Source organism: Haliotis cracherodii, unplaced genomic scaffold (genome assembly GCF_022045235.1).
Source record: "Haliotis cracherodii isolate W230 unplaced genomic scaffold, xgHalCrac1.p SCAF_8, whole genome shotgun sequence".
NCBI lineage: Eukaryota > Metazoa > Mollusca > Gastropoda > Lepetellida > Haliotidae > Haliotis > Haliotis cracherodii.
The window spans coordinates 19,564,165-19,821,717 of NW_027266341.1; the positions used below are offsets into that span (position 1 = coordinate 19,564,165).

At 40.1% G+C, this 257,553-nt stretch overlaps 5 protein-coding genes across 12 annotated transcripts in view; 4 read left to right on the forward strand and 1 right to left on the reverse strand.

The window, feature by feature from the left end:
* LOC139449542 (uncharacterized) overlaps positions 1 to 4,010 on the forward strand; it is a 15,879-nt gene extending 11,869 nt beyond the window's left edge. For 2 of the 3 annotated variants that reach the window (XM_071230980.1, XM_071230979.1), the window contains exon 8: positions 1,614 to 2,867. In XM_071230980.1, coding sequence (XP_071087081.1) covers positions 1,614 to 1,810 — 197 coding nt within the window. In that variant the 3' untranslated portion in view covers positions 1,811 to 2,867. Of the gene's footprint in view, positions 1 to 1,613 lie in introns of all 3 variants that reach the window. The other variant, XM_071230981.1, reaches the window with a different exon arrangement.
* Positions 4,011 to 9,007: 4,997 nt separating this feature from the next.
* Positions 9,008 to 129,180, forward strand: LOC139449490 (rho GTPase-activating protein 6-like). 3 transcript variants are annotated; one of them, XM_071230911.1, is made up of 12 exons: positions 9,008 to 9,498; positions 65,511 to 65,635; positions 102,488 to 102,641; positions 112,064 to 112,192; positions 120,947 to 121,088; positions 121,358 to 121,439; positions 122,625 to 122,829; positions 123,689 to 123,895; positions 124,159 to 124,310; positions 124,724 to 124,906; positions 125,188 to 125,285; positions 125,652 to 129,180. In XM_071230911.1, the coding sequence occupies exons 1-12, from the start codon at positions 9,465 to 9,467 to the stop codon at positions 126,370 to 126,372; spliced, it is 2,232 nt and encodes a 743-aa protein (XP_071087012.1). In that variant the 5' UTR covers positions 9,008 to 9,464; the 3' UTR covers positions 126,373 to 129,180. The 3 variants fall into 3 exon arrangements, with proteins under 3 accessions (XP_071087012.1, XP_071087013.1, XP_071087011.1); XM_071230912.1 differs by lacking the exon at positions 9,008 to 9,498 and adding an exon at positions 46,746 to 46,949; XM_071230910.1 differs by lacking the exon at positions 9,008 to 9,498 and having other exon boundaries at positions 64,426 to 65,635.
* Positions 129,181 to 132,865: 3,685 nt separating this feature from the next.
* On the reverse strand, positions 132,866 to 143,774 carry LOC139449608 (dolichyl-phosphate beta-glucosyltransferase-like). Its single transcript, XM_071231078.1, has 10 exons — positions 143,687 to 143,774; positions 143,045 to 143,219; positions 141,853 to 141,899; positions 141,414 to 141,482; positions 140,891 to 140,983; positions 140,525 to 140,635; positions 139,552 to 139,611; positions 138,554 to 138,705; positions 136,033 to 136,118; positions 132,866 to 134,758 (listed from the first exon to the last, which is right to left on the reverse strand). Exons 1-10 carry the CDS (start codon positions 143,744 to 143,746, stop codon positions 134,643 to 134,645), a joined length of 969 nt encoding a protein of 322 aa, XP_071087179.1. The 5' UTR covers positions 143,747 to 143,774; the 3' UTR covers positions 132,866 to 134,642.
* A 6,615-nt stretch (positions 143,775 to 150,389) lies between these two features.
* On the forward strand, positions 150,390 to 236,305 carry LOC139450742 (H(+)/Cl(-) exchange transporter 4-like). Of its 4 annotated transcripts, XM_071232562.1 has the most exons (23): positions 150,390 to 150,536; positions 162,346 to 162,534; positions 166,237 to 166,269; positions 193,717 to 193,935; positions 205,923 to 206,071; positions 210,840 to 211,001; positions 211,920 to 212,126; positions 212,706 to 212,786; positions 214,452 to 214,634; positions 215,000 to 215,089; positions 215,721 to 215,776; positions 216,646 to 216,714; positions 217,825 to 217,966; positions 219,560 to 219,645; positions 221,211 to 221,335; positions 222,452 to 222,566; positions 223,092 to 223,187; positions 223,875 to 223,898; positions 229,646 to 229,704; positions 230,036 to 230,143; positions 230,718 to 230,836; positions 232,083 to 232,177; positions 232,701 to 236,305. In XM_071232562.1, exons 2-23 carry the CDS (start codon positions 162,351 to 162,353, stop codon positions 232,789 to 232,791), a joined length of 2,493 nt encoding a protein of 830 aa, XP_071088663.1. In that variant the 5' UTR covers positions 150,390 to 150,536; positions 162,346 to 162,350; the 3' UTR covers positions 232,792 to 236,305. The 4 variants fall into 4 exon arrangements, with proteins under 4 accessions (XP_071088663.1, XP_071088661.1, XP_071088662.1 ...); XM_071232560.1 differs by lacking the exon at positions 150,390 to 150,536 and having other exon boundaries at positions 162,278 to 162,534; XM_071232561.1 differs by lacking the exons at positions 150,390 to 150,536; positions 223,875 to 223,898 and having other exon boundaries at positions 162,278 to 162,534.
* On the forward strand, positions 175,870 to 177,045 carry LOC139450187 (FMRFamide-related neuropeptides-like). The gene is made up of 2 exons (XM_071231861.1): positions 175,870 to 176,435; positions 176,851 to 177,045. The coding sequence occupies exons 1-2, from the start codon at positions 176,299 to 176,301 to the stop codon at positions 176,978 to 176,980; spliced, it is 267 nt and encodes an 88-aa protein (XP_071087962.1). The 5' UTR covers positions 175,870 to 176,298; the 3' UTR covers positions 176,981 to 177,045.
* Positions 236,306 to 257,553: the final 21,248 nt, after the last annotated feature.

Sequence of the window (257,553 nt, forward strand, 5' to 3'; positions counted from 1 at the left end):
TAGTTTTAATGAAATAGAAATTCAAATTGACAAAGAAGGTAATTTAGCAGCGGTAAGTGTATTCGGCGTCACAACAGTCGTCACTTATTTGTAAACATAACGGTCATTCGGTTGCTATTTCAACTCCAAGCATGGTTGGGGCCACCTATCACAGTGGGGAGTTTTGACTGGTGGCAGCGATAGTATAGAGAGCTCCGCGAACGGACTATCGCTGTGAGGAGCTTGTGTTTTGTGTCACTAAGGGAGGTTACTCTCGTAACTGCAGTGTTTTCTTTCTTTGTATGCAGTTGAAATTTGACATGAGCACATCACGTCTATGGCACTTTGCGGTGTTGTAAGCTTTTAGTAACTAGCTCTGGTTTGATAGTTGCTGGATCATATATGAATATATATTTCATACGAGTGGGTGAGTGAGTAAGGTTTTTACTCCGCTTTTAGCACTATACAAGCAATATCACGGGTGGGGACACAAGAAATGGAGTTCACACATTGTACCTATGTGGGGAATCGAACCCGGGTCTTCTGCGCGACGAGCGAACGTTTAACCACAAGGCTACCCAACCGCCCATATTACATACGAACAGTATTGGAATAATAATGACATTGAAACAGAATGTGAGAATTTGTGTTCAGAGAACAATAAAGGTGTACATGACAAAATGACGGAATTGCAAATGGACGCTCTTAATGTAGTGTACTTGTATGTTACAAAATTGTTTGCCTCAGTATCACAAGACGTTTCATAATCTTTGGTATTTGGATATATGATTATTGTACAATTGTGATGTTTGTGTAGATACTTAAAAAGGTGTAATCACAATATGCACGTTGGAAAATGTCCGAGTCAACCGTAGTCTAAGCAAACTTATTGAATTAATTAAAACCCCTCTTTGCTTGCCAGTAGTCAAATTGTAATGCGTGTGTCTACTGAACAAAAGAAGTCAGTGAGTATGAATGTGTTTTCAGATAATTTTTGTAGTGAATACTGCACACAATTTCATAAAGAAATGTGCCCAAAATTATTCATGATCGCTATCTTTTTTTTTGTTCAGTATATTACACACAGGTAAAAGACCCATGAAGATCCGGGGTAGAATAGGTCTTCAGCAACCCATGTTTGCCGTAAAAGGCGACTATGCTTGTCGGAAGAGGCGACTAACGGGATCCGGTGGTCAGAGTTGCTGACTTGGTTGATGCATGTCATCGTACCCCAATTGCGTGGATCGATGCTCATGCTGGATTGTGTGGTCTAGACTCGATTATTTTACAGACTGCCGTCATATAGCTGGAATATTGCTGAGTGCGGCGTTAAACAACAAACAAACAAAACCAAAACCTTCTAGCGGCTTACAGTGCAGCTTAGGTTGTATACTCCACAGGGAACTGATAATGAAAATCGAGTGCACACTGATCCATTGACCAGAGTGAAAATGTTAGCACTTTGAGCACGTACAGGTTGTATAGAGGCTAGCGCAATATAACTACACACATTATTATTATAATTTATTATTATTTGTGTCTCATCAGAAACAATTTTACAGCCGATTTCCCGAATTTAAAGACGTAGGTCAAAGTAGAACTGACACGGATGTTCCAACTTCGTTGTATTTCAGAGCGGGAACTGTTTGGCAGGTTGATAGATGCCTACCAGGACCCTAACAGCCAATGGCCGCCTAAACCATCAGCACGCGCATGTTCACGGCCGATGGTTCCGGCCAGCACTTCCGTCACAAATTTCTGCACAGCACCAATGCCTACACCACCCCCGAGCGCCCCCGGGCCTCAGACTCCGCACGTGCTGTCATCGTAACCATTTCGCCGTGTTACACGTGGTCTGATTGTTGTATCTGCATGCTTTTGTTGTGTTTAAAGACTGCGCACATAATCAGCTTATATCACGAACGTGTCATTGCTTGTTTAGATCTGTTTTGATTTGTTGCGTCCGGTGCTGATGTACCTTACAGGGTTTCGTCTGTGTGATCATGGAATCTATTGGGACATTTCAAGTTTACTAAAAATTATGTGTAGACGGTGTGTGAAATAATTTTTCAACAGTACAAGCCAGCCTGGCTCGCTTGGTATTTGTAACGAGCCAAGTTTAGATATGAGTAGCCATTGTGTGTTTTTAGACTACCAAACAAAAGAAGACATTTGGTAAGAGAGAAAGAAAATTTAGTTTCCTCAAGGTCAGAGTCAATGTCAAACAGGTTTGTATCAGAACTAGAAACAAGGGAACATATTAGGCACGGCAAATATTTCAGTTTACCAGGAAATTCCCTCTTCGAACTTTCATGTCTGACAACTAAATAACAAAATATTATACTGGATGGAAAATTAAGTTAACGAGTCTGGATGTCTTGATTTCATTTTCACCAGCCAGAGACAAAATAATGTAGTCACGGGCTACCGGGCAGGCTTTTATTTCACACACTGTGTTTAGATCATGTTTCATCTTATAGATATAATTGTTGTATGCGAATTATGAATGTGATATTTTAACCGCACACAGATTTGTTCACCAATTAAGTTGTATATTGGATATTTAGTGAAGTTGGATGCTTACGTAATTAAAATTGTTTTTAAAAAAACCAAATGCTTACATAACCATGACATTAAAATATCATATGTCTTTACTGTGAGGCATTGGTCGTTGATTATTAAAATCTTAACGTATTTGATAAACTATTAATTGTCATGTATATCTTTCATGGATTGGCATTCATTAAGCCTACACAAGCAATACAAAATCTATTGCAAATTATTTTCATACACTTTATTCAGAGATGCAGCAAACCGGAAGAGCAAATTCCGCCATGCCTCTGCCGTCAGGAAGGCTAACCCCGCTTGAAACTACCCCGAAGCCGGATCTGACCAGAGTATCAGACTGGCCCGGACCCCTGTCTCCATGGTGACATTAGCGCATGCGTACTTCTTAGGCATGCGTATATCTGTAATACGGATAACCGCAAAAATGTTTTTAGTTTTCAAATTCAGACATGTTGTGGCCATTTGTAACTTTCGGGAGACCATTGTGAGCAGGAATTACATTAGACTTTTAGCATTAACCAACTGTTTAGTTGATCAACAAGTGCATTTTTCGGCTTATTACAGATGTTGTAAGTTTCTTGGTTCTTTCGTCTTTCGGAGTCAACAGTCCTTACATCGGATGTACAATTATTTACTTTTATGGTGTTTTCGGGACACCTATGGTTTCGTGTCCCCGACAATGACGCTTTCTAGTCATTGTCATAATGAAAATGAAATTCCTTATGTTTAGCTACAGTACTTGTGAAAATTGTGTACATCAAATCAACTCTTTCGGTCCTCATCAACGAGATACAAGGAATGACCACCACTTTGGATCCGCCATGTTGGAAGAGGCGGGTACATGCTCATGGTGGTCGGAATCCTACAAAGGACTCTTAAGGAGTTTCTTATGACTATGGAAATGTTTGTTTTTTGTCGCTTTTATTCGCGTATTCTCTTTCTAGTTTCGCAGTTTTTACATTAATCCCTCACTGCAAGTTGTGTCTGACATGGTTCATGGGCGGATACAGCTTTTTTTTAAAATGGGGGTTGCACAATTGAGTTCTAATTATTGTCTTTGATCGCAATTTATACAGAAGTAAAGATTTTTTTCAAAATAAAAAAAAAAAGGGGGGGGGGGGGGGATGCGCAACCCCCACCCCCTCTGTATCCACCCATGTGGTTATTCTCATATTGATGACGTACAGTTCATGCATTGGTATCATGGCCCTGCAACATGTGCACGTGCAGCCTGTGGGACGATTTTCGATATTTGCAAAGAGAAGCCTTATTCATGTTGTATAATTGTATGTTCTTGTACATATGTGTATATGGTTGTATTTAATGACATATTGTTAACCCCTCTACTGCTGAGACAGATTGTATATTTTGCTATCAGTTCCTCTGTTAGTTCAGCCTGGCTGATAGGGGTGAGATCCAGGCGGTCAATGTTGATGCCTTAATAAACCAGTATTAGAAGCATTGTCATTTGTTTTGTTTCATCGACAAATCGGTTGTAACCAATATAGTAAAGGAGTAAACTATAGTCATATGAAAATATGAGTACTATGTATTCCAGTCTTGGCTTGGTACGACACACAACTCAGCCAGGTCACACACTGTTTGTTTGGCGTTTGATGCCGCACTCGGCAATATTTTAACTATATGACGGCAGTCTGTAAATAATCGAGTCAGGACCAGACAATCCAGTGATTGTCATCATGACATCAATCCACGCAATTGGGATGCATCTACAAAGTCAGCGAGCCCGACTACCTGATCCCCTTAATCGCCTTTTTACGACAAGCATCGTTGACTTTTACGACAAGCATTGGTTGATGAAGACCTATTCTAACCCGGATCTTCACGGGTCTCATCACTTGCAAAATGTTTGCGAGACAGATCTTTCTCCGTGTTTGGAAAGAGTTGGAAATCTGAAGGTGTCAAATATGGTGAATAAAGCCACAGTTATGCACATCTTCCCGAGGCAAGGGAGTTAACTGGCTATAAAAGTCCAATTTCCATCCTTGCCGAACAAGGCGGGAATTTCTAGGCTCGTTCGTAGCGCCACCAGTGACTTTTACGAGTTATGTCCCTTCGATGTCCCTCCTATTGACTAATCAGATTCTACCTCTCATATCACTTCCATTTGCATCAAATAAAATGGCGACGTCCAGGGAAGACGATCTGATCGATAATCAAGATCTATTGTGGAATAATACGGGTCTTATTTCGCGAAGTGCATCAAATCACGCGAGCACCTTGATTAAAACATGAAAAGATTTTGAAAATATCAATTGATGCCAAGATCACGGTATACATGCTGCACGGCAGTTTACAAACCGCCATTTTGATTGTACAATGCCTAGACTCATTAGACCAGCCAAACTAAAACTCCACAATTCCAGCCTGGTTCGGCAAGGGTGGAAACTGGACTTTCATAGTCAGTTAACTCCCTTGCTTCTGGAAGATGAGTCCTGCGTTGCAGCCAAGGGGACAACAGACTTGTGCACTGTGGCTGATAGTGGTTAACTCAAGACTATCCCATGGTTACAAATCGCTTGTCAAAATAAGCTGGGTCTGATGGATCTATCCGTTTCAGATAGATACTTGATGACAGCGGTAGCCCCTTTTGTCCATTTTCAACAACAGAGCAGATCCGGGGTAGAATAGCTCTTCAGCAACCCGTGCTTGCCGTAAGAGGCGACTAACGGGATCGGGTGGTCAGGCTGGCTGACTTGGTTGATGCATGTCATCGTATCTCAATTGCGTGGATCGATGCTCATGATGTCAATGGATTGTCCAGACTCGATTATTTACAGACCACCGTAATATAGCTGGAATATTTCTGAGTGCGCCGTTAAACAACAAACAAACAAACAAATAGACAATACCTAGTCACGCTGATGCCTGCGCCGATATGTTGCCTCTGCTTGTGTATTTGCTTCAAATGCATGACAAGGATGACAAGGATGACAAGGATGCCACTCGTGACAATATCTCCTTTTCCCAATATGTTGATGAGAGAAACATGAGATTTCACTCGACACATGGATTATCCTTTATGTATCACTAAAATCGAATTAAACTACCTCACAAGAAACAGCAGCAGTCGAACTTCTCTGGTTGAGATCCAGGTCACATAATGCAGTATTGAAGCGTGATTGGCCAAGTACACATAACAGAATCGAAGTGAACAATATCTTGTGCTTTGGAAACACTATTTTTAGCTAAACTCGCCTGTACGCATCCCAAATAAGTCTACAAAACTCTGGCAAGTCTGGATTCTTTAAGTTTCCGAGTATCTTTTTATATACATTAAAAGACAATATAATCCAAACAAAGAGACAAATTTTACGAAAACAAATCCTAAAATGTTTTCATTTCCGAGACTTAATGTTAGTCAAGCCGTGAAATGGATTCAAATAGTGCGCATGCGCCAATAGACTTAGAAGCATATTTGTTTCAATCTAAAAAATAGCTCTTTCAGCCAGGTTTTTGAGATAGAGAATCTTAATGATTTTCAGCATGTGTTACGGCACATATATCTATTTTCACATCCTCGACAAGTTTTATCACATAACGAAAATAAACATAACATTTATGCATAAAACGAACAGTCAGGAATCCAGGAACGCATGGGATAGAGAAAGGTCGGGACACACACAAGTCAAAACCTGGTTCTATGAACAAACAGAATTACATAGTGCGTCTCACCCTGCTGGATCATTTCATCTAAAACATGTGACCCGTGAAGATTCCGGGGTAGAATAGATCTTCAGCAACCCAACTTCAGCAATATCACAGCAGGAAACACCAGAAATGGGCTTCACATACTGTATCCATGTGGGGAATCGAACCCTTGTCTTTGGCATGAAGAACAAACGCTTTAATCACTACTAGTGTCCTCTAGCCTAACCCCACCGCCCTCGCCATGCTTGCCGTAAAAGGCGACTTTGCATGTAAAACAGGATCGGGTGGTCAGGCTCGCTGACTTGGTCGATACATGTCATCAATCCCAATTGATGCACATGGTGTCAATGGATTGTCCAGACTCGATTATTTACAGACCGCCGTCATATAGCTGGAATATTGCTGAGTGCGGCGTTAAACAACAAACCGTTCGATCCCCAGCCGCGTTATACCAAAAGACGTTAAAAGATGGTACTTGTTGTTACCCTGTCTGGCGCTCGGCCTTAAGGGGCTAAAACAAGGACTCGTCGGCTCGGAGTCAGTATATTGTGTCTGAGTGGGGTATTCATGTTAAACTGCGGCATGGTATCTCAGTGTGCTAGCAATATAAATCGGCATCAGTCCGGACTAGTACAAGCAGCCCCACGCACACACACACACACAATCTAAAACATGTACATCTAAAATTAAAATATAAAGGGGACCCAATCGGCATGTGAAGATCAAATAAACGGTTCTACTCTTGTTCCCGCTATTTGAAGAACTCACGTGGCCTATACAACCAGCGAGGCTGGTTTCTAAGAGTTGAAAGGTCACCATGATAGCGTAATGCTGGGTAAATGTATAAACACTGATGTTATGGTTGTTGCTAATGTCATTGTCTGTGTCTACATGTGTGTGTGATTCGCTCCGATATAACGCAGCTTGTGGGAGGGGAAATGTCAGAAGCGATTGATACCTCTTATACTGAGACAGCATTTAAGATTACCCAGGTCTTCATTCATACAATATGGGCGAGGAATTGCTGCTGGAATATCTTCAGCGATAATTTATGTGACATTACATGAAAACCTATTTACCCAGAGGGGGGGGGGGGTGGGGGGGGGGGGGGGGGTGGGGGGGGGGGGGGGGGGGGGGGGGGGGGTGTTACTCCCGACCTCGGGGGTGTACCATAAATTATGAATCTCTGTGTAGTATATTTACAATTTCTTCAGTGATACTAAAGAATATACTTGTTTATACATAAAAAAAATCTTGTGGGTTTAGAAAATAGTAATTTTGAAATGATAAAAGTTTGTAATGTTACCCACGTACACACATGAACCAATTTATTAATAATGAAAAAATGCTAACTGTCAGTTCAAGTACATGAGATCCGTTTATTTCAAAATAGTATTAGTAAGCTTCTTATATATAAGGGGGCACGGGTGGCCCAGTCTTCGAAGGCGCCGCTATTCGCTGTGCAGAGTTGCGTCCCTTGGGCACACCAGAAACGTATTGTTGGGGGTTCGAATTCCGGTTCGCCCCGATAATGTTTCTAGGTTTTGTCAGCATCATACCCATGCTCGTGGGTTTCACCCAAGTTGTAAACGTCTGAGACCTGCATCACTTTGGGCTTTCCTCCGAACATTAAGCTGACACGATATAACTTTAAAACTGTTAAAAGCGGCGTTAAACCAAACTCACCTAACCCACCAGAAACACATTCATGGGAAGTTGTAATAGTTTAATTATACTCCAGTAAGAGGTCTTGCTTTGAGTCTTGCTATGCACAGAAACATTTTATCGTTGGTTCGAATCCGAGATTAAGATTTATGGTTTCCCAGCCCCGGACAGGTGATAGTGGGTTTACGTGGCTTTGAACAGTACTTCATGTACAGCTTGGTCCCCTGGGTCTGCTGCGTTGTAGCGCCAGCGCAGCAGACCCAGGGAACCAGGCTTCAGGTATAACAGAGCGTGTCAATTTAATGTTTGAGAAGAGCCTGAAGTGATGTGACGCTCAGACGTTCACAACGAGCAAAGATATGTTGAAGACAAACAAAGGTCCATGACCAGGTATAATCCACGATCATAGGATCCCTGCATGCCTAAGGGACGCAACTATGCGCATCGACCTGCGACCACCAGTGCCACCTTGGTAAGATTGTTTGGATATTCGTTTGGTTTATACTCAACGTCGATTTCAATGATTTAGTCTACACTCTCTCAAATTAACTGGTTAAAACAACACGTCATCCACAGTTCTTTTTATGTAATTGCATTGTTTGATGACGTCACTGTTTGTGAGTGACGATATGATAATTATTCCCACTCGACAGAGACAGCAACAGATTATCTGTAAAACATGAATTTGGAAATTACTCGATTTTGATTGGTCCATCAGAAGTTGTGTTTATCTCATAACTGAAAGGTTTAACCACCTCAATGCCTTGTATACCCCTAACACAAATAAACATAAATCTATTCTATTGTTACTGACTCAGTTGTTCGTTTAAGCCCTCCCGTAGATACACAATGATCTCATCAGTGGTCAGTTGTAATGAACTCCAGACCTGAGATCGACTAGGTGGTCTGATGGGGATGTTGGCCATACCTCCGTTATCTGAAGCTTGACACGAACACCTGAAAGTAACAGAACTGGTGGCAGCGATAGGAGATTAGAGTTACCTCCCTTGTTAGAGACGTCAGCTTGCGATGAAATCTAATCCTACAGTGCGATGCTTGGCTCTCGTTTCTTCCAGCACTTTGCCTACCGCTCTGTGCGGCGAGTGGCAGACCGCTGTCTAGCGTACCAATTCCTTATATGTCCGTCCCGTTGTGACGTCGGCGCGAGTTGTTCCGCTAAAGTATGGCGCTGTACGCTATCTTCAGTATCACTACGCCATTATACAAAAACTTTCGTCAAGTTCCATAACTAGCCCCGCCAGAACAATAACAAGTGTCGGATAGTTTAATTTTAACATTTTTTGACAACGGTTCTTTCGGAAAGTGTCAAGCAGACGATAGTGGAAGTAAAAGGCGGGAAGATGCAGCCCAGGGACGTGGATTAGTTAGGGAAGTAGAGAAAGCGAGAATGCGCTAGGAATCCTGCTATACACAGTGCACGGCGTTTGGTTTACATTTGTACACAGGGAGGAATTCCTACTGCGGAATCCAAAGATCCAGTCGTCTAAGAATGGTGCAGCTAGATCGCCTGTGTTCATATCAAGTGTCATGTGGATTTGTGGCCCCAAGTTCCTGTTTTAATGGGAGTTGTGAGAACACTGGCCACTGAAGAAAGTAAGTAAGATTGTTTTTATTTTGCAGTTAAGTTAGTCTGCTGTGTAATTTGATACTTCCAATAACCACCTGAAGTGGGTGGAGCGTCCATACCTTGTGGACAGCAGACGACATTTGAAACGTGCATGACAGCAGACGACATTTGAAACCTGCATGACATCAGACGTGATGCAACCTGCACGTGAGCGTCACCTTCCACGTGTCCGCTGTTTGCATGCTTGTTGACATCGTTGGCTAGCCCTACTTTTATCAGGACGTGTGTTTATTTTGAAAGTAGACCCACCAATGTTTTGCTACCTTGTAGCATAGTGACCTTTTCTCGTGTAAGAGGCACACTGTATTTATCTTGGACGTGGACGGTGAATTTGCCGCAACGCGGCACAGGAGTGGCCAAATTACCAAAATAATCAGATATATCATGGATTGGTGTCATGTTTAGCCGCAAGAATGTTGCTTGATACAGCTTATGTATCCCCCACTGTTACAGTTAGCTTGGAACCATCTTAGCCGGAAAGACTTCGACGTTTACAAACACACCGTGCATGCAGTGGTATCTGTTAGGGCGGAGTCGTTCTGTAAATAGTAACATAGACCAATTACCGCATTCTTTTGCTGTGTCTAATTGGCTTGACACACAAATATGCAACAAATATTTATTTGAAAATGTTCGAAGAGGATATTTTAACTTTATGTTTTAATCCATTTTCCACGTGTTCCACGGAACATGTGCAATGTTGACTTGAGGTTAGTAGGCCAAACTTACCGAAGTAATACATTCAGCATTCTTCGCATTCTTCCGCCTCCTTTGAGGCTACGCTCGGAACAGCTGCAGTGTAACTCCGATGTCTCGTTCGTCCAGACCGCCCCCCTTCCCTTTTCATTTTTTTATAACATTATAATAAATCTATCGTTTGTTAAATGTCTATAAAATTTAGGAAGATGCAGCGATGATGATAATTATCCTTGTTCCGCCCTTTCCTCGTCGCGGCCTTTGTTTTGATGTAAGTTGATCAAAGAGTTGAAAGCCCTCCCATGGCAACTGTTATTGCTGTCAATCAAAGTACAAAGGGAATGAGGATAGTTAAGCTCTGCCTCCTGCACAGACCTGCGGGGAGTTGTGATGTTTCAACTTAATTTATAAATTGGTATATTTTTGTTCGTATCTATAGATTTGATGTAACGTGCAGAATAATAATTGTTGCATGGTAGTTTCAAGAGAAAACTATTGCTTTTCAATTACAGAAAAGAAAACAATGTTGCGGAAATAATGAACACGAAACCAAACGCTACTGCAATCGTCCACAATAAGTTTACCACATTTAAAACACATACCATCACCCTCATTATGTCAGGTTTATATATCTAATATTTCAGAAATAAATCTTTAGTTTATGATATATTTATGTATGATCACAGGGAGCTTAAAGTGCAGTTTTGAATACATATGCGTTGCTAATGCTATTGTTATCGTTAATAACAATAATAATAAGCTTTTGCGGTACATATAAATAATACAACAATAATTATAAACATGATAAAACGTGAACCGTTTATATTTTTACGATCTACCTACTGCGGGGTTATCGCATTCCTGCGTCCAGGTCCTCTGTTTGGTGGTGATCGGGTGTAATTGTATGAATTACACTGGAAATAGCTATGACGTCATACAACGCGATAACGGGATAAGAACAAGCTAAACTTAGAATGCACATAGCAGTGTCCTATTCAGTTAAAACTAAGTTTTAGAATGAGAGACTGCCGTGACTCATGCTGGCGTAGGGCGAAGGGGTAGTCTAGTGGTTAAAACGTTCACTCGTCACTCTTTAGACCAGGGTTCGATTCCCATATGTTCGATGAATGAAGCCCATCCCTAGTATCCTTGGTTAAAATATTGCAGGAATTAAAGGATACTTACCCACACACGTCAGAATAGAGAGAAATGAGTGGGTGAGGGAGTTTTGTTGCTTCTGTGGAGCACAATTTATTGAAGGACCTCATGAGCTAAGTGTGACACGTGCTTTACGTTGTGTCCTTACATATCACACGTGCATTACGTTGTATGTTCTTACATATGACACGTGCTTTATACTGTTCTTGCACATGACACGTGCTTTGCGCTGTTCTTGCATATGACACGTGCTTTACATTGTGTTCATACATATGACACGTTCTTTACGTTATGTGCTTACATATGACACGTGCATTATGTTGTGTGTCCTTTCATATGACACGTGCATTATGTTGTGTGTCCTTTTGTATGACATGTACTTTACGGTGTGTGCTTACATATGACACGTACTTTAATGTGTGTGCTTACATATGACACGTATTTTATGATGTGTGCTTACATATGACACGTCCTTTTTGGTGTGTGACACGTGTACTACGGTGTGTTCTTATATTTGACACGTGCTCTATGTTGTGTGTCCTTTCATATGACACGTGCTTTACGTAGTGTGTCCTTTCATAGGACACGTACATTACTATGTGTGCTTACATATGACACGTGTACTACAGTGTGTTCTTATATTTGACACGTGCTCTATGTTGTGTGTCCTTTCATATGACACGTGCTTTACGTTGTGTGTCCTTTCATATGACACGTGCTTTACGTTGTGTATCCTTTCATATGACACGTACATTACGGTGTGTGCTTACATATGACTCGTGCTTTACGTTGTGTCCTTTCATATGACACGTACATTACAGTGTGTGCTTACATATGACACATGCTTAACGTTGTCCTTTCATATGACACGTGATTTACGTTATGTGTCCTTTCATATGACATATGCTTACATATGACACGTGCTTTACCTTGCGTGTCTGTTTGTTTTCATTCGTAATTTGATGATGATGGCTTGCTACCGGCCATGATGTCCACATGTGGGTTATGAGGAAACGACGAGGCTGATGTTGTCATTGACAAATACCATTATGTGCCCGTAGGCGAATTGTTATGATTATGAATTATTATGTCAATTAAAAAGGTATGGGATTAATGACGTCGTTGACAAATATATGTTGCTACCGTCATCTTCCCTCAAGGAAATGTTTATGATGATGTTGATTATAGAGATCTGAGATTGATGACGGCTTGAGTTGAGAAATACCTGTTGGTACCAACATCTTCTCTCGGGGGAATTGTTATGGTGGTGTTGATTAATAGATCTGAGATTGAAGAAGTCATGAGTCGATAATGTTGGTAACATCTGTCCTCAAGGAAGTTATTATGATGTCGGTGGTGATGATACGATGAGAATAATGACGTTACTTGGTAGCGTCTTCCTCTTTGCTATTTCTAAGACAATACCCAAAGCATGACCACAACCGTCGCTACCGCGATGGGAGAACCGGTTAATCAAACGTACGCATTTCACGCCGGTCCAGAATAGAACTGAATCACTACATGCACAATGCCAATGGATACCCGGTTTAGTACAGGTCCCCTACACCCCATACTTGTCCGAACGGGCGACTTACATGGACACCGGGTGGTCGGATCTGGGACATGGATGATTAGGTGCCGATCTTACCCTGACATTGCTCATATCATCACTCATTGGTTTGTCTGGCCCAAAATACATTGTTAACAGGCTGCGCCGATCTTGCGGGAAATCCCTGACAGCGGCGTTAAACAACATTCATTCACATTATGTATGCCAGCCCCCACACATAGTCCTACGTCCCCTGTGTCCGGAGGCAGATAACAGCCCGGCCCTTTGGGACAGGTGCGAGTACTGAAGCGTGTATCTGAGTGTATCACCCTGGCACGAGTCACTCGCAACAAGTAAGATGAGAATTAAGTGAGTCAGACCACATGCATTCACTAACTACATACAGTAAATAGTGACAGGAACGGACCGCCTCTAATGGTAGAGCGTCCAACCGGAGAGCTGAAGGTCCGGGGTTTGATCCCCAGCCGCGTCATACCAAAAGACGTTAAAAGATGGTACTTGTTGTTACCCTGTCTGGCGCTCGGCATTAAGGGGCTAAAACTAGGACTCGTCGGCTCGGAGTCAGTATATTGTGTCTGAGTGGGGTGTTCATGTTAAACTGCGGCATGGTATATTATTGTGCTAGCAATATAAATCGGCATCAGTCCGGACTAGTACAAGCAGCCACACACACACACACACACACACACACACACGTGCATGCACGTCGCTATATAAGTGCAGTAATCTTGGACGCGACGTTAAACCCCATTTCACCTCACCTCACCTCACCTCACCTAGTAACAGAAACACCAATTGCAATTAATGGTCAATAGTGACAGTTTATTTAGACCATGATCATAATGTAAGAAACAACCTACCAACAAAAGTACTCAATAAACTAAACCTGTCCGGGTAGAGAATAGGTCTTCAGCAAACCATGTTTGTTAGAGGCGACTATGCATGTCGTGAGAGGCGACTAAATGGATCAGGTGGAAAGGCTCGCTGACTTGCTTGATACATGTTACCGTATCCCAATTGGGTAGATGGATGCTCATGGTGTCAATCACCGTATTGTCTGGTCCAGACTCGATTATTTATAGACCAACACACGAACAAACAAACCCAATGGTGTCAGTATAAAATAGTCACACTCTGTAGTGTGTCAAATAAGCGATACCTATGAAAGGTTATAATGTTAACGACAGATCAAAGTAAGAAGAACCAAGGAACTGACCAAGTTTCCCCCATGTCCCCCAGTGAGAGGTCAGGATCAATTATCGAATCGATTATCAAAAATCGATTATTTTATTGTTTCTAGTAAGATTTCCCATTGTATTGCAGACCTTTCGGTCGATACTATTACATGTTCTGATCATCTGCCAGTACTATGTTCCTTCGAAAATTTATTTTGTGACACCACTACATTCATAACTGAAGAAAAAAGATTTCAAACTGTCCCTAGAATCAGACAATTACATGAGAACAAGGAACGGCTTGAACAACTGATGGCTCAAGATAGCTTCAACAAAATTGTGGATGACTTTACAACTGCTTTGGAAACCGATATTTATCTAGCTGTTACCAAATTAAAGGACATGGTCCTGTTTTGTGCATCAAATATGGGAAAGATATCAACAGGTAAATCTAGACCTCGAGAGCAACCTCCATGGTTCGACACACAGAGTGAAGATCTTAAGGTACAGAAAAGCCGGAAATTAACAAAGTTTAGAAAGTTCTCCTGCAGTGAAAATAGACTGGAATATATTGAGGCAAAGGACAAGTTCAAGAAATGTTGTAAAGAGAAGAAAATCGCTCATGAGAAGAAAATAGCTACTGATATTTCTGAGGCCGCTGTAGGTAAAGACTGTAAAACATTTTGGACAGCATTGAAACATGCTCTCGGCAAACATTCTTCGAACTCAAACATTTCTCCAGACAAATGGTTGTCTTATTTCAAAAACTTATTAAATCAGGAATTAAGTGTAACATGTGAATTTGGGACTATAGTTACAGACTTCATTGAAAATCACACTTGTGAAAACTGCGAACACTTCCTATTTACTGACCAGTTATTATCAAGTGTTATCACAGATACAGAGATTACTGATGCTATCACAGGCTTAAAACAAGGCAAAAGTCCAGGCGAAGATGGTATTCCTTATTCAATAAGATATTTGATACAGGAATAGTTCCTGATAATTGGAGTATAGGCATGATTATCCCATTATATAAATCTGGAAATACGAAGGACACATCAAATTATAGAGGAATATCCCTTTTGAATACAACTGGCAAACTATTTACTACAATACTAGAAAATAGGCTAAGATTATGGATGGAAATAAACAACTTGATATCTGAGGCGCAAGCCGGGTTCAGACAAAAATATTCAACTACGGACAACATTTTTACTTTGTAATCTCTTGTTACTAAATATCTCTCTAAACCAAAAGGAAGATTTTATACTGCCTTCATGGACTTAAAAAAGGCCTTTGACTATGTCGACAGAAAAAACCTACTATATGCCCTACTCCAGAAAGGCTGTCATGGTAAAATGTATGTTATTCTTAAAAGTATGTTTAGCTCTGTGAAAGCATGTGTTAAAGTAGATTCTGGTAAAACAGATTTGTTCGAAGCAACGGTGGGTGTTAGACAGGGCTGTATGTTGAGTCCGATATTATTCATTTTCTTTATAGATGATCTTGTCACTGAAATGTACAAAAATTGTCAAAATGGTATATTTATTTCTCAAGATATTGAGGTTTTGATGCTGTTGCTTTTTGCGGATGATGTTGTACTCTTTGCTTATAATGTTGTAAGTCTTCAGAGGCAATTAGATATTTTAGAAAGTTTTTGTTTAAAGTGGGGTTTCCAGATAAACTTTAAAAAATCAGAAATTGTAGTTTTTAGAAATGGGGGTATTTTATATCGCTTTGAAAAATGGTACTATAACGGCCGTTTATTAAAAACAGTTTCATATTATAAATATCTGGGGGTAATATTTTCTTCTAGACTGATTTGGACGAAATCATGTGAGAACCTGGCAGCTCAGGCTTTTAAGGCATGCATCCCTGTTTACAAATTATTCCCCAAAAAATCATTTTTATTCTCCACAGCTTGTAAAATATTTGATTGTAAAATAAGTCCTATACTTTTATATGGTGCAGAAATTTGGGGGCTAAGGTATTTTGCATGTATAGAGAAAGTTCAAACTTCATATTTTAAATATTTTCTTGGTGTAGGTAAATATGCCTCAACATAGCTATCTGAGGGGAAACTGGCCGCCACTATATGTTTGTCCAGAGTCAGATCAGAGCTATAAAATATTGGCTAAAATTATTGCACATGGGATCAAATAGATATCCTGTACAATGTTAGGATATCCTGTACTTCCTTAAAAAGCTAGATGAGAAAGGTAAGCACAGTTGGGTGACAGATCTTACAAACTGTTTATATGTTAATGGTTTTTCATATGTCTGGGACTACCAAAATGTTGGTGATGTAAATATTTTTTTTGTAGCAATTTCAGGAAAGACTAAAAGATGTTGCATTTCAAAATTGGTTTGCAAAATTGTCTGCTTCCAAATATTTACCTCATTATTCAAATGTTAAATCTTTGCTGAATGTAGAAAAATATATTGATTCTTTGCATGATTAATCTCTCAGAAGAACCTTCTGTAAATTTAGGATTAGCTTACATAATTTCTATGTTCAGTTTCTACGTAAAAAAACTCAGATAATGAAAATAGTGTATGTGGATATTGTAACAAGGGTTGTATTGAAAATGAAGACCATGTCTTTTTCACTTGTGATTATTACCAGACTTTACGGAATCATTATATTACCCAACTACAGGATATGTATGACGGTTACCTGTCACTTCCAAATATTCTTAACTGCAATAATGTCAATGTATTAAAACTGACTTCTGTATACCTGTATAAGATATAGAGAATCTCACCCGAGTGTCTTTTGATATCAAATATATCAACACGAGTTGATAAAAGTGGAAAAATCCGAGGCTTGCCGAGGATTTTTGCCACTTTTATCAACGAGTGTTGATATATTTGATATCAAAAGACACGAGGGTGAGATTTTATTTATCATCCAACATCATTCTTTCAACTTTTTCAATTTGTAGACAGTAATTAGCAGTGTCTTCAGTGTAAAAAGTACTGCAAACAGCTTCAGTAGCAGAGCCATTAGTGATGTCATTTGATTGTGACGTCATGGTAACCAGTGATGTCACAATGGTCTGCAAAGCATTGTGATGTAATTTCATTGCAGCGATATCTACAGTGTAGAGCCAGTTTTGGATGATAAATTTAAATCTAGAAAAACATGACTAAATTGATGTTGTACTGACATTGTAATATAGGCCATATGACCCACATTACTGAATAAATCTCTGTCAGGTCAGGATCAGCAGTGGTAGGTAAATTGATTTATCAAATGTAAACAAATACCAATTAACTGTATTAGTTTTGACACTATTTTGAAGTGCAGAATGTGACAGATAAATTCATAGTATGACTACTGAAGAAATGATGAACACATTCTTCAGTAGGAATGATCATTTCAAATAGTAAATGTAGACTGTTTCAAAAACTCTTGAAATTAATATACCATCCACTTCACATGTGGTTAACATACTAGTCAAGGCACGTGTAAGATTTGAAAGTTTACAGCCATAGTCAATCTTAAAATATCTAGTCGCACCCTGTCTGGCACTACAATCGGAACACACCACATGCATACATCTGGGTCTCAGCACGCACTGCAGTCAGACATGGTAAAAACCTTTGTACTGTATGTTTACGTCTGAGCGCGCACCTGTTCGGGAGACGTCGACACGGAGACTTTATTTGTATCTCTTGTCCCAAATCTGTATACCCTCTCTTCGTAGAAAACGAGTTTTAAGTTAACAAAATGGTTCCTTACGTCAATAACGGAGGTTAAAGGGTACAGAAGTCAACTGGTCTGGGTCAAACCTGCGGATGATGGTATTGTGCAGCATCTCTACCGTTAGAGACTTAGAGATTTTGTGTTGTATGCTCGCGGATGCCGCTTCTAAGAACGTTCCAGTAATATCACAGCAGGAAACACCAGAAATGGGCTTCACATACTGTATCCATGTGGGGAATCGAACCCTTGTCTTTGGCGTGAAGAACAAACGCTTTAACCACTACTAGTGTCCTCTAGCCTTCCCCACCGTCCTCGCCATGCTTGCCGTAAAAGGCGACTATGCTTGTCGTATGCGACTAATTGGATCGGGTGGTCAGGCTTGCTGACTTGGTTGATGCAGTTCATCGATCCCAATTGCTTGGATCGATGCTCATGATATCAATCACTGGATTATCTGGTCTATACTCGAATATTTTACAGACCGCCGTCATATAGCTGGAATATTGCTTAGTGCGGCGTTAAACAACAAACCAACCAACCAACCACCGCCCTCGCCGATGCAGATGATGATTGCAAGGATAGCATTGCTCGATCTACTGTTAGAACGAATAAAAGAGTATGGTTTTATGACAATTTTAGCAATATACCAGCAATACGCCAGAAAAATGGGCTTCGCACAATTTACCCATGTAAGAAACGAAATCTGGCCTTCGGCGTAGCGAGCAAACGCTTTAACCACGTGGCTATCTCACCGCCCGCCCCTCTACTGTACGTACTGGCTCAGTGTAGTACACACGTGGAAGCAGAGAGATGTGACAGCAGAGTGGTGGGGTCAGCCTTGTGGTTCAAGAGTTGTTTCGGGTTCGTTTCCGCACATAGGTACACTGTTTAAAGTCAATTCTTGGTGTCCACCGCCATGACATTACTGGATTAGCGGCGTACAAGCACCCTCACATATTCTACTTTACAGGATTCCAAGGGTCAGTCACGACAGCAATATTTCAGAGTATGCATCCTTTGGTACACATCGTTTGCCATTATAAAACATAATTATGAGAAGGTTGACTTTTTGGTAATGGTATATACTGACGTTTTATAGTTGATGGAGCAAAGAGCTTGTGGTGGGGTTTAAAGACAATACCAATAGCATAACCACAACCGACCCCCACCGCAATGTCCATCAAACATAGGCATTGCACGCTTGTCCAGAATAGAACTGTATCATCACATGGACAATGCCAATGAATATGCAGGTTAGAACAGGTCATGAAATAGCATATACTTACGTTTTACAGTTGCTGGAGGAAAGAGTTCATCTGAAACGGTCTTCTAGGGGGCAATACGTAATAAAACGTCAACAAAACAATTGCTTGTGACGGGGTTTAAAGACACGGATACAAGTGTATATGATTGCCTATTATCCTGTAAGTTTTAATCACTTGAACTATCACATACGTCTCATTGGGCATTGGTCAGACAGTTCGGAGCATGCTGTCACTACACCATGTTGTGCAGGGGATGGTATATAACATTCGGTGTTAGTCGTCGGGGTTACAGTGACACTGTGTGTGTTTATAGATGAACTACAGTTTGTGTTCCTTGGTTCTACGTGTTTGAGCAAACACGTGCTCGTGGGTTTCACCAACATGAACTAACACGCTGCGTCTCCCGCCTCCCACAGAAACCAGACGTGCCCTGTTCTCACTGAAATGTTTTGAAGTGGCTTTAAATCATTTTCTCTTTTACTGTTTTCGTTCTTATCGGAGAAAAGTATCAAATCGGAGTGAAAGATTTTATTTTAGTGAGTTTGACGAAACGTTGCCTGTTAGCTGACATGATCCATCCTCTAACTGGACTTTAATAATGAGTTAACGCCCTTGCCTCGGGAAGATGAAATGATCTGACTCATGGCAATTCTTAAAGCGTCGAGATCTTCACTGGAACTGGGCATCAGGTTATAGAGGCTTGTCCCACCTTAGCAAGGGCAATAGCTGGAGACAATTAGTAGTCAATACACTATTTAGTTTAAGTTTAGTTTGTTCATCGGTAAGAGCAAAGAGAAGGGGGAAAAGAAAGTATACACCCATGTTTGATGGTGGCTTAAGATGAAACAAGAAATGGTTATCTGATGGTGTTGTATTTGTTTCGGGTATCATAGTTGTGTTTTGAAACATAGGTTGCAGTGTTTTAGCGACTGTTTTCAGCCGAGTAACGTTTGTTTACGTTTGTAATTGTATGGACAAACCCAATTTTTTAATCTATGCTTTCTTATGCCCGGCAGTTTTTATTCTTTGTACATTATTTCTCTTGTGTCAAATACATACCTAAATGCAGAAAACTAAGTGTACTGGCGGTCAGGAAATATGACGCTGGTGCAAATCTTAGGGAGTGAGTGGGTAAGTGAGTTCGGTTTAAGGCCGCTTTGAACAGTATTCCAGTTACTCTAGCCTATCGGGTTATGGCTAGATCATCTTGTGCGTGAGTTGGGTTTAACGCCGCTTTGAACAGTATTCCAGTTACTCTAGCCTATCGGGTCATGGCTAGATCGTGTTGTGCGTGAGTTGGGAATAACGCCGCTTTGAACAGTATTCCAGTTACTCTACCCTGTCGGTTCATGGCTAGATCTTGTTGTGCGTGAGTTGGGTTTAACGCCGCTTTGAACAGTATTCCAGGTATATCACGGCGTGTTAGCTTAATGTGGAGAAAAAAGCCCGAAGTGATGCAGGTCTCAGAAGATTGCCACTCTGGAAAAACCCACGAGCACGGGGGTGGTGCTGACAAACCAAGAAACGTAATACATAATTAATTACACACATGATTACTTTACTGGAGAACATGCAAAACGCGTGCAAACAATTATTCATATTTGATTGAAGATTTCTTCACGAACTATTTAAATCTAACTACGATAACGTTGATAATTAACTCAGGCATGTGCGTCACTAAGGGAATAGCTTTCAGGTGTTGCCAACCGTTTGGGCTCACAAGACGAATTGCAATTGTAAGAGTCCATTAATAACACTTGAACCACATAATGAACTCGACATTTCACATTTGTTTGGACCGTGCATGTTAACCATTTAGAGTCCCCCCAGTCTCTCCCTCCGTTACTTAAGCGTCGATGACGTCACGTCTTGGGAGAAACTATTATCAGAACAACTTACTTTATACCATGTGAGCCGCGACGAGACGGAAGAACATGGTGTAAAGCAGAGTGTTGTTATAAAGAAGTCGCGTCTGAAAAATCTAAATTCGAGTACACAAACTGAGAGTGACTTATTTCTGAAATCAAATGTTCCTCAGGCCAAATGACTATTTTGGAAGGGTTAAATTCGTGATTATTCGTGTTATTTCGGGAAAAGCTAAACGAGAGATGCGGGTGGTGACGAATGACTCGGATCTGGGAGATTCGTTCTCACTCTGCTTCTTTCACAGAGATCACATCATGGAATAGAGAGTGAGTGAGTATGGTTTTACGTCGCTTTTAGCAATATTCCAGCAATATCACGGCGGGGGACACCAGAAATGGGCTTCACCCGTTTTACCCATGTCGGGAATCGAACCCCGGTCTTTGGCGTGACGAGCGAACGCTTTAACCACTAGGCTAACCGACCGCCCCTCACCATGGAATGAGACTCCAGTAGAAACAAAGCTGGAAAAACAGAGTCCTATAGCAAATTGGAATCACGTCATTTAAAAATAATAAGCAATGTTTATTGAGCGTTTTTCCACACCACTCAGGGGCATGTTCAAAGCGCTATTATTACCCGGTGACTGGACCAGTGTGCACTCAAGAATCATTCTCAGCTCCCTGGAGAGTATACAACCCAAGCTGCTTTTTAGGCGCTATGTTGACAACCACATTGCCATCTGATCCTACTTGGTACCCATTCACTGCTGGGTGAAAGGCACATTTCGAACTATGTCACTCGCCCAAGGAGACGCCACATATGTTACAAGTACTTATTATTCTGCTAACTACATTTATTTTTATTTATTAATATTCTGCTATCTTGAGTTTAGCATGTTCGGGTCACCAAATGGCAACGCCCCGACCGACTCGGGCCACTCGTGCCCAGACTGACACATGCACAAGACTTCAGGGGTTCAGACCGATTCATTATCTAGGAATTTTGGATGATTTCTATTGAAAAATATCTGCAATAGTATATTTTTAAACTTCTTTAAGTGACATTTGAAGTTTGTATGATAAATAAGGGAGCTTGTTATCAAGCAAGTGATGCTCGATAACGATGTAAGTATCTACACCGAAACATGGCAGTCATTGTAATAAAGAAGTTGTATATCCATATAACTATCTCCCTTGGTCATATTTTTAATTACATTTTTTAGTTTTTTTTAGTTTAGTTTAGTTTTTTTAGTTTTGCAGTTAGAGGTAGTTTTTTTCATATAAAAAAATGAAAAAAATGATGATGCCATCTCTGGTAAAATCCCATGATTTGTTACTATGTTGAACGTGCGGTATTGATAAGGCTGCCCAGTGCTAGATTGGCCTTGCCGGAAACACGAGGGCAGATAGTAAGACAAGACTGCCTCACCTGAAGACAGCGGGACGGTATCTGCTGGATAAGGTTGTGTAACGGGATCACTAACCGGTATTCCATGTTACGACAGCATACCGAGTCTGAAGACAGAATTATCTCCCCCCAACCACCAGAGCAATGTCTGTACTCACTCAACACAGTTCACGATTACGGTAACGTGCACGGGAAAGTTTTAGATAATGCTCCCTGATACAAAATTGTTATTTAGAATTCAAATTTTATACTTTCAGAAAAGTATGTGAAAGGAAGCCAATATTTCCGCCCTATGAGAACCTTTGACTGCGACATGTCTTCATCTAATTGAATAGGGGGCACGGGTGGCCCCGTCGTCTAAGGCGCCGCGCTAGCGTTGCGTCCCTTTGGCACGCCAGAAACCTATGATTGGGGGTTCGAATCCCGGTTCGCCCCGATTATGTTTCTAGGTTTGTCACCATCATACCCGTGCTCGTGGGTTTCACCAAAGTGGTAAACGTCTGAGACCTGCATCAATTCGGGCTTTCCTCCCACATTAAACTGACACGCCATGATATAACTGGAATACTGTTAAAAGCGGCGTTGAACCCAACTCATTCACTTACTCTAATTGAATATGAAAACAACGTTGAGTTAGCTGTATTCTGTTAGATATATTTTAGAAGAGAGAAATGTATTGTGTAGAGAACTGTAGGCTGTATGTTAGTTTCGGTACGAAAATGGCCCCCATAGTGTATCAGAGAACTCCGCGAACGGTCTATCGGTGTGAGGAGCTTGTGTCAGATTGTACCGAAGGACCGCACTCTCACCTCCGAGTCAGAGCCGCCGTTACACTAGATTTAATAATACCAGTGAGTGAGGTTTTACGCCGCTTTAAGCAATATTCCAGCAATATCACGGCAGGGTACACCACGAATGGGCTTCACACATTGTACCCATGTCGGGAATCGAACCCGGGTCTTCGGCGTAACGAGCGAACGCTTTAACCACTTGGCTACCCGACCGCCCCCTTTAATGAAACCAAGAAACTAGAGTACATTCTTTTATTTTGAAGATTATAAATGACAAGAAGCAGTTGCACACTCTCCTGGACTGAGATTGATTGGTTTTGGAGATGTGTGCGTGCGTGTGTTATTTTAAGTTTTAGTTGGAAACTGTAAAATTTTCAAAGTTTTATTGGGAAACCTGAAGAACGACAAATCTTATGGATTTGAAAAAAAATGAGGGAAAGATAATCTTTGATTAATGTGTGTATGTTAGGATTCGTGACATTTCAGCTTGTTTTACAGAATATTCGGCAAATAAAGAAAGATCGTGAATATCCTGGTTAGAACTCGCTTGTAAGAGGCTCGATGACTTGGTAGATGCATCCCAGTTGCTTAGATGGATGTTCATTATGTCAATCACTGGATTGTCTGGTTCATACTCGATTATTTACAGACCGCCGTCATATAGCTAGAATATTGCTTAGTGAGTGAGTATGGTTTTACGCCGCTTTTAACAATATTCCAGCAATATCACGGCGGGGGACACCAGAAATGGGCTTCACACATTGTACCCATGTCGGGATTCGAACCCGGCTCTTCGGCGTGACGAGCGGACGCTTTAACCACCAGGCTACCCGACCGCCCTAGAATATTGCTGAGTGCGGCGTTAACCAACAAACACCATCTTAACCACCTTATTAGCACTAGTCGACTCTTAGCCCTCGACGAGCGTCGGGCACATGATCCTGGATCAGAAACGGGTGTATATGAAAAAAATATACCAAGATACAATTTTTTTTCATTTTGATAAAGCAACTAGTTCTGTCATTCAAATCTGCAAACCAAGAATACCTCGTCCAAAGACACCATTTTCTAAGCACGCACTCGAAAAAAAGAACGTGGTGTCAGCAGAAGGGACACGTATATGAGCTGCGAAAACGCTGATGTTTCATTTTGTACTTGACCGTTGTACGCACTACACTTTCAATCCATTACCATTGCCAAGTGTGGAAATGTCGTTTAACACAAGTGTTCCATATTAAAACATAAACACTTTAGTCACTTGTGTCATAACGAGTTCAAGATGGCCGACAATTAGGAAATGCTTCCCGAATGTAAACAAGACGTAAATTCTCGCGGCAAACTGCGCAGTATACCGTCTGTGAACCATCGTCAATAAGGTCTTCAACAGCCATTTGATACTAGACTGTATCCCAGTCAGTGTCGTACGGAGCTGGTATCGATGTGCCTGTATTGTTTGAAACGTATTCGTCAGGTTCGTGTTTTCAATATACCGTATTACTTCTAATAGACTATCCTGGTGTAAATTTTTAAGGAGATGAAGGCGTGTCTTCCTTTCTACAACGTTATGTGAGCGTTACGACTGTCGGAAGTCCACGTTAATATATGGGAGTTATGACCGTCTCAGTGCTAACATCGCTTTGTAGAACCGGTCCCGGGGCCACGTTTCATGAAGCAATCATAGCGCTACGACTGTCTCAAGTCTTTGTTAAACTATACGACAATGGTAACACTGCGATCGCTTTGTGAAACGGGACCCTGGCGTTAGTTAGTATGGTTTTACGCCGCTTTTAGCAATATTCTAGCAATATCACGGCGGGTGACACCAGAAATGGGCTTCACACATTGTACCCATGTGGGGAATCGAACCCGGGTCTTCGACGATCGAATGCACGACGATCGAACGCTTTAACCACTAGGCTACTCCATCGCCCCTGACGTGTTGAAGAACCAGGCTGATTGAAGAACCGGCATCTAATTTCGTCATGGCTCCATAAGCAGATAGTCCACAACCATGGTAGTAGCTTTTAGCATTATTAGAGAATCGAGGCCCTGTTTCGTTGCGCTGTGACTGACGTTTTATTTTATTTTAGTTTAGTTTAACATAGATATACGAATGGCGTAACATTAGAAACGCTTTATGGATCGAGCACCGGCCTGTAATCGTTGGTTTTGATGCGGCGTGTATTAGAGGAAATATGGCACTCAAGATTTAGTGTTGATGTGTTGACGTTACCTAGAGATTACATACATGTGTATGTGGTTTCCGGATTCTTGGTGAAAGGTGCTTGCGTCACTTGCACATGCATTGAGCTCTGTTAGACATAACCGCGTTGTACAGACCATGTACAGGTCCGTTTGCGTAGCATTGGAATCTTAATTCGTAACGGTTTGTATTTGGAGAGTGAGTTTGGTTTAAACTGATTTTTGTTACATCGTATCGTCTATATGTGGGAAGAAAGCTCATCATTTAGGGTAGGACAGCAATAAAATACACAATATGTCAAGGGAACTGCATGTGGACAGCGGAAATGGAACATTGGGCGAGTGAGTTTGATATGACGCCGCTTTGAACAGTATTTCAGTTACCTTACATCAATCGTGTCGGCTTTGTATGGGAGGAAAGCCCGAAGTGATGCAGCTCTTTGTCGTTTTAGTCCAGTCAATATAGTTTTGGTTGGTTTGTTTGTTTTTTGTTTAACGCCGCACTCAGCAATATTCCAGCTATATGACGGCGGTCTCTAAATAATCGAGTCTGGACCAGACAATCCAGTGATTAATATCATAAGCATCGATCCACGCAGTTGAGATCGATGACATGCATCAATTTACCAAGTCAGCGAGCCTGACCACCCGATCCTGTTAGTCGCCTCTGGACCAGACAATCCAGTGATTAATATCATAAGCATCGATCCACGCAGTTCGGATCGATGACATGCATCAATTTACCAAGTCAGCGAGCCTGACCACCCGATCCCGTTAGTCGCCTCTGACGACAAGCATAGTCGCCTTTTACGGCAAGCATGGATTGCTGAAGACTTTTTCTACCCCGGATCTTCACGATTATCATATAATGGGTAGGTTTCTCGGCAGGATAAAGCCAACGGATAAAAACGATATCCGTTGGGGTCATATGCGGATAGAGATGCAAATATCAAAGGTCAAGTAGGACTACTTTCGCTGTTTATAAACAAACATGGTGTCGCCCTCGTCATTCGGCGATCGAGTCAGAATTAACCATCGGGAATCTGGATAAACTACAGGGATAATTGCTATCATTATGAAAAGAACAGTCAAATATACTGAAAATCAGTGTCTAACTGTGACGTAGCTAAGGCATTTTATAAGTTTGGGCAACTTTGGAGATATAAATTTCGAAACAATTTTGCAAGGGCACGAGGCCTAGCCAAGCGGGATGAGTAGCCATATCTGTGCTTGTAGACCTCTGCGGCTTAAAACCTTCTCCACAAATTAAAGTAGTTGGATATTGCCGAAATATGTTTGAATTATTACCTTGTTTCGTTTAGTCGCTGTGTGTACATCTGACTACACTTCTTAAGGTTATAACAGGACAGACCGACTGTCAACAACGTCTGACCGTGGCCGTGACGTCTCATAGACTAGGGTTAGAGTAGCTTCCCTTTGACAAAGGGCAGTTACTCTACCGGACAGACCGATGAATTGCCGCTAAAGGCAATTAAAAACAACTGTTGTTTTACGTATATGTTGCTTCGCCACTGTATAAGAAACAGATTTCAGTTGGAACTATATTGGCTACTGTCACTGTCCGACTGACACATCACTTACCCTGTGACGTAATAAATATTAATGCGCCCATTCCAGGAAAACTCGCAATATTTCGGTAACGTTTGTGAGAGAGGGAAAGCGATTTTAAAGCACAGAATTAAAGAATGACATGATAAAGAGGTTATCACGCTTGTGTGTTTGGGGATGGTAAATATCCTGTATTAGGAATAAACACTATGTATTTTGCTCGCCAAGGCTCGCTAAATACAATGTTTATTCCTAATGCAGGATATTTAGCATCCCCAAACACACTCGCGTGATAACCTCTATGTCCCAGTCAATATAACATTTGACCTAGAACAAATTGTAAAAGAATTTATTTAAGCTGTATTGTAACGTGAAATGATTGTATATGAACATATCAGAGGTATAGAATAATCTAATGTGGGGAAATATCCTAATTATTACATGAAACAGGGCAGCAAGAACCTTGAAATACTGTGTCCAGGTCGGCGACCGTAGGTGAAAAGGGGGATAACTCTCGGCATATTTTGACGCGATCGTTTCCTGTTGATGTCGATTTGCAGTCTGCAATTGGCAAATAATCAGTCATATACCGGTTTTCTTTGTAAGTAAAACATTGTATAGATACATTTTAAGTTCAGTAAACAATATCATATGAATTATCAAATCGATAGTTACCACTTTGGTGTAACCGACTAGCCGGGTATGAACCTAACAAACCAAGAATCAAGTCAGGCAAATCTGGGATTCGGACTTAAGTACAGGATCCTGGTACGTCTAAGGGACGCCACTCTGCACAGCGAATTTTGGTGCCTTAAGCGCTCGGGCCTCCTACTGGGTAACAGGAAGGTTTTTCATTTTAAATCTGCTTTCCTTAAAAAAGCTTATTACTTATCTCATTCGTGATTTATAGCTGACGAATACACCTTCTTCCGGAATGAAAGGTGCCTGATATGCAGGTTTTCCCCCTCTGCAGGGGGTGCGTATCAACAGGCCATAAACCCTTCACCAGCCGTGATCCGGTTCCAGCATGTTGATAAGCAGCGCGCTATGCAGGCCTTGTACTCTTGGATCTATCGCTCGTATAGCAGACGCCAATCACACATGGACGACAAAGCACGAACTATGACGTCATTTCTCAATGTTTACGTCACGCACGCGCGCACTGAGCATGCGCTGACACTTCCAGATGGTGGCATTTGCTTACTTGCCCTACTGACGAGTATATGATGAGGTTAAATATTATCACCCAGGGGGAGAAAATGGTGCGTGTTTTGGAAATCGTGTTCTGTTTAAAAATAGCATGGTCCACAAAGCGTTCCAATTATTCCACCGCAGGAGACGCCATTGGAACGCTTTGTGTAAAATAGTTTGACGTCAGTGTTTGTAGACGTTCTCATCAGCTGTTCATTGAACCCGTCTGAAAAAAATGGTGTTCTGGCGTAACACATTTATAAACTGAAGTGTAAATCTTAACGATGTGGGTAGGGGGTTGTGCACTATTAGTTATGAATGCAAATGATCCATTCGCGGGAAACTTTGCGTTCGTAATTTGGTTGGTTTGTTGTTTTACGCCGCACTCAGCAATATTCCAGCTAAATGACGGCGGTCTGTAAATAATCGAGTCTGGACCAGACAATACAGTGATTGATATCATGAGAATCGATCCACGCAATTGGGATCGATGACCTGCATCAACCAAGTCAGCGAGCCTGACCATCCGATCCCCTTATTCGCCTCTTACGACAAGTATAGTCGCCTTTTACGGCAAGCATAGGTTGCTGAAGACCTATTCTACCCCGGATCTTCACGGGTCTTGCGTTCGCAAGCCAGAAAGGGCGGTCGGGTATCCTCACTCACTCACTCACTCACTCGTAAGCCAAACGTTGTCAATTAACATGTCACTAAAGTATTCACATACGTGTTTTGATTAATACGTTAACATTATAACTGTACTTCAAAAAGAATCCAGTGCATTTTCTATTGAGAATATTTCTCTATGAGAATAAATTGCTTTTGAATGGGATAACCCGGTCACCCTCAGAGACAGCCTGGCAGGGCGCGCGTCTATTTTAGTATGGTTGTTTTTGATGTTGAAAGAAAAATGTTGATTATTGTGAAGTTATGCATTCGCCAGAATATCAAGAGTCGTCAGAAGATACCAAATCCCCCCGGCCCCCACAAATTCGAAAGAACAAATCTTCTCACTGTTGCTTTGAGTCCAACTTGATCAGAGAATTTCTATCTAATCTCTTTGTCCGTAATCAAGAGTAGTTAATGAGTTATTAAAAACAATACCATGGAATAGGGATTCGTAACTTTGTATTTCTATGTACGTACACATCAATATGAACAGTGTCAAAGTCAAACTTACTGCAATGGAAATTGAAACAAATGAATTGTAAAACTCCCTAAATAGCAGTAGGCACCAGTGGACAACCTGCATGGTCTGTGTGTGAGCACAGCTTCATGAAAGAATAGCTTTTAGTTCTAGAGATGTGGTCCGGACAAACACACCACTATGAAAAGAGTCAAAGACAAACATGTTGCCATGGAAATTGAAACATGATTTCTAAAACTCACGAAAAAGCAAATTGCACCAGTTGTCAACCTGGTATTTGTGTTAGCGCAGTTCCATGAAAGAATACCGATAAGTTTTAGAGATATGGTTCGGAAAAGCACACCACTATGAACAGAGTCAAAGTCAAACTTGTTGCCATGGAAGCGGGGAAAAAATTCTAATCACCCCTTAGTAGCAAAAGGCACCAGTTGACAACCTGGTCTTTGTGTGTGCAAAGTGTCCAGAAAGAATACCGATTAGTTTTAGAGATATGGTCCGGACAAACACACCACTATGAACAGAGCCAAAGTTAAACAGTACAGGAGAAAAATAATTTGTTTTAAATTCCTAAATAGCTAATCGCACCACTTTAGCCCTTGATTAATACATGTACCAAGTGTGGATGAAAAATGTTGAATATTTTTTTAGTTCTGCTCAGGAAACAACACATACCTCCGTTTCAGCTAAGTCTAACTTGTTTCCATGGAAACCGGCAAAACTCAAAGTTTGGAAAATCCCAAACTATAGCAAACGGCACCAGTTGACAACCTGGTGTTCGTATCTGCAAATTTTCAAGAAAGAGTACCTGTTTATTTCAGAGATCAGGGCCCCGTTCCACAAAGTGATCTTAGCGCTAAGGTGATCGTAACTCCCATACTTTACATAGACTTACGACAATCGAAGCGCTAAGATTGCTCTGTGGAACGGGGTCCATGGTCCGGACAAACACACCACTATGAGCAGTAGTGAAGACATATTTAACAGTCCTCAGAGCCTGAAGCTAGTCCTGCTTGAACAAGACAAAAATATTTACTATGTTTACATTTTCTATTAGTTTTACGTATTCAGTTCCAATTTGTAGCAAAATTGAAGCATTGAGATCTGGTTCAGAATTAAAGCTCTCAAATACTAGTCTATAAGGCCTACTAACTTCACTGGAGTTTTGCTTGCCCTAGCGTTGATTGGTTGGTTGGTTTGTTGTTTTGTGCCGCACTCAGCAATATTCCAGCTATTGACGGCGGTCTGTAAATAATCGAGTCTGTACCAGACAATCCAGTGAATGATATCATGAGCATCGATCCACGCAATTGGGATCGATGACATGCTTCAACCAAGTCAGCGAGCCTTACCACCCAATCCCGTTATTCGCCTCAGAGACCATATTATATGGTCTCTGGTCGCCATTTATAGTCGCCTTTTACGGCAAGCATGCGTTGCTGATGACCTATTCTACCCCGGATCATCATGGGTAGCTTGCCCTAGCGGACTAGAGTAGAATCTAAGGCTGTGGTAGTAATATTGCTGACTGTCCCCATCAACCAATAACCTAATATAGTTTATCCATTCTATTTGGTCGAATTTGCACATGATACATGCCAAATCTTGAGCAACATAGATAAAACCTTGCTCGATGAGTCGTGGAGCGAATACAACACATTACATGGAATATATCTGAGGAATTTCCTTCCAATAACAAGTGTAACAACTTTCAAAAGCATTCTTCACCGACGGAACACTATGACCTGACACTCGTTCCATCTTATGGCGACCTGAGCGTTGTTACAGCTGCGGCGCATGCCCGGGACTAGCACCCCGAACCACACCACTGATACCGTAGGGATACATCGAGAGTATAATCTGAGCTCATTCCCGCCGTTATCTTGTTACGATGTACCGAGGTTAACTTGGAGATAGGACACTTGTCCTAAGGGATCCTGGAACATGGGTGTTTTGTAAGAAAACAAACAAAGATATATGTGGCTCACAGGCAGCGTACACCATAGCTTGTCGTGCATCTGGAGGCAGTGTGGTCGAAGGCCAGCAGATGCTAATGGCCGCCATTTTGTTTTTTCTTCTCCTCTTCCCGGTTCATTGAGTGCGACCGCCTATCGGTTCATGGCTAGATCGTGTTGTGCGTGAGTTGGGTTTTACGCCGCTTTGAACAGTATTCCAGTTATATCACGGCGTATCAGCTTGATGTGGGAGGAAATCCTGAAGTGATTCAGGTCTCAGACGCGAAACCGACGAGTACTGATTGTGATGTGGTTGTCAGTGTGACCGTCCATATATGTTCCAGACTATAGATTGTGTGGTTGTCCGAATGACTGTCTATCTGTTCATGTCATTTACATTTCACATACACGTTTTACTACAAGAATCAAATAGTGCACACCTCATTCCTTTTGAAATAACTGTTCCATAGCATGAAGTCTTTGATAGGCATAGGAAGTTGGGAGAACATGAATATATGACCCTTTTTTAAATAGAATAAAATTGAGTGAGTGAGTGAGTTTGGTTTTACGCTGCTTTAAGCAATATGCCAGCAATATCACGGCGGGTGACACCAGAAATGGGCTTCACACATTGTACCCAGTCGGGAATCGAACCCGGGTCTTCAGCGTAACGAGCGAACGCTTAAACCACAAGGCTACCCGACCGCCCCTCTGATAATATATAATGGTAATAGAAACAAACAACTACATTTCTATTTGAAATAAACACCAGTGAGATGGGAGTTTCAGTGTAAAATCTAGACTTGCTTCGTTTAGGTCTATATAGGGCCCATTAAGGGGTGGGCGAAGGGGGAATTTAAATGGTTCAGAGACTGTTATACTGTATGTTATATCAAAACCGATTCAACACGTGCAACCATGCCACTTGTTTAGTCCTCTGTGGCAGAAACAGCTTTGTCAATGAACCAAATACAAGAATCGAGAACAAACGGATAAAAAAATATGGTAAATAGCAGTGCTACATAATCAACAAAAAACTTAAAATCATAACTAACAGTGTGTTGTGTGTATCTCGGGAAGTAAATCCTACCAACAAACAAATCCCAATCACTCGCTTGTTTATTAGAAAGGAATGTTTGTGCTGACGAAATAAAAACGTAACTGTTTGAGCAGGTATTCGACCTTGGGCAGCTTGCCTGGTGTAGAGTCTGGAACAACAGTAATTCTGACGGGAATATAAACTGTTCTACGTTGTTACAGGTGACGGTTTCCTCCGATAACCCCGTACCTTGTAAACATTGTCAACAGGATGTGTCTGAGTCAGTGTCAGTAAAATATGTTTGGAGTTAATGGGACTAACAATTACTATGCAGGCGCACCTTGCACACAACGGTGCAGTCGTTGTCGTGGATACACTGGACAGGCAGTCCAAGTTGAGTCACTTGAGGTTGTATTTCTTAAAGTGACTTTTCCACTTCGTAGTGACGTGGTTGGTTGGTTGTTTAACGCCGCACTCCGCAATATTCCAGCTATATGACGGCGGTGTGAAAATAATCGAGTCCGGACCAGACAATCCAGTGATTGATATCATGAGCATCGATCCACTGTACAGTGAGGTGAGGTGAAATGTAGTGAGGTGAGGTGAAATGAGCTCTAACATCGCGTTGAGTGGATCAGTCAGTAAAATTTAAGGTCGCATCGGAACTATTTCACCTATATAACGTCGAGATCAAGTTGATAAATACGCAAGTGCCTCATAAATACAAAGTTATATTTAAAAGCAAATTAGTAGACTAGTTCACTTATGTATACGTGCATGAAAGGGCACGGTTATGGTGTGTTTCAGCGTCCCAAACAAGAAACCATCTTTGTGCTACGACTTTCGTAAGTCCGTGATAAAGTATGGGAGTTTAACGAGGATTTACAGTTCAGAGTGCCGTTGTTCGAAGCGATCTTAGCGCTGAGGTGACCGTAACTCCCATACCTTAACATAGACTTACGACTGTCGTAGTGCTAAGGTTGTTTTTGGTGTGTGTTTTTTGTACAACGGCAATCTGATGTTAATTTGGTTTAACCTTTCAAAGATTTTCTAGTTTTGCCAATTTCAATTCTATGTTTTACAATGCCTAGCAATGTTGGCCTACATTAAACTTATATATAATTGACATTATCAATTTCAGCACGAGGGGCGGCGGGGTAGCACGGGGTTAACGAATTCGCACGTCACGCCGAAAACACGGATTTGATTTCACACAATGTGTGAAGATCATTTCTGGTGTCCCCCCGCCGTGATATTGCTGGAATATTGCTAAACGCGGCGTTAAACGAGACTCACTATTACCACGAGTGTTCCAAGTTTGTTTGTAGGTTGTTGTTGTTGTTTTTGCAAGGCCCGAAACGCGACACATTTGAGTCTTGTTAATTAGGTTTAGATATATAATTTATTAATTGGTTTAGCTGTTAATGACTGCTGCTGTTGATTAAATGGTTGATTTTCTTTTCTAGATGTCAGGAAATAGTATTATTATTTGGTTTTAATAATGCTAGTTCAGACTCCCAAAATGGCAGTTAAGATAAAGGACAGTTCACCTTGAAAGCAAATACGTACAACAATAATCCAAAAACGTTATTCCTTCAATATTCTCTCAAACAATGTGACGGCATGCATCATTCGTGACCAACTCGTGCCCTTCCGGAACAAGCCGAACTAGGTTACGGAAAGTGGCGAATGGCATTTCCGTTTTTGAGTCGAAGATACTAAATACATCTATCTACCACACAACTATTTATGAACGTGCTGAAAGCGTGAACCTCAGTACGAGTTTTTGGGAACACCTAAACACTTGCTCTAAGTGACACTTCGAGAATGACTGGCCACCATATATGGTGTGCGGGCAGTTGCAGGGTGTTGTCGATATGGCAGCACACCCAGGTAAGAAGTATGTAGTCAAGTACAGTGGAACGACACTGAAATGGAATGTTAATTGCAGACATAGTTAATAATGATGATTGAACGATCAAACACCGTCTCAAACAACCTTCTCAACATATTTACAAGCAATCAGTTTTTTTTAGTACCACATTTTAGCATTTTTGCCTTGAAATTCAATCTTCATGGATACTGATTTCGACAACACAATTGACATGGAGATGAGTGCACCATAGGGGTAAACATCGTCTTTTAACATCACAGGTAAGACATATGTGTCATGCCTTTCTCCCCACCCCTTCCCACGGGGGGATAATTACGCCCTCGAGTGCTAATCATCATAACTACATGTGAATGCCAGATGCTACATTCCTTACAACCACTCCTATATGTAATACCTCACCGTGGCCTTGAAATGAAGGGCAGGACTGATCCGGAAACATTTAGATCCCAACGGAAAGTTTTGAAGGAGATAATAGTTATAGTCTCTACGGTGAAACTATTTGTTTCAACTCTGAAATAGGCCTAAAAGCAGTTAACGAAACATACAGCACCTGGACGATATATGCGTTTACACCCTGCTGTTCATTACATGTTGTTCCGATATAATAGGTTTTATTCCCACTTGCCCCATCGTTGATATCCTTTTTAATTCATAACAACATGTTTAATACATTTATATTACTGTTTAATCAGCTTGGAGATGACTGTACCTGGAGTACTGCAGAATATTGAAATATGGTAATATTGAGCCATGGTTTTCATGCACTTTACTAATCAGTGAGCGAGTGCATGAGGTAGTATAAGGAAGGTGACCAGGACAGGTGGTCGCTGAGTTAGCTGTTCATTTAAGCGAGGCTCCCGGGTGCAGAGAGATTCACGGCACCCTATGCTTGAAAGGTGACTACGTGACACCGGTGGTCAGGCTCGATGACTTGGTCGATGGCACGTCACCGTATCCCAACTGCGTTGATCAGTGCTCTTCATGTCAATCCCTGGGGTGTCCAATATTAATAGACAACCATCATATAGTCTGCATTTTGCTGAACGCGTCGTTAAAGAACAAACCGCACGCAGAGAAACACACATTCGGGATAATTAAAGCCAATAAACTCTCTTGCAGGCCCTCCGTGTAATACGTCTCCCAGATTCTTAGAGAATAAATTACAAAATGAATCCAACTCAAGTCGAGAATGATTTAGCAAGTCTAGATAAGAGCCTAACAGATTTGGTTAGTTCCTGAAATTGTCCTAGGCTCCATATGAGTTTAACTTTTTATTTTGCAGATATATATTTTTAAATGAGATAACTTTATTTCTGGGACTAAATGTTAGTCTAGCCTTTCGTGCACCAGCCGGGGGAAGGGTCTAGCCAGGGTCTAGCCATTAATGTTCAGATTCCATGGTAGTATCCAAGGTGAAATGTCCAAATCCTACATATCTGTATCACTGCTAAAATGTATATCCTGCATTGCTATTAACCCAATTTGAAAGAAGGTATATATCATATACACCTCAATAAATGAACTACTCAGATACTGCTTACATTTGGGATGATATAGTCATATCTCAATGAAGGTAAGATATTTCAGTATTCCGTGCATACGTCTACTGCTATGGAAGATAGTGTACTATAGACCTTCGTCGGTGTAAACCCGGAAGGTTAGGGGTCATGTGGTGCAGAGAACGACCGCGCTGTTTGAAACTGAATATGCTGTGAGTGTATCGACACATGGTACCCACGTGTTGTATGTACATAACACTGGCTTGGGAGATTTCATGATTCACCTGGCAGGGGTAAACGTTACCTTTTGTTCTGGCTTTTGTCATATCGCTGTTGGTAATATTACCCCCAAAACCATCACCAGAATTACGTTAACAGGTTTTTATCAACTGTTTTATTTTCTTCTTTACGGCGATGTGCATGTTTTATTAGACACTGCTTTAAAACTGTCATAAAAAAAAACATTAGCCACTCTCGTTAAAGAATCACCATACATAAAAGAAACATTACAAAAAAGGTTTAGTGGGCCAATCCTTCTTATTAGTTCTGCTACGTTCCGACGATAGTCTCAGAGAGAACGTGGCATTGTGATAACGCAACCTTGACCTTGGAACTGTATATAAACATGGCATATTCCCAGACGCATTTACCTGTCAGTGAAACGCGCATAGATCATATTGAGGTGGCAGGGTGCATGCTTTAAAACCATGTCGGACATGTAACATATAATGCACTTGCTTAAACGTAGAAGAAACTTTAGATAGCGAAGGTTCGGAAACCTTTGCAGTTAAACTTCGTGGTAATTTTATGATCTACGTCATTAAACCTGTATACAACACTGTGTAACAAGAAGTATATTTGTTCTTGGTGCACTGTCTATCTGGAGAGCGGAAGACCGGTGGTTCGATCCCCTGCCAGCGTCATACCAAAAGACGTTAAAATATGGTACTTGTTTTTACCCTGCCTTGCGCTCGGCACTAAGGGATAAAACAGGCACTGGTCGGCTCGGAGTCAGTATACCTTATAAGAGTGGGGTATTCATGTTAAACTGCGGCATGGTATCTCAGAGTGCTAGCACTATCAAACCGGCATTAGTCTGGACTAGTACACACAACCATACACACCCGTGCATGCGGGTCGCGGGTCTAGGAAAAAAACAAATAAATCCAACACTGTTTTTGTTTGTTATACAGTGGGGGACACGAGTGGCCCTGTCGTCTAAGGCGCCGCGATTCGCTGTGCAGAGTTGCGTCCCTTGGGCACGCCAGAAACCTATGTTTGTAGGTTCGAATCCCGGTTCGCCCCGATTATGTTTCAAGGTTTGTCAGCACCATGCCCGTGCTCGTGGGTTTCACCGAAGTGGTAAACGTCTGAGACCTGCATCACTTCGGGCTTTCCTCACACAATAAGCTGACGCGCCGTGATATAACTTGAATACTGTTAAAAGCGGCGTTAAACCCAACTCACTGTTATACAGTGAAACCTCGTTAAACTGGATCCCATTAGTCCGGCGAATCCACTTCCTGAAGTTTTCTCAGTGTGTGTTTACATATAATAATATAGTAATCATGATTTGTTGAACCGAAAGTGTGTTAATCATAGTTTACTGTGAACGGCTGTGTCCGGCTAAACGGATACAATTCTCGAGACATAAGTTCTTGCAGATGGCCGTCGATGTAATGTAAGGTTATTATCAATGAGTTATCATGTTGTATTAAGAAACAATACTTTGTTAAACCGGCAATTTGTTAATCAGGACGAGTTTACTGGAAAGGGTACTGTCATGCTTGATTGATATACTGATATAAGTAGACTGCATAATGAGGTAACATTTGTGAACCGTCGATTCACATATTATCAATTTACATATTATCAAATATTGCCTTCAGGAAGTGTGAATAAAACCATATTTTATTGGGTTTTTTCTCAAAGGCGAATGGTTTTTTCTCTCAAAGGCGAATGACATGATGTCATCGCCTCTCTCTCTCTCTCTCTCTCTCTCTCTCTCTCTCTCTCTCTCTCTCTCTCTGGGCGACTCTTCAGTTTGAATATAGTGGTATATTTCTATGAAAATTATATATTTTGAGAGACTAAGCGTTAGTCTACCCACACTCCACCCCTCCCTTATCAAACAAGCTGTGCACCTCTTCTTCACAAAGCTGAATCCACCCCCAGGGTATATGCCTGACGTTTTCCTTCTACGACCCCGTGCTTAGCGTAATCGTGGTCCAGTCTCACCGTGAACAACGGCCTCAAACAGAGCGTGGTGCATTTCTCGGTTTATCCTTTGTTAGGTATACCCAGTGCCCTGTGTTCTATAGTTAGTATATACTGCACTCAGTCACAACACAGCATGAATGTACATCCAATGAATCCACGTCAGGTGATATGTATGTATGTCTACCTCACTGGTACTTTCACTTACACCCGTGTGGGGTCGCTTTCGACCCCGATGCACGTGCATTCATCTGAGCCCCGCACCCACATGGGGCACGCACGCGTAGGGTAGCAATAAAGTGCAAAACAACAAAGTAAAGAAATGATCCGACATTCATAACACAATCTGACATTCATAACACAATCTGACATTCATAACACAATCTGACATTCATAACAAAATCTTCCCTAATCTCAAATTCCAAAGCATCTCTAAAAGTGCACTAGATCTGTAGCAGGTGCACCTTTCCCCATATATAACATGATTAATGGTATTTCGACATCAAGGTACCTCTGCTTGTCTATAAGTAGTGGTTCAGCATAGGCCTATGTTAGCTCACCTGAACAGTGAAGACAGACCTGGACTTCGGATGAATTCGGATCTGACAATATTCCTGACAATTTGATTCAATATCTGTACCCTCACACACCATTCTCGATTATCCAGTGTTTATGTCACCATTCTATTGAAATAAATACCCTCGAACCGAACCATTAATAGGGAAAGGGTCCAGGGCTCCCATCCACTAAGCGTTCGTAGCGTTACGATCATCGTAACTGGAAAGTTTGTCATAGGCTTACTAACGTCGTAGCGCTACGTCTTTGTGGATCGGGACATTTAGAGTAATAACAACCAGCGCGGATCTAAAAAATGAAATAGTAATAATTACTGAATTACTGAACATAGGGCATTGCAAATAAATCGTTTCTACCCGTGTCATAAATACCTTGACCTGTCTCAGCTATACTGCTTTCTTTCAAATCACGTTGATGCAATTTGCCCGTCGAGTTGAATACTTGATTCTAACAGGTGACAGGATCCGCTGGTCGTCTTAAATATCAGGTTCTCCCGATGAGTCCACGCAGAAAAAAATGTTTTTCATCAATTTCAGATTATTAAAATGTCAAGATGACAAGGAGGTTTTTCACTCTTTTTCTCCCCTTTTCTCCACATGTTTGTGTACATGGTCTTGTTTTCAAACAACGATTGAAAGAAAACAATAAGAGATACTAAAATAAGAGTGCGTATTTAATTCCAACATGGTCGGTGACATAGTAAAGGAAAGTTAGAAGATTGAGGACTTAAATCTAAGATGCGAAAAATTATGGCTGAATTCGGAACCTTGAGAAAATTTGACCCGCACGAGGATAAGAAACATTTCCTTTCGTTATCTTTTGGCCTCTTGACAACTTGTCTGTCAGTCTTATGGCATCTTCCCGAGGCAAGAGAGTTAACTGACTTTGGAAGTCCGGACTTTTAAAGTCAGTTAACTCACTTGCCTCGGGAAGATGGTCTTATGGTCGTGGGTTTCACCAAAGTGGTAAACATTATAACATGCGTCACATTGGGCAATATAATTGAACTTTTGTTGAAAGCCACGTTAAATCACAACTCGCTGCCAACACGGGCATGTTACAGGTGGCACAGTAGTCCAAGACGCTGAAATTCGCTCTGCAGAGTTGTGCCCCTTAGTGCGTGCCAGACAACTGTTATCGTGGGTTTTAATCCCATATAATGCCCGTGGGTTTCACCATTTGATAATTGTTTAAGACCTGCACCACTTCTGCGCAAGTTCTGACTTTCCTTCCTTAATTAAACACGCCATACTATAACTGAAATAACGTTCAATGCGGCGGAAAACCAAACTCGCTCACTATACTATGAAAAGAAGGGTGTATTCGGGTGCACCGCTCAATGCCAGGAACAGTTTCCCATCTCTGTTCCTAATAAGGTTCGTCGTACTCGGTGCCGTGTACCGGGAAAAATGCGCCGAGTGTGCTGTATTGTATAATTAGATTCTGTGGCAGTCTTATACAGACAACAATGAGCTTCCCGTGTGATATTCTCCATAATCAGCCAATTGTTAGCATCTTGCAGACATGTGGATAAAAGTTGGTTTTGAAATAGTCTAACTCCTGGCATCAACTTATCCAGTGTTATGACACGACGCTGCTACAGACTCCGATATACACTTTATACACACGCTAGAGCGCTTGAAACAACCGCAGTTTTGTATTCAACTGTACTCCTATTTATACTTTCTGCTTTTAATATTTCGTTTTGTATATATAGTGATAGCATTCATTACCTGGAACATGCACACTTATTGTTATAAGGTTGAAAATGCCTTCCAAAAAGTTCATACATTTATCTGCCAGCTTCGGAAAATTAAGTTCGAATATACAGAGAACCTCCTGAAAATAACCGTGTATTAATGGTTGTTTGTTAATAAAAAGGACAAAACCCTTTCTTTATTCATAAAAAAAATCTCTGCTAAAAGCAGAGTCGATTGTACGATTCCGACTATATCATGAGCATGTGTATCAAATCACTATCAATAATGATGATACCACATACCAGGTGTTCGCGAGAAGGTGAGCGTATCCTGCCCCACCGGTGACGCTCGACACAAACACACGCAAAGGCAAGTCAATAGTTCACAAAACAAAATAGGGAATTGCATCGGACAGCATTTTGTCACTGATGCGTAAAATTTGATATGTCCTCCACATGTCTGCCATAGAACGTTTGAAGCTTCAGGGAGGCCTTGAATGCTGTAACCGGAACAAACAGCTTCTGAGCATGAGTCGTATGACGCTCATTGGGCAGAAATTCCGATTCATTTGCATAAAGAAACATCCGCAAGAAGGGGAGCACAACTGGTGCCCACTGGGATTTCTAAATCGTACCTAAATGTCTTACCCCAAAATTTTACTAAGATGTTATAGATGAGGAATATTGTTTCCTCAGTAAACTTGTCGTGGCCTTGGTAAAATAATAATTATGTAACCAACCGATTAAAAGTGAGCGAGTGAGTATGGTTTTCACCGCTGTTAGCAATATTCCAGCAATATCACGGCCTGGGACACGAGAAATGGGCTTCATACATTGTACCCAAGTGGAGAAATGAACCCGGACCTTCGGCGTGACGAGGGAACGCTTGAACCGCCCAACCTATTAAAAGTTAAAGCGTAAGTAAGACATTACAATTACAAGAACTTGGAAGATTGGAAGAACTGTGTAATACTGTGATACCTTGCGATTACGTTCGGGATTGTACCGTCCAGATTTGGGGATTTTATTACATACGATTTGCCTGTAAACACTTACAGAAAAATAAAAAAACATGTATTTTCATACTAAATAACGCATAAATATGTAATTATATTATAATTAACATTCAAACAAAATATATTTACCCAGACCTAGACGTTGCATCATGTTATCACTATCAAGTAAGATAATAAACACACAGTAGAAGACTTTCATGTCTAATTTATGTGGTCCATGAGTTGTTATGGCAATTACTGCACCAGGAATGTCGGATGCACTTCGCACCCACCAACCCTGTCTGGAGTACCTTTTATACAATAATCACTACACACAACTGTTTGATGTGAACTCCGATGCAGCGCACTGTTTAACCCTCCCAAACTCAACACACCGCACCACCATCAACACTCATTTCTTCTTTATACAAACGCAGTGCATCGGAGTTTGGGGAGTTGAAATGCACTATATTACACCATAGATCAATATTGTCAGGAATATGACAGGAAAGAATGTTAACATTTGTTTGAAGGGGTGCTATACAGCAGATGGTAACTCATAAGGCTTGGCTTCAAGATAGTATCTTCTGTACGACACATCCACATGACGATGCGCTTTACTGGTACCAGACTTTTTATTGGTGACAAGCCCTTGTTAAACATCTTCGCCCTGTCATTGTTCTGAATGATTTTGCACATGATATGTTTGTTTAACATTTGGATGTTATTATCATTCTTAGTGTTACTGCAGTGAAATAAAGAAATAAAACATAGCTGCGACATAAGTGTTTATGATATGATTAGTTGTATGACTGCCAGGTTAAAGTATCTGCTGCTACAGCGCATCCCGAGAATTATTATTATTATGTACAGATTAGAATAAAAAAATGCAGCAAAGAGGGTGTTCCTAGCACCGTCAGGCTGGTTAGGCTCATCATCAGCTCAGGGCCCTTGCCGCCTCTACACGCAGCCCAGACAGCGAATCTGACTTCTCCCAGGAAGCGCTGCCTAGTCAAACCCATCGAGAACTTTTTGGAGAATGTGAAGACTAACCAACGCTGCAGCCTTCTGCATTATCCAGATGGTCAGAAGGGCTGTATTCCTGGTAGCAAATCCGGGTACTCTCCCAATGTCAGTCAACAGATTTGGAGGTGCCAAACCTAAGGCACCGAGAACAATGGGGAGTCGGACAACTTGGTACTTGGGATGCAAGCGTGACATTTCAAAAGCGAGGTCTGCATATTTGCCATGTTTTTCCTGAATCTTGTCAATCACAAAAGGGGACAGAATGACAGAACTGGCCATGTGTTGGACAGTCTCATTAATTTCATTACATAATCTACATTTCATATTTACATTTTGATGCAAAATCACACATTGACGGTTTCGAGTGGGAAGTGACTGGTCCTGAGCAGCAAACAGAAAGCCTTCATTATTTTTATTATTATTATTATTTTTATTATACCGCAGGTATCCAGGTACCAGTATCTGCGCAAATGCGGTTATATTTGTTCCCCGACCAGTGGATCCGTTTGCATTCCAGTTATCATTCTCAACTCCCTGGTGATCATGTTGAAGCACTTGTCGTTGTGTAAGCCAATGTAATGCATCCCAAAATAGCTCTAACCGCATTTACATGATGTCTCCATATGGTTTTCCGGTATAGGAGTGAATTGTGCGTGGAACAACGCAGAGACCATATACCATACATCGGTATATGGTCGCTGAACAATGTTATTGTCAAGATACCCCCGCACAGTTTTACCGAACCTTCAACCATATCAGATTATCTGTATTTTTAAGAAATTTATTCAACAGGACTTTTTAAGTGTTAGTTTGCAACACACACACACACAATTCTTTGCGACGCATGTGGAAACATCGGGACTGTTTCGTGTTTCAAAAGATACATTTTTAGATTATTTACCCTGAAAACCCGAATATTATTGTTGAATCATTATTTATGTCTGAAACTTCATCATCTGTTGTGACAGAAACACTGTTAAATATGGATAGTTTGATATCTGTATCTCATGCAATCTTCGGAATCGTTTCTATTTAAAAAAATCGCCCAAGAATTCTTCTTTTCCTGCAAATGACCAAAGACGTCTACCTCTTTGAATTGACGATGCTTTTTCCTGTTTTAAACAAAATATTTGAGATATTTCATTACGTGCCATGAAAGAATCCTCTTCCTGTTTTGGGGTTAATATTTTGAATATTTCATAACATATTTTGTCGTTTACGCCCATTGATCTCTATGTTGCCTTTTACGCCCAATGGAATATGTTTCGACAGCACTGACGTTTGAATTTACATATTTAAAAACACTTTTGTCACATAAATAGGCCTGATTCACCACTCTACATCCATACCTGCATGTGAAATTCTTCACGGGGCATGGTGATGCTATTTTAGGGGAAATGTAATCATATCCTCAAGATTTCGACGAAATAGCTGAACAAAATCGTGTTAAACTCGTTATTCGTGTATCAGCCGTGCGCATTCGTCGTTCAAACAGCATTTCAGCCTACCTTTCCGGCCATACTAGATTTCACAGAGAGGCAGCGCTTGTTCATTTCACTCCTAGCTTCTGCGGGGTTCATGAAGGAAGCCCAACTTACGCAAATAAACAAAAATATTTCAACGAGTTTGCAATACTTAATTCTGCAATACTGCTTCCGGGAATGCAACTAGCACTTGGAAACGGTTCAACGTCTGTCGTGAAATGCACGTGCAATTTGAGGGCGTGTTTGGTGTTTTTGCTGAATGCCTGGTAAGCAGGAATCGTTACCTAATGATGAAATAAAAAATGCAGGCTATTTATTCATTTCATGCCCCCGTTGCACTCCGATCTTCTCATTGACGAGAATAGACGTGTGCCTTTCTATGTTAACGTCACTTGATTAAAGTATTGGTCATTGGATGGACGATGAAACTTGGGCAGTTTATGGATGGCAATGTGGCAGTGTGTTTTATAATCTTTATGGACCGCCTCCGTGGTCTAGTGGTAGAGCGTCCGCCCGCAGGGTCCGGGGTTCGATCCCCGGCCGCGTTAAAAGATGGTACTTGTTGTTACCCTGTCTGGTGTCTGAGTGGGGTATTCATGTTAAACTGCGGCATGGTATCTCAGTGGGCTAGCAGTATAAATCGGCATCAGTCCGGACTAATACAAGCAGCCACACACACACGTGCATGCTCGTCGCTGTATAAATGCAATAATCTTCGACGCGACGTTGAACCCCATTTCACCTCACCTCACCAATAATCTTTAGGGTGCATGTGCTTGTGTACATTTTAGTTTTGCTTCATTGATACATTTCTGGTGAGTGATGGGCGGTCGGGTAGCCTAGTGGTTAAAGCGTTCACTCGTCACGCCGAAGACCTGGGTTCGATTCCCGATGGGGACAATGTGTGAAGCCTATTTCTGGTGTCCCCCGCCGTGATATTGTTGGAATATTGCTAAAAGCGGCGTAAACTCATACTCACTCACTGTGAGGGGTGAGGACGTTTGGTTTTACGCCGCTTGAAAATTGTATTTCAGTGATATTAAGTGTCAGCTTGAAGTGGGAGGAAGAAGGCCTGTATATGTGTTTGTAGTTTTACGCCGCGCTCATCAATACTCCAGCTAAATGATGACGACTTGTACGTAATTGAGTTTGGACCTCACTAACCAGGGGTTGATACATGAGCAACATCTCACGTCGTCGGGGTCGATGACATGAAAGTAGTCAAGTCAATAACCCAAACCATGCTACTGGGACCAATTCTAACCCCACAGTATGCGTCACACTAAACTAGCGGGCAAAAAAGACCATACACCCATGTTTAATGGTGCCTAAAAATGAACCAAGCAAAAATTTGTTATTTGATTGTGATGTATTTGATACGTGTACCATAGCTATGTTTTGAACCTAAAGTTTGCAGTGTTTCGGCGACTGTTTTCCAGTAACGGTTTGAAAACGTTTGTGATGTTTTGGTCAAGTGAATACATTTATGCTTTCTTTTGCCAGGCTGTTTACATCTCATTCTACCTTGTGAAATGAGTGTGCCAGCAGCAACACATACGTGGTAGATCCTGTTAGTTTCTTTTGGGCACCATGTACGTCATTATAGGACAAGATAAATAAGTTCGTGGTTTTGTTGTATTTTAATTACTGTCATTTATCGTCGCTAAAAATAATGCTTGGAACTTTTTTTAATTACCGTATTCGACATAATAAGCGTCCTGCTCTAATAAGCCCCCACGGCGATATTTGCTAATATATTGGCAAGTAAACAATCCCAATTAGCACCCCTACCGATTGATCAATGTACACAAGACTGTTTTATTTGTGTATAATACGTGTGTTATATGCATCCTTAATTTGTTCGGAAATTAGATTCTGGAAAAATATATCTGTCGTATATATATACATTTCAGGCTGTCAGCATAAACCACGAAATTTACGATCTTTTAACCCTGTTGTTTTTCACCAAAATAATATTCTAATAAGGGCCTCCTATTCCTAATTTTGAGGGCGCTTATTATGTCGAATACGGTAATAATTTATATCGTCCGAAAATCCGATTTGTAATGTTTGTGTAACGCCACTCTCAGCAATATATTCCAGCTATATGACGGCGATCTGTAAATAACCGAGTCTGGACCAGACTATATCCAGTGATTGATATCATGAGCATCGATCCACGCCACTGGGATACAATGACATGCAACAACCAAGTCAGGGAGCCTGACCACCCGATCCCGTTAGTCGCCTCTTACAAGCATGGTCGTATGGTATGGCAAGCATGGGTTGCTGACGACCTATTCTAACCCGGACCTTCATATGCCACACGAGCATGCTTAAAAATTGAAATTAGCTTAGTTTGGGTTGGGGCAGGTTTCTTGCTCAGAGAAATATCAAGATCCTTGTGAAATAAAAAGTCATCGGCGATCAATATCTTCCCAGAGTAATCTCCCTTGTTGTGTTCTTTCGGGTCATAAGTACAGTCGCGTGCACTCAGCGCACTGAGCATGCTATGGGTGACGCGTTTAAAAAAAACATCCCATTAACAACGGAGGATAATTAAGAATTACTTATTTTTTGTGGAATTCCAAGTCTGTGACCTGTCGTCTGAAACGAATTTCACACACTGGTAAACAACGCATGAGGCAATGCACAGTGAGTGTGCACATGCGATGCACTGGTGTTAAATACAAGGCAAGATGTACTCATGACATATTTGTCGTTGGCATCAATAACGTGATGATCTCAAGTAATACATTGAAAGTGAGTCATCGACATGCAAATATACCTTCATGGCTTGTGAGTAGGTTGTCTTTCTGTTATACAGATTACTGTCTTTGACTGGCTTCCTCCTAAGATGCTAAGTAACTGTCTGTATTTCCCATCAAGACGTATACACTGAAAGCGTTGGCAGCAGGCCATAACATCGTCACTATCGCAGATGTTATGAAGTGAGGTCACCAACGAAGCTGTTGCGTTTTGGCGCCTCGCACTGCCTAACCCTGATCCGTGAACACCCATACCTACATTATGTATACCTTGCGTTGGAATTCGGACCGAACTCAGGGCCCCGTGGCCGTCAGAATTAGAATTCCGCAGAATTTTTTACTGCAGTGCTTTCCTCCTCGTTACCTTGAGTAAGATATAATAATGTAAACACGGAATGGATAGGGCAAAGCGAGGCGCTCACTGGAAGGGGAGGTTGTGGCGGGAACGCTCATAAGAAGGTGACGAGGGATTAGAAAACACATGCAGGCCTTTCATGATTCTACAATTAACAGACACCGGTAATTGAAATTTACTCTTTCGTCTACGAAACTGTTTAATATTGTTGTTCATGAAGAGAGATTTGACTTACGCATTTCAACCTTTTCATTCTTTCAATGCGACAGGTGCTTGTGCTTTTTTTTGAGCAAGTCAACCCTTTCTTCATTGATAGTCTTTGAAATGTGACTTAAAGATATTTTTCCACATATTCATTTTACTCTAATTGTAAATGCTGTGTAAGTTATTCATGGATCATTTTCACTTATAAATGCATATGGTCTTACGTTTATCCTATATTGGTATGCCGTTTCATAAGTACAGTAAACTACGGTTATAACGAACACGCTTATAACGAACTGACGGATATGACGAACTAACTTTTGGGTCCCGACTACCTGCTGTAGTCATGCTGTATATGTACTTATAACGAACTACGGTTATAACGAACTAAAATCAGTAGTCCCTTTGAGTTCGTTATAACCGTAGTTTACTGTACTCATAGGTTGTTTTAATGGAACAATGAAATTGTAACAAGGACCTTCTCTAACATTAAGATGATTGCTTTTACAAGAAACATTATTAGTAATTATGTTTAATTTTTAAAATGACTTAAAAGGAATAGTATAGTTAAGTTATTAATAGTGTGTAAACTTGTAATATTGATTGTAGGTGAATACTAGGTTCATATATGCAGGACTGTTGTGGTTGACTTTGGGGCCAAGTGATTAAAACGTTTTGCTTTATGGAGGTGATATTTCGGTATAACAATATTTCAATAATGCGCGTCCCCAGTCTGTCCCTCCCACCACTAAGTGCCGTAGGACGTTTGGATATTAACTTACAAGGGGGGCTGTGCTCCACGGTTCATCACTGGATTGTCTGGTCCAGACTCGATTATTTACAGACCGCCATCATATAGCTGGAATATTGCTGAGTGCGGCGTTAAAAAGCCAACCAACCAACCACGGTTCATCATTCTATGTCTAATGGTTAAATAATGGGTCGTAAGTGATTAGTATTTGTTGTTTAACGCCGCACTCAGCATTACTCGAGCTATACGACGGCGCCTGTAAATAATTGAGACTTGACCAGAGAAACCAGTGGTTGATATTGTGAGAGACGATGAATGCCGCCGGCGAATGATGACACGCAAACAACCAAGACACCGACTATGACCCCCAGATCCACTTGGTCGCCATTCACGACCAGAACAGCCTTGTTTGGGAGCAATTCTAACCTGGAATCCCCACGTGATGTCATATGTGAAATAGAAATTATCTCTGCGTAATAATTGTAGCCAATACACGAGACAATAATGTAGCCTGGGCAATACCTGACAAAATGTGATCGAATGTGCCTCCATTTATCCCGGGGCCGTAGGGTAGCCAAGTGGTTAAAGCGTTCGCTCGTCACGCTGAAGGCCCGGGTTCAAATCCCGACATGGGTACAATGTATCAATCCCATTTGATATTGCCCGTGATATTGCTGGAAAATTGCTAACAGCGACGTAAAACCACACTCACTCACTCTATTTGATCTGATCTATCTCCGCCTTAAGATCCTCCGTAAAGTATCGTCACACATATAGGTACATGCGCATCAAATGAAGATTATCTGTTTACAGTCACCACCATGCAGGGGAAGTGTACTTTCCAATACTGTCGAGGCTTGTTTGTCTCTGGTTTTCCGTCAATGTCATGCGTGCCCTTCTGAATGCCCCAAGTCGACCTGGGTCCTAATGAGATGGGAATAAACATGACGGACACTGATATTGCCGCCAATATGTCTGACCAGGGGCAGAGGTGTGGTTGGAGAGGTGACGTTTAATATCATCATCTAATCGTGCCTGTACATTAAACGTGCCATGCCAACAGGATGTAGAACCGCACAAACAACGCTATTTTGACGTAACGCGTCATTTAGTTAATGTATAGATCGACTCTGTAGGCACGATGACATTTGGGTGGCATTGCGTCTGTGTTGCGTCAACGACACATTACCCTAAGAAAGAACCCAGTTTACAATTATGGTCATTTGCTCTGTTCCATTCATTGAATTCGTTTGTTAATCTTTCTTGGGCTTTGTGTTTTGTTTGAGGTCCCATGGTTTAACGTTGCATCAAGATTATTGCACTTATAGCTACGTGCATGCACGTGTGTGTATGGTTGCTTGTACCCCAGACTAATGCCGGTTTTATAGTGCTAGCCCACTGAGATACCATGCCGCAGTTTAACATGGAAAGCACACATAGACACAGTATACTGACTCCCAGCCGACCAGTCCTCGTTTTCCCCTTAATAGTGAACGCTAGACAGGGTAATAACAAGTACCATCTTTTAACGTATTTCGGTATGACGCGGCCGGGTTTTTAACCACCAACCTTCCTCTCTCTGGGCAGAGTGAGTGAGTGAGTATGGTTTTCCGCCGCTTTTTGCAATATTTCAGCAATATCACGGCGGGGGACACTCGAAATGGGCTTCACACATAGTACTCATGTGGGGAATCGAACCCGAGTCTGTGGCGTGACGAGCGAACGCTTTAACAACTAGGTTCCCCCACGGCCCAGTCCTGGCAGACGCTTTATCCACTAGACAACGGAGGGTGCTCCCACTGAAATGAAGATCGGGTGGTCGCAGTGTGTTATCGTATTTTGTTTTAATGGCCATCGTGGCATGACTCAAATAGTGCAGGCTTCGACGTAAAACAACATAATTTTACTCATTTTTTTATAATTACGTTTTTCAGCTATGAGGGTGTGTTCTTACCTGTTCTTAACAGTTACGTTATTACGTTGTTAGCGGGAATATTATGAATACTCAATACATCGTTTAAACTGTGGTGAAAAATTATCACCGACCTTCACAGTGTTCTTGTAAATGTACAGCACTCCCTGCCGTCTAAATACTGGAGTGCACGTGTAGGTAAAGAATCCATGGTAAGCCATGGCCTAGTGTAGCAGTCTCGCCTTGAGTTTGTTGGTATTGTGAGAACCTGTACACCACCCCAACTTGCATAGCTCAGCACACCTTCATCACTATCAGTGGGTTCGTCTTAACCATATTGCACTTGGGGATTGTTCTACTCATACGCTGTACACATAGGTGACATCAGTACACTCCTCCTTCATACGGAAAGACGTAGGCCGACATTTTGTCCCAGAAATAAAGTTATCATATTTAAAAACATATAGCTACAAAATAAACAAAATAAAATCTAAATGGAGCCCAGAACAATCCTCATTTTTCAGGCAATCTAGACTTGATAAAACATATTTTCTTACATGATTATACTTCAGACCTTTGAAAATAAAAAGAAATTGACTGTCATAAAAACTACATTGTTTCAAGGTGTTTTCTTAAAAACAAATCAGGCTCGTGGTTTTAAATATAAAAGTATAAAGAATATATAAATTAAAACGATATCACCACCCACCCTACCCCAGAATATCAGATTGTCGGTCCCTACGAGAGGATGGAGCTGGTGACGTCATTGGTCGATGTTGTTTATCATAATACGATGGAGAATACATTGGATAATAGAGAGGAGGACCAGCTGTTTTACATGTGCGTTATGGAACTTAATGCAGATAGGCTCAGTTGATAATGGCCCTACCATTATGACAAATGTGTCACCTCTCAGAGAAAAAATCTTGTACTTTTTAAAGATTTGTCTCAAACACAACACACAACACACACACAATCACACACACCTGGTCTCCATGTGCACATCGTGACAAAATATTTCGTTTTGCTGTTCATTTAAAATAAATCATCCACAGTGGCCAGGTTTTTGTTTAAGATGTGGCTCCATTCCTAGATACATTCCTGTCAAACTCGTCCACCCCCCAACACCCCCCCACCCCCACCCAGTCTGTCAGTGCCATTCTAATTGGGTTTGGGGTCCCATTGATTATAACATAAGGTAGCATAGTAAACCCCAGGCTCCTCTAATGTGCTCTACAGTGGGGAGAGACTGGCAATTGATTAACCGAGAAACGTTTTTGTTTTCGTTTCAACTTTTCCTTACCCTTTTAAAAATCCATACAACATGCCATTCTAACCTTAAGTGAGTATCTGATACACTGACTATTGTGAAAAAATCTCCTTCAATTGTCGACACTAAATGAACTATTCCTGTAAGTTTATGAAAAGAATGTTAAGTTTATTGGACGTCTGGAAGAGAACTTCATTTGTATAAATGAATTTATGAGGCATCTTTTTTAAAAGATTATCGCTGTTTCGGAGCTAGTTGTTAAATCAACATTTGCTTAAGCAAAAGAAAGCTTTTAATGCCCCTGATATATATTTCAAGAGCATGAAAATGTACTTGTTTTTTTTACATAAGTGTTTTAACAGCATCCAAGGAATTTGAAATATTTGTACAATACTAATATAGGACTTGTAGATAGTTAAGTTTATATCTGAACTGGAATTCACTTCCGTTGCTTTAGAATTTGCCGAGGAAAACATATTTTCTAAACTGTAAAAGGAAACACTTAATCGTTTAACTTTCTGAGTGAATGTTTTGACATCCGATACACTACCAGACGTTTTAGCGCCAAATTACACGTGCAATGAAAATATGTTGAACTAAATAGACTTCCGTCTTGGTAAACTCGTAACGGTCGCCTTCCTATCCCAGCGTATACGAAGAATATAATTAAACATAAGTGCAGTGACAGAATTAGTAATTGTTTACGTCTACTTTTCCTGGGTGTACTTTTCAGCAGTATTTACAAGGAATCGCCATCCTCCCTGCGGTCGTTGACTGGTAGTATTCATTCCACCAGATTCGCTGACGCAGTTGAGCGAATGTGCACGTGATGTCGTTTTCTTTTCCGCTAACTTCGCGTTTAACATTTCACAGCCTTTTATGGGCTTAGGACACTGGTTGGTCACGTTTCGTGTCAAATCGAACAACCTTACAACAGGCATTCAAAATTAATCGACTGGTAAATTTCTTGAAATAATTTGTAACAAAATGGTGTCAATATTTGCCGGCAGGCTTTTACGTAAGTTCTCGCGAGATGTTACGCCATATTGGAATCCACTTACATCCCGGTAATCTCCCTTTAATGACAGGGATTTGTCACACAATGGCAGAGGAACAACCTGGAGACGCCCCCGACTAGATAGCTGGGAATGCTAAATACGGTTCCCTGCTGTGACATGAACAGGTTGTGCAAGACTGACGAGGGGGGTTACTACTAGAAAGTGACAATGATTTGTTCTTTGCGCGTTCCATGTTTATTGTGGGACATTTATGGTGTTTTCATGGAGCCAAGGTCACCATTGGGTGTAATTGGCCCGGCAATAAATCAAGGTGAATCACATTCGGTCACACCTTGGCAGCGTCTCGGGTTCGCCAATTAGATGTCAATAATTGGAAATATGTACACCTTTGTCTGTGTAAGTAGGTGTCTGCTTGAGCTTAATTTCAAGGGCCGGGTCTTACGTTCTGTTTCACTGCGTCGTCATTGACATCTCCCATTTCTTCAAAACCATCTTAACTATCATTCATCGTTGCCATTTTATTGCCAACGTGAAGGGGCCAATTAGTCGAGTTGATACTCTGTGTTGGGAGTTACTGTTACTATCGGGGACGGTTGGGTAGTCTTGTGAATTCAGCCTTTACTTGACATGTGGAAGACAGGTTTCGATTCTAGCATGGTAACGATTAATCTGATCCTGGCAAGTTAGCTCTATACGACTTTCGCAAATATATGTGTTTAAGTACAGTAAACTACGGATATAACGAACTCAAAGGGACCACTAATTTAGTTCGTAATAACCGTAGTTCGTTATAAGCATGTATACAGCATGTATGCAGCATATATACAACACATGGCCGGGACTAAAAAATAAGTTCGTTATATCCGTCAGTTCGTTATAAACGTAGTTTACTGTATTCAGTTAAGACATGCAGTCGTAACGTTAATTCGCTTTGTGACACGGACCTGGGTAACTCGGTCCCTGAACCTTATTATTTTCCCTTCCGCCCGACCCTCACTGTGATAAAACAGCCCTAAATGAACCAAGTCTAGATTTTCCGCAGGGTTCAGGGGCTCCTTTTCAATTCAATGGAGCTGTTTGTTTCTGTCAATATTAAATATTTTCAGAGACTTTTCGTTAGTCGACACGAGCCTGTATATCCCCGACGCATGATGGGGATCTCTCTAAAATGACGCATATCTCTCACTTACTCACTGTGTATGTGATAAATGAATATTATTTATTATGAACGAAGAAAAGAAATAAACAAATGTAACAACATATATGTTTTAGTTCTAAAACAAATCGTCAGAAATGTGCATCAAGGTCGTGTTAAAATTTATAAATAAAAAGAAGCACCTTAAAATATTAACCAGGTTTAAAAAGGGACATAACTCTTATTGGCCTAGCCTTTCACAGCGATTGTGATAAAAAACAAACTCAACCATTAAAGTTCATTTGAAACAATCGTTATATGAAGACAATATAACCAAAATCTGAAGAAAAAAACATTCATCGTCAACATAACTGTATCTTGGGATAAGAAAGAAATAGGATTAAAAACAAAGGTTCAGATTTCACAGCTCATAAACATGTTTTCAAATTAATGATAACCGTATTATTGCAGTGACATGCTTGATAATGTGTTTTTGTGCAGCACGGTATCGGGCGATTGATCGATGAATTGAATGATGACTTTATGAGTTAAACACAATATAGCTGGTGCATGAGCGCGCGATTGTGCCGTAACGGGGGCACTGTTCAGTGTGTTGACAACAGTAACAGTAAACACAATGTTTCTATTTAGACACCAACAGTAAACAAGATGTTTTTATTTTCACACATTCAAACCATACGGGGATGCCACCAGTGGGGTGAGAACATTGGTCCCCGACAACCCGCTATGCTTAGCGCACGGGGGAATAATGGATCGGGTGGTCATGCTCGGTGACCACCGCGTGTCATCGTGGATCGATACTCATGATGTCAATCACTGGATTGTCTGGTCCAGATTCGAGTGTATACAGACCGCCGTCATATAGCTGGACTAATGTTGAGTTCGGTGTTAAACAACAAACAAGCAGAAAGCAAGTGGTTATTTTTGTGTTTTTTACTTACATACTGCTGCCCAATAGGATTTGAATATCATGCATACATTGTGTTTTCTAAACTGCCTCTATTTGATTATGGGGACCGGTCGGGTGGTTAAGCGTTCGCTCATCACTCGGAAGGCCTGAGTTCTATCGATTCCCTACATGGGTGACCCGTGAAGATCCGGGGTAGAATAGATCTTCAGCAACATATGCTTGCCGTAAAAGGCGACTATGCTTGTCGTAAAAGGCGACTAACGGGATCGGGTGGTCATGCTCGCTGACTTGGTTGATGCATGTCATCGATCCCAATTGCGTGGATCGATGCACATGGTATTTATCACTGGATTGTCTGGTCCAGACTCGATTATTTACAGACCGTCGTCATATAGCTGGAATATTGCTGAGTGCGGCGTTAAACAAACAACCAACCAACCCTACAAGAGTACAATGTGTGAAGCCTAATTCTTGTGTCGACGTCGTGACATTGCTGGAATATTGTTAAAAGCGGTGTAAAACACTCAACCACTCACAGTTGGAAGCCCGAATGATATAATTGGTGTTATGATTTAATGCTGTGTGTATTAAGGGTTTTTATTAACAGCTATATTGATAAGAATACTACAATTTGAGCAAGCAGTGGAGCAGCAGTGGGTTTAGAATTACTTGGAATCAAACTTGCCAGGACTTCCAATTTTGACAGAGCCTAGAGCTCCTTTAATGATAGGCATACAAAATTAGTTTATTTAAGTGTCACGTAATAGGCAAAAATGATAAAACATTTACATTCAAAGTGTGCTATCTTCCAGTTCAAATAGGCTTATGAGACACTTACGATAAAATACATTATGGCGCCTGGTAAACGTTCCATTCACATGCAGTGCAAGCAAGTAAATTAACTAATCTGACGATGACGTGAATTTAGTCAATATTATATGACTGTCCTGTGGTTTAATAACTAAGTTAGATGGGAGAAAAAATATATTATGGGCTTCGATTTCTACAGAAAGGGCACTGTCGAATACTGCCAAACTTAATTTGATAAGTAGATCAGTGAATTGCGAATGAATATTATTCTAAATGTCCAAATGCCATGAATGATATGTATATTTCAACATGCATAAACCAATATTTGTCTCCACACAAACCCGCCAAGGACATGCCTGACACGTGCACGATCAGCTGTTATTAACGTGACAAAGATGACCGATTTGACAGTTTTTTTTCGGTCCAGTGATCAAAGCCTGCCCGCCATTAGCTGATAAACTCTGAAAAAGCGTGAATACTGGGTATGAAATATGAAAATATGCCTTATCTCGTGTGAAAATCAACATAAACGACATAGTGATGGACGCGTTTACAGGTGAGACGGTGGGATGACCCTGGCTGGCTGGCGTCACACGTCGGGGACACCTACTTTTTTCTGTTTATAGTTGCAGCTGACGAATTTATGTCTTGTAATACTAAGTGGTTCTTTTGATCAGCCTCGTCAAACGGGCGTTATTCTTGAATACGGGCCCGACTATTACCCGGATGTCGGAGATACATCCGTTTGTTTGTTTATTTGCATCTTCTTCACATTCCACGGATTGTTTTGTGATTACTTTTATGTTTTGCCAGATCACAGGAATTGCCACAGTGTAAATTAATATACTCTGACGTCGTTTGTTTTCCAGAGACGACGCCATGGTGTGTAGTGTTGTTCAGGAGGCATACAACGATTATTTGATACCGCCGCATTTCTGTAGATATGAGCGGCATATAACTATGGCCATAAAATTCATGATTTTGTTTGTTTCTTGCTTAACGCCGAACTCAGCAATACTCCTGCTATATGACGGCGTAAGGATAAGATTTTATGGATGAACAACTTCTTTTTTACAATTAAGAGCGAAGTTTCGGTGTAGGTTCCTACACCGTTATCAAGCAAGCGATAACGGTGTTAGAACTTACACCGAAACGTCGCTCTTAATTGTAATAAAGAAATTATTCATCCATAAATCGTATCCTTACTTAGTACTCCAACTTCTAAATGCCTATCAAAGAAGTTATATGATTTGTAAATAATCAAGTCTGGACCAGACAATCCAGTGATTGACATCATGAGCATCAATCTACGCAATTGTAATACGATGACATACATCAACCAAGTCAGCGAGCCTGACCACCCGATCCCGTCAGTCGTTTTTTACGACAAGCATAGACGCCTCTTACAAGACATTGGTTGTTGAAGACCTATTCTAACCGGATTTTCACGGGTGTCAGATTTGTGAATCATCTGATCATGTAATGACATCAATATGTTAAATCTACAGTTCGCGCAAAGAGAGTGTTGTAATTCTATACACAACCACAGCGACTAACTATACACCAGTTAGCAATTCTCTAATAACGGTAATCATTTTCAAATTAACTGAACTCAAAATTCGTGTGGTATTTATTATATCATGTCGTGTGTATTATTTCTCTATCATGCTATAATAGAATGCAGATTAAATTCACTGATTGTTCGAGAATGTCATATCAAACACGTTATCATCATGGTAGAATACACAAGCCTCATTTAGGTGATAAGCTCATAACATAAGTGCAGTAAACAACAGCGTCAGCGGGTGATAACAGGAAAATAACCATCACAAGCAGTATAAACATTAAACATATATTCACTCACACGGGATATCATGAAGTGACGTGACCGAAATTCGCTCTTCGTTTTAACGAAATCGTTTGATACAACTATGCAGAAAATAAGTCGAAATTTCGCAATAGAAGTCAACTCCTGATATGTAAGGAACTTCGGGTCCACACAATTCGATACATCCGAAGTTATTCGTAACTTATTGAACAATAGAACAATAGAGCTTATTTTACTTCATGGGACACGGGTGGCCCAGTTGTCGAATGTTCCGCAATTCGCTGTGCAGAGTTGCGTCCCTCTATGATCGTGGGTTCGAATCCCGGTTCGCCCCGATTATATTTTTAGGTTTGTCAGTACCCGTGCCCGTGTGTTTCACCAAAGTACTTTCCTCCCACATCAAGCTGACACACCGTGATATAACTGGAATACTGTTCAAAGCGGCGTCAAACCAAACTCGCTCGCTAGATTTGTCTTCGATTTGATAACGTCATTTCGTTATATCCGCCTTCGTTAGGCGCACAGTTAACCATGTGATCAGCACAGACGTGTGTTTATAGATGTTCATGATGTCAATCACTGGATTGTCTGGTCCAGACTCGATTATTTACAGATCGCCGTCATATAGCTGGAATACTGCTGAGTGCGGCGTTAAACAACAAACAAACAAACAAACAAATTTCCACGTGGAGATGCCGGGTTAGAATGCCTCCCCAATGAACCTCGATTGTCTGAAGGGGCGACTTAATGGTCATTCGCCGTGACCTGGTTGATGGTGTGTCTGGTCCAGTGAGTGAGTTGGATTAAACGCCGCTTTTAACAGTATTCCAGTTACATCACGGCGTGTCAGCTTAATGTGGGAGGAAAGCCCGAAGTGATGCAGGTCTCAGACGTTTACCACTTCGGTGAAACCCACGAGCACGGGTATGGTGCTGACAAACCTAGAAAAATGATCGGGGCGAACCGGGATTCAAACCCACGATCATAGGTTTCTGGCGTGCCAAAGGGACGCAACTCTGCACAGCGAATCGCGGCGCCCTGGTCCAGACTTGATTAGTTACAGGCTGGCGTCAAATAGGGGGAATATTGCCGAGTGCGACGTTCCACAACAAACAAAATACACTACTATATATCCCTCATCGATTTCTTTTGTCCCAAGTCGTTAGTTGTATCTACAGCTAAATATAAGCATCGTTAAATCTATACCTCTCTCCGGTATCTATAAACACTAGAGATCAATATAGGTATTGATTCAGCATTAATGATTGTGGGAAAATATGTCTACGTTACGTCTCTGGGTTATGATGTACAAATGTATTCCCACAAGTTTACAGGAACAATGGTGAAACAGTGTTCGCGAGTTCACGATTAATGGCTGTCTTGTGGTGTGTAACGGAATTGTTTATCTAGAAACAAAATAGAAACAACGCTCGTCTACGTTAACGATTTCTCGATGGTGCGTAGCGAGCGGTAGGTCTTGGAGGGAAATTAATAACTGATCCTCATCGGTTCCAACCTCCGATGAGAAGAATCGTTACGCATGCGCAGTGGACGAGTGCGCATCCTCTCCAAAAAGACACGCTCGTGGTTTGTTAAATATGAATGCTGCCTATTGAAACGGAAGTGTAACACGAGTAGGAAGACATATGTCAACGAAATCCCATTCAAGGAAGCACGATGTGGTCTTGGGCATGACGCGTGCTCACGCATGTATATGTTCCGTGGTTCCAAGGTTCTTTTTGTCGGGTGTGGAGAGTTTCTCTTTTGATATAGATTTATGAGATTTTAATGTGGGAATGGTTTGGTAGGAAGCATCTGAGAAGATGGAAAACCCTATGGGGTCTCGTCAAACAAGTATGAACCAGTAGAATTTGCGCTTCCATCAGTGTTCAAAATATGACAGCGATAAAAGTTGATATGGTCGAGTAATATGATTCAAAATTCATTTATTATTCCAAATTTTGAACCATAAATGTTAATACTACCAATAAATCTGGTTATTAATGTACACAAATCATATATCTGGTGTAAATACTAGGGCTGTGACGGGTAACTCGGGTACTCAGGTCGGGTGGGTACAAAGTAGGACCCGGGTACTCACAAGACTACCCGGGCCCGTGGTTAGTCACGTGATATACTGTTTAATGCCAAAAAGTATCTAAACCTCTATGTATAAACTACAAGTCACTATTGTCCGCAGTTCTTCATGACTACTACGCCCATTCCTTCTGACTTTTATATGTTTGTATAAAGATATAACTTCGGTCATTTTCAGTGTATACAACAGATCGTTTCATACATGTATCTAAACACTTTTTACCAGATCTACGGTCGAACTTTTTCCAGTCGGACAGTTTGTACCTGCCTCTTGAGACCTACAGCGGGTACCCGGATAGGGTAGGGTAATAGCGGGGTGGGTATCCGGGTAGCACATTTTGACGCGTCCCAGCCCTAGTAAATACTGTACCTGTACCGTTTCTTCTTCAGTGTGTCGCCGTGCGTTCTTTGTAGCGTGTGTGTTGCTACTTTAATATTCATGTTGAGGTGAGACAAAAATATGGCATGGATTTTTGGTATTTGGTATCAGTTGCCTAAAGGATTTTTAATGAAAAGGCTTATGAATATGTATGTGCAGACACATGCTAATATGTGTTTATGTTATACAAATTAAAAGAAATATTATTATATATTAAACATCTCTGCAAAATGGTTATACATTTATACAATATACTTCTGAATTATATCACATGCTTTATACAAGTCAGTTATTATATTTGAGGTTTTGCTTGTTTACGTCACACTCAGTATGCAATATTCCAGTTATATCACGGTCTTGGCCAGTCATACTAGTGGTTGATAGCATACGGACAATGACTCTAAATCACGCTCTGGCTTGCTTTATACAAGTCAGTTATTATATTTGAGGTTTTGCTTGTTTACGTCACACTCAGTATGCAATATTCCAGTTATATCACGGTCTTGGCCAGTCATACTAGTGGTTGATAGCATACGGACAATGACTCACAATCACACCCCCGGCCAACCAATCCTCATTGTAGAGGGGTGGTACCGAGCGAGCACAACTGCATCAGAAACAAATACACTTTCCGTCCAATGTCAACAACAGGTGTGCAATTACTGGGCATATACGGTAACTGGATGCTGTATTTGTTACACCGTCGAGATAAGTAAAACAATGCAGCTACTGTATACGGTAGCCTGACGCTTGACACCTACACTTGCAGAGCGTGACAATTAGCAACAAGTGTCGATAGCTAGACCCGGCGGCGCCTGCTTGAGGACTTAGCTCAGAAAGTGTTAATCCAGCTATTGTCTTTGATTGACAGCGCTGAAATAGACAAGTTCATGTGTGATGTTTGGTGGGTGATTTTTCAGAGTGACTTTGTCAACTTAATTGCGTGAAATAAATTGAAAATCGATTAATTAGTTGTGAAAAAAAACATATGAATTGCTGCACAATTTAGACCAATGACGACAGAATTGCCATCGCATACTGAAAGAAAATAAATCTAATTTAGAAATAAATTTTATCTTCATTGATCTTACAGCTTCTAAAATGTTCTTTAACATATAGTTTAGATGCGCTAATACATGTCGTTACTAACACATCAAATGGTACTCACACAATGCAGGGGTAAAAGTCATGAGTAGTCATGTGTTTAGTTTTTAATAATAAGGGACCCGGGAAGATTCCGGGGTACAATAGGTCTTCAGCAACCCATGCTTGTCTCCCCCCGTGAAGATTCCGGGGTAGAATAGGTCTTCAGCAACCCATGTTTGTCGTAAAAGGTGACTACTATGCTTATCGTAAAAGGCGACTAACGGGATCGGGTGGTCAGGCTCGCTGACTTGGTTGATGCATGTCATCGATCCCAATTTCGTGGATCGATGCTCATGATATTAATCACTGGATTGTCTGGTCCAGACTCGATGATTTACAGACTGCCGTCATATGGCTGGAATATTGTTGAGTGCGGCGTTAAACAACAAACCAACCAAACCATTTGATAATAAGGACATTCGTTCAAGAACGCTTCATCATGATAGAGACAAATTATGAAAATACGGCAGGTATAAATGTTAATTATCACTTTAAATTGCAGGTGAACGCATCACGTTAAAAAACCATACATCTTTTAATTGAACATTAATGGCGTTCACTGCCACTTACATGTGTTACGCAAAAGATTAACTGACATGTCCCCGACCCCTTCATTTAGGCTAATGATTAAAAAAACACAAATATCTTGCGACTGAGGTGAGTACAATTAACCCTATGTCAATCAACCAGATGTTCTGTGGCCATATTTAGCATTTTCATGTAATATCAGTGCTATCAAATGTGAACTTCATTGCAATTTGATATATGGCGCGATTGTCCGCTCGGGATTACCTGTTGGCAACTTGCCAGTAACATGACACATGTTTGTCGTATTGTTTACGTATCTCATAAATAGATATATACAACTGTCCGCCCACCAGTTAGAATAGCATTCATAACGATCAATACTTCAGTAATGTCAAAGTACTTCAGTGTAGCCAACGGTATAATATATGTGCATGCATGTTAATAATAATTAAGGCATTAATATTGTGTTAAACACGAAATGTATATTGTTCACATTTCATGATTATATACTTTGCATGACTGACGATTGTTATGGTGCATGTACGGTGTCCTCTCATTAGTTAGACGTCCCAATAGTTAGACAGCTTATAACATGTACATCTAGACCTTAACTACCGGGCAACAACAAAAACGTATACACCCATGTCTAATTGTGGCTAAAAATGAAACAAACTGGACGATGATGTATTTGATTCGGGTATCATATAGCTGTGTTTGTAGTGGTGACTGTTTTCAGCTTAATAACGTTTTGCTAACATTTGTATTTTTTTGACAAATCCAGTTTTCATGTATATACTTTCTTTTGCCCGGCAGTTTTTAACTGGTCTGTGTGTGAGTTACGTATGATGATGTTCGCAATGGGCATGAAGAAGTTTGTGACGTATTTGATTGATAACGCTAATTATCATTACGTTTCTTTCAGTGGTATGTACAACTAGAATATATGTTTTGCAAAGTCATCACTCTTCTTCAAACCAAATGATATTTACTTATGTAACATGTAACTATTGTATTTGAACTCCGAAACATCAGACATGAACTGAGGTGAGGTGAATTGGGGTTTGTTTCGTCACGTTCAAGATTATTGCACTTATATATAGTGACGTGTGAGTGGCTGTTTGTGCTAGTCCACTGGGATACCATGCCGCAATTTAAATGGGATACCCCCCTCAGACAAAATATACTGACTGGAGCCGACCAGTCATTGTTTTATCGCCGTAATGCCGAGCGCCAGGCAAGGTTACAACAAGTACCATCTTTTAACGTCTTTTGTTATGTGACGCGATCGGGGATCGAACCACCGACTTTCCGTTCTCCAGGAGCTTTGACCGGCAATGGTATGGTTGTTTCCATACCATGAATGTAGTTTAAATCAGTTCGCGGAATATAAATGACAACATTTACTAGAGGAAAGTAGGATTCTGTATTTTCGCAAACGCGTAATGAAACAAAAGATCCTTTGCTTCTTACAAACACTTTGGAAAGACCGCGACACCTCCAACGGTTATCTCCCCTTGACGGTAGCGGTGGACATAAGCTTGATTCTGAACTCAAGTCTCAACTTATCTTCTTTAGCCATTAGCCATGCATGAAATGCCAACGTTCCCAAATACTTTAGATGTCACCGAAAGACAACTACAAATCGTTCGGTTACTCACGTCAGTGTCCAGTAATTTGCCATCCTGCAACACGGGAACGTTTCTTTTTTAATTTTCTCGTAATTGGCTTCAAATGCCGTTGATTAGGACCAACCATTTTTCATAACATAAAATAATCCGTATGGCCGCCTTTCAATCCATTGGTTTATAATCCTTGGATTCAATTTGTATTTCTTTCCCTTTTTAAGATTTTATTAAATTTTATACACATGTTACTTGAAAGTAACTAAGTAATTTCATTCAGCCTTATATTAAGTTTATGAACTTAAACGTTTAATTTCATCTACACACGTGCATTAATTAATGTATCTTTGAAGGTATAAATTCCTGAGCCGAAACACACAAGTACTTTGCTAAAAAAACATGCCCCTAATTTTCTGTTTGAAATTAGATTAGTGGCAATTATCTACATATTTGAGGGCGATTTAATCATTGTTTAAATTTTTAAAGTATTATATCCACACGCTCGTGTTACCGACGAGCTTTTTGTAATCTTTGAAAGCGGATTCCACCTGTGACTGATGGTGCAGGAGCGATTAGCACGACTAATTGGGATCTAATTATTGATTAGGATTTGTAATTATAATTAAGGTGTCTGATTAGCATATACCCCGGCCATCGAGTGTCTGTAATAACACTTGTAAATTATACCTTTCTCCATATACCATCTGTAAGTGGCACTTGATTGATAAAAGTATTTTATTATTAATAAAAGAATAAAGAAGTTTTAAAAAATCCATCGACAGTTGTACGACACAGTCATGTATACTGGCTCCGCCCGTATATTCTACTTTAAAAGAGAGACCTCGTCTACTACAATAACGTTTGCTCTTTTATATCTTAAGGCTCACCAGTCTCCCCAATATTACACATTCTGAAGCTCTGATAACAACAATAAGATGATTTACCTATTAACTATCAAATACCCCCACTGAGAGTGTTTGATAGTAAAAAGCAGACAATTTCATTCCAACTTTAGATTCCCATGCGGAAAAAACTTATGAAAAATTAACCACCAAAGAAAGCTGTGTTTCTACGAATTTATCATGTTGTCTTCGTGTTGCTGTTTATTGAAATGAAACGTTCATGGACATAATATCCAGCTTATTTTTCAAAACATAATTTTACTTTTACCCACTGTAATCCCTGAGAGATAAGGAAGCGTATTCACCTGTGCACTAAATAAGACCTGACATTGTGAACTGGACGTACTAAGACCCGCGTATCCCATGGGGAATTAGGCGCTATTTACACCTGTGTAATAGAAACTGTGTACGACTTAACGCTGCTATACTAGGCTTTATGACTATTATACGTAAATATTTCAGCGTATGTGATACTTTTCTGTGTATTCCGTCGTAACATGTTCCACTGACGGATGTCAGCGTGAGGTTGATGCGACTCAGTCGCCCCACACACACAGTCATCGAATTCCTTAGTCGAGTAATATGATCATCTATTGTCCAAGCTTTGTTTACCACCTGTTCCTAAATGTAGGAATTTATTGTCTTACCAAAGTTTGTTTATCTGTCAACCACGGATACCACTCTGCCCAGTGGCGATTTTCGCTGTGTTAAGCTGGACTTAACCAGCAAATGAATCAATAACTATTAATTTGGTGTTTTGACGCCAGATCTAACCAGCATCCGACCCAAGTAATAGATTCTTAGCTTTTTCGTAAACCTCTTTAATCCCTTAACTAAATATACCTAATACGCAGCCAGCAGGAGAGAGCGAGCTGGTATTTGCCGTGAAAGGGACGCGAATGATTGACATTCTTTTCGTGTGCTGACAAGCCAATCAGAATGCGTGCGGCGGAGAAGTAATCTAACAAGCCCCGCCCCCTCACGCTGTAGTAGATCGCCAGCGTAGAGGTTCACAATTGAAGTGGGACTCTACGCTTCTGTACACTCAAGTCTGCTGGGAGACTGACCGAGTTTGAGTCAAATACTAGCAGTTTTACTACCCGAGTGAGCGACAGTCGTGTTGCGTGTTTTCATGTGGAGTATGTGCAGGTGGATATCGGTGTTATAGCACATGTGTTGTACGATGTATTATGACAGTTGATGGCCCCGTACACTGTCCTGTGATCACGGCAAGTTTCGGTAGTTCAAAGGAGCAACTGGACATCTTACCCCACGGTATGGTGGTTGTACCAGGACTAGCGATGTCAAATCGTCCACGACTTCATATTCCAAATGGATATAACCATTACAACACTTCGTCGCGTCTTGAACAACGATACGGACATACAGATACTAGTGCATATGAAAGAATGGTTTATTCTCCGTCAAAGATGCATGTTGATCCTTGGAACTCCAGTGCTGTGAAACTTAGTTTTTTGATTGGGAATGGCCCTGATCCCGACCCCCGTGACAACTGTCGCCTGGTGTCTCAGTCTGTGACAGATCTGAGAGTACGAGAAGACAGTGGGGTGCCTCTCTGGGTGTCGGACCCCCGGGGTGGGGACAGAGGGGCGTCTATCTCGGATGGAGAGGAAGAATATGTGACCTTGGACTATAACTACAACCCTCGTGGTAGTGCACCAACAACCCCACGGGGGAGTGGCCCTACTACCCCACGGGCTAGTGGTACCCCCCTCCCCACGGGCCAGTGGCACCCCTTCCCCACGGGGATATCACACAATACAGCCGAACCGCCATAGACATAGCTACAACCCTGGGTATATAAACCGTGAACTGTACCCAAACCCCAGGGCTAATCATATGCTAACGCAGACTCGACCCCCGATGGTTTCAAGGCACCAATCTGTGGAAAATGATACTAGTGTGGAAACGTTACAACGTAAAAAGACAAATGCGCTGCGGAAAGTCGCGGAAACATTCGGACTCGCGCGTGCCCATAAGGGCGTAGAGACTGATTGCGGGGAAGAAGGGAATGTGAGACGAAAACGAAGCAGATCTCTCCCCGATCTTCAGGCTGACGGGACAGAGAATGTTAGTTGTTATAGTGATGATGAGGATGGTGATGACTTTGGGTTCCGTAATTCCCCCTACTCTAGTGCAGCGTCTAATTGCTCCCCCTCCCCTTCTACAGCCTCCCCCGGTATGCTCAAGGCCAAGTCGCCGTCACCAGGCCGACGAAAGATCCTCCCCAAACGATGGCGCAGCAAAACCAAACCCGTTCCCAACGTGACCGCGTCTTCCCTCTGGAGCCCAGAGGTAGGTGAAATGTTTGCTTTGCATGATTCCTTATATTCCGCACATGTACAGATGTAAACTACCTATGTACACAAGTAGGTGAATTTTACAACGTCTTGATCGTTCTCACCAATCACCTACTTATGAGACCCGTGAAGATCCGGTAGAATAGGTCTTCAGCAACCAATGCTTGCCGTAAAAGGCGACTTTGCCTGCCGTAAAAAGGCGACTAACGGGATTGGGTGATCAGACTCGCTGACTTGGTTGATGCATGTCATCGTATCCTAATTGCGTGGATCGATGCTCATGATGTCAATCACTGGATTGTCTGGTCCAGACTCGTTTATTTACAGACTGCCGTCACTAGCTGGAATATTGCCGAGTGCGGCGTTAAACAACCAACCAACCTACTTGTGACCACATACATGATCACATACACGTACAGTACATCCGTACACATGCGAAAAGATGCAAGGATTCTCCATAACACCAGCCATACTTACGTCAGGGGTAAGGTGGAATCCCATAAGGCCTGTCACACATACGTCAAGGATTCACACACTAGCGACAGGTGGGATCCCCCAAAACGCCAACCACAGGTATCTCAAGAGTAAGGTAGAAAGCCCAAACTACATCCACGCATATGTCAAGGATTCGTACACGCCAGAGTAAGGGGGAATCCCTCCCCCCAAAACGCCAGCCACTAAATCCGTCAAGGTTGAGGTGGAATCCCCAAAACGCCAGCTACACATACGTCAAGGAATCATACACACGCCAGGGAAAGGTCAAATTCCCCCCCCCCCCCCCCCCCCCCCCCCCCCCCCCCACCAACCACGCATACGTCAAGGATTCACATACGTCAGGCAGATTTCCCCCGTTTCAGCGAACGCATATTTGCAATTAAACGTACGTCCTGCAGTGGCCGAAAGCTCCATGTCCATTGCTCCGTGCAAATATTTCAACACACGTTATGTTTCTTGTGCTGTTGACTCACCTGCTCCGAAAGCTGACTTTGTTTATTTCCTCATTCCGTACGGAGTCAGGTTAAGAATTTTCCAAATGTCGGTGCACAAGGCACGATCCCTTTATAATTATTCCCAACCTTATTCATCGTAAGTCATGTAATGTTTCAGTGAAATTACGGAACATATCATCGTTATGGTTGCTGAATGCATGTATATTTCGTTGGCAGAATCTATTATTAATATTATTATTATTATTTGTCTGTGAACTGTATACATTCTTGTGTGTAGTCCTTGTAATTTTGATCTTTCTATTTCACATACATCAAAAGTTTAATAACTCCTTTGGTAAACATTCGATCAAAACACTGTGAACCTTGCAACTCCAATACACAAACAACACACCGTCATTTCATGTTCAATAACATATTGTCGTTTACTCCCAATGATCACTCACACACGTATAATGACGTGAAGATTTGGCGCATTGTTCCGCATGACCGACTTACAGCGCCAGCAGGGCTGAGCGTGACGTGGGATGCTATCAAAGGTGCCGACCATATCATGACATTGCTGAGTCGGCGATATCTACCAGACGAATCCCCGTGAACATTTTGCCACAAAACATGCAATACTAATATTTGTGGAATAGAATGGACAATGCAGGCTACGCTTTGCTGCTCTGTTGTTGTGTTGCATTATTTTTCCATGAGTCACGTTTAATTTTATGTTAGTTCTATACGCGCTCGGTTTAACACGCATTGCAGATATCATTTAGGCCAGTATGAATGTAAGTGTTATTTTTCTATACATACTGATTGTCATTAAATGGCTTTAGTTTTTCAACAGATTACGGCACACCTGGAGTATTTCTCTAAAAAATTAACCCATGTCGAAGGGAAGAGTGAGCGAGTGACTAATAATTTTACACGACTACTAATACGACAGCAGGAATACTTTATCCGGGCGGAAATCAAACCACTTTACCGGGCACGAAAAAGGTAGATTGAGTCGATATCGGTATGACAAGGAATCAGTTGATACTGGTGTGATATTAGCTGCATCACCCGAGCCGGTTACCTATCACTGTTATCACGAACACATCTGCACATCAGAGCGACCGCTCACCGCCTGATTGGTCAACATTATGTAATGAGATGCAGTCGTCTGCTCTGAAGTCTTGAAGGTCACCGGACCTTTTCATTTTGTTTAAATAACTAGTCATCAGGTAAACATCTAGAATTATGCCCATCCATATCACCGAAACAGACGTCACGTATCTGATACTGACATATGATAACAGGGTTGTACAGTTTCTACAGTCAACAAAGATGACCTTGACCCTCGATAACGTCACTGACGTAACCAAGGGAAGTTACTATGGCGACTGTACTGGGTAAATGTTTACATATACATCGTATCGATTTGGAATTGTACTATTATGATGAGTATATATAATGTAGAATGTATTGTACATCAAGACACCGCTAACGTAGGCCAATAAAGAGACAACTGTTGGTTGAACAAAGTCGCTGATCGTACGTTTAAAGACACCAGCGCTTGTGCATTATTTTGATGAGAGTTTACAAATTCGACTTTTCATTTTCTGAATCGGATTTGTGCTCTGAGTTGATTAAAATTCCTTTACAACGAATCTGAGTCGGTTCCAAAACATGTGCACAGAATGTGATTCTCAAGGGTTGTAAAAAATGAGAGGTTTCTCCCAAAAAACGTGGGCACTGCTTGGAGAGATAACACGTGTTGTTTTCCTCGTCTGGCTCTCATCAGGAGCGGTCAGTGCGGGGGACCTCACGTGAGCAGCGTCCTCCCATTGTTCCCCCCTTCCGTCTGGGGAGAGAGGCGGACGCGGGGGTCATTGCAGGAACACGAAGGGTCACTTGGGAGGCTCAGGTAATGGAATAAGGGGACAGGGGGTCTAAGGCATCATTGTAATAATGGCGAGAGCAGGGGGTCCAGAAATGAAAATGAGCATGATAGGGGTGGGGTGTGGGTGGGAGGATAGTATGGGGTTTTCATGATAGGGGTGGAGTGTGGGTGGAGGATAGTATGGGGTTTTTATGATAGGTGTGGGTGGAGGATAGTATGGGGTTTTCATGATAGGGGTGGGGTGTGGATGGAGGATAGTATGGGGTTTTCATGATAGGGGTGGGGTGTGGGTGGAGGATAGTATGTGGTTTTTATGATAGGTGTGGGTGGAGGATAGTATGGGGTTTTCATGATAGGGGTGTGGTGTGGATGGAGGATAGTATGGGGTTTTCATGATAGGGGTGGGGTGTGGATGGAGGATAGTATGGGGTTTTCATGATAGGGGTGTGGTGTGGGTGGAGGATAGTATGGGGTTTTCATGATAGGGGTGGGGTGTGGATGGAGGATAGTATGGGGTTTTCATGATAGGGTGGGGTGTGGATGGAGGATAGTATGGGGTTTTCATGATAGGTGTGGGTGGAGGATAGTATGGGGTTTTCATGATAGGGTGGGGTATGGATGGAGGATAGTATGGGGTTTTCATGATAGGGGTGGGGTGTGGGTGGAGGATAGTATGGGGTTTTTATGATAGGTGTGGGTGGAGGATAGTATGGGGTTTTCATGATAGGGTGGGGTGTGGATGGAGGATAGTATGGGGTTTTCATGATAGGGGTGGGGTGTGGGTGGAGGATAGTATGGGGTTTTTATGATAGGTGTGGGTGGAGGATAGTATGGGGTTTTTATGATAGGGGTGGGGTTTGGGTGGAGGATAGTATGGGGTTTTCATGATAGGGGTGGAGGATAGTATGGGGTTTTCGTGATAGGGGTGTGGGTGGAGGATAGTATGGGTTTTTTTATGATAGGTGTAGGTGGAGGATAGTATGGGGGTTTTCATGATAGGGGTGGAGTGTGGGTGGGAGGATAGTATGGGTTTTTTTATGATAGGGGTGGGGTTTGGGTGGAGGATAGTATGGGGTTTTCATGATAGGGGTGGGGTTAGAGGAGAGCATGGTATGAATATGTAGCTGCACGAATAAGAAATACAATAAGGTCACATTCAACGGATGCCGGAAGTTAAAGGGGTCACCCTAGCTTCTGCTCAAGTATCTATATACGCTTGCTATGATCCCAAGTGACATCCAAAATGCCACCTATTCAACAATATTAACCTGGCCTCGTTTCACAAAACGATACCAGCTCCACGACTTAAAGAATGGGAGCTACGATCGTCGTTATGTTAAAATCGGTTTGTGGAACGAGGCCTTAGAAAGAATCTTGCTCTATATTTCTCTGTATTCTCACAAACAAAGGGTCACTACACACGCTTACATTCCTACGTGTCCCAATTCAAATTTCAAATTCTAGTGAAAATAGATATGTAAACACGATCCCCTGTGAACAAAATGCATAAATGGAGCTCACCAACCAAATCCTTGGTGTCATAAACCGCAGCGAATGAAAGGAAGCCATGCATAATTTCTCGGTGGGTGAATCCCAACCTTTGCAAAGCGTTCATCACAGAGAGCCAGCATATGCCAAGGGGTTTCACGTTTTACCACAAGGTAGTTTTTGCTAACACGGAGACGTTTGGGGATTGAACTGGTACAGTTTTTGTGTGCCATGTGTTGCTATAATGCTGCAAGCCACGTGGCTCTGTGTTTGTCGCCAAACAGTGGTGTCATTAACAATCGCTTCTCAGGCGTCAGCGAACCAACACGCGGATGTGAGCCTGTGGTAAACACAATGCAGGAAAGAAATAAAGGATAGGAGCGGGAACGTAGGGCCTGGGTCAACTAAATTACCTACCTAATTGAATTAATGCTTTTGAAAACATTGCGTTTCGTTCAAAATGATGTGTACCTTTTGTTAACAAATTACCCTTAGGGTAACGTTTACTTCGTCACAGCACTGCTAACAAAGCTAGCATAGTATTAATACTATACGACTGTATGCGACCCGTTCCACAAAGCGGCCGTAGCACTATGTGATCTTAACTACTAGAGACACAAGAGAATAAATTCAAAAATGAACTCAATTGGAAATTATTTGGCAAGTCTAGATTGCTTCAGCTTGAATTTAAGCATTGTTCTCGGCTCCATTTGGATTTTATTTTGTAGATATATTATTTTTTAATACGGTATATTTATCTCTGGGCCTAAATGCTAGTCTACTCCCATACTTTAAAATAGACTTGCGACAGTCGTAGCGCCTCGATGGTTTCAAGGAACGGGACCCTAATTCAAGAACATCGATAAAAAGATGTCTTAACGCAAAGTCGCTAGATGGCTGAAATAATGCCGATGTGACGTAAAATTTTAACTAACTCAAATATAACATTGGCTTTTGGAAGACAATACCTGTGTAGGAAAGGATTTTAAAAAGAAGAAGAAGTAGTTTGTGTTTTTAATCCTTAGTTCATGTTTTCCTCATAACAGGGAGCCCCCACTACAAAAATCAAGAATTGTATTGTGAAGAACACCCGCATAGAGCAGGGTACAAACTCGCTACACTGGAGTAAATGTAATTATAGACATAAAAGGTAATTACTACGTATGTGCAATATGTCGGACCCGATCTTGGTGTCCCCTGTCGTGATATTGCTGAAATAATGTTAAACCATGACCACTAGCTATTTAATCAGCTGTAGCTACTTGGATATCACCTCTCTTGTAAACACGGCTTGGTTAAGTTTGGGAACCGCCATGGCACTTGGCACTATCAGCACCCCCGTGATAACACATCACCCCTCCTCACACCCGGGGGTAATAAATTATAGGGGTGGGGCTGACCACCGGCTACCAGGTGGGACGCTGACCATGAAACGCCCCCTCCTTACGCTGTGGCTAGAACGCTTAGTACCTTTGAGTGACCAAATCTCAGGCCAGTCTTGTCGAATACTTAATGATTACTTAGGCCGTGCTGTTATGAAAGCGGTATCCGTGCGAAGATTTAGCTCAAAATCGCAGGTTAGGGTAATTCTATCGCGTACCACTAATGCCATCGGGTTAACATGGAAACGGGTTGTTAGCATGCTTTTAGACGTTTCTAGGTAAGATTGGTATCACTTTCCTAAATATTGTAGTGAGTTGATTTAACGCCGCTTTGAACAGCATTCCAGGTATATTCAGGCGTATCAGTTTAATGTTAGAGGAAAGGCCGAAGTGATGCAGGTCTCAAACGTTTACCAGTGTTACGGATCTTCAATCTGTAAACACCCTGTGATTCCGATCTAAATGGTAATCTCGTCTTGTTTATTTAGTTTGTTTGACAGACAGACCGATTTGATTCATCATGTAGCCAAAGGCCGAAAATGCATGCACTATAGAGTCATTGTCGTTACAGGAATGTACAAACGAAATTCAGTGTATCAAATAAACTGATCAGACAGTCAATTACGTTATTAGGGTAGATTGTTAATATAAGGGTAGGCGGGTACACGTCACGAAACACCAAGAGGTTTTAAACCTGAATCATACAGTGTACAAAGACTCCTAGCAGGGTTCTACCTCGTAGACCGGCAGTGCTTGCTGTTCAACATACCGAAGTTCCGCGTCGTTGAGAGTGCAGGTATTGATGTTCAAATTGTTTCCAAAACATGCCTCGCCTGAGCTATTTTCAATTGATTTGGCTATGAAAAGCTATCAAAGCTATTTCGACTCCTCGACGTTATAAATAGAATAGTTTTGTCCTGTTATGTTTTTTTTTGTATAATAACAATGTTAACACTTTCAATTAAATACATAATACACAGTAAACGTTCCAATACTTCTATAATGTTTAACCTCGGCACCACGTGGCTTTAGACAGGCACGCCGATTGGATGGTACTGGGTCATGGGTTACGGTGACGTTAATTGCCAGATATTTATCTCCTAGACTGAACAGTAAAGTAACGCAACGCTGCCTTCTTGACACACCTTAACGCTCAAGCCTCCCATAGAGATATCTACTCTCTTGGCAAGTCTTTAAAGGTTAACCATATGTGTTGTAAAATGTCAGGTCGAAGTGAACAGTCATTAAATGTTATCTTCTTTTCTGTGGACAAAATGCCAGTTTTTGCCAGTACCGTGAGAACGTGGTGTTATTTGGACTAAAAATAATTCAGTATAATTATGATTGTGTAGTTTCCCATCATTAGACGGAACCACCTCCTTGATAACCAGGCGTTGTAAACAAGTGTATCATTAAAGAGGCTTACACTAAAGAGAGCCCCATTGTTATCTCGTGTAGTGTGTGGTACGCCTTGTGTATTATAGCCTAACATAAGTCTTTAAACCTGCGCCATGGTCCCTTTTGATTTCGCTATATCCGTTGTTTACTATATATTAAAAACACGTTTTCATAAACTAAATGTTAGTCTTATAAGTCCCCTGTCGTGTAATTTGTTGGCATTTCATGCCGGTAGCCTTGGGTTCTTCACCCTTAGATTCTCTGTAGACTTTGGAAAGCAAAAGAGTATGTGAAGACTGTCAGAAGAACATGATTGAAACATACCTTCAAACAAAAAAGGTTTTGTTTTTCAAGAAAAGTTCAAATTACCATTATCGTCTTAACCAATATTCTTGCAGTATGTTACACATTGTAGCCATGTGGGAAATCGAAACAGGGCCTACGATGTGACAGGCCAACGCGCTGACCACTTGGCTACCTCACCGTTCCTTACGACCATTATTTTTTTCTGTATACACACCAGGATAAAGGTGATGTTTTGTCATGAATATCAATAAACCGTTGATGATAGTAATGATGAATGATAATATATCAAGGACATCCCTAATCACTGGTACAACTTTTAGTCTGTCTTACAGACCCTGATACATTTATATCAACTACAGCCCATGCAAGTCTATAATGTTTGGCAAGTCTAGATTACTGCAGTATCTGAAAATGAAGAGAATCACTGGGCTCCCTTTTTATTAGATTTTTATTTTCTGTATGATATGTTCATTTCAGAGACTATATGTTAGTGTAGTACAACTTTGTATGTTTCTTGTGGCGGCAAGTCTGCCTCAACCACTGTTCATCTGATGGACATTTTGTCCGTTCGGAACTAAACCTAGCGTGTTATGTTTTATTCTGAAAGTCGAGTAATTAAGGCAATATGAATCATGGAATCCTCACAATAAATCTCATATCATCGATATGGGATGAAGGTAGAACTTTTTGACTCTCTAACCTCAACATCAAAGACCATATCTCGCTCGTTATTTAAGGGATGTCCTTAAAATATATCTACCTTAATGCCCACTCAAGCCCTTAATCTTGACCTTGACTAACGATTGACCTCGCATAATGAACCATCATAGAGGGCCGTCAGACGAATGCCGTTAATGGGCTTTACCGTCCGCAGGGGTTGTCTGGGAACTTATACTTTAATAGTGCAAGGGCTTACAATGGTGGGGGTCCGGTAAAGGTGTATACCTTGATAAACAATAATAGGCATGTCCTGGTAGATAATACAGGTGAAAGCCGACCCACCCTGTGTGTGTCCTCCTCGCGTGGCCCGGCCTTCGTAAAAGACAATGGTTAAGGTGAATGTGGAACCCCTAGTGATTTCATCAGTGGACCCTGTCAGGCCTGTTACAGGCGGTGCCGTGCATTTGGAGAGTTCAGTTAATGGTTGTTTACTAACTAGCAATGTTTGCTTCACAAATAGCCCGGTAACCCGATAAGCCGTCATTAGAATTTATTCATAAACAGATCTCATTATCAAACAAGGGGGCCACCCACTGGAGGATACACTGCTGTGAAGAATACCGACGGAAAGAGGGCAGTGCCTAAAGTAACGTTTTTGGCATGATAATGTATATGTACGCCCAAGATGTGACAAATGATTGTTAAACAAGGGATGGGTGAGTTTGGTTTTACGGCGCTTGTACTGATATTCCGGCAATATCACGGCGGGGGACACCAGATATGGGCTTCACACATTGTACCCATGTGGGGAATCGAACCCGGACCTTCAGCGTGACGAGCGAACGCACTAACCACTACGCTACCCCACCTCCCTGTTAAACAGTGGGATCGGGTCATGTTGTTTCGCGACGCAGTTGTTATTATATAGCTAGTCAGGTAAACCAGTGGACGATAACAGGAATAACTTCCTACTCTTGGGTTTGAGAGAACCGTGGTCATTCCGGGGAAGACATTAGGTTCCCAGCAACCAATACTTTGCCCGCTGACGTGGTTGATGCATGTCATCGAATCCCAAATTGCGTGGACAATGTTCATGATGCCAATCATAGCATTTTCTAGTCTGGACTCGATTATTTACAGACCATGTCATATACCTGCAGTTTTGCAGAGTGCGGCGTTAAACAACAAAGGGGTTCGTGGACACACAATCAGCCCAGTCACTCACTGAGTGAGTGAGTATGGTTTTAAGCCGCTTTTAGCAATATTCCTGCAATATCACGGCGGGGGACACCAGAAATGGGCTTCACACATTGTACCCATGTCGGGATTCGAACCCGGGTCCTCGGCGTGACGAGCCAACGCTTTAACCGCTAGGCTACCCGACCGCTCCCAGTCACTCACTGGGACCACCAGATCTTCACGAGCTCTTACCACAAGCATGTGCCACTGGGCACCTATTCTGCCCGGGGTACCACAGGGCGTCAGATGACAATGTGATACGGGTTTTATAGGGAATGAATCGTTAATAGTTCCGGTTATCACTGATAATGTTTCTAAGTGTGTCAGTACCTCACGTATTTCTTAAGGTTTCACATACTGGCCAATGTCTAAGGCCTGCAACACTTCCTGCCTACATCACGCTGTGAAATATTGTTCAAAGCGGCGTTAACCAAACTCACTCACTCGTTGTAGTTCCTAATAGTAACAAGTACTCGTTGATATATGTTCCCTTATTTTTGTCCATCGGCATATTAATTCCGCCTAATTAAAAAAAGAAAAAATGTTGTGTTTTTTTTGTACCTTCAATTCCGATGCTCTTGTTTACCTCAAATGAAATTTTATTTGAAACGTGACACCAACACAATGTCGGAAGTATACGCAAAACATGTGAATTTGTGACCAGCTGTTGCACGTGTTGCCAGATGGAGTGAGTTTTATCCATTTCAAGCTTTCAAAATCAATCTATCTAGCTGGATCTCCTGTCTGATTTAGAATGTAATGTTAATATTTATCATGCCCGGTTAAAATAACAAACTATGGACACGTGTTGCCGTTATTGCGCTGACTTGACGGGCACAGGTGTACACCCGGAAGAGAGAATGAGGAACCCTGGGAAAACATGGCTGTTCAGGAAGACATATCTGTATGCTGTCAAAAATCTTGTACGCTGACACTTATCATGTCTTTTCCTACGGGTCACGTGACAGGAGTATTGACAACCAAAGTGTAGGCTAGCCTTAGATCGTAAAAAAATCACCTGGCGCGTTTCCGTCAATCGCTTGTGTAATTTGTGAACGATGAATGAAGCCCGGTCGAGTAATGGCGGACGATGTATAGAGCTCATTAACCTGGTCAGATGGTGGTGAATAGATGGGAGGAAACGATGGCTGACTGTGACCCCATGTTGATAGCTGTAGCTCATTCATGGGGATACAGGTTAATAAGATACAATATTGAAAGATAACAAATCCAAACTAGATAAACACTTAATAAACATAAAAGAATATTCTGTGGAAAATGATAAAAATAACATAAAAGGATATTCACTAGAATAAACTATAATAACATTGCAGTACTGGCAAGGGACAAGGTAGTACTAGTCTGTCTCACATTCCCTGAACCGTATTATTTCCCCTTCATCCCAGCCCGCCCCAGCCCTTAATGACATGCTATAGCCCTAAATGAAGCAAGTTCTTCTCACTCACGTCACCTTTTAGATTTAAATGCCGTTGTGTGTTTCCATCCAAAATATATATTTTCAGAGACTAAGCGTAGGGTAGGATAAACGTCTTTACAAAAGAAACCATTAAATGTCACTATGACCAAAACGAATTATTAATGGAAGAACGAGGCAAGAGTTCGCAAATCATGTTACGGAATCCCAATATTGATATGAACATCGTCAAGCGGAAACATCAGTTTTAACTGTTCAACACACCCGGAATTGCCTCTGGGTATGTATATACCTATGTATTGGACATAAAACCAATCATGACGATAGCCATTCATGTCCCAATGGGGTACAGACCATACTGAAGGCTCTAAGCTTAGAAATAGAGGATTTACTATGTAGAGGCGTACGGGACCTTGAAGGGCAGATCAGAGCTTACGGCTACCCACTGCCCGAGAACAATACGCACGTCTCCCTTCCACATGCCAAGACCAATCTCGGGGGGTGGTGAATAGCCACTTAACGCTTGACCCCCTGGGGTCGGGTAAACACTTTTGACGTGTACTCCATGCGCACACATGCACAGTGTTTTTCTTGCTGATATTACTTATGAGTTAACGACATTGTTGGTATCAATGATGGCGAAAGTATGTTCTATGTTTGGAATGGTGTTGAATCAGGTTTATCATGATTGGGTGAGACACGGGTAGATTGACTTTTGTAAACAGGTGGTGATCGCAAGGACAGATCAGATATTTGATAAAAAATATTGGAAGAAATGGACAGCTGTTTGTAGGTGAAATCAAGACATCCGGGGTTTTAAAAACAACATTGACTCACTCACTCAAGGCCAAGTCGCTCATAATCTCAGTATTGGGGAATGATCATTTTTTGTAAAGTCGACGAGACAGATAATTGTTGTTCAAAACATACATTCACCACACGGCAACATAAGACATAAATTTGTCATTCCCAACTAGGCCCTGAAGTACCGTTTTTGTGGGTAATCGGGCGCATTAGGTTTGAATATGGCAGGCACTATCTAGGACCATATCTTCCAGTTAAGACAAGGTTATCAGCGGAATATCTCGGGGGTTGAGGTAAATGATCTTCCGATCTAGGAGCTGCATTATCTAAAATAATCTCCTCTGATCCGCACTGTTTATGTATGACTAACTCTAAAGGAAGAGACACTTGGTCATTCTGGGAAACAGATCCCCATGACTGTATAAAACAGGTGTTGTTACGCGTCGCAGACGTGTCATGGCGGCCGTGACACGGTAGCAGCGGGGATAAGTTTTGAGGGTGTCAGGTAGCGTTTTCCATGGACTCCTTGGTAACCCTTGATTGGCTGGAATTCTGATGTCAGCGGGGTCAGATTCCATCGCTATCCGCCCTCCATGTATGACAGCGGACGACCATAAATATGTCGTCTGCTTTTCTTGTCGTCTGCTTCCTTGGCATGCAGATGCTGGGAAGACAGCTTGGACGTTTGCAGAGGAATGTGCCAGGGGAATATTCAACCTGTTTGGTCAAGTGCGTCAAGTCTTGACCGGACGTTGGGTCACTTGAGACTGTCAGAAAAATACCCTTGGGCGAATGTTCTAAGTCATCCGTCAGCACTGGCCCTTCAAATAATGTGTGACACACTACGTCAGCCAGTTTCATAATTGTGATGGTGCAAGAAACTCACATCAGCATGCTTGAAATAAATTGACGTAACAAAATGAACACTATCAGGGAAGCTCCTTACCTCTATTAAATTAGCATTAGTAATCAGCGGGGCTGGAATTTAGTTCTATCCTTCCTACCTAATGAAGCAAGAAGAGGAACGGAGGAAGACTTGATAAAGGAGATTATCCTGTCCCCATCTCGTCTGCATCTTTGTAGTTGGGTCGATGTACAAACGCTGACGTCGGCACCCTAGGGAGCCGCGCAGGACGCCGACCCCTTTCCCCCATTGTCTGTCTGGCTACAAAACACTGGGCCAGGAGCGAAACAATTGGGGACCTGACTCGAGGTGGAGGATGACCAACTAGCAACCGAAAACACGAGCAGACGACAATGAGACATTCTCCCCGGAATGCAGATTATTGAAAGGGAACCAGGCGTTAAGTTTTAGAAGCAAAGAGACTATAATTTCCCCGAGAAAATATCTAAAGCGGATTAAACAGTGGATGGAACTTTGGGAGGGGTCGACCCCAGGGACGATTTGTAGGTAGAGGACAATGAAGGAGCAAGGGAGGGGTTGGTTTATTGTTGACAATGGTATCAGGATCTAAAATGAGTTGTTCTCATTTAAATAGGACCGTTATTAATGACCAAGGGTCAGCTGACAAATGGCCAGCGGACTATATATCTCCGACAGCAAGGGACCGATATCGAAGGGCGTGGTCCCAGCCATTGTGCACCTGACGACGTCGGTAGGAGATGCGTATTGATGTTTGTTCATATGATATGTGATATCCACCAAATTGAATCCGCAGTGTTTGATTATTTCAGGGTATCTGCATGTTCACAATGGCCTGATAATGGATATTTTGTAGTATTATGTTCCACGAGTCACTGACTCATTCTGTGCGATCGAGGTGGGGTTTATAAGTCAAACACTGAGGGGTTATCTAGTTAGAATTTGATGAAGTACGGAACCAGACCTATCACAGCCTCGCTGTTCTGGGGGAGGATCTGGGCACAGAACGTGCCATTCTCGCTTCATGTTCAATTATTTTATCTTTGTCTGTGCAGGAATGTGTAGATATCAGCGGCGGTCACATTGTCACGCCCGGAGACGTGACAGACTCAAACCCCCCTTTATGAGGGTAACTTGTACGATATTATATATGCTATATTTGCATATGTTATTAGGTACAATAGACCACTCTGCCTCTGTCTGTGTCCTGATGTTCACAGTTAAAAAAGCCGATCTAATATATCTGTTATGTATGTGTTATTACATAAATGCACTATTTTTGCAGTGTATTTGAATGTTTTTAGACCCATTTGTTCCAAAAAAACATTTGTTCAATTATCTGGTTGGTTATAGCGTGAGAGAGGGACAAATTTAGCTGGACCATGGTATATTTACCTGCGCCTTTGAAGTTCGCCGACAAAAGGTCATTAGCAGGTAAAACAACCGTGTCCCTCAGTTTTTGGCCAGGAACGTGATCTCAGGTACAAACCCGACATGCTAAAATGGGAGGGAAAACAAGGAAGCATTTAAAACACGGACAATTAATTTCCATGTTGCAGTTATAGGTTTAACGTCACTTAAACTAATTTGGCAAGTTCTCTTTGAAGAAAAAACGTCAAAACAATGGGGTCGGGGAAAGTTTACTACCCCAAGGGTAGCTTTGAACTTAGTTTGTTGAAAGTTGTAGTGTATTATAATGTTTTGGGGAGCTATTAATGACCCTGTTTGAAATGATTTGACCGACATAGTCTTCAACAGAAAAGGATCACTATGCACACTGTCAAATGAATAGCAACGGAAGCAAGGAAGCTATATCGTAAAATTCTCAAAATCAATAGATTTATCGTGATCATTGTTGATATTGTATTTGTACCTGTGCCAACATGTTTACATAGATTCAGTGAGTCTATTGTTCCTTCACATCGTTCACAGTATGGCCATCACGAATGGCGTTCAAGAAGGGCTACCCTGATCTTCACAAGTGGTTGTCTGTGAACTGTTTGGCTAGTGTTGGTCAGCGGGGTGGTCAGTTGATGTAAATAAAGCATTATCAGTCGAGCACCCATAGATCAACAGAATCGTAGATACCCGACATGGCGTTCTACACTGAAACGGACTTGACACTAATCTGTCATCGAACGTACACCCATTCTCGTCACTGTCCGCTTTGTTTGGCCGCTCAGTGGACATTGTCCAGTCTGCTGTGGTTATGATATTCGCTTGATTTAAAGATGGTCAAGGGGACATTTATGCCCCCCACCCACCCACCCCAGCCGTGAAAGGGGCTCAGGCAGACAGGCATGAACAATAGACACTCGAAGGAGCTCGCCCTCGCTAAATAATATACCGGGGACCCTTTCATACTTGGTCTTCTGAGCAATTGAACACATTGAAGAGAAGGAATTTGGTTAAAATATTGCACTTGGTGACCAGTAAACGTGGTAATTTCATGTCCGTATATCATTCTACCTGCAGATATAAACAAAAATCTCAAACAGGACGTAAAATCATTTTATTATTTTTCAAATAATCAACATGGCTGTCAGTTTCAAACGTTATTCTTTTTAAGATAAATACGAAATTGTTACGCGCTTATTGAAAAAATAATATTTGGTTAGAAATAATGAATCTTGGATGACTTCTGATTAACAATTGTAATTTTAACATCTGCTTTAAATTTCACGCTTCATTTCAGTAGGGGTCGATTATAATTGGGCAATGTTAACAAAGAATTCTCTCTTTGAAGTTTGCTGTCACAGGTGCTTGATTGTTCAATCTAGCGCTGTCCTGTCACGTGACACGTTGTTGTACCCCTCCCATTTGATTTCGCCACCCGCACCAGATGCTGGGGAAATTATTTTCACTAAAACACAATACCGTCCCTCCTCCCCTAATTAGGGCATCGTCGATATGGAGCGTTCGGGTGAGTCGTGCCCGGGGGTGGGGCATGTCCGCGGGGGGTACATCTACGATGATCTATAGGATACGTGGATCAGTTGAAAGACAACCGATGTCATGTCGTTGGCGAGAAATTGGTTAATCGGCTCATGTAACAGGTTTTACTCTGTCTGTTTGCTGTTGGCGGTGTCTTTGATCTTCGTTGGACAGGTAGATCATGGTGGGGGGAGTCAAGGACTGTCCTTGAACCTGTTACAGGATGACGACTGTCAGTATACAAACAGTCACCATTTTATGTAAAAGGTCATCATTGCCACGTAAGAGGTACGACTGGTCGGATGACTGGAGCTAAACAGTGCATGCACATGGTTGACGAGGATGTTCCTAACACCAACCCTACTCCACTAGTCTGAGGTTAAATAGGCAATGAATAAGATATCCTTTTAAGATAATTGAAAAATCTTTGAAAAATTTTATTATTGGGGTATCCATCATTGTTGTTGTTTTTGTGTTTTTTTTAAACAAATGGCACTAGATTTAAATTAGAAAGTCACACGATGGCTTTATAGCTAAAAATAGATGATGGATTAGCATCTTGTCCCTGAAAAACTAATTCTATAATAGCGGAATACTGGAGTATTAAGGAACCCTGAGTTTCCTGAGTTTTGGAGCTGAGAAGGGGTTGAATATAGTCTGATAAAGCTGTGAAGGGGTGTGTTATAGGCTTATAGAGTTGAGAAGGGGTTGTGTACATGCTTACAGATCTGAGAAGGGGTTGTGTACATGCTTAAAGAGCTGCGAAGGGGTTGATTACATTCCGATAGAGGTATGCAGGATGGAATGGGTGTGATTGCTTTAATAGATTTTCTGGGGTCTGCAAGAGACGAGCTAGATGATGGACATATAATGATGGAGATAACACGTGTTATCTTCCCCTGGGTGCAGGGTCGCCGGTTACATATCAACACGTTAACATCTACCCAGAAATACCTTATGTTGGTTGGCAAACAGAACAACGTTTATATGTTGTTTATTTCTGCCATGTTCCTCTTCAGCTGATAATGTGTTTGATACGTCCCGGTCTAGGCCAGGTGAGCTCCTGTGTCAAGCAGATGACTCAACCATAGAAGCACATGTTCGCCATGTTGCTGACGGTTCGTCACTGTCTTCTGTGTCGCGTCTCGTCCGCAAGATACGCCAATATGTGTATATGTAGAGAGAGCCAAGTTAGTTTATTATAGGACTGCACTGGTAAGGATAGGATTACATCACGTCTGCTTTTAACTGACGTCGCTATTGGAATGCGCTACCGCAAGATAAAACATGTTTAGACAGAGCCTAGTGTGTTATTGCAGCGTATATTACATCACGACTGTTGTCAGTTTTGGATGCGCAACCGCCTAATACATATGTGCAGACAGAGCTAGGTGTATGTGTTTCCTCTGTATTTCCTCATCGATTGAGCTACTTTATCTGAAGATACGCCACACGTAGGTCGCCTCGTAACGGTCTCCCTGGCCCCTATCTTTTCACATGAACAGTACACGTGTCCGTCATGTCGTCTTTACCTCAGTGATGATACTTGGATGATAGGGTGTTCCTGGCCAGATAACACAGACTTAGATACAGTGAAATGACTGCTTCTCAAAAGCAGACGACCACAGCTTAGTTACAGCTTAAAACTGATTCTGATACTTCTGACTAGGGCTCAGATTTAACATGCAGAAACACGTCTAGATTCTTATATGGCAATGTGCTTATAATTTAGATCAAGTACATCGGTTAAATTTGCAAGTAATCCGAAAATCCCTCAATTTGTAGTCAGCACTTAATCCTTGTCCAGTCTGGGCAATTTGTTAACTTTTGTAGTTTACCATAATCTGCTTAGAATAAGGAATTAACATAAATCCCAGTATTGACTCCATATTTTAGATGTAAATCTGCCAACGCGGGCAACAGTGCCGTGACGAAGCAGACTGAAAATACAATTTGTAAATAGGGTCAAGGGTCCTAAAACGAACTAAAACGGATTGTGCACGCGCACTTCTATGTGATACTTCCGGTTGTAGGGTAAAACGCGAGTGGACTCGCGAGTAAGCTTATTAACCCCGGGACAAAGAGAAATGTCAACAATGGCGGCAGTTTTATCTATCCGGGGCTGTATTGTTTCCTACAGCAGTTAGAAGGCAATTGTGAACTCAGCGTAAGGTCAAAGTGTAATAAAGATATTTGCGAGATCGTCTATCAGCTGCTAATATCTTATGTCTTATGGAAATAACGTGTAGGTGTGATGAGATGCTTAATAAATTGTGTCAAAAAAGTCTTTTGGTAAGACTTTGAACAAATGTTCCTCGTCATTGTGTGCAGAGTTTGCTTACTGGCATAAATCTGAAAAATAATGTACCTCAATACAAACCACAATTATCCCTCAAGAATGTAAGGTTTTATTAACAGGGTTTGATATACATAGATTTCATGACGATCGAGGCCTCGTCCAATGGCCGATTTTAACGTTACGTCGACCAAAGCAATACTTTAACATATACTTTTGATGGTTGTTGATCTAGAACCATGTTGTGGAACTTGGCCTTGGTCTGTTTCCATGACATTCTTAAGTTAGCGTTAATCGTTCACAGCCAAAGGGGGTACATTATGTTTAGGCAAATGTGTTCAACAGAACAGATGTTTATTTCCGTTATGTGGGCCTCGTGGCCGATATTACAATTGCCTGTTTGCACGAGGCGCGTGGTTCACACTTGTGTGATGTACATACTTTTGTGCACATGTGCCAACCTTGGTGGAATTTGTTTTGAGAATAAACTGTACGAGTTTACGTTTGTGTTCGGGTGTCAGAATACATTGGGCATTCACAACAATTAGACTGGCGCTTAGTCTCTAAAATATGTGATTTTGATAGAAACAAGCAACTACATTTAAATTGAAAAGGAGCCCCTGTGGGATGGGAATGAACCTGTGGAAAATCTAGACTTGGTTTATTTACGACTATAACATTACAGTAAAGGCTGGGCGGAAGTGAAGTAATATGGATCAGGGACTGTGAGACATTCTGACGCAACACTGAGCAAGGGAACGTAGTTTTTTGTGAGTTTTAGATATCTGACAATGAAGTGTTCAATTTAAGTTCACGTTTCAGGTATCGGAGATATATTATCCCAAATAAGCAAAATACGACATTCATTTTGGCGAGAGTCTTTAAGACGGACATAAATGTTCACTGTAAATGGACAATGCTTCTTCCGAAGACAACTACACACTCTCATGGTCACTTTATATATCAATAATAATGTATGTATTCAGAGAATATACACTCATTGTTTCAGTACGTATTGGGATGAAAATATACCAACAGAGATCATTTTAGCCTGTGCATTGTGTGTTCAGCGACGGCCGATTGTCTCCGATTGTCTTTAACAAACACACAAACAGAAAACAATTAAGCGCTCCTGTTTTGCCGACGTAAGCGTTTTGGCTGATCAATTTCTGAACAATGAAGTTCCCGGAAGCTGTTGTCACATTGCCGTTCCTGCTGCTGTAGTAACCTCAAATAGTGGACAACCCATTCTCGGTGTTCTCATGATCGACATTAGATACCATTGTCCACCCTAAACCACGCCAACGTCATATCGAACAGTAGACCTACGCCTTCAGGCTAGTTCCGAACACGGCTCAATACATTCTCGATATTACCATGACCAGTACGCATGCCTTATATCCTGAGCTGACCAGGAAACATTGATAGTGGAAATCCAACCGTTTAGTCTTCGAAAAAAATAGTCTCGTGGCACGTGCTTAACGAGACGAGATTTCTCCGAGAGAAGATAAGTCACATCGAGGCTCTGGCGCCATGTCCTTTTTATTTGCCCAGAACTCACCTTCTCTGTCACCCTTGAGAATTGTGGATAAAGTAAACATGGGTCCTATTTTGCTTATTGTTAGTGTGAAATTGCACGGCAAAGTTGAGGCTTGTCGTGGCGGTAAAGGAGACGAACGCTGTCGGACCGTCTGATTCGCGTAATTCACACCTTCTCACTTTGAAGATGAAGGTTTAGGCACGTCGTGTCATCCCCGGCACGAGACTGACTTCACACCGAGGCTCTAAACACGCTGGACGCGCACAGGCAGGTCCATTGCAAACAGATGAGGCGTCCATTACACATTCCCATTTAGAAACTGTCTCTGCTCTTCGTATTTGTTCAGACATTTTTTCAAAATATTTGAGGTAATTATAAACGCCGGACCCGGAAGCGTCTAACTGCGGTGTGTTTGGAGAGAATCGTTGTTATGGAAGCGGGAGTTTCTATAAATACAGATTTCTTTAGGTATTCGTTAATGGAAACAAGAGATGTAACATTGATTTAATCATTATTGATAACATGGGTGTTGCTTGTAGCATTCAGTAGGATAATTGATACCCTTGAAGGCATATTGACCGCGTTAGTGAAATCAACACCGATGTCAGTGATTGACAAAACGTAAATGTAGTCCAAGGTTAAACGTAGAAATACCACTGATATGTAGACTAACGCTTAGTCTCTGAAAATTATTTGGATAGACACGAACAATTTCATTTAAATTTAACGTGAGCCCCAAGGAGATACAAGATTCAGAACATGTGGAAAATCTAGACTTGCTTCACGTAGAGCTCAGCAGTATAGTAATTGTAGGACGGAAGGGAAGATAATATGGTTCAGGGACTATGATATGATATGTTGATGTTTCCTTCAACTGAAAACCACATATCCACAGACAACTCGTCCCACACCATGACTGTGGAATGTGTGTATATTAAACCAAAACCAATATAATATTAAAACAGGTATAGACATTTCTGTTCCGGGGAAGACACTTTTAGAGGAGAGAAATGTATTGCGTAATAAACGATTTCATACACTATATGCTAGTCTAACAGGCAACGTGACAAGTATTGTGTATTTATGTATGTAATTGCATCTTCAGAAATAAGAGCGAGACTGGTCAAACAAACCATTTCTGAAACAGTATAGGCCTACACTATACGAAGGATTTCATAATGGATTTTACGTCAAGATTCTGGTGGCAGAGGCGGACATAGGATGTTGAAAAGGGGGAATGGGATGGGGTGCAAATTTTGATTGACCGAGGGCGCAGTTAAAATGTAAGGTGTCTGAAAAAGGGGGGACGGGGTGCGCATCCCTAAACTCCCCTCTCTGGATCCGCCAGTGGGTGGGATTAACGAGTCGCAACCGAATTGGTAACGAAGACCGACCAAGAGTATCGCATGGCCTAAACATACGATGACGCCATCATTTGATTATTTGCAATTACAGAGTATGACATTGATAAGTTGTAAACGATGTGTTTAATTGTTTCTAAATATGGGATCAGAGTACCATCGAGCATCAACTCATGTCATTTATTACACGTTACATGAATGAACCTCTGGTCTGTCATTAAGAAAGTCGCCCAAAGAGAATGTTTCGTCACTGACCTATTCCGTTTACCCTGGTGAGAGCAGATGAAATCTGTGGTGAACGCTGGTTGAACTTTCGATTAGCTGTAATTGGAATTTGTAGTAATCATCTCCTAATTGACCCGGCCACCCTGACTCCGAGAGACAAAGTGGAATAATGCAATGAGTCACTCGACAGACGACAATGGAGGACGAGCAGACGACTTCATACAGACACGCTTGACGTTTTCCTCTATATCCAGTTGTGATTTTGAAGGCACCCACAACTGATGCGAGATCGATAACTTCTTATTTAATGAAATAGTCCAATCATAGCTAATTTCCAAGGCTTTCCTGTTCCGACTAGCCCTCTAAGGAAGTCAATCTGTCAGAGGCATTTAATCAACGTCTTGATAACATTTTTCACGACGGTCATTTCTGACAATTGTTGATTTGATGAAAGTTGGATGTCAGCTTCAGGGTAATGACATTTCGATTTTCATTCCATTACGGATATCCTTTGTTCGGGCATTTTGGAGACCAAAACAATATCACACCCAATGTCAAACATCCAGCGTTCTTCACATCCCACTTTATGCATGATGCATGGAATCTCTCCCTCGATTATCCAGTATCTTGATTCTATTACACCTTCATCACAATGTAATGGAGGCGTTATACGCTGGATAATCGAGGTTGAACCAAGTCTAGACCAATTCAAGTAATGTTGACTATAATTACATGACATGTGATTAAGCTATCAAAGGGTCCATAAAAGACGACACAAAGAACAAATCTGTTCAATGGAAAGGTGTCAACGATGACACTCTAATTCTTGAACAATGAACTCACTTGTTTATCGAGAACATGTTCCCTTCTCAAAAGTACTGTTAGATGACTGCGTAAGGTCTTAAGCCATCTTTCTAAATAAAGCTTGAAGTGACACTTTGACTAGATCTCTGGCTATAAAAAGTCTAACACAGGCCTAACACTTGCGTATTTCTTCGCACTTTGACCTATGAGCAGGGTAAGCTGCGAGCTGTCACACTCGCCTGCACAAATAAGACGCGGCTTTCTTCAACAGACTAGTTCAACGTTACCCGTGTTGGGAAGTGTGAACATTATCTAAATGGCTTTTTTCTGACTCATATTGTCACAGTTAGCTTCAAAATGACTTTGAATTTTGACAAAAAGGACAGACAATTGCTCAGTCCAGTCATAGCTATTATAGGTGGCTTTGAAGTTGTCAGCGCTTACTGATGTTGCGATATTTGATAGTACTTACTAATGTTGAAAGACACTGTATGATGTGTTACTTTGTCATGGGAAAGGAAATGTTATATCATTAGAAAAAAACCCATAGGAGTGCCTATATGACGTGTTAAAGAGAATATTGGTTTGAAATGATCGGTTTTCTTGTCCCGTGAAGATACGGGGTGGAATAGGTCTTCAGCAACCCATGCTTGCCGTAAAAGGCGACTAACGGGATCGGGTGGCCGGGCTCGCTGACTTGGTTGATGCATGTCATCGATCCCAATTGCGTGGATCGATGCTCATGATATTAACCACTGGATTGTCTGGTCCAGACTCGATTATTTACAGACCACCGTCATATAGCTGGAATATTACTGAGTGCGGCGTTAAACAACAAACAATAAACAAAACGTGGCTGGTTGTATACCGGTTTATACAGATTCTTGGTTAAGGGGTCTGTGTTGTGTGGTTAAAACCTATAATATAGAATAAAGTCATTAAATCAAGTACTAAAGGTAGAGTTTGCGTCTAACTGTAAACATAGTATTTTTACCTTGACCCGGGTTATAGCAATGTACAGAACACGTTTGAGTTTAGACTGTTCACTGTTAAGTCTTGTTAACCACATGCGGTAATGTCCTTAAAGCGAAATATTTTCCGTTAAAAAGACAAAAATATGGATTCTGCATCTTATGACTAGGGCCCCTCTACACATTCGTTCTTAGCGCTAAGATGATCCTATTTTAGCTTCAGCCAGCCGTAGGCATCTACTATAGACTTATAGCAATGCAATGTCGACTTAGTTAAGGCTTAAATTGTTTAGATCTTGTTAAATCCATGGGAAATGTCATTAATACGACAATACAATGTAACAGAGAAAGTATGGATTCTGCAATTTTAGACTAGGGGCCCGTTAAACAAACCGTTCAGTGCTAAGATGATCCCGTATTTAGACTTACGACAGTCGCAGAACTAAGATCGCTTTGTGACAGTAGACCCTGTACGTTACACCTTAGACAAGTCAGTGTAATATAGTGTGTGCATCCTACTGCAGTAACGAACCAACACTATTGTAATGTCGCCGTGAAATGTGACAAAGAAAGGGTTAATTCTATGTGAAGTGGGCCCTGTACGTCACATCTGAGACGAGTCAGTGTTATACAGTATATGCACCGTCGTGTAGTAAAGGACGGACACTGTCGTAAGGTTGCCGTGAAATGTGACAAAGAAAGGGTTTATTCTATGTGAAGTGGACCCTACATGTCACACCTGAGACGAGTCAGTGTTATACAGTATATGCACCGTCGTGTAGTAAAGGACGGACACTGTCGTAAGGTTGCCGTGAAATGTGACAAAGAAAGGGTTTATTCTATGTGAAGTGGACCCTACATGTCACACCTGAGACGAGTCAGTGTTATACAGTATATGCACCGTCGTGTAGTAAAGGACGGACACTGTCGTAAGGTTGCCGTGAAATGTGACAAAGAAAGGGTTAATTCTATGTGAAGTGGGCCCTGTATGTCACACCTGAGACGAGTCAGTGTTATACAGTATATGCACCGTCGTGTAGTAAAGGACGGACACTGTCGTAAGGTTGCCGTGAAATGTGACAAAGAAAGGGTTAATTCTATGTGAAGTGGACCCTACATGTCACACCTGAGACGAGTCAGTGTTATACAGTATATGCACCGTCGTGTAGTAAAGGACGGACACTGTCGTAAGGTTGCCGTGAAATGTGACAAAGAAAGGGTTAATTCTATGTGAAGTGGACCCTACATGTCACACCTGAGACGAGTCAGTGTTATACAGTATATGCACCGTCGTGTAGTAAAGGACGGACACTGTCGTCAGGTTGCCGTGAAATGTGACATACAAAGGGTTAATTCTATGTGAAGTGGGCCCTGTACGTCACATCTGAAACGAGTCAGTGTTATACAGTGTATGCACCGTCGTGTAGTAAAGAACGGACACTGTCGTAAGGATGCCGTGAAATATGACAAAGAGAGGGGGGAAATGAAGTAGCTGTTGTTTACGACGTTGCGAGGTATAATACTGTCACTGTTGTCGTGGTCATGACATGCTTGTCAAGGAGCGCGGACAGGATGATTGTTTGATGAATTGCAACATTGTTTATCGTCAGGTATTGAGAGATTGATGAACCTCACTTGACAACTCAGGTGTCAACGTGAACGCGTATTGTGTACAGGTAGCGTCCTTGAGGACACGTGTAGGAGTGGTAATAACAGCATTTCGTCCATGACGAGGTGTCGACCTGCGGCATAGTGTACGTGTTTGGTGTTCAGGTAGTTGTCATAAGAGAACCACTTTTTGGTCTTGTTAAAACATAAATGTTGGTTGGTTGGTTGGTTTGTTGTTTAACGCCGCACTCAGCGCTATTCCAGCTATATGACGGTGGTCTGTAAATAATCGAGTCTGGACCAGACAATCCAGTGGTTAATATCATGAGCATCGATCCACGCAATTGGGATCGATGACATGTATCAACCAAGTCAGCGAGCCTGACAACCCGATCCCGTTAGTCGCCTCTTACGACAAGCATAGTCGCCTTTTACGACAAGCATAGTCGCCTTTTACGGCAAGTATGGAAAACATAAATGTCGAAGAAAGAGCTGACGATGAGCCTGTGTCAGGAGCACCCAAACCCTCTTTGTTGCATTTTTTATTTTAATCTGTAAATAATAAAAGTAATTGAATAATAATAATGCGCTTGTAAAGCGAATAACTCCATAAACAGTGATACATTATCATACCCGGGTCAGTGGATCATTGTGGACCCGATTTTCATTCTCAGCTCCCTTGGGAGTATACCATGTATGTGTAACTAGCCTGTTTTGAGCTTTGGTTAGGATAGTGGCTGCTACGTTTGGATAGATGAGCAAATCATGTGTTTTGTGTTTCAAACGCTATTGGATGTCCAAACTGGTGATGGTGATGCATTTGAGTGACACCTAATGTATGAGATACGAAGACAATCCCGAAACATGTTATCCAACGTTATGAATGCATTAAAACTGAAGATTGACAGCAAATTTATGGAACACCCATGGAATCCTTTTTTTGTAACGAAAATCATATGTACAAGCCTGTAGAATGTTTATGTGTAAATATGTACATATATGTACCCATTGCGAAATATGTACATATATGTACCTATTGCAATTGCAAGTTATCAGTGCTGAGTTAATTATATATATAACAGACCAGGTAGTGTCCTTAGGTAACCCGAAAGTCAATAACTTACAAACACCATTGTCAGCAACTCGTGTTTGTTGTTGCTTTGTGTTAAACATGTTGTACTAATTGCTCTGAACTTCTCATCGCGGTAAGCAGAAGTTCACTAAGGTGTAGGTAAACGCAAGTTCACCATGGTGTAATTTAGAGGTCGGAGTCCCAGTCTCGAAATCGTAGGATTGGTCTGATTATTCAATACATATCAGGAAGGGTTAGGGTCAAGAGTGACGTTTAACAATACAGTTTAAAATTCCTACCATATCTAAGTGTGAGATAGGATGTTCCCCACACCTTTATCAATAGGGGGTTATCAGATAAACTCAGTCCGTGTAATCCGGTTGCAATTGAAAGCTTGTGAATTGTACCTGGACATGGAATGTAGCTGTCAAATGGTCACTCCCCGGTCAGTGGGTTCGGACATTAAGGTTAATGGTCATTCTAGGTCTACGTTGATCGCGTGGGTGATCTCTGTGTGTCCTGGTCATCTGAAAGGTCTTCGAGGTCGCAGGGGTCATCACGAGACGATCTTGTCCGGCAGACGACATCTCCAGTGTCCCCACGTTGGAGCAGACGGCCATTTTGGAGATCCTTCTGTCGGTTCACTGATAATCATCATTAAGATAAATGGACATTAACCTGTGTAGAGTTGATAAGGATTTGGACTGCTGTACTGTATTTGAAAAGAAAAGGGTTTAGCTTTCAATGGCTATTTTATTATATCGATAATCCAGGTTATTATATTACTCAAATTCGAAAAGCTATTATTGTAACAATAACCCGAACTCTATGTAACTCAACATAGAAAGGTCAGTGTATTTGTGTATCGATAACCCGATCTTTCTGTAACTCAAAACAGAAAGGTCAGTGCTTTGGGGTACTCATCCCTGTATCTCTTTGAAATCAAACAACTCTAATCCAATGACCCCTGAACTCAAGGACCATGTGCTTAACGTCGCTACCAGCAATATTCCAGCTGTATGACGGCGGGCTGTAAAAATCAACTAGACAATCCAGTGACTGATATTGTGAACAACGAACCACGCCGTGAGGGTACGATGATGCCATCAACAAAGTCACCGGGCTTGAGCACCCGATCCATTTGGTCGCCTCTTACGACCACCACAAGTTGCTTTGGACCTGTTCAATCCTGGGCCCTCATGGGTGTTATGTCAATGGATAGATGCATAGAACTGATCGATGTTTCTTGAATACGGGTGATTTTACTTAGTGTGAGGTCGTGAGGAGTACATTGGTTATGTTACTGAGTGAGTGAAACGGTCGCAGCCACAGCGACTCAACAGTACTTCAACCTCAAAGAAAACCATCAGACGTAACAACCTTTCATGAGTTTATTCTCGCAGACGACAATCAGACGCCATTACCACTGAACTGATTGGTCTTGACCTCCATGGCCAGGAAGTAATTGACCACAGTTATTCGGGGCAGCGCACCTCCGTGCTGATCTACAGGACAATAAAGACATCATAATTCGGGCTGTCCGGATTTTACTGATCCGGACCTGACCCAGTGATGGTCGAGTTGAGGCTGAGAACTCGTTAATTAGCTACCTGTGGAACCGGTGTCTTTGAAGTTTCTGATCTGGCCTATCAACCTGCTGGTGGTACTTAGCGCGGGTTGTTGTGTGTGGATGTGGGAGGCAAAACGAGGAGCAGTCCCGAGCTTTATGGCAAAGGAAACAATGGTGACTACCATAAGCCTCTCCTACATAACTGATAGTGTCGGGGAGAGGGGTCGTCGTCATACTCGCTGTCATCACTGCTGGGGACGATCTCATAAGTCTTGCTTGCTTTTGAAAAAAAAACCGTTTCAGTTTTCTTTTGAACTAACATTTATCCGTGAACTGAAAATATTTACAGATTCCTTTGGGTTATATTCTTTTGATATTTAATAGATAGGAGTCCAGAGAATCTATACCTGAACCTAAATAAATCTAGACTTGCCAAAAGTACTGTAGACTTGCTTGGGGATTTCGGATACTTTTGTTTCAGTATCTGTTTGAGAAAGATGTTCCTACTGGACATCGTCTATTAGCACCACCAGATGGTCAATGTTAAAGGGGGCGGTCTCAAATCATTCTCCTAAAATAAAAGAATAAATGATATAAAATATGAAGAGGGTTTATGTTTATCCTATAGCATCATTATGGAATCCTTAAAATCCACCGCGGTGTATTTTACAGTACTGTTACAATGATTCCGAAGAGCACATGACAAATTGTCCGCCCAAGTCTTGTTCCAGAGTCGCCCCTTAGGCATTCGACGTCTTTGATTGTTTCCATTACGACTGTATCTTCAAGCCGAAGCCATCATGACGAACTCTTAGATAATTAAGTTAGTCCACGCTAGAATGAAACAGTAATACTTTTGTAACGACCCCTAAGGATGTTTAAGACTTCTGATTGGCAGATATCGGTCTGTGGCTGAGATGCCCGGATGATTACCCCCACGTAACACTATAATGACCAAGTAGAAGAAATTGCCTGTACGAGCCGGGGTTTGGATACCGGAGATGGGGAACACAATGGAAGATAACCATCTATATAACATAACGCACTCCGATTCAATGATCAGATCCTAGCGTGTGCTCTGATTGTAATCGTTTTATCTCTGTACCCGGTTATTGAGACGTGAGTTTGATAACATGTCTGGTCTGACCGTCTCCGCCTTCAGACAGAACGACAAAGTGTTAATAATCTCGAAGTTAATGTTTCGCTGAATCATCGTAACGTTCTGGTAGGGGGAGGTTTGGACCTGAATTGCAAGCTGACAATCCGGAAAGAATCCCTGCACATATTTCTTTTAGAATTGGTGACACTGGTGGCCCAGTTGCCGTAAGGCGCCGCATTTCGCTGTACTGATCAGAAACCTGTGATTGTGGGTTCACCCCGATTATGTTTCTAGGTTTGTCAGCACCATACCCGTGCTCGTGGGTTTCACCAAAGTGGTAAACGTCTGAGACCTGCATCACTTCCGGCTTTACTACTGGAATACTGTACAAAGTGGGATTAAATCCAACTCACTCACTCACTCGTTTTGAACACAAATATAACGATATACTGAAGTTTGTACGGAGATGTTCCGTTTGCAACCACATCAGCGGTAACATCAGTGATTGATGAGTGAGTATGGTTTTACGCCGCTTTTAGCAATATTCCAGCAATGTCACGCCGGGGAATACCAGAAACATGGACGTCACGCATTCTACCCATGTCGGGAATCGAACCTGGCCTTCCGCGCGAACTCTTTACCCACTAGGCTATACCATCGTCCCCTTAAGAAATGGGGTTGCATTGGATTACAAATCGTGAATTCCTCGAAATCCAGCACGCGAGAGGGACGCGGGCAATGTTCTCAAGGGTAGATCTTCCAGATGAATAGATGGCATGTGTGCCTGACGCGATTATCCAACAATGTCATAACCTGTATTGTCCCAGGTGAAATGCATTTGAGGATAATGTTGAGCCTCTGCTCTGATCCGTTACGTCAAGACCGCCCCGCCAGATGGCGCATTGATTTCTGCTGTACCCTTGTCCCTCAAACCGTGGATTATGAACCTACCAAAATAGCCCCTGGTCAGAAAGTCGTGGCTGAAACACATGTGACCAACGCCATTAAGTGCAATTTACCATGATGCCAAATTCCTAAGTCCTTTGTGAAGTGTTTGTGGCTTGGGGAACCATTTGTATAAGTCACACCAGAAACCAGATCTAAAGAAGAACAACCTTAAGTACATCTCGACTGCAGTCTTCTTGGATTTAAGTCCCATTTGACATTTAAGAATTGACCGATATGAAACAATTATAAGAAAACATTGCATCAATCTTAATATTGCAGCGGTGCTGTAAATAATAAAATCTGGATCAGAAAAGCCAGTGATCACGAGCATCGATTTAATTGGGATACGATGACATGCATCAACCAAGTCAGCGGTCTGTAAATAATCGAGCCTGGACCAGACAATGCAGTGATTGACACCATGGGCATCAAATTACGCAATTGGGATACGATGACATGCATCAACCAAGTCAGCAAGCATGACCAACCGATCCCGTTAGTCACCTCTTACGACAATCATGGCTTGCCATACGTGTTCGGAACAAAACCTATTCTCGAGTGTAATGTTGATTTCATACGCAGAGGTTCTTTGAGCTGTTTGCATACAAACAGGAATTCTTCCACAATGGTCTGAGCAAAGTGTACACCCATTACAAATGATCACTTTACGAACAGTTACATCCGAGCCATTAACTATGTTGGTAAAGCGGGCCAACCGAGTAAACCCTTGCATAACGTTGTTCTGCTATACCTTACCTGACTCCATTATCATCGGCTCGATCACTCAGTGTGGCGTGCGATGAGCTCACGACATGATGGCCTGACGTAACGGGGTTAACCCTAAGCTTGTAGAAGTGTTGGGGAAGCCCTCTCAAGGAAGCCGGATCAAACAGTTAGCATTTATAGTGTCAACATTGTAAGAATGGAGTATGAGTGCTTCAACAGTTAATGATATTACGTCTATCGGCGTGTGTGTTGTCAAGTTTTCCTTCACCTACCACGTGTGCGAAGAACGTTGCGTTGTGGTGATCTCACAATGCCTTTCACGATGGGAATTAGCGGGGCATTTCTAGATTATTGACGAGTAAGTGAGAATGGTTTTACGCCGCTTTTTGCAATATCACGGCGGAGGACAACAGAAATTGAACCTAGGTCTTTGGCGTTACGAGCGCTACCCCACCGCCACTGAAATTGACGAAGTCGTAATCGTTCTGTTGGTAGCTGAATATGTCACTACGAACATAATAGTAATCCTGCTTCATATTGTGTTCAAATGCATATCTTTGATAGAAGGGTAGCCTAGCGGATAAAGCTTTCGCTCGTCACGCCGAAAACCCGGGTTCGATTCTTTTTATATGAAAAGGAGTTTCTACACATCCGGCGAAAAGACAAGACTAACGGCGTTTCACAGTGTATGCTCGTGTCGGTAAATGAGACAGAATAAATATTTATGCTAGCATTCTTTAACATTTGTACGAGTATAGTGTAGAAAGGGCCTGTTGGGATTGGTGGTTGAAGCGTTCGCTCGTCACGCCGAAGATACGGATTCGATTCCCAATGTGGGTACAATGTGTGAAGCCCATTTCTCCGCGATAGTGCTGGAATAGTGCTAAAAACATCGTAAAATCAAACTCACTCACTAGGGCTATGATTTATTGACACTTCTAACATCACTGCAAGGTCGACTGACATTTAACATTAACACATCTGGCACCTCTGTTCAAGTATAACCCAGCACAACATATGTACCCATTGACATCACCATGTTAATGCTTGATCTCCTTTCCCCTTGGTGAAAGGTGCCAATCTGTCGAAATTACAACAATGAGTAAAATCGAGGTATAATACTTTACATCAGGTTGATAAGACGCTAGTAAAGTATGCGCTAAGCTGAGCATAATGGAAGACAGATGAAAGACCTTGTCGCCGCCATTTTACAATGGTGGAAAATTAATTAGTAGGAAGACCAATGAATTCGAACCAGCAAATTGTATGTGTAGATTGAACACGGGATTTCAGTGATTGAAAGGGGCGGAAGGGGGGTTTATATTATGGCGTGCAATTATGGACCCTTATTCACATTCTGAATAAATACTGTAATTATCAACTCTAAGCCTTTCATTCAAACCCACAAGAAAGGAATTGCGTTAGACTGGTTATTCGCATTTGCAACGACGCGTTAGTGCCACGGTCGTATCATTGGCGAATCATTACGTCAACCTAGTTTGAGCTTTTAGCACGGCTGTGTTGTCTGTAGTAATAGCAAGAGAATTGGGTTGTCTTTCCCGTGAAATATAATACTTCCTGTATGGACGACCCTTACAGTATTACACAGGCCGTTACGATGTGTAGACTTCATCATTGACTATTTGTGATGTTTAAAAGGTCGTACTAAACCACGGTAAACAACATGTTTACTTCTACTGAATTAGAAAGGAAAATTTGTAAGATTGTTTGCCCAACTATTAGCTAAGACCACCTCTACGTGTGTGAACAACGTCCATTTGCCTCTTTACGGCCTTTTGCTGTTTACAGGGGGGACTTGGGGGATTACCTAGGTGGCGTTAGACGATATATCTGACCCTCCACTGACCACTTGAGGGAGGGAGGGTCAGCGTCTTGTGACAAATTAATGATGAAGGGGGATAACTGTCAAAAATACACAATTAGCACCCCTAAATATCCCCACTGCCCCAAACAAGCCCTGCTCCATTGTCCAACATGTACATTCGCGGTAGTTATTCCCAGCTTGGCGTTTAAAGAGTGATAGATCACGTCATGCTGAGGGAAAAGGTGAAAATGGATGACAATATAGGTTAATACTCCAAGCATTCTTCACAGGTGCTGTACAATACCTGAGCTTAAATTGCCCAAACAACCCGAAATTTTCATAACAACCAGATTTGTCTGCATTAAGAATCGACATGCTTCTCCATTGAGATCGGAGACTAACCATTATCAGCTTGACAGAGGGCAGGCAAACTCGGCCAACCTTGCAGGCACTGATATCATCATCTTATCTCAGCCCTTTTATTTTATCTCGTCCAAGTTCACAGAGCGTTGACCTTTTGTTTGATAGGGTGTATTTTACCGTGAAAATTTACAAATTGCATGTGGGTAAGTATAGCCAGAAGGTCACTACTCCATACTGCTGGACCGAAACAGGTTAAAAGAATCCTGCACGAATGACCTGATCAGATGTCACGTCTTGAGTTATTCTGTTGAATTAACAAATCAGCAAATGGCCATATATGTTTCAAGAATTTGCGATGGATTGGAGCAAATGACATATCAAAACGGAGAAAAGGGATGCCGGTGATAAAGATGGCGCAATAAGCTATGCAGAGTTTTGTCCCTTATACGTGACAGGATCCGCTGCACATAGGATCCTGGGGCAGCACTATACCTGTGCCCGTGATTCACACACGTGGTAGACGTATATATCACATGGACAGTAAACCTACCTCACTCACATACCTACATTAGCGAGTTTGGGGAAGGGAGGAGAATTAGAACAGCGTTACTGGGCCGATTCTAAGGGCAATAACGCATAACCGGGTTAGGTATAAATTTTATTGCAGGACACTAGAACGAAATTTGATGAACGCACTCAGATGGTATTTTTATGGGAACAATCCCGAGGTTAGCCGAGGGCATATGAAGGACTAAAGTAGAGGATATTGTTAGCTGGAATTCTAACTTGGGTCGTTGCTACAACTATTAGGGTATTGGGGCTTGCTTGTTGCTCTCTGTAATGACAGCTTACCACGCCATTACGGTGGGTGGTTATCCAGTGCTGACCAACTTCAATGCGTTTTCCGTAACCAGACACGATTTCAGTTTTTGATAAAACTGGAACAGTTAACGTTTCCTTGACAGAGTTGGGGAATTTGAAACATGGGGGATTCTGTTGCACGATCGTCTGAACGCTCATTGCACTTGCGAATATTAAAATTAACATTTTGGGCTGTACTGATATTTTAATGATATATTAAAGATTTCAAAGGCACAAATGCCAACAGGTGATCAGAGGAAAACCTCGGAATTTTGTCACCTTTTTCGATGCAAGAAAGGTGAAACATATTTCTTTGTTTTTGTTACGATAACCTGTTTTTTTATGGTGCCTAAAGCTTGCAGGGTGTAATTCATTACCTGCAGCAGATTAGGCTGTCTGTCAATGCAAGCCTCAGTGTCTTCCCCGGGCGAGATGGATGTCATTCTTTAACCAACCGCATGTTTAAGTAATTATAATTCATTTGAATATAGGCCTGAAGGTACAACTCCTGCATTGTTGATGCAGGTGTCGGGAAACACGACTATTAATCAGTTGCTAATTAATACACGGCGCATTCATGTTGCCACAAAGGTTCAGTAATTCGATAACTGTCTGTAATGTATCCTAATTGCTTCATTATCCCCAGTTGCTGGTGTTCCATATCGGGGGGATGTATATCGCAGGTTCAGGGAGTAATTAACACTTACACAACAACGTGACACGCTCATTGTTGATCTGTTACAATGAAGTTCTCATTAAAATGATTCTGAATGTTTTGCAAATGTTTCAAAGGACGTATATCTCAGACCGAGGTGTTTATAATTGCAATATATACACGACATGATGCAAGGAAATATTTAACAATATATGTTGAAATACTGAAAGATATTTAAGATCTTTAATTAGAGGCACGGCCCTTATGATATGAGGAAATATCCTCTTCGGGTCGCATTACTAAATATCCAATCTGCATCCTTATGTTAAATTGCTCTGGTCCCCTGAAGATTCCGGGCTAGATTCGGTCTTCAGCAACCAATGGCCGTCGAAGAGGCGACTAACCTCGGATGGTCAGGTTCGTTGCCTTGGTGGATGCATGTCATCGCATGCCAATTCTGTAGACCGATGCGCATGATGTCAATCACTGGCTCGTCTGGTCTATATAGCCGTTATGTAGCTGGAATATTGCTGAATGCGGCGTTAGACAACAAACACTAATTTCCTTTGCATACATTGAAGAAATAACGCAGATTTTATACAGAACGCCGTCATATAGTTGAAATATTGAGTGCAGCGTTACACAAAAACAATCTTTGGTGCCCTAGTTTTTATTGTTAAATACAATACACATATTTCGAAATCCATTTATCGCATCTAATGTTTATTGTTTTGTTTGTTGTTTAACGCCGCTCTCAGTCGAATGTATCTAATGTAACTGATATCAGATAATCACCTGACACACTGGACCGTCACTTGGATCTGTTGTGTCGATATTCCCAGAGAAACCCATAACCGCTGTTGAGTTGTAACTGAAACAGTTTCGTGGAAAAAACAAGATTTAAGACACCGTACACATGACACGTTAATTGTGTCACATGAGACAACTTTATATGACACGGGGCGTTGTTTAGCAGCAAACATGATACATTTATACAAGGCACTACTCTAATCTTATGAGCTTCGTTTACCGGGTTCGAATCCCAGATTCGCTCTAATTATGATACTAGGTCTGTTGGAACCATACCCGTGCTCACAAAATGTTTAATCTCTACGACTACGACCTTTGTCGCCTTGGCTCCCGTCCCAGATAAACACCGTATGGTTAAACAAAAAGCGTTTGCCATCAAGCAAAAAAAAAGCTAGGATTCGATTCCTCGCATGGGTACCATGCGTGAGGGAGCGGTCGGGTAGCCTGGTGGTTATAGCGTTTGCTCGTCACGCCGAAGACCCGGGTTCGATTCCCGACATGGTTACAATGTGTGAAGCCCATTTCTGGTGTCCCCCGCCGTGATATTGCTGGAATATTGCTAAAAGCGGCGTAAAACCATACTCACTCACTCACTCACTCACCATGCGCGAAAGACATTTTTAACATCCTGCCATGGGTGATTTATCTTAGAAGCGGCGTAAAACAGTACTCACTAGTACCTACTAAGCTCACACAGCGTGATTTATCTGAAATGCAGTTTAAAGTGGCTCTAAAGCGAACTCTTGATTTGAGTTGTTTCCATCTGGTAGCATATTCTCTTGGGTCACATCTTTGCCTCCGACTTAGCCCTACTCACAAATCCACCCCCAACATCAAATACACTGTTATAGCTCGGGGGATTACTGCGAAAGCTACGTTGTGGCTCCTGCTCGTAAACCGGTGTCACCTGAAACTGACCCGGGCGGACAGAGGGGACACGTTTCTCCAGCAAAGAATGTCCCTCGCTAAAGTTACGACTCCGCTTGTCGTGTGAGGTTAGAAGTTCACATGGCCCAACGGTCATCTTGTGGTGTTGCCCTAAGCTACAGATGTCCGTTCGGACTGAGTTTGCTGGTCGATCTTCACATAAGCGATAAATATGGCCGGGGTAATGGCCACGTAAAACCAAGTTAAATCCGAGGAAGCTTGTTTAATGCATGTCAATCAGCGATTGTGAGCAAGAATTATGATTACAGTAATCTGACACCCATGAGTCACTATGGGTTGCAGTGTACATAAAAACAAGGCAAACTTGGGATTTGATGTGTATTGCCACCTTGCTGGTAGCGTTTGCAAACAATCACGTGGCTGTAACGCGTGTGCCAGGTGTAAATATTGACATATACGATAAGATAAGGAACTTGTAACTGTACACGACAGAGTGAGTGAGTGAGATGAGACTTTGAGTGGACGTATGTATAAGCAGCTTGATGGTCGCTGATAACATTGTCGTTAATCAATAGGTCTGTTACTGTATATAGAATGCGGTAGATGATCAGAGGACTTGTGATAACATTATTGATAAACAAGGAGACATTTGGCAGACTTCATTATTACCATCAGCACATCATCATCATCATCATCATCATCATCATCATACTGTTCAACATCATCAGGGGCGGCGGGGTAGCCTAGTGGTTAAATCGTTCGCTCGTCACGTCGAAGACCCGGGTTCGATTCCCCACATGGGTAAAATGTGTGAAGCTCATTGCTGGTGTCCCCCGCCGTGGTATTGCTAGAATATTGCTAAAAGCGGCGTAAAACCTCACTCACTCAGCATCACCATGCTTTTCTTCACCATCATTATAGTGTTCATTATCATCATCATCATCATCATGCTGCTGCCTTTACGGCTTTTTTGCCCTGCAGCATGGGGCAAGATTAGATAAGATAAGATAATATTTATTGCAGAAACATTCCATCACGGACAAAACATTATGATTCATATATACATATATACAGACATACATAATTTACATTCCTGTAGACACAAAAACCCAATCAGTATTACATATTTGATTATATTATTACAGTAAACTACGGTTATAACGAACTCAAAGAGACCACTACTTTTAGTTCGTTATAACCTTAGTTCGTTATAAGCATATATACATCAAATGGCCGGGACTAAAAAATAAGTTCGTTATAACGGTCAACCCGTTAGAAGCGTGTTCGTTATAACCGTAGTTTACTGTATACAAAAAATGTCAAAGGTTGATTATGAAGGGGTATTTATTGTTTGAAATGATAGACATGGAAACAAATACAGTTGATACTGACTCCTTCATTATTTGACAGGATATGTGCACGTGATTTCATGACTGGTCAAAACTTGTCTAGATCATACAGATATGCAGAAGTAACAAGCTAGATGCGCATTTGAACAAAACAATATCAATTTATTGTGTAAATTTGAAAGACAAAATAGTAGTCTGCATTCAGTTGATCACACCACCCCATCGGATAACATACACAGCAGAAAGTTCCGGACTTCAAAAGTTTTTATTTCTCCTTAAACCATCACTGGTGGTATAAGAGCAATGTACACTGTATTACATATTTTGCATATAATATTTACAACAGGATGGCTATAATTTCGTACATCTTGTTTTCGAGCATATTATTGATATAAACTTAAATATTTCATTACATCTGTAGCTCTGTCATGAGACTAATTGACGAGTTACCGTCTTTACACTGGTTACTCTCGCCAGAAGCGCTACCTACCGTGTGTAATATGTTCCTCTTTCTGTTGTTGCAGGGTTCTTGTACGTGGTGCAGCGTGAGCGGAAGGAAAGTAGTGCTAAAACCAGTCAGTTTACTCCAACTGACGGACGCGGAAAGAGTTGCGCTGCAGAAAATAGCTGTACCCAAACTTCAGTCTATGGACATTGGTCCTTTAGCTGTTCCCAAAGGTAAGAAAGACTATGAACTAATCGAGACTAACATCTGACTTCAACGTCCCATCGCATTTTTTTTAAGGTTATCTTATCCTGTTATCTTATAGTCTGACTGGCGGGTGCTTACCCTTTTCGCGAACACCTGGCGTCATCGCTCATTTTTAGTGATCCATTTATGTATTTTTCATTAGTATTTTGCCTTTTGAAATCCATGAAATCTGTTTCGGCAGATGATCAAGACATCTCTGGCGTTGATTATCTTAAATTTATACAAGAAAATTTAATATACATCTTTTACAAAGAGCTAACAAGCCCCTTTACAATCTAGCCTTTTAGGAAAACGCATGAAGTAAAACAATATCATCAACTGAATATTTTTTACGATGTGTTTATTTGTTTGTTTGTTGTTTAACGTCACACTCAGACGGCGGTCTGTAAATAACCAAGTCTGGACCAGACAATCCAGTGATTGCCATCATGAGCATCAATCCACGCAACTTGGATACAATGACATGCGTCAACCAAGTCAGCGAACCTTACCACCCGATCCCGTTATAGTCGCCTTTTACGGCAATCATGGCTTACTGAAAACATATTCTAACCCGGATCTTCACGGGTCTTTACGATGTGTATTTAAGTAGGAATAATTCTACACTTTGTATTTTTCTAATTAGATGTTTCCTCTTGTTTCTCGAATGTATGTAATTCTGGTAATGCTCGTGGGGTCACTGTCACTTGAGGGTCAAGGACGTGCACGTGTAGTTTATGAATATAGCATAGGCTACTGACAATGTCCTGATTGTGCTGCTCTGACACCTAAATGGAGTGACCTTGTTTAGTCTCATTAAGGTCGTGTTAACGTTATCACCTCAATCAAATGTTTGTGTGAGCCCAGCATGAGAGCACATTCTGCATCATGTACATTAATCTATATGGAGAAGTCAATAACGGTCATTGACGGAGCCTGTTGCCCCTTGAATGGCGAAGCAGTCATACGCTGGACATTATCAAATCCGACCAGTCGAGATATGAAAGCGTGGTCACTTCAAACTCCCAATTAGTTCCATTTTGTCAAGACCCCGCGGTGAAGTAATTACGACCGCGCACCTGTATGGAAACCCACATTAAAAGCACGTGTTGGGCACTCAAACGTTTCGTCTGAAGCATGTCCGAATCGCCAACAGATACCGTGAGCGACACCTGGTGGTCGATAAAAGCAACGTGTTATTGTCCAGGGAGATAATTCAAAACACTGCGGGAATAACATGACGGTCGTTCTTCTGGCGTCAATCTGGGGACAAAATGTCGAACGCTTTTCTTGGACGGCGAATGTTTCTCATTGATTCCATTCCAAGACAACATAAACCGTGGCCATACCGGATGCCAGGTGCATTTTGGGAGGTTTCGGACACCTGCATGTGTTCTGGGCACCATAGGGAATGGATTTAGCGGCATAGTTGAAGGCATTGACTTTCCAAGGCCATCGTATGGACAACCGAGCATGGTCCATATTCTCTTCATGAGATCTTGGACCATAAAGCGAGATGCAACTGACGATATTGCGTGGCACAGTATCAGTGTTACGACACGTGAGAGGCGTGGTTGACATGTGTAGAATACTCTGTTTGACATCAATAGCACTGTGACTACTATGTGTCCGAATATGCTACTCAACTTTTGAGAGGGATAATCAGATATGCCATTCTTTTTAAATGTACATGAGACATTTTTGTGTATCATGGAATGATTGGAATAGTGTTGCTTAATTAGGATCCAACAGATTGATTATTTATTCGTCGAACTGGTCGTTGTTTCTTTACAGAACTATTTAGCTACAAAATAAGCTCTTTGGAAATGATCCATATTAAAGTTCTGCAGAACAAAATTTGGTGTTTGCAGACAATAGTAATAATCGTATCAAGCTCCTCAATTTATTATAAAAATCCGACGAACAATGAAATTCGTCAAATGAAAGCGGTCCCTGTACTTGAATAAAGACACACTTTGAAAACGCATATTCGAGAAAAAAGCTTAAGTAAACGTCCATTTTATCTGAGAAAGGAAGACGTGCTGATAATAATTTACCACGATGGTGCTGGGAGATAGGGACGCTCCAGATGACCCGCATACCTGTCTGTACAACCTCCACTCGTAAATTATGTCTGTCGTCTGCTGCAATGACAAGTCTACTAATGCCTCACATCTGTGAGTTATTACGTGTCCCTGTATGGCAATATCGGGGGATATACTTCATATCATATTACATAATCCCTGACATGAACATCCGAAGCTGTGACTTCATTTACATACCCCTGTCTAGGGAATCACCTCATCTCTAAGTATACTGAAGGGCTGCATAAGAGAACATTAATAAGGGGCAACTTGTTTTATACGTGACATCCCTTACGTACCCCTTAACGCCGTCGCGGCGGTGGGGTAGCCTTGTGGTTAAAGCGTTCGCTCGCCACGCAGAAATCCCGGGTTCAATTCCCCTACATCGGTACAATGTGTGAAGCTAATTTCTGGTGTCCCCAGTCGTGATATTGCTGGAATATTGCTAAAAGGTGCGAAAAGCCCTACTCACTCACTTTAACGCTGTCGGTTCCAAAGAAACTTTCCGGGCATTAGATACTCAATAACACCCGCAAATCTGTAAACGAGATTATTCTAAGATAACCCACCAATATTTCACGTTGTGTCGTATGTTTTGGATATGAAACATTTGCATTGAACACTGCAGAACGTATCGTTGTGTATCCGACTATCCAGTGTACTATATCTCCATTCTATTGTGAAAATTAGCCTGCACTCATTCGCTGCCATAATTTTGTTTTGAGCCAAATTCGAATGGCACGACGCCAAAATAATCGCCCAATCAAATAACACCCATGGGCGAGAAAAATTCAATGCTATGTAAATAGATAAGAGAGATGGAGATGGTGCCGTCACTTCCGAAACGAAGCTGCAGTGGCAAATGGGTCTAAGGTATATGTCATAATAGAATGAAAATATAGGTATATCGGACAAGCGAGGATGACCAGTACGATTTTCTTGTTATTTTTACCTTCCCTCAACTAAAGGGCGTACAGCTGAACATGAAACAGGAAAGCGGAAAACTAAGCACAATGTCAGTTTTTCTTGTTAATCTGATATATGCCTCCGCCTTAGGTCAACATCCTACCTCTGACTCCTGACCTCAGTAAACCCATGCCATCACAAGTATAATGGCGAAATATCGGACGTCAGGCAGGTCATCATTGCGCAAGGGCTTCTGGGATACGTATAAACTAATTAGCATTTAGCATAGTATTACAGTGTCATGTTTATTCATTCATATCATTGTGAGGTGACTTCAAGGTTAAACTGCCTGAAACGCTTCAAGAAGCCAAACCTGTTACGTCACTTGAGTCAGCTGTTCTAAGATGACACGATGACAGTTCCGTTTGGGCGTGACTGTATTGCAGACAGTGCACCTTTGTGGTAACGCTTTTTAGTGCAGTATGAACAAGCCATTGTCTCCCGCTTGTCGTGATGTGTTTAGAGCTTTAAAAATTTTTTTTGATATTTCTTCACAACAAACCAGATGCTTTGTTGTTCCTGGATAAAGCCTCTCTTGTGACTACATTAAGCTTGGTCACATCACCCATTTGGCTAAAAGGCGAATTGAAATAAGCATTGTGAAAGTTAAATGTTTTGTGATAGGCACCTTCAACCACGTGCGTCACCCGTGAAGATCCGGGGTTAAATAGGTCTTCAGCAACCCAAGCTTGTCGTGACTATGCTTGTCGTAAGAGGCGACTAACGGGATCGGGCGGTCAGACAGGCTGACTTTGTTGATGCATGTGATCGTATCTCAGTTGCGTGATTCGATGCTCATGATGTCAATCACTGGATTGTCTGGTCCAGACTCGATTATTTACATACTGCCGTCATATAGCTTGAATATTGCTCAGTGTGGCGTTAAACAACAAACAAACAATTGTGTATGTCGCAAGGTCATCAAGACATGCTTACGTAAATCGGAAAATGTGGCGTCATGAGATTCAAATACTTTCAGCTGGGTTAAGTAAAAGAAGGTGAACGTTTTTGTTGTTGAATACGACCACGTGACTTAGTGGTTACTGCGCTTGCGCGTCATACAGAAGGACCCAGTTCGATTCTCAGAAGAAGAAGAGTGAACAAGTTAGATATTAGTCGTATCAGCTACACAGAGACAATAGAAGACTTGGAATCTCTTTGGTATTGCTTCAAATTTGCTGAGAAATGTCGCCAAACTGAATTAATCTTCCCCGACTCGCAAGACATTAGTAACGACAGAACGCAACAGAGACGTATAACATGGCCGCAAAACAGGTTCTTCCTGAGGTCTCTGGACATGAATGTCGTGGGCTAAGAGGTTATTGATGGACTGTCGTCCAGGTGACAAGGTAGAAACACATATACATACGGGTTGTACAAGCTGATACTGTCATCAGTGTCAGTGGGTCGAGGCCGTAGATCACCACGTCAAACCATACAAGCAGCGTTTACTACCACGTGGTACCAATCCATGCAACACCTGTCAGGTGGGAGATGGACTGACGGAACATCACAGCATATGGAGTAATAGGTTGTTAGGTAGATGTGGTCTCCAGGTTGATCGAGGAGACTTCGCAAGTTACATCTGTATATGATCAGTTGGCAATTGCGTATTATGTTTTCCGTTGCGCAAAGCGGTTTGCAAGTTCAGGTTTAAATAAAAGAAGTCGATCACTGTAGAAACTATTCCCTTTTTCCATTTTGTTTGTTTTATTATCCTTCTCTTTTGACGGAGATGCGAATATAGACATCCCTATGACTTGCCATCTTTAACATGGCTGTGACCCCTGAAGATCCGGGGTAGGATAGGTCTTCAGCAACCCATGTTTGCCCTTAAAGGCGACTTCGCTTGTTGTATGAGGCGACTAAGGGGATCGGGTGGTCAGGCTCTCTGATTTGGTTGATGTATGTCATCGTAACCCAATCACGTGGATCGATGCTCATGATGTCAGACTTGATTATTTACAGACCACCGTCATATATAGCCTGAATATTGCCGCGTGAGGCGTCAAAAAAACAAAACAACAAATAACGTGACTGTTATTGATACGAAAAGGAATATGAGAGGATTTTGGTCATACATATTCAACGTGGGACGAAGGAAAATATTTATGTTGATGGAAGTGATCATCACAGAAGACACTTCGAACACATTCACTTGTGGCCAGAATACAGACCGATGACGTTTCCATATTGTGCACCAGTTAGAACTGACACAACGAAAGCGAACGAGAATGTCTGTAAACAATGGTAACCTGAACGTCAAAGCGACCTTCATCTTTGAACTTGCAGGTCACTTTCCCCGGCGTAATGTTTCGAGACCCCCAACCTATAACCCCCCTCGCATCAGTGTACCGCCCATGTTGCAGGTGCTTGTACGTGTTTGTCGTCGTCAGCATATCTGTTCTGTCATATTACCCTGACAACTGATCCAAACTGTGTTATTTCTGCACGCGTGGAGCAGCAGTGTACTTTCTACATACACCTAGTCAACTGGTGAATGGTCTCAAACGTCCATCATTAGTTACATCATGTCTAGGGCATTTAAAAAATGTTTCTGATTATATATCACGTGACATGTTCAAATTATCACGTGATATTAGACGTCTACTTCATTTCACCTATGAACGTTGGTTTGGCTATGGGTCTTGTAATGGCCGCCAACCATACCACTAAAAGGGTTTAAATTAGAGAATAGAGCGGAAACGACCGAATGTATGTAGTTCCGCGGAGGGCTTTTATTCTGTTCTTGTCTAGAATGCCACGGGCTTTCTCCCTCGATGTCTATGCCTGTTTGCATTTGTTTATTTGTTCCGAACCACGATGAACATACTACGCCCACACAAACGAACTACCGATAGGGACTATATCTCGTGTGGGCTCCAGTGATACCCTTATATGGGTGTACAAGATGCGCGTATGAATACAAGGAAGTTCAAGTTTTACCCAGTCATTGCTAACTCTATTTTTTTTAAGTTTAATTTTACCGTGTTTCTAAATCTTACATTCACGTCATGACAGCTTTTTAGTATTAAAATTTTATTTCCGGAAAAGCATTTACATATTTTATTTGAATACATTGTGAAGTTGACAATTACAAAGCGGGGTCGTCTTTAGTTGCAAAAGAACATGCAGGCGTTAAAACGTCACGGAATGAAAATTAGTCGAAAAGGTGGTCGCGGTGTCAAGATAAAAATGAAAAATTAGCTTAAAATAGTTCCTGGTTTTAAAACTGTCATCATTTCGACTGGCATAGGCATCTCCGGCAGTCATGCTACTGACTTATCGCCTGGCGACATGAAGGCGATAAGACGACGTGTGGGCAAGCTCCAGTCAGTCTTTCTAACATCCGCGGTGTGTTGAGAGAATATAAATGACAAATGACAGGGGTTATATATTCTTCTTTTAATGACATCTCAAAGGTGACAATAGGGTGTTTTCGGATGCAGAAAAACTCCAGGAAGCAGCGTTGAAATAATTGAAGAATGTGACGTAGGTCTTTGAATTTCGGATACAGCAGACATTATATTTGTATGCCGAAGACGTTTATCCCAAAAAGAATGTATGTCTCGACGTGCAGAATGTCTCTTAAATACTATAGGAATCTGTTATCGAGAAACACGGCTGTTCTCATATATTCCCTCTGATTCAAAGCTTCATTGTCGACACACCTGGATTTCAAAGTAGTGAGTAAGAGAGTTAACACCGCTTTTAACAGTATTCCAGTTATATCGCGGCGTGTCAGCTTAATGTGGGAGGAAAGCCCGAAGTGATGCAGGTCTCAGACGTTTACCACTTTGGTGAAACTCACGAGCACGGGTATCGTGCTGACAAACCTAGAACCATAATCGGGGCGAACCGGGATTCGAACCCACAATCATAGGTTTCTGGCGTTCCCAAGGGACGCAACTCTGCACACAGCGATTTTCGGTGCCTAAGACGACTGCGTTACCCGCACCAGTTCAAAATAGACGACACACTTTGAAAACAACTTTGTTCGTCTAAAGGTTTATTATTCGTCATTGAATGATTGTGTACGTTTTGGGAAAAATAATATAATGATATTATAGAATGTTCTCAATTTCGATAGGCACAGTGACGTGTGAGCCATACCAACCACACTCTGGGCTACGTCATATTATGATATCAATCTGGTAGAGCAAATCAAAGGACTATAACATTACAATTATTTCTTTCAAATCGTTTATCATCAACCAAGCGTTTCGAAATAATATGTAAGTATTGAAACATTAGTACCCACTCCCGCAATTACATTCACAACAATTTAAGTAGAATTTGTCCTCAAATAAGCCTTGAACATTATCAGATATGACGGTTTCTCACATTTAACTCCATGTTCCTAAATATGTTCTGTCTTTCTGCTTCTGTAGAAGTGGTGAGATGAAAGGGGACATAAGTATAGTGCATTATCTATGCTGGTCTCCTCCCTGAGCGTTCTTTTGCATGGTTGCACGTTCGTTGAACATACTTTCACGGTCTATACAAGAGGGGATTGCGGGGAATTACACACCGGGCGGCCAACAATGGGTCGTGATTTGTGGTAAACAGGGAAGATATTTGGGGGTGATGTATCGCCTGTCGGGGTCGGTCATCTTCACGGACCTGTGTAGTCCAAACCACAGGGAGCTTTACATGAGGGTATTTTGGACGCATAAAGATCAAGAGCTTTTGATATATCTGTTGACGTCTACAGAAAGCTCATGTAGCAGCCAACTTGACAACCAGGGAGAAAATGGGCCGACCATTTGTTATACTGAAGGGAATGTGGGATTGTTTTGGAAAAATAATAATATTCCCGAAAATGATGATTTTTTTTGCAAAGCATCGTTCACTGGACATGCTAGATGTTCTGAAAAAATAACATTTCGTGGATCCCCAAAACCCTTTCGGAGAAGAATTGGGGAGGCAGTAAGGTTTTACGCCAATTTTATAATATTCAAGCAATGTCACGCCCATCTTCCCAAGGCAAACGTGTCGACTAGCCTATATCAAAGCCCCAGCCTTTGATAAAAAGGCTTGTGGACACTCGTGCCTCGGGAATATGTATATGAAATTACAAATGGGCTTCACACACCATGTAGGAAAAGAACCCGGACCTTCGGCGTGTCGAGCAAACGATTTAGCATCGAGGCTAACCACCCGCCCCGCTTTCTGAGAAGAAACTATATCTTGAATCGCAGACTGCAAAATTAGTCCCGTCTCAGACTGAAGTCCATGTTTTACCATTCTGAATGAGTATGTGGGGTGGTTTTACGCCACTTTGGACAGCATTTCGGTTATACTGTATTTTCAGTTTTATGCAAGTGGAAATCTCAAAGTAACGCAGGCCGTATATCTTTACCACTTTCGTGACACTGGCTTCGAATAAATTCTTGTTATAGTATTTAGTTAGTCCAGAAACAATTGTCAATAATTCATGAATATAAATCTTACGTTTATAGCTTTGTTTTATTTCATCGATTTACACATTGGCTTTGATGTCGTGTGACAAAATATGTGGAGTATTAAAGTAGGTCTACTATGAATTTGGCCTAGGGCATCGTGTAAAGGTTTTTACCGATAGATCGCAATGATGGTCGACACAACTGTGTGCCAATAGGCGCGCCCGAAGTATGTCACGTGTCACACTCCATTGCTCGTACATCTGTGGTGTTTCTGCGTCATCAACAAATGTGGAGAACGGGGTATTCGCTTGTGGGGATCACTTGCGTCATTTGTACATAAACACATTTAATATGTATAGAATTTGGATACGCGTAAATACGAAGACGCACACGCATGTACGTACGCGTGCACATACTTACCCACACCATGAGAGTAGTATGATACAGATATCTAGTATTAGCTATCACCTCAGTACTTGTTGGTATTTGTATATTTCAAATAATTTAATACTAAATATGATCAGCTGATGATGTGTTAAGCTTTTAGGAACACAATAATTCAGTACCGTAGCACTAAGTAGTGACAGAGAAAAAAAACTTATGTTCAAGGAGCAACTGTTCTGGGAATATGGTAACTGCTGCTAAACAACGGAAGGGTAACGGTTGAAAGGGGGTACCCTAAATTATTCACCTGTAGGTGAACTATAATTTATATGAAATATTAACATGCTAATATTAACATTATAATGACTGCTTAATTAACACTCATGGTAACAATTTGATCATTAGTGGCAATGGCAGCTGTCATAGTGCCAATAAAACACTATTCCCGTGACAACTGATAATTATGGTGACTGTATTGAAATAATGCTCTGAACCATGATAGTATTTATGATGATTGTTAGTAATCTGAATGTTAATAATGATAATAAGGACAAGTTATTTTGTTTCCAGGAGATTCTGATGACAACCGGAGGTCAAAGAAAGTGTTGTCGCTGAAAAGAAGATCAAAGTCGGCCAATCTGGCTGGTTTGTTGGATACTCTAGCTGAGAAAGAAAAACAGAAGGATTCAAACCCAAAAGGTTGGTTTCATTGTGCCAAAATATTGCACCTTCATTTTCAAGCATATCAATTTTGGATGAATTACAGTGTTGTGTGAAAAAAGGTTCTACGGGAAGAATTGACAATTATAAAAGAAGGTAATTTGCTTTTAGATACTCATGGTTTTTTTTAAAATTCATAACATTAAAACATTCTTCAAACAGTTGCTTAGCATTCTGAAAAATGAATTTGCAAAAATCTAAAAAAACTTTCGAAAAGATATAGAAATCAATTTTCAAAACTGTGTTAAGTTTCCTACTCAAAATAAGGTTGTTATAAAATATATTGTCCTTTTATCACCAAACAAGTATGTAAAAGGCCTACACTACTGAAACTGTTCAGCCACACAATTGCCATTATGTGTGCTACGGTCATATATACCCCGGTACTAGTCCTTCCAAGCAAACCCTGGTATTTCAATAGACCGTTATTGATATGTATAGAATGAAACAGAGGCTCTAAGGGTCTGATAATGAAAGAGAGGCTACAGATTTATAGAACGACCTGGTGTGTGATTGAAGCTTACTCTATAGGGGTGCGTAAAGTTTGCGACAAGGACCTGCCACGCCCACAACTGTGGTTGGTGGTGCATGAGAAATGTCATTCCCCTAGTCATCCTTTGACCTCGGCGACAGAAACTATTTTCCACATGACTGCTACTAATGTTCTATTAAATGTATTTTGAGGTTTAAGTTCTTGCATTACAATGTGTTAAGTATTTATAAATGTAGTGTAGCGCAAGCCATTAAGTACATTTATAGGATTTTTCAAAATGTTATTGTGGTTAAATCATTTCAAAATTTCTACTGTGTTAGGCTCGTGTTAATTTACTGAACAGAAAAAAATCTATTTTCAGTTGGATGAATGAATATCTTGTATAGATATCAAATTTATTCAGTGCTCTCAAGTTATTTATGAAGTCAAAGAGGAAAGCAGGAATATTCAGAAATATTGTAAATATTTTCAAACCACATATTACAGAACTTGAAAACAAACAAACAAACAAACAAACAAAGAATCAGTACCCACTGACGGAAACAATATATTGTCAAAAAAAATTAAAAAATTCTTGAATAACAATGCTGACAAAATGTTTAATGTAAAGCATGAATAATTGATCAGAAACTGATCTGGCCATATATCATAGCAGAATGACTGGTAAATAATGTATATTTATATCATGGTCATGATATTGAATGGTATTTCATTCAATAGAATTCTGACACTCCCAAGTCAAGAATATAGGTCAAAAACATCCACCCCCACATTCAGCCAGGGCAAACATCCTGGGGTCATGTGGACAGTTGAAATAGAATTAGCTCGAGGGTGGATCTATCATTTATGTCATTAGCTCACCAACTTTACCTGAGAGTTGTTAGGACAGGGGCTAGTCGATAGACTCATCTTTGTCTCTCGGGAATTGGTTCATGTATAAATAAATGAAAAATTTATTGTTAAATTTATTATTATTAATTATTTTTCAAAAGAAGATTAAAATTATATTTATCTATTATTTACTATAATTATTGTTATTGTTGTTTTTATAGTCAATCATTCTTTCAGTTATCGGTAATACTTTGAAAATTCTTTTTATTATCTAATATGATAATATTTTGTCATGTAAATATACCTCGCACTAGGCTGTTAGTGACAAGGTTAGTGAAAATCTGGAAATATGTTTTTTTACAAAAAAAATGTTATGTTACATAAACCACTAGTCCAAAATAATCAATCAGCTATTTTGATCTAACCCACTGGTATTAACTCGAGAAACAGAACCTGCTGGCATGACAACATATCCCAATCTTAGCAGTATCTACACATACTAATCTATCTAAACACACCCCTCCCACCCCCCACCCCCACCCCCACACCCTCCCCACTATCAACAGTTTAAACTTTCATGTTAACCTTTGACCCTGGTCAGGCATGCTCTATCAGCTGGTACTGGTTTCATCAGAAAGTGTTGCACTTTCAGAATCTATAATAATCCATATTTTAATCCACTTTAATCCCAAACATCTTGTACATAATCGGTGAGACACCTCCATCCAAAGAGAGGGCAAGGCTGACGGCCTCTAGTCAAGGTGATTTGGAGCTAGTATAGAGATGGAGTGATACGAATGATATTCACCCTATCCCAGAAGCCTTCGGGCAATCATGATATGAAGAATATATGCCACTGGCTTGACTTGAGGTGAATATAGGTCAAGTGGGTAGTGTTCATAATTGCATAGGTGTAAAACATTTTTTATTAAACTGTTAAAGTGTTCAACATAACTTATAGCCCCTGTAGTTGTGTGAGGGAAATACCTGAACTATATCTGTGACATGCTTAAAGTAACACTGGTGATTTATTATACAAACTTTATACATTGCCACTACACCAGGATATCCAGGATACAGAGCTACAGATAAGCAGCGTATTTGCATAAAATACACACCAAAATATTCAAAATACAATTACTTTCAATTAACTTGCGAACAGGAATGCATGCATTAAACAAAAAACTCAAATGTATAAAATCAGCATGCATAAATACCCATTGAAGCTTTTTCAGCATGCGGGCAAAGGAGCTAATTGCCGAAACACATTATGAGCTAATTTACTTTCGAGTCAAGCCTATATATTTAGAACCGTTATATACATCTAAAACATAATTTCATTTTATTTATTTTTTAATCTTAAAATGTTCACTAATTTTGGGAAAAACCCAATAGAGGGATAAATGGATGAGTGGAAAAATATTGGTTACCCAATGAAAAATGTAATTAAAATCAAAACCCTAGAGTAAAAACTCAATTGCTCCAAATGTTATCTGGAGCTCTGTGGATAGCAAACTGAGTGTCCTTGGTAGGCATTTTGTGAAAGTATTGTTATTTTCCTCACCTTGGTCAGTGAAATAGAAATCATCTCTACAAAGGCATAACATTACTTATTACTATATAACAGCAATTGTGAAATTTGTAATTCTAATTTTGGAATTTTAACTGACATTTGCAGCAGACTTAGGGAAATATCAGCCTCTCAGCAGGTCGAGATATATCTCTAGACATAGGATATTTGTGCAGTATTGAAAAATAGGAATACAAGGGACGAACTAAGTCAAAAATAATTCTAGATGACACAAGTGATATACAGTTAAAATATACTATTCTAAAGAAGTTAAAGAACATTCTATTCTTTCATATTACTATAGTTAATCTGTCATGGCAGAAGAATGGGGTGTTCTTAAACTTCTTTTGAGTTTTGTTTGTTTCTTATTGGTTTGTTTTGTTCAGCATTCAGCAATATTCCAGCTATAGGTTGGTGTAAAATTCTGTAAAATTCTGTAAAATTCTAGTCTGGACCAGACAATCCAGTGGTGAACATCATGACCAAGTCAGTGAGCCTGACCATCCGATCCCGTTTGTCACCTCTTCGTATATAGGCACTGCAACTTCACCTTATAAATACACTGTTAACAGTCCATTTAGTGTATAATGTGAAATGTGTTATTTAGGTTGTCAACCTTTTAGTTTGAGAAATTATATCATACCCAGTTCATGATGTTATTCAAAAAGCTTTTATGTGTATCTCACCTTTATTTTTACCACTCCATGTGAGCAACTTAAAAAAATAGAACACATTTTGTAACAGATAAAACTATCATTTTACATCAGGTGGAACAACAAACACATCTGTATTGTTATAAAAGACTTGTCTGCAGGTGTCAGGGGACATTAGATATACAGGTGTATAGTAAACATAGGTATGGTGTAGGTATAGAGTGCCAGCCCATGACCAAATTCCGGAGTGATAATAGAATTATGGCTTCAGTTGTCATCATATGTAGGTCACACACAGAGTGAGGGTCGGAACTGGTGACCTTGCTGGTTGAAAGATTTGTACAATGTTTACATAGCTAATAGCTGGGATGGGCCAATGTTTGACAAGATAGGTAATATAATGTTTTTATTGACTAGAGGTATGTATTATATTTATGGACTAGGAAGGTAATATAATCCACCTACTTTGGTGATATTCTTTTTTTAGAACATGATACAACAGTTTGTAAACGTATAAATCTTAAAACAATGTTATTCTTATTTGATTTAGATTATTTTAGGTTTATTATATATAATAATACTCACATGCTATTTGTATGGTCATGTGTGTTTAAGTAGAGATTTGAAAGTTTTTTGTTAAAGAAATTGGAATACTCAGCATTTTAAGTAATAATGACTTGTCATGTGATTCAAAGTCATTTGAACAAATGCATTATGTTTTAAAATGGCTGCTTACTATAGAAGTGTGAGGATTTTCCTTTCTTGTTCAAGGTCGGGAAAGAATATATGTTGTGTTGATGAGTGTCATTAATCTCTTTTCGACTGAGATGTCATTGTCACGCTTAGGGCAACACCTCTGATTTAATGGCGACCAAATCAGCTTGAGTCCCAGCTCATGTGTTACAAGTAGGACTTTAGACCAGATATGATAGTGAGTGAGTGAGTTAGACATATTCCAGCAATATCATTGTGGGTGACACCAGTAATGGTCTTCACACATGTGGAAATAAAACCCTGACTTTGTATGAAATGAGCAAACACTCTATCCGCTGTACTAGAAGACTAGTGCTATTTTCCATTTTCATGTTTGCTAACAAATCAACAAATATGTTTTCTACATTCGTATCTAATTTTTTCAACATTAAATTACGATTAACTTAACTTTATTTTTAAGATAGTATATGCCAAGTTTCTGTCCCAACTAAATTATTAATGAATTTCATTCCACTTTTGAAATTATTTTAATATTTTATTTCCTTTCACACTGTAAATCATATCACGATACATTGCCTTTTGTGTATATGAATAATATCTAACCAATCACGTTAGAATCTGAATACTGTGTGAATGTCATGTATGTCTGAGGACACAATACAACGTATATCACCTTTCAACCAAATGTAGTCACCCACATGACCGTGAAAACTCAGGAATTTTATCTATGCTAATTATTCTGTCCTATCTGAGGCATTTCAAAATCATCTTAAATGCCTAAAATATTTTGTAACTTTAAATTTACACTCACTTCTGATCTAACACTTAATGTTATGAACCTTGGTGTTTCAGTCACTATAGGCTACACAGTGAATGGAAGATCGGGTTACTTTTTAGGCACATAGTGACAGACATTCGATATGTCATTTACATAAAATGTAACTCAATAAATCAGACTGTCAGTGCAAGGAGACTATTAAATACACAATCTCTACATTATGTAAGCATATATCACATGGCTTGCATATTGCAGAAGCGATTTTCTAGATGTTATATATAAAATGTATTGCCTCTTGAAATATACATGTAATAACTTATGATATAGGTTACTAAGTATACATCACTAAACTAATACGTAGGTATTACTATATAACAAGATGGTATGGTGCACAGTTGCCTTTATTTGGTGTTTGTCAAAACTGTTCAAGCTTTTTCATTATTTAGCAATTTAAAAATGATGTGATGTCCAAAACAAAAAAGTGTGTTTCTGTTTTAATGACCAATGTTAATCTGCAGCCCCTTACCCTAAACCTTTTTTGGTTGGTTGTATTTCCCAGTTGGACCATTGCTTTTATCACCAGCCCAGTATTATCCAAACTGTAGGCCTCTGGCATAAATTTTCTATTATATATAGATATCATGATTGTGTTCATTTTAAAGCAGGATTTTACTGACAAAAAAATGTTTTTTAAAGAAGAATTATTTTTTTAAAGAAGAATTTTTTTTAAAACAGATTAAATTACCAACCAACACTATTTATTCATGGACTGAAATGGGAAACACATATCGATGCCAAAAGCAAATTAATTCTGTTTTAAAAGAACAAAAAATTAATTTTTTTTAAATAAGATTAAAATGACAAATTAACCCTATGTTTTGACTGCCTGAATAAGGAAACACATAGTGATGGCAGAGGCAGATTTACATATATCGTTTTGTTCTACTGAAACCTTCTGTCACATGGGTAGTGTCATGTTATAACTATAAGCAGTAGTAACATCGTCATCTCGCCCTCTTTATTAAACAGAACAGCTGCTGTCAGTTATCTGCTCAAAGTATCTTAACAAACACCATCAACTGTGTCCATTGTTGGTAGCGAGAAAGGTTGTACTTCACTTTTAGCACTGTTGAGCAGCATCGCCCTCACTGGATCTACAGGGGATCTGAATATAAAATATACATGTAACTTGTTTAGGGTTTTAGTAGCGTCCCTCTTTGTCAATTTGGTAAACGTCCATAGCACTTATTACAGCAAATACGGTACCTTGTTATTTGAAATGCCCGTATCATTTGGGGATATTTGGTAATTGATACTATCAGGTCAAGGGATGCCATGTGATTGAGGACATGGGTAACATCAGGGTAACATCACATACACCTGTTTATCCATGTTTGTTCAAGTTTTCAGTATTCAATAAAAGTGTTTGTAAATTTGTATGCTTTATAGGAGGTGTGGATTATGACAAATCTGATTGAATCTTGACATTGAGAGAACCTGATACTTAACATACTGTCAAAACTCTAGTAATAAATAACTTCTAGGTTTTCACTGTACACAATCAGTGTTACATCCTGGAATTATGTACTCAGTGAGTGTCTGGGTCCTGTATGTCATGTTTATTTATAAAAAGAGATAAGAATGACCTAATGTGGCAAATTGCTACGATGTTTTCTACAAACAAAACCTTGGGCAACTACCAGTAAATGTCACATTATCCTTCTGACAGCTTATCTTTTGTTCATGATTTAATTCATGAATTAATTAATGATTTGTTGCTTTCATTGAATATTGAATAAATATTCTTTAAAATAAATATGATTATTTCCATGATATTTAATAGTATATGAATAAAAATATAGCCTTTGTTCAATTGTAAGGGCTTATGTAGAATAACCCAAAAAAATATGTTACTAAAACACCAAAAAATAATGATAAGAAATATTTGTATAAAAATATATGAATCTGAAATATTATTTGGCAAAAATAATGTTAAGTAATATTGTTAACAATGATATGAATCTGAAATATTATCAGACAAAAATAATGTTAAGTAATATTGTTAACAATGATATGAATCTGAAATATTATCTGACAAAAATAATGTAAAGTAATATTGTTAACAATGATATGAATCTGAAATATTATCAGACAAAAATAATGTTAAGTAATATTGTTAACAATGATATGAATCTGAAATATTATCAGACATCTCATGCAGGGATGTATTAAACCTAATACTCTCATTGACTTTTCTGCAGTGTCAGACAAGCAGTGGTTAGTAGTCGTAAAGAACAAACAGTAACTGATCCATATGGAGCCTATCTTTCACAATATCTTGCAATGATAACATATCCACAGTGGTATTCTTAAAACTGACGGGATTTTCAGATAGACCCCTTGCTGAGATAAACAATGGGGTCATAATCGTAATGTGACATTGAAAAAGTACAGTCTGTGTAGCAAGGGACTGACACGACCTAGTGACACTGAAAAATAGCTCCCTAAGACCACCATTTACTACCGGGATGGTTAACTGTGCGGGGGTTGGTTTTGAATCATTATATTCCTATTAGAAGGGATCTTGTGAGAGGGACGGGATAACGTATTGTAGTCTTCAAATAGAGAATTACTTTAAGAAGATGAGTGAGTAGAATGCCAGGATGTTAACAGACCCATGCCAAGATTTGCACACAGGGAAATATTGCCTATAATGCCTGCCTGATATGACTAATAGTATATTGTGATATGAAAGCACTCAGTAACACTGAAATGTTGTGATATGAAGCCGTATGATGTAAACCATGGGAAAATGTTAGGATGATAAACCATTGAAAATATCTTTCATGACTTGAATCATTTCATTGTCAACTTCGAGAAGACAGTAAGTGTCATTTGGCTTCTTACAGTATCGGAAATTAGGGTATAGCAACAAAACTGGTTAGAGTGAGTGAGCTGGGTTTAAGCTGCTTTGAACAGTAGCTCAGTTATGTCAGTGTGGGTGGGCTTAATGATGGAGCAAGGGACATTACTGAGGCTGAGATACGGGCAAACATGGGTGGGATACAACATGTAGTCGAGCAATGGCAGCAATTTCAGCATGGCCAATTTTATATAAACAAACTGGTTTACCAGTACCATATTCGACATAATAAGCGCCCCGCTCTAATAAACGCCCACAGGATTTGCTAGTATATATTTGCTAGTGAACAATCCCAATTAGCACCCCTTCTGATTGATCAATGTACACAAGACTTATTTATTCATGTATAATACGCACTCGTGTGTTATATGCTCCCAAAATTATGAGCAATTAAATTCTGGAAAAATATATCTGTCGTATATTAACATTTCAGGCTGTCAGCATAAACAACGAAATTTATCCTTTAACTCTGTTTTTTTTCACCAAAGTAATATTCTAATAAGAGCTCCCTATTTTTAATTTTGAGAGCGCCCTGGGCGCTTATTACGTCGAATATGGTATCCTTGGTTTAATTACAACACATGTTAACTGGAGTTATGGGTATTTTGAAAATAAATTCATATGTGACAGTTTTTCCCACTGCTGTATTCGGTACAGTGTGTGCTTGATGTGTAAGGTTTAGTTGACAATACTGTGTAGGACTCCAGGTGTTGCCAGTCAGATGCTTGTTGAAGTCTTATTTGTTTTTAATATTGGAATATTTTGTTTCAGATGGTTTAGTGTTTGGAATCCCGCTGTCAAAGTGTATCGCTCACGACAGAGAAGTTCATAAAAGACAAAGTAGTCGGCCATCGACATCGTTAAAGGTCCGCAGTGAAAGTGCTGATGTATTGTTGTCTCCTCATGGTCAGAGGTGAGCTGCCAGTAGTGCTGCATTGTGGGAGATTTGTATCTTTGGTCCTTGTGTTTGGGGGGATAGAGGGAGGGAGGGATGGATGGATGGATGGATTATTGGTCAGACTGACAGATGAATGAAACGTTATGACAAGGAAAATGAATGAACGAACAAACGAACGAACGAACGAATGAATGTGATTTTAAATCATACCAGATAATATCAGATTATATTAATGGGAAGAGATGTTTTAACACATTCTTATGTATTAATGGTTTTATTTTCAGAAAATCAAGCAGCTCCTCCCAAAGCTCTCTGGACAATGTTCCCCACAACGGCAGCACAATATCCCACAATCCTTCTCATGGGGTAAGCATGCTACTTCCTGTCACACATGGTGACAGCTGGACGTGTTGAACCTTTCAGGATATGAAGAAACGTATACATTGTTGTAAAACGAAAAAAATCAAATTGAAAACAAAGTGAAATAAAAAGAATTCCTTAGCTGCTGGGCATCGGAAAAATTGAAAATATGAACTCAATAAATATTCAGTATATTTCTTTCCCACAAAACGGTTAAAAGAAATCAGTAATATCTATGGAATGTCCCAAGTGGGCAAACGGAAGTCTTGAAATATTTGTGATTATTAACCACTTATTAGGTTATAGTGATGGTAGTTGATTACCCAGCTGCACTGCCTGAAGCAGTTTTATATCACTTGCAGTAAGATCTCATAAAGTGATTGCATATTATGTATGGCCATCAAGTAGGGTCACTGAAGCATGATCTACATGACAGATAGCACAGATTACTCAATCTTACACCTGTGAATTCTGTCTGTGGAATTCATAGAGATGAGTTATCTCCCTTGACCTAGACATATGGCCTCCATTTTGTGCCTGAAATATGTCAAGCACTTCCAGTGAATATTGACAGGACACCTGGGTACTTGGATTGATGTAATGGGGGGCAATGTCATAAAATTCCTTAGGTAATTGATTGCATTGGGCAATTATTGACTAATTAAGGTTACTTTGGATTTTTGTTCAGGAAGTGATTAAGGAATAGATGTGCAGTTAAAAATTAGATATGCCATTAAAGAAACATACTGATATATTATTGGGTACTTTTACAAGCTAGTTTTTTACGTGTAAAGAAATACTAGTAAACACATAGATACAATTAAGTCATACAGACACTAAAACAAATATATCCAATATATCCCATGCAAGTCTATAATGTTTGGCAAGTCTAGATTTCTGCAGTATTAGGAAAATGAAGAGAGTCTCTGGGCTCCTCTTTATAATATTTTTAAGATAATGTAACAACTGTTTTTTATCTGTAAGATATGTTCATTTCAGAGGCTAGATGTTAGCCTCAATTAAGTCATGAACCTAGTTTTTATCTAATCTGATACTATAAGCAATAAATGGAGAAATTTGATGTAGCATCATAGCAACAATTATCTTGCTAGAAGAGGTATTTGTATGTTCTGCCATGAAAGAGTGAAAATAATTGTATTTTTATTAATGTGTGAAATTTCTTTCTTTCAGAGACGAGGAAGTTCAGATTCATTGTCGGAATCGGAAAGTAGTCGAAACACCAGTTCTAGTCTCATCGATGCCCTCTCCCTGTCTCTCACACAGCCTGCCATGTTACAGTCAGAACTAAGGGGAGACAGCCAAAGCTGCTATGCCACAGGGGCGCCTCAAGTTCCTCAGATAGTCAATTCCTGTTTTAAACATATAGAAACCTATGGTGAGCATCAGTCATCTTACAATGCAGTTTGAGCGTAGTTGGTTGCTGACGGTGTCACACATTGTTCTACAGACGAGTTTTTTCTCGGGTAATTAATCAGACTCGTAACAGTGTAATGGCAGCTCTAGGGGTGGTACTCTACCAAATATGCTCATTTTCTCTTAATAATTTCCCCCGTCAATCCGTGGGGATTCTGTGATTCTTGGTAAGAGTGAGATCGCAGTAACTTATACTTGTCGTACAAGGCCGGCTAAGTTGGTGGGTGGTCAGACTCCTTGACCTGGTCATCCATGGCTCATAATATTTATCGCCTGATTTTGGAAAACGGAAGGCGGGGCCACTTTGGCATCTGTAACTTGGAGACAATAAAGTTCTCAGAAACAGAGCTTGTATAGGCTTATGATTATGCCACAAGTTGGTATCAAACACATTATATCCCTGTGTTATGGGAAGAAATATTCATAGTTTTCTCTCTAATCACATGAGTAACTGTAAGACATCTCATTCCCTTATAAATAAAAGACAACTGTTTCTTAAAAACAAGCCATCATCTGAGTATTTAGAATGTCTGTGTGATGCTACACCCAAGTTATAGCACGAGTAATCATGATAAAGATGGCTGCCGAAAACGTATGATGTCTGACAACCTATGATCCGACAGTAGGTGGTGAGAGTAATGAATGACAAACAAATAGCATTCTTAAATTGAATGTTTGTGGGACATCTGTTTCAAATGCTGTACAAATACCAGTGAAATTACATCTAGTGATAGGCTAAAGCTTTTCCATGTTCCCTGTCAACTAATCACATTGAATGTATGATGCGATCAGAATGAATAATGTCTTCTCTGATTTTTCAGGTTTGCAAGTGCTTGGTATTTTTCGTGTTGGTTCGTCCAAGAAACGAGTGAAACAGCTACAAGAAGAATTTGATACTGGGAAGAGCATTACACTAAATGAAAGTCACAACCCTCATGACGTTGGGGCGTTGTTGAAGGAATATTTTCGGGATCTGCCGGAGCCACTCCTCACTCGGGATCTGTACACGCCTTTCATTTCCACCAGAAGTAGGTCACATGATAGTCATAAAAGGGTATATCGTACTATGGGAGACATGATAAAAATAAATATTTTTATGTTTAATTTATTTCGTGGACCGGCTGCTTTTCAGTTGGGGTGACGGGCCGTGAAACGATAAATAGAAAATGTTTGACCTTATGCTATTAAACTTCAAGGAAAATGGTAATTCTGTAAAACATTTTAGGTGAGTGTTGCTGTAGAGAGTGGCTTATGAATCTCTGTTAAAAAATCCATTTTTTTCTCCTTCCAGAATTAAAAGATGTAGAGAAGCGGTTGTCCGCATTGAGGTTGCTTGTGTCGTTACTGGCGCTGCCAAATCGTGACACATTCTGGGCACTGCTGAAGTTCCTGGCGAAGGTTGTCGAACATTCCAAAGATACTATAGACGAACATGGAAACGAGGTATGTGCTATGAACAAGAATAACCAGATTACACTTCACATTCCCACGACATCGTCTCTGAGTAACCATCTGTAAATGGTCATGTGTTATTATCAAACATAACAAATGGTGTCAGATATGGTATTAGGTTTAGTTAAAGAGAGACCGTTACAGCACCGACAACATCATGTGTCTTGCTCGAATAGCTGGAAGTTTGCTGGTGCTGCGTTGAGCAATATTCAATCACTTATCATGTGGTGAGTGGGCGAAGGGAGACAACTCTGTTTCCATGTGATGACATACAGGCGTATTTATTTATTTATTTATTTATTTATTTATTTATTACAAGTAAAGGTTTTTGTTCAAATGGGATAAGCACATATGAAATAATGACCAATCAAGTGATACCAATTCATTATTTTCACATTTTCCAGCTCTCTGGGAATAAAATGGACGCCCATAATCTGGCAACATTGTTCGGACCAAACATTCTCCACAAAGCCAAGTCATCCCCGGACAAAGAGTTCCGGGTGGAAACAACGGAACATGCGGAGCAGAGCAAGGAGGTCATAGAGGTCGTCAAGGAGATGATCGATAACTATCGTCAGTTGTATGAGGTAAGCTGAACATTATGACAATTTCGAACAAGTAGGAACCCATTTTCTGTCTAGGTCTAGATGTTATGTTAAATCATCTTTGTGAACTGAGACAATTTTGTGTTTACGAAATTTTGGCTTCAAAGTTCAGGTCGGTAGATCGAAAGAAAGAAATGAAAATTTGTAATTTCAAATATATATTTTATTTCTTCAAAATGTTATTGTAGTCTTTTAATTCGTATAATAATAATGATATTAATAATAATATTTGCATCCTGTATTTGTTTTTTTCTGTTTTCCAGATTCCACCTGATCTACATGACGATGTTATACGGATGCTAATGGAAACGAACCCAGAGGTTGCAGATAAGATTCTCAAACAACTTGCAAATGATGTTGTGTAAGTAAAGTTGCAGGTCTCTCTTATTTGGAGAACGAGGATTTTATTATGTTAAAATATAGGGAGTTGTGAAATGGAATTGAACGTCGCTTTGGAACTTCTCGCACTTAGGAGCATACATGTGTGTGTGTGTGGGGGGGGTCTGTCTGTGTGGGTGTCTGTCTCTCTGTGTGTTTGGGTGTCTGTGTGTGTGTGAGGGTATGTCTCTGTGTGGGTGTCTGTCTGTGTGTGTGGGGGTGGGAAGGTGTCTGTGTGTGGGGGTGTCTGTGGGGGTGAGGGTATGTCTCTGTGGGGGTGTCTGTCTGTGTCTGTCTATTTATGACCGTAGGTATACCAATATATAAATATCTTTGATTTGTTTTCCAGGATTGAACCTGACCCGGACACGTCTTCGAGTGTGTTTGACGACAGTGATTCGCCCTCCATGCCCCACTCCCCCAGCAGTGACGCCGACCTCCTCTGCCACTCCCGAGGCTACATGGGTGTCCACCAGACACTCCGATCCTCCAAGAGTGCCGACCCTTGCACCCCACTTGCTCAGCGAAAGCCAGGGATTGTTATAGAGGAACGTCGGACTGCAAGTTCCAGTGATGATAGACCCAAAGTGCGTGTAAATATTGAAAAGACCGCTAGTCCACTAGTATCACGGAGTCAGCGAACATCTCGAACTCCGATGGTGAAGGTTTCGAGAGACAGTTCTAGTCCTGAGGTGTTGTTACGACCACATGTGGATGTACGTGGGGACCGGCCTTATTCCGAGGGATACTCTCACAGTTTGTCCATTCCAAAGCCGAGTTATCTCCGAGAGAACAGCAGCTCCAGTATCAGCAGCTATTTGTCCTCAACAAACAGTCCAGGGGGGTCGGACACCTCAATACAGTGGTCGAATCAGTCACCTCCATCTTCTAGAACAAGCTCACCTCGACCAATACGCAGGTCATCGTCACAGAGGCGACCCTTGAATCTCAACCAAGGTGACGACGCCCCCGTTGGGTCAGCAGAGTGGCAGCGGGAACGGTGGCGCCACTGGGAAATGATCGCAGCTGATAAGAAAGGGGAAGGTTATGAACAAGAAACGCTTGTATGAAAGCCGATGTGTTATGGGCAAAGAATGTGCAATTCCAAATATTTGAAAAATATGAGACTTCTGTGGTATATTATCATTGCTGTACAGATGTGCTGGATTTAATCCGTGAATATTTGGAAAAACAGGTATTCCATAAACTCCACTGCTCAGCGACCGGGAATGATTTCAGAGTTGTGTTTCCATGGTGACAAAACAGGAATACAAACCAAATGCTCAACCACTGTGCGAAATTAGTTGACAATATACAGCTGGTTTGAATGTGCCACTTGGACAGGAATCTAAATCATAATGTCTTTCATATTAACACTTGTTTTTGCAATTTAAACACTAAGGAAATCTATGCAAAAATAGAATATGATGATTGGATTGTAGTGTGTGTATATATATATATGAATATATATATATATGTATGTATGCAAACACGCTGAGCCAGCGATATGTTTTGTAAATAATCCAAAAACTGCCCCCACTGTCATGAAAGTGCAATCGTTAATTGTATATTAACAATCTATGTTCTTGTACGTGAGTCAAGAGAAGGAAAGGTTAGAAAAACTGTTGACTCAGAATTTGCTGTTTTAAATTTTTTACCTTTGACTTTTGATAACATTGAGATTTTTTAACATTTTTATAAAAGCAATAATTCATTATGAAAATTTGTTTTCATCTGTGCAACAGTACAATTACCATTTTCATTTCACATTCATATAAAAAACATGTCACCATGGGTCACCCATTATTGGTCGTTTGTATTCATAAAAGTGGGCAATTTTATAGCAACATCTGAAACAACTGGACTGTATGCAAATTTCTGTTATTTGTTTTATATTAACAGAGGTTCGGAATAGATGTATACATTTTTCAAGTTTGTTAAAATGCTGATTGTTTAATGTTCCTGTGCTTCAAAGACTACTTAGATACTTCAGATATGAGGGTATTTTAAGTGATGCTTTGCAGAAGGAAAAGAGCTGTTGTAGATATATCATAGAGATATTTATGATGTACAAAATAATCAACTCATATGTGCCAAAGTGATGGAGAGAAGATAGTTGTACATAGAAATGGTTGTTGCCATAGTTACCAAAAAGATATTAATAAATATGACACACCAGTGATACGTGGCAGTCTGTACAGTGGAAATCACAGGGATTTTTTTTGTACCAGCTGTATCTGTCTTGTACCACCTCCTTACTACACAACACAATCATTGACACATCTAACTTCAAATATAAATATATTGCATATGTTATGACAAATACGCAATATCTAACCTGCTGAAAACATTTTCGTTCAACCGAAGAAAATAGTAATTAATTTAATTTTGTATTGGCCACAGTGGTGGATTTATGACTTTTAAAATGGTTGATTATATATTGATGGAATTTGTTTCATATTTGTTCTAATATTTCTCATAAGTATTTTTACATCATCTTAGTATTGATGTGAACATCAGTAAATTAACTGAGGTTAGAGTTTGTTGGTATGATATCATGCTGGATATTAACATATCAGAGCAAAGTAATCAAAGTCAGACTGCAATCAAAATGTGACACAATGCTAATCAAAGATTTATGTCTAGAAATAGCAATTTACATTTCAAAATATCTACCGGTACTTCAGCTTCAGTTTTGTAGTTATATGTCAGTGCTATTTCATCATTTGTAAAATAAAATGTTTTTTTGGTTTTTTTTCAAAAATAATATGTTCAGTTTCCATGGCAACCATATAAATGAATGCCCTTTATGTTACCCAACTTTACTCAGGAAATGCCTTTCTAGTCGGACTACCAATGTTAGCCTATACAGATCATCACACTGAAATATTGATATACTATTTCCCTATCAACTGCATGTAACCAAGTGATGAACTTTTTGGTTTTCCGATTGCAGCAAAATGACTGCATTGTTTTAATACAGATCCCTGTCCCACTCCTTAAACTCAAAGAAGTAAAGTACCTATTTTTCTCTTAAGAATCTGAAAGTTAAGGTAAATTAAGACACTTATTCTTGAGGTAATGATTTTGAGGACAATTTTTTTGGACTTTTTATGTCTGTTTATATTTTAAAATATCTTTTGTTTTTGTTAGAATATACTGAATGAAATAAATAAGGGAGCACATGTAGAAGGAAACGTTTGAAAGATCATAATTGATTTGATATTGTGTATATATATATATATATATATATATATATATGATTTTTTTATTCATTTTTTTCAGTAATTGAGGCATTTATGCTGAAGACAGAAGAATCTCTTCGGTTGAATTGCTGTTCCCTTACTTTATTCCTTCAGTATATAAACATTGGCCAGAAGAATAAATCAAAATTATACAGTATTACAAGAGCCAGTATATCATGTCAAAACAAGTCATTACTAATATGGAAATTCAGCTTTTTGGTGTGAATATATTATTTTCACATTAATAAAAATTGACAGAAATTAATTCTACGCACGATATTTAGATGTTATATTAGTGACATGTTTTGTTTATGTTGGTTTCCGTGTTGACTTCATCCAAATACCAGTGCTACCAAGAATCTCCTAACAGTCTATACGTAACACGTTTGATGTTGACCGTGTCTTGTTTACCATTACATAATAGTCGTATCCCATTATGTCATAATGCCTGTTTCCATGGTAACAGTGTCAATCCACTTGTAAACAATGTCCTGTTAAACTACATAGGAAGTCTTGAACATGAGGATTATCTAGCATAACAATCTTAGCTCAATTTTTGGTATGGCTTCGCCCATACACATATATTGTTTATGCTATAAAAGGGCAAAAATATATAATTTTAAAAATAAAACTTTGAACCTAATATGATGTGTTCTGTTCTCCTTACACCTTTTTTAGGGATATCGGTGTACCAGAACCTAATGTGATGTGTACTGCTTACCTTACAACTTTCTAAGGGCTATGGGTGTACCAGAACCTAATGTGATATGTACTGCTTACCTTACAACTTTCTAAGGGCTATGGGTGTACCAGTACCTAATGTGATGTGTACTGCTTACCTTACAACTTTCTAAGGGCTATGGGTGTACCAGTACCTAATGTGATGTGTACTTCTTACCTTACAACTTTCTAAGGGCTATGGGTGTACCAGAACCTAATGTGATGTGTACTGCTTACCTTACAACTTTCTAAGGGCTATGGGTGTACCAGTACCTAATGTGATGTGTACTGCTTACCTTACAACTTTCTAAGGGCTATGGGTGTACCAGTACCTAATGTGATATGTACTTACGTAATAGTTGAAATGAAATAGAAATTCAAATTGACAAACAAAACATTTAGCTTGAGAAAGAGCATTCGGCAACACAACAGTCATCACTTGTTTGCAAACATAAAGGTCAGTTAGTTGCATGTTCAACTCCATGCATGGTCGAGGCTCCCAAGCACAGTGGAGAGCTATGACTGGTGGCAGTGATTGTACAGAGAGATCCACAGATCGGCTATCGCTGTGAGGAGCTTGATGCACACACGCCTAGGGGAGACAACTCCCTAAAGTCACAAATCTTTTCCTAAATCTGGAGCTGCCAACGGTCAACTGACTGTTATGTTTACAAAGACGCCATATATAAACTGATGGACATAAATAAGGTTACAATGAAAAACACAGCCATAAAATAAGCATTACTGTGAGTACATTTGAAATAGCACGCATGTCAGCTTAATGTCGAACGAAAACCTGAAGTCATGCAGGTCTCAAGCGTTTACCCACAGAGTTCACAGACTGCCACCCTCATCCCAAGTAGAATCATCTCTGATGACAAAGCCTTGAGTGAGTGAGTGAGCGAGTGAGTTGGGTTTAACGCTGCTTTTAACAGTATTCCAGTTATATCACGGCGTGTCAGCTTCATGTGGGGGGAAAGCCCAAAGTGATGCTGGTCTCAAGCGTTTACCACTTCGGTGAAACCCACGAGCACGGGTATGGTGTTGACAAACCAAGAAACATAATCGGGTGAACCGGGAATCGAACCCATGATTATAGGTTTCCGGTGTGACCAAGGGATGCAACGCAGACAGCGAATTACGGCGCCTTAGACGACTGGGCCAAGTACATACAGAACAATGCAAGACAAAAGAGTAATATTGTTTATTTCTGTACTCACATTTCCCCATCCAGACGATGCCAACATAGCCCAACATGATAAATACTCATTCTTGCAACAAAATAATCACACATAAAGCACCTGAAGTCTGTAAATATATGCAGTAAGTATGGCTGAAGGGGTCGATGTCATACCGGGTACTTGAGAGGACTGCCCAGGGTACCTACCTACCAACATACAAATATGTAAGAGGCGACTTATGGATCAGGTGGTCAGGCTCGCTAACTTGGTTGATGCATATAATCGTATCCCAATTGCGTCGATCGATTCTCAAGAAGTCAATCACTCCAGAATCAATTGTTTACAGACCGCCATCATATAGATAGAATACTGCAGAGTGTTGGGTTAAACATCAAACAAAAACGCACCCTCACCAAAATCGCAACACAGAAAAATACCCTAAACACCGAGTCCAAAATTTTGTAATGTAAAGCATCAAGCTGCACAAAGATTGTTGTAAATGTGATGACTGTGACGTTGATATTAAATCAGCTCCATTGCTAGGTAAGGTCAATTTCCAGCTGAGGTAAATTTATTTATTGGATTCATGCTAGGGTACATTTTTGTATTCAAAAAATTTCCTGGGGTACATTTCTGTGGTACCCTTAGACTAACGCTTAGTCTCTGAAAATGTATAATTTTGATAGAAACAAGCAACTACATATATACTAGCATTAACAGGTGCCCCTGTGAGACGGGAGAATCAGTGCCTGTGGAATACCTAGACTTTGTTAAGGGCCGTAGCATTACAGTGAGGGCTGGTCGGGAGGGAAATAGTATGGTTCAAGGACCAAGAGGCAGACTAAAGACACCCCACATGACCCCAGCATAAGTAACAGCAGCTTCAGCTAAACAAATATATTCACCAAAATATCCTTGAGAACTGTTCAAAATGTCAGTGCTGTATCTGACCTCAGTACCCCTGATTCTTCACTACAATGCACACAGTGAGTGAGAAACAATCACAGACTATCATGGCTAACGCCCAGAACGGTGAGTGTCCTTAGGGAAAGTGTACACGCAAACAAACCACAATTTTAGAATAAGTTAATATCAGTGTTTGAAAATATACACTCATTATTCTCACAGTGAAAGTAAGAAGCTCACAATATATGTGAAAATCTTATGCCGTAATGAGGCCTTCGTTTTCGAGCTAAACAGACCTGAGTTATCCCCCTTAGATTCTGACATTATTTGTGCCACTTTGACCATGTTGACTGGGTCCCATTGTCTGATACTGAAGATCAAAGTTACCTTAACCCATCAAAATAGAACTCTTGGTAAATGTGAAAAATATGAACCAATTTAATGAATAAAATAAATTAGATACTTGTGATATTTGTATTGTTTTGGCTATGAAACTACTAGGTTGATACTTATCATAATGAAAAAGTACAAGAAAAATAGGTTTATTTACGTGACAACTTGCCACTTTTCCATGTGGGGAATCAATCCCAGATCGTAAAGACCAAACGTTTGGACCACCATGCTACCAAACCACCACAAGTAGTGATGATATTTTAACACACACAAATTTGGAAATACTCAAGTGAAGCACTTTCTATGGCAAATACAGCACATTAGCCAATACAGTTGCCTGAATCCTAGTTTGTGCTTGCTTGCACAAGAATCTGAATTACACATTAAAATATACTACACAAAAGAAGTTAAGGACCACCTGATTCTTTTATATCACTACAGTATTCTGTTATGCCATGATTATGTCATACTACTATAGTTAATCTATAATGCCATGAAAGAATAACCATAATAATATGAAAGAATTGGGTGGTACTTACCGGCAACTACTTTTGAGTGGTATCTATTGTATGACTGTTTACAGTCAAAGCCATTCTCTGTATGAAAATTATATACAGGGCTGTTTGAAAGGGAAAAAAAGGCCTACAATTTCAGACTCCTGTGGCTAAAGTGTCTGAAATATCATTATACAGTTTTCATGGTATTCTTGTTTTTTATCTATATTTCACCTCCGTTAAAAAATGCCTCTGTCTGTCATGTACTGTGCAAAGGTTTCAGAAGAGTTCTCAAGTTATTTTTTCAATATTCTAAAGACCTCCGTACATATTTTGTACATTTTCCATTGTTCGAGATATCTGGAATAAATTGAATAACATTTCATATTTTCAACACTGTACAAATTGAGCATTTACAGCAACATACTTGAATGATGAAAAAAAAACCATTTGTGATGTAACCTTTGATTGTGACAGTTTCATGTTACCATGGATACAAGTGAATAACAGAGCAAACAGTCAATCTTAGATATAACCAAGTCAATTCAAAAATTGTTACACAATAATAATTTCTAAGAGCAATTTCTCAGCTCAAAAATTCAGCTGAATATTGGAGAGAAAAAATCACAAGTAAATATACAAGAAATTCTTGAAATTTATCTATTGCCACATGTGATGAAAGCTAAGATTATATCCACAAGTATAAAAATGAGTTTTTCTCTTTGACTCATATATTTATATTTGATGTTGGTTATATATTGAATTTGACTTTGTTATTTCCAAATTTGAAGGAATATGTAAGAAATGTGCATACTTACATAGTGTGATATACAATGTTACACAAACAAACGTGGATATACCATGTGTTGAATATAAAAAAAGTACTTGTATTTGTAAATTTCATCCACTGCATCAGTGATATAAAAAGAAATGTCGGAAAAATTGAGTTTTGATATTGAGTTTGATATATACCGGTATTTCTCATTCACATCAACATGTCAATAAACACAACCAATCAGTATGAACCCAGGGAAGCAGAATCAGCAGTACAGTTTAATGAACACTGAAAAACTATCAGATGCAAAAATACTTCAAATATTCTTCATGCCAATATGGCTTACATACAGTCAGTCATTCATTCTCGCAATGAACTGGCACGCCAATTAAAAAATAACCTTACAATATTAAAAATTGCATAAATACGGAGGATACAGTTTATATAATACAGTTATCTAGAAATATCAACTTTAAATATGGGAAAGTCTTTAATATACATGTGTTCTCATTAAAGGTTGAGGACCACATGATTCTTTCATTATACTTTAGGTGATCGGTCATGCAATGACACAATAACTGCATCTTCCCAAGGCAAGAGAGTTAACTGACATAAAAAGTCCAGTTTCCACCCTTGCCAAACTAGGCTGGAATTACTGGGTCCTATGGATCAATCAGATTCCACCTCTCGGATCACTTGCGTTTGCTTTACACAAAATTGTGGTGCCGAGTCAGGACGATCTGATCGATAATCAAGATCTATATTGTGATAAAACGGGTCTTACATCGCAAAATGCATCAAATCACGTGGGCACCTTGATTAAAAACGGGAAAAGTTTTGGAAAATATCTGCTGACAGCGAGTTGGCAGTGCCCATGCTTGGCAAATCCTGCATTCAACCGAAAACTGCACGACAGTTTACGAACCGGATTTCGATTTCGGTACGCGATTTTGATTGGACTATGCATAGACTCTTTAGCCCAGCCAAAATGTAACTCCATAATACCAGCCTAGTTCGGCAAGGGTGGGAACTGGATTTTTATAGTCAGTTAACACTCTTGCCTCGGGAAGATATAATAACGACAGTAATATAAAATAATCGGGTCGTCCTCCACTTTTTTAATAGTATACAATACAACTCTTATGTACTTATATACACTTTGAAAAATGTTAGGGAATTCTAAATCAAGTATCTCAGGTCCAACTTTCGTACTTGGCTAACTACAGAACACTTCCAAAAAAATATATCAGAAATTAGCATCCAGTAGTAAAGGGGTTTCATAGAGAAGAGATGTCATGATTATACTGAAGGATCTCGTAACATAGAGCAAAGACTTTGTCATATAACAAGGACAACAAGGAAGTAAATAAGAAAACAAAAACAACAAAGAATGCAAGAACATAACATTATGTACAGATGTGATGACCAACCAAAAGAGGATTTCTGTTGAAAATCCACCCATTGAAACTGACATTTTAAGCAAAATCATTAACAGAAATAGTTTTTAAAATGCATGTTTTCCATGAACACAAGTCATAAAAATGAAATTTTGGTTCTGTAGAAGCTGCCCACATGACATTCACTGCAGAGTAGATGCAACGAAAGCAAAAGGCAAGGGAGACAACTCTATTCTGACTTGGGTTTACTGTTGATCCTCCAGGCACCTAGAATGTACCGAAGACGTATAAGAAGCAGGTCGCGACCCATCTGCAGCCAGCTCCAGATTGGAACCATTTTTGATCCTGGAAAACACAAATTAACACTTAATGTTCCTCATCAATGCTCATATAGTTTGTTATTGCTATGCCCAAATATGTCTGACAAATTTGTTCTTAAAAATAACTTTGTATTCATGACTCACTTGTGTATATATCAACTTGTTCTTGTCGCTATATGGCTGAAATAATGCTGATGCAACATTAAGTTTAGCTCACTCACTCACTCACTCACTCATAGAGATTATCATTAATTTGAAAGTTTAGTGTCATTATATAAATTAGATATGAATTATCACTTGCTTGATAACGGTGTTAGAACCTATACCAAAACATTGCTCTTAATTGTAATAAAGAAGTTGTTCATCCATAAATTCTTATCCTTGCTTAATAAATTAGACGTGTCAAGAACTGAATGGTCTGCCTTCATCATGCTCATTGTACATTTAACCATGGTAATGTTTATAAATGTTTACATTTCTGTGTCAGTAACTTATTAAATTAGAATAAATATTTTAAAAATTATATGCATATTGTGAAATACAGTGACATCCCGATGAAGTGACATGTTGCACAGTGAAACCGTTTTAACAATAAGTCCATATACAATGTGCTATTACATTTACATGGAAGCTCAAGGCGCTTCAATAAACCTGTTAATCAGGACTGAAGCATCCCCAGTGCAATCAGCTGGATTTACAAAAATCATTTATAAATGATTCTATACAGTTAGTCGTTCTCAACAGTAATCATTCAGGAGGTGAGTTTCTGGACTAAGAGTGTCTGGATAAACAGGGTTCCACTGAAGTCTTAAATAAAAACTAACAAGTTTAGGCAGCCATTTTTCGTCTCAAATTAGGGGGGGGGGGGGGGGGGGGGGGGACAGTATTTCTTTATAAAGAGTTTTTGGCTTTCAAGGACAATGATTAAATATTGTTATGCTGGCTATTAAAAAGTGAGGCCCAAAACATGAATGTCTTAATGCAGTGAAACCTGGTTAGTAACGACCCTGTTATTCCAAACCCTACACTTTTTGGACAGTTTAATACTTTACATTTTTGAACATCAAATAGTTCTCAAAGGTCATTTCTTGATAGCGATGATTCGATAATCTGGACATCTCATTAGAAATAGTACCATTTTTTTATTGAGGGTCTATATTACTATTCGGAGACATAATACAAATAATAGTTTCATTTTTTATTGATATCTTGGACCGTCTGCTTTTCAGTAGGGGAAGGCCTGTGTATAGGGAAAAATAATCCAAAACATGTGGCCTTGCATGCTAGACAGTAACTCACCATCAATCTCCTGCCATGCAATGGCTACCTCTCCTAAAGGAATCTTGAAGTGCTGAGCAAGATACAACATATCTACATCAAATGCCCTGAAACAAACAAAAACATTTCCAAGCACAACTTACTAAACATGATAAACAGAAGCAATGATATATTTAGATTGTACAATTCTTAGCAAAATTTAAATGTTGTTTACATTCGTATACTTATCCTGCATTACTCCTTGATGCATTTACTGCTGATCTTTACAGAAAGACGAACTGTGTGAAGTCCAGCTGAAGAAGCAGTTGTTCCAACTAGTTGTGTGGCTAGCCCCATCACACAACACCCACATGACCATGGTTGGGTCCAATGTCACATTACTGCTCGTCACCCAGACAAACAAGGCCTGTATGATAAAGTGTCCAGCTTTTTACTGGCATCCTTTTGATTGTTGTTTTGTTCAGCATGTATTGTGAATGCTTCTATGGCATGTGTCTTCACATATTTTCATATATGTTTGCCGTCATATCATTTTGCACCTGATGATGGCTACAAGTCACTGTAAAATCATTTGTTGTTCCAATCAGCCATTTTGATTTGCCACGTGGTCACGTTCTCATGTCTCATGTCCTTCCTTCTTTTCTTGCAGCTTGGTAATTCATTTATATTGTCTTACCTAAAGCTCCCTGTTTGGCAATTTAAGGGTTTTCACTTTTCTATTGCATAATTTCACCCCTTAACCTCCATGTTTTCTGGGTTCAAAATTACTGCCATTTTACCTTGTGTTTTGTACAACTTGTGATTCTGGCTTTAGATGGCACTGATGTACAGTTAGGTGATAATGCCTCCCCAGGGGCCAATGGCTTCTTCTATGCCTACGACTTCTGTGATGCTTGCGCTTGACCAAGCACATCCTTCACCGTCAGCACCTGCACTTGAGCCTCTAAACGCCTCCTTAATGCTTATGTCTGCTGCGCCTCCAGGATTTGGTCTGCCAACCGCTCCACTTGGCTTCCCGCCAGTGCAGATGCCATTCCAGCAGCTACCACCTCAGACCTTGCAGGCACGGTTTATGGACCCAGCATGGTCTCTAATGTTTCCTAGGGGCGGTCGGATAGCCTAGTGGTTAAAGCGTTCACTCATCATGCCGAAGACCCGGGTTCGATTCCCGACATGGGCACAATGTGTGAAGCCCATTTCTGGTGTCCCCCGCTGTGATATTGCTGGAATATTGCTAAAAAGCGGAGTAAAACCATACTCACTCACTCACTCACATGTTTCCTCCACCTGTAGCGCCTGCACTTAGGCTTACACCTCCTCTGCCTCATGCGCTTACTACGCCTGCACCTCCTGCACTCATCAGTGGCCCATCTACGTCCAAGGCTTTGTCCTTTCAGGTATCGGCATCACCTGGGCATAGCTCATAGTTATTTCCATCTAGGTGCCACTCCAGGAGAAGTTTTCCTCCACGCAGATCATATGAATTCCACTCGTTTCAACCGTTTAAAGGTTCTTTTGAGCCCAAGTAAGGCAAATCTTCCCTTAAGATGGACTCTCATCTAAGCGGGAACCAAGTTCCTGACTGAATGGTTGACGGCTTGGCTGCCGTTACTTCATCACCCAGCCTGAACATGAATAAACAGGACTCCATTTGCTCCAAGCCTACCTCCATTACGCCTGATCATTGCTGAAGGATCTGGTCTCATAATTGGACAAAGAATTTGTGATATTATCTTAATAGTAATGCAGGATAAGTTCAATTAATACCATCCTTGTCATACACAATATTATGGTAAATCTTGACAAAATAAATATGAAATCTGATCTGTTAGTTCTTTCAGTATTTGTCACCATTTGTTGTAGCCATGACAACACAAACAATATTATTTCAGAAAACTAAAAATCAATACATCCCAACATAGTCAGGGTTATGCCCTTTTCCTACATGATATGCTCCACCAATCTCTCATCACTTCTCAATATCCCGATCAAACTGTACACAGCACACTGTAAATCTGGAAATTTATGTGCCATGAAATCATTGCGTGCACCAACACCAACCTTAACTGTGTCTGGAAAAGTTAGCTAAACCCTGTTGATGAGATTACCGAAGATCAAATCCATACTTTTGCACATGCTACTTTAAAAAGGAAGCGGCGTCATGAAAACTCAAAGTCAGTCAGTGATTTTTTAACTATAGATGCATGTATTGAAGTTGTGTTGGTGTATGTCTGTACTTCTCAGTGTAATGTAAGAAATTTGACCAGACGTGGCAGGTCAGAGAACTTTCCCGAGTAGGCTATTGACACTGAATGACAATGTGTAATTACTTAATATAGGGAAACAGGATTTGAGGCTGGTTGACAATGTGTGGAAGTGACTCCAAGAAATATGCCTTCTTCCGCTTTTTGTTTCTTGTTGGACCGCGAATATAACTGCGTCATGAAGCTATTGTGAGTGTGTGTCACTTAGTTTTCGCAGTACTTTCCTTCTGATAAAACTTTCGAGATTTACAGCATGTAATCTTAGGCTCTCAACTCACCATCTTTCTACATGCAAATTTGAGAAAAGCAAAATGGCTGCCTCCCTTGTCATGAGTTTGAAACCACACTGCGTGTCCTTGACCCCTCTCACGCACAGAAACCACACCAGGAAGTGAAACCCATACATCAGGAATGTTCGGAATACAGAACGCTGCAAACACAAAAAATCTTCCATGTTTGTTTCAGCAGTAACCATGTTAACAGCTAAAGCATTACAGGAAATGCACATACTTTAGCCCAGGGCTTAACTAGAAGATAAACATACTGTACTTTATATGTAGAGCTAACTCCCATATTTTAACATGGACTTACGACAGTCATAGCACTAACATGATTGCAACTCCAACACTTTAACATAGAATAAAAACAGTCGTAGTACGAAGATGATCGTAACTCCCATACTTTAACAAAGACTTACTACAGTCATAGCACTAACATGATCATAACTCTCATACTTTAACATAGAGTTATGACAGTCATAGTACTAACATGATCGTAACTCTCATACTTTACGACTTACGACAGTTGCAGCACTGAAATAACTTTGTGGAAAAGGGCTCTGTACTGTTGATGTAACCAGGATAAATTTAACTTGGACTGAACATACATACATATCACCTGACGTGGATTCATTGGCTGTACATTCATGTTGTGTTGCGACCGAGTGCAGTATATACTAACTATAGAACACAGGGCATTGGGTATACCTAACAAAGGATAAACCGAGAAATGCACCACGCTCTGTTTGAGGTCGTTGTTCACGGTGAGACTGGACCACGTTTACGCTAAGCACGGGGTCGTAGCAGCAAAACGTCCAGCATATACCCTTAGGGTGGAGGGAGGACAAATTTGCATTGTCACATCATTTTGAACCCAACCATAAAGCCAGAAACATGGTATAATATCATCCTGTCTAGAAGGGATATCATCACTGAAAGCAGACATGGTTAAACAAACATCTACGTTTGAGGATTCCACTATTTTCAATTAAACTTACCTCGGCTATAGAATCTTTTTCCAAATGAGCTCTGGACCCACACACAACACACATATTGTCCTGTAAAACACAATACAAAAACTGCAAACATAACAAACAAATTGTTAAGCTTGCAAAATGATCTGCAAGCTTCAATAACTTTTACTTTAGAAGCCTGTAGATAAAGCTGTTAATTATCAAGATGCATTAAGGGATCATATTTCAAAGTTACCATGGTTACAACAAACATGGGGGTACAGGGGACAGGGAGGGAGTATGGTTTTACGTCAAATGTTAACAATGTTCCAGCATAATCACAGTGGGTACACCAATAATGGGCTTCACACATTTTGCCCATGTGGGGAATCGAAACCGTGTCTTCAGTGTGACGAGCGAACGCTTTAACCACTCGACTACCTCACCACTTCACGTGACATGAAGAGAATGTAACAAATGTTATATCTGGGATAGCACTTTCTCCGTACAGATTCTGTCAGAGTGAGGCACCTAATCATCAGCACACAAAGTCAGCTATCTAACCCACTAAGGCTTCCACAAAATGAAAGTTTGACAACTGGTAGTCTCTAGATCACATGGGGCAGTCAGGTAGCCTAGTGGTTAAAGTGTTCGCTCGTCACGCCGAAGACCCGGGTTCGATTCCTGACATGGGTACAATGTGTGAAGCCCATTTCTGGTGTCCTCCGCCGTGATATTGCTGGAATATTGCTAAAAGCGGTGTAAAACCATACTCACTCACTCTAGATCACATACTTTGTGTACACCTCTGACAAGTGTAAAATGGATGGGACTCAAGCCCCAAAGTACTAGAATCTGTTCTTCACTAAGAAAGTGTTATCCCAAATATAACATTGGTTACATTTGACCACTTTCCAAATGGCATTGTGTGTTCATGAAGAGAGTAGGTTATGGTCAAACACAGGGGAAAATACTTTCTGTGGGGCTGCAGAATCTCTCTTTACAAATCTCCACGTACCTGACCATTTTTTTTTTTCAATTCCACTTCCAATTTTTTATAGTCACTAAATTTACTTGCACCATCAGCATCAGCAAACAACATCAGTTTGCCTCGACCGACAAATATACCCTGAAATAAAATAAAATAATTATTTTTAGTCGTTTTTATGTAGTCAGAAAAATAAGCATGGGTCTGTGACCTTTGGAAAATGGAAAACTTGACAACATTCCTCAATACTGTCCTTTTTCCAAAGAAAACAGAAAATTTTACAGACATGCGAAACAATTTGCTCAAAAGATTACAGTATTACGGTTTTCTTTCTATTGAATGTATCAATCAACCATAATAACCCTGGTTGCCCAATATACAGACTTAAGTACGTACCAATCTAATGGCTCCTCCTTTTCCTCTATTCTTCGCTAACGTTAGAACTCGCACTTTGTCTACACCATACTTTTCAGAATAGGTTAAAGCTACCTGAAACAGAAAGAAAACAAATCAAGTTTCACATTGATTATAGCTTACAATACTATACAATAATATACCAGAAGGAATTCAGAGAGACAAATACTTTTTTTATTCTGTGGCTCCAATCTTACTGCATGCTCAGTTTTCATATTTTTATCAATTGACTAAACATTCCTCTATATTGTGACCACATTTTAAAAACAACACGTGTATATAGGATATTTTGAATGTTAGTCAATATCAACAAAATGAGCTCATCTGGAATTCTGGTACTATTGTTAAATCAAAGTTAGGAACACTGACTGAGCTTTATGTATTGCCACAATGTTGGGATTCCAATCTGAGTTTGTTGTGACACACTCTTGGATACCCTTCCACGCAAAACAAACTCACTCACAAACATGTGTTTCACCATGTACATCACATCACGTTTACATACCTCAGATGTTTTATCTTTGCTGCCATCATCAACAACAATTATTTCAAAACTGAATGATTGGTTGTTTTGCTGAAAATGAAAAGAAAAATGGTCATGTGTTGTACTTTTGGTATCAAAACTGAGGTACAAAACATTATTACAAACTCGGGGGGGGGGGGGGGGGGGGGGGGGGGTGCGACTGAAGTGAAGGTACTATTGAAATGAAGACACAAATTCTTCATTTTCATGGTAAAAGCATATACTATTTGTATATTTAGAAAATAATACCTCAGAAAATTAGAAGTATTGTCTATATTGTACATGTTGTAGCTATGGTAACATGAGTCATGATCACAAAGTGAGAGATCCTATCATGGTCAAATTATCATCTCTGTTGTACAATTTGTCAACATGTTAGTTCTGCAAATCCTTGAAATGCATGAGTTGAACTAACACTCACCTGTCTGTCCTCGAGGTACTCCAAGGCCTCATCCATCATACTGGACACTGCAGACACAAACCACAGGATAAGTTTCTTAATTTTATTATTTTCTTTAGCATGTTTAACCCTGTAAAGACATGGTTGATATATGTGCTAAAGCAATTGATGTATTCCCAATATAGTCTAGCTATCACACACATTATTGGTAGATTGTGGACTCTTGTTGTTATTTAAACTCAATATTGACATTTCTTAAATTCTGATACAAAATACATAATAAAAATGATGAATTTATAAGAGTTCATTTTTAATATTACATTTTATCATCTATCATTGGTCAATTGGTTTTTCAAACAGAAAGAAAACCTTGATAACAAACAACTCAGTTATCAGCCGGTAATATATATTTTTGTTAACTTTCCAGATATTTCACATCAATGTTCTTGCCTTAGTGATGAATGATTATTGAATATTTTCAAACTCATTTTGATGGAACTTGTAAAGTGAAACAGTATTGCAACTTGTATATTACTAACAAGTGTATTCTGCAATCATGGTACTGACATATATGTACATAAATTCAGGGCTCAATATAAGGGACTTCATTCAACTTGCACCAGGTGCATTTTGCCATGAACACCTAGTTGCACCAGACAAAATAATGGTGCACTCCTGTCAAATAAATTAATCAAAAATGAACCAAACATGAATAAACTGAATAATTACATCTCTGTAATTATCTCTGATGACATTGCTGTAAAACGTAATAGGATGTGCACATAATCTTGAAGTACCCAAAGTTTCATGATGTCACGCTCCAAAATGGATGACAAATTACTAACAACCCAGGGATTAGTGATGTAGCATGGTACATAAGCAGCTAAGCTTAGAGGTATACACTGTGTTCAAAGTATGGGTTAGTCGGACACAAATTTGAATTTTATTAACATGCACTTGGTGCATGTAGAAATATATATTAGTTTGCACTTTTCAACAATAGGTTGCACTGGTGCATGTTTTATAGCTAAATTGAGCCCTTATGATGTATAGATTGAATGACTGGATATTTTGATGCATCATATTTTCTCTCACCAAAATCCACAACTGATTATGGACAATTAAGATCTATCACATTATCAGTTGAGGTATGTCAGGGTATAATTATACAATCATCTACAGAATCTATAATCAATAATTTTAACTCTCTTACATCTCTCCTCTTCATTGTAAGCTGGTACCACAACCGTCAGGTCAACGCTGGGTGGATCATGAATGCTTGGAAATTCACTCTCTGTCTTCCTTTTGGGGTCATGGAAAAATTTCTCACTCTCATACCTTCCCAAATCAGGATATGCCACAGAGGTGACATATATTATCACTAGACACTGTAAACAATAGGAATGATTTCAGATCTATTTCAGACAAGGAACACAAATGATAAAATCATGTGAAAATAATTTATATCACTTTTTACATGGTTCTTCTATATAGCTAAAAAGTTTACATCAGCTTATTTCAATCAATAACAAAAATGTTTAAAATAGTGTTAGTGTTGCTAGTTACCAGTTGGATAACTGACAACTTTTGTGCATTCTGGTTTATTTATGATGGCTCCACGTCAGCACTTTTACGGAAAGTGGCACTTTTGTAACCACCTGCCTAAGGCAATACTTCCCAGCGGGGAGGTGTTTGCACAGCTTAACACTCGAATACATGGGAGTCAAACTGATGCAACAATACTGGTCGTCAACCCTTTAGAAACTTATTCCCTTTAGGGCTCTCAGAATCAACGAATAACAGTGTCATTTATGGCAAAACTCCACTCCACTTAGTATGCGGCTTCTTGACTTACCAGAGACAAAATAATCAAGGCAGCCACCAAAAGAAAATAAAAAATGCTCAACAAGTCCATCTCTACCGGCTTGCTCCTTCGAGTCGGAAGTTGCTGGAGGTAACGGGCACTTGCCGCTAGGCGGCGTTGAGTCCATCCTGCGGATATCCACTCAACCAGACAAACCACTGTATGGATGATCGGGCATCGAACGAAAAGAGGTCCTCTAAGGGTTTAAAATCATGAAAATGGAAAAGTCAATCATGTCCTTTCAAAGACAAGAAATATTCAGAATTTAAATTCAGCATAATGAGTTAGTAAGTTTTGTTTGATGTGAGTGGGTCTTTGTGGCCATCCTATCCATATTCTGGTCTTTTGGCAGGGATTCGGGGGCACGGGTGGCCCAGTCGTCTCAGGCGCCGCGATTCGCTGTGCAGAGTTGCGTCCCTTCGGGCGCGCCAGAAACCTATGATTGTGGGTTCCAATCACGATTCGCCCCGATTATATTTCTTGGTTTGTCAGCAACAAACCCGTGCTCATGGGTTTCACCGAAGTGGTAAGCGTCTGAGACCTGCACCTCTTGGGGCTTTCCTCCCACATACAGCTGACACGCCGCGATATGACTGTAATACTGTTAAAAGCGGCGTTAAACCCAACTCACTCACTCAATGCTTATGTAAGGGAATTGTGGTTGTCTTTGTCCAGGACTCAGGAAATACACCAGAATCAAATAACTTGTTAAATACAGTTCTTAAGAATGGAAATATGACAGGTTCAGAACATGGTGACATTTCAGTGATATTATCGCCATGCCCAGGGGACTTACATTCTCCAAATGGTTACTTGAGGCCTGAAACTCTTGATCCGTGATGTGTCGACTCCAGAATATGTATCAATAAAATCCAAAGAAGACTCTATATGGTCGGTAGTATCGCTATTACATCTAATTTCATCACAATTATTAAACACTTTCTTGAAGTGCTCAAACCAACATTTTTTTATCAATCCCATAATCCTGCTCACACGGGCTTGATAACACTTACTCAGACTCGAGGCCCGTGAAACAAAACCGTTAACAAGTCTGTGGTATGAATTTGACACTAATAGCAAGGTAAAATAAGCATAATAGTGTTTTCTTTATTGTCAGGTATCCACATGAATAGCGACTGAAAGGTGGGGATCCCCCTTTCGAATCCCTTGTGATGAGCGAATCAGGACCAAGCATGTCCTGTGTGACTATTGATTTTGCCATTACAAGGGATAAATATTTCGAATCCTCATCGCTTAAGGGTCTTTTTAATAGTATTAGTTCTCATTTAATTATAGGATTTTAAAAAGAAATAGAACTTACTGATACATTTTAATTTGTGTAGATATTTATTTATTTTTATAATATTGGTAGTGTTTAATCTGTAACTCAGATGGTTAGTGGCTGTATCCTCTAAGGGGGTTGAAGTAGCGTAAAATTATATTGTCCCTTTAAGAGGATATGTGAGACCACATCCTCAAAGTACGTTTATTCAAACCACAGTTTTTCAACGTAGTATATTTGTTTATTTTAACTGATGGCTAAATTGCGTACAATCGCCAGCCACTGAAGGGATGGTGACAATTCTGTTCGGGGCCATGCAGGTAGCAAAGGTTCTGTAAGTCCCCATTGCCGCTAGTATGGTGATCTACCTTCAGTGGCTGGCGATCTATATATCTTTTTTATATTGTGTTGTTACATATAGTGGTATCTTTTTATGGTTGTCTGCTAATTTTAGATATTAATCTGTGATATTCTAGTTATTTACTGTCCAATGATGACCAAAAAATTTTTAGTCTAAATATATGTATTAATAATGTATAACTTCTCGTCACGGCATGACTGAAATATTGACTCACTCACTTTAAATATAACTTTGCATTCGTGACTCACTCGTGTTTATACCAACTTGGTCTCGTCGCTATATGGCTGAAATAATGCCGATGCGACGTTAAATTTTATCTCACTCACTCTTTATATTTCATCAATGAATTCTTACACTGCTAAAACAAGACAGTTCGGGAATTATTACTAGATTTACTCCGAATCGATACTGCTATGAACTGACAGGGTTAGTATGTGTCATTTAACGAACTATTCGTGTGGAGTTTGACATGATGTTATCAAGCATGCGATCACCACGCTACATTTGGCCCTACCCTCACGTCTACCGAAAGATGAACACAAACAATATACCATTGCCTATTTCTTAACACACCAGGGGGTTACTCTGGGTGTCGGGTAACGATCACAGATCTACAGCAGCAGATAACTTACGTGTGGCAACAAATCTCTACAACCCGTTGATACACACGTTGTGAATGAGCTATATAGATATTTGTTACTCGGTTGGAAACGGGAGTGTTAGGTCTTGTTTACTCTCGTCCTGATTGTCTACATTTATACATCTACATAGGATGCAATGAAATAACTGACTGGATAATGGGCTTCTTCGAGAAGGTAGGGAGCAAGACACTAGCATATACCAATTCTGTAATATGGCAGTCATATCAAGGACTTTCTTTTTTATATAACTCCTCATAATAAAGAAGTTGACATCAATAAATTCTCTTCCTTATGGGTATCACCCCTAAATACCTTTCAAAGACAAGAAATATTCAGAATTTAAATTCAGGATAATGAGTTAGTAAGTTTGGTTTGACGTGAGTGGGTCGTTGTGGCCAACCTATCCATATTCTGGTCCTCTGGCGGGGATTCGGGGGCACGTGTGTCCCAGTCGTCTCAGGCGCCGCGTTTCGCTATGCAGAGTTGCGTCCCTTGGGCACGCCAGAAACCTATGATTGTGGGTTCCAATCCCGGTTCGGCCCGATTATGTTTCTAGGTTTGTCAGCACAATACCTGTGCTCGTGGGTTTCACCGAAGTGGTAAACGTCCGAGACCTGCATCTCTTCGAGCTTTCCTCCCACATACAGCTGACACGCCGCGATAAAACTGTAATACTTTCAAGGCGGCGTTAAACCCATCTCATTCACTCTCAACTCCCTGGGGAGAGTACTCACCATCAGGATTCTCCTTGTCGTGGAAGTTAAGTACCACACTGAGATAGTCCTGGTCTACGTCCGGACCAGGCATACAAGATGTTGACACACGTTTCATAGTTTACTCACAAACACAGGTAATTTTTTTCAGGCTCGGCGACTTTGTTGATTGTGTGTCAACGTACCCCAACATCGTGGGTCGGTGCTCACCATATTAATCACTGGAATGTCAGGTTCAGACAGGCCGCCGACACATTGCCTGTGGTATTGCATCTTTAAACCAACAAACAAACAAACAAACTTACGCTGGTCTCTGTGCAGCGTTACATTTCTCAGACCTCCAACAATCCTAGGACCATTTAAAAAAAAAAATATCCTAGGACCATAAGTTCGCATTTACCCTGATTTTGATTCTTGGCTTGTGAGTATCATACACTACTCTCTAAAAAAATAGCCAATTATTTAATTTAACAAAATTTGTAAAGATATTCACGATCTTACTGTTTATTTCAGCTGAATTGTTTGCTGTGCTGCACGACCTCATCACGAGACAAGAGGCCCAAGATCCGCCCTCTGTCTGTCTATGCCTCCACTGAAGCTGCAGCGAAAACACAACGCAGGAGAATTGACACCACCCACAGGTTAAGCATTCTCAGCGTCACATCATCGGAACTAGATGCATGACCAACCCCGCCGTACAGTCTGACAATCATTGAGGGTACACGAGTTACATGTTTTAAACATTTTGTGAGTATAATCCCCTTTTTAAAGCTTTTAAAATTTGCTAATATGAGATAAATTATGTGAAACTTCGACACTGAAGCATGGATATTTAAACAATTAAAAGAAAGTCAAGACCCCCACCCCACCCCACCACCCCACCCCACCCCACCCCACCACCCCACCACCAAAGACTGTGAAAAGATGTTGTTGTTTTTTGCTCGAACATTTATTTCTCTGATGTTTAACGCCGCACTCCGTAATCTTCCAACTAAATGACGGTGGTCTATAAATAATCGAGGCTCGACCAGACAATCCAGTGATCGACATCATGATAATCGATCCAGGCGATTGGGATACGATGACATGCATCAACCAAGTCAGCGAGCCTGACTCTGACTCTGTTGTTGAGTTATATTGTGAACAGTCGTTCAAACATCATTTTTGTCTATTAACTAGACTTAAAGGGGCACTGATCTAACGCAATTCCCCGGACTGGTTGTTGCCTTTGTTATTGTTTTTTCCCCCTTGAGTACCCGGATGATACGCAACGCAACTGAGCGTGACCAGAGACTGGGCTACCGTCTGCAAAGACAGCTAAATAAACTTGGAGGCAATATTTGCTTTACGAATTTTTGCATAAACACTGATTGGTTAACTGTGATCTATAAAGATTTCGACAAAGGGCGCATGTTGATTAATTTCTTCAGCCTAAACAAACAGACAAAAAGAACGGCGGAGCTCATCGGATGTCGTCATTTGGAAATACCCCAGATGGTCATAGTTTAATACTAAAAAAAGTATCTATGCAGTGAAAGCAATTTCGGATTGCGTCGATAATACGATTACTACTCCCTTGTTGTCATCCACGTTTTCTCGTATAACCCTATACTTGTGTATTTGTCGTCATTCACTTGATGCTCAGTTAATGAATTTATTACAGGTACAATTAGTGGTAGCACCACTTAGATTACCTGACAAAGGTTCTCATTTGGCATTTATTGTGTCTGGGGTAATTATTCAATCTAAATCCAGGTTTGAAGTGAGGTGAAATGTGTCTTATGTAATATGCACGTGGCAGACCAGCAAGAGGTGAATGATCACTTGATTTACTTTTTTTGTAAATAAACGGATCGTTCCTAGTCATCAAAGGATTAACAGAAAATATGTTGATTGATTAATCACTGTTATCTTGCACAGTGGATATGTCAAAAGTGAGTGTTTACATGTCTAGGTTTACTAAAACAAAGGGAATACACTCATGTCATGGCGTGAAGTGCCGATGTAAAAACAACATACTTTGTTCAAAGGGTTAACTGATAATACGTTGATTGATTGATCATTGTTATCTATCACTCAATGGATTTTTTAGGAACCGTGGACGTTATGAAAATAGTTGTCACGTGGGCTTTCTCAGCCGACCCTTGAGACTTGACACCTATGTGAAACACCTGAAACAATCCAAGTGATCAGTTGAGAAACGAACACGGGTTATAATATCCCGAAACGATATAGATCTTTTAAAATATTTGATTGTTACAGAGACACGCGACATCGAATAAGTTTCTTTGTACAGCTGCAGACGAGTGGGATATTGTTCCTTTGTGTGGATATTCACGGATACATTCTTCGAACAAGGAAGCTCCTAAAATTTATACACATAAATTTGGTAAGTTGTAATTATGGTATTTGCATTTTGTTTTCCTTCATTTGAACCGATTCGTTCTTGTTTCTCTACGTCTTGGTTGGGAAATTCTTCAATGCGCGATAGACATTGTTTTCACAGGTCATTTCCTTTGTAAGCTTGTATAGATTACCGTCAACTTGTAAAATGTGATTCTCTCAGGCAATTTATAAAATGTGTAAATATTTCAGTCATTTTGACTAAAAGATCTGTCCAGATTGATTAAGACGATCAAAAGGGCCTACAAACATCACAACAGATTATTATGTAGGATTAGAAGCCAAACAACATAGACATGTACTTTTCAACGTAACATTTTCAGTCTCTTGGTGATGACATTAAACATCAAAATGATTGGAATTCGTTATCATAATAATACAGATGGAAATGTTTTTCAGTCACTTTGTAAAATAACTGAATATTTATACGTTTAATAAATATGTTACACATTTTGACAGTAAAAAAATATACACACTATAAAAAAAGCAATGCTCAGATGAAATATTTACTTTTTGTTGCAAGTCAAAATAGTGTAAACGAAAATCGCAAAATTACCAAGCAAGTGACTTATCAAAACTTCGTCACCATTACCGATGCTACCCACAAAAATACCTACATTTCCTTATTATCTCGAAAACTGTATTTCATTTTGTTGATCAATGTGACCATACGCTCTTATTACTACCGGTATCCATAAAAGTGACTAATGCGCTTACGAATGGCGCAACAGAGGTCGCGAGCTAGTCTAGATTTCTGCTCTACATCCGGGTACTCACTGGGAAAAAACAATAACAAAGGCAACAACCAGTCCCGGGGAATTGCGTTAGATCAGTGCCCCTTTAATTAATAACCGCCTCGTGACGATCGCCCTCCTTGTGGATGTGTGGGCATATACTCTCAAAAGCAAATTGCAGAAATGTATTTTTCATACATGTGTGTGAGTGAGTAAATATCACGGCGGTGGCCACAAGAAATGGGCTGCATATATTGTAGCAATGTTGGGAATCGAACCCGGGTCTTCGGCATGACAAGCGAACGCTTTAACCACTGGGCCACCTTATGCCTTATACACGTGAAGCGCTGAAACGTACATCTGACATAAGTATTTGTAAGAAAGTCCAAAATCCCCTTTTCGTCGCCGTACTATGTACTGACATTAACTTCAAATTTGATTTGTTTGTGAGCAGGTGCGTTTTTTTCAGTGGCTTCGTGAAGCTAAAAGTATTTCTAAGGGAGACAACTCTTGTACACATAATGTACAGTAATATGTGTGAACCCGGAAGTTCTTGAGAAGCAACCCCGTGGGTCACGAGACTATTATTTTGGTGGTGTTGTCAATATTTTAACGCTGTTCGTGCGATTCGTTTCTGTTAAACCGTTTCCTTATCCTTCACCGAACCAGAGTTACCGATCGTAACAAACAAGACCGATCTTTTGCAGGTTAGTGTGAATGTATGCGGTGTAAACAAAATGACAAAGTCATGCTCCATCATTCATTGAAACAGAGATGTGACCACTAGCCCTAGTTCTGTCATGTACTGTGGTCTGTTTTCTTAACTATTGCCTGTCATAATTAATCCAAATGAAATATAAACGCCAGAAATACCACGTATCTAACAAAAAGTAGCTCAAGTCATGTATTAAATTTCATAAATACTCTCATAATATGCCGGACGAGTCATCGCTGAACAGGAAGAACCATAGAAACATGCCTGTGGTTGTTCCTTCAGGTGTTTCTTATGACTTATTCTGTAATTATAATGTAACTCAGTCGCTGGTAATTTGGTAACAACGATTAGCATCTTTGTATCCTTGTGTTATGGGTTTTCGAAAGCTTAAGATACATTTGTAATTTTCCCGTTAATCACAAGAACAAGTGTAAAATATCTCATCCGCTTACAAAAGTCAACTCTATCTTAAAAACAGGTTATCATCGGACTATTAATAATGTCTGTGTGATCCCGCACCCCTTGTTATGGTGCTTGTAATCGTGATAACCATGGCCGTCCAAAAAACTATGATCCGACGACATATGACTGCTGAGTCATACTGTGTTTATGTTTACCCCAACACAATTTGTGTTCAGGCCTTAACGCCAAGGGGTACCTAAATATGTGTAGGGCCGGCCTACAGCCTGATTTGAAAAAAAAATACTGAATTCTATCCCCAATATGTTTCCTTCAGATAATAAATTAAATCTAAAAGATGTTTTATAATATCAAAAATAAAAAACAACAAGTGGGAAACTGAAACTGTGTATTAATGATAATGACCTTATGTGGTTTCAGATTTGTTTAGACATTGTGTGTCTTTGAAGTTTTTTCAAACCGTTTCAGTGTTGTAAAATGTGTCATTTTATAAAAGTGGTCTCGAGCAAGCTGCATTCTTTTGTCACATTAACATAGCATAACAAGATGTAAATATATTTGAAACACTTTGCAACATATGGTGGCTAGTATTTATAGAAATGTTGAATATAGCATTTGCTGGAACACTAGACATCGTTAGTTTTTATGCAAAAATGCATCATCCGGTTCCAATATCCTGATCAATGAATATACTATTAAAATACAGTCTACACCCGGTAAGCTACAGGGACCTAGCTCTGTTTCATTAACGTCATCTCTGACTGCCTCTGTGGGCTAGGACTGGGCAAGGATTGGTCATCGCAGAACAGTATATTGTGTCTGTGTTGGGTGTCTATGTTAACATGTATCTGTAGCATGTTATCTCAGTGGGCAGGCACTAAAAAAACAGGTATTAGGCGCGTTGTCATCACAAGCATTTTTCATCTACACACATTTTCATTTTTACTTCTTTTATGTTGATGAATTAAGCTAAATGTGTATGTAATTTTTGGTTGGTACGGGGTCACAAGTATCTATACTTTTCACATGTATCAGATAATATCAATATCATGAATATGAGGATCCCATTGTTATCAGGGTTACTTACAACATGTGCATTGTGTGATATGGCTTATACTGTGTCACCATGCCCCGGGGATGTTTGCTCATGCTATCAATCGCTGGTTTGTCTGTCATGTTTTGACAGTGATGTAACATTACATATATTCATTGAAGTTGCTCGTCTGGATGACTCTTCCTTGTATCATGTATATGGCACACATAACACATTTAGGGAAGTGGGGTAGCCTGGTGGTTAATGCGTTCGCTCACCACGCTGAAGGCCCGGGTTCGATTCCCCACATGGGTACAATGTGTGAAGCCATTTCTGGTGTCGTCCCCGTGATATTGCTGGAATATTGCTTAAAGGGGTGTAAAACCATACATACTCACTCACTCACTCTCCTAACACATTGGGGAGCATGAGTGGCGCAGTCGTCTAAGAAGTTGCATTCGCTGTGCAGAGTTGCATCCCTCGGGGACGTGAGAAACCTAGGATTATGGGTTTGAATCCTGGTTCTCCCTGATTATGTTTCTAGGTTTGTCAGCACCATACCCGTCCTTTTGGGTTTCACCGAAGTGATAAACTTCTGAGACCTGCATCACTTCGGGCTTTCCTCCCACATTAAGCTGACACGCTGCGATATAACTGAAATACTGTTAAAAGCGGTGTATAACCCAACTAACTCACTCATAACACATTGGTTCTAAGGATTGCAGATTATTGAATTTTTCTTAAATTTCAGCAAATTACACAACAGAAATAATGTTTAGGTTCAACAAATCATATGCTATTAAAAAACCGTTAAGGACCACCCATTTCTTTCATATTGTTGACTGCCTCCGTGGTCTAGTGGTAGAGCGTCCGCCTATAAATCTGCATCAGTCCGGACTACATCAGGACTAGTACAAGCAGAGACACACACACGACACACACACACGACACACACACACGACACACACACACGACACACACACACACACACACACACACACACACACACACACACACACACACACACACACACACACACACACACACACACACGTGTGCATGCACGTCGTAAGTGCAATAATCTTGGTCGCAATGTTGAACCCCATTTCACCTCACCTGAAAGAATCATCTAGTCATGGCATGACAGATTAACTATAGTCATATAAAAGAATCAGTGGTCCTTAACTTGTTTTGAGTAATATATTACAAGACAAAACAAATGTCAATTGTATTTCTATGAATGAGCCTTTTGTGTATAAATATTGACAATTAGATGATTATTATTGTATATAACATATATTATTTTGGTGTGTTGCAATGTCTTGGAGCCCATCCCAAGTTATAAGGTATGTAACACAAGGCTATGTGTTGTGGTACTGCTGCCCTACTGACTAGTCTCAATACATGTCCCCTCACGCCCCCACCCACCTGTTATCACTCGGTGGTCAGCAACCAGCGCATGAGTTCCTGCAACTCTTTGCACTTTTGTGGTAGATGTGTTGTACTCTTCTAGAAGATTGTTGTATTCTTGTATCAGACGTTGTATTCCTGCATAAGATTTGTTGCATTCTTGTGTAGTGTATTTAAGTTCACTCCAAATAAGTTGTCCTTGTCTGTTTATCATGGCCCTCTTTGTGATTTACTGTTGTCTGTGTTCATGTTTGTAGTGATTACTCAATCATGAATAACATATTTAACTAGAATTACTAGAATTAACTAAAAAAACAACCCCCCAAAACATATATTTGTTGAAAATTGTAATTAATTTAGTAGCATTAAAAAATTGTAACGATTTATCAGTAATTTTCTTAATTTTCAATGAATATCCCTGTTGATATATTTTTGAAACTTTCAACACAAGAATTAATATCTCATTGAACTTTTCCCCTCTGTTTTATTGGTATATCATGCACCATTCCTTTGAGGGGAATTAAGGGAGACAACTCTGTCTTACTTGATCAGCATTTGTCACCACTCGCCCCTTCCTGTAACTTGTAAGAAGACTCGTCTCCCTATAGATGAATGTTATGTGCAAAAATGTGACAAACCAATCGGAATGCGCATATGACTTCAATTACTTTGGTCAAAGAATCCCTCAGGAATAATGTTTGATTTTCCATATGTCTTGTTTTTTTAATATATATACCCAAGATAAATGTGTTCATCCATACTGTATAGAAATGTCCTGATGTGTTTTCAATAGCATCTGGAATATAAATGATATATAGGGGAAATGTACGTGAATCATTACGCAATGAGTTGACAATTCTGTTAGCTATGCCCCTTCGCGCTTAGACGGAACCCAGTCACAAAAATGGCCATGAGAGGGACACAAGTCCCTATTTGGCTTGTCCCAGAATAACATGAGTTAGTGACAAATGGCTTGATCAGCACATTTGATGATCTTCCAACCTGAAAGTCCAGGTATTGTTGGATAGAGTTTCTGTATTCTGTACAGGGTTACAGTTACATTGTTCTCTAGGGATGGTGGGGTAGCCTAGTGGTTAAATCTTGGCACCCCGAAACCCGGGTTCAATTTCCCACATGGGTACAATGTATGAAGCCAAATTGTCGTGTCCAACATCGTGATATTGCTGAAATATTGGTAAAAAGGGTGTAAACCCGGTGTAAAACCACTTACACACTTATTCTTGACAATAATAAAATATGGGAAAACTATAGATGATGAGAAGTTCCCTTAGCATGCTTGGTTGAAGCATGTTGAGGATACATGTACCTACAAATACGTCAAACAATTTTAATGCACCTTTAATCTCCCAAACTATTCCACTAAACTGATAAATGTACAAATTGATACAGAAAAGAAAAACTAATTTCCTGTTTCACAAATCAAGAATTTTTATTTTGATATCGACCTAACAATGTCAAGTATGACTTTGAAGGAAACCATGACATGACAGACGTGACAATACATGATTCAGTTGACGCTCCAATTCATGATGTTATTGGTTAAAATCGATGAGTTGGTACTTTCACTGATTAACAGATTCACCAATGCCAACCTCATAAGAAAGAAAATTGAAAAAGAAACATTTTTATTCCACTTCCAAAACATATATGTACAAAACATTCAGGAGATTGAACTGCAATACCATCAAGGACGTCGTCATGGAAACTGCATATATGGCAATAATTTCAGACAGCCTTTTCAATATCAAATAAGTAATTGAAATACTGTTTTTTTTTATTGCTTTTCTGAACAAAAATGTTTGTCCCGAATGGGTTGATTGATGTTAGATAGTCTCTTCTGGATCAGGAGGACAGACAATCACCAGGGCAGTCAGCCATTAGCTGTCATCGCTGCACATGCTGAATGTCATGTCTCAGCTATGCATTAACTGCTGTTGCACATGTGCATCATTGCATAACAATGACTGTTTAATATATTATCTTAGGACATAGATAGTGGCAAATTAATCACGACACGAGGTAACTGATATTGACATCAGGATGCCACAGGTGGAATGTTGGGTGGGAGAAAATTTCAACATTCTCATTCCATTGTAATAAGATCATACTGACCATGTAGAAAGGACAAACACAGTGTTTTGTCAAAAATATTGACCATTGTAAGCATGATACTGTATTCAATGTAATAAGCGCCCAGGGTGCTCTCAAAATTAGAAATAGGGGGCTCTTATTAGAATATTATTTTTTGGTGGAAAAAAAAGTTGAAAGATAAATTTCATTGTATATGCTAACAGCCTGAAATAATTATATACGACAGATATATTTTTCAGTAATTTAATTGCCCATAATTAAGGGTGCATATGACACATGAGTGCGTATTATATGCGAGTAAATAAGTCTTGTGTACATTGATCAATCGGAAGGGGTGCTAATTGGGATTGTTCACTAGCCAAAATATTAGCAATTATCACCGTGAGCGTTAATTAGAGCAGCGCGCTTATTACGTCAAATACTGTAAGAGTAAAGACACAGTGTTATTTTTAAAAGATGACCATGAAAGAATAGACACTCAGTGTTTTCTAAAAAATTTAAAGCATACTAAGTACTTTGATAAAGTGTTTGAAATTAGGTAAAGCATCAATAGGTTCAAGAATGTCGAAGAATGATTTCTTCCCTGATCACAAACACATGCTCTAGCCTGTCTCAGTTTGCTTTCATATCTCAGTGTAATATTTAACTTAAATGTTATCCGAGCAACTACTTTCATATTCACCTGAACCAGGAATATGGAACTTGTTCTCAGAGTAAGAGGATATTGCTGATATCCTTATAGTTTTGTGTTGCTAAGCAACACTTTTTAGGTTTATGATTTGGATTAGATTGATTATCATGTTATGTACCTATAGGTCAAAATATAAGTAAGAAGTTTTAATAATTGTAAGTAAATCTGACTAATTTGTCCTGTATTTCTAATATCCAGATTTTCAGATGGCTGTCGGAAGACAAATAGAATTTCAATTTGACAGATGGTTTGTTTAACTAGTCAGACTTTTGACCGATAAAAAAAAAGATGCAAGGCCTCGCATGTATCATTATTTCAGAAATTTCAAGTAAACAGCAAGGTTTAGTCCTACTTACGGTATCGATTAAAAAATCATAATCAAAATTCTAAGCAGCACGTGTCCTTGCTTCATACTTTCTGTATCATAAGGGTGGTCGGGTAGCCTAGTGGTTAAAGCGTTCACTCGTCATGCAGAAGACCCGGGTTCGATTCCCGACATGGGTACAATGTGTGAAGCCCATTTCTGGTGTCCCCCGCCGAGATATTGCTGGAATATTGCTAAAAGCGGCGTAAAACCATACTCACTCACTCACTCTGTATCATAAGGACACACTGTCAGGAGCTATAGTGACTTGGTCATGCCCTTTTTTGTCGTGAAATTCAATGGCCAGATCGTATATATTCATCCAATAACTGACGGTATTGCATTGATTTAATGTTATGGTTTGTCTTTTTGAAACTATCTGATTTATTGACTTTTGCCATTAACTTATTACATTTCTCAGGGTCCAAGTCAATGGCCTATACAGATTTTTGTGTCAAGATCACCTATATCTGGCTGCGATATTTATATTGGCAGTTGGCCATTGGACCTCTGAGTTAATCAGATACTCACATCAGTCATATATCACTTGACAATCTATGACTGTGGGTGTGAATTCTTGATGTTTCTGGGTTTGTCAGCATCATAACGTGCTTGTGGGTTTCACAATTGGTCAATGACATCTCTAAGATCAGGTGACAACCACAGAGGAGAGAACGTGTTGTTGTGGGAAACAAGAACACCTTGTCCGTCCAGACCTCGTTATTCCAGAAATCTTTTTGAGAACGGGGCTGTCGGTTAGAGCGTTCGCTCGTCACGCCGAAGACCCGGGTTCGATTCCCGACATGGGTACAATGTGTGAAGCCCATTTCTGGTGTCCCCCGCCGAGATATTGCTAAAAGTGGCGTAAAACCAAACTCACTCACTCACTCACTTTTTGAGAACACTCCTACAAGGTGTGAGATTAACACGAGTCCACTAGTCCCAGACTTGTCAAATTCAAAAAGGACTGGCGACATTTTCTTTTAGACTACCATTGTTACCATCATGTAGATGGCAACTCTGCACTTGACCTGCGAAGATCCGGGGTAGAATAGGTCCTCGGCAACCCATGCTTGCCATAAAAGGCAACTTGTTGTCGTAAGAGGCGACTAATAAGATCAGGAGGTCAGACACGCTGACTTGGTTGATGCATGTCACCATATCCCAATTACGTGGATTGTCTGGTCCAGGTTTGATTATTTACAGATCACCGTCATATAGCTGGAATATTGATGTGTGCGGCAATATACAACAAACAAATCTGTAGTTCTATTTGTTGACTAGTGAAAACATTTATTTCTAATCCAGCCATATGGTTTGAAAGAAATATCACTCTGAACCTATGACTGGTTAATCCAGAAACATAATGCAGTCATCCAAATTTTCAAACTTTCATGGTTACGAAGGTACATGTGTCTTGCCTTGGAAATGTGGAGACTCTGATTAAATGAATTTCAAAGTGAGTACGGGGCGGTCGATTCCCGACATGGGTACAATGTGTGAAGCCCATTTTCCGGTGTCTCTCGCCGTGATATTGCTGGAATATTCTAAAAGCGGGGTAAAACCACACTCACTCACTCAAAGTGAGTGTTACTTTGCAGGAACTTGACTCTCTTCGATGTATCTTTAAAATAATCTCCAGCTGCAATACAGATTGAGAAGTCAGACCAGTATACAAAAATAGACTCCTAGTTGCTTTTTATCCCCAATCTGGAACTTGATTGATGATGGCTGCATAGATTTCTTTGCTCAGCTTCTTCCCGAAAGGGACTTCTCTGTATCTCCAGTTCCTGTGTTACATTGCACATGTGTTGATATTGTTGGGGCATGTATCAAACCTTCGACCATGTCCCTAGTTGTGCATCTCGGCATGGATGTTCTTCACACACACACACTTGAAACCTCCAAAAATGACACACTAAATACATGGCTAGCAGTAAAAGAAAACATATATTGGTATTTCTGTAAAACAAGGAAATAATTTGTTCGTGGCTGATATCATGATTCCTGTCCTACCTTTAACAATATTACAGAATTATTTTGTTGAGTACATCGTGTATAGCCAAAGGTAATGACCATGAGGTACAGTGACAGGGTTATGTCCCTGGATAGGCCAGACCTTTTGGCGGGCGGGGGGATACTGGATAACTGGTCCAAAAATTCATTTTGAGGGGTCGGGGAAAATATTAAAATATCAGTTCCAGAAAATGATCAGAAAGCTGGGGTTGATTTAACTGCTGTCCTGTTGGCCTGTGGCCAGTTAAAATTACAAAGGGCTTGCAGAAACATAAAGTAGATGGCCCATCTGGCTAGTCAAAATTTTACCCCTTCTCCATGTATTTTTGATGTATTTGATTGGATCTTCTCAATAGAATGATATCTGTCTGCCATGTTGTTATATTGTGTAAAACAGCTTCTTTATTTGCTCATAAATCGACATGAAATGAGGCAAATGGAAGCCAAGATTAGAGTTCAGGAAAAAACATTTTAGGGTTGAGGAGTTAATAAAATTTCAGAGCCCTGCTAGGTGGCTACGTGTCCTCAGGTACGGCCACTTTATATGTTCTTTACATACACAGACTTGAAACCAGTAGAAGTTGGAAAAATAAATACAGTGGTTCTCACGCAGCTGTTGAATTAGCAATCTCAATCTCTTACTGTTAAGAGTGTTTAATAATGCTGGTTGTCAAAATTGTCTTGTTTTTGTCTTGAAGCAGAAATAATATTCTGATGAAGTGAAATAAGGGTATTGAGGAAAGCATTATTTTGGCACACTGCTTTATAGGCTACTCAATGTTTGATTGGGATAATCAGATATGTTGAATTTATATTTACACATGACATGTTAAGAGAATCAGTTTTGTGAATCATGGAAAGAAGAAATATCCCTATCAAAAGTAGTGTAGTGTATGTAACATGTAGCAGTATCCATAGAAACCAGAGAATATTTGGAACACACCTGATACTAGCGTCGCAGTCATTAAGTTAGGCTACATAATGTGCTGACGCAAGAACAGTTCAGAATGATAAGGCGCCTAGGGCTTTATACTCTAGACAAAAAACCTCCATTACCGAGTAATATGAGTCCCCTAGCTTGTCTCACGGTCCCCGAACCATATTATTTTCCCTTTTGCTAGCCCTTCCTGTAATGCTACAATCCTGAATAAAGCAAGTCTAGATTTCCCCCAGGTTCTGAATCTCCTATCACACTGGGGCTCCTTTTGAATTCAAATAGAGTTGTTTGTTTCTATCAAAATTTAAAATATTTAAGAGACTAAGTGATAATCTGTTAGTAACCTAGTCTTTTGTCCAAATACCTGGCACATTTTCACAGGTTATGAGGAATGTGACCCATTAGTATTCACATCAAGTTCTGCACATGAGCGAGCATTAAGGGACCAGTTCAAAACTTTGATGTCAGATCTGAATTAAGGGGTGGGCTATGTGTGTGAGTTTTCTCTCCGAAAGGCTTTATTTTGTGGGCACTAGTGGTAAGTGTCCATCTAGTGCAGTGCGTATTAAAGAATGATGTGTTTGATGTATAAAAACACTACAAATGATTTTCAACACCTTGTACAAAATTCAGTCAATAAACTTCCTGAAAAAGCAGAAGAGCAAAGCACGAGAATGCAAAAGTGACTAATGAGGTCACTTAACTCAGGAATTCAACATTTTCAGAATTGCGTTTTTGGGGGACTGGTTGTTGGAGTATGTCTCAAAACATAGGGGATTTTTATTTTTTTCATCCGACATTCAACTTTAGAACTGGTTCCTTAGTTTCTTCCTTTTGTGTTCCCTGATTTCTATCTGCGAGTATATGTTGTCATGCCGGTGCACAGGTTGTCTGAGAGTCAAGATTATTTCTTGGGCGAATGTTTTAAGCATGCTGTCACTAGGGTATGTCCCCACTGCCTGCATGAAGTGACACCCCCTTAATCATCGCCATCTAACTGTTTTGTGAATGATCTATTGTGTTGTTGTCATATTACATGCGACCTGTAAGGGCTGATCGGGTAGCACAGTGGTTAAAGTGTTCGCACGTCACGCCGAAGACCCGGGTTCGATTCCTGACATGGGTACAATGTGTGAAGCCCATTTCTGGTGTCCCCCGCCATGATATTGCTGGAATATTGCTAAAAGCGGCGTAAAACAATACTAACTCATTACATGCGACAACAAGAACACCTTGTCAGTCCGGACCTCGTTATTCCAGAAATCGTTTTGAGAACACTCCTACAAGGTGTGAGATTAACACGAGTCCACTAGTCCCAAAATTGTCAAATTCAAAAAGGACTGGCGACATTTTCTTATAGACTACCATTGTTACCATTATGTAGATGGCAACTCTGTAGTTGACCTGCGAAGATCCAGGGTAAAATAGGTCTTCAGCAACCCATGCTTGTCATAAAAGGCGACTACGCTTGACGTTAGAGGCGACTAACGGGATCGGGTGGTAAGGCTTGCTGACTTTGTTGATGCATGTCATCGTATCCAAATTGCGTGGATTGATGCTCATGATGCAATCACTGAATTGTTTGGTCCAGACTTGATTACGGACAGACTGCCGTCATATAGCTGAAATATTGCTGAGTGGCGTTAAACAACAAACAAACAAACAAACAAACAAACAATCATATGTTAACTGCTGAAAGGGGACTAATGAGGGCTGTGTCGGGACTTTCTTCATTAATGTCCTAAAACCAGGAAAAATAAAATAGGTACACTACCAAACATCTTTTAGAGCAGATTTGGAGTTAATTTCCAAAAATGACACACTACCGGAAAAAGAAAACAAATTGTACTGGCATTTCTGTAAAACAAGGAAATAATATGTTCTAGGCTGATATCATGATTCCTGTCCTACTTTTAACAATATGACAGAATTATTTTGTTGAGTACATCGTGTATAGCCAAAGGTAATGATGATGAGGTACAGTGACAGGGTTCTGTCCCTGGATAGGCCAGACATTTGGGGGGCGGGGGGATACTGGATAACTGGTCCAAAAATTCATTTTGAGGGGTGGGAATTTTTTAAAAAATATTAGTTCCATCAATTTCAAATACAATTTTCCTGTTTCATGATAATTCAAAGCAGAAAATGATCAGAAAGCAGGGTTAGATTTAAATGCTGGTCTGTGGCCAGTTAAGATTACAAAGGGCTTGCAGAAACATAAAGAAGATGGCCCATCTGGCTAGTCAAAATTTTACCCCTTCTCCATGTATTTTTGATGTATTTAATTGTATCTTCTTAATAGAATGATATCTGTCTGCCATGTTGTTACATTGTGTAAAACAGCTTCTTTATTTGCTCATTAATCGACATGAAATGAGGCAGATGGAAGCCAAGATTAGAGTTCAGGAAAAAACATTTTAGGGTTGAGGAGTTAATAAAATTTCAGAGCCCTGCTAGGTGGCTACGTGTCCTCAGGTACGGCCACTTTGCGGCTCCACCATTTTGTTTTTGGCCAGTTTGGAATAAGTCCTGTAACTATTAAAAGGAGCAAGTCCTGTTGGCACAAATTTGTTGTTAAATCTACCACTGAGAAAGCTTTCCACACTAATAACTACTGCTACATAATTTGAAAAAAACATAAGCTTTTTAATATGACAATAACATTGTATAATCATGGTTATATTAGTATTTATTTTAATTTAATTTTGTTTGTTTAATTTTAATTCTGTTTGATCTTATTTGCAGTGCTATCCCAGATGCCCTATTGGTTGATGTCAGTGTGTGCTGTATAGTATGGAGACTGCCCCTTTGCTTGTAGAGTATATGGATCCTAATGCTGTGACATACAGCGGTGTTAGTACAGTGAGCGGCGGCAACTCCAACGGTGCTGTTGGTCGTCGTCGCCACTCACCGCACCACAGCAGCGAAGACGAGGAAATGCTTGACATTGCCATGGACGGCAGAGATGACCAAGGCATTGCCACTGATGGAGTTGACCGGTCACAAGGTGAGCTATCACGTTTGTTTCAATTCTGACAAACTGGTACTGTTAGTAAAGTTTATTAGGCTATTTTTTTTGGTAACAGATTATTTTCAGCCTTAGTCAGGAGTTGGAGGTGAGGATATTCATGACACATACCTCACCAAAGGTACCCATGATGTTCGAACTCAGCAAGCAATTTAATTGGATGAAATTTCATATTTTCTTGAAAGAGAAAGGGAGTTAATTTTCGCCAAGTCTGTATGTCAAGGATTTGTTTTGTTTGATTGTTTGTTTAACGCTGCACTCAGCAATAATTCAGCTATATGACGATGGTCTGTAAATAATCGAGACTGGACCGGGCAATCCAGTGATGAATATCATGAGCATCGATCCACGCCATTGGGATATGATGACATGCACAACCATGTCACCGAGCCTGACAACCCGATCCCGTTAGTCAACCTTACGACAAGCATAGTTGCCTTTTAGTTTCGGTGTAGATCCTTACACCTTTATCACTCCAATTAGTGCGACGTTTTGGTGTAGATCCTAACACCTTTATCACTCCAATTAGTGCGACGTTTTGGTGTAGATCCTAACACCTTTATCACTTGCTTGATAAAGGTGTAAGGATCTACACCGAAACATCGCACTAATTGTAATAAAGAAGTTGTTCATCCATAGAACTCGTCTTACTTGAAAAAGAATGTATTCAATATTTTAATTTCATTTGAAAAGATTTGGTGTAGCTGACCCTGGAACCAACTTTACTGATATTTGATTTGCCAAGGTTTGATTCCCAAATGGCCACAGTGTGTGAAGCCAAAATTTGGTGACCTGCATCATTGTTATTGCTGGAATATTTCTAAAAGAGGAGTACAACTTACTCACTCACTCATTTAAATCAGAGCCGAAGATTCAAGGGAGACAACTCCTGTTAGCATACAGAAAGACCAAGGATAAACCTAACAGTAAAATATAAACTGTTGGATGATCCCGCCCCATCATATGGAATCATGTGTATATGACCCAGTATAGAGCACTAGAGAAACATGAGGAGTATATGGAGTACAGAATGGAGTAAGCAATACATTTCTAGCAATCAAATTAGTCTTGTGATGTCACAAATAATTAGGGTCAGCTGCCTAAAATATTTTTATGGTGTGATGACAGCCCAAACACAGGATTATGGCAAAAATATGATAGAGATATGGTATTTGCAGAAATTTTACTGGTAATGATGAAAAATGTCTAAATTTGTGTAATTTCTACAAGAATGATAAAATTCCTAGTTTTGAAGAATTTCCCGAAACAAGATGTTTCACAAACTAACTTTGACCCATTTGGTTTTAAATTTGTCATTATTTTTCCTGATTGAGTGAGCACCTGGTTGTGAGATAGAACATGATAATTGAAATGCCTGAATTAACATTGTCAGTGGTTATAGATGTATAGTTGTATAGGTGTATATTTGGCTTATTAACCAATCTCAATGAAGTCAAATCTTTCATTCCGGTTTGATACCACTCATCATCAGCATCTGACTAACCCTAAGTAGAAGTCATGTCACATGAACTTCCTAGCATGTCCTGTCTGCCAATCAAATTTTTCGGAGTAGCATACCTGATTTCTGTATCTATAAAGTGAATGTAATCAGGCAGTTCTGAATGGAAAACAGGGACACAGGTGTCATCTAAGGTGCTGCGCTTCGCTTTGCAGAGTTGCGTCCCTTGGGCACGCCAGAAACCTATGATTGTTGGTTCGAATCCCGGTTCACCCTGATTATGTTTCTAGGTTTGTCAGCACCATAATACTGTTAAAAGCAGCTTTAAACCCAACTCACTCACTCACTGAATGGAAAACAATACAGGCTGTGCATTATATGTTGTCATTTGTGGGTGCCATAACATCTTTTCCAAAAAGGGGCACGGGTGGCCCAGTCGTCTAAGGCGCCGCGATTCGCTGTGCAGAGTTGCGTCCTTTGGGCACGCCAGAAACCTATGATTGTGGGTTCGAATCCCGGTTCGCCCTGATTATGTTTCTAGGTTTGTCAGCACCATACCTGTGCTCGTGGGTTTCACCGAAGTGGTAAACGTCTAAGACCTGCATCACTTCGGGCTTTCCTCCCACATTAAGCTGACATGCCGCGATATAACTTGGATACTGTTAAAAGCAGCGTTAAACCGAACTCACTCACTCAATCTTTTCCAAAAAGGGTATGCTGTATACATGGTATAGGGAGTATTTGTATTACTTTTCTTCAGATCAAAATTTCTGAATCAATCTAGTGAAGATATCGAGCCAAATGGAATCTTTTTTAGAAAGCTAAAACTGATTGGCTCAAGGAAACATGCATCCTTCAATTAAGACATGTTAGATTGGGCTGTCAAGGTTAACTCTGGATTCACCTGATGTGACAGAGGGTTTACCAAATCTTAATTGAGAGGGGTATCAAATTAGTGTAAAATAGATCTGATTTTAATGAAACTGCTAATTTTGAGTCATCTTGCTTCATAGTTGTGACTAGCTCTAAAATGTATCACTATTCATTATTTAAAATGTTCATTTGTGTTGAACCATATATATCTGCTGTAATTATTGGTAAATTTAGATCCACAATAGCTCATTTTCCTTGCAGTTCGCATTCCTTACATATTGAAACGGGAAGATATAACATTGTACCTAGAAACTTGAGGATTTGTGAATTATGTAATATTGGTTATGTGGAAAATGAACACCACTTTTTGTTAATTTGCAAAGCCTATGATAATTTAAGACAACAAGATATCCATGAAAAGTTTTATGTCCCTCCTAAATTTAATATGTTAATGTCTGACTGTAACCAAACTACAATTCGAAATACCGCAATGTTTTTGTATTATGCCTTTATCCAAATGCTGCCATGTTTTTGTATTATGCCTTTATCCAAATGCTGCAATGTTTTTGTATTATGCCTTTATCCAAATGCCGCAATGTTTTTGTATTATGCCTTTATCCAAATACCGCAATGTTTTCGTATTATGCGTTTATCCAAATACCGCAATGTTTTTGTATTATGCCTTTATCCAAATACCGCAATGTTTTTGTATTATGCCTTTATCCGCCGTGAGTCAATAATTAATACTGTTGACCAGTATATGTACCATGGGCCGTTGGGCTAAACATGTACGAAATAAAGAAACTTGATTAGCTTTTCTATCATGCCCATGGTGCCCGTATACCTTTATTGCATAAACATTATTTTGATTGTACAATCAGAAGTAGTCACTCACTCTATCATGTGATTTCATATCAAATTGTATATTGACATCCCCGGTCCTGTGGGGGCACGGGTGGCCCAGTTGTCTAAGGCGCCACAATTCGCTTTCCCTTGGGCACGCCAGAAACCTATGATTGTGGGTTCGAATCCCGGTTCGCCTCAATTATGTTTCTAGGTTTGTCAGCACCATGTCAGCACCATACCCGTGCTTGAGGGTTTCACCGAAGAGGTAAACGTCTGAGACCTGCATCAATTGGGGCTTTCCTCCCACATACAGCTGACACGCCGTGATATAACTGGAATAATGTTAAAAGCGGTGTTAAACACAATTCTCTCACTCACTCCCCTGTCTTGTGTCTGTATCAGCAGAGAATGAGTAGTGGGAAATCTACACCAGCATGTAGCCATCCTTCAGGTTGTACCTGTAATTATCTCACCTGAATGTTACCTGTTTGTTGATTACACAGGTGAATATATGGACATGGATCATCTGTCTTCAGGTAATGGTTGGTTGAGTTGACAAAGCTTGGTTGAAATTGCTGTGTAAATAACATGTTTGGAGTGATGATGATCAGTATCAGTGACTTGGTAATGTATTTTGTGGTTGTGTTCATGTTTAATGCTTGTGTGCAGTGTGTTTAACAATTCAAGTTCATAATTGTTTATTGTGAACTAACCAATTTAAGATTTTTTCATGATTTTCCTTCATGTTAATTTTGACTGACCGTCTAGTGTAAGTGCATCCGCCCAGAGAGAGGAAGGTCCGGGGTTTGATCCCTGGCTGCGTCCTACCAAAAGACATTAAATGATCATACTTGTTGTTACCCTGCCTGGCCCTTGGCATCAAGGGGCTAAAACAAGGAACGGTTGGCTCGGAGTCAGTATGCTGTGTCTCATTGGGGTATTCATGTTAAACTGCGGCATGGTATCTCAGTGGGCTAGAATTATAAATCGGCATCAGTCCGGACTAGTACAAACAGATTCACACAGTCACGCATGCATGCATGTCGCTATATAAGTGCAATAATATTGGATGCAACGTTAAAACCCATTTCGCCTCACCTGATTCACTATGGGTGTATTTAAATACCGTATTCGACGTAATAAGCTCCCAGGGTGCTTTCAAAATTAGAAATAGGGGGCTTTTATTCTGATTAGAATATTATTTTGTCGAAAAAAACAGAGTTGAAAGATAAATTTTGTGGTTTATGCTGACAGCCTGAAATGTTTATATACGAGAGATATATTTTTTGCAGAATTTAATTGCCCATAATTAAGGGTGCATATAACACACGAGTGCGTATTATACGCGAATAAGTAAGCATTGTGTACATTGATCAATCGGAAAGGGAGCTAATTGGGATTGTTCACAAGCCAATATATTAGCAAATATCGCCGTGGGTGCTTATTAGAGCGGGGCGCTTATTACGTCGATTACGGTATGAGAAATATAAGCCAAGTCTTAGTTAGTTGGTATTTTATGAGGCAAATACTGATCGACAATATTTCCCATATTAAGAACACAAGTGGGCAATTCTATAAGCAAAGTCGGTCTCGGAGAGTAGATGGATGGGTGACCATGTTCAGCAGCTTTACTACTGAGAGCGAGAGTTTCTAGGGCTTCGGTCCTGCCCCACACTGAAGCACATGTACCACATGTGGTGTCTTCTTAGGCAAGTGACTTTGTTTGAAATGTGCCTCTGTTCACCCAGCAGTGAGTGGGTACCCGGTAGGATGAGATGGTAATGTGGCTGTTAACCTTCTCGCGCCTCACAGGCAGCTTGGGTTGTATACTCCCCAGGGAGCTGAGAATGAAAATCGAGTGCTCACTGATCCATTGACTGGGGTAATAATGTAAGCGCCATGAGCACACGAGCTGGTATGGAGTTAGGTGAAATACAAATGGACTTCAGCAACCCATGCTTCCATAAAAGGCGACTACGCTTGTCGTAAGAGGCGACTAACAGGATCGAGTGGTCCGGTTCGCTGACTTGGTTGATGTATGTCATTGTATCCCAATTGCGTGGATTGATGCTCATGATGTCAATCACTGGATTGTCTGGGCCAGACTCGAGTATTTACAGACTGCCGTCATATAGCTGGAATATTGCTGAGTGCGGCGATAAACAACAAACAAACAAACAAACTTTCTATTATCAGCCAATCAGGAAACACCGTCCAATATGGTAGGCGTGTCTGATTTTGGTAGGGGCTTCATTGAAACATCAACACAAATACATTGCTTGGTTATGATTGCATGAACTGCTTATGTGCAACACAGGAGTATCAGAATAAATCAACATGTACTGGTACTATGTTCAATGTGTTTGATGGAATTCTTCATGAAATTATTTTGGATATTTTTGTTCTGTCTAATCTGCAGATCAGTATTTCTGGGACAGTAATTATTCACAGAAGGGTTGATCTCGTCACCTGCGTGAACTGCGTTGGGATGGAATATACTCCAAGTATTGTTTATGTGAAGATACTGCATTGTGAATACATTTGGTTTTGGAGCTGTGATGTGTCGTTCCTTCCTGATAAATACACAGTATACATATACATTCATTCTCCTCTAACAGGCTCCATTACAATCATTTTGTGTCGCTATGTTGTTTGAACATTAAATTAGCGATTTAAACAACATGTAATAGTTATTTGTCATGTAGCAGAGTTAGATCTATTTGTAAATAGAACCAAAATTGCAATGTTTCCACAATTTTTTAACTTACAGTTGTCTACAGTAGGCCAAATGTAACAAATTATGCTGTCGCCAGAGTACCCTGTGGTTAATTCGGCCTATCTAAAATCTCATCTTTAATCACTAGGAATCCGTTTATTGCCTTATATGCTGCAGAGAAATGTTAAACATAAAAACTTTACATCAATCTGGCATATAAAATGTAACGTATCTGTCACATGACAAAATCATTGGTCTGTTTGTGAGTGTCCGTATCAAAATATCTAGAACTGCCGGAGAGAAGCCGTTTTAACATCATATCTAGGCACTATCCAACTTTGATTTAAGATATATTTTGAAAGGAAAATTTAAAGTTTATTTCTAAAAGGTAACGAAAGTGGATTGGCGCCTGTTAGTTGCAAATGAATGTATATCCATGACTTTTCAATGTAATGGAGTTGTGTCACTGATGTGAGATACTGATGCCTTCCAACACTGGTGGCATGAATCGGGGACTGACATTTTCAGCTAGTCCTAGAATACCAATATCGGCACACTGTGCGACGGAAACATGTGATTTGATTTGATTGCTTGGTGTATGGATCTTCTCACCAACATGTTCACAAATGTGACATTAAATTGCTTTCAGTCCGATAATTTTAACAAACTTCTGTAGAATCTAGAATCCATTGGAAGATCAATATAAGAAGGGAGGCAACTCTTTGACATGTAATTGAAGTTTAATGAATGCATCACCCAAAATAGCAGATATTTTCATTGCATTTTCTTTGTTTTGTCCCTTTAGTTATTGGCCATATTCTTAGCTTATGTATGAGATCACTAGAAAAAAGGTTTTGCAATATCAGACTCTTGTTAGGAGAGTATTAAGAAAAGACCTCATGGTTATTTGATTTGGTAGTTTATTTGTTGTTTAACGTTGCACTCAGCAATATTCCAGCTATAATGAATCTGGGTCAGACAATCCAGTGATCAATATTATGAGTCTGACCCCCCTATCCATTTGGTTGCTTCTAACAACCAGCATCAGTTGACTGACATTTAGTCCCCCAAATATATTTATCTTACATAAAAGTACACGACCTTTCATCCAACCAATCAGAGCGTCGCTTACCAGATCATGAAAGTGACAGTCGGAATGTGTTTTCTGATCATGCAACCACGATATATTTAACACGGGGTATTCCTAACGACAGTTACGGGTTTTATGATTATATCCATACAATCTAGGCCATCTATAAGCCATTCCAGAATGTTCTTCGCATCTGTTTTAAAATTTTTAATTGAGAATACGTCAAATTATGTTTCGAAGCGTAGTCGCCAGTTGGAAACTAGTGTTGTAAAGCTCGAGAAAGCTGCCTTCTGATTGGCCAATGTCGATTTCTTGTCAGTCATTTCATTGGTCAGTCAAAATTCATGAAAGGTCGTTCTGACGTGACCCGTAATGGGATGTCCTCAGATCATTGTTTAGCGTTAGCGAAAACTAAGATCTGATTTTAATGAAATTTGAGTGATTGAAATGGTGATGCCACTTTGGAAACAAAGATGTGGTGGGTGAATGAATCCAGCACTGATAATAGAATATATTACTCTGGATAATTGAGGATGGATGGAATATGAATATGATGAATATTCTTTGTTCTATAGGAAGAATAAAGTCATAAGTGCTGAGGTTATTTTCAGTGGTAGCAATGTCTCATGCAGAAAATATGCATTCTTGCATGAATTTTTTTGATGATTTAAAGGCACCTTTTTCTCCGGTGTTATGTCTGGTAAGCTCTCATAATTTCTCTTTATCTATGCATCATAAGTTGTCTCCCTTTATCCCATGATCTGTTCAAATGACATGTTGATGACCAGAGAGGTTCTTGCTGTAATTGAAACAGACCTGCCTACCATTGATAAGCAAGACATCTAAATCTTTCTGAAGGCTAATGCTGTGTGGGGTCTTAAATACAAAGCAGGCTACTGGGCCTCAGCGCTTGTGAAAAATCATTTTAGTGGGGGCAAAACGCAACCATGTGATTATTCAAGGCTACAGAGTAAACATGGTGCCATCTAAGTTGTTTTGTGAGAAAAAATAGTATGTTTTCTTTAGACAACAGAATGATAATTTATTTTTTGTTTGGTTAGAATGAAGATATTTTTACATATTATTAATGATTTCTTACAAACAGCGGTGATAAAATGTTATTTTTTCTCCATTTCAACTAATTGTAAAACAGAGTTGGCCAAATTCCAAAGTCAAAAGTCTATTTTACCCCATAGTTTTAGATTTTTATTGTCAGTCGGTCTCTTAGCCAGCTTTACAACAATTACAAGAAAATGATTGATGTGTTGCACAACATAGAGGCAATCTCTGTTCATCAGATTAAATTTACAATGAACTAATTTCCCCTAAATATTTGGGGGGTGCTTATTGGAGCAGGGCACTTAGTACAGCACTACTTTGGAATGCTGTGGATCAAGTCATTCTGCTACCCATCTACCCCAACTGTGAACTGAATTTATAAGTCAATGAAAGGACCTGTGACGATCCGGGTTAGAATTGGTCTTCAGCGACCCCTGATCGTTGTAAGAGGCTACTAATGGGTGTGGGTGGTCAGACTCGCATGTCATCGTACCCAAATTGCTTAGATCCATGCTGTCAATCAATGGATTGTCTTGTCCATATTTGATTACATGTATTTACAGATGGCCATCATATCAGTGCAATACTGCTGAGTGAGGCATTAAACAACAAACAAAGTTTATAAAAAACTTGGACATGAAATTTGAATGATGTCAGCAAAAATATTTCATTTTGATATTAACTCCGACCACAATTTCATTTCGATATTAATTCAGAGCACAATTTCATTTTGTAATGAATTCACAGCACAAATGATCAATAAATATTGTAAATTGCCCTTTAAAATGTTATTGGAAAACAGGAATAGCTGTCATAATCTCTTCTTGTAACACATGATGAAGAATAACGATGAAACTTTAGTTCAAATCAGTGGAATTAATTACCCATGGATTGTATTTCGCAAGTCCTGCCTTTAGTTCCGTATTAAGGTTAATGCTAGTCACCCCAATGACTGGCTCAGTATCGTCTGTATTCCTGACAGACAGGGCTAATTTCCTTGGACATAAAGCACATTATGTATTTATTGATTGTCAAAATATCGGGGATTCCTCCGTTCCTGCACTTGTTGACGATGTGGCCAGAAAGCCCGTCTATTTTCCTTCACCTGCGGCTCACGATTGGGGAAACAGATTGAATGATAACTAAAACTGACCAATTATACAACATGTTCTGATTGGTTGAGACGGTTGCCTGGTATTGTGGGAAGAATGACTTGAGCGCGGCTGTCATTTCGACAGATTATGCAATGACATTAGTGGCATACGGGAACGGGGAATTGCTCGTATCTGCTTCGTTGACGCACTTGTTCCGATTCGTCTGATGAAGATATTCATAGTTTTTTACTTTCCTTAGTCTCGGGGTTAAATAGAGAATGAATTGCCCCAAGGTATCTGTTGAGAAATGCATCTCTTCCTCCAGGAATTACTGTGTTCCTGTGCTGGAATAATGCAACTTTCATTGGTTTCTGTGGCTGTGCGAGAGGTCGCATTTTGCCTAGTGAAAGTTACAATGATTGACCAGAAAACTTTGAATAGATTTAGTGTGATGGGGTTGAAGTGAGACGTGTGATGTGTGATTTTTTAATATGGAAAACTATAAGCTACTTGAGATTTTAGCATGTTTGATTTGAACTTTCTTTGAGTTTGGCTGATAATTTCTCGAAATGCTTTTGTATTTGATAACAATAATGAATTCAGGATTCTGTCTCACACAACCATCTCAACCTACCTGACCCCACCTTTCTGTCTCACCCTACCTGACCCCACCTTTCTGTCTCACCCTACCTGACCCCACCTTTCTGTCTCACCCTACCATCCCACCCTACCTGACCCCACCTTTCTGTCTCACCCTACCTGACCCCACCTTTCTGTCTCACCCTACCTGACCCCACCTTTCTGTCTCACCCTACCATCCCACCCTACCTGACCCCACCTTTCTGTCTCACCCTACCTGACCCCACCTTTCTGTCTCACCCTACCTGACCCCACCTTTCTGTCTCTCCCTACCTGACCCCACCTTTCTGTCTCACCCTACCTGACCCCACCTTTCTATCTCACCCTACCATCCCACCCTACCTAACCCCACCTTTCTGTCTCACCCTACCTATCCCCACCTTTCTGTCTCACCCTACCTGACCCCACCTTTCTGTCTCACCCTACCATCCCACCCTACCTGACCCCACCTTTCTGTCTCACCCTACCTGACCCCACCTTTCTATCCCACCCTACCTGACCTCACCTTTCTGTCTCACCCTACCATCCCACCCTACCTGAACCCACCTTTCTGTCTCACCTTACCTGACCCCACCTTTCTGTCTCACCCTACCTGACCCCACATTTCTGTCTCACCCTACCATCCCACCCTACCTGACCCCACCTTTCTGTCTCACCCTACCTGACCCCACCTTTCTGTCTCACCCTACCATCCCACCCTACCTGACCCCACATTTCTGACTCACCCTACCTGACCCCACCTTTCTGTCTCACCCTACCATTCCACCCTACCTGACCCCACCTTTCTGTCTCACCCTACCATCCCACCCTACCTGACCTCACTTTGTCTCACCCTACCATCCCACCCTACCTAACCCCACCTTTTTATCTCACCCTACCATCCCACCCTACCTGACCCCACCTTTCTATCTCACCCTACCTGACCCCACCTTTTTATCTCACCCTACTATCCCACCCTAACTGACCCCACCTCTCTATCTCACCCTACCATCCCACCCTACCTGACCCCACCTTTCTGTCTCACCCTACCATCCCACCCTACCTGACCCCACCTTTCTATCTCACCCTACCTGACCCCACCTCTGTGTCTCACCCTACCATCCCACCCTACCTGACCTCACCTTTCTGTCTCACCCTACCATCCCACCCTACCTAACCCCACCTTTTTATCTCACCCTACCATCCCACCCTACCTGACCCCACCTTTCTATCTCACCTACCTGACCCCACCTTTTTATCTCACCCTACTATCCCACCCTACCTGACCCCACCTCTCTATCTCACCCTACCATCCCACCCTACCTGACCCCACCTTTCTGTCTCACCCTACCGTCCCACCCTACCTGACCCCACCTTTCTATCTCACCCTACCTGACCCCACCTTTCTGTCTCACCCTACCATCCCACCCTACCTGACCCCACCTTTTTATCTCACCCTACCATCCCACCCTACCTGACCCCACCTTTCTATCTCACCCTACCATCCCACCCTACCTGACCCCACCTTTCTATCTCACCCTACCTGACCCCACCTTTTTATCCCACCCTACTATCCCACCCTACCTGACCCCACCTCTCTATCTCACCCTACCATCCCACCCTACCTGACCCCACCTTTCTATCTCACCCTACCATCCCACCCTACCTGACCCCACCTTTCTATCTTACCCTACCTGACGCCACCTTTTTATCCCACCCTACTATCCCACCCTACCTGACCCCACCTCTCTATCTCACCCTACCATCCCACCCTACCTGACACCACCTTTCTATCTCACCCTACCTGACCCTACCTTTCTGTCTCGCCCTGCCATCCCACCCTACCTGACCCCACCTTTCTGTCTCACCCTACCATCCCACCCTACCTGACCCCACCTTTCTGTCTCACCCTACCTGACCCCACCTTTCTGTCTCACCCTACCTGACCCTACCTTTCTGTCTCACCCTACCTGACCCTACCTTTCTGTCTCTCCCTACCTGACCCCACCTTTCTGTCTCACCCTACCTGACCCCACCTTTCTATCTCACCCTACCATCCCACCCTACCTGACCCCACCTTTCTGTCTCACCCTACCTGTCCCCACCTTTCTGTCTCACCCTACCTGACCCCACCTTTCTGTCTCACCCTACCTGACCCCACCTTTCTATCCCACCCTACCTGACCTCACCTTTCTGTCTCACCCTACCATCCCACCCTACCTGACCCCACCTTTCTGTCTCACCTTACCTGACCCCACCTTTCTGTCTCACCCTACCTGACCCCACCTTTTTATCTCACCCTTCTATCCCACCCTACCTGACCCCACCTCTCTATCTCACCCTACCATCCCACCATACCTGACCCACCTTTCTGTCTCACCCTACCATCTCAACCTGCCTGACCCCACCTTTTTATCTCACCCTACTATCCCACCCTACCTGACCCCACCTCTCTATCTCACCCTACCATCCCATCTTATCTCATCCCGTCCTCTGTACTCCACCATACCCCACCAGACCATATCTGACCCCACCATGTCCACTCCCGCCATTGTACAACATACGATGACCCTTTTCTGTTTTACCAAGCAATGATGTCATGATGTAAAAAGGTGTCACATTAAGTGAGTATCTGTGATATTTGTGGTAGGTAAAGTGCAGTACCATGACCTTTTGGGAAAGAGCTTTCTGTGTCTGAAGACTGAATGTGTAGATTGGTTCTTAGTGGGCAGTGCAGTCAGGGGGTGACAGGACAAGACGCTGTTGTCAGGGAATCTAAAACTATGTCCTCTATTGATCTGAAGGGGTGAAGGGGCCAGCCTCATGAAATTCATATTTGATGTCAGATATGCTGTTGAATAATACAATGGAGGTGATTAGTAGTCAGTGTTGTCCCTGATATTGTGCATTTGTTAGTGGAGTCAGAAGAAATGAAAAAGAAGACATTTTTAAATGAATCCTAGTCACAACTGTATAATGATACTAATAGTGCATGTATAGATTAAACAGGGCAAAATAAAAAAAGGAGTGTATGGAGGGGAGGGTAGCCTAACATCTAGTCTAGAAGGAGGTGGGGTCAAGTATGGTTGGATGTAGGGTGGTAGTAGAGAGATGGGGTCAAGTATGGTTGGTTGTAGGGTGGTAGTAGAGAGGTGGGGTCAAGTATGGTTGGATGTAGGGTGGTAGTAGAGAGATGGGGTCAAGTATGGTTGGTTGTAGGGTGGAAGTAGAGAGATGGGGTCAAGTATGGTTGGTTGTAGGGTGGTAGTAGAGAGGTGGGGTAAAGTATGGTTGGTTGTAGGGTGGTAGTAGAGAGATGGGGTCAAGTATGGTTGGTTGTAGGGTGAAAGTAGAGAGATGGGGTCAAGTATGGTTGGTTGTAGGGTGGTAGTGGAGAGGTGGGGTCAAGTATGGTTGGTTGTAGGGTGGAAGTAGAAAGATGGGGTCAAGCATGGTTGGTTGTAGGGTGGAAGTAGAGAGATGGGGTCAAGTATGGTTGGTTGTAGGGTGGAAGTAGGTGGGGTCAAGTATGGTTGGTTGTAGGGTGGAAGTAGAGAGATGGGGTCAAGTATGGTTGGTTGTAGGGTGAAAGTAGAGAGATGGGGTCAAGTATGGTTGGTTGTAGGGTGGTAGTGGAGAGGTGGGGTAAAGTATGGTTGGTTGTAGGGTGGTAGTAGAGAGATGGGGTCAAGTATGGTTGGTTGTTGGGTGAAAGTAGAGAGGTGGGGTCAAGTATGGTTGGTTGTAGGGTGGAAGTAGGTGGGGTCAAGTATGGTTGGTTGTAGGGTGGAAGTAGAGAGGTAGGGTCAAGAATGGTTGGTTGGAAGGTGGCATAGTAGGAGATCAGGTATGTAAGTCAGGTAGTTCTGAACTGGTAAGTCAGGTAGTTGGTGTGAGATGGCAAGTCAAGTAGGTAGGTGGGGGAGATATGTTAAGTCGGGTGGGTGGTTGGGATGAGATATTGTAAGTCAGGTGGGTGAGATATGGTATGTCAGGGAGGTGGGTGAGATATGGTAGATCTGGTAGGTGGGTGAGATATGGTAAGTCAGGTTGGTGGGTGCGATATGGTAAGTCAGGTAGCTGGGTGAGATATGCCAAGTCAGGTTGGTGGGTGAGATATGGAAAGTGAGGCAGGTGGGTGAGATATGGTAAGTCAGGTAGGTGGGTTGAGATTTGTTAAGTCAAGTAGGTGGGTTGAGATATGGTAAGTCAGGCAGGTGGGTGAGATATGGTAAGTCAGGTAGGTGGGTGAGATATGGTAAGTCATGTAGGTGGGTGAGATATGGTAAGTCAGGCAGAAGGGTGAGATATGCCAAGTCAGGTAGGTAAGATGAGATATCGCATGTCAGGTAGGTGGGTGAGATATGGTAAGTCAGGTAGGTGGGTGAGATATGGTAATGAATACACAATGCTGGCGATAAGGTGCCTCACCCTGGCAGGTGTGGGTTCGAATCCCGGACGGGACTGAACCCCAAAAAGTACTAGAATCTGTACTTTACTAAGAAAGTGTTATCCCAAATATAACATTAGTTACATAGAGATATGGTAAGTCATGTAGGTGGGTGAGATATGGTAAGTCAGGTAGGTGGGTGAGATTTGTTAAGTCAAGTAGGTGGGTGAGATATGGCAAGTCAGGTAGGTGGGTGAGATATGCCAAGTCAGGTAGGTAAGGTGAGATATGGCAAGTCAGGTAGGTGGGTGAGATATGTAAGACAGGTGAGTAGGTGAGATATGGTAAGTCAGGTAGGTGGGTTGAATTATGGCAAGTCAGGTAGGTAGGTGAGATATGCCAAGTCAGGTAGGTAAGGTGAGATATCGCAAGTCAGGTAGGTGGGTGAGATATGTAAGACAGGTGAGTAGGTGAGATATGGTAAGTCATGTAGGTGGGTGAGATATGTCAAGTTAGGTTGGTGGGTGAGATATGGTAAGTGAGGCAGGTGGGTGAGATATGGTAAGTCAGGTAGGTGGGTGAGATTTGTTAAGTCAAGTAGGTGGGTTGAGATATGGCAAGTCAGGTAGGTAGGTGAGATATGGCAAGTCAAGTAGGTGGGTGAGATATGGCAAGTCAGGTAGGTGGGTGAGATATGCCAAGTCAGGTAGGTGGGTGAGATATGGCAAGTCAGGTAGGTGGGTGAGATATGCCAAGTCAGGTAGGTAAGGTGAGATATGGCAAGTCAGGTAGGTGGGTGAGATATGTAAGACAGGTGAGTAGGTGAGATATGGTAAGTCAGGTAGGTGGGTTGAGATATGGCAAGTCAGGTAGGTAGGTGAGATATGCCAAGTCAGGTAGGTAAGGTGAGATATCGCAAGTCAGGCAGGTAGGTGAGATATTTTAGACAGGTGAGTAGGTGAGATATGGTAAGTCAGGTAGGTGGGTTGAGATATGCCAAGTCAGGTAGGTGGGTTGAGATATGCCAAGTCAGGTAGGTAGGTGAGTGATGGTCAGTGAAAAGAGTATTTTATGCTTCAATCAATTTCTTCAGAGGAGTTTTTTAACTATTCAACATGAAAAGAATTCATTAGATAATACCAGCTGAAAGTTTCTTTGGTTTAGGTTTTAAAAAAATGTTTTAAAATATCCTTATTGTCAACTTATTAATACAGTTGATAATTTTCATCATAAGATCATCAAAGGCAAAAACATATTTGAAAATGTGAAAATATGAAGATGCATAAAGCCATTGAAGACATTTTACGAAAAAGAAAGATCAAAGGCTCCCCATAATACATGGCCACAAGATGCTGGCAGAGAAGCTCATTAGTGGACTATGTAGGCTATTCCAAGACATTCTGCTGCACACTAGCAGAACGTCGTTCCTCCTTTCTGATTTGCTGAGATTTGATCAATATTATTGCAACATGGAATCTCACGCCATAGTGTCAAATGTTGGTGACAGAGTGAAGGTAGCAGTGTGGTCTGTCCTACCTTCACAGAAGGTGGTTTTGTAGTGTGGCATCTTCTGAAAATGTTACCATTTTGTTACTTTTTATATGGCTGAAACAGGATGGATATTGTTTTTTATGTCATTTTGATATCCTTGGAATAATTTGTTTGTGTGGTAATTCGTTTGGGGTAATTTCATTTGTATTCAATTATTTTAGACAAATTCATATGGAAGTGTCACTTTGAAGAGGATTCGTAGTTTTTGTGTCTCCATAGTAACGGTTTTCTGTACTTTTATAGATTTATTGATTTCAACAAGTGTTTTGTAAGAAATCTGTTTTCAGGCTATTTTTAAGAGTCATTATGTGATGTAAAGATTTTTCATATAGAAAAATAATAAAATTGATTATCAAATCTTTGTCAATTGTCGTAGGAAGCTTCAGGGAAAATAGTCTAATTTGCTAAAAAATTTGGAATAGATGATTTTAGGTGAACTTGCTGATGCATAATTCTTTTCTGGCAAGAACACATTTATTGAATCGGATCAGAGTCCTTTGTAAAGCAGAGTACTGGTCGACGGGAATACTCCAGCTTTTTACATAACCTTGATGGTTGATGTGAGCTACATTCATTGGTTCAGACTTAGGTTCTTTGATAGGGTGCATGCATTACTTCGCACAGGAAGTGGCTTCTGCTCGTGTCAAATCCTGACACAGGTTACTATGGCGATTCCAGGAAGCTGTCTAAGTGGACGAAGAAATAATGCAAAGTGATTAGGGAAAGTTCTCGAGTGGAAATATTCAAGTGGGCAAGAATACCTTCTCAGACAGGAATCTGAGACTGGTGCATGTAATCACGGGCTTCCTGGTTCATAATTTCAAAACAGATACGAACACTGGATGACTTTATATTGATGTCAGGTTTTTTAATTCCTGTCTTGGAGATCTTGAGTTATGAAAAAAGTTGTGATATGTTTAAAAAAGTTGGATCTTGATGTAAGATAGTATTCCATGTCAAGTGTAAATATTGGCCTTTGAACAATGGAGTTGAGTTATGTCCTATTACATCAAGGTCACTAAGGAATCTCTCGGTCCTGCTGCCTCCCTGTTGCACTGTGTCGGGTACGTTTACAAAGGACGAGTACACTTAGGGTTGAGTCCAAAAGTGTCACCTTGATAAAACTGGAAGAAGAATGGGAAATATGTTCTTTCAAGAAATGAAGAATTGTTGAATTGTTGAAATGTTGCAAGAACCAACAGAGGACTACTGTTTCTGAAGTGAATTTTGAAACTCAGGTGACATCCATGCCATTAGGCTTTGTTGTTTATGGTGGAGAGTTGTGGATGTTTGAAGAAGATTATTGGTCACCAGACACTGTTTGAGCAGCCCCCATCAGCTACTAGCTGGCTGCCGCTCTGAGTTTGACGACAGTTAGAACCAGGCTCAAGGGATCTGAGGGCCGTCATTTACGCGACACTCTCAATCCCACCACAATGGATAAGATTACGGAAATATACCACAATATGGTGGAGAAGTATGAGGACTTGGAAAAGGACTATGATTCCGACGGTAGGTAATTAGCTGTTGATGAAGAAATCCTTGCTGAGATTAACTCACTTTTATGCTGAAGGTGTTGTCGGGGAAATGTGACCATATTTGATGGGATTTCTGCTGGCTCAGTGTACATGATATATACAGACTCTGAAATACTATACAATGCTCAGTCATGGTTGATAAAGCGTTACAAATAAATTGGAATCATATTTGATTTGATTTACATCTTGTATAAAGGTTAATGTTTCCAAAATTATGACCCAAAAGCCATGACAGTATTCAAGGCTTCTAACAGTGAAAAAGCTGTTGTCAGTTAATAAGACCATATTTGATCTGATATTTATGATTGATATGTTATCAGATTCTGAAATGCCATTCAATGTCTGTCATAGTTGTTAAAGCATTGCCAGCGATGTAAGGCCATGTGCGATCTGATTTATGCCTTGTGAATATGTTCAGTTCTCAAAAAAACAACTGATTCCACAGAGTGGAACAGTGTTGCAAGTAAAATAGTACCAAATTTCATCTGATATTTTAAAGTTTACTTCCATATAATTTATATAATGTACAGATTCTGAAAAAGTATTCAGCCATTAATCACAGATTTACCAGCAACACAAGACCATATTTCTGAAATACTGTTGATAAAGTATTGCCAGTAGCCATGGTAACATTAAACAATATTTGATGTAGATAATGTTGTTTATAGGTTCATTCCACCTTATATGGAAACTCTAGAAATAATCTCATTCATATGACACTTGACAAGAGTAGATTCATAGAAAAGGCACACTATTTGACAGAATACATGGATTTATCTGGAAGTCCTCGGAGGCTGATATTTGACCCCAAGTTGCCAGCAAATGGGAATTATAATTTCGTAATTCATGTAAATATAGTTATGACTAATGTGATGGCTGTATGGAGATGACTTGTAGTTTGATGATAACAGGAAGAAGAAAGAGGAATATGCTTCAATTCTTAATTCTATTTTTTGTATTGAATGCATTGTTAAAATGCAATGAACATAAAAAAATAAGAACTTTAAAAAATCCCAATTTTTAACAAATTAACATTTTTTCAATTTGCTTGCTGCGGGCACTTGGAATCCTAGAAAAATCCTTTGATCTGTTGATGTATAGACATTCTCTTGGTATGGTGGTGTTCTTGGGCCATATAACAAGGACTACAATAATAAACTTTTTTGTGATACAATACACAAAGAGATACATTGCCATAAGCTCTTGACATGTCATGCAGACACTTTCCATCGTCACAGAGAATAAATTATAGCAAAACCAAAGCATGTTTTGTAGATATAAGGAGATTAATTAAATAGAGATTTGGTACCTCTTGTACATACTGGCAGAACCCTTTTATGTGTCTCCTTGGTAACATGTATGATTATGTGTATCGTTTTGTATAAGTACACAACTGACCGACAAGATCCAAGTATCAATAGCCAGAGTATCACGATGCACAAGTTGAATTGTCACATCGCCAAGTATTGCCAGAATCATGATGGACAGTATGAACTAGGAATATAGAAGTCTTGTGTACTAGATACCTTGAATGGTATTTGAAGAAGCTTAGTCCACATAATATCCAAGACAGGGTCTCAATTGCTTCAACTTTGGGTGGCCTCTAGATAAAGTCAAGGTCACTTGAGGTCAAATAAGTACAAGTTTGAAATATTTTATGTAAAGTATTTTCAATCAGTTAAGTTGAATTCAACACTATTAAGCAACTAATTCAACACCTATTGTATGTCCTGATCGTATTTCATGTCAAAGTCACTTTGAAGGACGTTCTCTCAGGAAATGACTTGTAAATTGTTGTATTTAGAAAGAATTGTTACTATGGGATGGTGATTTTATGTTTGTAACGCTGCAATAGGTGATGTTCTTGCATGTGATTGGATAAAGCTGAAGGTCATAACCGCTCAGAGTGAAGTAGACATCCCCAAGATCATGTGTACACATATCTTGAGCATTAATAATTGGAGCATTGATAGAACTGTATATACATGATCTTGGGAGATCATGGCTGGGAAACCCATGAAGATCCAAGTTAGAATAGGTCTTCAGCAGCCCATACTTATCGTAAGAGGCGACCAACGGGATCCTGTGGTCGGGCTCTCTGACTTGGTTGATGCATGACATCATATCCCAAATGAGTAGATTGATGCTCATGATGTCAATCACTGGATTTTCTGGTCCAAACTTGATTATATACACTTTGTCATACAGCTGGAATATTTCTAAGTGTGACGTTAAATAACAAACAAACAAACATCATGGTGGAGATTGAAGGTCAAGGTCATAAAACGGAAGTACTTTTAGCTTTGTTATTAAGGTTACGCAGGCATTGGACGTTCTGTTTCAATGTTATATTGCACTGGACATGTGTTTTCCAGGTGCTTATGGTTTTGTTATTAAGGTAGCTACAGGTGGAGGACTTTCTGTTTCACAGTTCAGCTAATATAGTAAAGTTAAGTGTTCATGACATATGTTTTTTTTAATAGAAAGTTTTGGGCGTTCAGGAGTGAGTGAGTGAGTTGGGTTTAACGCAGCTGTTAACAGTATTCCAGTTATATTGTGGCATGTCAGCTTAATGTGGGAGGAAAGCCCAAAGTGATGCAGGTCTCAGACATTTACCACTTCGATGAAACCCACGAGCATGTGTATGGTGCCGACAAACCTAGAAACATAATAGGGGCGAACCAGGATTCGAACCCACAATCATAGGTTTCTGGCGTGCCCAAGGGACGCAACTCTGCTCAGCGAATCGTGGCGCCTTAGACGACTGGGCTACCCGTGGTCCTGGGGCATTCAGGAAAAGGTAAAGATGGGGATTGGGCTGCTATTTTTTTGTGTGTAATGCAACCACATTATTACTTCTTGATATTTCTTTAAACAGGCCACAAATGACAATTGTTTTGTTATGGATCGAATGGTTGTTTCTTTCAGCAAAGCATCAATATGCTATAACATTTGTGACAGTTTTGTTTTTCTTCCTGCATATTGGCTTATTGGCCCAGTAAATCCATAAAAAAAAGATATATATGAGTGTCATGATTTAGAAATCTGGCACTATGGTTTGAGGGCTTTATTTTGAAGGGTGTTGTTCAAACTTTAGAGAATGTTAACATTACATCTACTCCACAGCTTCTGAATTAATATTTGGGTGGCAGAATACATGCCGAGTTGGCCCATTTTAAAGCTCCCTGTGCTACTGTCCAACCCACTGTCCTTAGCTGTCATCTGCTGTTGAACAAATTCAGCAGGTGACATGTTCATCTGTAGCCTGAGGACCCCCGAAATAAAACTCATAGTAACTGTTTACAAAGTAGACTTTGACTCTCATTTATGCGATGTCCATTTTGGTCTTGACTCCATGTGTTTAAGAATGTCGAGATATTTCTTGATAATAATGTATATATTTTTGTCAGGAATGCATATGAGAAATAGTACTTTTTTGTCCTTGTTTAATGAAGCCTTGAATGTTTGAAATCGCGCACCCTCTATACAGCGTCTTATGCTGAAGACCATGAAATGTGCTAGAACTTCAGCATGCTGAAGGTTAAGTAGGCCTAGCTGCCCACAGTAAATACAGGAGCAGAGGAAGCACTTCAAGCACTTTTAGATTTAATAGCCCTGTACTTTTTGGTTTCTTTCTTGTGGATGTGGTGCTCGGGTCAAAAGGATAAGCTGTGTTATTATGTTTTAGCCTATGTTCTAGCCCTTAGTTCATGTTTGTAGGTTGTGAAATATGATGGCAGTTGAAGTGTTTTGTTTGTTGTTGTTTAACGCCACACTCAGCAATTGGGATCGATGACATGTATCAACCAAGTCAGCGAGCCTGATCACCCGATCCCGTTAGTTGCCTTTTATAACAAGCATAGTCGCCTTTTACTGCAAGCATGGGTTGCTGAAGACCTATTCTACCCCAGAATCTTCACGGTATGGCAGTTGAAAACAATAAATAAAAATATTAGTAAGTAGGAACAGAGTGAATTGTTTCCATGATAACTGCTGAATGTGTTTCTAATGTTGAGTAGATCTATGTTTGAGACATCTTCCCGAGGCAAGGGTATTAACTGACTTTAAAAGTCCAGTTATCACCCTTGCCGAACTAGGCAGGAATTATGGAGTTATAATTTGGCTGGACTAACAAGTTTATGCATAGTCCAATCAAAATCCCATAACTAAATCGATATCCAGTTCATTAACAACTTGGCAACTGCCGTGCTGAATTCGTTGGACTGCAGAATTTGCAGTGCATGTGTACTGTTAAGTGAGCGTCGACAGATATTTTACAAATGTTTTCATGTTTTCAGTCAAGGTGCTCAAGTGATATGATGCACTTTGCGACATGTTGCGAGGTAAAACCCGTTTTATTACAATTTTATTATAGATGAGATCGTCTTAACTGGGCGCTGCCATTTTGTTTGAAGCAAATTCAAGCGATAAGAGAGGTGGAATCTGTTTGGTCAGTAGGGGGTAACATAGAAGGCACATAATTCGTAACAACCACTGGTGGTGCTCTGATCGAGCCCAGAAATTCCTGTCCAGTAACTTTTAAAGTCAGTTACCTCGGGAAGATGTGAATAAGATAGCTATGTGATAAGTTGCAAAGAGCAATGAAGAACGAAGCATGGTTTATTTCGCGATAAAACATTGTTCTATCATGACATCATTTCTTCGAATATGCGCTCGCAACTTGATGAAGGCATATGTTGGATGACGTTATTTTGGAGAGCGGAGTGTCTTGTGAGTTATTTTCCATAGACGTGGCATAGACGCAGGTAAACGCACTGGCTGAACATTTGCACCGAAAAGTGGGAGAGATATGACAATCAGTATGAGGAAAAGAGGTACATTGTTAAAATTAAGATAACTAGTTTTAATGCTGGCACATTTTATCAACATCCTTAAATAGGCTGTACATAATGTCGATATCTCAAATCAGAAATAAAAGACCTGTTGTTAATCATACAATAAAACCATGTTATGAGAATAAACCATGAGTGAGTGAGTGAGTTGGGTTAAACGCCACTTTTAACAGTATTCCAGTTATATTGCGGCGCCTCAGCTTAATGTGGGAGGAAAGCCCAAAGTGATGCAGGTTTCAGAAGTTTACCATGGTGCTGACAAACCAAGAAACATAATAGGGGCGAACCGGGATTCGAACCCACAATCATAGGTTTCTGGTGTGTTCAAGGGATGCAACTCTGCACAGCAAATCGCCTCAGCTTAAACGACTGGGACACCCGTGCCCCCGAATAAACCATGAGGGCAATATAAAATTTAAAAGAATTAATAAAAAAGTTTTTATTTTTGTTACTTCCTTTAAAAATAAATGAGCAAATAATGATTAAAATATGAATGACATTGAAATCATTAGTTAAAGAAGGTGAATATCTGCTTGCACTGATAAATGTTAAGCGTGTGAGTGATTTGCTAGATCGTAACCATACTGGCGTGAAATTGACCCAATCTGGGGCAATTTTCCCAAGGGGCCAATCGTAAGTGGCATTCACTCTCATGTTAAATGGCTCTTAAGATCACAGAAGTGACTATGACAAGGTCGGAAAAGAGTGTCCCCATATGCCTCACAACAGCAGATGTCATTGATCTTCAACATGCTGCAGTCTGCCCCAAATGCCTTTAATGGAATAATCGTGTTTGAAACACAGAACTGTTGCAATGAGACCCTAACTGTTTTTCGATGACATTCCTTCACTTTTGAGCAGGCTTCGGCAGCTATTAGTCCCAGTTTGTCACATGATTTGTTCAAAAAGCTCTGAGTTATTGCTTAGTGGTGCAGCCATTGGAAACATCAATGGAGGCTAAGTGGGCATAATGACAGAAAGCATTTGGTCGCACTTTTGTTTGGAACTTGTTTTTGAAATCTGCCATATTTGTGTTTAAGAGTTCAGTGTTGCTGAAACAAATAAAATAGATTTTTGTTGTCGTTTTTTTATGTTTCCATTTCCGAGTTCATTGGTTACAGTTTGTTTCTTGAGTAGTTTCATGTTCATAGTTTCATGGGTTTTGCTTGTGAAAAGAGAACATGGCAGACACAAGTGACAGACGTATTGGTCTATGGAGAGTAATTTACTGATGGGGCTCAGGCATATCCAGTGTGTTTGTGTGTTTTTGTGTGTGCGTGTGCGTGCGTGTGTCTGTATGTCTGTGTGTGTGTGTGTGTGTCTGTGTGTGTCTGTCTGTGTCTGTGTCTGTGTCTGTGTCTGTGTCTGTCTGTGTCTCTGTGTGTGTGGATGTCAGATGTCCTTTTTTAAGTGTTAACTGTCAGTGTCCTGCCATGTGTTTTGTTTCCTTCATGACAAGAACGCCTCCGTGGTGTAGTTCATGGCTGTTACAAATGTCACTTGTTGTTACCCTGCCTGGTGTGCAGTATTAAGGGTATAAAACAAGGACTGGCCAGCAATTTACTTATAATATCAATGGTCAGAACTGAGGCTACACTACACTATCTGAACGTCTAATGAAATTGTTATCCCCCTGGTTTGAAAAATGAGGGGATATAGAGATTAGCATGGCCCTCCGTCTGTCTGTCTGTCTGTCTGTCCGTACGTCTGCCCTCCATCTGTTTCTGGAGGAGAACTCCAAAAGCATTGAAAATATCTTGTCGAAACTTGCTATTCAGATCAGTTTAATGGTGAACTGGTGCCTTTTGATGATTTGGGATTTGTGGTTTTTTTTATTCTTTATGTTGTCATGACAGCATTCTAGAAACTGTCTCATCCTGAAGCTTCTCGAATGATCACGTCTGCCATGTGTTTGTCAACAACCATGGGAGGTAACTCTCAATCACACTCCTATTACAATGTAGCCACTACATCACTCAACTTTTTATGAACGTTCTAGTCATTAGCTGCAACTGCCAATCACTACAAATAAACTTCCAACAATCTCTACTGCCACTTAAAATTATGAAAAAAATGCTGTTAAAGTTTGTTTATTTCATAATTTCAGGTCATAGCAGTGTATTAAAGTCAAACAAGTAACATAGTGTGTCACCATCATGTTCCTAGTCTGGTCTCATAAGGTCAATAGTTTGATCCCCTGACTGCATCATATGAAAAGAAATTACTCTATCGGCATTAAAGGGATAAAACAAGGACTGGCTGGCTTGGAGTCATTACCCTGTATCAGAGCGGGGTATCCATGTTAATACTGTACCGTGGTATCTCCATAGGCTTGCAAAACAAAAAAGAATGTACGCATGGAGGTTCGTACACCCTCATCACTTTATGAGTGCAATAATCTTGAGCGTGATGTTAGACCCATTTCACCTTACCACCTTATCTCTCTCATGCACTGCTTTAAAGTGGTTTGGTATTTCGTAAATAAAGTGATAACTGAAAAAATCCAACATATATATATTCTGTTGATTATATATGAGAAGATTTTTGTCATTCCAAACTAGGGGCACGGGTGGCCCAGTCGCCGTGATATAACTGGAATAATGTTAAAAGCGGTGTTAAACCCAACTCACTCACTCATTCCAAACTGTTTTGAATGTTGACACTGTCAGCCAGATGCCTGCATTAACTTACAGCCACATCCTTATATCTAGGTGACACTCAATGTCAGCCTCCATCTGGAGTTCAATGATAAGCCACAGGGGACATGTCAAAAGTTTCAAGGTAAAACATTGCAACATTATCCCAACTCTGATACCACATATAAGATTCCAGGCAAACCCTGTACATGTATCAACACAAACCACAAACGGCTCAGGTCATGTAATATGCAACCCAAAAGGTATAGTACTGTAATGTGATGCAAGAGTTTTTATACGGCCCCTGATGAAGTGTCATGGTGTGGAGAGAGTTTAGAGGGGGGCGTGTGGTGCATGAAGTTCTGATTGTACATCCAGATTGTGTTTTACTGCAGGCTCTACCTGGCTTGTCAACTGGCCATGTGTGTGTAGTGAGGGCAGCAATACTGTGACCTCTTGTCTATAGTATTATCATAGGGAAATGTGTCTCCCTAACAGAAGTCTTACTAACAAGGATTACAGTTGTACTATTTGGACCAATGGTGATATATATGTGATCAGCTGTATTTTCCTGTTGGATAACGCAAGAAGAAGTGTTTCACAAATGGATACTTCTCCATGGCTAGAATGAATGGATATATATATTTTTAAATTTACTTAATGCATTCCCAAGTATATTTGTAACAAAGATACCTTACACAGATATATACTAGTAACCTGTGTTTTAAATTATTCATATTTCACAAAATAAATCTTATTGGAGAGATAGCATAATCCAATGTTAGATTTAAGTACGGTAGTTGTTGAATATGGTAAAATAGTCCCATGATGGTTGTGAGATGTGTGTCAATATAACCTATACTCCCAGATGTTACAGGTCAGACCTCCAAGTACCTCATAGGTCAGTATTCACATAACACCCTCTCCTCTATCAGTATTTGAAGTAGTGTTCCTGGCAATGTTGGTTTTGTGGAATTGATTTCATTGATAACAAGACTAAGGTTTTTCAAGGATATGCGCAAAGAAATGCTTGTTCATAAAAAGTGAAATATGTATTTATAGTTTGGTGAAAGGCAGAATTACAGACAAGTTTTTATACACTGGTGAATTTTTTATTAAAATGTGTTGTTAAACTTCCAATAACCATAATATCTTTTCTGGATTTGTATGAAGTGTGAAATTAAGTAAGTGATTGAGCTTGAGCTAAACTTTAGTTTGAATAGTGTACTGATAATAACCATCTGGTTAATGAAAACAACTGTCTTGTCACTGGAGCTAACGATTCATGTTCTACAAAGGTGTCGAAGAAGCTGTCCGTGGCTGTGATTGTTCTGACCTGACAGTTGTCTAGCTAGTCTGTCTTACAGACCCTTATACAAATATATATCAAATACAGCCCATGCAAGTCTATAATGTTTGGCAAGTCTAGATCACTGCAGTATCAGAAAATGAAGAGAGTCACTGGGCTCCTTTTTATTATATTTTTATTAAGATAACTGAACAACTGGTTTTTTTGTACGATATGTTCATTTCAGAGACTAGATGTTAGTCTATTGTCTAGCCGGTGCAGTGCTGTGGACATGTCAGTCCATTTGTTAAGCTGATGATTGTTTGTGTGCAGTCAGGCTTGTATCAGTACCCATGACTAAATTCATCAACAAGCAGTCTGTGCCAAATACTTTGAGTCTACTGTCCTTAAACTTGGTCCTCAGCATAATCTTTCATAGATTTTAGTGTTCTCATATGGTCTATTAATACCTGAGCTTACAAGGCTGATATGAATTTTACTAGACGCGGGCTTCAGACATGGCTAAACTTGCAGGCTGAAAAAGTAATAACACATCTTGCTGTTGGGGATATTTTGAGTTTGAATATGAATGAACGTGTTCTGTGGACAAAATATAGCTTGTGTTAGTTAGTTCCAATGGACCCTACAGATTTGGAGGTCATGAATATTGGTGAAAACAAAAAAAATTACCCGTGTTTGTGAGTGAACTGTGAAACGTGTGTCAACATCCAGTATGCCTTGTCCGGACGTAGACCAGGACTATCTCAGTGTGGTACCTAACTTCCACGACAAAGAGAATCCTGATGGTGAGTACTCTCCCCAGGGAGTTGAGAAGGAGATGAGTATTTCAGGATGTTGTTTTGAAATCAATATTATTAAAATCAGATCATAGATCTCGATAACACTAAACAAATATCTGAGGACATCCTATTACGGGCCACGTCAGAACGACCTTTCGTATGACAAATCAGAGTGTTGCTTACCAGATCAGGAAAGTGACAGACATTCAACCTTGAAAAGGTTAACTCAGGGTATTCTGAATGACAGTTACGAACTGTACGACTGATTCCGTCATCGTCTATTTCTTGTTTCAATGGTATAAACATTTGAACAGAAAAGACATTGCAGAGCCCGTGGGAAATACTGCCATGCAATCTCGACCATATATACAGACATTCCAGAATGTTCTTTTTCAGTTTTTTAAATTTAGAATCGAGAATTTTGTCAACATATTTTTCAAGTGTAGTTTGGAATGGAAGTCACCAGTTTGAAACTAGAGCTGTATTGCTTGTGAAAGCTGTTTTCTGATTTGCTAAAGTCCACTTCTTGTTAGGCATTTTAATGGTCGTCCAAAGTTTGCGAAAGGTCGTTCTGACGTGACCCGTTATGGGATGTCCTGAGATCCTGGTTTAGCGGTAGTGAGAACCAAGATCTGATTTTGATCAGATTGTTTGGAAATATATATACAGAAATGAATGGAATGATATTAATCCTCGTTAACTCATGATAAGGTTTTTGTTTGTTAAATGTTGTTTAATGCCACGCTCAGAAATAGTTCAGTTTTATGATGTCAGTCTGTAAATAATCAAGTCCGGACCAGACAAACCAGTGATTGACATCATAAGCATTGATTTACACAATTTGGATATGATAACATAGTCAGCAAGTCTGACCACCTGAGCCATTTTGAGTCACCTCTCACCACTAGCTTGCTGAAGACCAATTCCAACCAAGGTCTTCACATTGTTCTTGTTACAGAGAACACAAGTACCGTATTCGACGTAATAAGCGTCCCGCTCTAATAAGCGCCCACGGCGGTATTTGCTAAAATATTGGCTAGTGAACAATCCAAAATAGCACCCCTTCTGATTGATCAATGTTCACAAGACTTATTTATTCACGTACAATACGCACTCGTGTGTTATATGCACCCTTAATTATGGGCAGTTAAATTCTAGAAACATATTTGTCGTACATAAACATTTCAGGCTGTCAGCATACACCAAGAAATTTATCTTTCAACTCTGTTTTTTTTTCACCATTATAATATTCTAATAAGAGCCCCCTATTTCTCTGGGCGCTTATTACGTCGAATACGGTATGTTCTACAGGGAAACATGCTTATCTCAACATTAGCCAGAACACACTAACAGAATAAATAGTATTTCTAATTGTCTGGATTGTAACTTTATTTGTATGAGAGCTTGACCTTTTTTAATATTTCATCATGTTTATCACCTTTTTCCTGCCTCATCCATCATGCCTATCCAACCTTGATTATGTTTTTTTTCAGAAATCAAATTACATTCCCATATTCATTAAATTCCTCCTCTTAATCCCCAACAGGTACGAAGATGCAAATCTGCATGAACAAACACGAACAATGGTCTAATACAGCTCACATAATTCTGATCTTGATTAAAACATGCCTGTCCATTATAATCATGACATTCCTAAAATACGTGAATTTGGTTTTCCCCGGGCATCCTTTGAAGTGCCCACATTTTGTGAAACACCATGCCTAATTGGTAGTGACGAGAGCATCTTTAATGGCCACTTTGCCATTGTGTACATTTAGGTGAACGTGAACCTGCTGTTAGTACATCACGGGCTTTTGTCGTGTCTGATGACACAACTTATTTCTGTGTCCATTAACATGAGAGCCAGCCCAGGTCAAGTAGCCTGCCTGCCTGCCATAGTGGCAGACACACACACATTGACATACTTTACAAATGTCAGGCAAGTCACTCAGGTCGATTGTGACTAAATATTTTGTGTGGCATATGACATATTCATTTGAAAACTGTTTATATGTTAGGGTTTAACAATTATTATTGATGATAATGGAGTGGTATATTGTCCTGGTGAGAGTATGCAGGAGGGTCATGCTGTGATAGTGTTGTAGTGCGAGTGGTGAGGATCTTACGGCAGAATTCAACCCCTGTACCCCATGCTTGTCTACCTGTGGCTATTCCAGGGCAGAATAGGTCCCTCTACCCCGTGCTTGTCTACCTGTGGGTATTCCAGGGCAGAATAGGTCCCTCTACCCCGTGCTTGTCTACTTGTGGGTATTCTGGGGCAGAATAGGTACCTTGTACCCTGTGCTTGTCTACCTGTCTGTATTCCGGGTAGAAAAGGGCCCTGTGCTTGTCTACCTGTCTGTATTCCGGGTAGAAAAGGGCCCTGTGCTTGTCTACCTGTCTGTATTCCGGGTAGAAAAGGGCCCTGTGCTTGTCTACCTGTCTGTATTCCGGGTAGAAAAGGGCCCTGTGCTTGTCTACCTGTCTGTATTCCGGGCAGAAAAGGGCCCTGTGCTTGTCTACCTGTGGGTATTCAAGGGCAGAAAAGGGCCCTGTGCTTGTCTAATTGTGGGTATTCCAAGGCAGAATCGGCCCCTGTGCCCTGTGCCCTGTGCTTGTCTTCCTGTGGGTATTCCAGATCAGAATAGGCCCCTCTACCCCGTGCTTGTCTACCTGTGGGTATTCCAGATCAGAATAGGCCCCTCGACCCCGTGCTTGTCTACCTCTGGGTATTCCAAGGCAGAATCGGCCCCTGTCCGCCTTTGCTTGTCTACCTGTGGGTATTCCAGATCAGAATAGGCCCCTCTACCCCGTGCTTGTCTACCTGTGGGTATTCCAGATCAGAATAGGCCCCTCTACCCCGTGCTTGTCTACTTGTGGGTATTCCAAGGCAGAATCGGCCCCTGTCCCCCTTTGCTTGTCTACTTGTGGGTATTCCGGGGTAGAATAGACACCCTGTACCACATGCTTGTTGTATCGCCAGACCAATGGTTATCATATCCTGGCAGTCTTCATGCTTCACCACTGGTTTGGTGACCCAGCCTCAGTTATTTACAGAGCGCCCCAGACTACAGTTTTCTGATGGGCTGTTAATAAGACAGGTGGGGTTTGTGAAGCCTTCTAAAAAGCAGCCTGTGAAATTATTATTGTTGACTGATCATGTGTGCACTAGGTTTTTAAGCTTATTCCTCCATAAACGATGAAACACTGAAGTCAATACTTAATTATATGATAATATGACATGATATCATTTTACAGTGGAATCTTTTTTGTACAGATCCTGTTAGTCCAGAAACCCAGCAATCTGGACAAAAAGTGTTGAGGATGTCTTTATAAAGGGACATTACTCAATACTTCTGCTTCATTCATCAGGAAATTGGTTTATCCAGATGATTTTACTTAGACTGGATATACAGGGTTTCACTGTCGTGTGATATGGCATGATGTTATTATGATATCATTTGACATGGCCTAACAATGTGATATTACTTGATATTGCATGGGGTGTGAATGTGTCACAGTGACTCGAGTTTGGAAGTGAAAAGCTGCTTCCAACACATTTCCTGGATACACAGACATAACCTGTATAGCATAGACTTTTTCTGAAGTTTGTGGTTCATATTTTGAGGATTCTAGCCTTACCAGTTGATGGGTTTTGTCATTTTGCCCAAAGCATTTTCTGAGTGTTTGTATGTGGCAGTACATCCCTTGAAAGGAAGTGTATACAGTGATGTATCTGAACCTGCTTGGAGCTGATATTTGGCCCCAAGCCTCAAGCAAATGTCTGTAAAAATCTCATTAAAAAGTTCGAATTTTATGTCTATACCTATACAGTATAGTAACTAGTGTGATGGCTTTGTGTAGGTGACTTTTATTTCACTGATAACAGGGTCAATATGGAAGCAGTAGCTTACATGTTTAGTTCTACATTGTTGCATTGAAAATAATGTTAATCCAATGTCAAAAAAATAATTTAAGAACTTATAAAAATCCAATTTGTAAACAAATAACTATAGTTTCCCAATTACATGTACTTACCAAGGGCACATAGTTTGGAATCCTAGCTAAAGCTTGGTTAAACAAGAAACAAACAAATAATATGTTTGTGGTAGTTTACCTGTTGAAATATATGAAGTCAATTCCAGAGAATAATCAATGATGATTATTAGCTGATGCTGAAACAGTGTCATTTGGCATAAAAGGCGAAATGTTGCTGAAAGTTCTTTGAATTGACAGCTGAAAATCGGTGATGACACCAGGTGTTCGTGAAAAGGGTAAGCCTGTCCTGCCTTATGGGTAACACCCGCCATTCACACAATTTGCATCAAAGTTTTTGCATCTGTTTTGTAGGGTCGGCAAACCTCATGGACACGTTGGATGACCTTCCCGTTGGGATTGGTCAGTATGACGACTTCCACACCATTGACTGGTTGCGGGACATCGCCCGCGACCGCATGCGGCATAGACATATTATCAAGAAGAAGCAGGAAGGATGCTGGGAGAAAGTGAAGGGTGCCCACGATGCATGGTCGGGATGGGTCTGTGTACTTCTCGTAGGGGTCTCAGCAGGTAAGTGCATCTTTTTGAAAAGTTTCTAATAAGTTAAAAAACCAGTTAGCTTGTTCTCTGTTATTGTAAACGTACAAATGCATGTATTGTAGTTTTTAATATGTTTGTTGATCAATATTGGTTATTAGAATTGTAAATTGTATTTGTAAGTTTTAACCCTCTAAAACTAAACCAGAACCAGTATCCAGGTTAAACTCATAAAGGTAATCAAGTTATCATTTGTGTAAAATATAGTAATATGAAAGAATCAGGTGGAATATTACGTTTTTTTAGTGTTTTTTAGGGCGCTCTCAAAATTAGAAATAGAATATAATTTTAGTGAGAAAATTTTTGAAAGATAGACAGCCTGAAATGATACAAAGGTAAAGTATGTGCATATCATACACAAAAGATATATTTTCCAGAATTTAATTGCCCCTAATTAAGGGTGCATATTATACAAGAATAAATAAGTCTTGTCAACATTGATCAATCAGAAGGGGTGCTAATTGGAATTGTTCACTAGCCAATATATTAGCAAATATTGCCATGGGCGCTTATTAGAGCGGGGCACTTATTACATTGAATACGGTGTATCTAAACAGATCTCCGCTTCAATTTGGAGGAAAGTCTGAAATCATGCAGGGTTTAGACATTGACCACTTTGATGGGATCCATGAGCATGGGTATGGTGCTGACAAACCTAGAAACATAATGAGCTGGATTTGAACACAGAACCATAGGTTTCTGTCACACACACAGTCTTGTATGGTTAATACATGTTTATCTGCCGTGTCATGACAGATTTACTGTGGTAATATGACAGAGTTGGGTGGTCCGTAATTTTGTTTTCAGTAGTACAACTGAATTACTATTCAACATTTTCTCAAGACAAGAGAGTTAACTGACTATAAAAGTCCAGTTTCCACCCTTGCCGAACTAGGGTAGTATTATGGAGTTACATTTTGGCTGGACTTACAAGTCTATGCATGGTCCAAGCAAAATCGTGCAACAAAATCAAAATCCGGTTCGTAAACTGTCGTGCAGATTGCGGTTGATTGCCGGAATTGCAAAACATGTGCTACGCCAACTCGTTGTCAACAGATATTTTCCAGATCTTTTCATATTTTTAATGAAGGTGCTTGCGTGATTTGATGCACTTGGTGATGTAAGATCCGTTTTATGGCAATATAAATCTTGATTATCGATGAGATTGTCTTGACTGGGCGCTGACATTTTGTTTGAACCAAATGCAAGTGATGCGAGATAGAATCTGATTGGTCCAAAGGAGAGGCTCAGAAGGGACATAACTTGTAATAAACACTGGTGGCGCTCCGATGGAGCCAAGGAATTCCAGCCTAGTTCGGCAAGAGGGAAACTGGACTTTTAAAGCCAGTTAACTCTCTTGCCTCAGGAAGATGTACTGTTCAAATTCACTCACTAACTCTGTTTATTGACTGTCTGTTGAGAATCAACCAAATCTTGCATTGTGCATAAAACATGAACATAACAATGAAGCATTATTGAAATCATCATTGAAATGTTACTTGAATATTTACATGCCACTGTCATACTTCTGGAATATTGCTGAATGCATCAGACAACAATGTGGCCTGTCTGAGATCAGATCATTTTTCAGACATCTGAAGTTTCTGTGCAGGACAATTTGAAATAAAATACAGCCATGTCTTGCAGTATATATGTTTTGGGAGCTGTGCACAGTTGCCTCCCTTAGGTGTGCCAGGATTAAGCTGACACGCCGTGATATAACTGGAATACTGTTCGGCATTAAACCCAGCTCACTCACTCACTTTAAGCTTTCCTCCCTCATTGCATGTTGTGCGCTAAGCAAGAGTGGAAAAAGCAGCAGTAAATCCCAGTTCACTTACTCGCTGACATAGAACTGAGAAGAACCAGCAGGGACACATCCTACTGAAAAAATAGTTGGCTTAAAATTGAATTATTCTAAGCTTGATAAATGTGCCCGAACTTTGTCTCATGCAGAGCTTGTACAATTTAAGGGTTTCCAGCACGACACCTTTACTTCCATCAGTCGTCGCTATATGGCTGAAATAATGCTGATGTGACATAAAATTTAAACTCACTAACTTCCGTCAGAATATCTAGTTGATATGTCAGAGGTTTAGAATGAGATGTTCAAAATAAGGTCTGATTTGACACACAGTCTTTTGTCCATCGACTTGTGTTGTATCGTCATAATGGTTTCAGTGTATTCTGAAAGAAATGCACCCGTTAAGCAACCCATTCTTGCCGTAAAAGGCGACTATGCTTGTTGTAAGATGCAACTTATGGGATCGGGTGTGGTCAGGCCTGCTGACTTGGTTGATGCATGTCATTGTATCATGTTCATGATGTCAATCACTGGATTGTCTAGTCCAGACTTGATTATTTACAGACCGCCGTCATTATGCTCATATAATATTGCTGAGAGTGGCATTAAACAACAAACAAACAAACTGAAAGAAATAATATCTATTTTTAAGTTATTTTTTTAATTTGTGCCATGTCACATTGGGTTAAGAAGTGTATTTTTGAATACTGACAACTATTTATAAAACATTCAAGATCTTGAATATCCTCAAAAAATGTCAAGAATGTATTTTATGGATTGTTTGTAACTGACATTAACTGATTTAACAGAGGAATCCATAATCTTCAGTTGTAGTTAAAACATAACAAAACTTCTGTGTTTTTTCCACGTTTAAATAACAGTGAACTATGTGCCCTTCATCCTGGAGACGCTACCTCCACAAATGCCTGATGACGCGAGAGATAGGTCATATGCAGCAAGTCATGATCAGAGCCGAGCCATGCTGGTGTCAGTGATGCTTTGTGCCAAAGTTAAGCCAGGAGTAATTATGTCATAAATATTTTATATCATATGATTTGTGTAACCCGTTATCATGCCCATGCCGATTGTATCAGGGACCTCTAGGAAGAAAGTACCTGTTTTGATGTATTTGGTTCAATTGGAGATGCGTTTTTTTTGACAACATTTGGCAGTGGGCATGGATTTATCTGGGTGAAATTAGCATATAAACTGGATGAGGTTTGGAATAGGCTGGGGCTGCTGCTGTGTGATTCTCGACAGTGTGACGCCACAGTGTGAATTAGTTTTGGGGGCGACAATCACATGCTGTTTCTTGTTGCTGAGGTTCAAAGATGTAACCACTCAGTTTGACCCCCCTCCCAGCTGTATGTGTGGTGTGACCCTCCCAGCGCTTTGTGTGGTGTGACCCTCCCAGCTCTTTATGTGGTGTAGTGTGACCCTCCCTTACTGTCTGTGTAGTGTGACCCTCCCTTACTGTCTGTGTGGTGTGACCCTCCCAGCTGTCTGTGTGATGTAGTGTGACCCTCCCAGCTGTCTGTGTAGTGTAGTGTGACCCTCCCTTACTGTCTGTGTAGTGTGACCCTCCCTTACTGTCTGTGTGGTGTGACCCTCCCAGCTGTCTGTGTAGTGTGACCCTCCCAGCTGTCTGTGTGATGTAGTGTGACCCTCCCAGCTCTTTGTGTGGTGTAGTGTGACCCTCCCTTACTGTCTGTGTGGTGTTACCCTCCCTTACTGTCTGTGTGGTGTGACCCTCCCAGCTGTCTGTGTAGTGTGACCCTCCCAGCTGTCTGTGTGATGTAGTGTGACCCTCCCAGCTGTCTGTGTAGTGTGACCCTCCCAGCTGTCTGTGTAGTGTGACCCTCCCTTACTGTCTGTGTAGTGTGACCCTCCCAGCTGTCTGTGTAGTGTAGTGTGACCCTCCCAGCTGTCTGTGTGGTGTAGTGTGACACTCACAGCTTTCTGTGTGGTGTAGTGTGACCCTCCCTTACTGTCTGTGTGGTGTGACCCTCCCAGCTGTCTGTGTGATGTAGTGTGACCCTCCCAGCTGTCTGTGTGGTGTAGTGTGACACTCACAGCTTTCTGTGTGGTGTAGTGTGACCCTCCCTTACTGTCTGTGTGGTGTGACCCTCCCAGCTGTCTGTGTGATGTAGTGTGACCCTCCCAGCTGTCTGTGTAGTGTGACCCTCCCTTACTGTCTGTGTAGTGTGACCCTCCCAGCTGTCTGTGTAGTGTGACCCTCCCAGCTGTCTGTGTGATGTAGTGTGACCCTCCCAGCTGTCTGTGTAGTGTAGTGTGACCCTCCCAGCTGTCTGTGTGGTGTAGTGTGACACTCACAGCTGTCTGTGTGGTGTAGTGTGACCCTCCCAGCTGTCTGTGTAGTGTAGTGTGACCCTCCCAGCTGTCTGTGTGGTGTAGTGTGACACTCACAGCTTTCTGTGTGGTGTAGTGTGACCCTCCCTTACTGTCTGTGTGATGTAGTGTGACCCTCCCTTACTGTCTGTGTAGTATGACCCTCCCTTACTGTCTGTGTAGTGTGACCCTCCCAGCTGTCTGTGTGATGTAGTGTGACCCTCCCAGCTGTCTTTGTGATGTAGTGTGACCCTCCCAGCTGTCTGTGTGATGTAGTGTGACCCTCCCAGCTGTCTTTGTGATGTAGTGTGACCCTCCCAGCTGTCTGTGTAGTGTAGTGTGACCCTCCCAGCTGTCTGTGTGGTGTAGTGTGACACTCACAGCTTTCTGTGTGGTGTAGTGTGACCCTCCCTTACTGTCTGTGTAGTTTGACCCTCCCTTACTGTCTGTGTAGTATGACCCTCCCTTACTGTCTGTGTGGTGTTACCCTCCCTTACTGTCTGTGTAGTTTGACCCTCCCTTACTGTCTGTGTAGTATGACCCTCCCTTACTGTCTGTGTAGTGTGACCCTCCCTTACTGTCTGTGTGGTGTTACCCTCCCTTACTGTCTGTGTATGTCACCGTCTCTCTCCCTCATTTCATATCCAGTGACTTAATTAGAACCAAGTCAGACAGCAGAGCCATCAAAGGTTGGGTAACTGAGCCACAATCAATTCTAACAAAGCATCGAATTGCAGAAATCGCAGTCTGGGAATTTGAATTTGACAGTTTGGCAAATATCAAAGGTCTTGATGTAAGAAAAAGGGAATTTGGTTGAAGACTTTGAAATGGTACACATGTAGATCCTCACCAAAGTGAAAGGTCATAAATGCCAGTGTTTCATTGTTCGTAGCTCACCTGGTCCCTTTGCCAAATTGTGTTGTAGCGAAGTAATGCATATGGTTTTAGCTCACCTTCTGTCATTAACCTTTTACATGTTTGGGGGAACACAAGGCCTATGAAGCTGAAACTTTGTATGAATTATTCCAGCTGGGTTGTCTCTAATACACGCTCACAGAATTGTTATCTGATTTTAAATATGGCCGCTATGGTGGCCATATTGAAAATGTCACTTTTGGCCATAATTAAGACATTATTTCATGTATCATTATGAAACTGATGTGCATTAAGTATTTGGTTTTTGGAATAATGCATACTTTTTGGGGCATTTTATTATTTTTGTATTTAGTTATGATGTTTCACTGTCACATACTTCTGTTTTACTGCATTTTCAACATCTCTTAGTTTAAAGTTTGTATAAATGATCCCAGGAATTGGTGTTGCTAAAATATGCTAAGATATGCTCACATAATTCTGCTGTGATTTTAGTCATGCCAGCTATATTTGGAAACTCTATCAATTGCTATAAATCAGCCACCTTGTTTCCAAATGGTCTTGAGGTAGAGTGTCCGCCTGGAGAGCGGAAGGTCCGGGCTTTTATTCCCGGTCGCGTCATGCCAAAAGATGTTGTTACCCTGTCTGGCGATTGGCATTAAGGAGTTAAAACAAGGACTTGTCGGCCCGGAGTCAGTATACTGTGTCTGAGTGGGATATTCATGTTAAACTGCGGCATGGTATCTCAGTGAGCTAGCCCTATAAATCGGCATGCACGTCGCTATATAAGTGCAATAATCTTGGACGCGACGTTAATCCCAATTTAACCTCACCTCCAAGTGAATAGAAATTTGGTATTGGTGTAGTTATTAGTGGGACCTAAGATGTATGTTTTAATTTTTTGCGATATTATGAATTTTGACCTTATTCAACCTTTACAGCGTCCTGGCTGGTTACTTTGAAATGCAAATGGTGTCATGGGCAATAGGTCATAAAAATTCATACCGGTGCATCATTTCAAAACTATACCCACATGCAAAAGAAATGCAAGTGTTTTTAAGCAAATAGGTATCAAACACGGAACCATAAATTGATATGAGTTTTAGCATATAGTGAAGCCTGATGGTGTTATCAATATTTTTGGTTGCATTTTCGGTGTAAAAACGCAACATAAAAAACGAATCGCCAAAACGCACCATTTCAATGAATATGTGCGTATCATGCACCCATTTCTCGCGAATTCGAAAATTCACGAACGCTCACGAACTGTAGTGGGTATAAAACTGTGGCCAATTCTTGGACCTACCACTCCTTGGTCAACAATGCCACGCCTAACTCAAATTCAGAGAAACCAGGCTATCTGACGTTTGGAAGCTGGAGAGTCTGTCCAAGATGTTGCCCGTCATTTCAACGTTAACATAACCACAATTTACCGTCTCCTGCATCTATACAATGCTACACAGACCACAGATGACCTTCCTCGGAGCGGTCGTCCTAGGGTCACCAGTCTTCAACAAGATCGGCAGATTACCCGTCAACATCACCGACATTTGTTCCTAACTGCTAGTGAAAGTGCTCGACAGACCAAAGGAACACATAATCGACACATTAGCCGGGACACTGTGATCCGACGTCTCCGTTCCAACAACCTCAGATGTTGCCGACCAGCAAGTCGTCCTGTTCTCCAACCACGGCATCGACAAGCACGACTTCAGTGGGCACAGGGTCATCGCAATTGGCGTCATCGTGAGTGGAGGCGTGTCATCTTCTCTGATGAAAGTCACTTTTGTGTCTCCCATGCAGACGGAAGAGTCAGAATTTGGCGGCGTTGAGGTGATGGTTTCGCTGACAGAAACGTTGTGGAAAAGGGATCCATGGTGTGGAGCTAGTGTCATGATATGGGCAGGGATTGGACTTAATGCGAGACTTGGACCCATGTGCTTTCTGAATGTTGGTCAAGGTCGGGGACACGGCGTCACTGCTCAGCGGTATATCGACCAAGTGATCAGACCCCACATTGTTCCATTTTTTGCACAAGATCAACAACACATTTTCCAGCAGGACAACGCTCGTCCCCATGTTGCCAGAGCTACCATGGCCTTTCTGCAACAACACAACATCCGTGTTCTACCGTGGCCAGCCCTCAGCCCTGATCTGAGCCCCATGAAAATTAGAATGATTGACTGAGTATGGTTGTAGGCCACTTTTAGCAACATTCCGGCAATAACACGGCAAGTGGTCCTGTGCACAGCGCACAAATCACAAATCAGGTGAAGTTCAGCAACGTCGGTCTCGGAAAGTAGTTGGATGGGTGACCACATTCAGCAGCTTGACTCCTGAGGGTTTCTAGGGCTTCGGTCCTGCCCCACACTGAAGCACATGTACCACATGTGGTGTCTCCTTAGGCAAGTGACTTTGTTCGAAATGTGCCTCTGTTCATCCAGCAGTGAGTGGGTACCCGGTAGGATGAGATGGTAATGTGGCTGTTAACCTTCTAGCGCCTCACAGGCAGCTTGGGTTGTATACTTCCTAGGGAGCTGAGAATGAAAATCGAGTGCTCACTGATCCATTTACCGGGGTAATAATAGTGTAGCGCTATGAGCATCCACTTGTTGAATGGAATCTGGCACTTTATAAATGCACTTATCATTATTATTATTGATATAATTATTAAGGGACACCAGAAATGGACTTCACACATTGAAAATCGAACCCAGATCAAAGGCGTGACGAATGAACAATTAAATCGTTAGACTACTGCACCACCCTTATTAACAATGGAAACCAAACTTTTAAACTTTTTAAGAAAGAAATTGTTCATGGGAGAGGCTGTCAGCAGGTTTCACACCATCCTACACCTTTTGATACAGGAGAAGTTCAAGCAAGCCCAAACTGTCCACAGCTTACAGGCCAGATTTGCCAATTAGACTACTGTCAGTTACACCATGCCTGGTCAGAGCTAAAATAGCCATTGCTTCATCAGGGATCTACATTCAGTGAGGGGTCACTTTCATGTGACAGACTACTTAAAAGGGTACATGACCCTGTTACCAAAATGACGGGTTTGAAAAAGTGCAAACCTGACATTTTAAAGTTAGCCAACCGGATATTTTTTAGAAATTTTGGCGGGACATTACATCCTGAGACTGGATATTATAACAAAGGATATATAACAAAGAGGTGCATCCAGACTGACGCATGTTTTTGTAGTTGATGAGTGTACATGCAACTTGCAGGGGTGACCAAACGCTATTGGTCAACATCCTATTATGCGCGGTAAGAAACTACATTGTATTCCCTAAGGGAATTCAGACAACCTTTAATTGGTCAATAATATGTGAGATTTGAGATAAAATATCAGTAGACATGATGATTTAGTATTTTTCCAGTTCTGCTAGGCATTGTTTTATATGCAGAAATTAAGATTACCTTGTATCTTTTCTCATAAACAGGGATGAGAATCTTCCGCGGATCTGCAAAATTTCTGCAAATTTGAGTGAAAGCACCTATAAACACCCCCAAATTATGGACCACGCTCCATTTAAAAGACATTTCAGCTGAAAGGGAAAATATCCATTCTCATCCCTGCATAAACTAAGCCGGAAATAGCAATCACATATACACACACTTCCTACCAATCTGCCGGTGATTCAGTTAAAAAATACACAATAATATGACTTCCCCAAAATTTGATGCCACATTGTATTTAAAAATATTGTTTTATTGGAATATATATTCCAATATCATGTTATTTTAGTTGCAGCGTTTACCATATGTATTTAAAATACAAATGTCCATAAGAGTAGCACTTTGGAACAGCTGATTTCTATTGCCGTATATTGTTACGTTGGGAACAATTTGATCTGTCACTGTCACTGACTTGAAAACGTTTTGTTGACATATAGCCAAACAGTCGAACTACAATGAATATGACTTTTATTGAGTCAAAGTGTGGCATCTATGACATATGTATCCATTCTCTGTCAACTTAAGTTAATTTCAAGGCGTCAATATTGGTAATCTGACCATGGTTGCTGTAAATAACAGTGAGTCACTTCACAAACTATTTCACCAAATTTATGCAAACAATATTGAATGGAATTTTCAATCAATTTAATAAAATAGATTACAAACATAAGTCCCTACATAAAATTAACACTTTTTACAATCAGATAGTGAAATTACAGGATTAATTTGTGTAATTCAGTACAGATTTGAGGACATGCTATTTCAAGTATTTACATGCTGACGGTAATGTCTTTAGTCTGTGTTGGGGATATAACATCAAGACTCATTGTGGTGTGTTTTATGGGGAAAAAAAGTGTGAACAATACTCAAGAAAATATGGTAAATGTTATGAAAGTGAACATTCACCACTAACTGTCAAATATGAGGTGGGCTTGACCAAATATACACGTCTGATTGGCTAAGAAAAACTTACGGAACCTTGCAGTTGAAAAAGCTTTGCCCTTTAAGCATGCTTTTAAATATCTTCTCTATTACTGTTTGATTGTTTAAACTGAAATTTGGTATGTTGGTACCTTCTGAAGAGGACATCTTATCTTGTTCAAATCAATGAAATTTTAGTGTATTCTTTCTTAAATAGTTTTGAATAGTTAAAAAATCAAATTAAAAAAGACCTCAAACAAATCTGGGCACATGAATTACACCTTATCTGAATGGTATGACCCTAGGAAGACCAAAGTTTGTTCTAGGCATCAGACTTGTGCTAAATCATGCAAAATATTTTGCTGTCTTTTTCACAGAATCTTGCACCAATTTTTTCTCTAACTCACTTTGGATATTTGCACCAAAATAAGTTTGAAGTGTCATCGAATTATTGCTTCATAAGTGAGGTGAGCTACAGAGCCTTTTGGCGCTCATGTACACATTTTAGTAACAGTTAACAAATCTCCTGCATGGTGACTCACATCTTCCTGAGGAAAGGGCGTTAACTGACTATGAAAGTCCATATAAATCTTGATTATCGATCAGATTGTCTTCACTGGGTGCCGCCATTTTGTTTGAAGTAAATGCATGTGATATCAGAGGTGGAATCTGATTGGTCAATAGGAAGGATGTAGAAGGGTCATAACTTGTAATAACCACTGGCAGAGCTATGATCAAACCAAGAAATTCCAGCCTAGTTCGGCAAGGATGGAAACTGAACTCAGTCAACTCCCTTGCCTCTAGAAGATAGGTGACTCACTGTACCAGATTGGTGCTCATAATATCAGCCACTGGTTGTAGCTGGAATAAATCTGACAAGCAATAGCCAAACAAACAACAGTAAAATGAGAGGTGAATGCGTTAGATGATAATGAGTGAGTGAGTTAATATCCCCTCATATGGCATCATCAACCATTTGCAGAGATTCATACTTTAGGAAGGGTAACCATGGTAACATATTGCCTGGACAAATTCAAGATAATTCCATAAAGAACTACTTTTTTGTCATGAAAACTTCAATATTTTTTGAGAAGTTGCATTTGACAAATGCAGAGAAAAGAGCTGAATATTTACCAAGATCCTAGTTGGGCTAATGAAGTTGTAAAGAATGCAGTAATTGTCTCTCTCCAGACAAGACGGCAGGTGTGCTTTTGTGTGGGCAGAGAGTGAATGGAATGATTCAGATATTAAGACAAAATCAATAGACCCAGCTTGCCTTCCGATGGCACTTGATGTGTTTTGTCTTAAACCAAATACAAGCAATTTGATGTTGTTAGGAATTATTCCAATTTTCAGAATATTCAGCCCTTACTTTAAGTATCTTTAATGATAAATTATGTATTTGGCTTGTGGTCCATTAGACAAAATATTGCTTGATGGAGTGAGTGAGTTGAGTTTAATGCTACTTTGAATTATATCATGTGAGACATGGCAGCTTAATGTTGGAGGAAAGCCCTGAGTGATGAGTTATTTGACGTGTACCTCTTTGGTGAAACCCATGAGCAAGGTATTGTGCTGACAGCTGTGCTGGCTCGTATAGGAATATGATCTCAAAACAATCAAATTGTGAAGGTAATAGTCAGATGCCATAATTAACATAATGTGAATATATGAAGCTAGATTCTCATTCGGACTTGTCCCCCTTTAGCTGCCAGGATCCACAACTTGGTAGTTTGAACCTGAGATTTACCCTGATTATGATTGCTTCGTATGTTAGCACTTTACCCATAACAATGCCAGTTTTATGATTTGTTTCTTTGTTTCTTGTTTAACACCGCAGTCAGCAAAATTCCAGCTATATGACAGTTGTCTGTAAATAATCCAGTGATTGATATCATGAGCATCGATCCACTCAATCAGTATACGATGACATATATATCAACCAAGGCAATAAGCCTGACCACCCTATCCCGTTAGTTGCCTCTGATGACAAGCAAAGTCGTCTCTCTTGGCAAGCATGGGATGCTGAAGACCTATTCTACCTGCAAGTTTTATGAAAGTGATAAACATACAGGACCTGGGGTTTCTTCCCCCAATATGATGATACAATGTTGTTTGACTGATACTGTTCATCGAACGAGCTAACTCGCTCACTTTTCATTACTGTATGGAGGTGACCAAATTGACTAGGTGGTCAGGATCGGTGACTTGGCTTGTTGCGTTTCATCTTATCCTGGGGCTTGGATCATTGCTCACAATATCATCATTAGACTCGATTATTTACAGACCCTGTCATATAGCTGGAATATTGCTGAGTGCATTAAACAAACAACAACATTGCCATATCTCTAATGCCTGCATAAATAAGGGGCACCTCAAGCTCAGTCGTCTGATGAGTGGCAGTGTGCTGTTCAAAGTTGTGTCCCTTTGGGTTGGCGATATTCCTATGATTGTTTGTTTAAATCCTATTTTTGATATCACTCACTCATGTGCTTGAGGCTTTAAGTTGACTTGTCTGTGATGAATTTGTGCGGTTTCATTACAGGTGTGTGTGCAGGTGTGATTGACATTGGCGCCACGTGGATGTCAGATTTGAAAGAAGGAATCTGTTTTGAGGCTTTCTGGTTCAACAAAGAACAGTGTTGCTGGTCGGACAAGAATGCCAGCTATATCGAGGATGGGGACTGTGGACAGGTGAGAATATCATATTAACAGGTGAGAATATCATATTCACACCGGTGGTACAAATATTGAGTGAGAACAAGGGAAGGTGATGGGGAGGTGAAATGGGGTTCAACGTCGCTCGATCCACTAAATCACGGAGTGAGTGAGTGAGTATTGTTTTACGCAGCTTTTACCAATATTCCAGAAACATCACGACTGGGGACACCACAAATGGGCTTCACACATTGTACCCATATGGGGAATCGAACTTCGGTGTGAAGAGCGAACACTTTAACCATTAGGTTAACCCTTTCACTAAATCACGGAAGGGTTTGGAGTAAGAACAAGCCTTTGGGATGGCAATGGATAGTCATTTAGTGCCATCATATAGAAACTAGGCTTCAGTAAATGAGAATGCTTGGAAGAAAGTGTTACTCTTATAATACCAACATTCAGCTTGTGTCCAGCTGTGGATAACTCAATTTATCATATAATGGATAGGTTTCTCGGCAGGATAAAGCCAACGGATAAAAACGATATCCGTTGGGGTCATATGCGGATAGAGATGCAAATATCAAAGGTCAAGTAGGGACTACTTTCAGTGTTTATAAACAAACATGGCTACGCCCTCGTCATTCGGCGATCGAGTCAGAATTAACCATCGGGAATCTGGATAAACTACAGGGATAATAGCTATCATTATCAAAAGAACAGTCTAATATACTGAGAATCAGTGTCTAACTGTGACGTAGCTAAGGCATTTTATAAGTTTTGGCAACTTTGGAGATATAAATTTAGAAACAATTTTGCGAGGGCACGAGGCCTAGCCAAGCGGGATCAGTAGCCATATCTGGGCTTGTAGACCTCTGCGGCTTGAAACCTTCTCCACAAATAAAAATAGTTGGATTTGGCCGAAATATGTTTCCTTTGTTTCGTTTTGTCGCTGTGTGTACATCTGACTACACTTCTTACGTTATGACAGGACAGACCGACTGTCAACAACGTCTGACCTTGGCCGTGACGTCTCATAGACTAGGGTTAGAGTAGCTTCCCTTTGACAAAGGGCAGTTACTCTACTGGACAGACTGATGGATTGCCGCGAAAGACAATTAAAAACAACTGTTGTTTTGCGTATATGTTGCTTCGCCACTGTATAAGAAACAGATTTCAGTTGGAACTATATTGGCTACTGTCACTGTCACATCACTTACCCTGTGACGTAATAAATATTAATGCGCGCATTCCAGGAAAACTCGCAATATTTTGGTAATGTTTGTGAGAGAGGGAAAGCAATTTTAAAGCACAGAATTAAAGAATGACATTATATGATAAAGAGGTTATCACGCTTGTGTGTTTGGGGATGGTAAATATCCTGTATTAGGAATAAACACTATGTATTCAGCTCGCCAAGGCTCGCTAAATACAATGTTTATTCCTAATGCAGGATATTTACCATCCCCAAACACACTCGCGTGATAACCTCTATATATCAGTGTTCCAGATAGCAGTTTTACCCATTAAGTATTGGCTCTTATGTATTCATTCACATTGGGTATTTTAGTTTTCTTTGGTTATTCAATATTATTTTATGTCCCTTGTGTCAAGTCTTTGCACCATGGAGTATACAATTTAGAAAAGAAAAGTCTGACTGAAATGCTGTTGCATGACTTCTAATACGTATCTTTGTGTGTGCTGCCCCAAGTGTCTAACATGTCTCATGGACTCACAACAGTGATAAGGGGCGGTCGGGTAGCCTAGTGGTTAAAGAGTTCGCTCGCCACACCAAAGACCCAGGTTCGATTCCTGACATGGGTACAATGTGTGAAGCCCATTTGTGGTGTTCCCTGCCTTGATATTGCTGAAATATTGCTAAAAAAGGCATAAAACCATACTCACTCACTCAGTGATATACATGTCAACAGTAAGCAAAATGTAGCACCTTTTCAATGCATTATTCACTGTAGTAGAGTTCATGTTTGTGTGATACATCCATTCAACCAGTAAATAAAGATATTTTAAGAAATACATGTACTCTAGTGTTCTTATAGCATTGGTTTTTTTTAAGTATGCAAGCATCTCAAAATTAATTGGGTAATGGTGATCTATTGTGCGTATTTTCCACACAGACACAGTTTATCAGGAGCTGTGATATGTCCCCAAGGTTTTACCAGTAAGAATAATACACACGTGGAGCAGTTATATAATTGTGTTGAGTCAGTGAGAATGATGAGATAATAGCTTGTTTAAATACAAATATAGCTTTAATGGTGTAATATAATTACCACAATGTTGTAGAGAGAGTTGCCAAGTGCCCTGTATGAGATGCTGGAGGTGATTGTGACTGGTGTGATGAATGACACATGGTATTGATTGATGCTAAGTATGACAGGCCAGTCTGGAACTAGTGGCAAACCATTCCTGTTACCCCACACCCACGTTGTTGACAACAGTGTCTACAGCTGTGTCCAACACATAACACTATCTGCAACAGTGTTTGACATTTGAACTACAGTTATGGTGATATGGGATATGGTTAATGGGATATATAATATGTGACCTACTTTCCCACCCACAAACTCATTCTCCCTCACACCCATCCACCCATTCACTTTCCCTCCAATCCACCCACCAACCCACTCACTCTCCCTCCCACCACCATCTTACTCTCACCCACCCACCCACCCAAAAATCTACTCACTCACTAACTCAGAATTGGGGTTCAGAGTAAGTCTCCATCAACCTATGCTGGTCATAAGAGGTGCCTTAAAGGTTCTGGTGCTCTGTCTTGGTGACTTGCTTGAAGTGCGTCATTGTACCTCAACAGTGTGAATCGTTGTTCATAATAATAATCACTGGATTGACTTGTCCAAACTCAGGTATTTACAGGCCATCGTCGTATTGCTGGAATATTGATCCATGCTGCGTTAAACAAGCAACACACCCGTACAATGGACCTTGTACGGCCTCCCTCCTATTTCTGATACACTGTAGGTCAGCTTGACATCATGGCAGATCACCATTGTTTCAAGACGTTGGAAGACATGATTGATTATTGACAATCTGTCAAGACTTGGATGTGATATTTTCTTCTGCAAATAGACCCTAATAAGTTGACTATTGCAGGATGTGATTGTGTTTTCTCATCAAAGGCAATCCATCTTCATGTGCAAATAGTTTGAAGCATCTTGTTTTGACAAAGCAAGATGACACTGCACAATCATCCCTTTCTTTATGATTAAACCATGGATGTTTTTGTGTCAGCATGTCAAAATAATAAGAATCCCTATTTATCTGCTTTCTTGAATTTCATTTTAACATGCCAAGAAACAAATGCTCAATATGTTTGAAAATGGGATGTACTTTATCAACATTCCCTTCTGCCACATTAGAGATTTGTCTTGTGTTATCAGTACAGTTTTGAATTTAATCCGTTATCTCATTGTGAAATGTGTTACTGACTGGTTACATGCTTGCTTGCTTGCTTGCTTGCTCACTCACTCACTCACTCACTCACTCACTCACTCACTCACACACACACACACACACACACACACACACACACACACACACACACACACAAATGTCAGATCTCTGTTTACAACAATGGATTATAAGCATGATAAGGGTATACACAGAATGATTAAAAATATCTATGAATGCTTTCTTTTAGGCATAATCGTTTATTTGGAGAAGCAGGGTTTAGTCGAGGGTACACACATAATGATTAAAAATATCTATGAATGCTTTCTTTTAGGCATAATCGTTTATTTGGAGAAGCAGGGTTTAGTCGATACTTTGATATCAATAAGGAAAGCCACATTTCAGGAAGCTATGTTTCTTTCTCCATATTAACTTCTCTGTTCTTAAGTTGCCTCCCCTAGCATGACCAGGATCCGCTGGTCATGTGTACAAATCCCATAGTTGATGTCTCTTGGTCTATGATGTGCACCACTTAGAACTTACCCTAACATTAAACAATGAGATGTGATACAACTGAAATATTAACTGTTAATGAGGGCATTGAGGTTATCCCACCCACTCACTCAGACAGACAGACAGACATCATCTGCAGTTTGAAATGTGAGATATGTAAGTTATCCAATGGCTTGACAGTCATCTTGTATTTTGTCATTACTGTGCACCATTATTCTAAATGCTCAGGGTTGGACAGTGCTTGTCAGTCATAATGGTTTAATGTGTTTTGAATCTGTCTAAATCAGATCTGATTAATTGGGATGTCTGTTTTTGAAGTCTTCCGATAAACCTGAGTGCAGGTATTTACTTGCATTATTTATTTTGGGTGTCCAGGGTTAGGCCTTTAATTGTAGATTCCCAGAGAAAACAATGGGGGCCCAAAATTCAAAATGGGGCTCTGACAAATGTCAAGATGTAAATACTGTACTCCACCACTAGTGATGTAAGAATGCACATGCTTGGAAGCCATTATTTGAAAAATAGATATGGAGTTCCCCAACTGAGACAAGTACTAGCTCCAGAAAATTGTGAAATACAGCGGTCCCTCGCTACAACGCTACCAATGGGGTCCAAATAATTAGTGGGCGTTATAGACGATGATACAATAATGTGAAAATGTGAGAGGAAATTTTGTCTGGTAATAAGGGTATTGACAGATATGATTAGCCAGACTCCTGTTTTAGCAGATTCCAGTGTTACCTCTTGTCATGCTACTTACATATAACACTTCATCGAATCAACCAAATGAAATCATGCATTCACCAGTGTCTACGTGCAAGGTTTATTTGCTTTTTGCGATCTCAAGTTTTTGCTTCTTCTCCAGTGGTACTCGTGGAGTCGTCTGTTCGGCATCAGTGACGGCAATGCTGGGTCCTACATCATCAAGTACCTGCTGTACATACTGTGGGCGTTGGCCTTTGCTGGCATGGCGGCCATGTTGGTCCGGGTATTTGCCCCTTATGCTTGTGGCTCTGGTATTCCTGAGGTAAGACTTCATCAGAGAAACACAGTGGTTAGAAGTAGACCCTATGCTGGTCATAACAGGTGACCAAATAGGTTTGATCAGGTTGTTGACGCTGTAAGCAAGGATTATATCCTACCTAAATATTATCCCGGGGGGAAGTTTTACTCTAGAGTATAGTATCCTACCTTAGTGCCACACTGGTATAGGTTCAAATTCACTTGGGAGAATCATCCTGACACTAGAGAATTTCATCTCCGGGATAAAAAATAGGGTAGGATAATATTCACTCTTACAACTTGGTTGATTGCGTGTCATTGCACCTCGGCGGCATTGAGCATTGCTCACAATATCACAGGATTTTCTGGTCCAGACTTGATTATTTACAAGCCGCTGTCTCACGCCGAAGACCCGGGTTCGATTCCCGACATGTGTGAGGCCCATTTCTGGTGTCCCCCGCCGTGATATTGCTGGAATATTGCTAAAAGCGGTGTAAAACCAAACTCACTCACTCACGCACTACAAACAGCTGTCATATAGGTGGAATATTACTGAGTACGGCATTAAACAAAAAACAAACAAGATCATTATGAAACTCTTATTAGACCATTAAACTTTTATACCAGAGGATCACAGAACCAGTTGAACTTAAAAGGTCACTTTGTCAAGAGTGCAAATGCACTGTTCCTACAAACAATACCATTAATTGGTTCTGCAGGGATGCTTCCCTTAGTTAGACACCAGGACTGGGTGATGTTGGGTTCGAATCCCAGATGATGGTCAGATGATCCATGGCCTGTCTGCACTGTACGTGTGCTAGTTGGTTCCACCAATAGTAAATGGCTACCACTTAGATCACAATTGGCCCTAATTTACAAACCCAGGACTAATGTAAAACTGCTACTGTCAGTTCACTGACTCACTGACTGACTCTGCCCCCAGATCAAGACTATCCTGAGCGGGTTCATCATCCGAGGCTACCTGGGAAAGTGGACGCTGTTGATCAAGTCAGTAGGGATGATGTTGGCCGTGTCTGCTGGACTGTCGCTTGGGAAGGAAGGCCCCTTTGTCCACGTTGCCAGTTGCTGTGGCAACATATTTTCTTACCTTTTCCCCAAATATGGTAGAAATGAGGCCAAGAAAAGGGAGGTAAGTGTGACACAAATGAAATTCATAAAACTGAAAGGATTGTTTGAATTACTGTAGTGCCAGCTGGTTGCCATGGAAACCTTAATAGTTAAGCGTAATGAGCAAGAAGTACATAAGAACTTCAATAATTTCAGCCCCTGTTTTGATGAAGATCTATATTCCCTATGGTATCTACTGGGAACGTTTAAGACCAATTTTCATGATTGCAAACTGCACTGTGAACACAATCAATAACGTTTAGTGGTGCTGCAGAGTTGCTTCCCTTAGTTAGATAGGACCTGCTGATTTCTTTCCCCAAGGGGCTCAATATTGTACTATTAATAGCCTTTACTGATTTTCAAACTTAAGTTGCTCAAAGAAGAATAAATAAATATTATTCTAAGGTCAATGATGCTGAACTAAACAAAAGATGAGCCTTGTCAGGCACAATATGCTTAAGGAACAATTTTGGTCCATTTGCTTTTATTAAAATAGTGGCTAATAAATCATGGACCTCAGTTTGATTCAGAATAATGTCATGACTAAATTGTCTTGCATCTATTGTTGATGTTAATGTCACCCCGCTGTGATTGTCTGCAGGTGTTGTCAGCGGCATCGGCAGCAGGTGTGAGTGTCGCCTTTGGCGCCCCGATCGGAGGGGTACTCTTCAGCTTGGAGGAGGTAATATCTGCTGGGACATAATAGGACGTTCTGCATACTACATGATTACTGCATAAATATATTCATAGATATACAGGCAGAAATGGACGAATAAGTAATAAATCATAATTGGTATTTTAAATTAGATTGAATCTGCAATCACTTTTGTGACATTTTGCATGGAAATTTTCTACCTCATTGGTTGCCAAGGTGATTTTGTAAATGTGTAAGTTTATGGTAAGTAATTGCCCATTACACATGCTGATGCTATGTTTACGTTTCTAAATGTTGATGCATTAAGGGGCTAAAACAAGGACTGGTCGGCTTGGAGTCAGTATACTGTGTCTGAGTGGGGTATTCATGTTAAACTGCGAAATGGTATCTAAGTGAGCTAGCACTATAAATCGGCATCAGTCCGACTAGTACAAGCAGCTACACACACACACACGTACATACACGTCGCTATATAAGTGCAATAATCTTGGACGCGATGTTAAACCCCATTTCACCTCACCTCTAAATGTTGATTAACCTGGACAGACATGCCTCCTCAACCAGACCTCTAGACACATTAACTCTCTCAACAGCTGTAGTGTATGGGAGCTACATTTGACACATTAGGTTTACATGTCTGTATATTGTTTCCATTATGAATGCAGTGAAACTAGCATACATGTCAGAACTATTTGTATTTAATAACTTAAACTATATATATATGTGGTTATTGAACAAAGCAACACTTGCTTATATATTGTTAGTTGAGAAATCAAAAAATATTTATTGTGCAATTATCCTATTCATAAGGCCAGCCTTTTTTCTTCTTTTTTGTTTACCGAATTTGAAATGTGGTCGTTAGGTTGAGAAAAAAATTCTTTAAAGAAAATTCATTGTACAGGACTTTTGTAATCATCTTTAACTTGTTAAAGTTTGATTTGGATCAATAGGATTTAACTGTAATATTAATGTTGGCTTGGTTTGGATGCTTATGATATATATCTCTCAGATGTGTCAGTGGAATTTAATTGTTATGTTTAATGTCAAAAGCAATCTTTACGGTATGACAAAAAGACTTATTCTGATTTTTTTCTTTTTGAATTTTTTCGTTTTAAGATCGTTGGAACCATGATCCAAAACATGGAAAGCCTAATGAACATCTATGTACCTTTTTATAATCACAAGTTGTGAGATCATGATGTCTCCAAAATATCATTATTTTTCTTGGTTTGTCAGCACCATACCAATAACTGAAATACTGTTCAAAAAGGCAGTAGCCATATTCACTTACTCACTCTAAGAAGGTATTATCTAAGGATATTGCATATGTTCTTCGTATTTTGGAAGCAAGGGTGGCCAGTACTTTGAGGTACCACAATTTGTGTGCAGAGTTGCAGCCCTTGTTACGCCAGGATCTGGCTTCAGATCACAGATTCACACTTATCATTATTTTGTCTTTGTGGATTTCACCAAAGTGATAAACATCTATGAGCGGGGCCCTGCTCCATAAGGTGATCTTAACATTACGATTGTCTTAAGTCTAGGTTAGAGTATGGGGATTATGATCGCCTTAGTGCTAATAGCACTTTGTGGAACAGCACCCTGTATGACTTTAGGCTTAATCCCACATTAATTTGATCATGGACAATTACCTTGAGAACATCTTTCCTCCATGTGACCCTGTACTTCCAGGTCAGCTATTACTTCCCTCTGAAGACCCTGTGGAGGTCCTTCTTCTGTGCCCTAATGGCAGCCTTCGTGCTGCGGTCTATCAACCCCTTCGGCAACGACCATCTGGTCATGTTTTATGTGGAGTATCATGAACCCTGGTACATCCAGGAGCTGGTGGCGTTCATCATCATTGGGGCACTCGGGGTAAGCCATCATCTGCAGTGAATAACAGGGATTGTTCTGATTGGTCCAAACAAGATCCTCAGTGTTCAGATTTGTTCTGATTGGCCAAAATAAGATTATCAGAGTCCAGATTTGTCTGATTGAAGTTATTATTGTTGACATATTTATCTATTAAAAGTTGGCTTCAATAGACATAAAAATGGTGTGCACATTTCACATTTGTCAGGTCAGTGGAACAAATAAGAACATAATTTAAGAACAAATTTGGAAGTATATCTGAAAATTGTAGTAAATGTTTAAGGGATTTTTTTATGATTGTCCTTAAATGACACTCAAATTTCATCTGATTTTAAATAAATTCATTCAAAGCCTCTCTGTCTGAACAGGGCCTCTATGGAAGCTTTTTCATCAAGTTCAACATTATGTGGTGCCGGTATAGAAAAACTTCATCCCTGGGAACCTACCCTATTATTGAGGTGAGTTACACTGTACCCATGTCTGTGATGGATATATGGAGGTACTGTCAATTATCATACATGGCCTAAAGTAGGAATTTGATTCACGAGGGGTTTAGGGGAACATTATGTCCCCTGCTTGACAGACCGCCTCCAGGGTCTAGTGGATAGAGTGCTCACCCGGAGAGAGCAGGTCAGTAGTTCAAGCCCAAAAGACGTTAAAGATGGTACTTGTTGTTACTCTGTCTGGTGGAAGGACTGTCGGCTTGGAGTCAGTATACTGTGTCTGATTGGTGTATTCATGTAACATGGTAGGGGCTAGCGCTCTAAAATTGACATTAGTTTGGACTAGTTCAAGCGTGTACATGCACGAACACACAGACACAGACACAGGGCAATAATCTTGAGCCCCATTTCACCTAAGGATGACTGAGCTGATGATCGGATGGTCACAATGACTTCCAGCTGTGACAGCCTACAGTGGTATACTATTGATCTCTGTTTTTGTGTGATAACAAAATAGCCTGCTTTATTTCACTTGACAAGATTGGCTTGTCCGTCAGACACACTAGAAACTGCAGTTGTGGTAACTAAATAATTATTGTTTATAGTAACATGGAAGTCAAATGATTATCATTATCATTATTCACAGGTTCTCATAGTGACATTCATCACCGCCTTGCTCAGCTACCCCAACTCCTATACCAGGTAAGTGACTCTTTGTATCCATCTCATAAGAATCAGGACCTGCCGTGGTTTCGTAGATAGTGCGTCTGCCCGGAGAGCCGAAGGTCAGTGGTTTGATCCCCAGCCACATCATATCCAAATATATGGTGGAACCCTGCCTGGTGCTCAGACTTTTGAAAACAACATGAAAGCCAACCTTGCCTCGCCTCACCTCGCCTCGCCTCGCCTCGCCTCGCCTCGCCTAACCGCACCTCACCTCACCTCACCTCACCTCACCTCACCTCACCTCATTAGAATCAGATCTTTTCCTCTAATGCCTCACTGCATCAGGATGGATCGCTGCTTGTGTTGTATGGCCCGAGTTCAAAGTTGAGATAAATTCACCTGATTATATACATAGTGTATACGCTTCAAGTAACAGCTGCAAAAAAACGTAATGCTCTTCCAACTACCCTCAGAACAGCCCCACCACTTGATATTTTCAAGTCAAGACTTAAAAACATTTTTGTTTTGATAACTCAGCAATTTAACTCTTGTTTAGACATGTATTTGTGTTGTCAGCACTTTGACCTTGTTTTGTTGTCTGTAAGTTAGCGCATTATAAGAATTCTTCTTCTTCTAAGTGCCTCCATAATTCACGCTAGTCTGCTAGCCCAAGACTTCTAAATTGTGCTGAGGACAAGTAGAAATCCTATAATGGTAGTCCTCATTGACCAGTAGGATTTGAGGGCTATAATTCTCAACCCGTTTCCAATGCTTTGCTACAAACTGGAACTAAATAACACTGCTACAATCTCTGAGCTCTACTGAAATAAAGGTTACACTAGTACTCCAGATTAGTTTTGAAAAAATAATTTCAAAGTTTGTGTATGAGTCTTTTTCTGTTGCAGAATGAACACAAGTGAGCTGATCAAGATGTTAGTCAGCAGCTGTGGGCCAGAGGACAGTTTGGAGTTATGGTGAGTGTCTGCTAAAGAATACTTTGTGACTCATGGTGTTTCTCGGCAAATATTGTGCCTTAGAATTTGTGAAGATCCGGGTTAGTATTTGGCCTTAAGCAACCTATGCTTGCTTGAGAATAATAAAAACCCAAGCCTTATTACTACCAGCACTGAGAGAATGTTGTACAATTTGAACATCATAGTCATAACACTAATGGAAGCCTGTTCTCCATGAAGATCTGGGTTAGAGTATTTGCTTGAGAACAATAAAACTCCGAACATTAATACTGCTAGTGGTAATATTCCAATTAAATCGTGGCAGCAAATACCCTCTTGGGATTGGTCCTCACCAAACTCAGGCTTGTCATCAGGGGCAACTAACGGGATCAGGTGGTCAGGTTTGCTGACTTGGTTGATGCATGTCATCATATCCCAATTGATTATCCATAGACTGCAATCATATAGCTGTAATATAGCTGAGTGTGGTGTTAAACAACAGACAAACAAACAAATCTTAGAATTTGTAACCATGCCTGTCAAAGGGAGATAACTTTGGAGAACTCCATTATAACCATCCTACCTCTTCAGGTTTAACTGTGGAGGTCAAAATGTCCTTTATTGTAATGTTCATGTTGGATTCAAACCTGTTCAGAGAAATATTTCTGTAATCAAGAAATAATGCTATTGTAAATAGACTTAAACAGATTGTACTATATATAAGTCACTAATCCAACTAACTTGTACAATGTTTTGTTCATTATTGAAGAACTAGTTTGTATCCATCATACATCTTGTACAATACTTTCTTTTGTATAAAGATCCAGGTGAGAATTGGTTTGCAGCAACCCAAGCTTGTCTTAAGAGATGATTAACAGGATCAGGTGGTTCCAACTCGCTGACTTGGCTGATGCATGTCATCGTTCCCCAAATGCGTAGATTAATGCTCAATGTGTCAATCACTGGATTGTTTGGTCCAGGCTCGATTATTTACAAACCACCGTTACATAGCTGGAACATTTCCTAGTACAACATTAAAGAACATACAAACAAACAAACAAAACATCATGTGTATATGTAACATGCGGCCACTATGCTCTAACTTACATGTTCCCTGAATCCTAATTTCAGTGACTACCACCGTAACTTCACCCAGTCGAAGCCGTTCATCGGCAGCGCTGTAGCTGGGGAGGGTGTCATGACAGCATTGTGGAAGTTGTCACTAGCACTCATTTTTAAATCCCTCATCACGATATGGACTTTTGGTCTCAAGGTGAGTTGTAGTGTTTTCCAGGGGGCCATTATTATTAACCGCAGGTATCCAGGTACTAGTATCTACTCAAATGTGCTTATATTTGTTTTCCGACCAGTGGATCCGTTCGCATTTCAGTTATCATTCTCAACTCCCTGGGGACTATACAATTGCAAGCCGCCTAGGGGCACTAGAAAGTTTAACATTGACCTCGGATATCGGGTACACTCTTGTGTGAGTGCACAGGGTGGATGTACTGTACACTGGGGGTAGTGACAACACTGTAAGGACCTGTAAACATTGTTGGTCCCAAGGCTGAATAACGACCCGGTCACTAGTGGGATACGATCTCAACAACCCGGTCACTAGGGGGATGTGATCTCAACAACCCAGTCACTAGCGGGATGCGATCTCAACAACCTGGTCACTATCGGGATGCGATCTCAATAACCTGGTCACTAGCGGAATGCGATCTCAACAACCCAGTCACCAGCGGAATGCGATCTCAACAACCCGGTCACTAGCAGAATGCGATCTCAACAACCCGGTCACAAGCGGGATGTGATCTCAACAACCCAGTCACTAGCGGGATGCGATCTCAACAACCTGGTCACTATCGGGATGCGATCTCAATAACCTGGTCACTAGCGGAATGCGATCTCAACAACCCAGTCACCAGCGGAATGCGATCTCAACAACCCGGTCACTAGCAGAATGCGATCTCAACAACCCGGTCACAAGCGGGATGCGATCTCAATAACCTGGTCACTATCGGGATGCGATCTCAACAACCTGGTCACTATCGGGATGCGATCTCAACAACCCAGTCACTAGCAGAATGCAATCTCAACAACCCAGTCACTAGCGGAATGCGATCTCAACAACCCGGTCACTAGCGGGATGCGATCTCAACAACCTGGTCACTATCGGGATGCGATCTCAACAACCCGGTCACTAGCGGAATGCGATCTCAACAACCCGGTCACAAGCGGGATGCGATCTCAACAACCTGGTCACTATCTGGATGCGATCTCAACAACCCGGTCACTAGCGGAATGCGATCTCAACAACCCAGTCACTAGCGGAATGCGATCTCAACAACCCGGTCACTATCGGGATGCGATCTCAACAACCTGGTCACTATCGGGATGCGATCTCAATAACCTGGTCACTATCGGGATGCGATCTCAATAACCTGGTCACTAGCGGGATGCGATCTCAACAACCTGGTCACTATCGGGATGCGATCTCAACAACCCGGTCACTAGCGGAATGCGATCTCAACAACCCGGTCACAAGCGGGATGCGATCTCAACAACCCGGTCACTAGCGGAATGCGATCTCAACAACCCGGTCACTAGGGGGATGTGATCTCAGCACCTGGGACTTGCTAGCCTGGCAATTTTGACTGCTTGCCCACTCCACTCCGCAAAACCGAATACAATCTCATTAAAGATCAGATCTGTGTGCTTGTTACTGCTACCCACAGGTCTGAGGACATCCCATGACAGTGTTACCTTGGATTTTACAAGATGACGACTAACCAGTCAGACAGTAGCTTCTTTAGGGTGTAATGGTAAATAGTTCTACATTGTTGACATATTCTACTTTCAGGTTCCGTGTGGTCTCTTCATCCCCAGCATGGCAGTTGGTGCAATCATGGGGCGTCTTATCGGCATTGGTGTGGAACAGCTGGTCCTGTAAGTCAGCTAGATTTGCTTACACTTATAGGAAACAGCCTACCTTCAGAATAATTGTACAATGTGTGGAGCCCATTTTCTGGTGTTCCCCGAAAACTGAAAACGGTAGAAATCCATTCTCACTCACAAAGTGATTTGTTGGAACAGGCCCTTTGTCAATGAAAATTTCCATACCATTTGGTGTATGTGTTTTTTATCCCCAAAATATTTTGCCATTAGTGATGCTTCTCTTAGTCAGATCTTTAGTCAGATCATGCTGCCGTAGTTGATGTTGAATATGAAAGGTTCTTGCATGGTTTAGGCTCAGAATAGTACAACTCTCAGCTATGACTTGGCTTATCCTATTGCCACCTGTTGGGATATCAAGGTCTGTGGCATCCCATGTTTGTCTCCCCATGGGGACCTTTGGGAAGAGACAGCCTCTGTGATCTAGTGGTAGAGCGTCTGCTCTGAGAGCAGAAGGTGCCGGCTGCGTCATACCAGAAGTCGTTAAAAGATGGTACTTGTTGTTACCCTGTCTGGCGCTTGTCATTAAGGGGCTAAAACAAGGACTGGTCGGCTGGGGGTCAGTATACTGTGTCTGAGTGGGGTATCCGTGTTAAACTGGGGGATGGTATCTCAGTGGGCTAGCCCTATAAATCAGCATCTATACATCTAGTACAGGCAGCCACACACACTCACACACACATGTGGGCATGCATATCGCGACATAATTGCAATAAGCTTGGGCATGACAATAAACCCCATTTCACCTCACCTCTGGGAAGATCAGGCCCAATGCTTATCTCACAGTTTGGTGCAGAGTAGGTCCTTTGTAGCCCTTATCAGCCAACTAAGATGAGGATTGTGTGGTTACATTCTTTCTCCAGTGCATGAATCTGTGCTCATGTCTTCAGTCGCTGCTTTTCCTGGTCCAGACTTGATTATTTACAGGCTGCCAGGATATAGCTTGAACATGGCTGACATTAGAGTTAACACCATTTCTGGTGTTCCCTGCCGTGATGTTGCTGGAATATTGCTAAAAGTGGCGTAAAACCATACCCACTCACTCACTCTTTTACTAATAACCAGTCTCTATACTATGTGTAACAGTATATCCTCAGAGCTAACCAAGACTTGCAGAGAATTGCAGCGATTTTCAGAGTTGTGTCCCTTATGTATGCTAGAAACGACCATGAGTTTGAATCTTGATTTCTAGGTTTGTCAGCACCATTCCAATTCTTGTTTGTTTCCCCAAAGTGGTAGATGTCTAAGACCTGCATCACGTCAGGCTTTCCTTCCACATCAAGCTGACACGCTGTGATGTAACTGAAATAGTGTTAAAAGTGGCGTGAAACCAAACACACGCATCGACTCGGTCACTGAACCCTTTTGTGAATTCTGGGTCAGAACAGACATCAAGTACCTCAGACTTGGACTCTATGGGCTGGCTGATTGTGTAGCATCATACCCCAATGCCATGGATTGTTGCCCATGTAACCAGTAACCAGTTTGACTGACAAAGACTGAGACACTCAATGATTTGAATTAATCACCGCTCATATTTGTAACTCTTGTCTCATCAGAACTAACCAAGACAGCCCGATTTTTGCGAACATGTGTGACTCGGAGCAGACGTGCACTGTGACGCCCGGACTGTACGCCATGGTGGGTGCTGCTGCGGCCCTGGGGGGCGTCACCAGGATGACAGGTCAGTTGTCTCCCCTTTGTGAGGACGCTTTCAACTGGGTGCAAAATCAGCATTAACTGAAACAGCTTGTAGAATGTAGAAGAAGTTTTGCCTTTATTGATTTGTATTGATGTAAAGGAATAGCTGCCACTGAATGGCCTCAAGTTACAGAAGTATTCGAGTTACTTTTAAATTTGTCTAAATGTTGCATGTTGGCTGGATTGAAATGATCTGATGTATAAGGGAAATAGAAAAAATACATTATGCTGCCAAGATTCATTGTGAAACAATTCAGCCAAACCAATGTTTTAGGCTGTTCTAAGGAATCCTTAAACTATGATTAACACTAAGCAACATACATGTTGCCCAGATAATGTGTTGTTAAGTTGGTGTGACACCTGACTGTAGACATGCACCTGAATTCATGCAAAGTGATCACTAAGACTTATTACATTTCTAAAATTCATTGCTTAAAAATGTATTTCTTGCCTCTTTGAAAATCTATTTCATCTGACTTTGGGCACCCTGGTGTAAGAAGTGTAAAATTTTCCAATGAAGCTGAAATTCTGTACTTTGTCAATCCTACTTGATAGCTAAGGCATTGCTACAGTAAACTACGGTTATGAAGAACTCAAAAGGACAACTATATATACCTTTTAGGTCGGGGGTATATAGTTATACCAAGGTTCCGTCCGTCCGTCCATCCGTCCGAAAACTTTGTCCGCACGATTTCTCTTAAACTATTCTTCTCAATCTTATACCTATAGTCTGTGTCATATGGAGGGGTGCAGTCAAAAGAAAACATTGCTTTTATTAATTTTCCATTTTTTAAAGAATTTTTCAAACCCTGACCCTATCCTAGCTATTTAATTTGAAACTACTGACACACTAGGTTGGTCGGGGGTAATAGTGAGCCACCCTCACTTTTGCCCTTGTTTTAGTTTGTAATAACCGTAGTTCGTTATCAGCATATTTACAGCATATATACAACAAATGGCCGGTACTGAAAAATAAGTTGGTTATATCAGTCAGTTTTTTGTTATAAGCATGTTCGTTATAAACGTGGTTTACTGTGATTTTTTAGATTAAGCATCATTAAACCCAACGCCCTCCTCATAGATCCTGTTTATGTTCCAGTGTCCCTGGTTGTCATCATGTTTGAGTTGACCGGTGGTCTGCAGTACATTGTGCCCATCATGGCCGCCGCCATCACCAGCAAGTGGGTCGGAGATGCTCTGGGCAAAGAGGGGATGTATCCTTGCCTCGCAATAAAAAAAGTTATTCCATGCCATTTGATTGGCTAACCAAGCTGTTATGTTTGGTGTTTGTTTCATTACACCAAAAACATCTCGGCCACACCCACTGAAACAACTACTGTTTCCTGATTGGCTTATTTATAGAATGTGTGGAACTGCAGTGTTTCTGTGTTAATGATTAAATAAGCAGCCTGGGAAGCCACTGTTGTTTACATATTTATGTATAAGAATTGACGTCAATATGTTTTTGTATTTATGGAGTACACAATAAGCATTTACATAGTGTGCACACAGTTTTTTTTCATTAATGACTACATAAATGCAAAAACTGTTGAAGTCAATTGTTAATTAACCCACACAAATCCAGCGTCGATAGTATGTTGTCTGATTTGGTCAAAAAAAGAATATATAAAATGAAGGTTATTCTATTCCCAGTGTAATAATAATGTATAAGTTTTCGGAATCACAATTCTTTGTTAGGGAATAATGGCCTTTTATTTCTATGAACCTTAACTTGCAAGTTATGATGCTCATATTCGGCTGAACGGCTACCCCTACTTGGACAGTAAAGAGGAATTCACACATACAACAATAGCAGCTGATGTCATGAGACCCAGGTAGGTACAACTGTGCATTGTGGGTAGCGTGTCACAGACATGGCCGTAATCAGCTGCCTTGTACGGGGGCTAGCCGGGGCCCCATGGTCATGTCAGAAATCAAAATAACCACTAGAATTCTAGTTCTTTTATACCATGTGTATACATGTGATCGTTTTTCTGAATTTGTTTTTATCAGTGGAGATGTACATTTATCTGTAATCAATTTTGATGGGGCTTTTACCTGGAATCACTGTTGATGATATACATTGTATTTACCTGTAATCAATTTTCATGGATTTTACCTGGAAACGCTTTTGATATATTTATCTGTAATCAACTTTGATAGTATTTTACCTTGGATAAGTGTTGATGATTTATTTTCCTGTAGTAACAAATGATGCTATTTTTCACATCAATAAATGTAGATGGCATTTGTTTCAGTTTAAATTAATCATTATATTTTTGCTTCTATTCAGTGTAGATGGTTAATTTTACTTTAAGCAATGTAGATATTAACTTTACCTCCAGTAAATGTAGATGGTAAATCTACCTGTAGTAAAAGGAGAAAGTAAATTCACCTGAAATCAATGTAGATGTCAAATTTAGAAGTCTAACATTCAAGTGATTGTATTCAAGACAGCAATGTGTAGTGTGAGTATAATAAGGAAACGCAACTAACACCTGCTACTTTCCTCCATGCCGCAGATACTGGCGCTATGGGCTGGGAGTGTGAGTGACACACACTTTGTTGGAGTGTGGTGTTGTGCTATACATCCCTTTGTTTGTTTTGTGTCACCCTTGATTTCCTAGCATATTACTAGTCTGTGAAGTGTTGTGTATGACGATACTTTCAGCCACGACTCCCTGACTCCCTGACCAGTAGAGCTGTTACAGTCTGTGAAGTATTGTGTATGACGATACTTTGTACCTGACTCCCTGACCAGTAGAACTGTTACCATCTGTGAAGTGTTGGTGTATGACAATACTTTGTACCTGACTCCCTGACCAGTAGAACTGTTACAATCTGTGAAGTGTTGGTGTATGACAATACTTTGTACCTGACTCCCTGACCAGTAGAACTGTTACCATCTGTGAAGTGTTGTGTATGACAATACTTTGTACCTGACTCCCTGACCAGTAGAACTGTTACAGTCTGTGAAGTGTTGGTGTATGACGATACTTTGTACCTGACTCCCTGACCAGTAGAACTGTTACCATCTGTGAAGTGTTGTGTATGACGATACTTTGTACCTGACTCCCTGACCAGTAGAACTGTTACCATCTGTGAAGTGTTAGTGTATGACGATACTTTGTACCTGACTCCCTGACCAGTAGAACTGTTACAATCTGTGAAGTGTTGGTGTATGACAATACTTTGTACCTGACTCCCTGACCAGTAGAACTGTTACAGTCTGTGAAGTGTTGGTGTATGACAATACTTTGTACCTGACTCCCTGACCAGTAGAACTGTTACAGTCTGTGAAGTGTTGTGTATGACGATACTTTGTACCTGACTCCCTGACCAGTAGAGCTGTTACAGTCTGTGAAGTGTTGTGTATGACGATACTTTGTACCTGACTCCCTGACCAGTAGAGCTGTTACAGTCTGTGAAGTGTTGTGTATGACGATACTTTGTACCTGACTCCCTGACCAGTAGAACTGTTACCATCTGTGAAGTGTTAGTGTATGACAATACTTTGTACCTGACTCCCTGACCAGTAGAACTGTTACCATCTGTGAAGTGTTGTGTATGACGATACTTTGTACCTGACTCCCTGACCAGTAGAACTGTTACCATCTGTGAAGTGTTAGTGTATGACAATACTTTGTACCTGACTCCCTGACCAGTAGAACTGTTACAATCTGTGAAGTGTTGGTGTATGACAATACTTTGTACCTGACTCCCTGACCAGTAGAACTGTTACAGTCTGTGAAGTGTTGGTGTATGACAATACTTTGTACCTGACTCCCTGACCAGTAGAACTGTTACAGTCTGTGAAGTGTTGCGTATGACGATACTTTGTACCTGACTCCCTGACCAGTAGAGCTGTTACAGTCTGTGAAGTGTTGTGTATGACGATACTTTGTACCTGACTCCCTGACCAGTAGAGCTGTTACAGTCTGTGAAGTGTTGTGTATGACGATACTTTGTACCTGACTCCCTGACCAGTAGAGCTGTTACAGTCTGTGAAGTGTTGTGTATGACAATACTTTGTGCCACGACTCCCTGACCAGTAGAGCTGTTACAACCTGTGAAGTGTTGGTGTATGACGATACTTTGTGCCACAGCTACCTGACCAGTATAGCTGTTACCATCTGTGAAGTATTGGTACTGTATGCCGTGACAATACTAGCATCATATTGTGTGGTCTCGGAATGGCATGGTATGACTAAAATGAGGATCCGTGATGACGGTGTGGCTTGGCAGAGTGAGTACCATGGTACCCAGACAGAGGGACGTGGTGTGGCTGTGACATTGTTGACTGAAACATTAATAACCTTCCGCTCTGGCCTGAAGAGTTTGATCCGAGTACAAATCATTTCTTGATGACATGGATTGATACTGTCACCCTTTACCACCAGTCTGCCTGTAGGAGTCCTGTCTGACAATAGTCGGCCATCTTGATGCAGCAGTAATACTGCTGAATCATCTCCCAAATAATAACATGTATTAGCAGACATCTTTACTAACCAGTTGGCAGTGTCAGCTAAAACCATTTAACCTAAAATGTATTGGCGTGTTATAGTGAGAAATTGATAAAATCATTCTTTCGGTGATTTCTCTAAGACTACAGAATCATTACTGTCATTGCTGTCTTTATGAGTATTGGGCGGTCGGGTAGCATAGTGGTTAAAGCGTTCGCTCGTCACGCCGAAGACCCGGGTTCGATTCCCGACATGGGTACAATGTGTGAAGCCCATTTCTGGTGTCCCCCACCATGATATTGCTGGAACTTTGCTGAAAGCAGCATAAAACCATACTCACTCACTCACTCACTCACTTCATGAGTATCATTATACCGTAGTCGATGTGTGGATAATTATTTCAGGGTTAGGAATAGCCAGTTGTCTGATGGCTTGTCCAAGAGTGGAAGGAGTACTTGAGTTTTCCTACAAAGTCTTATCATATATGCAACTAGTCAGAAACAAGCTGTAGTTGGATATAATTCATGGTGTCTGCCCTCACATGTCACATGTCTTCCTCACTGATATAATTCAAGTCCCAGTCTCCAGGTTTGTGGTGAAGTCTGATGTCTCAATAGTGATCACAAACTTGACCTGTTTGCAAATCTGAGTTTTTATTCAAATGCTTTTGGTTTGTTTGTTGTTTCACACCACACTCAACAATATTCCACTTACAGTAAAGTATGTTTATAACGAACACGCTTATAACGAACTGACGGATATAACAAACTGATTTTTTGGTCCCGACGATTTGCTATTGTTATGCTGTATATATGCTTATAACGAACTACGGTTATAACAAACTAAAGTTAGTGGTCCCTTCGAGTTTGTTAAAACCGTAGTTTACTGTATATAACAGTGGTCGTCATTAATGTTTGGACCAGACATTTTGGTGATCATGACATGCATTAACCAAGTCAGCTGTTCAGCCACCAGAACCTCTTACGACAAGTGTGATATGCTGAAGCCCAGTACTAACACAGGCCTTCACTGGTTTGGGATAATGCTGACAGATGCGTGAAGCTACATTCACCTACTTGGACGTGTTGAATAGATATATCCATCCGATTTTCTCAGTGGAGGTCATACAGTTGGTGTGTGCACCATGGACCTCCTGGACCCGTGAAGATCCGGGGTAGAATCGGTCTTCAGCAACCCATACTTGCCGTAAAAGGCGACTATGCTTGTCGTTAAAGGCAACTAATGGGATCGGGTGGTCAGGCTCACTGACTTGGTTGATGCATGTCATCAATCCCAATTGCGTGGGTCGATGCTCATGACGTCAATCGCTGGATTGTCTGGTCCAGACTCGATTATTTACAGACGGCCGTCATATAGCTGGAATATTGCTGAGTGCGGCATTAAACAACAGACCAACCAACCAACCATGGACCTCCTTATTCAAAACAATCTTAGCTCTACTACTGTGTTAGTCTATAATGTTAGAGAATGGGAGTTATTATCATCTTAGATCAAAGGTCACTTTAGTAGGCCTGGATCCCATTTCACAAGGCAATCTTTGCACTAAGACAATAATGCCCATACTTTAGACTTATGACAGTTGTAGAATTAAGATGATCGTAACTCCCATACTTTCACATAGACTTACAACAGTCGTATCGCTTAGATGATCATAACTCCCATACTTTAACATAGACTTATGACAGATGAGCGCTACATTCGCTTAATGGAAAAGGGACCTAGACCTATTTGCCAGATGTGCAAAGGCTTGGTGTCCCTTGCCTTGATATGGCAGGAATAGTGCTAAACCCATACACCTCACTCACTCACTCACTCCACATCAGTCCCTGTCACTCGTACATTTCGGTGTTGTCTCCCTTGATGCTTGTGTCTGCACATTAGTGTCAAGTAGTCGGTACTTATCATTTCAGGATTGTTGCTCATCGTATTTTCAATCTTTTATCAGCCTTTGCTATTATGATTCTTTAGACTGTGTGGATGTTGTGCGTTTGATACAAGGTTGTTATCTATGTATGTTCTACACAAATGACCGTTTTGACCTAGAATTGCTCAACTTACAGTAAAACCTGATGTGATGTGCAGGTCTTTTCCTAAAGATGTCCGTCCTTAATAACTAGTCAGCAGTGTCATGTATAAAATATGTGTAGGCCTCTGATCCATAGTGGGTTCTCAGATCTATGGCAGATTCCACAAATAGGGTAGATATTGGCGCATTCTCGGATCTGTGGCAGCTTATCATATATTAGCAATAATTGGCAAATTCTATAGCTATGCTATGGTGTCCAGCTCCATCGTTTTCGACTGATTGCTGTGTCTATCGGTAATACACGTTAAACTTGCATGAAATTATCTCAAGCATGACGTCATAACTATTGAACTAAATTGTCCATTCACGGATAGAGATCATTGCACACATGGCGTCATATAACAATGAGAATCTGTGACAGATCTGAGAATCCACCACGGAGTCCCGCCATTGATCCGAGTCCTACATATATGACGGAGGTCACTCAGGTCAGGTATACTAATGTAGGAAAACCTTGTGTTGAAGATGTGATTGGCTTAACATTGCTTCTTACTAATGACAAATAATATTGCAGCATGCTTGAGTGCGTGCTCTAAGTTTGAAACATATTACCCTGTCCGTGTGCAGACAAATTACATTCTCAGCTTCTTTGAAAGTATACAACTTAATATTAGTGTTCCAAATTAAGAGGTTCCTACAGTCTCTGTTGTTATAGTCTTTGAATTTAGCGTCCCCTAATGTGTCATTGATCATAAGGTTTAATATTGATATATATACTTAAAAGTATCACTATATATCAATTAATAACAATAAAGTTATTCTACATGTGTATAGATAAGGTATACCTATGTAGACCTGCAATTAATCAATTTAATGCTATTGTAAACATGGCTGATCCATTATGTTAATAATAGAATTTTCATTGTCCATCCTATGCATGGTAATCTTATAAATGTTACGTGGCAGTGAATTATTTATTAAGTATTGATATTCATAAAATAGTATCGATACAGCATCAACATTTACAGATTGCATAGATATCGCAATATTTGATGACATCCGCTATATGTTACCATGATTACCCATTATCAGATTATGAAAGAGAAAATACTTTTGTTCTATTGGCCTATGGCTTTGCAGTATTGAACTAATCATCATCAAGAAAGAAAACGTAGTAAATGTCAATTCTCAGAAGAAACTTTACTTTTGTTTGTGTTGTTGTGAGGAACATCATCTGTTTGTGATGTCATGAACAATGGAAGACATATTGATTTGTTCTAAACAATTCTGTATTATGATGCCATTGTTCTGTGACCAATCAGCTGTAGGAATCTGTAAAATGAACCTGTTCCAATATCAGAATATTATTTCCCTTTGATCATAAAAACCTTTTATGAATTATAACCCTCATGATCCTTTTAGATAAAGTATTCTAATTTGGAAATATGTCCTTTCTGATTGGTCAATCAGAGGTATCAAATCACAATAACCACCTCTGACTGAAACCTCTTGTTAAAACATTTGAAATCGATCACTAAATCACTTTGTTCCATAGTTAAATAAGATTTATCTAATCTACAGTAAGACTACCTCAAATTTCAAAACACAGTAGGTATATCTCCATTTTGTTTCCATGGAAATGTGAAATTGTGTGTTCTCCAATCACATCTTCAATTCATCTGACATGTGAAAGTTTTTCTCTGAAGAAGAATGTATCGCTGCCATGTGTATCATAATATGGTGGGATGAAAGCATGTGTATTTATGTTTTGCCATTCTTGCAGAAGGAATGATCCCCCGTTGTGCGCCATTACACAAGACACCATGACGGTGGATGAAGTTGGTGAGTTGTGTTCTTCTTTGTTTTTCCATCTTGTGGAGATACCAGAGCTTGTCCATCCAACCTCTAAAATATGATGATGATGATGATGATGATGATGATGATGATGTTGATGATGGTAACGACGATATGATCCAACCCCCAAAGATGATGATGATGATGGTGGTGGTGGTTGAAGAAGACGAAGGCGATGAATAAAGTTGACGATTATGATGATGACAATGACGACGATGATGATAGTGTTGATGATGTCGACGACGAATATGATGATGATGATTGGTGATGATTGATGATGGGAACAATGTATTGTGATATATACTGTCTTATCTTTCAGAGCATGTTTTGCGGAATACAGAACACAACGGTTTCCCTGTGGTGGTGTCTAGGGAATCCCAGTACCTGGTAGGCTTCGTCCTCCGTCGAGATCTCAACCTGGCCATCAGTAAGTCCAACATACAACTGCCAGATGTGTTTGATGCACTATAGGGACACAGCTTAGAGACCACTCAGGCTCTACCTCGCCCCTTTTTGGTCTAGTGGATAAAGTGTTGCACAGAGAACTGAAGGTCGATGGGTCGAACCTCGTCCACATCATGCAAGCTGTTGAAAGATTTTCTTGTTGTTTCCCTGCCTGGTGCTCAGCAGGGACTGGTAGGCTCAGAGTCTTTATGCTGTGTCTGAATGGGGTATTCATGTTAAAACTGCAGCATGGTATCTCAGTGTGCAAGCACTATAGAATCCTGACAACTACGAGCAGACAAACAGACAGATGGACAGACGGACGGACACACACACACATACGCACATCGCTTTATATGTTCAGTAATCTGGAACTTGACGTTAAACACCATTTCACCTCACCTACAAACATTGTGAATTTTGTGTTATCTCATTTTCATGTGTGTTCTCTTATATCTAGAAAGCAGTAACCCTTCTGTATTGTCAGATTTGGGAGGACTGTTTTGTTGCCATGTGGAACTCATTACAGTAGGTCATGTTCACCTGTGATGTTTCAGCGAACGCCAGGAAAAACACGGAGGGGGTTGTGAGTAACTCCATGGTGTACTTCACCGGCCATGTCCCTGCCAACCCTCACGGCCCTGCGCCGCTCAAACTGAGGAAAATACTGGATATGGTAAAAATTGTTCCCACCCTTCACATTAGGGACCGGCCATCTGTTACAGGGAGGGATGGAAGAGGTTTTTGGTGCAATAACGTACTGAAAACAATGACCCTCCCCTAGTGCTTGTTATATTTTTGGATGACCCTCCCTATGTCCTTGTACATTTTTTTCATGACCTCCCTGAAAACACAAAATGCAAAAGTTCTAAATATATGATTGTGAAATATCCATTTTTCATGACCCTCCCCAAATATGTGTGTATTTATTTATGACCCTCCCCATATTATTTGGTGACCCTCCCCTGATTCCTTCTGACAAACCCACCTTATTATAAATGACCGGTCCCTTAGTTTCCCCTTGCTGTGCATTCTGGTCTTAATTCATGAAGACCCGTTAAAAAAAATATGCTTTGTTGTCATGTCTGTTTTCAAAACTGACTTGATAGGGAGGGTGAATGTAATTTTTACAATTTCTTTTATATCTTTTGAAGCTAAGTGTCTATATAAAAATATGACCGGTAAAAATCTAGGTCCCCAGCAACCTATTCCTGTTGTAAGAATCGACTCAATGGATCGGATGGTAGGGTTCAGCGACCTGTGTGATGGCAGTCTTCGCATCTTATTTGTGTGGATCATGATGTCGAAGGATTGTCTGGTCCGGCCTTGATGTTTACAGTCTGCCCTTATATAGCTTGAATATTGCCGAGATCGTTGATCGGCAGAGAGAAACAAACCAAGGAAACTTAATGTATCGTGTAACTTATTCGAGTGACGTCCCATTTGGTTCAAAGTATGAGGAGATAAACCCAAAGCCATGGTGACCGCAGTTAGGTCCATTACCTGAAAATGTGACACAATGACATTGTGTTTGCAAAAAGTTGAAATCTGTTACAGAAGTGAAATGTGAATGAAAATGTCATTACTTAACTTATTACTTGCTTAAAATAAAAAAAAGGCATTGGGACAATTTTTATGGGCAGGTAGATCATGAGAACAAGAAATTTGATTTTCATGAAAGAGGCCTGTGAAGCAAGATACTATTACTTCCTTAACTTATTATGGATAGTTGACAATGAAGAGGACTTCTGTTGAAAATCTGGAGATTTTTATAGTATAATGACAACCAAAATACAGGATTTATGGGAATGATGTAAAAGAGGTAGTATGCTTAGAATTGTATTGTAAAGTATTGTTTGATTTTGCATTTTGAGTTTTCTTTTTCAAATGAATTTGAAATTTGATGTAATTTGCTCCTTCAGGCGCCAGTGACTATTACAGACCAGACTCCAATGGAGACAGTTGTTGAGATGTTCCGGAAGCTGGGTCTCCGACAAACACTCGTTACACATAATGGGTAGGATTATCTAACTTAATTTAACTTTGAAACATTGAACTGCTCTTATTCATGTTGTGTTTACCTTTTTAGACTACTGTGATATAGCTTGAAAATTGTTTGAATATTGTTTGAATATAGCTTGAATATTGCTTGAATATAGTTGGAATATGACTGAAATATTGCTGGAATACTGCTGGAATATGGCTGGAATACTGCTTGAATACTGCTTGAATACTGCTGGAATATTGCTGGAATTGCTAGTCTCAAGCAAGTAGCATTTGTTTCCTGCCCAATTCTACAGCTGATGAATATTTCTGCATGAAACGATTATCTTTCCAGACTATGATTGCTATTGTTGTTTGGGGGATTTGCAAACACATTTACAGTAACAACTTGAGCTACCATAATGAATCAAACAAAAGGAGAGGGGAGACCTATGTGTGTGAGGTAAACATATTCTAGTTAACATGCCATTCATGAGTCACCTTGGTAAACATTTGTTGTTATGTATAAAGATAATATTGTCTGTTTTTCTTTGCAGTCGTTTATTGGGAATAATAACTAAGAAGGATGTGCTTCGTCATATCGCTCAGCTGGAGAACCAAGACCCAGAATCTATTCTCTTCAACTAAGTTTGGCAGAGTCTCCCCTTCATATCAAACTGTGAATGCATTATATGACAACCACAAGTGGCTGTTTGGGTTTTTGTGTTGCTTGTTAAGATGATGTGACCATAACCTCTCTGAAACGGTTCAGTGTGACCTTTATGATGAAATGAGGAGGAATTTATGAATGGAAGTCAGATCTGATTCACTTGTCAACATCACAAGGAGTCTCATATGGCTGAAACAAAAATGTTCATCCCTTGAGAAAGTGCTAATAAGATGTGGGTGAGATCTTCATCATTTTTGTTTGCAAAGCCAAGTCATAATTTACATTGAAATCTTCCTGAGTTTTGTCAAGGTCTGCTCTTGTGGCAAACGTTGCATATTAAGACGTGCTTGCAGGAATTTGCGTGTGTTGCAAGTCTTTTACACAAGTGTATTCCGTTGTTCGATGCTCAGATGCATTGGTGGCGTTCCTATTGTTTTTCACAGGATATCAGATGTTCATTTTCTTCACAGATTTCCGAGTGTACATGTGATATGTATGTATGGTGTTTTCTAGAGTGTGTTTGGTGTTATAGTTAACAGTCAACAGGAAAATAGGGATATGATTTCCTATTTCTGGTAAGGACAGTTACAACCTGGCTTCAGTTTGAAGAAATACTTTTCCTAACTGCAAAGAATTCACATCAAGATTAACATACCTAAGAAGGCTCCTCAGGAAGTACAGAACAGGAAGTTGTCTGCTCAACAGGAAGCTGCCTGCTTCACAGCAAACCCGAATCATCAGGGATCTCAAACGAGCCCATTCAGTTGGGCGTTTGTCAGCAATCATCAGTGACAGCACTTACTGCAGTTTATGGTTCATTTGATGACCTTAGATGTCTGATCCTGACCTTGTCATGGAAAACTTATAATCTCTAATAACTGTTGATCCTTGACAGTAGTTGTACAAATTAAACTGATCTTGTTTGTATATGACCGGAGACCTATATCAAACCCTCAAATTGATGAATATGTTGAATGAATTCTGAACATTTCCTTAACCATGTTAATATATACATCAGTACTGATCGATGATATGACTGATGTTGTAGTGTTTGTTGTTTAACGATTAGCCGATCATGTTTGTTCTTACACCATTAACAATGAGTCTTAGGTATCATATTCACCAGTTATGTATTTATTATTGACATAACCAACCTTGAGACAACTACGAGATAACTATGAGCACAGCCACCTACAGACAATGTGACTTCTTCAGGAGTTTGTTTTTTGTTGCATGTCTCATGAAAAGATTTGAAATATTTATTTTGCTGGAAAGGATAGGATGCATCTGTATAGTCATTACCATCATCAAATGATCAAACAAGTCTGTCATCAAAGAATATTATCAAAGTTAGTACAGGTTTGATGAGACAGTTCTTCAGACACAAACACACAATTGTTTAAGCGTTTCTCGCCATGCCAAAGGCCCGAGTGGGATTCCTAATTTCATTTCTCGGATCTCCCCGTTGCTGCAATATTGCTAGGAGTTTTGTAAAGCCATACTCACTGACTCTTAAGATGTCTTTTGGTATCATCAGGTTTGTTTTGGGCAGTCTTGTTAAACGATGACAACAGCAATTCTATTGTTTCAGTAGGGTTAGGGTAGCTAAGTGGTCAGGGTTGCCACAACTTCATCCTGGGTTTGCTTCCGAAAGAGGTACATTGTGATGCCTTTTTAGAAATATACTGTAGGCAGCTGTGAACATGCACAGCAGAAAACAAACAAAAAGCCTTAATCAAATCAAAGGATAATATGTTTTTGGGCATAAGAGGACATTAATCATTTATAACCATTTTAGTAAGAGGTTAGATTACCATACAATTTGCACAAATAATGAATGACATGCTTCAATATGATGACTTGTAAGGTCATCTGATCCACAGGCAATGGTTTAGGCGACGTGAAAAAGGGAAATGTTTCACAGGCATCGGTTTGTCACAAAGACTCGCAGGTCGGATTTTTCATTTCTATTTTTTAAAGTTAATGTTTCGTTCCAGGATCACACATTCAATATGTTCAGTAAGACTTCACTTTCCTTATTCTCTTTCAGCTGAGAAAATAAATAATATTTTGACTTTCTAATTCTAATTCTAATTAAATTAGTAAAAGGATACCTTCCCCTGTTGACAAAAACTACATGCCCAAGAAACATAAAACTATTTCCATGCCGTCTAACCTACTACTAATCATGAATATTCCGGGGTATATCAAAATATACAGACTCAGACCTTATAATACTCAGACTTTTTCAACTTCAGACACCAAGGCAAGAAAGATGAAATATGGTATTAAGTTCTTCAGGGTTTGGTATTTATGGAGATTCATAGTATAGTTATTTTGCCATTTTCAGTGTACATTTTCTTTCTGTGAATATAAAAAACTCTCCTGAGTTAGTTTGTAACAGTGTTAATCACTTAGTGTAGATGTAAGCCTGGCTAGGTGAATATGACATGTATTCACTGTGAAGAATGTACCATGATGTTAATATTCAGTATTACATGTTGTTGTGTTTTGAACATATATATATATTTACAACTAGGATTGCACTGCTCACTGCGTCATCCCGGTATGTTTTTCCCCTGGATACCATGCTTGAATGGCTGAAAGTGTTAATATATTAACTAGATTAGATTATTTTGAGATTGTTGGTATATGGCGTGGAGACTTACTTTATGTTTTCATGTGGTAGACAGTTTTGTTTTGTTGGTGATATTATCCGAATCCTTAACAGATTCATATCAGAATGAACCCAAAATGGAAAAAGCTAAACTGAGACAATATTTGTTAAATAACCAGAAAACTGAATTATTATCTGTATATAATGAAATTATATAATTTGAAATGAATACATGCTGTTCAATCGACTGAGCACCTCAGCTAATTAACAGTCACAGATTATATTGACAGATGGAGAAATATTCTGGATAATAAAATTTACAAGCATTTTGCTGTGCTAAAATTTGAAACAGTGCAAAAATACTTCTGAGTTATTCTCAAAGGGGAGATAACAGTGGTAATGTGTGTCAATTTTCCCTGAAAGAATATGGCAACACAGTTATTCACAACACTGTTGATAAGATTTATTATAGCTTGATCTTCAGCATAAAAACATCAGGGATTTATCTTGACCTGCTCAGAGGCCAATATTTCAGGCCAATTTAACTGCAGATTCCCAAATTTCACTATTTCACTGATAACCAATAAAGATGGCGTTAATGTTAAAATACCTCTGAATTTTAGAAAATAAAACTGGAAAATGTCTGTTTTGAACAAAATAACGACATTTCTTCCGAAATGCCATGGCATTTAGTTTGGAAGTCTTGATAAATCCCTGGCCAAAGCACTCATACCTCAAACACACCCACACAAAAATATACACACACACACATTCACACTTGACTATCAAATTATTAGTCTCTAATGATAATCAAATATATAGTAATATATAATCTCATATAGACCTGCCTACCTATCTCAGTGTACAGGGTTATTGTGTCGCTGATGAATTGCACTTGTTCCAATTTCCATGGTTGCCATGGATACAGGTAGCGGTTTCCATGTGTAATAACATTGTACAGATGACACCTTGTTTGTGTATATGGTATTGTATTTATTGGTCATGAGTTCTGAAGATATGTATCTTTGGCATTATCTTTAAAAAGCTTTTTTCGCTACTTCCCACCACAGCTAGTTTGGCAACGTTCTACAAAAACAGATTAAGCCAAGCATCTAGATTTTCCCTCAGCAGAAGTTTGTCTGCCTTTGACTTCTGTAAACTATATGCCTGAATGCTCATGGGTTTCATCACAATTGGAAACGTCTGAGATCTGCATCACTTCGGGCTTTCCTCCTGCATTAAACTGATGTGCCGTGATATAATTGGAATACTGTTCAAGCGGCGTTTAAACCCAACTCTCTCACTGTATATACCTCGCGAGCTCTTGTGTTGCATACAGTCTGTGACCACACAGGGATTTATCCAGACCTGCTCCAAGACTTGCCACTTGATGTTAATAGAGTTACGACTAATGTGATGGGTTGGTCGAGGTGACTGACATTTCAATGATAACATCCCATCAAGAGGAAGACGATTGAATTAATTTAACATTATCACATTGAATTTAACAATGTTAAACTACAATTTTAACCTATTATGTTAAAATACCTCTGAAATTTAGAAAAGAAGAACTTACGGAAAATACTAATTTTGAACAATAAAACATTTTGGGCCAAAAACTTAGTTTTGAAACCTAGATAAATCCCTGGCCAATTACATATTTATTTGAATGTTTACACTTTTTTGAATGTCTGCTGTGCTGTTTTATCATCTGTGTGTTTGTGAGATATTTTTTTCATTCTCATACATCAGTTTGGGCTCTGCTTGTTTATTTGTAAATGGTACTGAATCAGATGGCATGTTTCCTGTTGAGGAGGTAATGATTGTTCTTCAGTGTTTTGAAACCATTGTATTGAATTTCTTAATTTCTAATCAACACTGAGTACCACTAGTCATTCCATTGCCAATCTAATCCGAGATAATACTCCTTTTGTAGCATTTATGAACACTGAACACTTATATTCCCTGCTCGATGTAGTTAAGTTGCTGTGATTGGTTGATTCTACAAGATCATGAGGTCCTAAATAGATTATTCCACATTGCTGTATCCAAGATTTACAAAGATGAACTGGATCTATCTGTATAATTTAGAAAAACAAACTTTGGATACATATTAAGACCGGAAGTGTGTTTTTGTGATTGCAGGAGCCCCTTTAAGATGCTTGTTCAGTAGCATTGGACTAGGGAATCCTGGGATATTTTTACCTAGCCTAGGAGTACTGGGAGTTGCATATTTGTGTAGTCATGAGTTCGGCTTAGAGGGTTATGCATAAACTGAAGAGGTCCAAGATATTGATAACAATATAGTATCAGGAACATTTTGTTGACTGAAACGTGTTAACAAGATGTATTAATATGTAGGATAAATATTCTGCGTCAATATGACTCACCATTTTTTTAGGAGCATTTTGGATATTGCACCAGTTAATCCTGCATCATGAAAAGCCCCGAGTCAGCATAAAGTATTCCCACCAAACACTCTTGTCTGACGACCCATACAGGAAGTCCATATCCCTTGAGGATGCTAACATATACACAGCTGACATGCTTTGTTCACAGTTTGTTCTCCTAGAATGCTGTACATACTTGGTATGTGTGTGTCTGCCATACTGCACGGACTGTCAGCATGCCAATTTTACTGTGATATCTTATTATTTATGTTCGAGAGTGTGTCTTGCTGTCATTTCCTTCTTACTTTGAGTCTAAAACTATTTTTTTGTTAGTTGCATGTCATGGTACTCCAATGGTGTGAATCATTGCTTACAATATCAATTACTGGATTGTCTGGTCCAGATTTACAGGCCCCTGTCATAACAGGACTATTGCTGAGTGTGGTGTAAAACAACAAACAAAAGATTATGTGAGTATCCATGCCTTTTATGGGTAGCTATGGTCATAAGACTATTCAGTATTGGTTTGATTCTTTCATGGATGGGGGGCATGGGTGGTCCATTTGTCTATTAAACCACAATTTGCTGTGAAGAGTTATGTCCCTTAGATGTGCCAGAATCCTGTTATGGGTTTGAAGCCCAGATTTGCCCTGACAATGTATAGTCAATATTTATATGTCCACCTTGCACGCAGTATCCTTATCCCTCCTGCGGCAGATTGTTTCACGATAGAAATAATATACTGTTTGACTGACAACATATTGTTTCTAGAAACCGTTTTAATTGTTTCTAATCAGATATGTATATCCAAACCCAGCATTTAATTTTTTAGTGCTTGCAATGAGCTTATATGTTTCAGTTTGATTCTGCTATTATGAAAAGATGCTGTATACATGTTGAAATACAACTACAACTGATACAAGAATGTCAGAGCCCAGTTGGTAGTGCACTTGCCGCACCTATATATATGTCCCAGGTCTCATTCCCACAGAATACAACAAACAAAATGGAAATGTAAAAGAGAAATTGATAAGGTTTTATGCATGTTGGTCCACTGAGGGAGCTGCAAACCTTGTCTACATCCAAGCTAAGCAGAGATTTTACTCTTTCATGATGGAACAGATGTCCACGTAATATGATACTTTGTGCCACAGTCTGTATAGCAAGTCCAAAGGTTAAGTAGATCCACAAAATCACGTTTGCATGGGTCCTTTAAACAAGAAAAGGCCAAGCCAATGTGATTTCTAGTTTGATTGATTTTGTTGCAAATTTGACACGATCAGGCCTGCTGATGAAAAAAGTAATGGAATTCACTCATGAAGTACTTCATGTGTCTGTTAGGGGATGACGAAGCAGTATGAAAACAACTCGCATGTTATTTGAGTGTTTGGTCATCTTCTGACGGACATGGATAAAGGTATGGTGTGCGAACTGGATGCTTATTTCAACTAATTATTGTATAGATGTGCAAGTTTGACACATTTACTTCTATCTTTTAGGACACAGCTTAGACTTTTGTCTTTGCCAGAGGTGGTGAGGCAGCAAGTATTAAAAATGTTAAGGTTGATCGGAAATTAAAGAACCATAATACCTTCAATGAAAATGGGAACTTTAGGCTTCCCATAGTCACTATAGTAAGCACCATGGACAGTCTATAATTACTTGTGTATATAGTGCAGGTATCTTATAATTGCCTTGCAACTATCATTGAAAAGGGTTTCGTCTTGACGTTTGAACAGTTTCTTCACAACCATTCGATCTCTGAAAACGGACTTAACATGTTGTATATGGTTTTAAGCACCCCTCTTTGTCATTTCCCTAGTGCCAAGGTGCTTATTAGGGTGAATATGGTATTTGAAAACAAGAACATAAGTTGGTCTGGATTAATGGGAGGCAGAGTAAACCTTGCTGCTTGATTCCCAAGAGAAGATGTGGACTGTGTTTGTCATAAGTACTATCATCATTCCTGTGTATATTTGTGTTGTGGTTATACATGTACAGGTTTACGAATGACAATAGCATTGTTACTTTGTTCGTACAATACATACTTCAATGAAGTACACAGTTGATGTCGAAGAGATAAAACATTATTTAAAGTCACCTGTTGTTGTTTTTTGTTGCACAAGCAGGAATTCATTTTAAATGCGACTTAGTCCAGTTTGAATTGTGGCACCGGGAAGAGGGTGAGGTGAAATTGGATTAATGTCACATTCAACATTATTGCACTTATATTGCAATGTGCATTTACAAGTTGAAAAGTAACACTAGCCCTTTAACTGCAGTTTAACATGGATACCACAAAGTATGCAGTATGTCAGCAAGCCAAGAAGATTAGGATTTCATCTGTGGGTTGACTCAACACCCTGTTACATTAAAGCCAAGCGCCAGGCAGACTTCAGGAAGAACAGGAATATAGTAGTGTCTCTGGATTAAACATACGCCATCATGATCAAAAGCGCTGATTTTAAGATATACATGCCGCACCCTGAAAATGTATCTTGAGAGCCTGCAGCCTATATTATCCATACTATTATGAAGATCCTGTACAAGCTTCATTTTGAGCCACATTCAAATCAAAAGATGCTCAAAATTTCCATCCTACCAGATTACATTCATGATAGATACATTCTAAACTAAGTTAGTGCTCAGACAGCTTGAGAAGAAACCAAGACGATTATATATTGTATACGTCTTTGGAAGAAACAAAACTCTGGTGGTGAAATGGTCCAGGGTATTAATTAAGGCAGAATGGACACATAATACCCTAGATACATGGGGATGGAGAGGCTGCAGAATGAGTTGGGTTTAATGCCGCTTTTAACAGTATTTCATTATATCCCGGCGTGTCAGCTTAATGTGGGGGGAAAGCTCGATGTGATGCAGGTCTCAGACGTTTACCTCTTCTGTGAAACCCACGAGCACGGGTATGGTGCTGACAAACCTAGAAACATAATCGGAGCGAACCGATCGAACCCACAACCATAGGTTTCTGGCATGTCCAAGGTACGCAACTCTGCACAGCGAATCGCCTTAGACCACTGGGCCACCCGTGCCCCCAGAGGCTGCAGAAGCACACTTCAGGAATGAAAACAGGACACGTAAAGAAAACAATGACTGTCATTTAATGATCTCTATTTACAATCTTATTGTACAAGAGGTGTGGATTATCAGTGCAGCAGACAGCAGTAGGTGCAGGAGCAATAATAAACCAGTAATCACCAATAAGAGCAGCCCAGTTCCATGAAAATAAGTACATCCATTTCTACATCAACAAAATAGGCCAGGTTTGGAAGTACCATAATTCCTGGACATGTAACAAAATTATTTTGTAATGATATGAGTAATCAACTGTAACACTATGTGGACTTCTGAAGATCAAACACTATGTGCTGAATAGGTCTCTGACAGGTAGAAATGAATGAACTCGTGTACCCAGTTTGCAACAGACAGACCTGGACACGAGTATCCCATTAATATGACATTTTATCTCTGTTTCTCAGCATAATTCATGTCAAAATGAAAACTTTTCTCTTCCATGTCTGTCACACCCATGTTTGAGAAGCGAAGATGTGAGTTATCTCCCCTGGTCAATACTGGAATCCAAACGTAGGATTGGAGACCATCTTAGCCCGACCTGTGTGTGCGTACCCGCCAGGGCCGTTACAGAGTGTTTGATTGTAAAAGGGCACAAAATTTTATTATTTTCATCCAAACATTCAGATTTCTGTAACTGTCCTAGCTCATTCATTCAAATGAAAAAAATCTTGTTTCACAAATTTGTGAATTTGTATCTCTAACATTTTAATTTGACAACCAATGATATACCATTCATTTTCCACACAACAAATAATGCAAATTGTCCTGTGATAGGGGAACATTTCAATATGGTATTCTTTTGATAGTCCTCCATGAACACATTTGCCCACACAGTTCAAATTAGATGCTCATTTCATGAGAACTGTTTAAGATATATTTTAAGGTTTTGTAAATAGTGGTTGACATTCCTGAGTCTGGCCAAGCCAGATTTCTAAACAATTTGCTTGATTCATGGCATTTTTTGTAGACAATGTCATGATTCACAAACAGTTGATATGACAGAACTAAATAAAACAGTCTAATCAGTTTGATACCTTTGCATCAATACCCAGCAGTGCATATAACATGATTTTTTTACCAAGAGATGATTTCTGAGTCCTTTCCCCTCTAAACAATGCTAAATAAAATTAAAGATGGAGCCTATATAATTGCTTCTCCTGACATTAATGCAATAATTTGCTTTTAAGAACTGATGAGGAAATACAGCAGTTCAGTGGCGCCAAATTGTCAATGGCTCACATCTCTAAAATTATATACTACTTTCTACACCACTAATCATCTCTGATTGATGTCATAACTTTTGGCACTTCTGAAAAAAGTACTCTCCACATGACCAATTACAAGAAACTAAGCGGAAGCTTCATAAAAGCAAGCACTGCACAGAAGTGCCCCCACGTGACCCTGCATTGTAATGAATACCCTTCAAGTATACTACTCACAACATGTTAAAGAGCAGCCAATTCTTTCATGTTACTATAGTTAATCTATCATGGCATGACAAATCAACTATAGTATCATGAAAGAATAGAGTGGACCTTAACTTCTTTTGAGCAGTATATGATGAAATAATGCTTGAAAACAACAGATCTCAAATGTGATAAAACTAAAAGCGAGAAAACATACATCCAAGGAGATCTGTGAGACAAATGGGAGATGAGACACTTCATTGGGAGATCTATGAGATAAATGGGAGATCACACCTATTTATAACCAAGATGATGCTAGCAGTGCAACCAGTATTTTACAAATATCAAAAAGTTCAAGTGAGCTACAGTGAATAAGAGAATAACCAATGAGCTTTGAGAAATTACTGAATATCTATCCTGAATGAAGGAACGGCGTTATCCCCCAGCCTTTGGCAAGGGAGTTACAGCACTTGTTCACAGCACTAATTCAGGAACAGATAATCTGTAAGTCTGAATTGTTATTTTAAGAGAATATAAAGAAAAACATACAACCCTACAAAGAAATGTCTCTTCAGACAACCTAAAGTTCAAATGCCGTAATGTTATCAATTTTTGACATCATGAATGATGAATGACATCATATGATGTTATACAACTGTAGACCCATGCGTGTATTGGAAAGTTATTACCGTCTATCTCTCTACTCTTATAGGTAACAAAGAAGTATATATTTCTGAGGAATTAACAATGCTACAACTTGAGAGAGAGAGAGTGAGTGAGTGAGTTAGATTGTACACTGCTTTTAGCATATTCCAACAACATCATGACACGACCACCAAATAATGCCACAACGAGATGACACATCTGAATTTCCAACAGAAAATGGGAGAATGTATTTGTTCCCTGATGAGTGAGTGAGTGAGTGAGTGAGTTGGGTTTAACACCGCTTTTAACATTATTCCAGTTATATCACGGCTTGTCAGCTTAATGTTGGAGGAAAGCCCGAAGTAATGCAGGTCTCAGACGTTTACCACTTCGGAGAAAACCCACGAGCACGGGTATGGTGCTGACAAACCTAGAAACATAATCGGGCCGAACTGGGATTCGAACCCACAATCATAGGTTTCTGGCGTGCCCAAGGGACACAACTCTGCACAGCGAATCACGGCGCCTTGGACAACCCGTCCCTGATGACAGTGAATGTTCCTCTAGGAGTGAGTGAGTGAGTGAATAAAAGGGTTGGGTTTTATAATGCTTCTAGCAATATTCCAACCATATTACGGTGGGGTACACCAAGTATGGTCTTCACAGACTGTACCAATGATGGGAATTGAAATGATCTTCAGCAGGTTTGTTTTAGAAACATCAATCACTTGTATGGCACCAGCACATGAATACACGAAGACATAAACCCAAGAGTAACTTGACAACATCGAGATGTTCCACTGCAACCAGGAATTGTAAGAAATAGAAAATTCAGTATTCATAAAATATCGTGTGAACTTTTATGATGAAATGTGTGCAGAGTTTCTGGGAATGTTAATCAAGTCTACATACAGCTAACGATACGAACATGTATAAAAAGCCTTGTCAGCCATCCTGTATCCAGAATAAACACTATGTATTAAGCTTCCAAGGCTCGCTAAATACAATGGTTATTCCTAAAACAGTATATTTACCATCCCCAAACACACTCGTGTGACAACCTCTTTGACCATGCACTCTTAATACAAACTTTGCGCAGGTTTTGTTCTTAATTTAGTTTTCCATCATTATGGTAGGGGAGAGTGCATATGGTTTCAGCAATATCATGGCAGGGACACCAGAAATGTGTTTCAAACATTGTACCCATGTTGGGTATTGAACCTGTGCCTCCAGTAGGATGATGAGACTATCCCACGGCCCCAGTTGGAGTTACCGGTTACAATGGCCATCAGGGAGCTAAGCAAGGCTGATGAGCCAAAATTTACAATTCCACATCAGGAAACGAAAAAAATGTTAATAAGCTATACGGTTCATTTGATACATATTCAGTTGTAAGGCAAGCGTCATGCAAACGGTGTGAGTGATTGAAGGAAGGATGCTGATATTTTGGGATGTAAATTTTCACATATGTTTCTGAAATGTATGGAGAACATATGACAGAGAAAAATAACTCTTTAGTACAGAGGCTGCCTGGGACATATAACTTAGTAAGGAGAGACATCAACTGGGACAAAATACAATATCAGATAGCTAGTATATATAACTGAAGCCACACAGGGATTGTATATCGATTATCCCACACCTGGAAGTTAAATATGAACATCAGAATTCACAAGGTGAGACAACATTTCTGATTGGTTGTAAGTTTGTGTCAAGCAATTTGATTGGGTAAGGAAACTATACTACATGCTACTCTTGTGGATGGTTTGAAGTGACATCAACTATGTTATGTATTTGTAACAATGTTGTTTGATTTAGGTATTCTACATAGGTTGAGGTAGAGTCATGGGAGGAAGGAGGCCTGTATCCAAAATACTGCTAGAAAGAATATATTACAAATTGCTTCAACATTAGGAAAGGACGTAGGCATCAGGAGGACCTTGGAAGTTCTGTAAACATGGTCATGAAAATATGGTCGCTTTGATATGGAAACAAAAGCAAGAAGGCATTATTGTCTTTTATGTTTGAAATAACTAATGTTACTGACAAGAAAGGTCTACAGTATAGAGTTGGTGTTGCGCCATTTGAACCTATTCCAGCAATATCTAGTGGGGACACCAGAAATGGGCTTTACACATCGTATCCATCGAAGGAATCGAACTTGGGCCTTTGGCGTGACAAGCGAATGACTTAATAACCATGCTACACCCCCGCCCCACTGTCTAGAAGGAATTATAGTGACTGGCAAAAACATTTGCTCTACCACAGCTTTACTACCGTAACAATCCTGGCATTGCCATTTTCTTCCCTGCCCTTGACGCACAACCAGTACCGATCGTCCAAATACACATATCAGTCCAACAGTTTAACAAGAAGCTTCACAGGTCCTATAAACTTCTCATAGATGCTAAGTGTACAAAATTCTTCTGAAATAGTTCATCAAGAATGTGGATGCCATCTTAATCGTGACAAGTGCATGAGAACCCAGTGTCGAATCAACCATCTTTGATAATACCAACAAACCTATATCCCAGTGATATCAGCTGTGTTATTGACATTACTATGAAAACCAGGAATTTTATGCTTCAATACCCATAAAGCGATCCTAATCTAAAAGATATCCCATAAAATATGTTGCTAAGCAACTAAACCATATTTTGCAGAAGTAACGACAAAACCTTATTACCCCGGGTAGGCCCTATAATGTCTGAAGCAACATCAGTTTTGAAACAACAGGGAATAGATATTCAACAACAATGCTAACATCAAAATTAAAAAGAAAGCAAATATGAAAACTTGAGTGTCTGGTTACCATGGTTACATGTAAGAAGAGAAGATGAACCTCCCCAGAATAATGCACGATGAACAAGGGAACAGTCTAAAGTTACTAGGGTCTGTTTGTCACAAAATATTAAAGAAAGTTTATGTCTGGACCACATTGCATATTCACTGTATGCTCCAATTAGAGTCCTCTGACCAACTTCTAGTCCGATCTGTAAGTAGTCTTTATAGCGCCTCCTACTAAGACCAAACATTTACATGGCAGTCCATATTTACCTGTGTAAATATTTACAGAAAACAACTGTGCAGAAGAGGAAAATGATAACTTGTAACTGTTATTACAACCATTTAGATTCATTGACATTTAAACTAAATTTGTGAACTACCACTCACAGTGACAAACAATTAAACTCTTTGGGAACGGTATTAATAAGAACCCCCTGTTATCAAAGCATCCAAAGAAATGATTACGCAGAATGAATCAGAGTAGAATATACACTGTCTACTGTCACTCGGGAAATACGAAAGCTGAAATATTATGCATAATAAGACAAAGTAATGTTACATGTCAACAGTGTAAACATAAATTGCACATTAATACCGTAGCTTGCAACAATTATACCTACCAACATAGACCAAGGAAGCCACTAAACCAAGTAAATTCTCTACATGCTTATGTAGCTAGTCCAGGACCCACATGAACGTAGAGATCTTAGCGTTAAGACCATGTAAACTCTCATACTTTAACATAAGCTTACATCAGTCTTAGCACTAAGACTGCTTTGTGGAAATGGGCCCAGGACTCCTACTGTGATTCAGGAAGTTAACGGACCACATGAGGAGTTTTCGTTATAATCACCTGGTTTACGGATTTGTCTCAGATCAGGGGTCGAAAATAAAATAAATATCTAATTTGAAAACAATATTTATCCCAAAGTGGGCACTAACTGGTAAAGCCCTCAGAGTAAACAAACAATATATGACCAGTTTTAAAATTTTAAAGCAAACATATTCAGGAGCCAATAAACAGTGCTAACAATTTATTTACAGACATATGCTGTCATAATATTTACGTTACGGGCCCCATATTCTTAAAATTATTTTTGTGTAATGAGTGAGTGAGTATGGTTTTAGCATATTCCAGCAATATCATGGCTGGGGTACTAGAAATGGCTTCACACATTGTGGGAAATCGAACCCGGGCCTTCGGTATGACAGGTGTATGCTTTAACCACTTAGCCACCCCACTGACCCTTATATTTAGTGAAATATAACTGTCCTCATAATTGTATTCCACATTTGTGAAATTGAGGGTCGTGGATCCAACTTTATTAAAAAAAACAAATATTTAATGCAATCCCAACAAAACTAAGGGTACACTGTTCACTCAACAGATGATAACAGAAGACTTTCAAAAATATAATTCAATATATATATTTTTTCATGTATATATATATGTATATATGAAAAAATTGATATATTGAGATGTAACTTGAGAAGGTGGAATATATCAAGCATACCGTATTCGACGTAATAAGCGCCCCGCTCTTATAAGAGCCAACGGCGATTTTGCTAATATATTGGCTAGTGAACAATCCCAATTAGAATCCCTTCCGATTGATCAATGTACACAAGACTTATTTATTCGTGTATAATACGCACTCATGTGTTATATGCACCCTTAATTATGGCAGTTAAATTCTGGAAAAATATATGTTGTATAAAAACAGTTCAGACCGTCAGCATAAACCTAGAAATTTATCTTTCAATTCTGTTTTTTCCACCAAAATAATATTCTAACAAGAGCCCCCTATTTCTAATTTTGAGAAAGCCCTGGGCGCTTATTTCGACGAACACGGTATTTTAAAACACTCTTTCTCAGACAGTCTCAAAGTGTCCTGTGATAACTCAAAAGTGTATGTGATCAAGGTGTCACTAGCTGTACAGGACACACACTGTACACACCACTACAGCTGTACACACCACTACAGCTGGTCATTGAATCCTGTACACTGTAACAGGTGCCCTTCCTGAAGGGCATGTTGAACTGCCATTAACGTTTCATTGATCAATTACACATAATGGCCCACAGTGGAGCCTTCACACAACAAAACAAAAATGGAAATTGTGTTGACCACTGTAGGTTTGGCACCAATGAGAGTATGTGAAGGTTAGTCTGCATACACACCTGTAAGGGGCCAACAACTTAATATTCTGAGGGCTCCTGGGATTTTTTTAAAAATTGGTTCCAGAATTATTTTTTTTAAAAATCCAGATTTTTCACCAGCATTAATTGCTTCCCGATCATCCTGGATGTCCTGAAAAAAATTATGCCAAAACAAATTACGTTGTTTGGCTCCTTCTTTCACAGAAAAGAAGGTGTGAATTTTGAAGGAGTGACCGAAAAAACATCCTGTCTGAAACAAAATCACCAGGCCATCTTCCAGAATATTGAATGGTTGGTCACTGCTGCATAGCAGACATTCAGTGCATGGGTACACAAGGGATAATCTCAACTTACAGGGGAACAACATACCACCCAGTGGTTCCAGGGGCCTGACATTAACTCTACATAACATTGGTGTAAACAGCAGATTCTGAGCATCACATCATTCTTATAAAGGTCATCATCAAGCACTATCTTCAGCTGACAAGTAACTTCAAAGAAGAGGCTCTCATTATCTGTTCTCTTCTAGCCCTAGGTTAGTAATTCATTTATTTCATGGCATCACCACTTTAAATGACGTTATCTTGCCTCCATGTCAGAATACTGACATCTGACTTTGGTTCATCTGATTTTGTGATCTTAATAAATTTTTGAGTGGGACAAAAAATCCCTTGCATGTTCGCGAGTCAATGAAAGTCACGTGACAGAGTAAACGTCAACCCCAGCTCAATATAACAATTTGTTTTAATTTTTTTATAAGATTGAAACATGTTGGCAAGATAATTGTGTTAGGACACATGGCATTCTGTTTATGCAAAAATAATTGGATGTCATGCTGCTTTTGAGATTGACTAGTAGATCTCTTACAAAATTATAAAAAAGCTTGTATAATAATTTAGTTTAGTTTGCCAATTTCTTCAACAAAAATGTCACTTAGAAGTTATTACACTTGGGTACCCTGAGCAAGAAGAGAATTTCATAGAGAAGCATTCATGTCACAAGATAATTTAGTCTGGTAGCCTTTCAGTGGTGCTCAATGATGACCTTTAAATGTTTTGAGGTCACAGCCAAATGTAATACACAACAGGGCATCACTGATGTTAGTAATGAGCTAATAAAGAAAAATAAATACATTTTAAACACATATCTACAATACATTCCTTGTAGGTGCTGAGAAAAAAATTAGTTCTCTGACAAAGTATGAAAGCAACCCATAACCTTCCAATGCTGTAAAGCTACTACCCCTATATTTTCTACATGGTTTCTTCTTCCTTTCAGGAGGTAGAGTCCAAGATCAACATTAGGGTTACAGTATTATCACAGGTACAAACAAAATGCAGAAGTTTATCAAAGCAACAATAAATATTATATAGGTAGATCCTTTAAATAGAAAATACTATTCTCTTTAAAGGAAACACCATTTAAAAAAGGGGGATTCTATTTCCAATCTATACACTCACTATATCAGCTTCCAGTTAATGCCAAAAGATTGTGTAGCCAGATTAAGAAGCATAATCAGGTTTTAAAGGCATTATTTTTGTATAATTTGAGTCTTGCTTGACAACGGATAAGGAAAACATTGCTATTACAGTATTGATAAAGAAGTTGTTATCCATAAGACTTTGTCCACAGTACTTTAACCTGTAGTGAGAGAGAAATATCACTCGAAATAATTTCAACAAAAGACAAATATCTCCACAAACAACTACTTTCTGAAAGTCATATTCTCTAAATTATTCCCTTGGGAAATATAGAAATATTCACCAACCAAGAATCTCATTGAATACTCAAAGTATTCAGCTAGGTTACTTGTCAGATTTCAGCACTCCCCAGTGTGTTGATACCTGGTTTTAGTATTGAAGACGACCCTAAGCTTGGCATTCAGGACATTCGTTGTGATGACTGAGCAGTTAATGGCAAGATCTACTGCAGTCTCTGCACAGTTTGTATCAAGTCTTGACAACAATAAGGTGGCTTCATATTCCTGACTGGCAGTTCAACTGTCCCTGATGTCCACAGATGAGTTGGTTTATCGACAAGAATTCAGCGTCTTGTCCAGATGCAATAATGACTGCTTTTCTGTGTCCTGGGTTTTACTTCAACCTTGAAATCCCAAAACTTGATGTAAATGTAAATAACTCCAGTAACGAACTGTGACAGTGTTAGGAATAACTATATGATGTTAGAGTCTGCAATATGACAACTTGAGGGAAATCATGTGCTACAAGCTTTGGTGGTGTGAAGCTGTTAGCCAAGGCATGGATGGTGTCTGATGCTAGAAAGTTAGCTGTTCGACATGGTGTTGAGGGTGTCTGATACTAGAAACTTGAAGTTTTAATAAACAACAAGGGTGATGTCTCTTGCTTCAAACTTGAAGCTATTGACACTGCATGCCTAGACTCTTAATTCAGATGCAACACGACCTTGAACTACAGTGTCAACATTTACCTCAGTCAGTCATGGATTCTGACAATCTAACCACACACATAGGCGAGAGTAACAAAAATATATATTTTCAAAATGCCCTTATGAAAACAATATAGTTACAATGTCCTATGGATAATGGTTGCTATAACTAAACAAACATTTCTCATGATGAAAACTATTGGCCATTAAACCACCAACCTTCCACTCTCTGGGCAGACGCTCTTAGCTCCTAATCGATCATCTTCCATATTTTAAACGACTCTTTGTGTCAGTTTTGTAAACAACATTGATATTTTATCATCAAATAAATCATCTTATGTTCAGATACAAAAATACACACAAAAAGCAATTCAGCCGTAGACAGATCTTGGACAAGGTTCCCATGGCAGTCACAACAGCCTTGTCATCAACACACAGTGAGTGAGTGAGTGAGTATGGTTTTACGCCTCTTTTAGCAATATTCCAGCAATATCACGGTGGGGGACACCAGAAATGGGCTTCACACATTGTACCCATGTGGGGAATCGAACCCGGGTCTTCGGCGTGACGAGCGAACGCTTTAACCACTGGGCTACCCGACCACCCCCATGAACACACAGAAATGTTTACACTAATACTGTGCTATATATAACCCAGCATAAAATGGCTCCACTATATCCTGTGTATATATGTAAAGACATAATAACCAATACATAAAATAAATAAAAAAACAAAATGGTCGCTTTGAATATGATTATCTATGCATGAATCTAAAGTATTAATATGTAATTAGTTTTACACAAATACTGTAAAAATAAAACGTAAGTGTTCAACAAGGTAAACAACACATGACAGAATCATGGTAATGATTTTGAATACTGACAAATATTTATAATTTTCACCAGATATCCTATAACTTGATCTTGACTAGATGCTATGATTGATAAGCGATGTTCCTTTGAAAACACATTCCCATGCTATAAAATATGCCAGCACTAAAATATTTTGTTTACCTAGGAACTAACAGCCTCTAATATATCATGCATATCTTGGAACTACAAAGTCCAACAACATAACGCTAACCTAGGCACTGTACCCTTCTTATATATGACACTTTCCTAGAAACGTATAACCTCCAATATATCATGCATACCTTGGACCTACAAGTCCCAATATATGATGCTAACCTTGACAATAAAACCTTCTTATATATGACATTCATCTAGTAATGTATAACCTTTAATATATCATGCATACCTTAGACCTATACAGTTCTACTATATAATGTTAACCTAAAAACTGTAACCTTCTTATATATGACACTTTCCCAGTAACGTATAACCTCCAATATATCATGCATACCTTAGACCTATACAGTTCTATATAATGTTAACCTAGCACTATAACCATGTTATGCATGAAACTTACCTAGAAGCTTATAACTTTTAATATATCATGCATAGCTTGAACCTATGCAGTTCTAATATATAACGCTTACCAAGGCACTATAAACTTTTAATATATGACACTTACCTAGTAACTTATAACCTCTAATACATCATGCATACCTTGGACCTATACAGCTCTACTCTATAAAGCTAATCAAGGCTTAATAAACTTCTTATATAACAAAACTTACTTGGGAACTTATCATACATCTGATGCTCATTTAGGATGTAAAAAGACATCAGTTTATAATGCTTGCCTAAGAACCATAAACCTCTTATATATCTAGCTTACTGAGGTGTTTAAATGCCTAGTACAAGATGCGTACTTAGAGCATTTCAACCTCATATATATGATACCAACTGAGAATCTTTGAAGCTCTAATGTATTCATGATCACCTAGGACTCAAAATGTCCTCATATGTGATGTCTTCCTAGAACATAGAAAGACCTTAACTATGAAGCAATCCCAGGACATTAAAACCACTATTGGGTATTCAGCAATAGCATTTGATGGTCAACTTTGCATCAGGCATTCTCAGCTCATTCTCATACTTGTGCACCACCAAGATGTCAGTACATATATCCTATATCATATTACTAATAAAGTTTATCCTAAAGAACCTTTCTGGATGGTTTTGAAAAAGAATGTACTGATGATTAAGTGTACTAATTATATATCTCAATAATGTTCTTCCAAACAAGTTTATTCATAATATTTTTAAACCAGCTATTTCTAATACCAACAGTAGCAGTTTTCACATCCATAATGCATTAAGAATGCCTTTACCTAAGTGCCAACGTATGTTTTAAATACCCCTTAGAAGTCATCCCCAGAAGATTAAATGGTTGGATCCTTGCTGTATTTCTTCACTCCAGTACATAAGGTTACTGAAGGACTGCCAGAATTCATAAAACATACAGTAAACTACATATATAAAGAATAGTTATAACAAACTGATGCATATAACAAACTGTTTTTTGGCCCTGGCTATTTGCTGTGTATATGCTGTATACTGTATTCGACGTAATAAGCGCCCCGCTCTGATAAGCGCCCACGGCGATATTTGCTAATATATGGCAAGTGAACAATCCCAATTGGCACCCCTTCCGATAGATCAATGTACACAAGGCTTATTTTTTCGCGAATAATACCCACTCGTGTGTTATATGCGCCCTTAATTATGGGCAATCAAATTCTGGAAAAATATATCTGTCGTACATAAACATTTCAGGCTGCATAAACCACGAAATTTATCTTTCAACTCTGTTTTTTTTTCACCAAAATAATATTTTAATAAGAACCCCCTATTTCTAATTTTGAGAGCGCCCTGGGCGCTTATTACGTCGAATATGGTATATGCTTTTATCAAACTACTGTTACAACAAACTAAAATTAGTGGTCCCTTTGAGTTCGTTATAACCATAGTTTTCTGTACTTGTAAATTGCTATTTGCATCTGGGCCAATGGCCTTCATATTGAATAAAGTATTGATTGATTTAACTCGATACTGCCAAGACTGAATCACATTCGTGAACAATACTGTCTCCATTATTAGTGTAGATGTAAGATGAGAATGAAAAAACATGAACAAATAATAGTAATGTACCCCGGTATTGTTTTGGGGGGTAGTTAAATATAGACTGCAGTGGTTTTTAGGAAAACAAATAGACCAATACAATACAAAATTGGATTTCACATGACTAGACACTGGTTTCAGTTTAAAGCAAACTTAAAAGGTTATATGTTGTTAGTACAACGTCATCAACATGATGGATATTTAATAGATACACAAAATAAATATGTTATTAAAAAACAATAATTAGTCTTCCATTTGTCACATGTATATGGTAAGTTACCAAAAAGGTGCAAGTATAAATCCATAGAGAAAAGAATATCGGTATTAATCCAATCTCATTAAAATCAGATCTTTTCTTACACCTTTCACTGTGTGTGAAGATCTGAAGATATATCCATAGCCAATCAGGGTCAAGGCATCTAAATTCTTGGTGAGCGAGCATAGCTTTCAGACCAGCATATCGGACTTCTGTATCTTGAAAATGATTAATTCAGGGAGTTCCAAATGCAAACAAATAAAGCTGCACTATGACCTATACTGTTGTAGACAGTTTCTGAGTGCCACGACATCTACATGCAAATGGTGTACTACTGAGGGTATATTTGTGATCTGGTGGCTTTCTTTTGCTAATATTGAAATTATGTAATCAACGTGGAAAAAACATGAAGCCAAACCATTTTAGAAAGCCAACATCTGATTGACTAAAGAAAACACACACACACACACACACACACACACACACACACACACACACACACACACACACACACACACACACACACACACACACACACACACACACACACACACACACACATCCTTCAACTACATTGGACAGTCAAGAAGTTCATTTAATGCGACTTTCTATGGAGATGTCGTCATATCTTGATGCAGGGAGGTTTAGTATTGGAGTGAAAGGTTTGATTTTATTAAGATTGGGCATTAATCAGAGATGAAATACTTAGTGTCATGGTCAAACATATAAATAATAATGTGTGTTAGTATGTACAAGATATATGTTCAGGAAATATATTCTAATCACAAAAATGTTTCCATATTACGTAACAATAACCAGTCTAAATATGTACCAAAATAGGTTGGAAATGGAAACATTGCTTTTCTGAGTCTGAAATTGATATGTGTAGAAGGCATTACTACCGACAGAAAAGTCTATAATAAGAGAGTATTGATGGCAATGAACATGATCACAATGAACCATTCCAACACTCTGTTGAGGACCTGGAACCATCCTCCAGCCATAAATAATCCTGGGCCCAATTGCACAAAGCGATCTTAGCGCTAAGATGATTATAACTCCCATACTTTAACATAGGCTTACAATAGTCTTAGCGCTAAGATCGCTTTGTGCAAGTGGCCCTGTACAAGCCGCAATGTTTCTCATTTTTAAGACAAAGTTAAATTTTTTGCAAATCAGCCTTTGGGCCATTTCTTAAAATCAGGGCAATATATGAATACCATTTCTGTTGTCATAGCAACAAGATTAATATGGAAGGAAGGTGACACTTACGTTAAACCGACAACCCTTGGTATAGTGATGACAAGTGATGATCAAGTGATGATCAAGGAACATAGTATAGGGAACAAAATGTGGATTTGAACCCATGAAAGAGGTGTACCAGGATAGCTAACAGGTGCAAACTCTGCACGGCCAATTGCTGAACCCTAGACAACTGGGACATGTGTGCACCACATATTTTTCTAGAAGGTTAAACCACCTACTTCGGTGAAGCACTCAGGCCAAACTTTACATTGGGTTCTTTTTGCGGTGAGGATTTACGGCATGCAAATTACACATAGCAACACATAGGAACAGCAGTAATTATCTCTGTCAAACCCAACATCCCACACAACCATGACATCCCAAGTCAGTTACCAATAAAGGTAGCGTAAACAATGGAATCTATCATAACAACAACACAACAAGGTTCACCTGAACTTTAAGCCAAGAGTCCCAAAAGGTAAATCGGGAAGAAAGGAGTATTTTGTCCACAACTGAGATGTTTTGTTTAGGTTCTTATTTTCTTAAAGTCAGTATTTTTTTAACCATGTTAACATAATAATTGTGTTAAACTAGAAGTTAAAGATTTTTCTCTTTCTTGTTCCTGTCATTTGGAAAAATACAACTTGCTATTGCAAACCTAAAACAGAGTAATAATTATAACAATCTGAAACTTTTAATATTACTGTGGAATTTTTACCAGTATTTTCTGTTGACCTGGACCGAGTATCAGCCTCTGGGAACAACGAGATGTACCATCAATGTTAACAAAAACTCTTCACGAATGAAAATAAGAGAACTATTTATAACACTGAAGGCAGACTTTACTTACGGATTTCAACTTCTTTATTATTTCAATGCAACATTTTGGTACAGATGCTAGTACCTTAATAAACAAACCTCGCATTGACAGAATATAGAAGTTGGAATCTACAAGAAAACTACAACTTCAACAATCTCATTAAAATCAGATCTTAGTTCTCGCTAGTAGCAAGTTGCTACTGCTAAACAAAGATCTGAGGACATCCCATTAAGGGTCACGTCAGGATGACCTTTCATCCAACCAATCAGAGCGTCGCTTACCAGATCATGAAAGTGACAGTCGGAATGTGTTTTCTAATCATGCAACCGCGAAATATTTAACACGAGGTATTCCGATCGACAGTTACGTGTTTTATGATTATATCCATACAATCTAGGCCATCTATGAGCCATTCCTGAATGTTCTTCTTATCAATTTTAATTTTTTTTAATCGAGAATACGTCAAAATATGTTTCGAAGCGTAGTCGCCAGTTTGAAACTGGTGTCGTAGAGCTCGAGAAAGCTGCCTTCTGATTGGCTAAGCTTTATTTCTTGTCAGTCATTTCATTGGTCGGTCAAAATTTGCGAAAGGTCGTTCTGAAGTGACCCATAATGGGATGTCCTCAGATCTTTGTTTAGCGGTAGCGAAAACTAAGATCAGAATTTAATGAGATTGCATCTTCACTGATACTACAGCTTCTTAAATGCCACTTAAAGATATTATTCATAACACTATACACTGTCAACCCATGCACACAATAGACACCTCCAGTTTGTATTCATTCCAAGGAAACAATTGTGATCTGAAATGTTAATGCAAAACGCATCAAAAGTTGAGTCATAATAGACATCAACTCACATACATGTAAACAAATGTTGATTTTTAAAGCTGCATAAAAGGCAGCAAAATACACAATATGAAACGTCCTTACATGTATAACCTCCCATACAAAAATATGTATACCTTCAGTCAGGGGCTTTCTACAACACAATAATTCCTGGGACTCAAGTAGGCCTGACAAGACCTGTGCAGGCTCAAATAGGCCTAAATAGGCTCTAACAGATAAATATTAACTGGTATACATTTACGAGAGGCAGGTGTAAAGTCTTGATAAATACTACATGTACTATCTGTCTAGGACAGTTGAAAGAAACTCTGTACTGAGACAGTTGAAAGAAACAATTGACTGAGACAGTTGATAGGTTAATACAACATACATAGTCTAAAGTAATCTGCTAAGAATATTAATATATAGTTGTTTTGTATGGAGAAAGAAAATTATCTTTCTCCATGAGTTAGTGAGTGAATTGGGTTTAAATTCTCTTCAAACATACAGCATGTCATCGTAATTCGCGAGGAAGCCTAAAGTGGTGCAGGTCATTGACGTTTACCACTTCGTTGTAACCCACACGCACAAGTAAACTGCTGACATTTATCTGTAAATAACAACGAAAACGCATGTACACTATCATGACAAAGCCTTTCTTGTGCTGACACAGGACTTATTTTCTGATGACATGGCATTTTAAGATGATAAACAGCTATAATAAACTTTGTCCAACCCAATATGACCTGGGCCTTGTCCATAAAGTGATCTTAGCACTATGACCGAAGCTACTCCCAAACTTTAACTTACGCTGATCGTAGCATTAAGATCACGTCATGAGGCGTATCCCAGGTGGATACATGTACATTGTAGAGAAGACAGAGAATATTCCTAACAAGCAACTGGGAGGTTATAACAAAACTCTTTCACCAAAGCTGGCATTGAATTCAAAACAGAAGTCCATCAATAACCCATTTCATGACCTTCTGTCATGCACGTAAACAACTACTTTTGTTTACATCAATATATGTAATATTACATTTTCCATAGATTCACAT

What these genes read in the sequence shown, in the direction of transcription:
- LOC139449608 (XM_071231078.1), bottom strand. Translation starts at nt 143,746, where the DNA reads ATGGACTTGTTGAGCATTTTTTATTTTCTTTTGGTGGCTGCCTTGATT. An exon ending in TGAAAAAAAAAAATGGTCAG is followed by an intron (nt 139,612 to 140,524) that starts GTACGTGGAGAT and finishes TGTGTTTTACAG; the next exon opens with GACAATATGTGTGTTGTGTG. An exon ending in AATTTGCATGTAGAAAGATG is followed by an intron (nt 136,119 to 138,553) that starts GTGAGTTGAGAG and finishes TGTTTGTTTCAG; the next exon opens with GGCATTTGATGTAGATATGT.
- LOC139450742 (XM_071232560.1), top strand. Translation starts at nt 162,321, where the DNA reads ATGGAGACTGCCCCTTTGCTTGTAGAGTATATGGATCCTAATGCTGTG. An exon ending in GAGGACAGTTTGGAGTTATG is followed by an intron (nt 216,715 to 217,824) that starts GTGAGTGTCTGC and finishes TCCTAATTTCAG; the next exon opens with TGACTACCACCGTAACTTCA. An exon ending in TATGGACTTTTGGTCTCAAG is followed by an intron (nt 217,967 to 219,559) that starts GTGAGTTGTAGT and finishes TTCTACTTTCAG; the next exon opens with GTTCCGTGTGGTCTCTTCAT.
- LOC139449490 (XM_071230910.1), top strand. Translation starts at nt 65,180, where the DNA reads ATGCTAACGCAGACTCGACCCCCGATGGTTTCAAGGCACCAATCTGTG. An exon ending in TTGTCTCCTCATGGTCAGAG is followed by an intron (nt 121,089 to 121,357) that starts GTGAGCTGCCAG and finishes TTTTATTTTCAG; the next exon opens with AAAATCAAGCAGCTCCTCCC. An exon ending in CAACTTGCAAATGATGTTGT is followed by an intron (nt 125,286 to 125,651) that starts GTAAGTAAAGTT and finishes TTTGTTTTCCAG; the next exon opens with GATTGAACCTGACCCGGACA.
- LOC139450187 (XM_071231861.1), top strand. Translation starts at nt 176,299, where the DNA reads ATGTCAGGGAGGTGGGTGAGATATGGTAGATCTGGTAGGTGGGTGAGA. An exon ending in TGGTGGGTGAGATATGGAAA is followed by an intron (nt 176,436 to 176,850) that starts GTGAGGCAGGTG and finishes AGTTACATAGAG; the next exon opens with ATATGGTAAGTCATGTAGGT.